The 276,757-nt window shown below is 37.7% G+C and overlaps 5 protein-coding genes across 9 annotated transcripts; 1 reads left to right on the forward strand and 4 right to left on the reverse strand.

Annotated features, from left to right (window-relative positions):
• Positions 1 to 6,476: 6,476 nt before the first annotated feature.
• LOC306855584 (chromosome-associated kinesin KIF4-like) lies at positions 6,477 to 126,122 on the reverse strand. The gene is made up of 31 exons (XM_079394348.1): positions 125,860 to 126,122; positions 124,343 to 124,466; positions 124,137 to 124,251; positions 115,618 to 115,808; positions 115,417 to 115,506; positions 112,439 to 112,605; positions 102,706 to 102,800; positions 83,046 to 83,165; positions 82,453 to 82,628; positions 82,252 to 82,313; positions 70,687 to 70,819; positions 70,320 to 70,378; positions 70,111 to 70,216; positions 59,417 to 59,518; positions 58,863 to 59,048; positions 58,677 to 58,780; positions 58,402 to 58,546; positions 57,926 to 58,036; positions 57,740 to 57,823; positions 55,137 to 55,250; positions 49,829 to 49,984; positions 49,036 to 49,133; positions 44,102 to 44,231; positions 29,590 to 29,760; positions 14,958 to 15,074; positions 13,390 to 13,467; positions 13,152 to 13,244; positions 12,893 to 13,054; positions 12,612 to 12,734; positions 12,401 to 12,520; positions 6,477 to 6,955 (listed from the first exon to the last, which is right to left on the reverse strand). The coding sequence occupies exons 2-31, from the start codon at positions 124,463 to 124,465 to the stop codon at positions 6,758 to 6,760; spliced, it is 3,729 nt and encodes a 1,242-aa protein (XP_079250474.1). The 5' UTR covers position 124,466; positions 125,860 to 126,122; the 3' UTR covers positions 6,477 to 6,757.
• A 23,265-nt stretch (positions 126,123 to 149,387) lies between these two features.
• Positions 149,388 to 168,377, reverse strand: LOC306855610 (sterile alpha motif domain-containing protein 3-like). 2 transcript variants are annotated; one of them, XM_079394384.1, is made up of 8 exons: positions 168,311 to 168,377; positions 167,907 to 167,997; positions 167,525 to 167,609; positions 164,191 to 164,225; positions 160,494 to 161,482; positions 155,699 to 155,854; positions 153,111 to 153,200; positions 149,388 to 150,026 (listed from the first exon to the last, which is right to left on the reverse strand). In XM_079394384.1, exons 5-8 carry the CDS (start codon positions 161,466 to 161,468, stop codon positions 149,706 to 149,708), a joined length of 1,542 nt encoding a protein of 513 aa, XP_079250510.1. In that variant the 5' UTR covers positions 161,469 to 161,482; positions 164,191 to 164,225; positions 167,525 to 167,609; positions 167,907 to 167,997; positions 168,311 to 168,377; the 3' UTR covers positions 149,388 to 149,705. The 2 variants fall into 2 exon arrangements, with proteins under 2 accessions (XP_079250510.1, XP_079250509.1); XM_079394383.1 differs by having other exon boundaries at positions 160,494 to 164,225; positions 168,315 to 168,376.
• A 39,897-nt stretch (positions 168,378 to 208,274) lies between these two features.
• LOC306855933 (alpha-2Db adrenergic receptor-like) lies at positions 208,275 to 209,573 on the reverse strand (the record flags this gene model as incomplete). The annotated part of the gene is made up of 1 exon (XM_079394903.1): positions 208,275 to 209,573. The coding sequence occupies exon 1, from the start codon at positions 209,520 to 209,522 to the stop codon at positions 208,275 to 208,277; it is 1,248 nt and encodes a 415-aa protein (XP_079251029.1). The 5' UTR covers positions 209,523 to 209,573.
• A 27,703-nt stretch (positions 209,574 to 237,276) lies between these two features.
• LOC306855950 (uncharacterized protein) lies at positions 237,277 to 239,616 on the reverse strand. 3 transcript variants are annotated; one of them, XR_013782971.1, is made up of 9 exons: positions 239,562 to 239,595; positions 239,300 to 239,326; positions 238,539 to 238,990; positions 238,375 to 238,440; positions 238,238 to 238,275; positions 238,112 to 238,159; positions 237,874 to 238,027; positions 237,674 to 237,784; positions 237,277 to 237,452 (listed from the first exon to the last, which is right to left on the reverse strand). XR_013782971.1 is itself a non-coding variant. In XM_079394923.1 (8 exons), exons 3-8 carry the CDS (start codon positions 238,481 to 238,483, stop codon positions 237,340 to 237,342), a joined length of 573 nt encoding a protein of 190 aa, XP_079251049.1. In that variant the 5' UTR covers positions 238,484 to 238,990; positions 239,300 to 239,326; positions 239,562 to 239,596; the 3' UTR covers positions 237,277 to 237,339. The 3 variants fall into 3 exon arrangements, 2 of the variants coding, with proteins under 2 accessions (XP_079251049.1, XP_079251050.1); XM_079394923.1 differs by having other exon boundaries at positions 238,375 to 238,990; positions 239,562 to 239,596; XM_079394924.1 differs by having other exon boundaries at positions 238,375 to 239,326; positions 239,562 to 239,616.
• A 275-nt stretch (positions 239,617 to 239,891) lies between these two features.
• LOC306856281 (CCR4-NOT transcription complex subunit 6-like) lies at positions 239,892 to 269,181 on the forward strand. Of its 2 annotated transcripts, none has more exons than XM_079395457.1 (12): positions 239,892 to 240,048; positions 241,469 to 241,590; positions 243,826 to 244,012; positions 246,706 to 246,791; positions 254,281 to 254,382; positions 254,673 to 254,741; positions 258,546 to 258,703; positions 258,871 to 259,025; positions 259,139 to 259,293; positions 263,408 to 263,641; positions 263,725 to 263,927; positions 265,325 to 269,181. In XM_079395457.1, the coding sequence occupies exons 2-12, from the start codon at positions 241,479 to 241,481 to the stop codon at positions 265,535 to 265,537; spliced, it is 1,674 nt and encodes a 557-aa protein (XP_079251583.1). In that variant the 5' UTR covers positions 239,892 to 240,048; positions 241,469 to 241,478; the 3' UTR covers positions 265,538 to 269,181. The 2 variants fall into 2 exon arrangements, with proteins under 2 accessions (XP_079251583.1, XP_079251584.1); XM_079395458.1 differs by having other exon boundaries at positions 239,967 to 240,034.
• The last annotated feature ends 7,576 nt before the right edge of the window (positions 269,182 to 276,757 follow it).

The following is a 276,757-nucleotide window of genomic DNA, read 5'->3' on the forward strand; positions in this document are numbered from 1 at the left end:
CGACCGAGCAGTTTAAATACTTTAACAGTCGCTGTGGCCGGCTTCTGATCAGCCCAGCCAATAAGGTTAAAGGACTGCTAATAGCTCAAGACGAAACTAACACTTTGCACAATCACACAGGCTCATTCTCAGCTGAGGCGCAAATTATTCTAATTACCAGTAAGTGCAATCAAACATAAAAACCTCAACGAAAATGCAGAGTAGAAATAGGTAGGAAACAAACTATTCCTTCCAGCAGGTATACCAAGCCACTAAAAGAGTTGCATGAGAGTAATTCTGACCCAGGGGTAATGCAGGAGCTGTGCATAGCAACGGACTTTGCCTTACGAGCAAGTCAACGAGCCAACATCCCCTTGATGGCCACATTGGTGGTCCAGGAACACCATCTCTGGCTGAACCTGGTGGATATGCAGGAGACCGATTGCTGTCAAGAGCTTTGCCCAGCAGTTCTTGGCTGCCCAGAAACAGAACCTCCCCCAGCAGCCCGCTGATGCTTTTACCCTGCTGCCAGCTGCAGCTGCTCCACCTTCTCGTTGTCGAGGATGTCCCCGTATAGCCTCTGCAGCAGTGTCCATCTAGGCAATAGCAGGGACCTGGCTGCAGGGAAGGCAACGCCACCCATCCAGGCCCCCGCCAAACCGTAAGAGCACATACGATGCATCTAGGGGAATCTATTGTTTTTCCCCTTCATGTTTAGTACCATTGTGAATGTCTCCATCTATCTCCAGCAAGGTGTGCCCTTGGGTCATGAGTTCCTAACAAACCAAATGGTCTTTTATGTTTTTACAACTGATTTGAGGATTTCTTTGTACTGGTCTGGGCATATAATGGCGCTTTTCCACTGCATGGTACGACTCGGCTCGGTATGGTTCAGAACGGCACGGCTCGGCTCAGTTCGCGTTTCCACTGCAGTTTAGTAAAAAAAAGTACCAGGTACTGTACCCAGTGGAACCCCCCCAGTGGAAAAGCGCCATATGCGAAGTGTCATTATCATTTGGTATTCTGTAACCATTTAACCCCCACACAGTGTGTCTAGGGGTGTATTCACACCTGTCTTGTTTAGTTTGAAAATCAAACTCAAGTTCTCTTCCCCCTTTGGTGCGGATCTTTTGGGCAGGTGTGAATACAGCAATCGCACTCGGGTGCACACCAAACAACCATACCGAGACCACCTCTTCAGCTGGGTCTCGGTCCGCTTCCACATGAACTCTGGTACGGCTGAATGGATGAACCAATGAATGGATGACCTTAAGCACACATGTGGTATTGTTTTCAGTTTCTGGTTCACTTGCAAAAAGGGCAGTGTGAAAGTGAACCGCACCAAACAAAAAAAAATCCCAAAAAAATCAACATTGCATTTGGTCTGGACCAAAGCAAGTGAACTAGCGGACTTTACTGGTGTGAATACACCCTGAGTCTCTGCACTAGAACTCTCACATGCTGCTGTGTCTCTCTCTGCGGCCAGGTATGCATCTCATTCTTAAGATTCATCTTTGAGCAACTGATGTTATGTGTATATCTGAATTGGAAACTGAACCTAATTCTGAATTGGATTCTCGTTAATTATGCAATTGGTATATATTTTTACCTGACAAATAAAATGTTATATTTATTCTGAACTCTTCTGAATCACTATGACTAGTAGATCATGTGGAGGCTGATGTTACCTCAAATCTACGGCCAGGATAGGTCAAACTGAATACTCATGAATATATGGAGCAGTAGGCACGTCATCTGAGACCCTCTGATTTTTGTCTATTACTGATTTTAGCAAGTCATATGGGAAAAGACTAAGTAAACTATACTTTTTGTCAAGAGCAAGCAGTAGGCAGCCGACAAAAAAAGTATTAGTTAATCTAAACCCTCTGACTAAAAATCAGACTGGCGAGTTTATGATAGTGAGATCCGCACAGGCCATGCGAGACTCAAATGCAACATCGGGTCCCTGATGAATGGATAATTGAAAGTATGGGATATTCAAAATAATCAAGTATCTAAAATAATACATAACCCATATCTGTGACCAGTTTTTAATTAGAAATAGTCAAAATTTAATGATAAATTTATAATAGTAAATTTAATAACTTGGAACTAGAGTATGAAAGCAGAATAATGACAATAGTTTTTGAAACATAAAGCATGCTGAATTCCACAAATCGAAAAAAAAAGATGCATTGCAATTAACAGTGCTTGCATTTTACTGTCTTGTATTTTCGGGGCTTGCATTTTTAGGTGCTGAAATTGAACAAAGTTGTTTATTTAAACTGTGAATATTTCAATTCTAAATATTTCACACACATTTTCATAATTAAAAATTCAATAATTCATATTCACCTTACAGAATTCATTTCCAAAATATTCAGTCTGTTTAAAAATGCGATGTATAATATTCATATAATATATTTTTTATTTCACTTTCCGAATTCGCTGCCACAAATTCAGTGGTTAAAATTCGGCGTTGCACATCCGGGACCCGCAGGAATAGCAGTAGAGCACCAATTCATGATCTCCAGCTGATGTCAGCCGCTCACAAGCAGGTGACGCAATCGGCTGTTGATAAAGGCCATTCATTCACAAAAACTCATTTGCAGAAATGGAGCAAGCGCTAAGTAGAAGTTTTGATGATTTTTTAATCTTTATTTCGGTTGCTTAGTTTCTGATCTCAGAACACACTTTTGTTTATGATTATGCGAACTATATCCACAGTGAAGCAGATGTGGAATATGAACTAACGCGCAAGGTTTCACGCCATTTCCCTCAGAAATCGGTTAAAGAAAATGCGTAGCAATGACAGCTATTATTAGGCTTGTTTGAGATCAAAGGCGGATATTGCGTTATTCTCACTCATGTGCTGTGCTGCTGATAAACGTGACATAATTTCAGTTCTGTTGTCTTTATATGTATATTAATATGATGAACAAGACACTCAAAGTGCTTGCTATTTAATCCCATACGAAAGAAAGGCGTATTTATCATCCATTTCTACTTTAATGGTTGATAAACTCGTTATCCAAAGGTTGCGGGTTCGAGTCTCGGGCCGGCAGGGATTGTAGGTGGGGGGAGTGAATGTCCAGCGCTCTCTCCACCCTCAATACCACGACTGAGGTGCCCTTGAGCAAGGCACCGAACCCCCAACTGCTCCCCGGGCGCCGCAGCATAAATGGCTGCCCACTGCTCCTGGTGTGTGTTCACGGTGTGTGTGTGTTCACTGCTGTGTGTGTGCACGTTGGATGGGTTAAATGCAGAGCACGAATTCCGAGTATGGGTCACCATACTTGGCAGTATGTCACTTCCCTTCACTTTAATACAAATTTTTATAGAAATATGACAACAATAACATCTCACACAGAGATTGCACTGTCATAGTGTTTGGGAATATTCAAGAATAATTTAAAATACACAATCACATGAAATCAGATAAAAAAAATAAAAATAAAACATTTTAGCAGAGAACGCAGCATCACAGTTGTGTGAACAAATGAGCTGTGTCGTCAGTCAGTCGTTTCCCATCATGCTTTTGAACACAGTCGGTGGAGAGCAATCCGACACAGCCGCCTCGTCGTCCCGAGAGTTTTTTGGCACACTTCAGCATGACATCAGAACAAGGCGTAGTAACTCGGACACTTTTTATTTATTTATTTTAAAATATGTTTATGGTAACTATTATTTATTTGTTTTTCTCTTTATATTTCTTTTTTGTTATTACTATTATTTAGGTATATACTGTTTTGTATTCTGGCTGTGTATGTATTTTATTGCTTTGACTATTTCCCCTGTGAATGTTATATGTTTAATAATAAAAAATAAAAGTAAAAAAAACTCGGACACTTTTCTAACTGGCATGCATCTCGCGGTGATCAATGGTGATGCAGATTTTGCTCATCTCAAACAAGCCTATTAAAAGACCAAACTCAGATCTTACTGATCATGCAAACAGATGAGGATATGAACGCAAGCTATTGAACGCGCAAAACCGCGGGTCAATTTCCCATAAAGAAAACACTTAATGTGGTTTGTTGCCTCAGTGATGATTAAATTCAGCATCTAATTAATCAAATTTGTTTCTGTATATTATGTACATTTAAGCAGATGAGCCTAGAATATAAGCCCCACAACCAACAAGTTTCACCAAACTTTTTTTCTCCCACAGAAAACCAAGCGCGGTAGTTTTAGGTTTGATATTCGCCTAGGCTGCTTTAGGGACCGTCTGCACATTTATCTCACAGTACAAAACGAAGTAATAATTTATTTAATTTAAATGTAATTATTAAATTTCAATAATTTATTCAAATTATTATTTATTCAAACATGTTTACAGTAAATGAATAATTTACTCAAAATGACTAAATAAATATTGCAAGTATCTCACCTTAGACAATACTTTCCCTAAGTATGTACACTACACAAATATTTTAAAGAAAAAATTACAGTAATTCACCAAAATGTAATTTTTCTGCTCCAGATGTTGTGTTACTAGTTACCAGACTGACTTACTACAGTTGAAATTTTGCCAACATCTTCCTCACTGTACATGCAGTATATAATTATTCTTAAGAAATTCCTGTAATTCACAAAGCTTTTTTTTTTTTTCCTCCAGAGTTTGTAGTACATTCCTAGTGACTTGACTGACTTACTATAGGTGAAATTTTGCTAATACCTCTATTAATGTACATAAAGTACATCGATATTTTATACTACAACCTTTTGAACATGAACAATTGCTTTTTTGGGTTCTTACTGATTTTTTTGTTTTGTTTTTGTTTTAAATAATTGTCAATTGTACATACAGTAAGGGAGATATTGGCAAAATGTCAACCCACTACAACCTGTGGAACATGAAAAACCCTTATGTAGTTTTTAAAAAATATATATTTGTGTACTGTTCATACCATAAGGGAGATATTGGCAAAATCTAACCTGTAGTTAATCAGTTTTGTACCTAGCAACGTACTACTGTTGGAACATGAGAAAAAAAATAAAAAAATCTTTCCAGGGATTTTTTTTATATGTAAATAATTGTTTACTGTACATATATAAAAAGGGCAGTATTGGCACAATCTCATCTGTAGTAAATCACTATGAGCAATACAAGCTTTACAGTTAGAAAGTGTGTTATTTTAAATGTTAAGTCATTTTAATTTAAATACATTGGACGTTTTAACCCAGTCGGTGGAATTGTCAGACGGACCCTTAAGTGCGAAAGCGCGTCAATGCTTTCTTACATTTGCAGCAACAATACACCTAGGCGGTTTTGAACTTTTTTTATGTCGATATAAAGTGGTTGCTTACTGTTAAAACTAATCGTGGTATTGATATATTTGTAGGAATGTCGACTCTATAGATCAGTGGTAAGGGAAAGCAACGAAAATGCAGCGCGTTGCGTTCTTCTGACCTCATTTGCTTGCCTGTATATAATTGGCATAATCATCAGTAAAGTGTGTTCTGAGATCTGAGGTCTTGTATCACTGTATTAGTTATATCACTGAGGCGGTGTGACGGGGAACCCCAGTATTACAGAACAGTCACACAAGCCATGATACAAAGTTACAGAAACTAAGCAAGCGAAATAAAGATTAAAAAATCATCAAAACTTCTACTTAGCGCTTGCTCCATTTCTGCAAATCAGTTTTTGTGATTGAATGGCCTTCATCAACAGGTCCCGGATGTGCAACGCCGAATTTTAACCACTGAATTTGTGGCAGCGAAATCGGAAAGTGAAATAAAATGACTGAAATTTGCCTGTCGAATATTATACATCGCATTTTTAAAAAAACTTAATATTTTGGAAATGAATTCTGTAAGGGGAATATGAATTATTGAATTTTTAATTATGAAAATGTGTGTGAAATATTTAGAATTGAAATATTCACAGTTTAAATAAACAACTTTGTTCAATTTCAGGACCTAAAAATGCAAGCCCCGGAAATACAAGGCATTCAAATGCAAGCACTGTTAATTGCAATGCATCTTTTGTTTCGATTTGTGGAATTCAGCATGCTTTATGTTTCAAAAACTATTGTCATTATTCTGCTTCCATACTAGAGTCAGATTAAACACGGAGCTAGACTAAAATTGAAACAAAATCCTGATAAATTAAGCGAACTTTGCAGAAGCGCAGGTAAAAGGCCTACACGCAGAACACATTCAAGCTGCAGGCAGCGGATTTCACTGTTGGTCCGGCAGGTGGTCCTTACACCCATGTGTGTATTCTTCCATGGTACGTGGAAGAAATACACGTTCCCTTTTGGTGAGCTTGTGTCTTTCCTTTGGCAGACTCCGCTCTGCCATCCTTGAAGGTGTTGAATAATCTCCACGTGCCTACTAGACTACTTTTGCTTGTTTTACTGGTGTGACTATAAAAATTAAAGTTGCATGTTGCCACCTAACGCTCTAAATGCCTCTGGCTGAATAGTGAATGAATAGTGTATTTAGATATTTTATCATAGCAATGTTAAGTAATAAACAACAACAAAAATAAAATGAACCATTTATTGAAGTCACTAGATTTTTAATAGAAATAACATCTGCAACCCAGACTTTCAAATGTCATACAGACAAATTGCTTAAAATACTATAAAATAACCCATGACATGAGCAATTCATATTGTTAGTGCATTAACCATTATTACAAATGAATGGCAGATTCCACAAACCTAGATTACAATTACTAATTTAAACAAATGTATACATTTAAACCACATGAAAAAGACAAAAAAACAACAGCAACAACAAGTTAGCACATTTTACTACTGTAATGCTAATGTTCTTCACGGATGGGTGTGCAACCAGAGAAAAAGCTGTTTTTGAAGTTATTTAGACCTCTCTTTTTACCCCGGAGAAAACTGGAAGTGCTGTTCATCACTTCAGAGTCATCACTGTCACTCTCGTTGTCAGCAGGGACTGGTTTCTTTTCAAGCTTCAGATCTGCAGGCAGGTGCCCCATGTCTCCAATCTCCTTCTCATGGTACACAAAAAAAAAAAGAAAGTGTTTGAGGAAGACTTGAATTAAAGGCTGTCATTTATTCCCAATTACCTTCATGATATCCCAAACCAGTATGCTATTTTCTACGTACAATAAAATAATGTTCAAGATAAAGAAAAATCTTTTTTAATCATTATGTAAATAAATGTATAAAAATATATTTTCTTTATTACTTAAAAAAAAAAAAAAGTTTCATATGTTGGCTTAAGAAAGCATACTGATGTGGTATTAAATCTTATTATCCAACCATCTACATTGCAAGTAAATTACTTTCATATGCAACTCAATTTTGAGCTAGGTAACAATGTCTATCATTATCCCATTGCTAATAAATTGTCAGATTTGAGCTAGAGTAAGAAAAAGTTTAGCACAGATAAATATTCAAATCGCCTACACATGAACACTGAGCATTTAAAAATTCTAGTTTATTTCTATAGAATATGAGGTTTATTTCTAGTTAAGATAGCACCTATTTGAAAATTTGCTTCAATGTTTTTTGGAGATGTGATCTCCAGGGCATCCATGGCCATTTAGCATACCAGTGCAGTTTTTATTATTATGTGCAGTTATTACATTATGAGTTGCTACATGACATTCTTCGTCTCTGGTTAAACATGATATAATTTGTTCTGGGTATACCTAATGACAATGGTTAGTCTCAATGTATTATTTGTACATAAATTTCATAACTTTATATTTTCATTTAGCTTTAATCCATTTTTTTGCTATAAAAATGACTGATTTACAATGACAGTAATATCCATAATTTTACCATATGCATGCCACTCTAGATAAGGGATACTCAAATCTGTAATTACTGTTATTGTTATATATGTGTTGTATATTTATAAAAATAAATCCAATTAACTAAGGGGCTCTAAAGTCTTTGAGAATACTCGCCAAGATGGGCATGTCATTTTGACATAACTTTGTGTCCATTTGACCATACAAGCTTGTGACAAACAGTTTTTGGTGTGCACGCTTCAGCCTGCAAAAGAACTACATAAATTAAAGGGGTGGTTGATTGTGATTTCACTTTTTTAATAATGTTAGTTAGTGTGTAATGTTGCTGTTTTTTTGTTCTTTTTTACTTAAGTACATAAAACATTGAGTACTTTTGTACTTTCACGCGAGTAAAAAAAAAAAAAAAAGCAGTACTTTTACTGGAGTAATATTTTATAATACGTATCTGTACTTTTACTCAAATACTGGATTTTTGTACTTCGTCCACCACTTGTTTAGAATGACCTAGGGTTTCAAGTGTGAAAATATTTCTATAGAATAGATTCCTAATGAATTAACACAATTTAAAGTATTTGAATGGACCTTACAACAGTGTGCTGTGCATAGACAATTGGATATTTTTTCTCTAATGTATTGATCTTCTATATGAATATTTAATTTAACGGTCTTATTTTTGTGGCAATCAACAACAGCACATATTAAAACTGAGGTCATAGTTAACTTTCTTGAAGATAATTCTGGCTTATGTACTTGTCACTTCTACAATGATTTTTAGTTAGATTGGACAACCATACAATGAAACTAGAGACTAGCAATTATTCAGTCAAGCTTTATATTTTAATATTTTTTTATATTTAATATATTTTTTTAAGGCATTTTGTTTTTATAACTCATTTTATAAATATCATTGTTTTTGAAAATGTTTGAACATTCCAGTGCCATAAAAAGGTAAAATCATCTGATATTTTATAAAGCAATTTTACTGATCTTGACCGTCTGCAAAAAAAATAAAATAAAAAAAAAAAAGTCTGCAAAGATCATGTTTTTTTTTTCTGCACATTTGTATCATTCCCCCCACACCCCCCAACCAAAATATGTATATTTTAACAAAACCGAGATCACGATTGTTAAAATATGTATTTTTTGTTAAAATATGTATTTTTTTGTTAAAATATGTATATTTTAACAAAAAATTGAGATCACGATTCTCTTACACGATTCTAATTTTTTCAACCAAAACGTATTGCACTCAAGTACAAAAAACAAAAAAAAAACAAAACCCCACAGGATTGTCTCTCTTTATTTTAGACTCCTTAAAGTGAATAATTTTAAAGCTTTAAGTTGTTGAACATAAGAGAACATTAACAATAATAAAAATATTCACATTCACACGGGGCGTCAGCGTCAACGCCTCTCGTTTACTTTGAATGGAGTGACGTCAAGCGTTGCCGAACTGAATTGTGGGTCCCTCGCGTCGCTTCACTGGCATTGCACACGGCAGAAGTTGAAATCTTTTCAACTTTAAGCGCCAACGCAGGCGTCAGCCAATCAGATCGCCTTATGCAAATACCCTAGTGCAGATGCTAGCCAATCCCATTCATGCAGCACCAGAAAAGTATGTGATTGGCTGTTATCACTATGACGGCTCGTCAGCACCAGAGCCGTTGAGAAACAGAGTTGCGACACTCCCATAGGCTTCCATAGGAACTTAGGAATGCGGAAGTAAAGCGTGTCATGGAGCAGCCAATAGTTCCAAACAACCAATAGTTTCAGCATTGAAGCCCATTCATTTCAGTGCTTCTCAAGCAGTCACCAGAAATTTGAGGAAATTACAGCATTTTTTGCCATTTTAACGCATTAGTTTACCTCTCAGAAATCTGACCAGTAGTTGTATTTTATGAAACGCGTTATAGTTAATGTTTATTTTTAGATAATAGGCAGTATATGCTATATTTGCAGTTAGATAACGTGGATATATTATATAATAAAATATTTTGATGAATACAGTTGGTTGCCTTTTTTATTTTGAAGTATCTGCAAAACTTAAATTTACATTTTTTTCATTCACATTTAGTCATTTAGCAGACGCTTTTATCCAAAGCGACTTACAATGTAGAAGCAAACAGACCAACGAAAGAGCAACAAAATACAAGTGCTGTGACAAGTCTCAGTTAGTCTAGCACAGTTCACATAGCAATGATTTTTTTTATTTGAATAAATATAAATAAATAAATAGAATAGGTAAGTGCTAGTATTAATTAGTCAGATTGTGGCGAAAAAAAGGTCTTTAGATGTTTTTTTTTTAAATGGCTAAAACCATTTCTAGCATTTTTCTAGCATATATTGATATTCACTTGTGTATGCATATTGTATCTTATATTTTAACATAATATTGTATTAAAATGTGAATAATAGATGACCATAGATGAAGAAATATATATTAATACAACAACACATTTTACATACCAATTAGACTTCTTATACTCTTTTAAACAAACAATTTATTTCCTCATTGGTCTGCACATCCACAGGAATAAGTGTAACACAAAAACACAAAGTCCTGCCTCAAGTCTCCAATCTTTATTAAGCAGTTTACACTATTTATACTTTACATACAAAGAAATGTAACCGTGTGTTGCATTGTACTATGTTTTTACTCCTCTATAGTTAAACAAGAAAAACCCATTAATATTATTTCCATTAAACTCCACAGACAAAATGCTACTATCAGTGTATTATACGAATTAATCAATGGACGTTTTGTGTTAATATTTGCCGGAAAATGCTGCAAGTATACCCGCTGTTGTTGTCTGACCCGATTAATCCCATTCAAACCTATGGACAGCGCGGAGTTGTTTGGAACTATTGAGAGCTCCATGAACCACGTGACCGCGCGGCGGCGAGATCAAAGCGTGTCGCAACTCTGTTTCTCAACGGCTCTGGTCAGCACCAAGCTTCAGACACGCCCTCCGTCAAGCGTCGATGCCGACGCCTCGTTGAAGCAGTGCTGCACAGAATGATCACCGTATGACATCAAAGTACCGCAAGACGATTTGAATGCATAGGATCCGACTGCTTTCTTATCGCTCTTGTGGTACTTTGATGTCATACGGTGATCATTCTGCGAACCCGCCTATATACTCTGTTTAGGTCTGCCGCCTTGTTACTAGGGCTGTGTATTGGCAAGAATCTGGCGATACGATACGTACCATGATACAGGGGTTGCGATACGATATATTGCGATACATTGCGATACTGTAAGCAAGGCGATATTTCTTATTTTAGGAATAGGATATATCTTATTTAGGAAAGCTGTCATTAAGAACACACCACCATATGCAAATCTTAGCAAAAAATAAATAAAAATAGTTTATCCAACACAATGCAGAACACACTGGGATCTGCATTTGCAATAATCAGTCCCTATAACATTCAACATTATTGAAGCACTTTTTGTGCAGTACGAGTAAAGGGGGAAATATTCAAATACTTGCATGATTCTTTAGTTAAACGTATGTATAAAATATATTTTATAAAAAGACAAAAATATATATTTATAGACTCTACTTTAAAGTTTCACAGTTTAAGTTTACAATTGTGACATGCAATGTCATAACATTTGATCTGAACAAAAAAATGACATCTGCTTAATATCAATGAAAAATAAAGTGCTTGCAGGATTCCTAAAGAAAACAAAACAATTGTAAAACAATCAAATAAATACAGATGTTAAACATTCTCAGAACTTTTCAACTTGGATTTCACAGGTTTTTCAGTTTGTATTTATGTTCCGCGTGGAATCGCCGAGACCGCGACGCGAGCACCGTTCCAACTGCACAAAACGCCCCCCGACACAAGAGAAAGCTGCAGCTGCGTGGCGACTCTACCGCCCAAGAGCAAAGGTTCTTCAACACGGGACGCGGCAAGCGGCAGAACCGAGGTTGCGCTCGCGCCGCGGTCCCGGGGCGGACATTACCACAAAAGCCCAAATGGTGCCACACTTCAGCTTTGTGCATTGAAACGAGAGCTGGAACAATTCTTTCATCCTCAACTACTGGCAGCGAACTATATTAACGCTAACATTAGTGGAGTGCCCTGATGCTAGTATTTCCTGTCACTGTTTAAGTTCAGAGATGAAGACTCCGGTTGGGATATGAACTCAAAATCAAACAACTTCCATGAATCTGGTATGATTTTTTTTTAAATATCGATATTCCGTTTTGGAGAATCGATACAGTATCGCCAAACAAAATATCACGATACTCACGTGTATCGATATTTTCTTACACCCCTACTTGTTACACGTCATGTGAGTGACAGCGGAACGTGGCCAATGAGGGAGAGGAGAAAAGTGATCGAGATTTATGATTGATTGGTGAATTAATAGTGTTTTTTTATTGTGTGAGTGTGACCAATAACGCGTGAATGCAGCATGATCTGAATGCAGGGAAATACACGGAAGTGAATCGCCGTCATTTAGAAATGAGATCGCATTTATGTATGAATCGAGATCGTGATTTTTTTTCGATTAATTGTGCAGCCCTACTTGTATGAATACTATATTACATCAAATGGAAATATGCAAAATACGGAAAAATATGAAAAAGCATAGCAGTTTTCCTTTTGGAGCGAACGATTCCTTTAGAAAGAAAAAGACTTCACTTTATGTCTTACCTTCTTAGTAGGTGGAACACTAGGGGGTCTAAAAAAAGTAGCATCTCGTGGGCTGACTGCTGTAGGGTCCTCAGGAATTGCAGCAGAGTCCTTAGACACATCACTTATTTCAGTCTGAACCTGTGGACAATATTAGAAGTAATAATATCAGGAATTGGCCATCCACAGGGTAAACAAACCAATTTTGGCTCTAAAAGAAAAATCTACTAACCACATTGCTACGGTTCTCCATGTTGCGACATTTCTCATGGTCACAGACACAGTTTTCCCCACAGGTCATTTTTCCCTTACGGCAGCGACAAAGCTTGTTAACACAGCGGCCCCGACATGCACACTATAGGAGACAGAATCATACATAAATGGCTTGCTAAAACGGAAAGCCTCCAGGAAGAAACACTATACACTTGAAACTCTTGAGGCATTTCCTGGTGAATATACATGACTGTATCATTCAAGATGTACGATCCCATATGTCCCAGTCACAAAACTCACGCCGTTCATTTTCGACTTCTTAGAACCCCGTCGTGCTCTGTCGTTTTTCTCTGGACGCCACTCGTCCTCTTCTTTCTCAGACTCTGACGGAGAGATGAGTTCATCAAGATCTATAGGCTCTTGCAGACGTGCCCGTGCAGTGGAGTTGATTTTGGCTTTGGGCTTGATGTGGAGGGGAAAAAGACAGTGGTCAGAATAGATGTCTAAATCCTGGAGGCATGGAGAAAATAGTCAAGAAGCCTGAAGCAATGAAGTTCACCTTAGGTGGAACATATTCAAAAGATGTATCAGGTGACTCATTCACAGAAGAGAGGACTTTCTTTGCACTCGTCAACTGGGCCAGAAGTAATTTCTGTGGAGATCCACCCACAAAAGAAAATGTTTTAGGTTTCATAAAATTGTCTGCACAACTTATATGGAAAACGTAATTGATAAATTCAGTTCCCACTTTGCTAAATTACAGTATGATGAAATTTGTGAGTGCAAAGGTTTATAACCTGTTTGTACTGTTCATTTTCATCCTTGAGTTTCTGGTTCTGATCATTGAGTTCTCGCAGTTTTTCAATTTCCTCTTCCTGTGACAAAGCAATATATATATTTATTTATTATCCTTATATTTTTAAACGTTCACTCACTGTTTACTTGGCAAATGATGTCATGTTTAATAGGTAACTCTGACACTGAATGTGTGCAATAAGACAATACCTGCATACCTCATCAACCCGAAAATGCATCTTTTTTCGTTGTACTTTACATATTACACAAAGAAACTTATTATACCCAAATTCAACAATCTTTTTTGTTGCAGAACAACCAGTCTTTGGAGGGCCAAATTACTCAATTAAATCATTAAATATATATGCTGAAAATGCTGAAATATATAAATAATAGTTAAATGCATACATATTTATTTCCTCCACATTTCATTTTCAGGGTTACGGTTTTCGGCAAGTCACTCAACAATAGTGGGCATCATTTTACAAACTTTCAAACCAAAATTTCTTTGGCCTTTCTAATTTAGGTGCATCATGTTTTGACCATCACAAGCTGCGGCTGAGCATGGTACAGGAATGGCTCATTTCTACCGAGCGGTATGGTTCAGCACAGTACTGTACAGTGTCATTCTCACACGAAGAAGAAAGAGCGACAATATCCGTTTCTCAATACCAATTACGCAAAGTTCAGACTTGGCAAGTTCGACTCAGGAGTGCGAACTCCTGAGGATGGGAGGACTCAAGTCAAATAATTCTGCAAATGGAACAGCAGCGTAGGCTACTTGATAACAGCACTCAGCTCACCTTGGCCCCGGTTATCCGCACTAAATGTATAGTTACCATAAAACGAAATATGTCAAACATTACTGCTTTTCCTTTTTCGTTTGAACATATCAATAATAGCCACAAAAATGTAGTTCAGACAATGTGTACATACAATACAATAACACAAAATATGATATCAAACACCACTGCCTCTCTTTGTTTTCATTTTAAAACTATAAAACATTAATATGTGGTTCAGGCAATATGTGCACATATACTCTGATTATCTTCACTGTATGTATGTATAATAAAATTAAATAATACAAAGCACAACTTTGTAATAGTAACTTGTAATAAACACTAATAGCCATTATAAAAGTATAAGTACAAAGACAGCACTGTACTACGGTAAGCTTAAACATAACTTTGTGCTCAGCCAAAATGTTATGACCAGGAACAATTAATAGACTCGTGAGACCAAAGATTACCTGTTAGATATAGCCTACCCCAAAACAAAATCTCATGTTTAACCACTACAGAGACATCAGAGCCAGTGGCAAATGTCAGACAGACTAGCTGAGGTAATCTGCATAACAAATTTTCAAATAGCAGTCAAATAGGCCAAAACCCTGAAAATGAAATGTGGAGGCAATAAATAAATGCATAAATACATACATATTTATTTATTTATGCATTTAACGATATACCCATATATTTCAACATTTAATTCATGATTTAATTTTGAGTAATTTGGCCCCACATACCAGTCTTGTGTTCTTTTCATAAAAGTATGGAGACATCCACACCTGAAACTTTAGACGCTGCATTAGCTCGTGCTCCCGTTTAGACACCTCCTCCTGCTGCTCCTTCAGTTTTTCCTGTGCCACAGGCTTACTCTGGAGCTGACCAAGGAGATACAGCACCTGGACAATACATCAGACACAAGGCATGAATGAAAGGCCAATATATTGAAAGATTATATGCATTTCAGTTATCTTTTGTAGGATACATTTGGATACATTTATATTGTGACTGTCCCTTAGATGCTATCAACTGTGTCTATAGCAGGGTTTCTGCAGGTATCAAATCTAATTTAATTCTAATTATCAAATTTAATATTATTTCAATTTAAAATAAATTTCTTCTGTGTGAATGATATTTTAAAATGTAATTCATTCCAGAGATGCAAAGCTGAATTTTCAGCAGCCATTACTGCAGTATTCAGTGTCACATCATCCATCAGAAATAATTTGAATATGCTAATTTACTGCTCTGTTATGATTATTGGTGCTCAATCAATAATAATGGTTCTTATAAATCAATATTGAACATCTTTCCTGCTTTATATTTTTGTGGAAATTATCACGTTATTTTTCAGGATTCTTTGATTCTAAACAAAAGCATTTACTTTGGATTTTAATTTGTCCATGTTAAATAAAAGTATTTACACTATTTTCATTTTGAATGGTAAAATATTATGGTCTCCACAAAACAAAGCAGCACAACTGTTTTCTATGTTGATAATCAGAAATGTTTCTTGAGCAGAAAATCAGCATAGAGTGATTTCACTGAACACTGGAGTAATTATGCTAAAAAAAAAAATCAGCTTTGAATAACAGGAATAAATTATATTTTAAAATGCATTCAAGTTATTATATTATTAAAGTTATTATAAATTGAAATAATTTCACAATATTACTGTTTTTATTGTATTTTTGATCAAATAAATGCAGCCATTGTAAGCATAAGAGACTTCTTTGAAAAACATTACAAAATCTTAATGATCCCATACTTTGACTGGTAATGTGTTTTAAATTAACCATAAAATTTGACAATGATGCAATGATGATACTCTTGGATGTGTGAGGAAATCAGCATTGTTTAAACTGTATAACATCTATATTATTTCTTACTTAAATCAGCATATTTGTGACGCCCCCTTAAAATTGATTTCAAATGTTTTCCCTAATATCATAAAATGTTTGCATATTTTTCATATCAAATTCTTAAATTTCATTAATAAGTTTACATCTGTATTGCAAATTTCCATCTGCATAAATAATGCATGATCTTAGTGTTATAAATAATTTTGAATATACAAATATGAAAAGTCGGAAAAAATATAATTACACTTTAAAATATGAGCATAAAATCGGTAGTAGGTGGTTGGGGTGGTCTGAAAATACTTTTCCAAGTACTCGTCCGATATCGATACTTTTATTTTTGGTACTTGCCGATACGGAGTACTGATTATTACTGAGTATTTTCATTGTATTGTAAAAAAAATTTAAATATTGGGTACAAAAACCAAAAATATATGTATAATGTAGTGCTGTCAAATGATTAATCGTGAATAATCACAGCTAAAATTAGAGGTCGATCGATTGATTTCTGGAGTTTTTTAATTAATCTGCATCGGCCGATTGTGCTGCAAATTAGGCCGATGCGTCTGCGAGCATCCGTGACGCTGCCTAGTGCGGCAAGCAGATTGCCATTCCACTGGCAAAACGGATAACCCTGTGATGTCCCCCTCTGCCTGCTAACTTTTTGAAGAGAGAACTACCTGGTAACTCCCCAAGAAAATGGTAAGACTTAAGTTCTTATCCTTCGTTCTTTATCTAGCCTTGTATTTCATGAAGCTACTTTTGGAGAGAGAATGAGAATAACATTTGGAAAAACAATGTGAGTAACTTTTTGGAACTGTATATAGTTAACGAGCCTTCAATGAGCTCTTGTTTAGGCTAACGTTGCATTTAAGCACGGGTACCAAAACCTCGTAACGAGCCGAGCGGCTAAATTATTATTGTAGCCTGCATTGAATAGATAAGCTCGGACGTTATCAATTCTGTTTCTGTAGCCTACTGGAGAATTTCTCTCCCTCTGAGGGTGCGTGTGAGACGGGGACACTCATACTCTGCAGCCATGCGGTGTTCACACACAACTTCAGCTAACGATGGCACATGTGCGCACACAGTTAAGCTTTGCTAACCTTGACAATAATTCAGCCTGTTCATTATCATAATAAAATACAGTCAGTCAAACATATGGGAAAAAACACACTGCTCGGTTTAAATATGTAGAAATATGTGCAGTTAAGCGTTATCCCCGTACCCGTGATGTTATGCAAAACATTTTACGTGGATATTGGAACGCTATTGAAGTACATAATAACCCTAACCTTAACCCTAACCCGAAAGTCTATGTGGGGTGTAAATATACTCATCTAATTAGCATTTTATGACGTCATCAGGGGGTGGGCCCTCTTGAATTTCATAATATTCAGGAAATAGTAGATATTGAATTGATGTTTGATTTTTTGTCTTTTTCTCCTCATTCCAAATGATCAGAAAAGAGGAAACCAACAATAAAACAGGATAAAGTACTAAATTACTATATAACTATACTATATAGTAGTAAAACGCATGTGAACAGTAGCCTACTTTGATCAGTTCATCAGTAATATTCAGGAAATAATAGATATTGAATGGATGTTTGAACTTATTTGCATGTTTTTTAGGGGTTTTTTTATTGGCTTTTTATCCTCTTTCCAAATCATCAGGAAAAGAGGAAATCAACAGTAAAACAGGAGAAAGCAGTAAATAATTACTATATTACTGTGCCATAGTAAAATACATGTGCCTATTTTTTGATCAGTTGACCAGCTATCTGCCCAATCAGGTATCTATGTGATAGTTTATAGTTCTTGAGAGTATGGTACCTCTCATTGCACCGGGAGAAGCTCGATCATTAGACGGCCGATCGTCATTTCCGAAAGGCAAATATTCCCCTTCAGAGTCAGAATCGGCAAATAACATTTGCAACATCCTCACAGTACAACTGTGGTACAACCTTTTAATAGCCATTTGGCAATTTTCTCTCACAAATCTCACAATTTACTCAGACGCTATGAACTGAATTGCTTCCACATCAATGACACGATAGCTCACTTGCGCTGCTATTTCCTCGAACAATTTTGGTCTAGAATCGAAGTACTACATGTCTGCCATCTAGTGGAAGGGAATACAAATGATATATTACACCATATTAGGAACTACAGTCTATTTCATGAAGTATGAAGTCTTGTCGCAATTTTGCAACTTTGGCGCTTAGAGGGTTAACTGATTGTATTAATCGGTCAAAATTCGTACGGTCGGGTTAATGGTTAACCGGTTAAAATGAACATCCCTGTGAAAGCAGTGGCGAGTTTCCAAAGAACTGTGACACGCTATCACGTGGATTATGGAGCGCTCAACTCTGCGCTGTCAATATGTTTGAATGGGTATAAGTAGAGAGCATTTGTAATTCACATAAGCATACAATATATTGAATATTACAAAAGACAAGCAAATATGGAATTTAACCCAATAAAAAAAAAAGTTTGGACTCAGAACAAGTGTTCAAGTGAAGTTCAGATGTTGTATATAGCTTTGTTCACTTCAGACCAAAAATTAAGAAATGCTGCTGGGTGCTACTGTGTAACACTACTCTTGTTTATTTTATTTATTATATTATTTATTTTAATGTAAGTTTTTGTGCACAAAAAAATAAATAAAAATTCCTAGATTTTTGATTACACGTTGTGTATTTATTAATGTATACATTATTTTTTTTATTTAAATTATACAAGTGCACTGATTGGAGAGACTTGCTTTGTTTAATAAATGTTTCATTTAAGCAATTTTATGTATCACTTTACTTCTTATTGCTTGACTTAGATTTTATGAGATGAAGGGAAAAAAAGAGAAAGAAAATCGGCCAAACATATCGGCCAAAAGAATCGACATCATATATCGGCCATCGGCTGCCCTGATTTCTAAATATCGGCATCGGCCAGAGAAAAACCCATATCGGTCGACCTCTAGTTAAAATAAAAGTTTGTGTTTACATAATATATGTGTTTGTACTGCATATATTTATTACGCATCTATAAAGACACACTCACACACACAGCATATATTTCGAAAATATTTACGTGTATATTTATATTCATAAATTATATCATATACAAATATATTTATTTTTATATATTTAAAAATTTTTCTTAAATACATGCATGTGTATGTATTTATACAATAAATATACACAGTATACGCACATATGTAAACAAACTTTTATTTTGGATGTGATTAATCGCAATTAATAGTTTAACAGCACTAGTATAATGTTAGTTAGTTAACTTAATTTATCAAATAGATATATCCTTCAGTTATTTTCACACTTAATTATGCCCATTAAAATGTATTTTACAAGTTTTAGTTACTTTCACTATTAATTTTTTGCTCTATGCAACCCTCTACATTGCGAGTAAATCACTCGTATATGCGACAATCTTCACTCTGGGCAACTAAATGTGTAATATTAGCCAATGGCTAATAACTTCAGATTTTGCTTGCCAGTGTGTGAGTTGTAGGCTCAGTATAAGTTTAGCACAGATATATTTTCACTCGCCGAACACACTGAGTACTTCAGAGTTTCTCTGTCCGTCAAGCGATCTGTGATATTTTTCAACTCAATGGATGCGCAGCGCACCAGTGTTTGTGTATTTGACGTGCCGTAAACTCTAGCGTGAAGGCACACGACTTCTCAATATTATTAACTCATCGTTATATTTAGGTCATATTTATATTAGGCTAGTTCATGCATTCATGACCTCTAGACTGGACTATTGTAATGCACTGCTAGGTGGTTGTCCTGCATCTTCAATAAACAAGCTACAGATAGTCCAAAATGCAGCGGCTAGAGTTCTTACCAGATCAAGAAAATATGATCATATTACTCCAATTTTACAGTCTCTGCACTGGCTACCTATTAAGTTCCGTATCATTTACAAATTATTATTACTTGCCTATAAGGCCCTAAATGGTTTAGCACCTGCGTACCTAACTTGTCTTCTACCACGCTATAATCCAACCCGCTCTCTAAGGTCGCAAAACTCTGGACTTTTGGTAGTACCTAGGATAGCAAAGTCCACTAAAGGAGGTAGAGCTTTTTCACATTTGGCTCCCAAACTCTGGAATAGCCTTCCTGATAACATTCGGGGTTCAGACACACTCTCTCTGTTTAAATCTAGATTAAAGACACATCTCTTTAGCCAAGCATACACAATGCATTTTATAATCTTGTACTGCAGTTATATCTGATCAAATGTACATTATTATTATTATTCTTTAGCTTGGGTTGAACAATTTATTTTTGCTTAGATGGAACAGCAGCTACGCTAATCATGTCTCTGCTTGTCTCTACGTTTCTGCCACGGGATTAACATCCCGTGGTAGCCAGGAATTACAGAACTTCAGTCTGGATCTAACCATTACATGATCTGAGATGACCGAACACCTGAGATGGAGGATCAGCGCCGGGAGATGACGTATGTGTCCCTGATCGTAGGCAGAGGCCAAACACCTGGATGAACGCCAGAGACAGATCCCCATTGAGGACCCCGCCACTTAGACAGCCATCGGAAAAGACCACTGGAACCAGCTGAGCCCATTCAATCTGACTTGCTGCAGTTTGGAACTGAACTGCTGGTTTGTTTGGCTAGAGGAGAATTGGCCCCCCGACTGAGCCTGGTTTCTCCCAAGGTTTTTTCTCCATTCTGTCACCGATGGAGTTTTGGTTCCTTGCCGCTGTCGCCTCTGGCTTGCTTAGTTGGGGACGCTTCATTTCCAGCGATATCGCCGACCTTATTGCAAAGACACTATTTAAACTTATTGACACATTTTCCTTTTTTGATATTGTGCAGTGCTTTGACACAATTTGCATTGTAAAAAGCGCTATATAAATAAAGGTGACTTGACTTGGTTGTATCTCTCTATTAGTGCTACTGGATCTTAGCGCCGCGTTTGACACAATCAACCACAACGTTCTTTTAAATAGACTAGAAAATTATGTTGGCATTAGAGGAAATGGACTGGCATGGTTCATATCGTACTTATCTGACCGCCATCAATTTGTGGCAGTAAATGAAGAGGTATCATACCAATCACAAGTGCAGTATGGAGTACCTCAAGGCTCAGTACTTGGCCCCTTACTTTTCACACTTTACATGTTACCCTTGGGAGATATCATTAGAAAACATGGTGTTAGCTTTCACTGTTATACTGATGATACCCAGCTCTATATTTCTTCGCGAGCTGATGAAACTTACCAATTTGCAAAACTAACGGAATGTATAGTTGATATCAAAAACTGGATGACTAGCAATTTCTTACTGCTAAATTCTGAGGTGTTAATTATTGGACCAAAAACCTTTGCATGTAATAATCTAGATCACTGTCTAATACTTCATCATCAGCTAGGAACCTAGGCGTACTTTTTGATAGCAATCTTTACTTCAAAAAACATGTTTCTAGCATTAGTAAAACTGCATTTTTCCATCTTAAAAATATATCTAAATTACGACCTGTGCTCTCAATGTCAAATGCAGAAACATTCATTCATGCATTCATGACCTCGAGGCTAGTTTATTGTAATGCTTTATTGGGTGGTTGCTCTGCACGTTTAATAAACTCTAGCTGGTTCAAAATGCAGCAACTAGACTTCTTACTAGAACCAGGAAGTATGACCACATTAGCCCGGTTCTGTCAACACTGCACTGGCTCCCTATTAAACATTGCATACATTTTAAGATCTTGCTAATTACCTATAAGGCCCTGAATAGCTTGGCACCTCAGTATTTGAGTGAGCTCATCGCATTATAGTCCTTCACGTCCGCTGCGATCTCAAAACTCTGGCCATTTGATAATACCTAGAATATCAAAATCAACTGCGGGTGGAAAATCTTTTTCCTATTTAGCGCCCACTCTCGAACAATCTACCTAACACTGTTCGGGAAGCAGACACACTCGCTCAGTTTAAATCTAGATTAAAGACCCATCACTTTAACCTGGCTTACACATAATACACTATCGCATTTCTATAATTCAAATCTGTTAAAGGATTGTTAGGCTGTATTAATTACTTTACTTTTACTTTTTTACTTTTAGTCATTTAGCAAACGCTTTTATCCAAAGCGAATTACAAATAAGAAAAAGTAACAAACTAAAAGTCAAAACTCTGTAAATACTATATACACGCATTTAAGAAAATAAAGAAATTAAATAAAATTGACAAATGCATACAAGATTTCACTACTAAACATTTAAATGAAAACAAAAAAATAAGCTAAAAATTATTCAAAATATTAAAACAACAAAAGGTATGAGTATAATAATGCTTCTGACATAACACTAACCCAAAAAACAAAAAAACAACTACATGTGTATGTACAGCCACACACATATACAGTTGTGGTCAGAATTATTGGAACCCTTGGTAAATATGATCAAAGAAGACTGTGAAAATTAACCTGCTTTGTTAATCCTTTTGATCTTTTATTAAAAAAATTCACAAAAAGCTAACCTTTCATTGGATAATAAGAATTTAAAATGGGGGGAAATATCATTATGAAATAAATGTTTTTCTCAAACACACGTTGGACACAATTATTGGCACCCCTAGAAATTCTTAAGAGTAAAATATCTCTGAAGTATACTCCCATTCATATTCACAATTTTGAGCACTCTAGGGTGATTATGAACATGAAATTATCCAGCCATGGCTTCCTGTTTCACAGAAATATAAATAGGAGGGAAAACAAAGCCCAAATTCCCTTAATCATCCATCACAATGAGAAAAAACAAAGAATATATTTCTGATGTGCAGCAAAAGATAATTGAGCTTCACAAATTAGTGAAGTGGCTTTAAGAAAAGAGCTAGAGCAGTGAAAATCCCCATTTCCACCATCAGGGCAATAATTAAGAATTTCCAATCAACAGAAAATGTAATGAAACTGCCTGGAAGAGGACGTGTGTCTATATCGTCCTAATGCACGGTGAGAAGGAGAGTTTGAGTGGCTAAAGACTCTTCAAGGATCACAGCTGGAGAATTGCAGAAAATAGTTGAGTCTCGGGGTCAGAAAACCTTAAAAAAAAAATGGTCAAACAGCCCCTACATCACCACATGTTGTTTGGGAGGATTTCAAGAAAAATTCTCCTAGCTCATCCAAAAACAAACTCCAGCATATTCAGTTATCAGACAGGACTGGCACTTCAAATGGGACTGGCTTCTATGGTCAGATGAAACTAAAAAATGAGCTTTTTAGCAGCAAACACTCAAGATGGGTTTGGTGAACACAGGGATAAAAAGTACCCCATGTGTACAATGAAATATACTGCTGTATTTGTGATGCTGTGGGCCTATATTTCTGCTGGAGGTCCTGGACATCTTGTTCAGACACATGGCATCATGGATTCTATCAAATACCAACAGATAAAAAATCAGTAAGTGACTGATTCTATTAGAAATCTTATAATGGGCCATGTTTGGATCTTCCAACCGTACAATAATCCAAACACAAACCTCAAAAACAACGCAAAAATGGGTCACTGAGCACAAAACCAAGCTTCTGCTGGCCATTCCAGTCCTCTGACCTGAACCCTGTAGAAAATGAGTGAGGTGAACTGAAGAGAAGAAGCACCGTCATGGAGCTGTGAATCTAAAGGATCTGGAGTGATTCTGGATGAAGGAATGGTCTCTGATCTCTTGTCAGGTGTTCTCTAACCTCATCAGGCATTATAGGAGGAGATTTAGAGCTGTTAAACTGACAAATGGAGGTTTCAAAAATTATTGAATAAAAAGGTGCCAATAATTGTGTCCAACGTGTGTTTGAGAAAAACATTTATTTCAAAATGATATTTCCCCCCATTTTAAATTCTTATTATCCAATGAAAGGTTAGCTTTTTGTGATTTTTTTAAATAAAAGATCAAAAGGATTAACAAAGCAGGTTAATTTTCACAGTCTTCTTTGATCATATTTACCAAGGGTTCCAATAATTCTGACCACAACTGTACATACATATTGAATTTTATACATACATATTGAATTTTATATATATATATATATATATATATATATATATATATATATATATATATATATATATATATATACATACATATACATATACATATACATATACATATACATATAATAAAATATTATATTATTTCATTTCCATATAGTATGAAGTACTAAAATAACTAATATTAAATAAAAAAAACTGAATAAACAAACCGGGAACACTTCCCAAAACACCCGATGTACTTGTTACATTGTTAGAAGAATGGCATTTACGCTAATATTAGTCTGTTTCTTTCTTATTCCGAGGTCACCGTAGCCACCCAGATCCAGACTGTATCCAGATCAGATGGTGGATCAGCACCTAGAGATGACCTCTACAGCCAGGACACTTAGATGAGCCCCAGAGACTGATCCCCAGTGAAGACCCTGTCTCCAAGATGGCCATCGGGAGAAGACCACAGGAACCAGATGAGTCCTTTGCACAATCTGATTCTGCTTTAGCCTAGATTTAAACTCTGCTTTTGTCTGGCCAGAGGAGAATGACACTATTTTGACAAACTATTTCCCCGTCTAAATACTGTAAAGCCACCCAGCTTTATATCAAGCCAATGTAAAGCTGCTTTGACACAATTTGCATTGTTAAAAGCGCTAGACAAATAATATTAACTTGACTTAATATTCATGAATCCAGCAGCTCATTATTCCTTGGTGCGTTTTATATTGTTCTTAGTAGAATTTGTATAATAAAAATAATAATCAGTCTTGTTAGTTTTTTCCAACTTATTTACAGGAACACTGAATGACCAAAAAAGCACCACCACTAGTCCTAAGGTCAGTTAAAATGACTAATATGCATTCATACATGGTTACCAAGTTTTAATTCTAATTACTAAAGTTCTATTATTAAATAATACTTTATTATCATATTATAATGCTTGACTGACTGACTGACTGACTGACTGAGATCTGCTCCATTGCAGTGACTCAGTACTGTAATCACACGTTCTGCTATAATAATGCAGGGAACCATTCATTATAAATCTTTCAGAAATATAAATAGCGTTTTTTTCCCATCTAAAACGTGCTGTGATTTATATTCCAAAGCGACTAATACAGAAACACTAATCAAGCAAGCAAAACATGCGCAACACACGCATGTATTTGTATTGGTGCAGAATGAGAGGGACAAGTACAGTACAGCCTAGCGCATTTATACTGGCTGATAGTTTCACGTTCGCCAAAAAGTTGTGTATGCTTAAAGCTGCAGTCTGTAAGTTATGCCTCTTTGTCGCCATCTCTGTCTGAAAACCTGGAATTGCAGCTCTGTGCGGAATTATCTTCCTTGCGTGGGTTTGTACTCTGGCACAGCTCCAGCGCATATGAGTCTAATGTTTTGAGGAGTATGTTTGGCTGTCAGTCACCGCACTGGTGTGAATACTGTACTTAGGAATCACTGGAATCATTCTAGCCTACGTCTTGGAATATATGACCCAAATAATAATTTTCACCGTATATTGCCATCTGAACAAGTAACAAGTCTGCTACGTTTGTTCTGACCAACTGAGGAAAAAAGCATTAAAATAAATCACGCTACCAATGGTAATTAAAGTGAAGTGACATACTGCCAAGTACGGTGACCCATACTCGGAATTCGTGCTCTGCATTTAACCCATCCAACGTGCGCACACACACCAGTGAACACACACCCGGAGCAGTAGGCAGCCATTTATGCTGCGGCGCCCGGGGAGCAGTTGGGGATTCGGTGCCTTGCTCAAGGGTACTGAGGGTGGAGAGAGCGCTGGACATTCACTCCCCCCACCTACAATCCCTGCCGGCCCGAGACTCGAACCTGCAACCTTTGGATTACGAGTCCGACTCTCTAACCATTAGGCCACGACTTCACCCAATTTGTTATACTTTATTCTCAAATTATTGCGTGACAATGAGTAGGCTATAGTTTGTATTAGCGTGTAGATTTCAATTTCTGTACAGTCTAATCTCTAATGGTCATACCATTCAAATTTTATATTAATACATTTTTAACCCAAAAATCAAACTATGCTCCCTTTGAACTGGTTGTCTTTAAAATACAAATCAGGCTATCTGTAATCAGAAGCACATTTAAAACTGGAATACAATTATTTAATTCAAATGTGTTTCATAAACAATCATTTCTGGATTACAATCCACCATCAAAATGATACATTTATTTATTCCAGCTGCTGTGAGAAAAGACTATAAACGAGCCGCCACCTGCAGGATCCTCACATGCAATAGCCTACTAGCCGGGACAACTTCTTTGTTTAAAGAAGTGACAATGACAGTGCCATGCTCGAATTCCCCACAAAAGCCTACCCGTACCAGTCAAATTAGAAAACATTATTATAAGCTAACCATTGTAGGGTGATAGTTTTGAACACTGGCTGGATATGTACTTGCTCAAATATTGATTTCAGATAATTTTTAACCCAAAAAAGTTACGTACTGCAGCTTTAAGGTGGAAAATAAATGTTGTTTATAGTGAATGCCCCTATAAATGTTGATTTTGGTTTTAAATAATCCAAATGATGTGTGTGCTAAGCGAGCGAATGTCAGAGATCACGCAACAGAAGTGCTCTCTCTCTCTCTCTTCTGTGTCAGCCGCACCACATGGATACACGGTCTTCGTTCAAATCAAAGCATAAATAAGTGGTGCTACGGTGACGCGGAGGAGACGAATTGTTAAATAAAGTCGTTATTTTTATTTTCTTGCAGAAAAAGTCTTCTCGTCACTTCATAAAATTCAGATTGAACCACTGATGGCAGATGGACTATTTTGAGGATGTCTTTCATACTTTTCTGGGCCTTGACGGTGTTATTTATTTGGCAGTCAATGGGACAGTCACAAGCCTCCCGGTTTTCATCCAAAATATCTTAAATTGAGTTCTGAAGATGAACAAAGCTTTTACGGGTTTGGAACGACATGGGGGTAAGTGATTAATGACAAAATTTTCATTTTGGGATGGAGTAACCCTTTAAGTAACGTAACTTGTGCATTGTTTTACTTACTTGTTTTTGACATATCCAACCAAACTACAAACTTTCCAGTGATGTCTGTGAGAAGTAGGGTTGGGAATCGAAAATCGATTCCAATTCCAGAATCGAATACTTAAGGCAAGGAATCTGGATACTTGTCAAATTAAAATTTCGATTCCACCTATTGATCCCTATGTGCTTTTTTTTCTTCATCTGTGAGGACGGGATCTAGCGATCTGTCAGGACCTTGCTAGCTAATCTAAGCTCTCCAAAGTTTAGCTACATTTGCGATCAGAAGCCAAAAAAAGCTAAGTAAAATATCTGTGATAGCTAAACATGTTGCAAGAGAGGTGTCACCACCAACATGACAAAGCACTTTAATTTTAATAGATCGTTAAAGATCGCAAACACGATTCAAACATCAACGTGATTTTATTCCTAAATTACATTGGTTGGTTTCATTCCTCAACCTTTGACATGTGCAATCACAACACTGTGATCAATTTGTTCATCCGTGCTGCATACGATCACAGTGTGATTTGAACATTTAAATCTGCGTTGTTCGTGCTGACGCTGACCTGAAGAGAGCAGCTGTCATCTATCATGAATGAAACGGCTTCACAGTCTTTAAATCACACAGACAGTGAACATTAGTTCAAGCAATTCATTCAGATGGCTAATTTGTTCAAGAATCAAGCAAGTGAATCAAGTATCTTTATGAATGGATCACTGAATGACTCGTGATTGACTCATGATTCATTCAAAAATACTGAATCATTCAGTAACGAAACACTGCTGTGTGCTGCTCGGAGATTATAGAATGATTAATACTTGTTTATTGAATGAATGTCAATTTCAAATCTGCAAACGTGCTGATATTCAGGAAACGGCACTCTCTTGGTCGTCTCATGTTGCTTAACTAGGCTACATCATATTATAAATATAAAAAATTTACCACAGTATGTTTGTTCTGTGAGTTTCTTTGTCTGTGCTGTTGTGCTCATTTGTTTTGATTTTTTCACGAGATTCTCTCACACGCTCACACTGCGTTAGTCTCAACTGGTGGTTACTGTCAATACATTATTCATTATCAATCGTCATTTACAACAAATATAATAAAATCAGAATCATTCTCGCTGAAATTGCTCGATTGCACTGAACAATTTCTTTCAGACTTAAAATTTACATTCTTTGCTCTTAGTTTTACTCCTCCATGTCCCAGTCGCCCCCTGTCCAAATATCCGGCATGACGGCAATTTGCACCGACCGGAGACAATTACCAAAATGGTTCTGTGTGTGTCACAATGTACATATTTTGCAACACCAAATTAAAAAGTTATTCATTATTGAACGCCCTATATTCAAAATACACTGATAATTATTTTCTTCAAAAGCATCAAAAAAATTATTCCTGAATGTTAATGCTATTTAAGGGGATAGCTCACCAAAAAAATTACAATTTTGGCATTCCAAACCCGTAAAACCTTCATTCAGAACACAAATTAAAATTTTTGATGAAATCCAAGAGCTCTCTGACCCTCCATTTTGGAGCGTATCACTGCTGCTACCCTTGTTTACGCGTCGAGAACAGCATGCGCATGCATTGTTTAACAGTTGAACCACTGATGCCACATGGATTATTTTTCCTGATGTCCTTGATACGGTTCTGGACCTGGGAACATTTCAGGTGTGTCTGTCTATGGAGGGTCAGAGAGCTCTTGGATTTCATCAACAATATCTTAATTTGTGTTCCGACGGTCTTGTGAACGAAGGTCTTGCAAGTTTGGAAAGACATGAGGGTGATTAATGACAGAATTTTCCTTTTTTGGGTGAAATATCCCTTTAAGGCCTTAATTTTCACAAAATCCATTTAATGACTTTTAATGCTTTTTAATGCCCCGCGATCAAGATGGTCTATACAGGTGATGGCGCAAATAGGTGGGCCAGACAGTCCACACAAAGGACATTTAATGTTGTTTACGGAGGAAACTATGTGGGAGGTCCTAAAAGTTGTCCCACAGACAGAACTTAGGGTTAAGATTCCTTAAAGACAGACAAGCTAACATCGCTGTTGAAGAACTGTTACACTACTATCACAAATAAATTCTTCTCCCTGCAAGAACTCTAGTCAAGCTTACTTATTTTATGTATTAGAGAAATTTAGTAAATTGGTGAGCTACTGCTCAGGCAAATACAGCAAAATCTCATATATCAGCAACACTATCAATGCAAAAGCAAAAGTGCCCATTTTAGATAATGAAACTGCTCTCCATTTTAATCACCTTTCTTGCATTTAGTTTACATGCTTCTGCAGTGTAAAAATGATTACACAAGCATTCCATTAAATAATTTAATTACTCTTAAAAGACAACACCTAGTGAAATTGTGAGAAAAAAAATGAAATTTAAAAAGTGAAATTTATAATTTAAATGAAACATTAATTCAATGAAAAAAGGGAACTTTGCCTTATGCTTTACTTTGACAACAGCATTATAACATTATGAAAAACTAGGAAAGCAAACCTTCTCCTGGTGTCTCTGCTCCATTTCTACCAGTTGACTCTGATGTTCCATATCCATGGCAGACATGAGCTTGCGCTCATCACACAATATCTTCTGCATATCCAGCAGATTAGTCTTTTCCTGCTTCAGCTCACTCTCCAGCTTGGCATTAGCAGCCTTGGAGGCTACAACCTGAACAGGTGCACAAAAATTAGTCAACCTTATTACACAACAGTACAAAACAAAGCTCCATAAAATAAACCAATATTGTGTTCTGTGTGAATGGTAGCAAGTCTACCTCAGACATACTGTGACTGACAGCCTTGATAATTGAACAAAACTGAAGCTTATCTGAATAATTAATTTTTAGTTAACCTTTTGGAATCAATTGACATTCCTATTTTTACACTTCTGGCATTCATCAAACTGCAAATTACTGAAACTCCAGTTTAAAAAAAAAAAAGCTGTAAAAAGCCCCAAGAAGCCATGGTTTACAGTGATTTTACAGCTAAGCTTTTTTTTATAAAATCACTAAACCATGGCTTCAAGAGGCTTACTGCTTTTATAAAATGGATACTTCATAAGAAGGTTTTATTAAAAAAAACAAGAATAGCAGCATACTGATGTAGGGTTACTGGTGTGTTAATGCACATTTGAAAACACAAAGGCCCAATCCCATTTCTACCCCTTAGCCCTTCCCCTCTGTTTTGCGCGTTCACGTTAAGGGGTAGGAGTGTCTCGATTCTCTTTTGGTTGGAGGTGTAGGGGTAAGGGGAAGGGCCAGATAGCCCTTCAAACTAAGATTTTTCGGGACCACACTTCAAACGAAGAGGTATGAATTCTCAGCGTAAACTGGCTATATGACTGACCGAACATGACTGCCCGATTGAACAAAAAGAACCATATAAGCATTAACCAAACCTAGAACCAAAACTCCATCAGAGACAGAATAGAGAAAAAAAACCTTGGGAGGATAAATGATTCGCGTTCATCTTAAGATCCACCGGAGCTGCAGTCAATGCTGTGGGAGTGATCGAACAAGCTCTGAGACTAAGCATTTAAAGTCGTTGTTAGTTGTTTAACTGTGTTGGATTGGACAAGCCTCGACTGGGCTCCTTTATTAAAAACGGGCTGTCAACTGTGATAAAACTTCCCAGTGTTATGACGCCATTTTTGATTCTGTCGCGCTAATGTCCTGAATGTGGTTGTGACTTCAGCTGTTCATTCATACAGATATGTATTCAAGCAGATGTTTTAATCTGCTGAATAAATAAAACTTTTCAAGTCTCTCACCTGTAAGCAACTGCTGTCAGTCCCAAACAGCAACTGTGAATGCAGTTTCTAATGTGCATTTCTATTGATTGTATCACTGCCCTGTAATTCTTTCTCTCTTTCTTCCTTCTTATTTGTTTTTCTAATTTTTTATTAGTTTCATTAGTTAGAGATCTCAGAGCATTCACAGTCAGTCCTCAAACACCTCTGGTCAGACCACTGTAAAATTACACCATCTAAAACGAACTCAAAACTTTATAATTGACACATATCTACAAAATAAAGTAGGCATAAATCTGGCACTAAATGACATTACAGATATATTCCACCAATCAGCATCCATGTGCAATTTGAAAAAAATCATCAAAAAGAAAACCAAAAAAACACCAATGAAAAGTAGTTTGCCGATGTTTAAAAGAATTAGAACGACAGTACAAAATCTTTCAAATAAAAAACGCAGAGATCCTGACAACCAAGAACTCCGTCTTCAATATCATGAAGCTCTTAAAGTGTACAAACAAACTCTAAAAGTAAAAAAGGAAGAGCATACAGAACAATTATTTCAAACAATGGAAGAATCAATAAATATCAATAACTTTAGGAACAGTTGGAACACCCTCTATAGACCACAAAAGGAAGAATTGGCCATTCAAAATGAGAACATATGGAGAACACATTTTGAAAATCTGTACAAAACAATTGAAACACATCCTGCTCAAAATGAAATAACCAAATTAGAAATCCTGAAAGAAAAAATTAAAGAATCAGAATGCCTTGGATTTCCCAATCACAGTAAATGAGCTAACAGACAAACTACATGCACTAAAACCCAACAAGGCATGTGGCATTGATGGAATATTAAATGAAATGATCAAATACACAAATGACAATTCAAAACTGCAATAACCAAATTATTAAACACTGTATTCAGTGTAGGATATTTTCCAGACACCTGGAATCAAGGCCTAATTACACCCATCTTTAAACAAGGAGACAAGTTTGAGCCAAGCAATTACAGAGGCATGTGTGTCAATAGTAACCTGGGGAAAATATTCTGTTCGATTATTAACATATGATTACAAAACTCTCTCAAAACCCACAAAATCTTGGAAAAAAGTCCAATTGGATTTCTGCCCAAACACAGAACATCTGACCACATTTATACCCTCCACACTATCATTGATAAGCACATACACCAAAACAAAACCAAAATCTTTGCTTGCTTTATTTACTTTGAAAAAGCTTTTGATTCAATCTGGCATGAAGGACTTTCTAAAACTACTGGAAAATGGGATTGGAGAGAAAGCTTTCGATTTAATCAGCACCATGTATAAAAACAATACATGTGCTGTAAAAATAGGGAACAAACGAACAAACTTTTTCTCTCAACAATGAGGAGTTAGACAAGGTTGCCCATTGAGCCCCACTCCGTTTCAGGGCTCTACAGTGCAACCATTTCATTCGCATTTGTGACTGAAAACTACTGCGTGTGACTATGAAAAAATATTTAAGCGCACCAGTGCGACTGACCCGATCAGCGTATTTGTGTTTGCGCTGAGTGAGCTTTAAAGATTTCTAACGTACTTACGTGTTTTCGCAGCGTTGAGTAACACACAGACGTATTCTCTCATTATAACAAAAAAAGTGTAAATAAGTGATTCATTGTGCAGTGTAAGCAGCTTCGTTGATTATAATGGAGTTTTGTGAGATTGCGATGAACTAAGATGAGTGACAGCTTTTAATGATTATTAAGGGAGTTTGCAAATGTGATATTGATATAATACAACAGTTATACAACAGTATTTTGCTCTATATCATCAACGGAAATAGTTTCAAACAAAGTCTCAGCCAAGCCGCTGCGCATCTCCATTCAAACACAGCAGTGTTTCGTTTATGAATGAACTGCGTTTTTAAACGAATCTAGTGAGTCAATGATTCCATTACCCATTCATAAAGAGTCATGTACTTCATTCTCGAATGAATCAGCCGTTCGAACAAATCAATTACATGAATGATTCAGTGATAAAATCAGTGACATACCGCCACCTACTGGCAGTTTTAGTTTAATTTTTAACGTATCTTTTCAGTTATTTATATCATTTAATATTTCTACATTCAAAATTGTATATTTAAAACATTAACCTCAACATGAATTTATGAATTTAATTGCACTTATGCAACCTCTGAGCCTCATTAAACATCTGAAAATACACCTAGCAAGCCACTTCTTCTGTGCCACCTCTAGTACAAATGTATTTCTTAAATACTGATTTCCTTTGATTGGTATCTTATTCTACTTGTTTTTATTCTGTTGTTTTAATTAGAAATGATAAAAAGCTTATATTTTTTTATTTTTCTTACATTTGAAATAAATGACATACTTTTAATAAAGTTAGAAAAATGCCATTACAACGGTTAAAAACAAAATTCCCTGTAAATCACTTTAAGGAGTCAAATATCACCTCGTAATGGGATGGTTCATCAACAAATAACACCCTGACTTTGTCCGTGGTACGCAGCATATTGATTATGCTTAATGTGCAGTTGTTTCAGAACTTGCTGAAAAAGATGAGAAGTCAGGTTCGAACCTTGGTCACTTTGGATAATTTTTGGAATTCCAAAGACAGATATAAATTGAATTAATGCTCTCACAATAGAACGCGATGTAATACTACGTAATGGATATGCTGCTGGAAAACGCGTGTTCAAGCACATCACTGTAAACAAATAATTGCTTCCTGATTTGGAACGAAGAAGTGGTCCGACACAATTAACAAGGAGATGTTCAAAAGGCCCACCAGAGGCTTGAATTGGTTTTAAAGGTGCAGGTTTCAACACTTGATTTGGCTTACTGGTTAGCTGGCAGGTTTTACATTTTTGGATATAACTAGAAAGGTCTCGTTTTTTTGAGACACGGCCAAAAGTAATATCACAGAAAGCGATCATAGGTTTTACACACGCCCTGATGACCAGATTGATCATGTGTAAGTTCAATCATTGTGCGATGAAACTTAACAGGAACCACCACCTGGAAAACAGGATCCCCAACAAAGTCACCCTTGTGAGGAATCCATTTCCTCAACAACACACCATCACTAACAACATACCCACGAGCAAGGTTACCCATCTCTGTTGGAGTGACAGCACACTGGAAAAGAACATCCAAAGAGGAATCGTCTCGCTGTTCCTTTCCGAGTTCCTCTGCTGATACAGGAAAAGACAACACAGACAAATCAGGAACAAACAAATCAGTGCAAGCTTTTTTAAACCGAATTTCCTTTTGATTAATCAATTCATCCTCTCGTTGCTTCATTGCACGGGTCACTACACAGGTGGCATCGTGACTGGGTTCTGTTTAGTTTTTATTATTAGCAGTAACTATAGGGAACACTGAACTGTGAGCCCATACACGCTCACCTACAAGTCCGTTTCCTAGAATAATATGAACTCCTTCAATTGGCAAGGTTGGTCGTACACCCATTACAACTTCACCTTGAATCAACTCAGACTGAAGTCTTACCTTATGAAGAGGCACAGACAGAACATTCAGTTCTATTCCCCTAATTAACACGCTCTCCCCAGTATGTGACTGCGAGGAAAACGGCAAAACAGACTCCAATATGAACGAATCCATCGATCCAGTATCCCTTAATATTTTAACAGGGATTTCCTCTCCTACTAAAGATACACGACTTTCTGTAATAAAAGGAGAATAAGATGACAAAAATTCTACATCGGGTTTATGATTTTCAAATAGTCCAATCCCTTCAGACAGAGCTGGTGCCACTGAAGCAGCAGACTTAACAAGTGAGCGTGAAACAGTTTGTTTGGATTTATTCTTAAGGACTGGACAATCCAGTTTCCAACGTCCTTTCTCCCAGCAGTAATTGCATACCTTACTCAGGTCAAATTTCCCCGTGAACACACGGTCATTTTTAGATGGAGACTTTACAAAGAAAGCAGACTGCACATTACGAACATGAGCATCAAAAGGTGGATTTATGCGTCAGTACAAAGTCATCGGCTAACATCGCCGCTTCCTCAGGAGTTTCAACATTGTGCTCATTGATATATACAGCAAGACGACTCGGAAATGTGTTTTTAAATTGTTCTACACCATCAAATGAGTCAAATCTTCAAATGTCTTAATATCTAGTGCTGTACACCACCGATTAAAGTTTCTCCTCAAATCTCTGACAAATTCTAAATGTGTTTGTACTTCCCTAACGCTGTCTGTATGCTTCCGGTACGCATTCATATGACTTTAAATTTACAGATTTAACTTTTTCATAATCCCTACAGTCATCAATCGACATTGAAGAGAAAACTACTTGTGCTTTTCCAGTTAAAACACATTGTAGCAAAGCAACAATTGTCGTTTGACCAGTCCCTCACTTCTGCCATACGTTCAAACAAGGTAAAGAAAACATCAGGGTCTTCTTCATTGAACTTTGGAACAAGTTTAAAATTTGAAGTAAGCGAAAGAGACATACCTTGTTCTTCACCAGAATTAGACAGCCTACCCTCTTTCGCAAGCTTCAATTTGAGGGCTTCGACTTCAAGTCTTACTTTTTCCAACTCCAGTTTACTCCCTTCGGAACGTTGTTTTAATTTCTCATGCTCCATCTGCAATAGTAGTAATTCTTTTTGCTGGTCAAAAGACAAAGTCGTTTGCAAATTAGATACACCTGCTACAGATTCATCCATCTCGGACTTTAAAAAGCCTTTCCCAATTAGCTCAGTTTTCAAAAATAATTGAATAACCAAATCTTTTATCCTTAATCACTATTTTATAATATTCAGCGATCTTTAACAATTGTTCTTTAGAACAGCCTTCTAAAAATTTATGGGAAGGTGAACTAATAAACGAATCAAAATCGGCCATGAAAATTCACCAGAAAACAATTTAACGCACACAGCGCAATCAAATAACGCTGTGATCCCTCTAACTCAACCCTAGTCTGCATGCAATTACTTGTTGGGGGTACTTATGCACTGTAGCCTGCTGGGTGAAAACGCAACCGGCAAAACCAGTGATGCCTTCGACACCACGGATGTGCCCCTGAGATAAATACTACTACCCACGTTCACCACAACACTACACAAAAACAACAAACTCGACAAGTCTCAAAAGGAAACATGCCACTATACCTAACAGGGAAACTCGCGTTCAAAAACAATATTGCACATATGTACTTACCAACTGGTGATTTCGCACGACGATCTAATATGCATGCGTCCCAACTACGAAACTTAACGAGGACGAGCACCCAATTTGTTACAACCCCTGGCTCAAAGGGAGGCAACAAAAGGGACACACGCAAACATAGAGCTCAATAAGAAAAGGCTTTATTAAGCTCAAAAGTAAATCACTATAATAGAACAAAAACACAAAAAATAATATTTCTGAAAACGTCAGCATCATCAGTGTGTAAAGCGTCTGGCTGCTAGTGTAATGTGCTGTTGTAGCAATGTAAAAGTGCTCAAACAATACGAATCAAACCAAGCACAAGCCAAAATCCCAAGTTCAAATCCAAGCACCCTTTGTCTCTGCTAATAGTCTCTTTTAAAGGGCGTCTGAACCGCAGAGGCAGGTGCACTCAATGAACCGCCGATTGGAGTGAATCAAAGGTGGAGCCACCAATCACAACGTGCCCAAAGATTCAGTTACGGGAACAGTCACATGCATTGACGCAATTAGCAACCTCTGTCAGGGTATAATTGTGGTGATTTTTGTATTTAAAGCAGGTCTGCCTACGAACTCTATCGCGAGTGTTAAAGCTGACTTCTGCGGATGAAACTGCAAACTATTTCGTCAGTAAATTTCTTTAATCACAATCTGACTCCTGGTCTTTGTTCATCATACCTGGGGTCCATGGGTTTTAACCGTTATTCCCCAACACTGTCCTAACTATCAAGACATTAGAAAGACATTTTATCCCAAATTTGAAACACAGACTTCAAAATGTAAAAAAAAACAAAAAAGAAAAACAACTCAGGGCTCCAAACTGCGACTAAAATATAAAAAATATTAATTTGCGAGTGAAGTTTTTGCTGAGGTCGCCACTGGCGACTATATATAATTTGCATGAAAGGACTTTTTTCCCGATTGTTTTGCGCTCACATCTTTTGTTATGTTCACGTATTAAACTTACATATGACGATGCGCATCAAAGTTTTACTGAAAAGAGTTTCAAACAGTCCTCGTCTCTGCCGCACACAGTCTGCTGAACGCAGTGCGAGAGACCTGAAAGGGCCTGTTTACACCTGGTCACTTCATGCATTTTCTCTGATCGGATATCTATATGATTTGTTAAAACGTTTCCCCATTTACACTTGGCCACATAAATGTGTCTTCGCAAAACGGATATAAATCCGTTCTTCAATTCCCGCTTCATATGCAAATATAACGGAGTTCACCTCAATGAAAGCAATGGATAATTTGATTATCAGCTAATTTCAATATCAAGAGAGCGCGCGGCATCAGCACTGGAAAGATAGGCTAGTCTCGCTACTTTTAATGAAGAAGATTGTGTGTTGAGCGTCTGCGGCTTACTTTCAGGTTCATTCAGTTTGCGCGTCGCTTGCTGAAGAAATACTCCGCTACTCATCCGCGGTGATGCTTGTTGCATTGCGCTGTCATATCTGACTATAACATGCCATATAGCCTATAAAACGCTCTCACACGTCTATTATTTTAATATTATGGGAGGAGTAAAATTACCATATGTGGTTTCAACAACCAGATGCATTTACACTTGTCCGGTCGATCTTCTTATCGAGATCTTAGTCTATATGCTGTGTTCTGTTAATGCATGGACTTATGTTATTTGAAGCGCACTTGCCATCCAGTAATCGCAAAAAGCTTTGTGCTGTCTTTTTAATAAACAAAGTATCAGCTTTAAAATGCTACGAAATTCAAATGATGCGGTTTGGGTGCTCTTTAATGCGGACCACAAGCGCACACTTTGGGTAATATAAACACCAGTACCCCGCGTCCACACGGTCCGTGTATGCGTCCGGATCGCGCGAGCGGAGAGTATCGCACTTAATGCTCAGGCGCGATCTCTTTAGCACCTCAGTTAAAGCAGCAAGTGAACCCATTATATATTTCGATTTACTACTATAGTATGAAATGAACATGATCAAAAGGTAGGCAATAAGAAAGCCTATAATACAACTTACTGAAATGGTTTATGTAAAAGCTCATTGTTTCAAACTGAGGAAATGTATAAAGCTTGTAAACATTGCATTGTAATACATTTACCTCAGAATAACCACTCAGTGTCCATAAACTCATCAGTCAGCTAGAAAAATAACTATAAAGAGGAGCGTTTTGCTATATTTATGCGCTGTTGCGTATTAATATTTTTACTTATTCTGTTGTACATGATTCAACTCCTCCTATAAAATTGCATTTTACTAATGAAGAAAAACAGACTGAATGTGTGAAAGACGTGACACCATTTATAGGATGCACTGCACTCAGTTGCCAAGTGATGCTTATGGTCCATGATATTGGTACAGATTCTGTGTAACGAACAATTCTTTGTGACTGTATATTTCAAGTTGTAAAAGACATTTAATTCACACTTTAAGTGAACCTTAGTCCCCCGGTCGACCTGATCATCTACAAGATGGATTAAAATGCTGATAAAGCCTAGAAAAGATAAGACATAAACACATGACAAAATGATTGAAATGTTAAAATGGGGGGAAAAATAAAATGATAATAATAAAATAAACCACTTTTATTCTGTGGCACCTAAAAAAATAATTTGGCGCCTAAGTTTTTCTTTTATAGGAGCCAATGGCTCCTTACTCGATTTTTTTGTCTGGAGCCCTGCAACTTCAAAATTTATTAGGGGAAAAACAAGATTGTATCCTACTAGCAGCAAGATACATTGACAAAAATGAGTGCCCAAAAAAGTCACCTTTGTGCAATGGTGTGAGATCTGGTCTCAGTCAGAAATATAACTCAGACATTTACTGACGAAGTACAGACTGAGTGACCACCAGCTGGCCATAGAAAGAGGATGACATAAGACGTGGTTACCTAAAGAAGAGCGAATCTGTAACGAATGTAGATCTGGATCAGTTGAGACGGAGGAACACTTCCTCCTCCACTGTGACAAATACACGTCCTTAAGAGACGCACTGTACAGTCAAATACAGCACTGACACTGAATTTTGGGTTTTCATTATCTGTAAGCCATAATCATCAAAATTTCAAGAAATAAAGGCTTGAAATATTTCACTCCGTGTAATGAATCTATATAATATATGGGTTTCACTTTCTGAAATGAGTGACAAAAATATTGACCTTTTTCATGATACTCAATTTTTTAGATGTACCTGTATTATGTATTTTTTTTTTTTTTTTTATTCTGCTATGCTTTGATACAATGCTTTGGCAATATGTATCCAAGTATGTCGTGCCAATAAAGCAATATGAATTGGAAATGCATTCCTGGATGTGAAAGCTGTGTGATCTACGATATATACATGCGTTTCAGTAAGCAGCGCATTAATATAGAACGGTAAGGCTCTAATGCACACCAGTATATGTGTGTTTATTGTAGGAGCTAGACGATGTATGATCATGTGTAACTGTATAGTGTCCCAATTCTTAGGGGAACATTAAAAATCCCAAATTTCCCCATTGGCCACTGACCATCATGCCCTCATAATCATCCCCATACACTGATTGGCTTCTTCATAGGGGTCGACCGATTATCGGCCTGGCCGATTATTGGCACCGATATTAAGCATTTTTATGATGATCGGTATTGGTCATTTTCAAAACGATGTGCCGATAAAATTATTTAATTTTGAAATTAAATAATTATTTGGCTATGATATGACGATCTATTTATGACGATCTATATACGATCTATTTGGCTCTGATGCAGCCTGTCGGAACTCACCACTCTGTGGCCTAGAGCAGTCTCCCCCCACCGCGCATCTGATTTGTTGAGAGTCAGGAGTCCGACCAATCAACGTGGAAGACTAAAGGCACTCTCACACTGAAAGCCTTGCTAACTGGTGCTGCTTCATCACGCATCTCTCAAAGGCAGCAGCAGACGTTGCTCAAGTTGCAATAAATTACAATCCACTAACTTACACTGAAGTTGTAAAAACCTCAATATGATCTATTTATGGTTTCCGAGATGGGGGAAACGCAGGGGGAATCGCGGAATCCATTCATATAAATAGCATTTACTGTATAACGCGGAGTACGGAATTAGTCAAAGTTTGGATGAATGAATCAAAAGTAGGTCAGTACATTTAAATCGACTCACAATATGGACTATCTGTAAACATTAAGCTGCAAAAAGACTATTTAAATATGAATTCTGCATGTTCGGCGTGTCTCTGTAAATGTGAATGGCACAGACGCGCGGTTTTGACAGACACACACACACACACACACACACACACACTGAAGTGCGCGACGCTCGCGGAGTTTTCCGCATCTGCCATGTCACTAAATGAGGACATAAATATATGAACATCATCCCCAGAACTGCTCTGAGAGATACTTCATGAGCATTTGACTGTTTCGTTTGAGTAAAACGATCGTCATATCATAAATAGGCTACAGAAACTTAAGAGGTCCTCATGGCAACTCGTCAAAATAAAAGTTTGGTTTATTTACTAATACTACAGCAATTACTACAACTTTTGTTTAAAAGAACAATCACACAATACGCTATTTCTTCCATGTTTTAATTTTAATAGTAAACCCATTTGTTTGCCAAATTTGAGTTTAACTCATTTGATTAAAAGATAAATTAAATGAATGTTTTATGCCTTCATTTGCACTGCACTGCACTGTAAATGAAAACTAATGGAAATTACTGTCACATAGGCCAAGATTATGATGACGGAAATTGTGACATTTCAATAGGCTATTGAACCAAGTGAGCCTATAACAGGCTATTAGTGTTATAGTTTCATTAAAATAGTTGCGGTCTTCTTCGCAACTTCTACAATGGAGCTATGAAGACAATTAAATTTACACTTATTATATACATTGTGCTTTTTAAATTAATCAATTGATGTGCATTAGATGATGAATTGAATAGTCCCCTCTTGTAGGTTATGATTCAGTCAACCGAAAATAATTAATGAAGAATTATGAGAGGTTATGCTATTACACATACATTTCTAACATGTAAGTATTTGGCTTCAATAATTTACATTTCCCCAAGCTGTTTAGCTTTAGTATTTAGTATTCATAGGCTTAATCATGAAGCATACAGTGGCCCCACTTTTAACTCTCTCTTTATATATTACCCTTATTGTAGATGGATGCATGGGGGAAGACAAGAGTAAGAAGTGCAACCAACACTAGGGAAGGCCATTTTTGTCAGAGCCCTTGTTATTCATAACTTTGACATTCATTTTCATTTTTACACCAGACATATATATCGGTTCAATATATTGGTTATCGGTCTACTTGATCTGTAATAATCGGTATCGGCCCTGAAAAACATATCGGTTGACCTGTATATCTCCTCTCCACCAATAAGCTGGTATGTGGTGGGCGTTCTGGAGCAATATGGCTGCCGTCGCATCATCCAGGTGGATGCTGCACATTGGTGGTGGTTGAGGAGGTCCCCCCCCCCCTTCTATGTAAAGCGCTTTGAGTGCCCAGAAAAGCGCTATATAAATGTAACAAATTATTATTATTATTTAGCTTTTGTAAGACATGATTTGTTTTAAAGCCAGAGATGGGCACTCGAGTTAGTGACTCGGACTCGAGTCACATTTTTATAAACTTCAGACTTGACTCAGACTCTATCTAAAAATGACTTGACTCGAGGAAAAGGACTCGTGAATATTTTAAAAGCAACTCGAGTCTTTTATCCTTAAATACTTATATAACAAATAATGCGCTTTATTCAAGCCCTTTCAGCTCCGTGCACTTTCTCTCTCTACCCTGGTGTGCACTGGCACGGATGACGCGGTTATTTTAAAAACAAAAACATGGTGAGCAGCAAAATTATAGATTACTTTCACTAAAACAACAATGTTGCAAATAGTTATTTTTCTTACTATCTATATTTCTAATAACCCATGACTCTGACTGTTCAAACCAGATGTGACAAGACATTTCTGATCACATTTAGCATTATTAATCTGTAGTCTAAAAATATTTCAAAACAATGTAATTATAATTGGTAAAATTGTTGTTAGATGGCTAGGATAGAACTTAAACTTTGAAACTGCTGGTTATCTTTTCTGCTTAAGATGAGAACGTTTTGATTATTGTAGACATTTTTAATAGATAGGCCTAATAAGTAAAATATTAAAATAGTATAGATTTTAAGAGGAAAAGCCTGAATAGAAACAGTATTTTGTCACATCGCCTCGCATGCATCTAAATGTAAAACTACAATACACGTAAAAAGGTTTTTGTGTTTTGTTTTTTTTTTTGTCCGGACCTCTGCTTGGAAGAAAATATAGAGGCCGTGCCTCTTGGAACTTTAATTGAATACCCCTGACTTATCAAAAATAAATACTTTATTTATATGGCTTTGTAATATCTGTGTCACATATTTCCTTATATGTCATGGTAGATAGGACTCTATTGTAGAATTGGATTACAGAAAAACTGTTTTGAACATGGTAATGGAATAAAACATATCTAACAGGCTGGATGTACATTAACCTTACATCTTGACACCTCTTTAAAAAAAAAAAAAAAAAAAAAAAAAAAAAGCAGATCATAGATCATAAATTCTCTATAGCCTATAAAACAGCTTCGTAAATGGGAAGATTTTAATACATGAGGATTCTGAATGGGATTTTTTTGTGAGCCATTAAATGACTTGAGACTTGACTCGGACTCCAAGTTAAAGACTTGTGAACATCTCTGGTTAAGGCCAATTTATATTTCTGCGTTGGACCTACGCTGTAGCCTTTACGCCGTAGGCTATGCGTCACTTTTCATTTATACTTCTGCGTCGTTGTCCACGTCGACGTGCAATTACACATGTAAACCAGTAGTCTGCAGTGTTCACGGGCATGTTGCTGGTGTTACCCACAGTGTCAGGCAAAAGCCGAAGAAGCAGCAGCTTATCGGAGAAGCATCAGCTGTAACAGCGGCAATAAAATATTAAAGAACAGATAGTTTATTTAAAACTACAAAAAAATGAGACAACTGCAGAACAGGAAAAGATGGAAAAGAGATCATTCTTTCAATCTCCACAAGGACTTGTACCATGGCAGAACAACATTGTTTGTTGGGGACTACTAAGTGATGTATATGCCATGTTGTATAATATATGTTAAAACACGTTGTTTGCTTTGTTTTATTTTAAATAAAAAGGTGTAACATTCAAATATATTTAAGTGGAAAAAAACGCACACAAAACTCAAATACATACGGAGGGAGGGGTTCTAGCAGACCAAACATAGCACTTGTGGTCTGTGTAGAATTGATGAGGTGTGACATTTTTGAAGAGGTGCAAGTCAGATTATGGTGTAGCCTACATCATTTGGAGAAGATATGAGCATTTATTGAGGTGTAACAGGCTTTTGAGTATACTTGGTCAAGAACACATTTTTAAATGACCCTATTATAGCCATCCAAATACTAAAATTCAACTTTTTTTGTTTGTTTTTTGACTTAGGAGTCCAGACAAGACACACAAGAGTACATATACTACACTGGTTTTGTTGTGATTGATCAAAAATCTAGGACTAGTTCGCAAAAGTATTCTTTTTAACCCTCTATAATAAATATAGCTATAAGCTGCAATCATCAGGGTCCAAGCACCATTGGTACATGTGGATGATACAATTGAATGCAACTGCGATACAAGTGAACTGTCTAATAATGTGATTTTTTTCAAACAAAAAAAAATCCCATCTTTAATCTTCACTAACAGTTTGATGAAACAGATCACAGCAACACTGGTGTTGAAAATCCAGGTACAAGACATATAATGCAAAGACCTTTAACTGTTCAATTTGGTCACTGAAAAGGGGGTGGAACTCTCAAATGTGAACTCTTAAAGTGCACCAGACTTTACTCCAAAAATTTCTTCCCAAAAATTTAAGTTTTATGATGTTACAGTAGTTACGATGGTATTTTGGTGGAGACTATGGTAAATTTTGTAAGTGTAAACAGCAAAAAGAACTGCCCTTTAAAAGGAACCACTTAACCACAATTTGTTTTTTTTCCTATGAAGAAAATAATTATACTAATACTAATAATAATCCTTAAATGTAAACAATGTTTTGCCTTTACCTCAGTCATGAGAATCTTCAGGGCGCTCTTGGCCTCTACTATGGTTGTGATAGAATCCCAGCGCTGCTTTATCCGTCCCTCATTATCCGCATCCAGGACCTTCTGTTGCAGGTCAGCTATCTGAGCACTCCTGAAAGAGTTTAGAGAAATGTTTTGTTTGTTTGATTTATAGTTGATACTTAAGTGTAAGACTAAATCTAGTAAAATGTTACATTGCTCTTTGTATTGTTGCAAAATGCATTCATGAAAAATAAGTAAATATATTTATATATAAATATATACTATAAATTAAAAGACATTTATTTTCAATGTATAGCACAGTAGTGGAGGCAGCAACATATAGATAGGACAGAACAAGAAAGGCTATTAATAATCATTCATTGCGCAAAACTATTATAATAAAAAAGGCTCCAATATAGAGAGGCACAAAGAGCAGGGCTCGCAAAATTTCTAAATTCCTGGTAGCCCTTCGGGCAGGTACTCTTCAGATTTTGGTAGCCCGAAAATTAATTTAACTAGCCCAAATAAAATAAAGACCATAAATGTCAATCAAAAACATTTTCAATACACACATATCAACGAATATCAAGGAAAGAGTTTTATTTTACTATTTACAAGGTATCTGCAGAATACTTAAAAATCTATTTAAGGCAATTTGAAAAATAATTTCTTATACCATTTAACGTATTTAAAACTATCCTTTCTCTAAAATAAACTTTTCTCTATTGGGCGGACATTCGGGCACCTGAGCAAAAGCATTCTTTATACCAGACACTGTTAAGTGTTTCTTCTATAGCACTTTATCTATTTGTGTCAATAGATTTCAATTACAATTTAATTTTCAATTACAATTATTTTAAAAGGCTGTTTTCTCAAAATTAGTTCTCTCCTATTGAGCCATATACCTCCACTTCAGTAGCACTTACACACGCCAAACGATACATCTTTATTCCTGTCTATATCCTGAAGGTTTTTACAGAGGGATTTGTTCATATATAATTTGCTTGATTTATATACAACATTTTATTCCCCAAAAAATGGTGAAAATGTATTGTTTTCTGTCTAAGTATTTTCTGAATTATGGAGTGACAAAATGAGATACCCAAAATTCCCTCTGTAAAAACTTTTGACACTAATGTGCCAATAAAATGAAATAAGAATTTTGAAACCAACTTCATCTAGTGTTTAGATTTTTGTTCTAGAAATGTATGCAAATTAGCACATATTTCATTAAATAATGCATCATTTGCATATTTAAACCTAACATTTTAGAAAGCTTGTAATACAACATTTTTTTGCAATTATCAATGTAATCAATCAACTAGGTAAGGTGATAACTTAATTTTTTTGCCCTATTCACCTGCTGTGTCTCGCCTTAATGTGCTATTTATATTTGATTTGACGCTTGATATAAGTAAATGATGTACATTTTAGGTTACCTGAGAAAACATTTTTACTGTACAATACACTGCAGTTCAAAAGTTTGGATCAATAAGGTTTTTTTAAAGAAGTTTCTTATGCTCATCAAGGCTGTATCTATTTGATAAAAAAATACCGAATATTATTTCACAAAATAATATTGTGAAATAGTATTGCAATTTAAAATAAATGTTTTGTATTTTAATATACTTTAAAATGTAATTAATTCCTGTGAAGCAAAGCAGTATTTTCAGTGTCACATGAACCTTTAGAAATTCATTCTAATATGCTGATTTTTAATCAATGTTGGAAACAGTTGTACTGCTTTTTTATTTATTTTCATATACTGTATTTTTTGGGACCTGTGATAAAAAAAAAAAAAAAAAAAAAAAAAAAGCATTGCTATTCCTTCCCTTTTACTGGCGGCAGTCAATCAAATGGCTTCCAAACTGATTTTTGTGTGCGCGAAGCACATTATTTCTTCTGCCGCGTTGGAAGAAGAGCGCGGTCGCACTCGCGCTCAGCTTAGAGGGAACACTGCGTAAGGTAGCCCGTCGGGAAGGACAGTGATACATTTTGGTAGCCCGACTGGAAAACACAATAGCCCCGGGACGTCGGGCTAGCGATTTTACGAGCCCTGAAGAGGATGACAGACAGCCGCAGCAGAGAGAAGAGTTTACGTGAACTTGAATTTAATGACTTAAATATTAATCTGTACCTCACACTGAACTATGTAACAGCTTCAGAACACTTGAAATATAGTGTACAACAACTTTATGGTGTTTATAATGTTTTTTTGCCTTTCATGAGGCTTAATATCCCAATAGTATATAAAGAATATCAGATTTGGATCGGACTTGTCTACCAGGAGGCAGGTTTAACTTAATCAGATTAAGGTTGTTTCTACGGTCTTTATATATCAAAATCATTGGTACCCTTGGTAGATATGAACAAAGAAGCCTATGAAAATAAATAAATAAATCTACACTGTTAATCATTTATCTTTTATTTATTTTATTTTTTAAATACACATCGGCCACAATTAATGGCACCATTTTATTTAATACTTTTTGCAACCTCCTTTTGCCAATTAACAGCTTTAAGTCTGTCCCATAATGCCTAATGGAGAACCCCTGGCAAGAAATCAGAGGCCATTCCTTCATACAGAATCTCTCCAGACCCTTCAGATTTCCAGGTCCATGTTGATACTCTTTAGTTTTCTATAGGTTTCAGGTCAGGGAACTGGGACAGCCATGGCAGAACCTTCGTTGTGTGTTCATTGACTAATTTTTGTGTTGATTGTGATGGTCCTTTTGGATCATTGTCCTGTTGGAAGATCCAACCACGGCCCATTATAAGGCTTTCTGTTCTCAAGACTCAACTATTTTCTGCAATTCTCCAGCTGTGATCATTGGAGAGTCTTTGGGCACTCAAACTATCCTCCTCATGTTACATTAAGAAAGTATAGATACAGACAATACAGTATACTGTAAACAGATTTGTAACATTTCCTGTTGATTGAAACTACTTAATTATTGTGCTAATTGTGGAAATGAAAATGCTCAATTCTTTAGCTCTTTTCTCTATTTTGACAATTTTGTGCTATTTTCTTCACTTCATATTTTGTAAAGAAAGATCAACGATATGTTGCTGCACAACAGAACAATATATTTTTTTCACTATGATGGATAAAGAGAATGTTGCCTTTGTGTTCCTTATATTTATATTCATGTGAAACAGGAAGTCATGGCTGGATAATTTCATGTTCCTAGTCACCCTGGTCTGCTAAAATTTGTACATATGAATGGGAATATAGATCTTGAGATTTTACTAAATTTCTAGGACTACAAATAATTGTGGCCAATGTGTATTAGACTTTTTTTTTCACAATGTCACTGTTGAAAAGTTAGATTTGTGATTTCTTTCTCTCTCTTTTTTCTTTTTATTTACGTTTTTAATGAAAGATCAGAAGGATAATCAATACAAACTTTTTTTTTTTTTTTTTACACAATCCTCTTTGGAATTGGAACCACCCCACAATCTAACAAATATAAATTTTAATAAATACTGCAGAAATTATGCACGTTATTTACTATTTTTTAAATAAATAGTGCGACTTCATACAGGCCTATATCAACTTCTGCCATTAGCCACCAGAGAGAAGAAACATATCGGGTGACCACTAATTTAGTGCATACAGTGTTAATTTTGACAGTAAATTGAGGTCACACTTTAGTTTGGGGACCAATTCTCACTATTAACTGCTAACCTCTTGCCTCAAACTCCTATTTTGCTGCTTATTAATAGTTACTAAGGTAGATGTTAAGTTATTAGATGTTAGATTGTTGTTAGATATTGGGTAGGTTTAAGGAATCTAAAATATGGTCAAGCAGAATAAGGTATTAATGTGCACTTTATAAGTACTAACAAACAGCCAATATGCTAGTAATGTGCATACTAATAAGCAACTAGTTAAAAATGAACTAAGCTAAATACCAATTTTGATTTAGTCACAGCCTTCTGGCAAAAATGCCATTTAGTCGTAGTAATGTTTTGGTCATCTAAGTTGTTTTAGCTTTAGTCTAGTTTTAGTCAGCTAAAGGGCTGTGATCGTGGGTAAATCAGCGGGTGATCAGCGCTCAGCAATCTTTACGTGTGAGCTACTCAACGCAATAAAGAGACTCGCTGACACATCACCAACACCAAACAAAAATCTAGCATGCCAAATATCTGGACCTGTCAGCCTACTAATTTTCACGTGGTTTCAGGTGTCGTGATGAGCTACAGCCAATGAGAGAGCAAGGCATGGGTTGAGGTCAGCGGAAGAAAAACAGCAGAAGCAACATGGCTTTAAAAAAAAAGTGTGGACAAGATAAAGAGCAAAAGTTTTCAGAACAAATCATCACGCAAACAACTTGCAGCCCTAATTTCTTCACAACGTGGGTTGTAGAGACTGGATAGAGTCGTTGGGTGACAGATGCCAGCTCGTGTAGAGTGTGACCTCCTGTAGTGGATCATTTACATAATGTCACAGTGTGAACACCCCCAACAACTTCAAGACAGACAGCAAGTCATGTAGTCTGAATTAGGCATGAATCTACAGTCAATCTCGAAGACTAATTTCTAATGGGTTTAGTTAAACTAATGCATTAAGTATTTCCCTAAAATTTCAAAAACTTATTTGCTCATCACACTTTTTCAAATGCATTAATGTGTCTGCTCATCTCTTTCTTCAGATGTTGACATTTGTGTTTTAGGTGACGTGCAGCAAATGTATGTTAAGTTACACCCCCAGTTCGATCAGTAGCTATGTATGATTCAAACGTCGAACAACTTCTGAACTATATTTCAAATCTTCTGAAGCCAAGAGGACCAGACAAAAATGTAAATATCAACTTTTATGGTACTTTATGTTTGGCCTTTCTGGGGCTTGAGAACCCCAATTTGTGTTCATGTAGACTCAGTCTAAAAGTGGCGCGATGCATTCACTGTGGTTTAGTTGTAGTATGTCTGACCTGAGCCCCATCTCGGTCTCTAGACTCTCCACTTGCTTGCTGATAGAGGCCTCCAGCTCACCCTGGCCTTCCAACTCTGAAATCGTCAGTGTACGACGCTGAGGAGGAAAATACCAAAAAGACAATTCAAATGCATTAAATTGCCACTGATAGGCGACCATGGATTTCAATTTGATTCAACAAAAGGGTCAGTATAATTAAAAGGAAGAAAAGGCTGTCAAAGAGAATATTAGACTGTTTAAGGAGTATTAACTAATTTAATCTCAAGCTTTTGGTCATCTATTTAAATTCTCTCATTTTTCGTACATCCATTAAAAGTCTAAGCAATCAAACCAAATAGACAGAGCACCATAAGCTTGGAGCAGTGCCATTGCATGCAGACCATTTATGAGCATCATGCTACACCCTAAACAGAGTTACAAAATCCAATGAGAATCACTCAACACAATCCACAAATGTATCAGTGCACTGTTACCATCATTAATGATCTACATCTCAACTCAAACTCTGTGCTTCACTGTAATATGTGCATTTCCAAGAGATAATAATATAATTAGTACCCCTCCTCAAATAAGCGTGCTTGACAGACTAAATTTAATCGTTTATCATAGAGCAACCATGCCTCTTCAGAATACTTGGACTGCTCAATTCATGTGAAGTACTTCATTTTTGTTCTGACGATCTTGTGGGTTTTGTCTTATTGATCTGCCTTACAAACACTGTGACACAATCGCACAAATGCAGTAAGTGGTGTGCTAGTATTCCATATTGAACATATGTGTGCCAATCCTACCCGGACTTTGGCTACAGGTCTCTCTCCTGCCTCCATCTGCTGGCGAAGCTGAGAAATCTCCTCTGCTAGCATCTTCCTGTCCTCCAGCAGGTCCTGTAGATGTCGGCGGGCCTCTTCTGTGCTCACAAGCACTTCTACTTCATTCAGCAACCAATTCTGAATCAGTTAAAATGACAACATTTATTCTAAGATGCAAACACGTGCATTTGTATTTTTGTCTTGTTTATTCCTCATGCCCTCAAAACACAAGGTTCTTTAAAAACTGTTCCATGATTTATTAATTTTTTTCCCTTAGGTAAACTGCCTACTAGAAATGTTTTGGTGAGTAAGACCAAAAATAAGAGGGCATAATTAAGGTACCGCAAAATCTAAAATCACATGACAACTGCCGTAATTACATGAGCTGAGCTGACAATAACATCACTTACAAACTAAAAAGGTCAAAAGCCAAACCAGCTGTTCGGCAATTATCAGCAATTCTCAATTTTAAACAAGAACCTTGTATCAGAGCTTGCTGCACTTGATTGAGTATTTGAGTCAAAATCTGCTAAGGGGTAATTAAATGTAACAACTCGTGTAAAAAATTTCAGCTTTTATTGGAAAATTTTGAAACACGTTATCTTACTTGAATAATTGCCTTAATCATTTAAAAAACTGAATATCAAACTACATTGTATAAAAATCACCTTTCAGGTTCAGTAAAATATATTGCATCAGCATATGAGTCAAATTGGACTACAGGGACACATCAACATCACTCATTTAACAGTTCATCTACTGCTAAAATTACGAAAAATGCTCAGTCAAGAATAGAAAATTATTCTATTATATCAGGAATGTCTGAATCAGAATGAGTAGTTTTTGCAATAAAATAAAGAGTCAAAATGTACAACTTCCTGCTTCCATCAGGAACCAACACATGTTGAAACAGGGTTCCTACACATTTTCCTTTTCAAAATTGCATACTTTTCCGGACTCAAATTTCCAAACCTCTCGGTAGATTTTCAGATCATATTTAACATAAATGGAGCATTATTTTCACCTTTATATTTGGTATATAGTACAGTCATCTGTAAATATTTTTATTTTCTGAGGTTTTTTTTTTTTTATTGATTTTCTCCAAGTGACGACGACAACAAAGAGTCCCTAAAATAAAAAAATAATAAAAAAAGACTTTTACATGCACACAAGAAACTTTTTTGTGCCCTCATGAAACTATTCACATGTGCATGGAAATGTTTTGCATGCTTACGCATTACAGTTTATAGTTTTATATAACCTTATTTTCCTAACCTATTTGTGCATCACTGCCATCTATTCATTACTATGAATAAAATGATAGTCAGTGGCGGCCAAGAAACCACACCGCGAAATGGGCTGATGGCACAACAGGTGGCACAGTGTGCATTATCCTATATGCTAAGTTTAATGGTTTCTTAAAAGTTTGTATATATTTTTATTTTTGTAAAGGTCCTTGAGGCTAATTAATATGGTGCTAAGAAGAAACCCAAAATGCTTATAAACGGCATTTTGCATAATGAAAAAGCACCTTAATGCACCTTGAATTCATTCAGTTGTATTTGACAATCACTAAACAGCTGCCATGAAAACTCCCTTCTTGTACGTTACATTTATTTTCATTAAATTCTTAATTTTCTATTATAAAAATAAATAAATAGGGGCATGTCTGGAAACACAAATATTTTTCCATACTCTACTTTCACTTTTCCATACTTTTCCAAACCCCGTAGGAACCCTGTGAAAGACATTCACTAACACAGAATTTTTCCAATTGGATTGGCGTTCTATAGCTTGCCGTTTTAAGTATTTCAATTAGTTCCCTGACATTACTACTCAATTTCAGCGAGTGAAGAACAATTATACTCCCACGAGTTATGTATTACATGGACTCTGACAGACAGGACTTTGAAGCCACTTAGGCCACTGTTTTCGTAATCAAAACATCCAGTACTGTGGGTTTTCCAGGAAACTAATGTACTCCTGGACCTCTGCTTTTCATAAATACTACTGTTTACTTGTGCACGTTATTTTTTGACAGACATCAATGTGATGTGATATTTAAACGATATGGATTTGAAAATGGATCGTAAGGCAATAATCTATTATTTCTTAGTCTGCAAGTATTAAGTAAAGTGAGTGATGCCCATGAGTGCATTATGTACAGTGGGTACGGAAAGTATTCAGACCCCCTTTTAAATTTTTCACTCTTTGTTATATTGCAGCCATTTGCTAAAATCATTTAAGTTCATTTTTTTCCCTCAATGTACACACAGCACCCCATATTGACAGGAAAACACAGAATTGTTGACATTTTTGCAGATTTATTAAAAAAGAAAAACTGAAATATCACATGGTCCTGAGTATTTAGACCCTTTGCTGTGACACTCATATATTTAACTCAGGTGCTGTCCATTTCTTCTGATCATCCTTGAGATGGTTCTACACCTTCATTTGAGTATTTGATTATACTGACTGGACTTGATTAGGAAAGCTACACACCTGTCTATATAAGACCTTACAGCTCACAGTGCATGTCAAAGCAAATGAGAATCATGAGGTCAAAGGAACTGCCTGAAGAGCTCAGAGACAGAATTGTGGCAAGGCACAGATCTAGCCAAGGTTACAAAAAAAATTCTGCTGTACTTAAGGTTCCTAAGAGCACAGTGGCCTCCATAATCCTTAAATGGATGACGTTTGGGACGACCAGAACTCTTCTTAGAGCTGGCCGTCCGGCCAAACTGAGTGAAGTGAAGTGAAGTGACATACTGCCAAGTATGGTGACCCATACTCGGAATTCGTGCTCTGCATTTAAGCCATCCAACGTGCACACACACAGCAGTGAACACACACACACACACACACACTGTGAACACATACCCGGAGCAGTGGGCAGCCATTTATGCTGCAGCGCCCAGGGAGCAGTTGGGGGTTCGGTCCCTTGCTCAAGGGCACCTCAAGTGTGGAGAGAGCGCTGGACATTCACTCCCCCCACCTACAATCCCTGCCGGCCCGAGACTCGAACCCGCAACCTTTGGATTACGAGTCCGACTCTCTAACCATTAGGCCACGACTTCCCACTGAGCTATCGGGGGAGAAGAGCCTTGGTGAGAGAGGTAAAGAAGAACCCAAAGATCACTGTGGCTGACCTCCAGAGATGCAGTTGGGAGATGGGAGAAAGTTGTAGAAAGTCAACCATCACTGCAGCCCTCCACCAGTCGGGGCTTTATGGCAGAGTGGCCCGACGGAAGCCTCTCCTCAGTGCAAGACACAAAAAAAACACCTGAAGGACCACAAGATGGTGAGAAATAAGATTCTCTGGTCTGATGAGACCAAGATAGAACTTTTTGGCCTTAATTCTAAGCAGTATGTGTGGAGAAAACCAGGCACTGCTCATCACCTGTCCAATACAGTCCCAACAGTGAAGCATGGTGGTGGCAGCATCATGCTGTGGGGGTGTTTTTCAGCTGCAGGGACAGGACGACTGGTTGCAATCGAGGGAAAGATGAATGTGGCCAAGTACAGGGATATCCTGGACGAAAACCTTCTCCAGAGTGCTCAGGACCTCAGACTGGGCTGAAGGTTTACCTTCCAACAAGACAATGACCCCAAGCACACAGCTAAAATAACGAAGGAGTGGCTTCACAACAACTCCGTGACTGTTCTTGAATGGCCCAGCCAGAGCCCTGACTTAAACCCAATTGCAAAAAAAAAGCATCTCTGGAGAGACCTAAAAATGGCTGTCCACTAGGGCTGTATACCTTGGAGAACCTGGCGATACGATACATACCTCGATACACAGGTCACGATTCGATACGTACCTCGATACAGAGCTGTCTCGATACGATTTGATACAATGTGACACGATTCGATTCAATAAAAATACATGGGCCAGAGCCAATTAGTTAATGCTGAACACATTTACTCAACAAACAGAACTCTGCATTTTTCTTCAATTTAATGAAGACAAAAGTGCATTATAACAAAGTGCATTTTGCTTAAATATTTGCAACTTTAAGTGCTCTGAATAATTGTACACAAATTGTATTAATCTGGAAATTACCACAAGTCAACATTTAACTTTCCAAGGGTACAGTCTGAGCTCACACAAGCACAAAATCTTCTTCTTATTATTCTTAACTTCTTATTAAATCTTCTTATAATTCTTTTTTGTGACACCATGTACTGCCATAACATATTTCACCTATGAAATCACTTAAATGCTACATCTTGCTTTAACATTTTCCATGAGTTTTTTTGAAACTCGCGGGCGCCGCTGCGCCCCCTAATGGCTGGGCGGAGTATCGATACTAAGGGCTAGAATATCGATACTGTATCTTTTTTTATTATATCGGTATGTATCTAAGAATCGATATTTTGAGCACACCCCTACTGTCCACCAACGTTTACCATCCAACCTGACAGAACTGGAGAGGATCTGCAAGGAGGAATGGCAGAGGATCCCCAAATCCAGGCGTGAAAAACTTGTTGCATCTTTCCCAAAAAGACTCATGGCTGTATTAGATCAAAAGGGTGCTTCTACTAAATACTGAGCAAAGGGTCTGAATACTTAAGACCATGTGATATTTCAGTTTTTCTTTTTTAATAAATCTGCAAAAATGTAAACAATTCCGTGTTTTTCTGTCAATATGGGGTGCTGTGTGTACATTAATGAGGAAAGAAAATGAACAAATGATTTTAGCAAATGGCTGCAATATAACAAAGAGTGAAAAATTTAAGGGGGTCTGAATACTTTCCGTACCCACTGTAAATATATTTATAATATTCCAACAGTCAGTTTTTGATGGATGTGATAATGTGCGTTATGACACTGTCACACAAAGACACGTTTATACCACGAGTGGTATACACATGTCTTTGTGTGACAGTGTCACAACGCACATTATCACATCCAACTTATATATGTAAAAAAAAAAAAAAAAAAAAAAAAAACTTTTCCATTACTACTACTTTGCCAATTTTGACTCATTCTGTTATAGCAGATAACAAATGTTGGAAAGACGACAAATCTAAATGTTTTAAATATTACAATTATAGAAAGGATATCCATTTTTGAGATCTGATGTAAGATTACATGTAACAGTGGTTAATAATGTTTATTTAAAAATACATTTAATTAAACAAATGTTATATTGACCAATAACCAATATGGTATCAATATACCACACATCCTTAGCTGATAAACCATTTAAAAAAATAACCAAAATCAGAAAATAAATGTCAAATAAGCAGGACAACAAACCAAACAGTTTTTTTCTATATGAGGTACCTTGATTCTACTGCTAACACCCTCTGCTCCACGGTTCTGAACTTCTTTGCGTTTCTCTGCAACTTCACTCCTCTTCTGAAGAGCATCTTTCAGACGCTTGTTAGCAGCAGCAGCCTGTTGATGCACATTTTAGATTACACCATACTTAATAGGGGAACACTGCAGGGGTTGACAAGGACTACTTCAAAAGCACCCTCAAATGAAAGCAAGAGGACCCTCAGTTAAAGCTGTATTAATAGCATATTGCGCACTTTCTGGGCTATAAAAGAAATCAATTCAGAATTTGTAGAAAGTTGTCCTAAGTTATCCAAAAACATTAAAAGTATTACCATCATAAATTTAGGCCCCGTTTACACTAGTGTGTTTTCATTTTAAAACGGCATTTTAGAATGAAAACGATCCTAGTCTACACTGGTGTTTCTGCTGCGTTTCAGTAACTATCTCCGTCTACACTACACAACCGGAAACGCATACCCTATTATTTAGATGGCGGACGCATCTACGTGCTTGGAGCGGTTGAATGAGGCATCTACCTATTCAAATCTATGGGTACAATAAATTATGTTTTATTAACAAAGTTTGGGAGGAGCACATTCAGATAATTAACCTAATTAAGAAGCATAATCAGCACAATAAAATAACTTTCTGCAGTCTAAATTACCAGCTGCTGTCAGTGTTCTTAATGTTAATAAAAAAAAAATTAAAAAACGTTCTCAACTGAGGCCCCGTCCACACTGACACGTGTTTAGCTGTATACGCATAAATTTTGTATCGTATAGGCCTTTCGTCCAAACGGATGCGGCGTTATGGGAGAGTGAAACCGCTATTTTTTAAAACCGGGTCCCAGAGTGGATAAATCTGAAAACCACACCCTTGCGTTTTCGTGTGTACTGCGAAATCTGTATACTTTCTGAAACGATGATGTCATCAGCTCACATCTCACCCCTAGTCAAGACACCGCTACGTCACGTAACAGCAACAAAAACATGAACAAACACTGAACGATTGTCTTTATTAACTAACATTAACACAGATTAATAAATGAATTATTCCATGTTTGCTTGTATACTGCGCGCAAGTTTTATGCGCATAGTCTCACCCTGCGTCCCAATGTTCATACTATCCATCCTAAATAGTATGTGAGATTACAATAAGTCTGTCCCAAAGCATAGTATGCTGAAAAGAGTATGCCAAAAGTACCCTGAATGTTTACTATTTCAGGTCGATTTTTGAAGTGTGGATCCGTGCACACTCTAATGGCTAATATTGCCCACAATCCATTGCACTTTGGCGAAAGATTCGGTCAGAAACTTCAAACACGAATAAAACGCTTTAAAAAACTACAAACATGTGTGCTCGAATTCATGACAAGATGATTGACAGGCCAGTTTACAGTGAGTGTGCATGTAACTATGCGACAGAGTAAAGACAGTTGTGTGACGTTATAGTATGTCCCAAAGCTTGCCTACTTTTCTACTACACACTCAAAAGTGTGTACTTTTTCTTCAAAAGAGTACATACTTTAAGGGTGTAGTATAAGTAGGCACACTGGGACGCAGCACAAGTCTTCTCCGTTTTTAGTGTATGTCTGTGGCAGAATTACAGTGCCACATGCTGGTCTGGCATGTATACTACATCGACGCAGATATTTCTTGAGACGAGGGGGAAAAAAAAGATTGGATAGGGAAAGGTCTGGCTTCGTGTGGACGTAGCCTTTACTTTAACAAGGATTAATCTATATTTATACAGTAGCAACGTTAACATGGATGCCTTTTGTTTCAATCGGAATGAAATCTTTCTGATTGATAAATCTGAATGTAGTGTTTAGATGAAGCTAAATAAAGTGATCTGGTTTGTGCACGGTCACAAACTTTAATTTCGAATTTGATCTTTTGACATGCACACACTGCACGAATACATATTTTCCCGCTATGTGCGCATAGTATTCTCTTACTATTGCTTCTTTTCTTTGTTTTAAAGAGCAGACCATTTATCTATTTCAGGTCCTTATTAGGAGATGAGCATGTGAATGCCTTCTGTGGATAAGTGAGGACTGATGGGATGTTCTGCTCCACTTCACAGATGACGAATGGAAGGAGAATTTTAGAATAACATGACAGTCATTTATGACACTTCATTTTGCAAAAACAACAGCTCGTTCCATGCATCATCCACCATTACGCCATTTCTACGTCATTGCACACGCACAGTACTTTCCAGTTTCGGTTTTCAATCCGATCAAGTGTCCTCTCGATCGGAAGGTCTACATCACCCCTTCTAATCCAATCTAAATTTCTTTCAGATAGAGTTCAATCGGATTAAGGTGTTAGACAAAGGCTTTTTAATCTGATGTAAGCCATCAATTTGTTAACTAATGGTTTATTTGGCTGTATGTAAACAGCTAGCGAAGACTATGTAAAGTTATTTTACATTTGATTATTTAATTTCCATACCTGAACGCCTACAAACCTGAAAAATTTAATCACAGGCCCGACAAGGCCAGTAGATCATTATCATCTGAGCAAGACGATAGGATATACAACAACAAAACTGCAATTGCAATTTACTTCAAAAGTTGTAAAACTTTTGGGCAAATAGCTCACCTCCTCTGTCTTGCGGCGGAGTACACTGGCCTGTTTCTGGAAGTCCCTCTCCAGTTTTAGCATCTCATACTGTCGTTTACGATCCTGAAATATGCCCAAACACACTTAAATTCCTTAAAATCGTAATAAATGATTACGAAAATATATAAATGGGTCACAGACATTAAGATTAAGACTGACACTCACTTTCTCTTTGAGCTGCAGGACTTCTTTATCTTTCTTTTGCTTCCACAAACGAAACTTCTCAGAGTCTTCTTTCATCTGTCTCATGAGCTGCACCCGCTGGGACTTCATAGCCTGCACAGATCAACCAGCACACCGTATGAATACAACTCCATATTTCCACAAATTATCCATTTATTTGCAAGTGGTTTTGCTTTAAATTTATTTTGACTGATCATTTGTTTTAAGAAACACTGATTAACTGATAACTTGTTTTTTTTTTTTTTAAAAGGCGCACCACAGAAAGGATCCAGCTAAAACACCATTAATATGAGTAGTGGCACTAAGATATATGTAGCTTTAATTTCAATGAAACATTGTCTATATCCATGTTAGCTGCAAGACACATTTGCCTTGAACAGTGACCTTTTTGTTTTATTTTGGTAATACACCTCATCCCAAATCAACAGATTAAACATATGAGGTTTATAAAAACAAACCTGAATCTCCTGGTTGAGTTTAGCTACATTGCGCACAGACGACTCTTTGAGCTTAAGCAGCTTAGATTGATCTTGAAGTTTCTTCTTTAACTCAGTGATTTGTCCTTCCAGCTCCTGAAGTCTCTTCCTGCGTTGTTCACTCAGTCTAGAGTACAAGACAAAATAAGACAATAAAAGACAATGGAAACATTAAACTATCATTAACATGTCATTGTGTTGCAGCAGTAAACATGGCAGTTCAAGATTGGAGAGAACGGGCACAGATATCGAGTTACTTGGCTTGATTGGTGTCCTTCTTAGCAGACTGCAGGGCCTGGATGAGACCTTCCTTCTCTTTCTGCAGAGCGCCAACCGAAGCCTGCAGGCTTTGAACATTCTCCTGGAGAAGTGAAACAAACATTTCAACACCACTTACATGGCATTGACCAATATCATCTTTATGATTTGGTTTTCAGCCTTACCTGATATTCTGTTTGCATGGGCTCCAAATGACTATCATTCTGACACATCTTCTTGACAAAAGCTTCTTTTAGCGCCAAGACTTTATTGAGCTCAATCAGTTCCTTTGACATCTGAGCCTGTCGCAGTGCATGCTGGGCTGTGTAGGCTTCAGGAGAGTCTTTGGCTTGAGGATCAGCACTGATTTCCTAAATCATTACGGTTGAGTGAACAACAATCTAGTGTAAAAACTTAAGATTCAACATAAAAAATGCCCTGACATATTCTTGGTCTTTGAACACTGCACACAAGTATGGTATTTTATCAGTGAAGTCAGTCAGTAAAGCTCAACTACGTTCACTTTCATTACATGGAAAAAAGACAGGCTGAATATTATGTGAAACAACTACTTTGAGATCCACAGAAGGAAAAAAAAAAAAAAAAAAAAAAAAACATACAGGTTTAGATTGACAGGAAATAATGTGTGATACTTTATTCTACTCCTATAATATGAGAATGACAAAAAAATATTTATATAAAAATTTTGTAACTTACATACCACTTATGAAATACATACCACTGGCGGGCTAGTCGCAGAACATCCTGTATGTACCTCCAGAGCTGAAGTATTGCCTGAAGTCATCGCATCAATGGTGGCAGCAATCCCCGCACTCTCATTCTGTTGGACATTTGATTTATTTGTCATTTGATTTAATTGCACAATTGAAAAAAAAAAAAAATCGCTGCAAATTAATGACAATGAAATTCCAAATGATCATAACGCATTCAGCGGCCTGTTCTTCGTACTGCGGAAGATGTCTGATCTTGTAATCCTGATAACTGATCTCTGACTAATTTGGTTCTTCAAACAAGTTAGCAGATTTAATAAAAATATCTGTATTAAGTAGTCCGAAACTGCTGTGTTGACATGTTCATTGAAAAGGGCAGATATATTGATACTCGAAACAATGATCAGCAATGTGGTGATTGGCTGGTGGCAAGACAGCAACATAATGTCATTATATAATTAAGATCAGGTAAACAGCCCAGCCAGCAAAACAACAAAAGTTCTAAAAACGTGTAATCAGTTTAAACAATTCCAAATAATTTTTCATCATTTCCAAAAGTGGCACAGGCTTTGCATTTTTCAATGTCAAGAGTATTGTAATTAGTAGGGATGCACCGATACCGATACTGGTATCGGGTCGATACTGAGCTCATGTACTCGTATTCGTTAAAATGCCCCGATACTAAACGCCGATACCACGCATGTGATCAGTGCCATATTCAGACAAAGAAACGCCAACAACAGAAAAACAGACAGCAGAATGTAGTTATTAGAGATTAAGGATGTCTAAAAATGTACATGCAATGAATATAATGTTAAACATTCAGTATTAATGCCTGTATAGCTGATGTGAGCAAGCTGATAAGCAAAACACTCTGAGTGGATCCAGCGAGCGGCGGCGCAGATGCGCGAGCTTGTCGAGTGAATATCCCCTTCTCACAGATATCACTGGAAAGTTTGTACTTCGGTCGGAAATGTCAAAAACGAGTAAGTAAAACAATGCACAAGTTACTTAACAGTAGGGAGAGAGAGATAGAGAGAGCGCGCGCGCACTTCTGTGGTGTGATCTTTATTGATGTTCGCTCAGCACGCATCATTTGAATTAAAACTAAATCGTAAATATATGACAACATATAGGGGCATTCATTCACTTTAAACATCACTTATTTTTAACCTTAAGCATTGAACACGAGTGAAACACAAGTGAAACTATCAGCCTGTGTGAAATGCGCTAGGCTGTTCTGTACTTGTCCCTTTGATCTGCTCCGGTACACATAAGTGCGCGCGCTGTGCGTGTTTTCCTTGCTTCATGCGTGTTTCTGCAATTATATGGCTTTGAAATCTAAATGTTTCAGATGAAAAAAAAAAAAAGAATTCTATATCTGAAAATGATTGATTTATAACGAGTGGTTCCCTGCATAATTACAGCAAAAAGCGTGTTTACAGCACTGAGCCGCTGCAATGGAGCAGCTCTAATGCTATTTAAGATGATGTACCATAGAGCAAATAAATAAATAAAAAATTAACAGTGAAAGTAACAAAAAATTGTAAATTACATTTTAATGGGCATAATTAAGTGTGAAAAATAACCGAAGGATATACAGTCAAACCAAAAATTATTCAGAGACCAGATATAATTTTTTTTTTTTTTTTTTTTACTAGTGGGTGTAATTAGCAATTCATTTAATTTTGAAACGGATTTGTTATACATGACACCATTCATGTTTCTTAATCCATATGATCCATCTTAGACATAACTGACTACTTAAATTAATTGTGCATCATAAAAGCATTTTCAGTTATGAGGAGTCTGCATCTCCTGCAATGCACCCACATAATTGCTTGCAGTTCAAATAATGCACAACCCAAACAAACTATTCGCAATGCAATAACATTTAGATTATTCCTTCACTAATAAATCTCTCAATGAGTAAAGCTGGTCGTGAAAATAAATATTTTCTAATTATTTTTCCTGGTTTAATAAGGTGCACTTGTGAGAAATGGCAGTAGCAAGGACAGACATTCAACATCACCTTCAATTAAAGGGGTCATCGGAAGTTGATATGATTCTTTAGGGTCTTAATTAAAAGTCTATAACATACTTTGGTTAAAATTTCTCAATGGTAGTATAAAAAAACACCATTTTTACCCTGTCAAAAACAGCTCTGTTTTCAGCAAACTGTTTTTTAGTCCATGACGCTTTAAATGCTAATGAGCTCTGCTGACCCCGCCCCTTTCTTCCGTGGGGTGACGAGCAGACTGTAAACTTTAGCCACGAAACTGGCTAAATAGCACATTATTAGGAAAGGTGATTTGCAAAGATTCATTAAAAAACAGACGCATTTAGGCAGATCGGGGATCGGCGCATTCCCTTCTAAAACTAAAGTAACGTTAATCCTCTGCGTCTTCAGCGGCTCAGATGTTGAAAGTAAATGACGACTGCTATATTCATTATTACATCCAACAACAAATGCATCTCAATCGCTTAATCTGAGACATCTGGTCTTCCCCTGCACCAGAGTTGACAATGGCAGTCGGACTGTTTACAGTTCACTCAGTTTTCTCAGGGCGGGTCTAGGTAAGACTGTCTTGTCAATCAACTATCGTGGGTGCTGCCTGTACAGAACTACGTCATTCTGACAGGGCTCTCAAACAATAGCTCAAACAGCAGAGCATGGCACTATCAACGTAAAGAGCAAAAACAGCAAAACAGCATTTGATGTTTGAATTTCGGGATTAAAATAATATAATTTGGAATCCGATAACATCTTCACAAGCAACTCATTATGACTCAGAATATTAGAGCACATTACACAGCCTTGTGTGAATCAGTGCGATGCGGGCCACGGAGAACACGCCGATGCTCTGCTACAGGACTCAACGACAGAGAAGGCCGGTGCAGCGCTGTTTTAAAAAAGACAGGCTGTTTGAACCAGTGATTTTTTTTTTTTTCGCGTCTGTAGATGTATTTAATCTGAGATGAATCAAATATATTTGTGCGGGAATTTCTCGCATTATAAAAGTTAAACTTGCAGGAATGGTTTAAATTATGCGCGATCCCCGCAATCCCGCGCCGAAATTCAAGCCATGTAATTAATAAGAAAATTAAAATGACGGTTAATAGATTATGATGGAATTTTTCAGAGCTGTGTATTGTCAAGAATCTGGCGATACGATACATATCACGATACAAGGGGTTGTGATATGATGTGTTGCGATACATCGCGATACTGTAAGCAAAGCAAGATATAGGGATATATCTTATTTTAGGAATAGGATATATATTTTAGGAAAGCTGTCATTAAGAGCACACCACCATGTGCAAACCTCTGATAAAAATTAAAATTTGTATTTATGTTCGACGTGGAATCGCAGAGACCGCAACGCGAGCACCGCCCCAATTGCATAAAACAACCCCAACACGAGATAAAGCTGCAGCTGCGCGGCAACCCTACCACCCACCACGCCCCGTGCGAAGGCTCTTCACGGGACGCGGCAAGCGGCAAAACCGACGTGGCACTCACGCCGCGGTCCCAGGACGGACGTTACCACAAAACCCAAATGACGCCACACTTCAGCTTTGAACACCGAAATGGGAGCTAGAACTATTTTTTCATCCTCCATAACTGGCTAGGGCTGGGTATCGTTCAAAATTTTCCAATATCGATTCCGATACAGATACCTTGAATTTGATACCGGTTCCGGAACGATACTTTTTTCGATACCAATTTTATGAAATCGGTTCTAACATGATTACATTCTCAAAAAACTTTGGTTTTATTTTTTCAGCTTGTTGACATTTATACAGACTCAAAGCCTTCCTGAGCCACTGCACAAGTGAACAAAATATATCCAAAACAACAAATCAGTGCAAATAGTTAAAGTTCAAATAGTTTTCAGTTTACACATCTGTTAGGCTACATTTACACTAGTGGGTGTTCGTTTTAAAACGCATAGCTCAGACAGCATCATCATTTATATTCATTTATTCTAGCTTGTTAAAGACTTCAAGAAATTTTAAATCTTTATCCACTTTCATAAGTGGGTGTTTTATTTTCTTTCCCCATATGTTTTATTGTTATTAAATTCTGTGTTGTAGTATGTCTAATTATTTGAATGCATAAAAACAACTTCGTTTATTCAAATTTATTCTTAAAATAGCCTTATGAAAAGTTTTTTCCTCAGAAATTCTAATGTTCTGTATCTGGTTTTCAAATGAAGGCATAAGACATTAATTTAATTTATCTTTAAATTATAGAAAATCAAACTATTTATTTAGGCAAACAAAGGGGGTTCACTATTAAAATTAAAACATGGAAAAAATGTTGTGTGATCATTACTTAAAAAAAAATAGTTTTAATTTGAATAATAGCCTAGAAGTAGCAGTATGTACATTCTGTTGAACAATAGTAATATATTTCTGCCGCAGTGTCTTCAAGTTAAACCAAACGTTTATTTTGACAGGTTTCCGTGAATACCTTTACAGTTCTGTGTATATGATATGACGCTAGTTTTACTCAAATCAAACAGTAAAATGCTCATGAAGTGACTCAGCACGTGACTTGTTCATGTGTTTATGTCCTCATTTAGTGAGACTGAAATCACCGCGAGCGTCATGCACGCTTCAGTCAATGTGTTTTTTTTTTTAAATATCAATATTCCGTTTTTGAGAATCGATACAGTATCGCCAAACAAAATATTGTGGTACTCGCGTGTATCAATATTTTCTTACACACCTAGAATTTTTACAATCCTGTCCATCAAAATGACAGACAATGAAACTAGAAACTACGGACTCTCTCTTTTTTAGCAGTTTAGATACAGTTGCTGCTTTACGCTTAAGGAAGATAAAGGAAAAGAGTCCAACACCGTGGTATAATGAGCACACTCGCGCCCCCAAAGAGAGCAGCCCGGAAAATGGAGCGCAGCTGGAGGAAAACTAAACTAGATGCATTTCGTATTGCTTGGCGGGAAAGTACTCTATACTACAGAAAAGCATTAAAAACTGCTAGATCTGCTTACTTTGTCTCTTTTAGAAGAAAACAAACATAACCCCAGGTATTTATTAAATACAGTGGCAAAATGGACAAAAAATAAAGCATCATCATTTCCCAACAGCACAGCAGTAATAACTTTATGAACTACTTTACTTCCAAGATCGAAACTATTAGAGATAAAATTGTAACCATGCAGCTGTAAGCCACAGTATTGCATCAGATCCTGAGGAACAATTCCACTCATTCTCTTCTATTGGAAATGAATAATTGTATAAACTTGTTAAATCATCTAAACCAACAACCTGTATTTTAGACCCTGTTCCATCTAAGCTCCTAAAAGAGGTGCTTCCAGAAGTAATAGATCCCCTTCTGAATATTATTAACTCATCATTTTCATTAGGATATGTCCCAAAAATTTACAATTTTGCTGCTTCATATTTTGTGTGGAAATGGTGATACACTATTTTTCAGGATTTTTTGATAAATATAAAGTTTAATGAACAGCATTTATCAAATATATTAAATTTGTTAATGCATTTATTAAATAGAAATCATTTTAAATGTCTTCACTCACTTTTTTTATTGCTTTCATGCATGAATAAAATTAATTTCTCTCTTTTAAATCGCATCGTTTCCACAAAAATATTAAGCAGTAAAAATGTTTTTAACATTGATAATAATAAGAAATGTTTCTTCAGTAGAAAATTAGCATATTAGAATGATTTCTGAAGGATTATGTGACACTGAAACTTCTTTGTAAACAACAGATTTATAAACGTTTCTAATGGCGAATGTTGCGTTCCTAAATGCAAATTAAAAAGGCTCAAACCAAGCGCAGCTAGCAGTAACAGTGAATCGAAACTAAAAACAGTACTGTAACAGCAGACATGTAGCGCGTTAGACTACAGCCTGTTATATAATTACATCACAACCGTTTGGAGTTTTATGGCAGCACTAGCAGTTTCAAATTCTCACAGTCATTCATAAAAAATTAAAAATCACCGGGACGAGTAAAGCCTAGTTCACACTTTAAGCACGAACACGTTTCAACGCTGATTTACATTTACATTTAGTCATTTGGCAGACGCTTTTATCCAAAGTGACTTACAATTGGGGAATACAAAAAGCAATTGATCTTGAAGAGGCAATCAGACAGAGGAAGTGCTCGTAACACCAAGTCTCAGTCATTGTTCAAATAAGTACAAGCTAGTAAGCGGAGAGAAAGATAGAGGGAAAATGATTCTGGCTCTTTGAATCATTTGAACGCTTTGAACTGTCCTGCAGATGGCAGGAGCTCGTACAGCGCTCTCAGGATCATTCCGTCCATGAGGTTTTAGAAAACAATCTTTTCGCAGTTTATTTAGGTAATAGCTCAAGGCCATTTGCGCGATTTCAATCATTATGCATTTTCAGAACAGGAATTCTGTCATTTAAAAATATCTAAATTAATATAATTGTTTTAACTTCTGGATAATGACTTTGTAATTTGAGTGCCTAACTCCATTAATGAGGTTGTCTCATTTAAATCGAAATGTGTTAAATGTACAACAGACTTTGAAGTCATTCTGTTAAAGGGGTCATATAATGCGATTTCAAGTTTTCCTTTCTCTTTGGAGCAGGGATGGGCAACTGGTGGCCCGTGGGCCGTATACGGCCCCCAGTGTCTTTTAGTACGGCCCGCTGGATTACATTACACTCGGATGATCAATTTTAAAAACATTTGAAAAGTCAGTCACGTAGAGATTGCTTTCAGTTTATGATGTTAATAGCACCCCATATTAATTTCAGCGCTGTGTTTCACTAACGTTAGCAAATAATAAGTGAAAAACAGACCATGAAGACAGTATTTTCCAGTCAAGATGGTTAACGTATTATCTTTGAACAAATTCAAGGGGATACCTATATGTTTGGACTGTTTGGAAATCTGTTTTAATTGTACAGATAAGAGTAATACATCTACTTCTATTTGTATACACTCATAATAACAACACAACTTTGTAATTTTATAAAATAAAGAAATCAAACAGGGTGTGCTCTCTGTCTTCTCCGTGAACTGCATTTAGAAACGCGTCACTAAAATGAACTAACTCAGCAAATACTTGGGAGTGGGATATGGGAGTTTTATATATATATATATATATATATATATATATATATATATATATATATATATATATATATATATATATATATATATATATATATATATATATATATATATATATATTTATTTATATATATATTTATTTATATATATATATATATATATATATATATATATATATATATATATATATATATATATATATATATATATATACACACACACAGGTCCTTTTCAAAAAATTTGCATATTGTGATAAAGTTCATTATTTTCTGTAATGTACTGATAAACATTAGACTTTCATATATTTTAGATTCATTACAACACAACTGAAGTAGTTCAAGCCTTTTATTGTTTTAATATTGATGATTTTGGCATACAGCTCATGAAAACCCAAAATTCTCAATTCTCAAAAATCTCAAAATTAGCATATCATGAAAAGGTTCTCTAAACGAGCTATTAACCTAATCATCTGAATCAACTAATTAACTCTAAACACCTGCAAAAGATTCCTGAGGCTTTTAAAAACTCCCAGCCTGGTTCATTACTCAAAACCGCAATCATGGGTAAGACTGCCGACCTGACTGCTGTCCAGAAGGCCATCATTGACACCCTCAAGCAAGAGGGTAAGACACAGAAAGAAATTTCTGACCGAATAGGCTGTTCCCAGAGTGCTGTATCAAGGCACCTCAGTGGGAAGTCTGTGGGAAGGAAAAAGTGTGGCAGAAAACGCAGCACAACGAGAAGAGGTGACCGGACCCTGAGGAAGATTGTGGAGAAGGACCGATTCCAGACCTTGGGGGACCTGCGGAAGCAGTGGACTGAGTCTGGAGTAGAAACATCCAGAGCCACCGTGTACAGGCGTGTGCAGGAAATGGGCTACAGGTGCCGCATTCCCCAGGTCAAGCCACTTTTGAACCAGAAACAGCGGCAGAAGCGCCTGACCTGGGCTACAGAGAAGCAGCACTGGACTGTTGCTCAGTGGTCCAAAGTACTTTTTTCAGATGAAAGCAAATTTTGCATGTCATTCGGAAATCAAGGTGCCAGAGTCTGGAGGAAGACTGGGGAGAGGGAAATGCCAAAATGCCTGAAGTCCAGTGTCAAGTACCCACAGTCAGTGATGCTGGTGTTGGTCCACTGTGTTTTATCAAGGGCAGGGTCAATGCAGCTAGCTATCAGGAGATTTTGGAGCACTTCATGCTTCCATCTGCTGAAAAGCTTTATGGAGATGAAGATTTCATTTTTCAGCACGACCTGGCACCTGCTCACAGTGCCAAAACCACTGGTAAATGGTTTACTGACCATGGTATTACTGTGCTCAATTGGCCTGCCAACTCTCCTGACCTGAACCCCATAGAGAATCTGTGGGATATTGTGAAGAGAAAGTTGAGAGACGCAAGACCCAACACTCTGGATGAGCTTAAGGCCGCTATCGAAGCATCCTGGGCCTCCATAACACCTCAGCAGTGCCACAGGCTGATTGCCTCCATGCCACGCCGCATTGAAGCAGTCATTTCTGCAAAAGGATTCCCGACCAAGTATTGAGTGCATAACTGAACATAATTATTTGAAGGTTGACTTTTTTTTGTATTAAAAACACTTTTCTTTTATTGGTCGGATGAAATATGCTAATTTTTTGAGATAGGAATTTTGGGTTTTCATGAGCTGTATGCCAAAATCATCAATATTAAAACAATAAAAGGCTTGAACTACTTCAGTTGTGTTGTAATGAATCTAAAATATATGAAAGTCTAATGTTTATCAGTACATTACAGAAAATAATGAACTTTATCACAATATGCTAATTTTTTTTAAAAGGACATACATACATATACATATATATATATATATATATATATATATATATATATATATATATATATATATATATAGAAAGCTTGAAGTGTCTTTTAAATGTAGTATCGAAAAAGTATATTCTGTGATGCAGTAATCCGTATGAAACCAACACGATGTTCAGTCTTTCCCGTCTAACTCATTATCTCTAATGAGATCCCACCCCCTCGCGGCTCACGCCGTTCACATGTAAATTTCCACGTGACCCATGCGCACATGGAGACGCCAAACAAAAACAAAGAGTGAAGAGGTTCATCGCGGCTACTGTTCGTTTCTGGAAGACGACGTACTGAGTAAATGCAGGATTTCCCTCAAAAGAACAACATTTCATCCAGAAGAGAGGATCAATCTGACGAGTAAATTATGTTTCTTTTTTGCATTAGTTAAAACCGGTTAACCCGCACCAGGACGCCGACGCACTGAACGCTCTTTGTTTGCACGTGTCATAGTTTACGAATAGAATAAATGAAATGGGACAACGTTAATCTTGACAAACTATATATCATTTTGAAGGTCTAAGCCTCAACCTTTGATGATAAATCGCTGTTTCAAAGTTGCCCATCCCTGCATTGGAGTGTTACAAGCTGATTGTGCATAGATGAGATCCCTGAAGTTGCAAAGACTAAAATCTTAAAACCAAAGAGATATTATCAAAATTAAGACTCTGCCCCTAAAATGGCTCATTCAAACACGCCCCCGCGTCTACGTCACGATGTGGAAATATTTGCGTAATGCCACCCCAATGTTCACGCAAAGAAGGAAGGCGTGGTTTCAGTAACCGCAGTAAGTGTTGATGCAGCCATGTCAGGGAGACGCTGTGCGTTTCTAGGCGAGAGCAAAAGCACTTTATTTGGCCTTCCGAAAGTAGATGCATTTAGGAATCATTAAGATTACTTGCAACAGAACAGCAATGCATTTTATCGACGACCGTTTCGTGAACCTAGGAGAGGTAATTCTGACTTTGCCAGGACAATCTGGCGCTTCTGAATAAGCGACTGTAAGCATGTTTTTTTATTAGTTTAAGTATTTTCTATTGACTGTTCAAATGGGAGTTTTGCGCGTCGTGTGTGTGAGAGCGAGACAGGGTCACATCACAGTGTCACATCACAGTGGAGTCAGCTATCTTAATCACGGCTTGTGTGCAAATACATAATGTTATGAGCTTCATCACTGTGTCTGTCACGCGACTGTTCCCCATTCGGGCTGATGGTAAAACTAATCAGAGCAGACTGCGCTTGTCGGAAGGAGGGACTTTGTAGAAAACGACGTGTTTGAGAGGAGCATAGAGGACCTACAATAATGTACAGTATTTGAAAAAGAATGTGTTTTTTGAACATTAAAGCATGCCAACATATTCTGTTACACCAAATAATTATCTTTAAAAAAAGCATCAAATGACCCCTTTAAGGGTAGAGTGGAGGAAAACAACACTTAAGAACTATGTAATTTTTTCTGTGAAAGTGAAATTCAAGTTTTTTCAGCTGAAGTACTTGCATCCTCGATTATCCTTTATTCGGTTCCTTTTCTTTGATTAGTAATGGTTTTCTGACTCATTTCTGCACTCCAAAAATTTTAATCTGAACATGAATTTAGCATTTTAATTTCGGCTGATAAACATGACTGACTATGGGGAGCTACTGATTATGTGGACAAGCACATAATTTGAACTAGAAGTCCCATCTCTAATCTCAAATAAATAAACACACATTACATTCTTCACCAAATCCCAGAAATCCAAGTTCTATTACCTGCAGTTCTAGAATAAGATGTTGAAGGCTCTGGATCACCTCCATATTCTCCTTCAGTTCCTGGTCTTCCAGGGTTTCCACCATCTTCTGTAGGTCCACCTTACACCTGAAACAGTGACAAATCTTTCATTACTGAGATTTTGTTCAGATTCCTAAACAAAATCCATGAATTTCACTAGTCCACAGATTGGTAAAACATTGATACTTACGCTGCATGCTGCCTCAACTCCTCCAGTTTGCTTTGCAGTTTCTCATTTGTCTGCTCCATCTAAAAGAGCAACCAAACAATTATATTAATACACAAAATTAGAAGAAAAATTGTTTAACCATACATTTAAAGAAATTGGTTCAGCAAAAACAGCCAAAGCTTCTATATTGCCAAACATAATCACACCCAGAATCGACATGTCAATGGTGGGTAAATAAACAGTGATAAAACTGTATTTAGCCCTTTTACCCTTTTTATTTCATCAGCAAACCATGCAGAACATTGGTCATTTTCAGCAACAAATAACATGGATAACATAAACTAACTTTCCCTGAACTACACAGATGAAGATGTCCAAAAAGTCTTACCATGATGATCCTTTCAAACATTAGAGCCGTCTGTCCAACAGCCTCACTCAGCTCTCGGCTCAGCTTGCTGTTTACATCTTGCAGACAGCGATTCTGCTCCAGGATGTTTGACACATTCTCTGCTGGCTCAGACCTACAAACCAAACGCATCATTGATGAATTAAGCTAATGATCTGAAAACAAAATACTTAAAAAGGTCAAAAATCCATAAGCTAAGAGAGGACATGTTAAGTAGTTTTACTAGGGTTAATATTAAAAGGATACAAAAAAGAAAATAATCTGTTCTCAATTACCCAAGCTCACGAAACATTTCCTATTAAAATGCATGCTACGGATTTCAGACTCAGTGTGCAGAGACCTTTAGGGTAAACGTACATACCAAACATCTACATTGAGACATTTTTAGCGCACAAGATATTGGTTTCAGTACAAGAAATTGTTAAAATCATATAGTAGCACATATTCAAAAATCAAATAAAACAAACCAATAAAGCATATCATTCATGGGGATGAACACAGAAACTAGCCTCAGTATGAAGCCTCTTATTAAATGGATGTCAACTTATTTATGAATTTAAAATCTGGTAGTGTATGATTTTTTTCAGTTTTCCTTCGTGACTATTTACAAAGTTGGTAAGTGTATGACGCCTGGCGTTTTAAAAATCTGTTCACATTTTAAAAGTCATGTAGTGTATTCCAGCCTTTAGACAGGTTTCTGATGGCTCCTTCTTTGAATGGATGATATGCCTCTTTCATCTTTGGGCATAAACTATAGTTATGTCTAGATTTTGTCATCTTAAAGCTGTGAAAATAAGTTAATTATTTTATAAAGATTAACTTGACAACCATCAATAAATATTTAAAGTCTGTTTATGAAGTAATTACATAGATGTTCAATGTGAAATAGTTAAAGAGAGCACACTGAGCTCAATCCTCATGTATTGTTCAAAAACAGGTGACTTCCTGTATGGTCCGGGTCAAATTGACCTTTATTGTGGCGCTTTTCCACTGCGTGGTACGACTCGGCACGGCTCAGAACAGCACGACACGGCTCAGTTCAGTTCGGGTTGTGTTTCCACTGCAGTGTAGGATATCAGAGACTGAATCAGACCATTTTAAGATGCATCAGAACACTGAAACCTGAGGAGCTGGAATGCAGAGAGGCCTCAAAGCTGTAACAGGACAACGCCATAAATCGGATTCCTGCCTCCTAACTTAGCAAGCCTCTTTCACCAAACAGCTTACAACCTTGAGACAAACGAACACTTATTGATAATTCCAATTCAAGAAGGAGACTGTCAAATTTGTTGCAAATAATCAAGACTGATGGTCAAAGAGATGGCCATCACGTGTTCCACGATTGTATTCACAAGCTGCCTTAGACTGACTTCTCCCCCACATAGAAGACAGTCCAAACCAACATTCCTTTGTCTAAAGAACATGCCTTCGTTCTCCTTAGAACTATACAAAGACTTTATTTTTCATATGCACATGAAATCATCCTAAAAGGACATTTTTATGCAGAACCTCATATGTTGTAAACCACATATCATGTTTTAATCAAATAATATGTATGTCTTTTTAATCATTATTGAATAGCTCAGAGATAAATACCTTAAAGATAAATATTGCATATTTAGTATGTATGAGCTTGAAAATCCATGCTTTAAGTGTTTCTTCCAATCAATTCTTTGTCAAATGCATCAGTCTTGTTATTATGAAATCATGTTCAAAAAGGTGTACTTTGCCAAAGCCTGTAAAGTTTGGACCATGTGACTGATAACAAGCTGATTTATGATGTGAAGAACACCCCTAGCTAAGATGATACAGTATCTAATTGGTCAAGACATCCAGATGGGATGTGTCCAGAAGTGAGTTTAAAACTGTTGTCCCTCCTCCATTCTTTCTCTTTTTGTTCGCTCTTTGTATTCTTCTCTTTTGTTCTCTCTATCTCTCGTCCCTCTCACCGAGTGCTGCCCTTTGAGCGTGCTCTGGCCCACGTGCCATAATGACTAATGAGAAGGAAAACAACTTAGTCTCGTTACATCATTTTATTTTTATTCTTTTACTTTAGTTTCTTTTCTTTCCGTGGAGTTTCGTGTGTTAATGTAAGTTTGATACAAAGTCCAGCTTCGACTGCACTCCTTCAAACGTCCAGCAAGCCAACGTCCAAAGACGTCACTTCAAAGACTGAACTTCCAGCCAATCAGACACTTCGGGGAACCCCGTCTGCAACGAGGACACAACCCCGTTACAAGGCAAAGCACGCAAGCTACATCTCCAAATTCTAACTGAATCAGGTGCAGTTAATATAAATTTTAGCCTCATTGAGAAACTCAAAGCGAGGGTTAAATAAGTGATTGATGGTTGTTCAGGTCTATGCAATTGAACATATTGCTGTGAACTTGGGATTTCACATTTCCATTCTCTTAAACTCATCCTTTCCTTACTTTCTCTCTTTCTGCAACGTGTGAATGTGTGAATGCTTGTGTTCATGTGTTAGATTAGTTTATGTCTTAGGTTTATATAAATAAAATCTGATTTATATTTTAAAAAGAGAAGTATCTAGTGTTTTCTGCTCACAAGTTAATGCCTTAATCTGTCGATTTCGTTACTGTGCTATTTAATAGTGTTTTCACTATATTTGGGATTTTAATATCCAGTGCAGAGTTTGTCATACGGCTCGTTCAGTGAATCGCCGTAACACTGATTCTGTTCAAATCCCTATAAAATCATAAATGATTCCCTTTGAGCTAAATTAAACTATTTCTTTAAATTACGTATTAATATTATATGTAATACCCTTACAGCAGTTTAGTACCGCTTTAGAGTGGACGGGATTATTCACGTGTCATTATAGCAGCGCAGCCTCTACTGCCGTGAGTCCTGAAAAACTTTAATTCTGCATCGCTCCATTAAGCTCTCGCTGGATCCGCTCCTCGGCTATCAACGAGAGGAACATCTGTACTTTCTCAACAGACAATGAAACAGCCATTATTTGGTCATTAAAAGAAAGGTGCGCTCATTCAAAACAGTTGTGTTCGGTCCTTCACTGGCTGCGCTGATTTAAATCTAGCGGGTCTGTTGGGTCTCGTGCCGCAAGTTCAATGACGCAGGCAGTGACGATTTTCTCCGGCCAATCAGTGATCAGCAGAGTTTACACGTCATGTTTTGGTAAAGATAAGGCTCGCTTGGAACCTCGGCCGAGGTGGTACTAAAAAAAGTACTAGGTACTGTACCCAGTGGAAAAACCCCAAAAGTGAGCCGTACTGAACCGTACCGTGCTGTACCATGCAGTGGAAAGCGCCATTGGATTCAATGTAATTCCATAAAAATTATGATATGAAAAAAAACATACAATCAAGTACAATCAACTTTTAATATCAGTACTTTTCACACATCTGAATTTATGATTTATAAAAATGTTTTTAACCACTATTTTTGACTGCCAACTCCCCCACACCTGTGAAATTTTTGTGATCACATTTTTTAACGATAATATCTTGGTATATATCGGAAGTAATCTTAAACTACACTGAACAAATTTATAAACGCAACACTTGTTTTTGCCCCCATTTTTCATGAGTTGAACTCAAAGATCTAAGACTTTTTCTATGTACACAAAAGGCCTATTTCTCTCAAATATTGTTCACAAATCTGTCTAAATCTGTGTTAGTGAGCACTTTGCCAAGATAATCCATCCACCTCACAGGTGTGGCATATCAAGATGCTGATTACAGACCTGCAAACTCAGAGAAAAAAAGGTGACAGTGTTGGGTGGGGGGGGGGGGGGGGTGCAGAATGGGCGACGCTGACACTGTGAACGCATTAGCCTTGCACGTTCACCAGATTCTAAATAGACAAGTAATGCGGCGCATCCAATGCAACAAGACGTCAAATTGCTTTGTTACACCGTATTACTCTCGCATCAGCTGTTGTCTAAACAGTCACATCTACCCACATCAACACATCAAAAACGCTTTAAAAGTAGGGCTACATCCAGCTGACTTGAATGACTGCTGCGCACACGACAACCTCCATAACGTGTCGTTAATCAGGGTAGCTCAGAATTGGAGTAGTAGCCAGAACTCAGGGCAGAGCACCTGGCTTAAGTTAGGGGCTAATGATAAGGTTGCAACCTAAGTTGGCTATCTGAAATACTATATCAGGGCTCCAGACAAAAAAATTGAGTAAGGAGCCATTGGCTCCTATAAAAGAAAAACTTAGGCGCCAAATAATTTTTTTAGGTGCCACAGAATAAAAGTGGTTTATCATTTTATTTTTCCCCCCTATTTTAACATTTCAATCATTTTGTCATGTGTTTATGTCTTATCTTTTCTAGGCTTTATCAGCATTTTAATCCATCTTGTAGATGATCAGGTCGACCGGGGGACTAAGGTTCACTTAAAAGTGTGAATTAAATGTCTTTTACAACTTGAAATATACAGTCACAAAGAATTGTTCGTTACACAGAATCTGTACCAATATCATGGACCATAAGCATCACTTGACAACGGAGTGCAGTGCATCCTATAAATGTTGTCACGTCTTTCACACATTCAGTCTGTTTTTCTTCATTAGTAAAATGCAATTTTATAGGAGGAGTTGAATCATGTACAACAGAATAAGTAAAAATATTAATATGCAACAGCGCATAAATATAGCAAAACACTCCTCTTTATAGTTATTTTTCTAGCTGACTGATGAGTTTATGGACACTGAGTGGTTATTCTGAGGTAAATGTATTACAATGCAATGTTTACAAGCTTTATACATTTCCTCAGTTTGAAACACTGAATGAGCTTTTACATAAAACATTTCAGTAAGTTGTACTATAGGCTTTCTTATTGCCTACCTTTTGATCATGTTCATTTCATACTATAGTAGTAAATCGAAATAATAATATAATGGGTTCACTTGCTGCTTTAACTGAGGTGCTAAAGAGATCGCGCCTGAGCATTAAGTGCGATACTCTCCGCTCGCGCGATCCGGACGCATACACGGACCGTGTGGACGCGGGGTACTGATGTTTATATTACCGCATTAAAGAGCACCCAAACCGCATCATTTGAATTTCGTAGCATTTTAAAGCTGATACTTTGTTTATTAAAAAGACAGCACAAAGCTTTTTGCGATTACTGGATGGCAAGTGCGCTTCAAATAACAGGAAGTCCATGCATTAACAGAACACAGCATATAGACTAAGATCTCGATAAGAAGAAGCCATATTAGTAATGATTATAAATGAGAATTGTTGACGGTATTGCCAGTATCCACAGAGCTGACAGCTTTACCTGTTGAAGTTTGTTCAAGTTGTGCACGAAATAGACACGGCTTTTCTGCACTTGCACTTTGGGGCTGTTTACACCTGGTCACTTCATGCATTTTTTCCTGATCGGATAGCTATCTGATCCTGAAAAGACCAAGTGTAAATGCCGTCCGAAACGCATTCGAGACGGATATAAATCCAATCGCTCGAACCACTTCAGGAGGTGGTCTGGGCGAAACCGGACAAGTGTAAATGCATCTGGTTGTTGAAACCACATATGGTAATTTTACTCCTCCCATAATATTAAAATAATAGACGTGTGAGAGCGTTTTATAGGCTATATGGCATGTTATAGTCAGATATGACAGCGCAATGCAACAAGCATCACCGCGGCTGAGTAGCGGAGTATTTCTTCAGCAAGCGTCACGCAAACTGAATGAACCTGAAAGTAAGTCGCAGGCGCTCAACACACAATCTTCTTCATTAAAAGTAGCGAGACTAGCCTATCTTTCCAGTGCTGATGCCGCGCGCTCTCTTGTTGCGGTCTCTGATATTGAAATTAGCTGATAATTAATAAAATTATCCATTGCTTTCATTGACGTGAACTCCGTTATATTTGCATATGAAGCGGGAATTGAAGAATGGATTTATATCCGTTTTGCGAAGACACATTTATGTGGCCAAGTGTAAATGGGGAAACGTTTTAACAAATCATATAGACATCCGATCAGAGAAAATGCATGAAGTGACCAGGTGTAAACAGGCCCTTTCAGGTCTCTCTCACTGCGTTCAGCAGACTGTGTGCGGCAGAGACGAGGACTGTTTGAAACTCTTTTCCAGTAAAACTTTGATGCGCATCGTCTTATGTTTAATACGTGAACATAACAAAAGATAACCCTTCATGCGCAATATACTATCGATGGCGCTATAGTGCGGAAAAGGTATCGGACCTGAAATACTACTTAGTTGTAGTCATAGCATTTAGGCGCTTGAGACTCTCAAGCGTCTATATGTGTGTTAGTATGGAAGACGAGCTGCCTTAAAACTCGGAAAGTCGCACCCCCACGGGCCCGTCCCAGGGAAGGCCCGTTTTGCCAAGGGAGGGTGTGGCCAAACCGGTTTGGCCACACCAAATGTCTACAACTAAGTAGTATTTCAGGTCCGATACCTTTTCCGCATTATAGCGCCATCGATAGTATATTGCGCATGAAGGGTTAGGCCAGCGTGTTAGCATCACTTCTGCCTGTTGAGGTGCCATCTGGTGAGCGGCGGGAATTTAATCACGACGAGGTCCTGCACCATCCTTTCCTGCCATCCTTCACGGACGCCGGCCCTGGGTTGTTCCTAAACCCACCACAGCAACCTGCCTGAACTTATCGTTGGGAACCGAGAACCGGGCGAGGCCAATCAGCTTAGGGGATCTTTGTATCTTCCAGGTCTTCTTTCTTGAACTTGGTTGCGGGAATTTCCGTCGTTGACTTCTTCCGATCAGACTGACTATAGCAGCCTATAGCATAAGTCCTTTCATGCAAATTATATATAGTCGCCAGTGGCGACCTCAGCAAAAACTTCACTCGCAAATTAATATTTTTGGTCGCAAATGCGACCATTTTAGTCGCAGTTTGGAGCCCTGCTATATACTTACGTAGCAAGCTAAATGGTTAACTTTAATTAGCAAGACGGTCAGACAATGCAGGAATTAACCATTACAACTAGCTACCAATGTTAGATGGCTAGAAAATTTGCTATCTTGCTAACGGAAATTCCAGCATTGGATCCGCTTGTATTGCTTGCTATTAAGCATTTTTGCTCGAAGCATAGGCTAACTGTATGAAAAAAAAAAACGCTAACTTAGCTGACGTTATTTGACTTAAGCAAACAAATATCTGTTGTTTAGCTCCAAAAAGACTGATTTACCTTGAATTCAATTTCCATTCAGTTTCCACATTAGGTCAGGTGTCTCTTGACAGGCGCGAACACAGATGGCAGTGTGCTTCAAGATCCTGAACCAAGCGCTGAGATTCCGATTGGTCCAGAAAAAATGTCATTTATAAGAATTGTCCAATAATGGCCTACATGGCACGCAAGCCCACCCCCCACCTCCCTCTCTTGACAGGCGCGAGCTCAGTAGAGATTCCGATCGGCCCAGATGTCAATTAACGCAAGACCCCCCCCCTAAAAAAACTCTCCGGTTCTACACGATTCACGTGAATGACCCAATTGACAATAAAAGCGGCGATTGTCGCCGAAAAGCGACAAGTTTGCAGGTATGTGATTAGACAGCATGATTATTGCACAGGTGTGCCTTAGGCTGGCCACAATAAAAGGCCACTCTAAACTGTGCAGTTTTATCACACAGCACATTGCCACAGATGTCGCAAGCTTTGAGGGAGCGTGCAATTGGCATGCTGACTGCAGGAATGTTCACCAGAGCTGTTGCCCGTGAATTGAATGTTCATTTCTCTACCATAAGCCATCTCCAAAGGCGTTTCAGAGAATTTGGCAGTACATCCAACCGGCCTCACAACCGCAGACCACGTGTAACCACATCAGCCCAGGACCTTCACATCCAGTATCTTCACCTCCAAGATCATCTGAGACCAACCACACGGACAGCTGCTGCAACAATCGGTTTGCATAACCAAAGAATTTCTGCAAAAACTGTCAGAAACAGTCTCAGTGAAGCTCATCTGCATGCTCGTCGATCTCATTGGGGTCTCGACCTGACTGCAGATCGTCGTCGTAACCGACTTGAGTGGGCAAATGCACACATTCGATGGCGTCTGGGCACTTTGGAGAGGTGTTCTCTTCACGGATGAATCCCGGTTTTCACTGTACAGGGCAGATGGCAGACAGCGTGTATGGCGTCGTGTGGGTGAGCGGTTTGCTGATGTCAAAGTTGTGGATCAAGTGGCCCATGGTGGCAGTGGGGTTATGGTATGGGCAGGCGTATGTTACGGACAACGAACACAGGTGCATTTTATTGATGGCATTTTGAATGCACAGAGATACCGTGACGAGATCCTGAGGCCCATTGTTGTGCCATTCATCCACGACCATAACCTCATGTTGCAGCATGATCTGTACACAATTCCTGGAAGTTGAAAACATCCCAGTTCTTGCATGGCCAGCATACTCACCGGACACGTCACCCATTAAGCATGTTTGGGATGCTCTGGATCAGCGTATACGACAGCGTGTTCCAGTTCCTGCCAATATCCAGCAACTTCGCACAGCCATTGAAGAGGAGTGGACAACCTGATCAATTATATGCGAAGGAGATGTGTTGCACTGCGTGAGGAAAATGGTGGTCACACCAGATACTGACTGTTTTTCGGACCCCCCCGGACCCACCCAATACAGTAAAACTGCATATTTTAGAGTGGCCTTTTATTGTGGCCAGCCTTTATTCAAGTTTAAGGCATCTAATATTTTGATCATTTCCATGATCTAAATATTCTAAAAAATTCAAAGTTTGTCATTTGGAAGCGTGTAGGCCTTCTTGCATTATTATGCTGTTGCATTATGATTATATATTCATTGGCATAAAATGGTCTTTAAAATGACAATAATCACAATTATTTCTGGGGCAATATAATCGCACAACAAAAAGATGTTATCGTGACAGGCCTAATCACATGAGGAGAGTCAAGCTGACTGACAAGAAGAGTGAGGCAAGAAAGACCAGAAGATGGCAGACTATTCATTTAGAAACGAAATGCAAAAACGCTTTTTTAGCAATTTTAAACGTTATTTCTTGTTCAGTTTTTTTTTTGTTTCACATCGTTTGCATTTTGTTCCTCAGCATTTTCAGTTTTGTATATTTAAACTTTGTGTAAGTTATGTTATTTTATATTATGCCTATAGCATGGTGTATTTTTATTTGTTTTGTTAATAAAAGTTATGTTTAATATAAGTGAGTTTGTTGTTGTATGGTTAAGCAATTGATGTGGAATTTCCGCCAATATGAAAGTGAAACTAAATGTGCATGGGCATATGTAAGCTATTTAAAAGCAAAGGAAGGTGAGGAGGAGAGGAAAATCTCCAACGAACTTTGTAAAACCAAACTATTATGCCGCTGCTCGTCGATATTGTGTCTGTGGCCAAAATAAAAATGATTCACGCCTCCGCGCAGTATGCACACATGACCAGCCATGCATAGGCTATACCAGGCGACCAATGTCAATGCCTTTTCTAGATGGATTAGGGCTGCTTGATTATGACAAAAATCATAATCATGATTATTTTGGTCAATATTGTAATCACGATTATTTAACACGATTATTAGTGAGCCATATAACCAAAAAAAAATTCAATGCAAGTCTAAAGTATTCAGTTAACAGCTATAGAAATTGAATAATCAAATGTAAAATAAAACAGCATAGTCCTCACTGTAAGTATTAAACTTCCTTTGTTTCTTATTAAAGCTACAAAAGACCTTCTGTGAAGTGCAGTGAGTGATTTTCCCTTTGCCTTGTTGTTTGATTAATATTAAGCACAGTCTGAACAGGAATATAGCCCGCTGTCACTTTAACGGCCACACGGATCCAATTTACTGTTACACGCGTATTTTCAGTCTCATCTGTTTACATTCATTTATTACAGAACCGACGGTGGTTTACGTGAATAATCACTAAGCGCTGCATTTTGACACATTTTTGTGTGTATTTGACCATTTAGGCGCATATGTTCAGCTAAAAGCTGACTTTACATGTCCGTGCTCTGCTCAGTCTCTGAGCGCATACACAGATATCCTCCTGAGGAACAGCTTTTTAAAAATATTAATAAATCTAAATCAACTTTAATAACTCCGTCCTATTTAGCAAAAGTCACGTTACTTGATTTTACTGATTTGGACGTGAAAATGGGCTTTTATGGAGTGAAAGCGCACTGCTGGAAAGCGGGCGGATGGGGCGCAATAATAGTTTTCTGTCAATTATTGTATTTTCATAATCACTGGAGGCAAAAATCGAAACTGAATTTCGATTAATTGCACAGCCCTAAGATGGATTGTGAATTAAACAAATAACATCACCCATTTTATGAACAAGCGCGCTCCAACAATGGTTTTGTTTTGAAAGAGAACAAAAAGCATATATAGCTGGACTCTGTAAAGACCAACTAGAACATTTGGCGAGTCCAATGTCCAAGTCCGAGACAAGTCCTAGTGCAAATTCCAACCGGTCCAAGACAAATCCGAGATAGCAATCTCTCCTTTGACAGCCACGTTTCTAGCATTTGTAAAACTGCATTTTTTCATCTTAAAAATATATAAAAATTGAGACCTATGCTCTCAATGTCAAATGCAGAAATGTTAATTCATGCGCTTATGACCTCAAGGTTAGATTATCGTAATGCTTTATTGGGTGGTTGTTCTGCACGCTTAATAAACAAACTACAGATGGTTCAAAATGCCGCAGTTAGAGTTCTTACTAAAATCTTGTAAATTACTTCTAAAGCCCTAAATTGTTTAGCTCCTCAGTACTTGTGCGAGCTCTTAAATCGCATTATAGTCCTCCACGTCCACTGTGTTCTCAAAACTCTGGCCATTTGATAATACCTAGAATATCAAAATCCACTGCGGTCCTTTTCCTATTTAGCGCCCAAACTCTGGAACAATCTACCTAACACTGTTCGGGAGGCAGACACACTCTGTCAGTTTAAATCTAGATTAAAGACTAGTTTTAAATGTGGAATTTTATTGTAATTTTTGTATTTATAATGCAGTGCCAGTGTACCTGTTACAGGGAGTGGAGTTTGTGCTTTACATCAAGGACCACAATGGAAACAAGTTTTATTTTAAACTGTGTCATCCTTTTTATTTTTTGGTCAAATAAAAAGAAAGACCCATCTCTTTAACCTGGCGTACACATAACACACTAAGGTTTTTTTTATCTGTTCTGTCACCGATGGAGTTTTGATTCCTTGCCGCTGTCGCCTCTGGCTTCCTTAGTTGTGGTCACTTAATTTCCACCGATATCGTCGACTTGATTGCACAGATACTATATAAACTGAACTGAGCTGGACGATGACATCACTAAATTCAATAATGAAATGCCTTTAACTGAAAATGGAATGTTTAATCTTGTCATTTTACATTGAAACTATTTTCCTAATTTGATATTGTGAAGTTGCTTTGACAATTTGTATTGTTAAAAGCACTATATAAATAAAAGTGACTTGACTACAGCACTGAGATACAAGACTTTCACTCATGTTTCAATGAATTGATGAAGCAGTATACCCCAACCCCCACCCCAAATAAAAATGAAATATCTTAAAAGAAAAGGACATACCCAGCCAGCACAGGCGCAACACCTCCACGGGCATGCAGGAGCATCACCTGAAGCTCTTGCACCTGTGTTATTTAAAATAAAAAAAATAAAAATCACCAAAATATTAACTAGCATTCTACTTGATTTTACATAACCAGTCATTTAACAGTTGTTTAAAAAAAGGGCCCAATAGCCCAAAATCACCAAACAGACCAATAGTACCTGCTGTTTAAGTCGCTTCATTTCTACTGCACGTGGGTCAACATTGAGAATGGGCTTATTCTTAATTTTACGGGCACGGTCAGCATAGCGCAACGTATTGATTGTCTCCTCAATGTTGGAGTCTGCTGGACTAACACACGCAATCATCAAGGTGTGGCTGTTTCCTCCGAGAGAGTCTGGGAAGATGGTTTGTAAAGAATTTCATGTCCAAAAATAAATAGTTATTACTAAAACAAAGAAACACACAAACTAGAAAAGTTTATCAATTTCACCATTGCTGCTAAACTGAAAACAAACAACATTCCTACTCCAACCTTCAGCATTTTACACTGCACAAAGCAGCTTTACAAAACAAATATTGCAACAACATTTAAAAGGTTAAAAAAACATTGTGTTGGTATGACAAAGCCTCATCTGAAAGATTAAAATAGTTTTAATAATTTGAAGTCTGAAGGTCAGCATCAGCATATTAACACATATGCTAGCAACAGCATGACTTAAATTCTGTAATGGTGCTCACTCACTGCTATATGGTGTATTGAAAATAGGGTGAATTGATAAACAACTGACTTTATGGACTGAATTAATCTTACCCTGTAACAGGCGTGTCAGTTTGGAATCCCTGTATGGCACAAAGGTCCCCTTCTTGCTTTCATCACCAAGTGCACTGATCACATTCCCCAGAGACAGCAGTCCACGGTTAATGCTGATTCCTGTGACACAAATCAAGTCATCAAGTAAAGTACTTAAAGTACCTTAAGGTAAATCTGTAATTTCCAAACCAATGACTTTGCTCATGGAACAAAAATGTAGACAATTTGGAGAACATCCCGGCTGCACTTACATATAATACAAATGAATGGGCTGTTAAGCTAAAAAAGTAATTAAGCAATTACATTAAAAAAAAAAAAAAAAAACAATTGTGATTTCCTTAGACTTAAATTATGAATTTTTGCAATACAACTGCCTGATTTGGCTAGTGACAACTTCCTTTGTCAACTGTCCAGAGTGTCCTTCCCTCCTTATTGTTGAGCCCAGCATATACAGGTGCATCTCAATAAATTAGAATGTTGTGAAAGTTCATTCATTTCAGTAATTCGACTCAAATTGTGAAACTCGTGTATTAAATAAATTCAATGCACACAGACTGAAGTTTAAGTCTTTGGATCTTTTAATTGTGATGATTTTGGCTCACATTTAACAAAAACCCACAAATTCACATCTCAACAAATTAGAATACTTCATAAGACCAATAAAAAAAAAAAACATTTTTAGTGAATTGTTGGCCTTCTGGAAAGTATGCTCATTTACTGTATATGTACTCAATACTTGGTAGGGGATCCTTTTGCTTTAATTACTGCCTCAATTCGGCGTGGCATGGAGGTGATCAGTTTGTGGCACTGCTGAGGTGGCCTTCAGGTCATCTGCATTGTTGGGTCTGGTGTCTCTCATCTTCCTCTTGACAATACCTCATAGATTCTCTATGGGGTTCAGGTCAGGCGAGTTTGCTGGCCAATCAAACACAGTAACACCATGGTCATTGAACCAGCTTTTGGTACCTTTGTCAGTGTGGGCAGGTGCCAAGTCCTGCTGGAAAATGAAATCAGCATCTCCATAAAGCTTGTCAGCAGAAGGAAGCATGTGCTCTAAAATTTCCTGGTAGATGGCTGCGTTGACTGTGGACTTCAGAAAACACAGTGGACCAACACCAGCAGATGACATGGCAGCCCAAATCACCATAAACTATGGAAATTTCACACTGGACTTCAAGCAACATGGATTCTGTGCCTCTCCACTCTCTCTCCAGACTCTGGGACCTTGATTTCCAAATTAAATGCAAAATTTACTTTTATCTGAAAAGAGGACTTTGGACCACTGAGCAACAGTCCAGTTCTTTTTCTCCACAGCCCAGGTAAGACGCTTCTGACGTTGTCTCTGGTTCAGAAGCGGCTTGGTAGCCCTTTTCCTGAAGACGTCTGAGCGTGGTGACTCTTGATGCACTGACTCCAGCTTCAGTCCACTCCTTGTGAAGCTCTCCCAAGTGTTTGAATCAGCTTTGCTTGACAGTATTCTCAAGCTTGCAGTCATTCCTGTTGCTTGTGCACCTTTTCCTACCCAAATTCTTCCTTCCAGTCAACTTTGCATTTAATATGCTTTGATACAGCACTCTGTAAACAGCCACCCCTTTCAGTAATGACCCTCTGTGACTTACACTCTTTGTGGAGGGTGTCAAGGTTCGTCTTCTGGATCATTGCCAAGTCAGCAGTCTTCTCCATTATTGTGGTTTCAAAGAATAAGAGATACCCGGAATTTATATTGTAGGGATGGTCATTTATTGAAACTCAAATGTAAATATTCTAATATTTTGATATACTGATTTTTGACTTTCATGAGCTGTAAGCTCTAATCATCAAAATAAAAATAAAAAACTTTTGAAATGTTTTACTTTACATGCAATGAATCTAAAATATATGAAAGTTTCACTTTTTGAAATAACTTAAAGTGAACTTTTTCACGACATTCTAATTCATTGAGATGCACCTGTATGCTATGAGTGTGATATTGCCTTTATACAAGAGTCTGATGGCCCAAGCGTTTAAAAAGATGATGAGATACATAGCAGACTATCGTCACTCAATGGCTGGATGTCTAAGTGGTGCCCGCAGAATAACATGGGTTTCATAGACAATTGGAAGAATTTTTGGGGCAGGCCTGACCCATTGAAAAGAGATGGTCTTTATCCCTGTCTAGAAATACAGCACATATTTTTAGAGTTTGTACTTGACTAACTGAGGCCCAGGTCAGGAAGCAGACAGACTGGCTAAACCGACCGTCTGCTAGCCTCCTCACGTCACAGAAGTCAGTTAATTCTCAGCACATAGAGACTCTTTCGCCTAGATAATCACACTATAGAGACTGTGTGTGTTCCCCGAACTAGAAAATACAGAAAACATCCAAACCAAAGCAAGAGTAACAATTTAATTGATGTTCAACAAATAAAAAACAGATATAATACAGATACACAAATGATAAAGCTTGGCTTACTGAATATTAGATCCCTTTCTACAAAAGCACTTTTTGTAAATGATATGATCACTGACCATAAACTAGATGTGCTTTGTTTGACAGAAACCTGGCTAAAACCAGATGACTACATTACTTTAAACGAGTCTACCCCCCAAGATTACAGTTACAAACATGATCAGCGTCCAAAAGGTAAAGGGGGAGGTGTTGCCACAATTTATAGCAATATTTTCAGTATATCTCAGAGGTCGGGTTTCAAGTATAATTCGTTCGAAGTAATGGTGCTTCTTATAACATTAGCCAAAGAAACAAGTGTTAATGATAAATCCCCTGCAATGTTTGAACTGGCTACTGTATACAGGCCACCAGGGCACCATACAGACTTTATTAAAGAATTTGCCGATATTCTATCTGAGGTAGTGCTGGCTGCAGATAAAGTCCTAATTGCTGGTGATTTTAATATCCATGTTGATAATGAAAGAGATTTGTTGGGATCAGCATTTATAGACATTCTATACTCCATTGGTGTTAAACAACACGTTTCAGGACCTATTAATTGTCGAAAACATACTCTAGATTTAATACTGTCATATGGAATTGATGGCATGAAATATTGCAGCAGAGCAATGATATCTCAGATCATTATCTAGTTTTGTGTATATTCATATAGCTAAAGTTGTAAAGCCAACTCCTTGTTACAAATATGGTAGAACCATCACTTCTGCCACAAAAGACCACTTTATATATAATCCTGACTTATCTCAATTCCTCAGCATATCCAATAGCTCAGAACAACTTTATGTAACAAACTACTGACTCTCACTTTTCTAGCACTTTAGATACGGTTGCTCCTTTACGCTTAAGGAAGATTAAGGAAAAGAGTCTAACACCGTGGTATAATGAGCACACTCGGACCCTAAAGAGAGCAGCCCGGAAAATGGAGCGCAGCTGGAGAAAAACAAAATTAGAGGTATTTCGTATTGCTTGGCGGGAAAGTACCCTATCCTACAGGAAAGCATTCAAAACTGCTAGATCAGCTTACTTTACGTCTCTTTTAGACGAAAACAAACACAACCCCAAGTATTTAATACTATGGCTGAATTAACAAAAAATATAACATCAGCAGCTGCAGACATTACCCAGCAGCACAGTAGTAATGACTTTATGAACTACTTTACTTCCAAGATCGAAACTATTAGAGATAAAATTGTAACCAAGCAGCTGTCAGACACAGTATCGCATCAGATAGTGCACTATAGATCCCCTGAGGAACAATTCCAACAATTCTCTTCTATTGGAAATGACGAATTGTATGAACTTCTAAACCAACAACCTGTATTTTAGACCCTGTTCCATCTAAGTTCCTAAAAGAGGTGCTTCCAGAAGTAATAGATCCTCTTCTGAATATTATTAACTCATTGTCATTAGGATATGAAAAAAACACAACTTGACCCCAAAGAATTAATTACAGACCGATCTCGAATCTCCCTTTTCTGTCAAAGATATTAGAAAAGGTAGTATCATCAAAACTATGTTCATTCTTAGAGAAAAATTATATATGTGAGGATTTCCAGTCAGGTTTTAGACCATATCCTAGTACTGAGACTGCTCTCATTATAGTTACAAATTACCTGCTTTTATCATCTGGTCGTGGTTGTATCTCTCTATTAGTGCTACTGGATCTTAGTGTCGCGTTTGACACTATCGACCACAACATTCTTTTAAATAGACTAGAAAATTATGTTGGCATTAGAGGAAGTGTACTGGCATGGTTCAGATCGTACTTATCTGACCACCATCAATTTGTGGCAGTAAATGAAGAGGTATCATACCAAATCACAAGTGCAGTATGGAGTACCTCAAGGCTCAGTACTTGGCCCCTTACTTTTCACGCTTTACATGTTACCCTTGGGAGATATCATTAGGAAACATGGTGTTAGCTTTCACTGTTATGCTGATGATGCCCAGCTCTATATTTCGTCGCGACCTGATGAAACTTACCAATTTGCAAAACTAACAAAATGATATCAAAAACTGGATGACTAGCAATTTCTTACTGCTAAATTCTGAAAAAACAGAGGTGTTAATTATTGGACCAAAAACTTTTGCATGTAATAACCTAGATCACTGTCTAATACTTGATGGCTGCTCTGTAAATTCTTCGTTATCAGTTAGGAATCTAGGCGTACTTTTTGATAGCAATCTTTCCTTCGAAAAACATGTTTCTAGCATTTGAAAAACTGCATTTTTCCATCTTAAAAATATATCTAAATTACGACCTATGCTCTAAATGGCAAATGCAGAAACATTAATTCATGCATTCATGACCTCGAGGCTAGATTATTGTAATGCTTTATTGGTTGCTCTGCACGTTTAATAAACTCCAGCTGGTTCAAAATGCAGCAGCTAGAGTTCTTACTAGAACCAGGAAGTATGACCACATTAACCCAGTTCTGTCAACACTGCACTGGCTCCCTATTAAACATCGTATACATTTTAAGATCTTGCTAATTACCTATAAAGCCCTAAATGGTTTGGCACCTCAGTATTTGAGTGAGGTTTTATCGCATTATAGTCCTTCACGTCCGCTACAATCTCAAAACTCTGGCCATTTGATAATACCTAGAATATCAAAATCAACTGCGGGTGGGAGATCCCTTTCCTATTTAGTGCCCAAACTCTGGAACAATCTACCTAACACTGTTTGGGAAGCAGACGCACACTGTCAGAAGCAGACACACTCTGTCAGTTTAAATCTAGATTAAAGACCCATCTCTTTAACTTGGGTTACACATAATACACAAAACTGCAGCTGAATTATAGAAATGCGATTAAAGTAACTCAGTCTCACGTGCGCACAGCAGCAGAGTAGTTTAGTTTTGAGTGAAAATAGAGCAGAAAAGCTGGGAGGTTTTAAAAGACTGCTGAGGGAATTATGCAAATGGTAGACCCAGACAGGGGCCAGAGTTAGAACACAAAAAGCATACCAGGGCTAAATATAAATATGCAGTGCGCTTTGTTGGAAAGCATGAGGAAGCCTTAAGAGCTCACTCTATGGCTGGAAACTTGTTTGGCAATAATGTCACTGAGTTTTGGAAGGAGGTGAAAGCTACAAATAGGGCCAAGACAATATTGCCTTGTCATATCGAGGGTGTATCTGGTGTAGAAAATATAGTAGAGCTGTGGAGACAGCATTATGCAACTTTGTTTAATTGTATTAAAAGTGAGCCCTATTGTGTGGGTGAGTTAAATGAGGATGTAATTTACTTTACTCCCAATGAGGTCTATAATGCTATAGAGCAACTAGCTGATAACAAAGCCAGTGGCAAAGATAACATCACTGCGGAGCATCTCAAGTTAGCCAGCCCCAGAGTGGCAGCCCTTTTATCCATTTGTTTTACAGGGCTGTTGACTCATGGTATACTGCCAGACACCATGTTGACCGTTACATTAGTGCCCGTCATTAAGGACAAGGCAGGGAAAATAGGGAGTCTTGACAACTATAGACCCATCGCTCTAGCTAGCATTCTTTCAAAGGTGTTAGAAAAGATGCTACTAGATAGATTGAGTGGGCTCATTTGTACCACAGAAAATCAATTTGGCTTTAAGTCTCAGCATAGTACTGATCTATGTATTTATGCCTTGAAAGAAGCTGTTGAATCCTATAGAAGGCAGGGCTCTACAATGTTTATTGGGTTTATTGATGCGTCCAAGGCATTTGACAGAGTTAATCATCATAAGCTTTTTACTAAACTCATGCTTAGGGGTGTGCCGGGATGCATCATACGTATACTGGTTTACTGGTATGCCAAACAAAGAATTCAGGTTAAATGGGGAAATTGCCTATCGGCATCCTTCAGTGTAAGTAATGGAGTACGGCAGGGGGGGCTTCTGTCTCCAACCCTGTTTAACTTATACATGGATAACCTTTCAAAGCAGTTGGGGAAATGTAAGACGGGATGTGTAATAGGGAATACTCTGTTGAACCACCTGATGTACCCAGACGATTTAGCTATTATGTCCCCCAGCACTGATGGGTCCCAGCAATTGTTGGATATATGCTCCAAGTATGGGGTTGCGTTTGATGTACAGTACAATGCAAAGAAGAGTTTTGTGTTGGTATGTAGGACTAAGGAAGATCAGAAGGTGCACTTCCCTATGTTTTACCTGTCAGGACATTGTATCTGTGTATCTAACTGTACAAAATATCTTGGGCATATTATTACTGACAAGATGGAAGATGATGCTGACATGTATAGGCAAAGACGAATGTTGTATATCCAAGCGAACATGTTAGTTAGGAAATTTCACTACTGTTCTGATGTGAAAGTGCATTTGTTTCGTGCTTATTGCACCCCTATGTATGCAGCACCATTATGGGTCAACTACAAAAAGGAGACCATGCGTAAACTGCAGGTAGCATATAATGATTGTGAAGTGAAGTGAAGTGAAGTCTGAGGATATTGTTGAAGAAGCCCAGGAGCAGCAGTGCAAGTAAGCTTTTTTGTGACTTGAGGCTAAGCTGTTTACAGGCCCTTTTGAGGAATCTAATGTTTAAGTTTATGTGTCGACTTGATGAGTCACAAAACGGTATTATAGTAAGGCTCACAAGTCCCAGGTGTAGCTCGGTCCGATATCAATCACATCTATGGAAGCATTGGTATGACTGCCTTTTAAGACTCTTGTGAAAAATGTGTGTATTTTATAGGTTTATCTAAATGGTTTTTTTTTTTTTTTTTTGTGTTGTATGTGTTGCATGTCCTACTATTGGGCCTAGAGCCTGTAATAAAGATTATAATAATATGCAAACAAAAAGTCATTTTATTTGTTTCTTCACTTGGTGAAGTGATTTATGTGTCGGTACTTTTTGAATATCTCCAGCACACTTTAACAATACCGTGATAATACAGATAACCGTGATCATTTTGGTCACTATAATTGATCAGAAGGTGTTCCTAATTTATTTATTTTAAGTAGAAGCACTAGTGCTCCTGAAAAGAAACGCAAGTGTAGAGTCCTTAAGAATGTAATGTTACCTTTTAAAACTAATTGAAAACGTTTTTGCAAAGTGTAAACTATTAAATATAATCTACAAATCATGCAATACTGTACCGCTAAATAAGATGCGTTTTGAGCGCTTAGCTAATCAGGCCAGTGAGAGACAATCATTCTAATATTTTATGAAATCATTAGTTCATTTCACTAATCAAAGTTTTTATTTTGTATTTTTTATTAAACACAAGAGGTCATTAATAATAATTATATTATAAGATGTACAAACTCAAACAATTTGGGTACTTGTCTTAATGCACAAGAAAGTTTAGAGAAAATATGACATAAGTTGTTAAATGTTTTCATAAATGGTTTTGTGATTAAACACATCCGAAAGGTAATCTAAAATTACCATTGTTAACCCCCCAATTTGGGAAAAACCCAACTAGTAAAATGCAGTGTATGAAATCGAGTGAAACATGCTGAAATATCATTTATCTTCAGATGTAGGCAATTTTTCAATACATCTAAATGTTGGACAAAACAATGATGCAAACGTTATTCTCTATAATATAAAATGATAGAAAAGTAATGATGTTTACATTGCTGCATTGATGTTACAGTAAGAATGTTTAGACCAATAACCACAACTTGACCCCAAAGATCTAGTTAATTACAGACCGATCTCGAATCTCCCCTTTGTTGTCAAAGATACTAGAAAAGATCGTATCCTCAATTATATTCCTTCTTAGAGAAAAATGGTATCTGTGGGGATTTCCAGTCAGGATTTAGACCGTTTAATAGTACTGAGACAAATTACCTGCTCTTATCATAGTTGTATCTATTAGTACTACTAGATCTTTGAGCTATGTTCGACACTATCGATCACAACATTCTTTTGAACAGACTAGAAAACTTTGTTGGCATTAGTGGAAGTGCATTAGCATGGTTCAAATCGTACTTATCTGACCGCTAGGCATGGGACAAGTACACGGTTCCAAACCGCGATTTCAAGGTATCCGCGGTTTGGAAAAGTCACAGTTTCAAAACCACTACAAATTTTTGTTATACCCTTCCTGCAGTATGCGCGGTTTATTTTTACGTGTCGTCAAAGACTGAAAGTGCTGGACTCAGTGAAGAGAGAACGAGTCACACAGCCCCTCCGGTTGGTACGAGCAGTCAGTGAGTGTAGGATGATGGCCGAAGGAGATGAATCCCTGGAACTTTTTCCCCCCCGTCAAAAACCACAAAGACTGCTGTATCAGTACAGATGACGTTTTAGTACCAAATCGCTAAATAAATACTTCCAGGTTGTACATAAACTATCTGTATCATCTTCATTTCTCCCTCTTTCACCCCCGATCAAGAGGGAAACCCACCCGCCGTTTGTTTCAGTGTTGAAATAAATACTATTTGGCTTGCCACCGAGGCAGATAACATGGCTAATTAACTAGCTAACGTCAGCTAGTTTCCTCCCTCACGTTACTTCACAGAGTACTACGTTTCTGCGATTTAGTACAATAATTAAATTTAGCTGGTATTGTAGAAGATTTTTATTAGTCAAAATATGAATTAATCAAGTATAATTAATGTGAATCTAACCACTTGTGTATTAAGTTATATTTCCAATATAAGCATATGCCTGTGTGTTAAGGGCTCGCATGGAGGGCATGTTCTGACCCTTATGATGGAAAACATATGTGGAAATGCAAAGAAGGCTTCTTTCCTTAAACACGTCTAGGAGCCCCTTCTCTCTAGGGAAAGAACATGTGTATAAATATTGCCAAAAAAGGAAATATGCACATGTATGAAATGTTCTGAACACGCCTAGAAGATAGACTATATAAAGAGAAACTCAGAGAACGTTGGGAGGACTGTTCTGCAGAAGACTCCTCGGCTTTATTGTCTTGTTATAATAAAGTCTATTTTCTGGCATCAAAACCCCACAAGGCTCTGAGCGGGATTCTTCAGAAAGAAGGGAAACCACCACAGTATAACGTCTCTATATTACGTCTATATTTAAGCCTCCTGCTGCCATTGTTTACATCTGTTCAAAATCACAAAATATAAAAAACTTTGCCACTGTTAGAGAGTTGTACGGAGAAAGACCGTGTGTGTGTGTGTGTGTGTGTGTGTGTGTGTGTGTGCGTATATATATAACACACTCGCGCTCTCTCTCCCTATGTGTACAGTGGTGTGAAAGTGTTGGCCCCCTTCCTGATTTTTTATTTTTTTGCATGTTTGTCACACTTTAATTTTCCAGATCAAACCAATTGAAATATTACTCAAAGATAACAAGTAAACACAACATGCAGTTTATATATGAAGGGGTTTTTTTATGAAGGGAAAAGAAAATCCAAACCCACATGGCCCTGTGTGAAAAAGTGTTTGAAAAATCAAAACAAAATTAAGTTAAAACTTGTTTTGAACAGTTTCTGTGTCATCTGCAGATTGATTTTAAGTAGGAAAAAAAAAAAGATTTAAATCGTAAATCTGATTTTTTTTCCTTAGGCCATAATCACCCAGCCCTAGCCCAACCTGACAAAAGGAGCATTATAGTCTAAGATGGAGGCCTGAAAAACAAAATGGGACTCTGGTCTATGTAAACCACTACCTGGATTGTGAAGTATCTTGTTTAGGGATGGGCATTTCAGGCAAAAATAACATTTTTAACAATTTTTAAAACTGGAATAAGCAGCTCATGCAACAAGCAACAGTGCCAAGTGCCAACAGTGCCAGTTCCTGAACAAGAACACAAATGAGTCCTGCTGACAACCTCTCCCATGAGTATCCTCAAACTGTTTTTCTCAAAGGCGGCTGTACTAACTCTGTCACAACACAAATGCCCAGGCTGCAGGGGCAATTGCAAAGGGTTACAAATACAAATGGATAGATGTTAGCAACAGCAAGCTGTACCACTACACTGGACAAGTATTCTGCATTAAGCTGAGCTCCATCACTGACTTCTGATGTCAGGGCAGTTTTTTTTTTTCCTTCGGTGGATGGCAAAAACACAGCAACAAACACTTAGAAATGCTAGGTATGGATCTCACATATACAGCTGAACAGGAACTGTTTCCAGGAATGGCACAAACGTGTGTGACTGTAGGTGCTGCTCTGTAGGCGACCCGGACAACTGTGCTGCTGCATACTTTGTGTTTTTCATTGTGATTAATTCAATAATTGTGATTAGTGTGCAATTAATACATTAATACATTTGTTTCCGTTTGGTGTAAATGTTGCGTAAACACTGTGAAATGGTGAATTGTTGGAGATTTCTCTGCAGAGGACTACTTTTGCTGCTTTTTGCAGTGGGCTACTGTCAAACAACAACAACAACATCATTCCTTGGGAACAATCAGGAGGCGCACACTTACGACAGGGAAATGCTCCTGTCACTTTGAGCCACCAGTGGAGTAAGAATAAAGTTTTTGGCCGACATGCCCGAGGAATTACAAAGACCATGGAGGCATCAATGACGAGATGCACAGCCCAAGAACGTGGAAGGACCGCAGAGACAATGTCGAGGGGGAGTATGACAGAGTCTCAAAAAGGAGTGAACAGGCCGTCCCTGCCATTGTTGATCCTGTGTAATGCCTGCTAGGGATGCACGGTATACCGGTACTGGAAAACTATATATTACATTTCAAACAGTACGATATCATAATTTTGCTCAATTCGGTATTTCATACGCTGCAGTTGCGAAATGCACCTGTAGGTGGTAGTGCTTCCCAAATTGCTGCGCAACCGGTAAGTATGACAACAGAACGCCGCGATGGATCATCAAACAGATTAAACCATCAACGCAAACAAAATTAATAAATAAAGAGAACAGTAGAAGTGAAATATGGCATTACTTTGCATACAAAACAGATGACAAAGGTGAACGAACTGACCTTACTGCACCTGTATGCAAGCGTTGCTATAAATCATGCGTTTCCACAGACAACACATCAAACTTTAAGCACTTGTCGCTTGCTCGTCCTGATCTTTTCAGCAAATTAAGAGATCGACAGGTGAGTGCATCATTCAAAAATTCAGATTTAATTAGAACTTTTATTTACAACTTTTTATTTTTTCAAACTCAGGCAAAATGTAACCCATGTTCCCGGTAGGTTTTTTTGTTATATTTTGAGACATTTTGTTTGCACTGATGATTTGAATATATTTTCTTATTACTTCAGTTAGCCTATTTTTTTCTCTCCAACTCAGGGCTCCAAACCAAAAAAATCAATTAAGGAGCCATTGGCTCCTATAGGGAAAAAAACAAAAAAAAACAGGCGCCAAATATTTTTTTTAAGAGCCACATAATGCACTTACTTTTAGTCACCCTGTTGTGTGCATGTCTCTCCTCTTCTTACAGTTTCAGCATTTTCATCTTGTGAATGTTCTGGGAACTGAAGCTTATTTGGGAACTGAATGTCACTTCCAACTTATGAACTATATACAGTCAAATAATTTTTTTTTTTTTTACGCAGAATCTGAGCCAGTGTCACTGCCACTGACCATGATTATGTCCATATAACTTGGCCACAAAGTGTAGTTTGGCCGTCTCCTCTTCTTTTTTGCAGAAAGCCAGCGCTTGACACATGGTTCAGGATTAAACTGTTCAAGTGATGGGCCTTCAGTGCTGATCCTGATCAAATCTGCCAAGGTTGACACATGGAGTGAATTGCATACTTTAGATTTTATCCTGTTTTGAGCTGAAAAGCCACGTTCACACTGAGCAGCCGAAATTGGTAGGACAAGCATAATCTCAACTAGATGCAAAACATTCCGGAAATCTGTGCAGTAGGGCTCTTTTGTTAGTAGGACTTCCCACAAGCTGCAATAGGATTTATCTGAAAACTGTCCTTTTACAAGGGTTTTCAGCAATCTCCATTCTGCCTGTACAGCACTGATTTTTCAGCAAGATGTCTTAATACCATTTTAGCAGTGTGTCAATTTCATTTACCCCAAAAGTGTAGATGTCGTCTGGCCAAGAATCATGACAAAAGATTGAGAAGCATTGAATGATCTCTGTCCCTTGTGTGTTTTTGTGCTGTGTTGTCGTCTCTCATTATTTTAAACCTCCTTTCAAGCTCCTTAACTGTAATGTCTACAGTTTCATCAATGAGCTGGTTTAGTTCTTCACTGAAACCTTGGAGATCACAGCCTTTCAGCTGTATGTTTTAAAAGGAAATGCCCACGTAGTCAGATGAGGCTGCTTTTTTCTGCCTTCTGGTCTGTTTTTCTCTTTGGGCTTTGTCCTGCTGCGCCACATTTTCATGCTGAGAAACTGAATTTAAGTTTGTGTGACTGAGAAATTCCTCCAACTTTCCATTACTCACTGGTTTGCCCTTCATTCCCTTGATTGTACAAATACAGGAATCAATAGCTGCTTTAGCCTGAGGTAGAATAAGCGAGTTCTTCTGAAGCACAAGACTCAACTTTGAGATTACTCCAAACAGGTCATGGAGAAAGTGACAAAACCCCACAAAAGGCAACTTTTCCATTTGTTGTGAGATGTGTTTTGCTCTTCCTGTTATTTCAGTGTTTTTGGATGAGGCAGCAAGGTGTTGCATGTGGAAGTGCACAGCTGTATATTGGCCCTGGCCTGCAGTCTGATCAGATGCAAGAAAAACAGAAAGGGCTCTGTAAATGTGAGGCAGCCAGCGCTGGGTCTTTACAGCAGAAGGTGTTCATATGGCACAGCCTAACTCCATACCAATGGCTTTCAACTCACGCTTGCTTTTGGGGCTAAAATTGTATGTTTTCCATATTAGCTGTATTAAGTCAGATATTTTCAATCATTGGAACAGACTTCTGAACATCCAGCATGACTAATTCCAGTCTGTGTGGCATACAGTAAAAGGAAAGAATGTGCTGTCCTATTTCTTCTCTTAAGAGAGCACCTACTCCTCCTCGAGCACCCATGTTAACGGAAGCCCCATCGGCTCCAAATGCAGTAATCTTCTGCCACCAATCACGATCAGTTTGTTTAGCATCACTAAACAAGCTTTTTATTTTATCTAATACTCCATGTGCATGGCAGTGTTCAAGCTCAGTTAAACCAATAAACCTATTCACTGCCACACCTGCAGAAATGTGCCTGCAGTATGCAATAACATTGTCTTTCCCAGAAACGTCTGTGCCACAGTCAGTGATAATGGAGATGTAATTAGCTATCTGTGCGTCTGTCAGTACTTGTTCTTTGATCTCATCTGCAATGCATCTTACAAACTCAGCACAAGATGTGTCGTTATCATACATTTTGCTCACATCAAGTCCGTTTTTTCTCATTAATAATATCTGTGAACTAAATTTATTGAACGGCAGCTCTTTCCGTGCGATCATATAGGCTGTGTTAAATTTCATTTTTAACTCCTTCCATTCCTTTTCATCCCGCAGCTCGCATACACGAGAAACTGCACGTGCTAACGGTGTAGTCTGTGGAGCATTCTTCGCAATTGTGATCATGTGCATTTTTATGCTTGTGACTGTCCCAGTGTTCTCACAGTCTCTTTTTTTAAATGGTTAGTTCCTGTAATGAACTCCGTTTTCCCCGCTATTTCTTTGCCCGCTCTTGAACAAAAGTCACAAAACATTTTTGTGTCTCGTGATCATACCTCAGCCAAGAAAACTCCTGAATCCAGGACATTTTGAAATGTCTTTCGGTACAGTGTTCATTGACTAATGCGGAAAGATGAATCCCTGTGTCTCTGGCGTTCTCTAGTGCGCTCGTGCTGGCACAGCTGCTAGAGCCTGCTTTTTTGTTAGCAGGTGTGCCATCCGTGCTGATGCTTGACAGAGATGAGGATTGCTTGAAGTCGTCAGATATTTTTCGCTTTGACTTTTTTCTGGCGCGGAAAGGTGACATTCGCTTTACCCGTTCATATTTTGGCGCTTTCACTCAGTGAAACGGTCACACAAAGCATCTCATTTCAAGACGTTATCAAAACAAATGAAGCGGTAGGCTACTGGTTATAAAACATGCACGTAGGATGCAAATTTTACAATCAAAGGGAGTAAATTTGTATTGTCGCCAATGACTCGCAAATAAATATATTTGGTCGCAAATGCGACCATTTTAGTCGCAGTTTGGAGCCCTGCAACATCAAAATGTAACCTATGTTCCCTGTAGGTTTTTTGTTAGTTTGATACAAAGGTATTAAGATATGAATCTGTTATTATTATTATTAATAAAATTATTTTAAATTCACTTATCTTTTGAAGCTGGTTATTTGTCACCTATGGTATCGATTTCATATCGATACCGAGGTATTACATTCTGGTATCGTACCGAAGCCAAAATTATTGTATTGAACCATCCCTAATGCGTGCTCCCTGAGGATTAACATGGACAAACTAAAACTTTACACCAGAAACTACTATTAGTACCGCGAGTCATGTTTTTACGCATACATGTTTTGATGTTATTTTATCATGCTGTGATGGAGAGTATATGATTTTATGGAACTGTAGCTTGGTTTGGCAACATATCAGTTAAGTTGAAATCACAAATAAATAGACTGGTTCACAACACCAAAGAAAATGATGGTGGGGAGGGAGTATCCCTCCCACAAACTGCACTGCAATCATTTTCCAAAATGCCATTTTGTGTGGATATATTACGAAGTGTGTAAACGAACCGTTAACAGAGGCCAGCGATGCTGAAGACGGACGCAAATGGCAGAAAATACTGTAGCGTGCAGAGCAAGATCACTGATGTAAAAAAATCCTAAATACTGAATTGGGGGTTTATGAATGCATCTCTGAGAGAAACTGACCATCTTCAGAAAAGTTTACATGGCTTTTTTTCCATCTTCCCTCTGTTCTCTGCTGCTTTGTTTACAGTGGTTTGGTTCTCTTTAAACGTTATTTAAATAAATAAATACTGGGGTCGACAATATAATTGGCCCGGTGGCCCGGACGTGCTTTTAAAACCGTCAGGGCCACCAGATCGCTCCAACCACTAGCCCGGTGGGGCCAGTAAAAATAATGCCTCGATTAAAAAAACTCTAATTTCACATTAATTACCTGTGGTTCTGTATTTTGATTTCTGTTAAATCGTCTCGGTAACCACCGCTAACACGTTACGTGATCCCGACAGTTACAGATGCAGCGGTTTATGCGCTCCGTGACGTCTGCACCGCCTTGCTCGTTCCCGCGGTTACGCGCGCAAACTGCACACTGCTGCTCAGCACCTACCTATAGCTACTATTAAGCTAGGCTACATGTTTCTGAAACCCCCATCACCTGGCTAAACGCCGGGTAAAAAAAGAGAAGGCAAGGAAGAGAAAATCACCAGAGGAATTAAGGGAAAGCGAAAGGGAATACGAAAAGAAAAGGCAGAGAAAGTTTCAGCCCCAGTGGCGAGACCGCTGGAATTGGTTGGGCTTAGGGGTGTGCGATATGATGATTTTTGATCGTGGACGATAAAAATGTCTCCACCATCTGCTTTTGAAGAAATATGGTAGTATCGTGCTACAGCGCACATTATGTCAAATACAGTTCTGGCGCCGCGGTCTCTATATACTGTACAACACGACATACAGCAGTAGAGTTACTCAGACAGGACACTGCACTTATTCGCGATCGCAAAAGTACATTATTTGCACACAAGCCTTGCTGGTTAAATGTTTCATTCGCGCGCTGGTCTGCGCTTTTTCTGAGCGGATACACCTGAAGCACGCGCGCTAAAAAGCCTGTCTAACAGCGCCTGATTACTCAACTAACTTATCTTTTGCGCTAATACTGTCAAAACACACAAGGTTCACATACAGACTCAGTTGGTTATCTCTAAAATGAAAGTAAATAGTTAAGAGAGAAACGGATGCGTGCCTGTATATTAGATGCGTGCAGCTCTTAAAGGGACAGGACACTAAACATGCTGTCGACTGTCATTAAAGGGATAGTTCACCCTAAAATTTAATTTCTGTCATTATTTACTCACTCACATGTTGTCCCAAACCTCTATTAATTTCTTGTGCTGAACCCAAAAGAAGATATGTTGAAGAATGAGGGTAACCAAACAGTTGCTGGTCCACAATGACTTTGATAGTAGGAAAGAAAAATCCTATGGAAGTCACTGAGGACCAGCAACTGTTTGGTTTTCCACCTTCTTCAAAATAGCATTTATGTTCAGCAGAAGAAAGAAACTCATTCAGGTTTAAAACTACTTTTGAGTAAATGATGGTATAAAAATAAAACATCATGACAGAATTGACAGACAGATGACAGAATATTAATTTGTGGGGGAACTATTCATTTAACGTTAACAAAACAACAAAACACAAAGAGAAAAATCACTCCCTATTCTTGACTGAAAAACTTTAATACAGTTGCTTTAGGAATCAGTTTATATAGTGTTTTATTTTTATATTTGTTCATAAATACACCTATTGTACCTGAAAATAAAGCATTTTTTTTAAAATTGTATATTATGTGTATTTGTAATGTGTATCTTTGTTCTTATTTTTTAATAAGAAAGATAAAATAATGACAAAGATTTTTATCTTTGCCCACTTTGGCCTAAATATCTGCCATGTCTTTTTTTTTTTTGTTACCTTGAAAGGCTTTGTCTTTCTAGTTTTGCTGTAATGCTCAGACAACTTGTAAAACCAACATGACAAAGAATTGTGATAAAACCGTGAATCGTGATATGATATTTTTCCCATATCGCCCACCCCTAGCTGGGCTACGATCAAGAAAAAAAAGAGGTTTACTGTGAGCTCTGCAGATCAATGCCCACATATGCAGACAAGTAAGTTAGAGAAAAGTTAACGTGTATGAAACCTATGGTATGAACATAATATAATGAATCCTATGCAATAGGTTTATTTGCACTTGTTTCATGTTTTTGCACAGTTTTGCTGCACTTTGCACTAAACCTACCTTAAAAAAAATAAATGCTATTCATGTTGTTCAAGCAAACTGTTCTTTTTCGTGATAATTGGGATCAATACCCGACGCGTTGACCTGGGCCAGTGAACTTCAAAAGACACTGGCCCGGAGGGCCAGTGGCAAATTTCCCTTATTGTCTACCCCTGAAATATAAAGTTTTTTGAGCCCAAATCATATTCGAATACAATATATTTGAAAAATGCCCATCCTCTAGTTGTAATCTTTCTTCGTGCTACAATCATTGCTGTTCTCTAATTTTAAAATCACTTAACTTTTTCCACAAAAGGGTTTTGGTTGAAGTGCCTTGTTCTAACAGCATGGTATAGCCACAAATAAAATTCCTTCAAAATTCTGAACAATGAAGATGACATTACATTATTTCTGAAAAAAAAAAAATTATCATTTATTTGGTTCCACGGTATTTGCTGATTTTCCAGATTAATACGGATATGCCTCTATGCTTCTTTGGTTATTAACCAACCAGACTTAGAACCCTAACAGGTCTATATAAAGATAAATCCCATTTGTGACCCTGGATCACAAAACCAGTCTTAAGTGTAAATTTTTCTAAACTGAGATTTATGCATCACCTGAAAGCTGAATAAATACGCTTTCCATTGATGCATGGTTTGTTAGGATCAGACAATATTTGGCTGAAATACAACTATTTGAAAATCTGGAATCTGAGGGTGCAAAAAAATCCAAATATTGAGAGTTGTCCAAATTAAGTTCTTAGCAATGCATATTACTAATCAAAAATGAAGTTGAGATTTGCGGTAAGAAATTTACAAAATATCTTCATGGAACATGATCTTTACTTAATATCCTAAAGATTTTTGGCATAAAAGAAAAAAAATCGATAATTTTGACCCATACAATGTATTTTTGGCTATTGCTACAAATATCCCCCAGCGACTTAAGACTGGTTTTGTGGTCCAGGGTCACATTTAAGAAATTAACACTTTACAATAAGGTTCAGTTAACATGAACAATACTTCTACAGCATTTATTAATCTTAGTTCATGTTGATTTCAGCATTTACTAATGCATTATTAAAATCACAAGTTGTGTTTGTTAACATTAGTTAACGCACTGTGAACTAACATGAATAAACAATGAACAACTGTATTTTCATTAACATTAAAGGCAGGGTAAGTGATTTCTGGAAGCCAAGGTTGATATTTGAAATCACCAAAACAAACACGCCCCTACCCCTAAAGGGTCTCTGCTCTATTTTGATAGATCCGCCCCACATATATGTAGCCTACACAACCCAGGCAACAATTAGTTCTGTGAAACATAAGCCGATGTTCCACCAAAATGACCTGGAACAATGTCCCAGGAACTTTTTTTCCCCCAGACCTGTTGCTGTCTGCGTTTCTGTCATTGTCTAAAGTACCGATAAGATTAGGCATATAGTCTTGGTGATGTAACGTTAGGTCTGCGAGCGTTTCTCAATACCAAGTACGCAAATTTCGGACTTGCATCCTCGGTAGTTCGGACTTCACGAGTTAAGACTCGGAGTGTGAGCTCCCGGGAACGGAACGACGCAAGTCCGGTAATTCTGCAAAGAGCAGCGTACTTGATAACGTCAGTCAGCTCACCTTGGCTGCTGCAATCTTCCTCACTGTATTTACAGACGAAATACAAACACCACTGCCTCGTTTTCATTTAAGCATATTAATAGAATAAAGACCAAAGATTACCTGTTAGATTCACTCAAAACGAATTATATCTTATGTTTATCCACTACAGACACATCAGAGCCAGCGGCAAATGTCAGAAGGACTAGCCGAAGTTATGCTCCTCTCGCCGGAATACATGAGCACTGAGCGCCCGGTGATCGCATGGAGCTCACGTCTCCGAAATCGGCAAAGCACATTTTCAAATATGCGCCGTTTTTATGAATAAACTGCAGATTTGAGTTTTAAACTACATTCTCACCTGAAATACACACGTCCAGTGTAGGCAGACTTTAGCTGTTTAGCACTGTGCTGTTATGATATGCACAGTGTATCTTTGTGTTAAACAAGGAGCAACACATTTTGTAGAAAAAGTTGGTTGTGCTTAAAAATAAGGTATATGAGGTAGAGGTAGAAAGGGGCCTTTTACTGCAGTCCCTGTATATTGTGCCCAGCATATTCTGTAGTTTTTTTCCCTTTCGTGTCATATGGGTTGGAAACACAAGAATGAGTAAATGACGATTTCCTTTTTAGGTGCGTTATGTCTGTTTTCAGACATGTCTGTAAAATGCTGGCATGTAGAGATCCCAATGAAGAGCAAAACTATGAACTCCATTCTTTCAAAAAAGAAAACGCATAAATAAGAATGGATTTTCTACATTGTACTCACCCTCTTTGAGTCGATCTCCCTCTGCTTTAGTTTTTTTTTGTCTCTCAGATCCAGCGAGATCCACCAAGTGCAATTTGGAGACCATGACATCACTCCTTGACAAACAAATATCAATTTAAATTAAATAACTACATTTAGTTAAACATTTTACAGTTTTATAAAGATCCAGAAGTAGGGTAAACATACCTATTAAGCTCACCAAAATCTACATTGAGACATTTTTAGTCCACAGGATATTGGCTTCAGTACAAGAAGTTATGTTAAAATAATCTCTCACACACAAATATTTACTTTTATTTTAAATGACAAAAGCATTTTGATTAAGATATACATCATTAAATTCAAAACGTCTGGCTGTGCTTAATGGGTACATTTTTGTACCATTTAGGCACACCCCTGTTCCCATTAAGATCACATCATGTTTTATTAAAAATTCTTGTTTATTTTAAACAACCTTTTTAAAGAATAATTTTAAATATTTTTTTTGAAAATACAATTTAAAAAAAAGTCTGTAGATTTAAGCTGACATATCTAATAGAAAAATCACAGTGTATGATGGTCACAGAGTCCATTTTTTTTAGCTTCAGACTTTGACTCCATCCAGTCAGAGGATATCAAACATGTTTGATATTTTCAGCAGATTTTAGAACACGTTTTCATTTGTCTCCTAGCATCAATGTGCACGCTTCTGTGCAAGTTTGTTGTGATTGGAATAAATTTAAAAAAGCCTGGTAATGTGTGATCCTCAGTCATTTACTGTATGATGCCCAGTTTTCCTTTGTGACCATTTACAAAGTCTGTAAATGTAAGTGATGCCTGCTGTTTTAAAAGAAATAAAAAAAAAAATATAAAAAAAAACTGTTCACATTTTAAAAGTCGTGTAGTGCATTCCAGCCTTTAGTCGCTTTTTTTCTGGACAGATGCAACAGGTTTCTGATGGCTGCTCCTTTGAATGGACGACATGCCTCTCATCTCTGGGCATAAACTATACAGGTGCATCTCAGAAAATTAGAATATGGTGAAAGAGTACATTTTTTCTTGTAACTTATTTCATAAAGTTAAACTTTCATATTTTAGATTACATGTAAAGTAAAACACTTCAAAAGTTTGTTTTAATTTTGATGATTAGACCTTATAGCTAATGAAAGTCAAAAATCAGTATCTCAAATTATTAGAACATTTACATTTGAGTTTCAATAAATGACCATCCATACAATATAAATTCTGGGTATCTCTTGTTCTTTGAAACCACAATAATGGGGAACACTGCTGACTTCGCAATGGTCCAGGAGACAATAACTGACACCCTCCACAAAGAGGATAAGTCACAGAGGGTCATTACTGAAAGGGGTGGCTGTTCAAGGAGTGCTGCATCAAAGCATATTAAATGCAAAATTGACTGGAAGGAAGAAATTGAGTAGGAAAATGTGCACAAGCAACAGGGATGACCGCAAGCTTGAGAATACGGCCAAGCAAAGCCGATTCAAACACTTGGGAGAGCTTCACAAGGAGTGGACTGAAGCTGGAGTCAGTGCATCAAGAGTCACCACGCTCAGACGTCTTCAGGAAAAGGGCTACCAAGCCACTTCTGAAACAGAAACATCGTCAGAAGCATCTTACCTGGGCTAAAGAGAAAAAGAACTGGACTGTTGCTCAGTGGTCCAAAGTCCTCTTTTCAGAAAAAACTAAATTTTGCTTTTCATTTGGAAATCAAGGTCTGGAGTCTGGAGGAAGACTGGAGAGGCACAGAATCCAAACTGCTTGAAGTCCAGTGTGAAGTTTCAGAAGTCAGTCATGATTTGGGGTGCCGTGACGTCTGCTGGTGTTGGTCCATTGTGTTTTATCAAGTCCAAAGTCAATGCAGCCATCTACCAGGAGATTTTAGAGCACTTTATTCCATCTGCTGACAAGCTTTAGGGAGATGCTGATTTCCTTTTCCAGCAGGACTTTAGCACCTGCCCACAGTGCCAAAACCACTTCCAAGTGCTTTGCTGACCATTATATTACTGTGCTTGATTGGCCAACCAACAAGCCTGACCTGAACCCCATATGAAATCTATGGGATATTTTCAAGAGAAAGAGAAACAGTCAATCCAACAATCCAGACGAGCTGAAGGCTCAATAGTGCCTCAGCAGTGCCACAGGCTGATTGCTTCCATGCCACACCTCACTGATGCTGGAATTTGTGCTAAAGGAGCCCCGACCAAGTATTGAGCGCATAAATGAATATACTTTAAAGAACTTGAACCTTTCTGTTTTGGAAATACTTTTTTTTTTTTTGATTGATCTCAGGAAATATCCTAATATTTTGAGATACTGATTTTTGACTTTCATTTTCATTTTTCACCATATTCTAATTTTCTGAGATGCACCTGCAGTTATGTCTCGATTTTGTAATCTTAAAGCTGTTAAAATAAGTTAATCATTTTCTAAAGATTAACTTAAAGTGACAACCGTCAGTTAATATTTAAAGTCTGTTTATGAAGTATTTACATAGACTTTCAATGTAGAAGAGCTTAAAGAGCACACTGACCTTTAATGGGAGCAGCAGCCATTTTTTATAAATTTCATGTAATATTTATTAAAATTACAATATTTTGCTAAATAAATAATCTAGGTCATGTATTAAGTTCATAGATATTTTATTATGAACAACTATTATTAACTATATCTATGAAATTATACTTTTTCTTAATGATGTCACACTGAAGCTGTGTGATTTTCATGGTCTCGTTTAAGATCACCTTAAAATATGAAATCTTTCAAAATTACAGTACTGTAAAACCACAGTCCAGCAATAAACTGTCAATTATACAGGATGTAAAAGTACAAGCTAGTAAAGCCTGTGAAGTAATACGTCAGCATAGCACACAATCTTATACAGCTAGTCAGCTAACTGTGTTCTGTAGCATCTGCGCTATGTTGCTAAAACTCTCTTTTGGATCTAATGCAATTATTTCCCACATCCAAGTTCCAGGTTATAATATGCAAAAGTCTAAAAATTAAATCTCTTAATTTTACAATAAGTAGTGAAACTTACCCAAAATAAAAGCTTAAACATTTTTTTAAAACCACATACAGGTGCATCTCAAATTAGAATGTTGTGGAAAAGTTCATTTATTTCAGTAATTCAACTCAAATTGTGAAACTCGTATAAAATAAATTCAATGCACACAGACTAAATTAGTTTAAGTCTTTGGTTCTTTTAATTGTGATGATTTAGGCTCACATTTAACAAAAACCCACCAATTCACTCTCTCAACAAATTAGAATACTTCATAAGACCAATAAAAACATTTTGTGTGAATTGTTGGCCTTCTGGAAAGTATGCTTAATTACTGTACATTTACTCAATACTTGGTAGGGGCTCCTTTTGCTTTAATTACTGCCTCAATTCGGTGTGGCATGGAGTTGATCATTTTGTGGCACTGCTGAGGTGGTATGGAAGCCCAGGTTGCTTTGATAGCGGCCTTCAGGTCATCTGCATTGTTGGGTCTGGTGTCTCTCATCTTCCTCTTGACAATACCTCATAGATTCTCTATGGGGTTCAGGTCAGGCGAGTTTGCTGGCCAATCAAGCACAGTAACACCATGGTCATTGAACCAGCTTTTGGTACCTTTGGCAGTGTGGGCAGGTGCCAAGTCCTGCTGGAAAATGAAATCAGCATCTCCATAAAGCTTGTCAGTAGAAGGAAGCATGAAATGCTCTAAAATTTCCTGAGATGGCTGCGTTGACTGTGGACTTCAGAAAACACAGTGGACCAACACCAGCAGATGACATGGCAGCCCAAATCACCACAGACTGTGGAAACTTCACACTGGACTTCAAGCAACATGGATTCTGTGCCTCTCCACTCTTCCTCCAGACTCTGGGACCTTGATTTCCAAATTAAATGCAAAATTTACTTTCATCTGAAAAGAGGACTTTGGACCACTGAGCAACAGTCCAGCTCTTTTTCTCTACACCCAGGTAAGACGCTTCTGACGTTGTCTCTGGTTCATAAGTGGCTTGGTAGCACTTTTCCTGAAGACGTCTGAGCGTGGTGACTCTTGATGCACTGACTCCAGCTTCAGTCCACTGCTTGTGAAGCTCTCACAAGTGTTTGAATCAGCTTTGCTTGACAGTATTCAAGCTTGCAGTCATCCCTGTTGCTTGTGCACCTTTTCCTACCCAAATTCTTCATTCCAGTCAACTTTGCATTTAATATGCTTTGATACAGCACTCTGTAAACAGCCACTCCTTTCAGTAATGACCCTCTGTGACTTATCCTCTTTGTGGAGGGTGTCAATGCTCGCCTTCTGGATCATTGCCAAGTCAGAAGTCTTCTCCATTATTGTGGTTTCAAAGAACAAGAGATACCCCGAATTTATACTGTAGGGATGGTCATTAATTGAAACTCAGATGTAAATACTCTAATAATTTGAGATGATTTTCGACTTTCATGAGCTGTAAGCTCTAATCATCAAAATTAAAACAAAAAAACTTTTGAAATGTTTTACTTTACATGCATTGAATCTAAAATATATGAAAAAGTTTCACTTTTTGAATTGAGTTACAAGAAAAAAAATGAACTTTCACGACATTCTAATTTATTGAGATGCACCTGTATTTAAGGGGCTCCTCTTTTGGTGAAAGTTTTCAGACAGCTTTCAAAATGGCCACCAGACAGTGTGAACATGGATACTCATATCTCAGTGTGCAATGATCTGATTGACTTGAAATTATAGGAGGTATATAGTAACAAATATATCAATTGTTTAAGACATCAAGTACTGTAGGATAATACATCATTTATCCTTTTTATAATCTGAGCTCAAAAATGGAAGTGTGCTTAATAGGTACATTTACCCTAGTTGACCATTATGATATATATTTTGACCAGATGACCATTAGTATATTTTTAGACCTGGATAAATTCACTTTGACCAAAAATAAATATAAATATGTATGTGTATATGTGTGTACATGTCCATTCTTAAAAATAGGGTAGGTGCAGGGCTTGCAAAATCGCTAGCCCGATGTCCCGGCGCTATTGCGTTTTCCAGTCGGGCTACCAAAATGTATCACTGCCCTACCCGACGGGCTACCTTAAATACAGGGCTCCCACGCAATGTTCCCTCTAAGCTGAGCGCGACCGCGCTCTTCTTCCACCGCGGCCGCGCAAAAAAAATAATGTGCCTCGCGCACACAAAAATGAGTTGGGAAGCCATTTGATTGAATGCCGCCAGTAAAAGGGAAAGAATAGCAATGCTCGGGCAAACCGCTATAGAGCTGATGTCACGAGAGTTAGAACTGGTTTCATAGAAAAGAGAACGATATGCACCAAATGAGTCGCTGTAGAAACTGAACTCTTCATAGGTTGCGGTGCGCTCAACACGAGAGACAACGCAAACGCAATAACATGTGAAATAAAACGTCCTGTTTTAAAGAAGAGCGGCTTGATTAAGTGCTGGAAATAGCGGAGGATGGGCAAAGAATGGTAAGGGACACGTAAAGTCACACACAAATGTATTGTACAAACTGTACTTCATAGCGATGTTTAGACGGTTATAGAAGAATTCATATGTTCACTTTTTTTATATTTGACTTACAGATCTCAGCTTAAGTTTGGCTTCAGTTTGTATTCTATTCTATCAGTTTAAATAGTTTGTTTTAATAATATATTATGTTAGGGCTATATTATAAACCTGATAAATAATTGACCTTGTTTTTGAGTCTTTGACTTTGAGTCTCTTGCTCATCAAGGCAGTATTCATTTAAAAAATACAGAAAAACAGTGATAGTGAAATATTATTGTAATTTCTAATATTGGTTTCCTATTTTAATACCTATACTTTACCTATACTTTAAAATAGTATTTATTCCTGTGATCAAAGCTGAATTTTCAGCATCATTACTCCAGTCTTCAGTGTCCCATGATCCTTCAGAAATAATTCTAATATGCTGATTTATTATCAGTGTTGAAACTGTTGTGCTGCTTAACATTTATTTGGAACCTGTGTTTCTTTTTTCTTTGATTAATAAAAAGTTTAAAAGAACAGCATTTACTCAAAATATAATATAAGTCTTTACTATCAATTTTATCCATTTAACACATCCTTGCTGAATAAAGTTTATTCAACTTTCTTTAAAGTTGAATAAACCCCAAAATTTTGAATAGTTTATATTGTAACAAAATCTCTATTTTGACTAAACACTGTTCTTTTTAACTTTTTTTTTTAAATATCACAGGTCCCAAAAAATACAGTATATAAAAAAATAAAAAAGCAGTACAACTGTTTCCAACATTGATTAAAAATCAGCATATTAGAATTATTTCTAAAGGATCATGTGACACTGAAAATACTGCTTTGCTTCACAGGAATTAATTACATTTTAAAGTATATTAAAATAACAAACATTTATTTTAAATTGCAATAATATTTCACAATATTGTTTTATGAAACAATATTCAGTATTTTTTTTATCAAATAGATACAGCCTTGATGAGCATAAGAAACTTCTTTAAAAAACTTTATTGATCCAAACTTTTGAACTGCAGTGTATTGTACAGTAAAATGTTTTCTCTGGTAACCTAAACCTGTACTCATTTAGTTACATCAAGCGTCAAATCAAATATAAATAGCACATTAAAGTTAAAAGTTACACACTTTTTTGTGTGCATGCTGTACAGGTCTGGTATAAAGAATGCTTTTGCTCAGGTGACCTTTAAGAGTTTTTTTTTTTAGTTTTTAAGGCCTTAGACCGTTTTAAATACGTTAAATGGTATAAGAAATAATTTTTCAAATTGCCTTAAATAGATTAAGTATTCTGCAGATACCTTGTAAATAGTAAAATAAAACTCTTTCCTTGATATTCGTTGATATGTGTGTATTGAAAATGTTTTTGATTGACATTTATGGTCTTTATTTTATTTGGGCTAGTTAAATTATTTTCGGGCTACCAAAATCTGAAGAGTACCTGCCTGAAGGGCTAACAGAGATTTTGAAATTTTGCGAGCCCTGAGGTGATTTCGGAAAGACTATCAATAATAGTATCTAGCTTTAAAAGCAAGATCCCACCTTCTCTGCATAAATACTAGGGATGTAACAATTACCGGTTTGACGATAAATCATGATAAAATTCCCCACGGTTAGTATTACCGTTTCATATTTTAATTATCATTAAAACCGTATTCGATTACCGTGATTTGAACAACTCGCGATAAATAAATACTGTCCGGCATAAAGCAGAGTTTTCAGTAACAGTGTCACGAGCGCACAGCAGCAGAGTAGTTTCGTTCTGAGTGAAAATAGGGCGGAAAAGCTGGGAGGTTTAAAAGAGTGCTAAGGGAATTAAACAAATGAATATATCAGTGAATTAATTATATGAATGTACCTCTGAAGGTTCTGACTGTCTTCAGAAACGATTTGATGGCATTTTGTTTTCATCTTCGCTCCATGTAATACCTAAAGGAAATGTTCTTAAACACAATACTGCTTTGTTCATGGAGTTCACGGGGATCAGCTGTAATTCAGCTTTTCTGTATAAAGCGCCACCTGCTGTCAGAGAGTGGATTTACAGACACTTATTTACATTCAGTCTGTGTGCTTATTCTGTCTGGCCAAAAAAACGGACCAAATTTGCATGCCCTGCTGTAAATTTTAACCGGTTGATGAAAAACAAGCTTATGTGGATTCTACACATTTAAACAATTCAGACAAGTTATCTAGAATTATTTATGGAGCAGATAAAATACATATAATCATTTATTAATCAATTATCATTTTAACTTAACCCTTTTCTTTAAAGGCTGAAATGTGAGGTCTACCTTTATATTAAACGTTTTCAAAGCTTTATTTGAACATGCTATTAAACTGGTGTTAGTCAAGATGTCATTTAAAATCCAGACCTCATTGGTTATGTTATTGTTTTAGTGATTATTCAAACTAAGTCATTTTATTTGCTCATTTTTGTTGATTTTTAAGTATAAAACTTGAAGTGATTTATGTGTCTGTACTTTTTGAACATCTCCAGCACATTTTAACAATACCGTGATAATACTGATAACAGTGATAATTTTGGTCACTATAATCGTGATAAGAGATTTTCATACCGTTACATCCCTAATAAATACTCTGCAAAACTACACATCCTCTAAAGCACATGAACACGCTTAGACCAGAAGCTAATCAGCGACATGATGAAAGACGGCGTAGGTGGAGGATTGAATGCAACGCTGTCAGATTACATTGTGTCTCATTCACCGGTGATAAAACATTACAGTACAAAGCTCATAGTATTACAATAATAATGCCTTTCATTCTCACTCAGTCCGCAATAGAATTCACTGATGTATCATGTCTGCACGAACAGGGTGTGCAGTGAGATGCAAATGCATATAATAATAATTTGTTACATAAAGCGCTTTTCTGGGTACTCAAAGCGCTTTACATTGTGAGGGGGATCTCCTCAACCACCACCAGTGTCCAGCATCCCAGCTTATTGGTGGAGAGGAGACAGAGTGATGAAGCCAATCAGTGTATGGGGATGATTAGGAGGCCATGATGGTCAGAGGCCAATGGGCAAATTTGGCCAGGATGTCGGGGTAACACCATACGTTGTTGACAATATGTTTACGGAGGTAGGACAGCCTATCGTAATCTTCAAGACTGAATAATCTGGCTGGTCAAACATTTATCTATCTATCTATCTATATCTCTATCTATATCTCTATATAAAAAATTTCGCCAGCTGTTTTTATGTGCAATAATATTCAAACATTTGTCTATGATGCATTTTTGCTATGCGCAATTCAGAAGCCAGATCGCGCTCACGCGGAGGAGCTTCAGCACACGCAACATGAAATTCCTGTTTAATTATGATAGAAGAGAGAACCAACTATTCAAACATCTGCTCACACTTTAGGCCTGTGGCTGTTATATTAAGCTAAGTATTTTTTTTTTTTTTTTTTGATTTTGGCTTCCAAGGATTATAGCCGCATTTCTTCTAGCAGGCTGAAATGTGTGTGCGCGCGTGTGCCTGCGCGGCGGCGTGCTCCAAAACGGACAAGCAAAGTACACTTTGAGCTTCGGGCGCGTCGAAATAACACACAAAAATATGCCAAAAAAATACACACAACGTGTCAAAATGGCCGGTTACGAGAGTCTTCACTTTTATGTTTTAAGTAGACGAGAACAGTTGGGAGAAAATCTGATGCGTGTCAGTATATTGTCTTAAAGTGTCAATAATAATAAACATAAATCTATCAGTACATACAGTGAAAACTATGCAGTGCTCATTTACATTTGATTACTTTTGTAACTATTACTTACCTGAACATTAATATTAGTAGACCTTCATGGAAAAATGAAAGCACTGTTTATTTCATTTCGTTTGTGTGTTTGTTTTATTGTATTTGTCAGTTTGTTTTACTTTGTTTCTTTGTTCATGTTGTTACTGTATCTTATCTTATGTATATAAAACACTAAAAATACCTGCACACTGGTGCATTTACAAATTGATGAAGTGCAGGCATTTTTAGTGTTTTATATACATAAGATAAGATACTGTAAGAATATGAACAAAGAAACAAAGTAAAACAAAAAGTACCGATAAGAATACCGTTAAAGTACCGGATCGATAAGCAGTATCGGTAAGAGTAGTAATACCGTTAAAATCTTAACGATACCCATCCCTAGTCTCCACACAAACATTAAGTAATCTTAGTGTAACAGCATGTGTTGTAACATACTTGTCTCCTTTGCGTCGCTGCTCCAGTGATATGGTAAAGATGGCATGCGAGCGAGATGAGGCTGCATTCATGGCTGTTGAGCCTACTGTTCGTGCAGAGTTTCCCAACTCTAGACAACCCACCATCTCATGAGCAGTAAACACTTCCTTTTCTGTCAGCCCAACAATCTACACCAAGAAAACAAAAAGACATAAGCGGTCATAGAGGGTATATGAAATTTAAGGTAGTCAGAGCAAAAGCCTTGTGGACCGTACTCCAAGAGACTGTGCAGTTGTGATGCATGGAAGTATATGAAAGTGTTACGGCGCTTTTCAACTGCGTGGTACGACTCGGCTTGGATCGGTTAAGAACGGCACGGCTCAGTTTGTGTTTCCACTGCAGTTTAGTACCGCTTTAGAGTGGGCAGGATTATTCATGTGTCGTTATAGTTGCGCCGCCTCTACTGCAGTGACTCCTGAAAAGCGTTTTAATTCCGCGTCGCCCCATCAAGCTCTCGCTGAATCCGCTCCTCGGCCATCAACGAGACAACAGTCTGTACTTCCTCAACCGACAACGAAACAGCCATTTTTTGGTTGTTAAAAGAAAGGTGCGCTCATTCAAATAAGTTGCGTTCGATCCTTCGCTGGCTTCGCTTCACTTGGAACCTCGGCGGTACTAAAAAAAAAAAAAGTATCAGGTACCAGGTTCTGTACCCAGTGGAAAAACCCCAAAAGTGAGCCGTACTGAACCATACCGTACCATGCAGTGGAAAAGCGCCATTAGACTCCAGTTGGCCGGAAACTTCTCTATATTCTTCACTTAATTTTAACAATGCCTGAGAACATATGGCTTATTGTTTAATTTATCAAAACACAAAGACTGCATTGAAATTTTATAATAAATATGTAATCAGATGTACTGTATTGTGATCTTCTCATGTAAACCACTCATGATAACAGCATTTTAAAGGGGTCATATGATGCGATTTCAAGTTTTCCTTTCTCTTTGGAGTGTTACAAGCCGATGTGCATAGATAAGATCTATGAAGTTGCAACCAAAGAGATATTCTTTATAAAAGTTAAGACTCTGCCCCGCCCCCCTAAAACAGCTCATTCAAACACACCCCCACGTCTACGTATTTGCGTAAGGCGTGGTTTCTGTAACCGCAGTAGTGTTGATGCAGCCATGTCAGGGAGAAGCTGTGTGTTTCTAGGCAAAAGCACTTTATTTGGCCTTCCGAAAGTAGATGCATTTAGGAATCATTAAGATTACTTGCAACAGAACAGCAATGCATTTTATGGACAACCGTTTCGTGAATCGAGGAGAGGAGGTCATTCTGACTTTGCTATGACAATCTGGCGCATTGACAGAGAGAGAGAGACAGAGAGACACATGTATAGCCCGTCAGAAATAGTCTTACTCGCGGTTTGTGTGCAAACACATACAAGCATCATCACTGTGTCTGTCACGCGACTCAGTTTTACCATCAGTTCAAGCCTGAGATGCGAACAAAGGACATTATTAACTGTCTTTAATTTTGAAAGCTGAAGCTCCCGATTATGGAAAGGGGCATTTGATTTCTGACACGTTCTTGTGGTGTTCGGCCAATCACAATGCACTGGTGTCAGTTGGCCCAGCAGAGCAGACTCTGCTTGTCAGAAGGAGGGACTTTGTAGAAAACCAAACGTTTGAGAGAGGCAGGGCATAGAGGACCTACAATAAATGTACAGTATTTGAAAAATGTGTTTTTTGAACATTAACCCTCTGGGGCCGGCTGTATCACCGGCGATACCAGCTCGGTTTTTTTAAGATCAGTGCAAAAGACACTAAAAATACTCTGTTGATTTTGGTCACACAAATAAGTGTTATACATCAACCGAAAATGTTAAGTGTCTTTTTTTTTGTATAATTTCCGTGATGCAGAGGGAATCCCGGTGCAGTTGTGAACATGGGATTTACAGTATAACGTTAACAAGGTTGTCACTTAAAACGCGTCTCCATCTGATGGATGGATAAATCAGAAGTAGATATGAGTGACGCCGTTTTATCTACTACATACTGAAGTACACATGCATGACACTAATGGTGTTTTCAGCGTCTACATAAACATCAGCAGAGCTGCTCTGAGAGAAAACCAGTTTTATTTGAGAAAATAATGTCAAATACACTAAACTCAAAGGTCTGCTACAACCCATCAAAATAAAAGTTCAATTTAACTTGAAGTCCTGACAGAAATAAATTAGCATTGTACAATGTACTTAAAAGTTATGACAACAATAATAATGTTCTTTATAATAATTAATTTAAACTAAACTAATTTAAGGAATATCATGTTTGTCCATGTTTTAACTTAGAATACCTCTGTTGTGCAGCACTGCCAAAAATAAAAGTTGCTAAATTTTCATTTGATGACATTTTAAAACATTAATTAAAATGTTAAAGTGTGATATAGATATACATAAGGCTTATGGCTTTATTTTGTAATTGTTTTTTGTTTTAGTTTTTTTTCCTCAGAAGGGAGGCTTACTTTCATTAAAATGATTTCAAGTTTGTTGCAATAAAGGATTCGTTCACTCAAATAACTTGCTCTTATTCTTTTAAGAGTCATTGTTACTGATAAAAAATGTTTAATATATACCGTAAAACCGTGATATTTTCTGAGACGATTATCATACCGTGAAAATCTCATACCGTTACAACCCTATCTGCAAGTAAACATTTGTTCTGAACTTGCACTGTGCAGTCTTTTTGAGCAGAGCTGCTAAAAGGGTGTGTGGCGTGGTTCAAAGAAGTAGCTCTGTTTTTGGCACATTGGCAGTTAAATGTTTCTCATATGCAACAGAAATGACAATGCTTATTTAGCAAATTGTTATTGGCACCAGTGGGGTGCATTGGCATGCATATTCTGCATTATTTGCATATTGCAAAAACATTACATTGAAATTTAACCATAATTGTTATTTTATCAACTATTCAGAATTATAGGTTGTAGAACTCACTTTAATTCCATCTTTTGGATCCTCTCTGATACTGATAATCGGTTTGTCCTTTGATGTGCACAGCAGGTCAAGGATCTCTTCATTGTAAATCTAAATTGAAAAGAACATCATCACCCTTGAGTTACACAAAATGAATATTGACTTCATTCATAAATTAAATCAATAAAGGAAACCAAGATGATGGTAAACAAGTATTTATACCTCAAGGTAAGATACAGCCAACAAAAATTCACAGTCTGCACATTTAGACTTTTCCTGAAAGATTCTTCGTATTACTCGTGGGATGACCCCAACTGTGGACTCGTTCTCTTGTTCTGATGTGTATGTGCCACCCATAGAGAATGTCTTCCCTGACCCTGTTTGCCCATAGGCCAGAACGGTGGCATTATAACCTGCAAATGCAAACAATAAGGTTAACCAACAAACAAACAAAAGACATTTGTGAAATCTCAAAATATATTTAATCAAACAGTTAACAACAACATGAGGGTGAACCAACTATGGCAATTTTCATTTTTGGGTACACTATCCCTTTAAGATTAGTCAAGATAAAAAATAACAATTACTTGTGGTAAGTTGTATGTGTGAAATTTTCCAAACTCGAGTACGCACCCAAAACAATAACAGTTTGCATAAAAGGTCAGTTCACATGAACCTTGAAGCCTAGCAAAAAGTGTAATTCAAACAGTGTAACAAACTCTGCTGTACACTATCAAGGAGACAAGAGGTCTTTATTTAAACGGATGTCCACGGAAGAAAGGTTTCAAACATGCCCTATTTTTTTTTTTTTTTGGTAAAGCTGCTTCATTCAGAAGTATCAAAATAGAGAAAGAAAAACCAGTGTCTTTTTCCGGGTTGGGTCCATTGCTGGAGCATCCAAGAAGGTCCACTGTCATACACTATGAGAGTGGCCACTGACACCTGATGTTTATTTTGATACTTTAGACAAAATATTACCCGTTTCGCCAAAAAAAAGTGAGTTCCAAATAAAGCTAGATCAGAACGTTTGTGCCTCTCAAGGCAACATTATGGCGTTTCATTCCTGAATAAATCTTTATTTGAATACATCATAAACACACACTACATATATGTTTTAGGTTACACGCGAGTGTGCTTTTTGCATAGTTGTGCTTGTAGCTGTTCCTATGTTTTTTTTTGTAAATTTGCTATACTATCATACTTCCAAATCTTCCTTGTGTGGAATTCAGTATTACCAGGAGTATTCAATCAAAGTTCAAAGAGGTCTGGAATATATTTCCTTCCCAGCAGAAGACTGGACAATAGATTAGTTATAAATTTCCATCCAGAGAGCAGCACAACTTCGCTAACAAAAAAATCTAAATCAGTCAAAATAGTCATGAGGATATTGGGCCCTGCTGTCAAAGCAGTGGTGTCTAAAAAATACATTGAGTACAATTGGATATGAATATTAAAAGGCAACATCAGACATTTTATTAGGCTATTATTATTTTTACATTTAGATACCCATGTATGGCAGAAAGCCATAGGACAAAGTATTTTTAGTGGTATTTTCATGATTTTTTGTGTTTCCTTGCCATGTACATGTAATTTTCCCAGTTATAACAATGTTTACTATTACGGATGTTCATTTCGGTTATTTAGATTAGATTAGAACTGAATTAAATTAGTTTTTTTTTGTTAAAATTGTGTTTTATATGCGTAGCGGATTTTAACTATACAGCAAACGTTTTAAAATGGTTTAATAAATTACTAGGGGAAAAAAAAAAAAATAATACAAATTTTAAACCGTTTTTAAGCTTTTTAAACTTTGCATTAATCGGTCAAAATTCTTACTGTCGGTTAACAGGTTAAAATTAGCATGCCTATTTACTAGGAAGTGTTCTTAACATGCTAAATGCTAGATGAACAAAAAAAAAAAAAGTCAAACCTGGTTTGAGTGGTCGGACCACCTGAGTCGTCGGACCACCTGAGTCATATGACATATGAAAATAACTGTTTTGTTTCTCGTTGTTCTCGTTTTCTGCAGTGTTTTAGTGAAATCAGGGCTCTAGACTCATTCTTCCCACTGGTCGCCCTTTCGCTTTGTCAGTTGGTCACACGAGCACATAATTTGGTCGCAATTTTTTTTATTTTTTTTCCCGTTACAACATGGGATTAATCAATGCATGCTGATGAACGTTTATCATAGTTTATAGTTATATGATAGCTAAAGTGGTTAACATTCAACGTTCTTGTTCATCAGTAGTATTATTTGTGATTTGAATTTTGTGAACAGGTGTTCCTCTTTTGAAGTGAAGTGACATACTGCCAAGTATGGTGACCCATACTCTGAATTCGTGCTCTGCATTTAACCCATCCAACGTGCACACACACAGCAGTGAACACACGCACACCGTGAACACACACCCGGAGCAGTGGGCAGCCATTTATGCTGCGGCGCACTTGGGGGTTCGGTGCCTTGCTCAAGGGCACCTCAGTCGTGGTATTGAGAGTGGAGAGAGCGCTGGACATTCACTCTCCCCACTTACAATCCCTGCCGGCCCGAGACTCGAACCCACAACCTTTGGATTACGAGTCCAACTCTCTAACCATTAGGCCACGACTTCCCCTTTTGCTATGTTATAAGCCAGGCTTCGGATGTCACGTTTTACAAGAAAAGATAGTTGTCTGTTTTGCTTATATCTATACACCTTTCACTTTTTAGGACTAAAACAAAAGATGGATTCATTTTTATTTTTAATTAAAAAGCACAACAACAATAAAACAGTAGGCTACAATGACAAACTAGCTTACATAATGTCTATTAACAAAAAGGAATAAGATGAGGCATGGCATACATCACATACAGTATTATTAGGCCTATACAGGTCCTTTTCAAAAAATTAGCATATTGTGATAAAGTTCATTATTTTCTGTAATGTACTGATAAACATTAGACTTTCATATATTTTAGATTCATTACAACACAACTGAAGTAGTTCAAGCCTTTTATTGTTTTAATATTGATGATTTTGTGCATAGCATGAGCTTTGGACCATGCGACCACATCAAATTTTAACTCGCACATTATCAACAAATTGTCGCAACTGCAACAATTTTGGTTCCAGTCTTAAGCCCTGGAAAGTATCAATCTATTTTGCTGCTCACTGTGTTTATAATACTGTTGTTAAAGGGGTCATATAATGGCCATTTTCCACAAGTTATTATTCTTTAGAGTCTTAATGAAAATTCAGTAACAAAGATTGATTAAAACACCTTTTTACCCTGTCAAAAACCGCTCGTCAGAGCAAGCAGTATTGTGTCATTCTCCTTTAAATGTGAATGAGCTCTGCTGACCCCACCCGTCTCTTCCGAGCCGCTCTCTGAGAGACCGTTTACTTTAGCCGCATTCATCGTGAAACTTGCTAATTAGCAAAGGCGACTTGCAAAGATTAATTTTAAAAAACTTGTACTCACTTCTGTAGGTGAAGCTGGATCACGAATGATTCACACGAAGACACTCATTTAAGTAGATCGAGGGTGCATTCCCTTCAGAACCAAATGTAATCCTCTTCAGCGGCTCAGATGACGGGAGTAAAGGACAACTACTATGTTCATTAGTCAAGTCTGCTTTATTGTCAATTCTTCCACATGTACGGCACATACATACAGAGAATTGAAATTGCGTTACTCTCAGACCCTTGGTGCATACAGTTAACATTTAAGACACTGACAGTAGACGTTCAAATACATATAAATACAGTTTAAACATATGTACATACAACTATACAGACATACAAATGAGGACATTGTAGAAAAATAAAGAAAGAGATAGATAAAGTGGCATAAGGCACATGGCAGAATAGATAGTGCAAACCAGTTAAATAAAACAAAACTGTGCAGATATACGTGTAGTGCAAGAAGAGCTTATCAGTCTGTTAAAGTGACAAAAGAATAGTCTTTTATATCAGACTATCCGAAGAGGTAGTTTGCGGTCAATGCTGGATGAGGTAGTGATCAGTCCAATGCTGCACAAATGACAGGTGCTGGTCAGTTTTTAAGTGGGGGGGGGGGGGGGGGGGGGGGTGGAAGGTCCTGGGGATGTGGGGAGCTGGGGGGGGGGGGGGGGTGTAGTATCAAAGTTCAGTGTTGCATGGGGTAAAAGAGGGGAGGGGGGGCAAGGACGGGACGGAGTTCAGCTTCCTGACAGCCTGATGTATTCCTTCAGACTGAAGAAGCTGTGTGGCTTTGCGGGTGAGACGGGTGCTGTAGATGTCCTGGAGGGAGGGGAGAGAGACACCAATGATCTTCTCAGCTGCTCTCACTATTCGCTGAAGTGACTTGCGGCAGGATGCGTTGCAGGCGCCATACCACACAGTGATGCAGCTAGTTAGGATGCTCTCGATGGTGCCTCTGTAGAAGGTGCACATGATGGGGGCCGGGGCTCTGGCTCTTCTAAGTTTGCGGAGGAAGTAGAGACGCTGCTGTGCTTTCTTGGCCAGTGCTACAGTGTTGTTAGTCCAGGAGAGGTCCTCTGTGATGTGCACACCCAGGAACTTGGTGCTGCTCACTCTCTCCACAGTCGCACCGTTGATGGTCAGAGGGGCATGCTGAGTGTGTACTCTCCTGAAGTCAACAACAATCTCCTACGTCTTCTCCACATTCAGAGAGAGATTGTCACTGCACCACCCGGCCAGGCAGCTCACCTCGCTCCTGTAGTTTGTCTCATCTCTGTTGCTAATGAGACCCACCAGTCGTGTCATCCGCAAACTTAATGAAAAGGTTGGAGTTGTGTGACGGTGTGCAGTCGTGGGTCAGCAGAGTGAAGAGGAGGGGGCTCAGCACCAGAGGTGGGTAGTAACGAGTTACATTTACTTCGTTACATTTACTTGAGTACATTTTTTGGGTAACTAATACTTTTAGAGTATATTTTAAAATGGGTACTTTTACTCTTACTCAAGTATATTTTTAGATAAAAAACGGTACTTTTACGTCGTTACTTTGGGCGACTCTCCTCTCGTTACTGTATCTTAATGCAATCCAAGTTAAAAATGCTTCGGTTTATTCCAAACGCGCCGTCTACTTTTCTCTGGGCAATGAACGATGCCCATTCGCGAATGATTCATTCTTTTGAGTCGATTCTGTTTAAAGGCTTTATCAAACCAGTTGGCAAACCAGTGAATCGGTTCGCGAATCAGTTTGAATGATTCGTTCAGTTCCCTGCCGCACGCGCTGAGTCTCTGAAGCGGTTCTCTCTCAGATAACAGAGAGTTTAAGAACATCAAGAGCGCTGAAGACGTGGATTTGGATCTACAGTCAGTTGAAAGCAAATCTGCAAAGGCTTGTTTGCTAGAGCTATATGAAGATCTTTTATTAGATGAACAGTGCTGTCTACTGTTCCACAGGTATAGGCCACGATACCACTATGACATTACCAGTTTGTTGTACATGTACCTTACATTAAATACAATGTTTAATTTATACATTAAATAAGCTGTCACAGAGTATGAAATGAACACCCGCGTTAGCTCTGCGCGCGGCCTGTTCTAGACACAATTAATATTCATATTTTTACAATATTTACGCTTGCAAAAATATAGGCTACATTTGTTTACATTTTGCAGAACAGAAGATCCATCAATATGCATTTGTTTCGTTATGTTCAGAGCAGTCATGTGAGGCGTTTTCAGAGGTTTCAGTGTCAGAGGTTATAGAATAATACATAATTAATTTACTTTAAAATATAATTTAATTCATTGATGCAAATCAGAATTTTCATCAGCTGTTCAACTCCAGTTTTCGGAGTCATATGATCCTTCAGAAATCATTATAATATATCGATTTATTACCAGTGTTGGAAACAGTTTTGCTGCTTAATATTTTTTGGAACCCGTGACATTTTGTTCCGTATTCTTTGATGAATAGAAAGCTAAAAAGAGCAGCACTGATAATAAATCAACATGATTTCTGAAGGATTATGTGACTCTGAAGACTGGTAAAGGCTGATGAAAATTCTGATTTGCATCACTGAAATAAATTACATTAAAATATATATTATATATATATATATATATATATATATATATATATATATATATATATATATATATATATATATATATATATATATTGAACGGCAGTGTGTGTGTGTGTGTATATATACACATACACATTACATAAATGTAATCTATACATCTAAATAAAAATAGACTATATTCAGTACCTATATGATCCAAAGTAACTAGTAACTAACTACTTGAGTAGTTTTTTTATCCGGTACTTTTTTACTCTTACTCAAGTAACTATTCAGACTATTACTTTTACTTTTACTTGAGTAAATATTTCTAGAAGTACTTTTACTTGAGTACAGTTTTTGGGTACTCTACCCACCTCTGCTCAGCACACATCCTTGGGGGGCCCCAGTGTTCAGTGTGATGGTGCTGGATGTGTTAATGCCGACCCGTACTGCCTGAGGTCTCCCGGTCAGGAAGTCCAACAGCCAGTTGCACAGAGAGGTGTTGAGCCCCAGCTGGACCAGTTTGTGAGTGAGCTGTTGAGGGATGATTGTGTTGAATGCTGAACTGAAGTCTATGAACAGCATCCTGACATACGTGTCTTTTTTGTCCAGATGTGTGAGGGCTGGGTGGAGGGCAGTGGCGATGGCATCTTCGGTCGAGCAGTTGGACCTATATGCAAATTGGAAGGGGTCCAGGGAGGTGGGGAGGACAGACTTGATGTGGTGCATGACTAGCCGTTCAAAGCACTTCATGAGAATTGGAGTAAGTGCGACTGGACGGTAGTCATTGAAGCAGGATGGAGATGACTTCTTCGGGACTGGAATGATGGTGGTAGCTTTGAAGCATGTGGGGACAACGGCCTGATTTAACGAGATGTTGAAAATGTCTGTGAAGACATCAGTGAGTTCCACTGCACAGTCTCCCAGTACACGCCCAGGAATGTTATTATTACATCCAACAACCTTAATCACTTAGGAGTCATTCTTGTCTACATCTGCTCCGGCGGTGAAACAACTGATGACAGCTCACTCAGGGCAGGTTTGAGGTAAGACACCAGTGCAGTCTGTGCTGAAACGCTGTCAATCAAACTATCGTGGGAGCGGCCTTCGTCTGTCTCCGATTAAGCGATTGAAGTGTTTAGTTGTTGGATGTAATAATGAATATAGCAGTCATCATCAACTTCCCACATCTGAGCCGCTGAAGTAGAGGTGTGCGATATGACGATTTTTGATCGTGGACGATAAAAATGTCTCCACGATCTACAGCACACATTATCGTGCTACAGCACACATTATGTCAAATACAGTTCTGGCGCCTCCGTCTCTATATACTGTACAACACGACATACAACAGTAGAGTTACTCTGACAGGACACTGCACTTATTCGTGATCGAAAAAGTACATTATTTGCACACAAGCCTTGCCTGTTAAATGTTTAATTCACGCACTGGTCTGACGTGCGCTTTTTCTGAGCGCATACACCTGGAAGCATGCACACTAAAAAGCCTGTCTAACAGCGCCTGATTACTCAATTAAGTTATCTTTTGCACTAATGCTGTCAAAACACACAAGGTTTACATACAGACTCAGTTGGTTATCTCTAAAATGAAAGTAAATAGTTAAGAGAAATGCGTGCCTGTGTATAAGATGAGTGCAGGTCTTAAAGGGACAGGACACTAAACAAGTTGTCAACTGTCATTAAAGGGATAGTTCACCCTAAAATGTCATTTCTGTCATCATTTACTCACTCACATGTTGTCCCAAACCTCTATTAATTTCTTGTACTGAACCCAAAATAAAATATTTTGAAGAACGTGGGTAACTAAACAGTTGCTAGTCCACATTGACTTTGATAGTAGGAAAGAAAAATCCTATGGAAGTCACTGTGGGCCAGCAACTGTTTGGTTTTCCACCTTCTTCAAAATAGCATTTATGTCCAGCAGAAGAAAGAAACTCATTCAGGTTTAAAACAACTTTTGAGTAAATGATGGTATAAAAATAAAACATTATGACAGAATTGACAGACAGATGACAATATTTATTTTTGGGAGCTAAATACACCTACTGTAACTGAAAATAAAGCACTGTTTGTTTTATTTGTATATTATGTGTATTTGTAATGTGTATCTTTGTTCTTATTTTTTAATAAGAAAGATAAAATAATGACAAAGATTTTTATCTTCGCCCACTTTGGCCTAAATATCTGCCATGTCTTTTTTGTTTGTTTTTTGTTACTGGACTAAAAAACAGCTTGCTTAAAAAAAGAGCTGATTTTGACAGGGTAAAGAAGGTGTTTATTACACTACCATTGAGAAATTTTAACCAAAATATGTTATAGACTTCATTTAGACCCTAAAGAATCATATCAATTTGTGGAAAATGTGCATCCGATGACCCCTTTAAAATGGTGGTTTCATTTTTAAGTGATAATGTTACTACAAACAGTAAAAAAAATACATGCAAATACAAGACTATAAACCACAGACAAAGATAAAACTTGTATATAACAATGTAAAAAATAAATAAAAATAAAACATTAAAAAAATTAAAATACACAGTATATAATCAGTGTCATGGAAACAGACACTGTACTGATTCACTGACACTGTGCAACCATTGTCTAAAACACAATTCTGTATTTTCAACAAATGCTGGTGTGACCAGATTTAGCCACCTTGGGCTGCAGAAATTAGGAAGAAAAAAAAAAGTACCAAAAAATTCTAGTGGGACTGCTTTACAAACCTCTAACAAGCCCAGACAATAATGGAGACACAGCAGTGTTGAATACTTCCTCCTGCTCTGATGTGGGGTCAAAGACATAATCATAGGTGAAGGCCTTGTCATTGCCAACGATCACCTAAAAGAGAAACAGGATTTAATTAATATTTAACAACATGACTTTTTGATGCTTAAGTGTGAATGAAATGGCAAGGTCTCATGACACAGACCTGAGGTTCCCCGGGTACAAAAGTGAGACAGCACTGACATCCTTCATTGATCTCTTTGGGAACCAAAGGCCGGCATCTCAGCGCAACCCTTACAGGAATTACTTTCTCATCCTCCTTGGTCATACTGGAAGAACAGATAAAGTTAGATCACCAATTAGCCTACCACCTGAACTCACATATTGTCTGAAAAAGCCAGTTTGAACAAAGGAGGACAAGCCCAGACTGGTTACATAAGCATTATCATTATCTTTAAAAAAAAATAATAATAATAAAAATAAAAAAGCGTTTAAGCAGCAGTCTGTTCAACCAAAGACACCAGGGATCTCCTGTTGCACAATGGTTGCATCTAATGGTTTTGAAAAGTAAGAAACAGTAAGTCATACAACATTGTGAGAAACAATTGGTCACTTAACTTTACACAAAACCAACAATGCAATGCTGCCAAATCAACATCAATTCAGTCATTACAACACAATAATAAAATAAGATAATATATCTTCAAGAATTACAAAACACCTTTCAGTAACATTACTTTTTTGGTATAGACTGTGTTGTACCGAGTTTGAGGAACACAGAGTGTGGAGAAGATGCAATGATCAACTGGCCATCAACCAGGGCTACGTTTCCAGATAGCATCGTAAGCCTAAATTGATCGTAGACCCACTGCCACCAATGGATCTACGATCAATATAGGCTTATGATGCTTTTGGGAAATGCAGCACAGGCTTGGACTGATTTTGCTTCAAACATGGCAATCGGAATCTGCCATGAAAAATCATGCCCAAAAGTACTCTCTGTAATTCACCTCTTTCATGCATCATAAATTTAGAACTTCACCAAAATTCATGGGTCATGGGTTAATCCTGGTCAGCAAGGGATAATTGTCAAGATCTTGTACTTTACTTGAACACTATGTTCAACAGCACTATTTGCCAGCATATTAATACTATGGTAGCCTTTTTAAGCTATGGCTCATGGGATGTAGGTGTTCTGTTCCATGGATGGCTCACACTACTTTTCATTTTGAAATTTTTATTATTTTGTTTTGAAAATCCTAGCTTCTCCAGCAGCTCATTAACAGAAAAGACTTCCAGTGGAAGTATCTCTTATTTCATAGAACCACGGATTAAAGTTTGTCATAGAAGTCGTCAAAATCAACAACAAACTACTTCAGTGATGCAGCTGACAGTCACACATACATAACTTACATAACAGCTACACGCAGACAATTCAACATACAGTGTAAATTAGCCAAAGGGGAATAAGTCTTACTTTTTGGTCCAAAATTAGTTTGTATGCAACTGATTTAACATTCAAGACTAGTCTAAGATGTAAGACAATAAAAAAACAGATTTATGCAACAAGGCCCTTAAGCCTCAACGGCCTTAATGCCAACATCATGCAACTTCATATACACATTCTACATATAATCATACATCTGCACTAAACAACACAAACAAAACAAGGAGCTGATACAACAAAAAAGTATGATTAAAACACATGTCATTTAACGTTACCTTCCACGCTGCAATCTGTTGTTGTCGTGCTCGAGGAGTAAAGCTCAGTAAAAGTTCCTTTTTACACAAAATCAAAAAAACCTTAAATAAAATAAGACGATCTTAATCGCACTCCCAAAATACCGCTATTTTATGTAAAGACAGACTTCGTTAACCGTTTCTGTCATAAAAATCCGAGAATCGCTGTTTCTCTGAAGAAAGACACTACCCGCTACTTTCAAATAACCAACTCCGCCTTTGACGTCATTACGTAGCAGCCGAACAGTTCAACTCCGCCTTTCCACAATGACGTCAGTTCCGTCTTTCAGCTAAACCGCGTATGGGATCTGCATTTAAAAGTTTCCTTCACGCCAAAAGAGTATGCTGTTGTATTTGACGCCATACCCCAACAAGTTATGGGTCATTCCTGGGATTCGGTAATATTTCAGTTCCCCAGAGTTTCTAAAGTGGTGGTTCACTAAAATGAATTGTTAGAATTGTTGAATGTCCATTATAATGAATAAAAATAATTATTGTATTTTAATATTTTTTAGCTTTCAATATCTATCTTAAACCAAGCATTTTGTCATGTCCCTGAGGCACTTCACTGAGTTTTTTCTTAGAAAATGATTAACAAAATGTGCATAGTGTCAGAGCAGGCGCAAATCCTGGCAGTGGCAGTGGTGGCATCCACAGTTTTTCTTTTTATTATTATTATTTATTATTTTTTTATTGAATGCTTGAAAAAAAAGCAACAAAAAAATATATATATAACAATTGTCATCATCAAAACACAACAATACAACAAACGCTCCAGGACATTCAGTCTTTCAGTCCAAAGGAAGTGCCAAATCCTTCAACAAAGTCATTGTTCTTATCGCTTTCAAGTTCGTAGAGAACTCAGTAGAATCAAAATAAATTTCATTTCAAGTTCATTTTAAAAAAAAAAGGTTTGCATTTAGAAAATTTACATTTATGAATATGATATTTAGCTTAAAGGAAAATAAGGTTTATAAAATAAGCATCACTTTTTTTTTACATTCACGAAAGCCAAACATGACATTGCTATAAGTAAACTCAAAATTAGGATTCACATAACATTTGATAAAGTCAAGAATGTCACACCAACATGATGTTGTGTAAGAGCAATTCCAGAATAAATTTAAAGATGTTTCATTGCTTTCTAAACAGAAAGAACAGTTGGTATTAATATCATTCTTAAGTCTTTTAAGAGAGCACTTATCCGGGTAAATTCTATGAATCAACTTAAATGCAATTTCTCTCATTTTGTTAGTAATTAAATATTTGTTAGGTAATGACCAAACTTTCTTCCAGGGAATATCACTTACTAAACCATTCCAATAAGAGATTACATAAGGCACGGAAATCTGAAACAAAACTCAAATTTTCTTATTGTTTTTTTGACTTGGATGACGAAAGGCACTGTTTTCCAACAAATGTTTTACAAAGATCCACTGAGTGACATGAGATTGGAAAAGAAAGACCTCTAAAAAGCATGAAAACTCTATGTGGCACTGCATCAGCAACAATTGCAAACCCTTTCGGACTAACAGGAATTCCATGCTTAGCTAAAAACTCAAAGTAATTACAGAGTGAACCATTTTGATTGAAAAGTTGAGACACTGAGACAATTTTTAAACCAATTTTATTTTAAAGAGATTTGTGTTTATACAGTAGATTCTTGTTATTCCAGATTAGATACGAGTGAGGTGTAAAATTGTGTTTAAAAATGAGGGACCAAGCTAATAACATTTGCTTATGAAAAAGAGATAATTTGACAGGGATTTTCATGATGTTGTAGTTACAGATTAATAAGAAATGTAAACCACCTAGTTTGGAAAAAACAACATTAGGGATCAGATTCCATATAGATGAGGGCTTATTGATACAGTTTTTTTATCCAATTTATTTTAAAGGTGTTGTTTAAAGTGGTGAAATCAAGAAAGTTTAAACACCCTTTCTCAATGGTGTTCATAAATACAGATTTTCTAATAAAATTAGTTTTATTCTTCCAAACAAAGTTGAGAAGCATTGTATCAATTTTTTTAAGAATGGCAGTGTCAACATTCAAAGAGAGAGCAGCATATGTTAACCTTGACAAACCTTCAGCTAGTAAGATTCTTCCCTTTAATGAGAGATCACGTTGGAGCCACATATTCCGTTCTTTCTGAGTACTCTCAATTAATGGATTAGAATTTAAGGAGCATCTTTCTAATTCATTTATTGTTATAATAACACCTAAATAAGATACTTGATCTTTGATTTGAATATTACAAATTTCTGACAAATTACATTCTTTGATGGACATCAGTTCACACTTTGAGAGGTTCAAGAACAGGCCTGATGCTTTGGAGAATTGCTGGATATACTTTAATGCTAAAGGAACTTGGTTAGCATTTAGCAAAAAAAGAGTGGTATCATCAGCCAGTGGTATCTATTTGTCAGCAATAGAGATACCATGAAGACCACTATTAGAAATATAAGAAGCAAATATCTGGGAAACTAGTAAAAATAAATAAGGGGATAATGGACACCCTTGCCTAATACCACGTGGCAAGTAAAATCTAGGAGAAATACCATATTTTAATTTAATTGTGCTACTACAGTTGTAATATAGAGTTCTTACTGCCTTACAAAAATATTCACCAAAACCACATTTTTCCACTGATTTAAATATAAATTTATGTTCAACTGAATCAAAAGCTTTATAAAAATCCAGGAAAAGAATACAACTATTATGTTCCAGCAAATCACTATAATCAAATAAGTCTAAAACTAATCTAATATTATATGTCGGTCCCTCATAACTGTATCATGAGTCTCAGCTATAACAGTATCCAAACAATCTTTAAGTCTTTTAGTAAATATTATGGTGAAAATTTTATAGTCATTGTTAAGGAGTGTGATGGGTCACCAGTTGTCTAAATTGGCAAGATCTTTCTTAGGTTTAGGAATTAAAGTTATGATACCTTGCATCAATGTAGGAGTTAAAGCCTCTTATTCAATACTTTCTCTAAAAACCTGAGTTAAAAAGGGAGTAAGTTCATCTGCAAATAATTTGTACAGCTCAGCTGTAAATCCATCACACCCTGGGGACTTGTTTATTTTTTCAAACTCTTAATTGCTCTTTGTACTTCCTCAGGAGTAACAATGCTATCACAGAAAAATCTATCACTTTCAGATAAAATCTTAACATAATTAACCGAGTCTAGAAATGAGGACGTTTTCTGCTCTGAATACCTTGAACTATAAAGAATCTTATAAAAATTGGCACTGTAGTTTGCTATTTCCTTTGGATCGTTAACAATTTTGCCATCAACACAAAGTTGTTCAATTGTTGAGAGGGTAAAATTAGACTTTTATATATTAAAAAAATATGCGGAATTGAGTTCTCCCTCTTCGAGCCTTTGATAAGTACAATTCATCCTATTTAATTTGCAAATCTGCAATTTCAGATTTTTCCTCTATGACATGCAATCAAAATGATTAGACTGAGATAATTTCATGATTAGGTTGTCTTCAAGAACCCTTCTTTTTTTGGCTAAAAGTGTTCCAACTTTTCTTAAATAAACACCTGTCTCAAACTTAAAAAGCTCCCAATTGGTACCAAAATAATTTTGAATTGTGGCTGCTTTCCAATAGCTAGCAATTAATTCTTTAATTTTATCCTTTACATCTGGTAATTCTAACAGTGAACTGTTAAGTTTCCACAAAGAAGCTCTGTATTGGCTTGTTACATAATCTGCCATTAAAGGGGTATTAATAAAGATAGTTAATAACCTTTGTAAAGGTCAATGGGGTACATTGAATGCCGACATTCAGATCAAAATTTGACATACATTTTGATATGAGCCAATAATCAATACGACATTGTCTTGAACCACTTTTATTGGCCCAAGTAAACTCTAAATTGTTAGGGAATCTCTCTCTGCAAATGTCCACCAATTCAAACTTGTCTATTAGGTCTAATAGTGCAGGACAAGAACAAGCGGTCCTTTTTGGAGGATATTTGTCCAAAGAATTATTAAATGACATATTAAAGGCTCCTCCTAGAATGAAAAATGCATTAACTTCTCATCTAATTTAAAAAAAAATTCATTATCCAAAGAATTATTGTACCCATATATATTTCCGAGAATTACAGTTTGTTGGTTAAGTGAAATTACTAATAAATGAAAATGACCTAAGCTATCCGATTCTGACCCTAATATATCCCCACCAAATTTGTTTCTCAAAATGCTTACACCAGCTGAGTGTTCGGTGCCATATGAACTCCAAATATCGTTACCCCACTGAGATTTCCACCATTTGTAATCATCAATAGTCGAATGACATTCCTGAAGAAAACAGAAATAAGATTTGTGTTTTTTAGCAAACAAAAAAAGAGCTTTTCATTTGACACTATCCCTGAGGCCCCTGGCATTAAAGGATATTAAAGACAATGACATGAACCACGAACAATATAGAAAAGAAACAAGAAAAGAAAAGAACAAAGTTTGAGTGAACCAAAAGAGTACACTCGTTCAATCACTATCCTCCAAAAAGAGCAACAACCACAACAACAGCTCAACCGGGAATAAGGTGTTCAGATTTAAGTTCAGAGAATAACAACGACTACGCTTAAAATTCAGCTTGAGTAAAGATTTAAGAGCCCAAAGTAAAAGTAAATAATTCACAATAAGAAAAAAAATATATAAAAGTATAAAAATAAATAAAGAAAAATATATGAATTATAAAATAAATAGATAAAAAACAACTCATAAGTAAAAGTATATTAAAAAAATATTTAAAAAAAAACTTACACTTATTCAAGCTAATCATTTAGAAGAAACAGTTGCTTGTTGAATAAGCATTTCCAGCATGTTAAGTGTTGGCTACGTCTTTAGCGGTCACTCTTTTACCCTCAATCGCAGCAAAAGGACTGTGAAAGCCAGCTCTCTTTCTGTTACAGAAGTAGGACCCAGACAGAGAGATGGATTAATTGACAGGTATTTATTGACAAATAGCTGAGCAACAAGGAGTGAGACAGGTGAGTGGTTATCCTGGAGGTCTTTGGTAATCTGGAGAAGTGTTAACTTGAGTATCTTCTTTTGACAGGAAACTTGGAACACGAACTGGACACACACTTCACCAAGATGGCAGACTGGGACAGAACACAGGAGCAGACTGAATGGGGATCGCTGGAGAACACACTCGGGAGGAGACACTGCAGGTAAGTAGACAAGGAGGTAAGTAGTAGGCATAGAGCTGTGATAGCTATGGCAGTCCTCTTCGCATGAACGAGACCGGACACTTGAGTGCTGTGAGGTGTGTGTATTTATGGCATGGCTAATGAGTGGTTCAATGATGTGCAGGTGCGTGTGATCAGTACTCCGGTGAGGGAGTGCGCTGTGATTGGCTGGTGACAGAGCCTGGCAGATCTGTGACACTACCCCCCTCTCCACGGCCCGCTCCTGAGTGCCGAGGACCCTGACGTCGTGGTGGTCTACCTCTCCCTCTGGGTGCTGGACATTCCGGATGGCTGGCATGGAACTCTTCAAGTAAGACAGGATCAAGAACATCATCTCTGGGAACCCATGATCTCTCTTCTGGGCCGTAGCCCTCCCAGTCTACAAGGTACTCCAGCCGACCACCACGGCGCCAGGAGTCCAAGATCTCCTTGATTTGGTAGATGGTGCCTTCTTCCAGGATCAATGAGAGAGGGGTTTCTCCGTCGGGCCAGGCTCTGTGGAGGGAGAAACAGGAGAGTGGTAAGGTTTAAGCAGTGAAACGTGGAATGTGGGGTGAATCCTGTACTGAGGGGGAAGCTGAAGCTGGTAAGTGACCGTGTTGACTTGCTTGACTATAGTGAAGGGGCCAACAAATCTGGGACTTAATTTCTTGCAGGGTAGGCGCATCCTGATGTCCCTGGTTGACAGCCAGACCTTCTGTCCAGGTTGGTACTGGGGAGCTTCGGATCTTCGAAGGTCGGCTGTCATTTTGCGCCTACGCACTGCTCACTGAAGATGGTTGTGAGCAGCGTCCCAGACCCTCTCACTCTCTCGGAACCAGTAGTCGTCGGATGGTACATGGTGTGCATTGAGCCCTGGGAACATATTACAAGCCGGGTGAACAGCCCGGCGGAGTGGCCGTGGAAGCATTGGAGGGGGTGAACAGACTTTAATTCCACTGAATGGGACTTATGATGATCTTCTCGGGGATGATGGATTCAGGTTGTTCACTAGTTTCTTCCTTGGAGTCATAGAGGCGAGACAGGGTGTCGGCTTTGACAGTCTTGGGACCTGGACGTAAGAAATCGTGAAGTTAAAGCGTGTGAAAAAGAGGGCCCACCGGGCTTGACGAGGGTTCAGTCTCTTGGCGTCTCTCAGATATTGCAGGTTCTTGTGATCGGTGAGAACTGTGAATGGATGTTGTGCACCCTCCAGCCAATGCCTCCACTCTTCTAGGGCCAATTTAATGGCGAGAAGTTCTCTGTTACCTATATCGTAGTTTCTTTCCGCCGGGCTGAGCTTGCTAGAGAAGAAGGCACATGGCTGGAGTTAGCTGGTGTCCCCTGCTGCAGGGAGAGTATGGCACCAACTCCTGAGGTGGATGCATCAACCTCCACAATGAATGGTTTCTTGGGGTCTGGGTGTACAAGGACTGGGGCGTTTGTAAATGCTTCTTTGAGCATTTCAAAGGCTTCGGTGGCGGCTGGAGTCCAGGAGAGAGTTTTGGGTTTGTTGCGGAGCAGGTTGGTCAGTGGGCTGGTGATGGAGCTGTAATTATGGATGAAGCGGCGGTAAAAGTTAGCGAACCCCAGGAAACGTTGAAGCTCTTTAATGGTGTCAGGAGTGGGCCATTTACGAATGGCGTCCACCTTCCCCTCGTCCATCTGGATGCCACCACTGTTGATGTTATATCCAAGGAACTGCACTGAGGACTGATGGAAAGAGCACTTCTCTGCCTTGAGGAATAGGTGGAAGTTTCTCAGGCGTTGCAGGACCTCTGCAGCGTGGTGGTGATGTTCGGCCATGCTCCGGGAGTAGATGAGGATGTCAACTATGTAGACCAACACGAACTTATGGAGCACCTCATGCATAAAATCTTGAAATACGGAGGGGGCGTTGACAAGACCATAGGGCATGACCAGATATTCATAGTGGCCAGTAGGGGTCACAAAAGCCGTCTTCCACTCGTCCCCCTCACGTATTCTGATGAGGTTATAGGCGCTGTGGAAATCCAACTTGGTGAACACGGTGGCTCCGAGAAGATGTTCTAACGTCACTGGGACGAGAGGAAGGGGATAATGGAATTTGACCGTTATTTTGTTCAGGGCTTGATAATCGATGCAAGGTCATAATCCTCCGTCTTTCTTGGCAACAAAAAAGAAGCTTGAAGAAGCAGGGAATGTGGAGGGACGGATATAACCTTGCTTGAGTGGCTCCTCAATATACTCCTCCATGGCCTTCTGCTCGGGTATGGAGAGTGGGTAAATTTTCCCACGGGGCACTGGCTCACCCGGTAAGAGGTCTATTGCACAGTCCCATGGCCGGTGTGGAGGCAACTGGGAGGCTTTCTGGGGACAGAACACGTCACTGAATACAAAACTAAATTTTAACTAAATACAAAAAATAAATAAAACGTGTAGATGTACATTTACTTTCAATCAATGACCATATGGAGGGTCTAATGAGTAAATTAATCTTTAGGTGTACTTAAAGCAAACCAGAAATGAACATTCTGACATTTTCTTTTATTTTCTCACACTCATTCCAAACCTGCATGACTTACTTTCTTCTGCATACCATACAGTGAAAGACAAAGGGGTCCAACGTTGTTCATACAGGTCAAACTCGTTTAGTTTTTGTGAGTGAGAGGTTAATTTAATTGTGTATTTGCTAAATGTTGACTGTTAAACTTCAGCTCTATACAGTAAGAATGCTTAAGGTATGACTAACATTAAAATGGAACATTATTGAGAAACCCGACCAAGAATACTTTCATTATCTTTCATTCAAAGATGCTGTTTGTAATTGTGCAACTGTAACCAAACACATTAATCATACATAATAGCCTATGAATTTAAAACAGTATGACACAGAGCTGGGTAGTAACTGATTACATGTAATCTGGATTACGTAATCAGATTCCAAAAATTAAGTACTTGTAATCAGAGTAAATTACATTTTAAAATACTCGTAATCAGACTACAGTTACTTTTTTATGGATTACATGATTACATATTATTCACACAATAGCAATAAATTATTCATAAATCATTGATTCCCCCTAATTTCTCTTTTTCATCTTTTAAATTTTCCTTTCTAAAATAGCCTACCAAATATATACTTATTATATATGTATAAATAGTCCAGTCTTGCGGACATTCACACAAATATCAGTCATTAGTCAAGTGGCGACAGCATTTGACCACTGGATTTACAAAAATCATTTCAGGTTTAAGAAGGGTTTCAACATTGCATCAACTACTGATGAACACATTCGTTTTTATTTGAATTATTACTCTGTAGGTTTTTTAACCATGTATTATTAATTATAACTAATTAAAATGCACATATTCACGCTATTTCTTAGATACATGTAATGCAGGCATTCCAAAAATTTATTCACCAAATATATTTGCTTTAAGTACCCCTGAGATATTAAAATAAATATTTCAATAATTAAGTATCACATTTGCATGTTCACGGTTTCTTTGATGTTGATTAATGATCACATGGCATGCAGGTAAATAAAAATATTTCATCTTTTTTAGTAAGTGTTTTATTTAAAACAAAGACTATAGAAACACAAAGACTGTTCACTCCTATACTTATGAATGGGAGAAACTGCAACACGCAATATGGAGGAATAGTCCCACCTTCGAAATGAAAGTCAAATTTCCCATAGAAACCTGACTAGACCTGCCAATCCATATGCACAGTATAAGCAGGTTATGATTCAGCATGCACATTGCCTGGTCTAGCCTGAAAAAGAAGCTTTTTAAACGCTATTTGAGTATAAGAAACAACATTCATGGGGCAATTAATTTCAGATTTGTGTTGCTGATTTGACATAATGTAAGTTCAGCGAGCAGTTTTTGAGATTTCAGGATTCCCCTGTTCATTAAGATAGGTCTTGTATGAGCTGACCGGAGGCGTTGCAAATATGGCCACCAAGTGAAGAGACTTTCCTCGAAAGGGAGTTCAAATAAAAATAAAAAAATTAAATAAAAAAAAGGGAGTTTGTTTTAAAATGATTTATTTTAATTTAATTTTTTTATGATTTAATTAATTGTCAGCTTTTCATTAAACCCCCCCCCCCCCCCTCTGCAGTTCCTTTACGAACCCTAGTTTGGGAAACTGTAATATAATGTTTAATGTACTTGAAATTACAATGAATGGAACAAGTTTTCTTACTCTTTGCATTTTTTACATCATTATGGTACAAGATAATGCTATTTAAATCAATGTGATAAACCAGTTAAATCAAAAGTAATCTAAAAGTAATCTGATTATATTACCTAAAATGTGTAATGTAACAGATTACGTTACTGACTACAATTTTTGTCATATAATCTGGAATCAGTAACGAATTACAATTTGTAAGTAATCTACCCAGCTCTGGTATGACATAACATACACTGTTTTTTTTTTTTTAAATCATGAACTGTCATTTAAAATTGTAATTAAAATTTTACTTCACACACCAACTCAAATAAAATCTGACACAAGACCAAAGAACAAATCAGAATGTCACTTAGGAGTGAGCTTCCAAACTGATCACATTCTTGAGCACTTCACTAAAATTAGTGTGTAAGCTAACATCACCCTCGTGAAAATGCTTTTAAAAAGAGCACTTAATACAGAAATAATATACTTTAAAAGAAAATGTCATTAAGTGAAACAAAGTAATTGCATTTTGATTGTAATTAAATGAAAATGTATTGTAGTTTACATTTAAATTAAATGCAATTAGTATAATTTGACCTACTGAAGTATATGACTTATGAGTATATGAAAAAGATGTTGCAAATGCAGAATGAAATGATTTTTCAATGTAATATTTTTTTAAATATATTTTAACAATTTATATAACATTTTAACTTTTTTTTAATTTTTAAATTTTTACTATAGCAGTACTACGGTGTATCTGTTTATCAGATATCTTTACAGCCATGGCCAGCTTTATTAAATATAACACCAGAAACATGGTGATGATATACTATTTTACTGAAATTTTCTGTTTTCAGTTCATTACATTAGAATACCAAATATATTGCAGAGAGAATTGTAAAATTTCATTATAGGGTCCTTATTTTGCACAAATCATATGTGCTAATGTACCAAAGAAAAACATTTTGTCTTCATAATCTGTCATCAACACTATTTTGCCTTTAAAACAACTTTCCTTTTCGGCTTATGTCACAATATGTTGCGGTCACATTTACTATGGTTCACATGCAAAATCTAGTCATTTCAATAAGAATACACATGATCTGGAATTTCGTGTGAGGGGAAACGTTTTTCCCCATGCAGATTTCGAAATGGGTTCAATTTGGTTTTGCCATCTTGACCAACAGAAAGCTGCTTGAACGTAACTTCTGTGTGAGCTTCATAGATTACATTGCTACTGTACAATCTTAATAATAAAGGTTCTAATGTAACCACACTTTTAAATGTTTTGACTGTAAAGTATTCTATGGTAGTAAAGAAGAGTATCTTACAAAAATCTGTTTATAGCACATAGAAGAGACCTTTTCAGTGCCTTTTGCACAGCCAGTTGGTGAAGCACAATATCTCGGTTTAGTTGTAGAACTAGTATTGCCTAAAGTACATAGATGATACAATAATGACCAGTTCAAGCACATTCTTGTGTAAAGTTTATTTATAAATATATCAAAGTAGAAAGTGTTTTTCTTTCCAATAATGTATCGACTCACAGCTGCAAAACAGAAGAGAAAAGACAAACTTTTCAATATAAAATATGATCTCCCATATTTCTACAGTGAGGTCCAAAATCTGATACCACTAGTGAAAATGCTTTCAACTTAGCGTTTTTCTCATTTAAAGCATATATTTAAATTATAAATTATATTATTGGAATAACAACTATACCAGCATTTCCATCAGTTAATTATAATAGTACATTTAAATCCATCATACTGGATTTACATATATACATATAATGTTGAACTGAAGCAGCCATCCACTATTGCATGTCATCTAGCATGTGCTACTGTTTCTGTCAGAAGTGCACACTCAGTTGCGAGAGCGTCCTTAGTAAATATCAGTTACTTAGAAACTGAAAAATGTCAGTTTAACTGAAAAACAATGAAAAAGTAGATATTGCATGATTTAGGCCGCTTGCCAAGTAGCAGAAGGTCTAATAAGGAAATTAATCTTCTTCTTTATAAGGAATTTTAAGATATACTTAAAGAGACAGTTGATTATTCATTATTTATTATAGTCATTATTCACTTACTCTCATGCCATTGCGAAACATGTATGACTATCTTTCACCTGATGATGACAAATAATGAACACAGTAAGGACTGCCAATCATCAGTGGAATTTAGAAGGCTTATTGAAGCCTGTTTCTTTCAGTTGTTCAGCTTGTAGTTTTTGCAGTTTCCATTTTAATGGAAAAAATAATACAAATGCAGTTAATAGATTATTAATACGATGACAACATAATGCAACACAATTCAATCCCAAAATAATTTAGCATTGAGCTGTTACAGTAGTCTCCAGTATATTTGTTTTGAGCAAATGTAAAGGTCATCTGCTACCACCTGCTGGTAAATGACGCAAAATGTAGTTTCAAACTTTACTTGAACTGCTGTTAAAATATTTTGCGGCAGTTTCAAAAAGAAAAAGGAAGTTGCTATAGAATTAACTAATGTTCCCTTATAACGTTTATTTATCAATGCAAAATGTCAAATCGAATGGCTGTCACTCACGTGGTCTTTTGTGTGTTGGCAATATTTTATTATTATTACTACTATTATTATTATTATTATTGATATTTTGGTCGATTCTTGAAAGTCTTGGGTCAGTCTTTCTCTGTATAGTTATGACACTGTTTCTGATTAACATGAAAACTGTTGTTACCAGTCTTGTCCTCTAGACGTCACTCTCGTATTTACCTTCTTTTTCTTCTTCTCTTCTTCTTCTTCTGTGGATTACTGGGGGGTTGCTTACCAACGTTTTAGGTCAGGGATGGGCAACTTTGGTCCTGGGGGGGCACTGTCCGGCAGAGTTTAGCTCCAACCCTAATCAAACACACCTGAACCAGCTAATCAAGGTCTTCAAGCTCACTAGAAAGCTACAAGCAGGTGTGTTTGATTAGGGTTGGAGCTAAACTCTGCAGGACAGTGGCCCTCCAGGACCAAAGTTCCCCATCCATGTTTTTGGTGCATTCCACGTTGAATTAAGTTTTGTATGGCCCATCCTTATTCTTAATCTTGTTAAAATGATCTCATCTTCTAAGGTTTGAATAATTCTTTGTCTTATGATGTATTATATATTATCTTCCTGTTTACTGTCATTCCACTTTTGTTGCCATTTTTGCCAGCTTCTTTAACTGTACTTTCCCCTTTCATTCTTAGTGAAACTGTAATAGTACTGTTCATCTTTAAGTGAATCTTTAACTATTTGATCAGATTTGTCATTTCATGGTGTAATTTATAGTAAATACTATAGTGTTTTTGAACCATACATATAGTAAAGTGTATTATACTGTATATATTATAGCATTTACAACACTTTGTTAATGAAACCTACAGCATACTGTAGTATTAACTGTAGTGAACTGATAATAAATATCAATATATCACTGTAATAAATACTGTAGTATACTTTAGTTTTTACTACAGTAAACTGTAATGTATTGTAGTATACTATAATTGTAGAAAACTTAGTATGGGTAAAGTAATTTGTTTATATTACTATAGTTGTTATATTACCACAGTAACTATAGAATTACCACAACAAATTAATTCAAGTACTTCTTCTAAATTCATTTCAAATGAGAGTAAAAGTAAACAAGAATCCTAGATGTTTAACCCATCACTTCATCAAAACAATTGGTACCCTGTTGCAGTAAATGAAGCCCTAAATGTTCTCAGAATTTACAGACCTTTTTCTGAAGAAGGTGGATATGTCAACTGCCTTCCTCTTCATTTCAATTATTTATCATAAACCCTACATTTGTGTGGAAATATGCTGTCAGTGCCTAATTTACATATTTTCTGTTTATGTTGTCAGACATAAATTAATAAAATAGTACTTGTCTGTCTGGGTAACAAAAACTGTTCTACATATGTGACTTTAAGAGCCAAAGAGTGTATTAAATGTTGCCCAAATCTGCCATAATTTACAGATCAACTGATGGAGTAAGAGGGCTCTACGCTTACTTTTCTTTTTAGGAGCACGGTCAAAAATTTAGGAGCACCTTCTAATCAATAATTAAAAGTTCTGATCAAAAATGAACCTTCCCATTACAAGGTGATATTTGACTTCTTAAAGTGATTTACAGGGAATTTTGTTTTTACCTTTGTAATGGCATTTTTCTAACTTTATTAAAAGTATATCATCTTTTATTTAACAATTCAAAAATGTATAAGCTTTTTAACATTTCTAATTAAAACAACAGAATAAAAAGTAGAATAAGTAGAATAAGAATAAGTTATCAATCAAATGAAATCAGTATTTAAGGAATACATTTGTACTACAGAGGTGGCACCGAAGAACACACAAGTGGCTTAGGTTTATTTTCAGACGTTTAATGAGGCTGAGAGTGCAATTAAATTCATAAATTCATGTTGAGATTAATGTTTTAAATATAAAATTTTGAATATAGAAATGTTAAATTATTTAAATAAGAGGAAATATACTTTAAAAATTAAACTAAAACTGTCAGCAGCTGGAGGCAAGTCACAGATTTTTATCACCAAACCATTCATTTATTTGATTCGTTTGAACGGCTGATTCATTCAGGAATGAAGTACATGACTGTCTTTATGAATCATTGACACTAGATTTGTTTAAAAATGCAGCCGTGTGTGGTTGGGGTTGTTACATAATGAAGTGGGCTATTAGTGAAGTGTGGAAATTTTTAAAGAAAGGGGGATGTTACACAGTGAAATGCCATATATGGTCTGTATCCTTTTGTGACACAGTTGTCCCAGTTCACATTCAGTTGGTGCTTAGGATTGTTAAAAAAACGCAGATTGACTCAGCTCATGCTTGTTTATTGCATAGTACACAGGCAGTAGCCTAACATATGTTACTTCCATAATTCACGCAAAGCATCATGGGATGTAGGAAGAAACGTAAATGGGCATCAGAAGGTCGAGCTGTTGTTTGAAGCTGACAAGATGGCGCCGGTGTGTGTGGCGAGTCGTCTGTCCTGTTCATTTTATATGTTGACATTGGCTATTTTACTTATCTTAACATCAGTTTTAACTACTGTGAACTCTATACTGTTAACCTATGACCGTCAAACATTACTTGATATTGGAAAGTTAGTCTCTTATTCATCTGATGCCGAGTGGAGTGGAGCTTATACGCGTCCACCGCCGTTCGCTCCGAACATTCCCGATTTTCTGTGTCGACGGCCCTTCGACGTGCCGCGGAGAAGGCGTCGCAGAAGACGAGGGAAGCGGGCTGGTGTTACTACCAGGATTAAGTCCGGTTTACTCTCTGGATTTACTCAGCTTTCTGACTTTCCCTCACTGGCTTCTTGGCCCGCCTCTGGTCGTTATATGGCAAGACGTTCGCTGGAGCAGCCCTATCGGTGGATTCGTCCGATTGCCCCCGGCTTCCTGGATGTGTCTGCGCGCCCCATCTCTCCCCGGATTCGTGGTGGAGGTGTTAACCACGGCGTTCTCCGTCCACTGAATCGAGGTCATTCTTCGCCCTGCAAGTCCCCGCCGATCAGAATGGGATTACTTAACGTTCGTTCCTTGGTCAATAAAACTTTTATCCTGCACGATTTATTTACTTCAAAGGATTTGGATTTTATATTTTTGACGGAAACTTGGGTTAAAGAGGGAGATTTCAGTCCCTTTTCTGAACTTGTTCCTCTGGATTGCACCTTTTATAATTGCCCCAGGAAAACTGGACGTGGAGGAGGACTGGCAGCTGTTTTTAAACGAAACTTCATTACACGTATTATTCAGTCTGGTGTTTATTCGAGCTTTGAGGTACAGCTTCTTCAAATAGATTTGGCACGTCCAGTCCTTTGTGTTAATATCTATCGTCCACCGCGTATTAACAATGTTTTTTTAAATGATTTTTCTGATTTACTTGGAGAACTGATTCCTCGGTTTGATCACATCGTAGTGTTGGGTGATTTTAATATCCATTTATGTTGCCCCACTAAGCCTCTGGTGACTGAATTTAAAAATCTTATTGACTCACTTGATTTTGTGCAGTGGGTGCAAGAGCCTACTCATGCTCATGGTCACACGTTGGATTTGGTTTTTTCACGTGGATTTCAAATTTCGGACATTGAAATCACTGAAACTTGTTTTTCTGACCACAGATTGGTACTTTTTTCTTCTCATCTTCCTGATCCAGTTGCTGCCTCATGTCCAGTAACTCGTTTGAATCGTTATTTCTCCACTCAGTCATGTGAGAGATTTGCATCCTCCTACGCTATAACTGATCCACCTTTGCCTGAATTGTTCTCTTCTCTGCAGGATGTGAACAGACTTTTTGATTTCTTTAATCAAAAATGTTTGTCTACTTTGAATCTCATCGCTCCGTTAAAACCTAAACGTATTGTCACCAAACATCAGCCTTGGCTTAATGATTCAACTCGTTTGTTTAGAAAGGCCTGTAGAAGAGCAGAGCGAAAATGGTGCAAGGATAAATTACAGGTCTCTTATGAAATTTGGAGAGATTCCTTATTTGTGTATCAGAGAGCTGTTAAGGCCGCCAAGTCCAAGTATCTATCTGAGTTTATTAGTGACAACTCTCACAGACCTAAGGCACTCTTCTCTGCTATTGACTCCGTGCTCAGTCCCCCTGTCATCATTTTTCCTGATTCTTCCGTATCACTGTGTGAACAATTTTGTACATTTTTTAACGAGAAATCCTTTCAATTAAGATCTAACTTGCCCTTGGGGAACTCGGCCCAACCTGTGAGATCAAGTGGTCAAGTGCTATGGAATAACTTTCAGCCTGTTTCCTTTGAATTCTGTAAAGGCATTGTTGAACGTCTAAGACCAACTTCGTCTTCTCAAGATATTATTCCATCTAGATTTTTAAAACAGATTTTCAATATCATTGGACACGATCTTCTATCAATCTTTAATACTAGTTTAACTACTGGGGTTGTTCCTGACTGCTTAAAAACAGCTACAGTAACTCCATTATTAAAGAGGCCTAATCTTGATTCTTCAAATTTTAATAATTTCAGGCCTATATCAAATTTGCCATTTCTTTCAAAGATCCTTGAGAAAATTGTGTTGACTCAGCTACAGTCCCATTTGATGTCAAATAATATTCTTGAAAAATTCCAATCGGGTTTTAAGTCTCAACACAGCACGGAAACTGCACTTCTAAAAGTTGTAAATGATATTTTAATAGAAACAGATAAAGGGAATGCTGTAGCTTTGGTGCTTCTAGACTTAAGCTCTGCATTTGATATGGTTGACCACACGATCTTGATTTCAAGGTTGGAGAGTTGTGTTGGGTTACAAGGAAAGGTATTGAAATGGTTTCAATCTTTCTTAGCAAACAGAAGTTTTAGTGTCTCCATTGGCCAACATAGTTCGTCCTCACACCCACTTGTCTGTGGGGTGCCTCAGGGCTCAATTCTTGCCCCAGTTTTATTTTCTATATTCATGCTACCAATGGGTGCTATCTTTGAGAAATATGGAGTGTCCTTCCACTTATATGCGGATGATACTCAGTTGTACTTTCCCTTGAAACACAAAAGTAAAGAATTTTTAGGACCTCTGTTGAATTGTTTAAACGAATTGCAAATATGGCTAAAGCAGAATCTTTTAGTGTTAAACGAGAACAAAACTGAAATCATTCTGTTTGGTTTAAAGTCATATGAAGACTGTGCCCTTCACTTTGGTCATCTCTCTTCCTACCTTACACCCTGTGCCAAAAATCTTGGTGTTCTTTTTGACTGTAACCTGGGTTTTGAGTAACAAATTACCGCAGTGGTCAAATCAAGTTTCTTCCACTTACAGCGTTTATCCAAAATTAAATCCTTACTCTCTGTAAAACAGTTTGAACAGATTATTCACTTGTTTGTTTTATCTCGTTTAGACTATTGTAATTCACTATACTATGGTATAAGTCAGTCTTCTATAATGCGTCTGCAGATGGTCCAAAACGCTGCTGCAAGATTAATGACAGGCAGACGAAGGTTCGATCACATCTCGCCCATTCTCATTTCACTAAACTGGTTACCAGTTAAATTTAGAATTATCTTTAAAATTTTAATGTTTGTTTTTAAATCTCTGCATAATCTCGCCCCGTCCTATCTTTCTGAGGCAATTTCTACCTATAAACCTAACAGATCCCTAAGATCCAGTAACCTTGGTCTCCTCTCTGTTCCTAGATCGAGGCTTCGCTGCAGAGGTGATCGAGCCTTTGCTGTTGCTGGCCCCACTCTGTGGAACAATTTACCAGCTTCTATTAGAGCTGCGCCCTCCTTGCCGGTTTTTAAGTGCCAGCTTAAAAACCATCTTCTGTCAATAGCTTTTACATAGCCTTGTCAATTGTATTGTTATATTGTGTTGTGATGTACTTTGGTTTTATATTTGTTGTATTTTTAGCTGTACTGTACAGCACTTTGGATCAACTAGTAGTTGTGTGAAAGTGCTCTATAAATAAAAAGAAAAAAAAAAAGAAAAAAAAAAAAGGTATGTTGAAAGATACAGTACAACTTACTGAAAAACATTTCTCGTGTGATCACCCAGTCACGTGTCAATCTTGGAAAAATGTCAGTAAAACAGCTTGTATGAACAACGTTACATTTACCTCCTAAAAGTCATTCAGAAAAAAAGAGCTAAGGAGTGGAGTGCATGGCTAAATAAATCATTATCAATTTAATAGAAATGCACCCTCTATAGTTTACAGCATTAGTTGAGAGATCATTTCCTTAATATTCCGAAAATATTTCCAAATAAATCGATATCAAATCAAAGTGCATTGGTGGGAACATGCCCACCCACCCCCCACCCCCCCAGACAATAATTACACAATTATGATTTTGTGAACCAACAACAGCAGCATCAGAGCGCTGGGTGTTTTAATCACACATCACTTTATTTTAATATTAATTGAATTGGACCCAGGATGATACTGAAAGAATACTCTGCTGTTGCTGTAGTAACAAAACTCGTGCGCATCTGATTGACAGATAAACTGCACACTCTTATATCAGTGTTGTTTTTTATTTTGTGGATATTTGAGCTAACAGTTTGATTTGTACATTCAGTTCAACAGCATTAATTTAAAGTTAAAGACTCTCTGTGGCGACTCAGGATGCTGTTCCAAATCCTGCTGCATCACACTTAAAAAAGCGCATTATATTTGTCCCAAATTATTGTTGATGTTCATGACTTCATCCTAGGCTGAAAGATTGTGTATCTTTCTGCACAACGTTTGTTTTTCTGTCCGTATGCTTAATATAGGGAGCAGGGGCAGACTGGGACAAAATTTCAGGCCGGGAAATCTCACTCTCATCCAGGCCAACCCATAAACCCACAACAAAATTTGAAACCACGGACAACTATATTTTTTGTATGACCATCATCATCATCATCACATAAAAAAATATAAAAAATCTCTAGGCTGAGGCCGTGCAAAATAATTCAAGGTTATCACTTGAACTTCCATTTTCCTTTTTAGTCTCTTAATTTTCCCTGACATCTCTCTGTCCCTCGTGTGTTTACTTTTTTCACAAATTTTTTTCAACACATCTCCACCTTGTTGCAAAACAACCTCCTCATTATAATTTGTTTGCACATAGTATACTTTATTTTAGAAAAAAATAAGTATTACAGGAGGACCATATGTTATTGTTTTATCTTACCTAAGTGTCAAAATTGGTACCACAATAGCTACATCCTGAATATATCTTTATAGAAAAAATCTTAACACTGAACATGTTTTTGCATTTTCATGAGTCATGTTTTGTCCTATAAGGAAAATTAACCATGGTTTTATTAGGTCTATGGTAAAAGTAACCTTTTTTTTTTTTTTTGGCTAATTACCAATTGTATGTTTTACTACTACAAATACCATGGTGAACTATATAGTGTAAAACCATTGTTTTGACTGCTATTGCTAATCTTTGCTAGCAGTCTAATGTTTAACTAAGTAAACAAACACAAAACTACAATAGTCTATTTACAGATGTAAATAAAAAAGTGTTAGCACTTATAGTCCTGAACAAGACAGTTTTGCCTCTCTGCTCCACCTGGTCGCTTCCACTCCATTCTCGAGTCTCGCATCCTTCTGGCGGACGCGCGGATGCTCGGAGCGGAAGCACGATGCCAGTTAAGACTAACCGATTCATGTTTATTATTTTAATTCGGTTTTTTTTATTTATCAATATTATTGATAAATAATTTGGAAATAACCACTTTATTACATTCGGCAGGCAACGAAAACAACAACAAAAAAAATATGTAGGGCAGCGGCCAGCGGACCAAATTGGAATCGAATTCTCCCGATGCTCCCGATGGCCAGTCCGCCCCTGAGTGAGCTAATGCTGTGTTCCAGGCAGGTTTTTGAGCCCGTAAGTCACGACTTCAAACCACAACTCACGACTTTGTAGCGTTCCAGGCAAGTCACGCCAAACTGCCTGAGCGCAAGCAATTGTGGTAGCTAGACGTAAACAAACCAGCATGGCGGACCATATGGGGCTTATGCTCATTTACAATCATTTCTATCGCCAAAGGTGCTTCCTTGTTTATTTGAGGGAAACGGAGGAGGAAAAACGGCGCATAAGGGAAGAGAAGCTGTTATACCTTTTATTTTACGTTATTTGTATATTTGGAAATGCATCCGTAGGGGCTGCCATTGTTGTTGCGTGGGCTATGTGACATCAGAGCACGGAAGCTTTTATAGTAATTTCTTTAACTTTTTGGGTAATATCAGTGATTTGATGTTTCAGATGCGTCTGAAATGACAAAAACATATACATATATTTAAATATTTGATCAAAATTATTGCTAGGGACAGTTTGGTAGTGGTTGGATATTGGTAGGGACACGTCCCTAGCATCCCCCTCCCCCCAATGCTATGCCCCTGCTGAGAAACCATGATGATATTTGTCATTGACACCAAAATAAACACACACCTTGCCTTTACTGCTCCATCCACACAAACTCTCTAATCTGTCCTGTTACTATAGCTGATATTTCAACATCATATCTTGGTTTAACGTATTGAGCCGAAACAAAGCAACCTTGGTATCCGTTTTTAGACCTTCCTGCTCTCGAACAAACTAATGAAGTATTTAATTTATCTTAACACTGAAGTACACTATTGTTGTAAATGTGTGAGACGAATCATTACACTGTACTGTATATAAATAACTACGTGTAACAAATGGTAAAGCTATTTGCGCTACAAACCAGTGTGTTTATGATAATAAATTATAATAAAATGTCCTTCTCTGACCGTTTCCTGTGCACATGCACAGTTCAGTTGAATGAAGAAGTTTACTTTATCTCTGAAATGAACATAGGAAACAAACTATCTGCTAGAAATAACCACAACATTACATTTGCTTTAGGTACACTATGATGTTTAAATCAAATTTTGTACTTTATACGTGATAATCAGCTACATAAATCTGCCACATATACTGTTTTATCTATTCATTTCAGATGAGGAAAGCTTGTTTTGTTAAAGCTTTTTCAATGCAAGCATGGACTTCTAAGGTGTTTGGCTGTGGCTGTGAAATCTGTCAGGTTATGTGTTCAGATGAATTATGAGTTTGTACCACATCACAACATTTCCTTAAACATCTGTCTGTCACAAAAACACATCCAAGGAGACAAAAGGTTTGATTGAGGTGTAACAGCATTAATACTTATAATAAAATACCTTACTATTTAATACTATAGATTATTGTTATAAATTAAAAAATAAAAAACTGAAAAATGATTCAGTGTTTGCTTTGGTGGATATTTTCATTAAGCTTGTACTGAAATATTGCTTAAAACAATACACTGATATCAAAAGTGTCAATATTTTTTGCTTGTTTAAAATGAATTTCATCAGAACATACGTATGACCCCCTCCCCCCCCATTTCTTTACTTACGTTAGCCCACTTTTTATTCTTTAATTTGATTATTTTGCTATTATCTGTTCTTTGCTGTATCCTTTAGTACTCCTTGCTTTTTATGTTAAAAACTTTAAATACATACATATATGCATAAAGAGTGATAGTAACAGAACTTGATGCATTCTAGGTCATTAAATCTTCTGACGTCTCAAGTCTGATCCTTCATTATCACATTATCACAAACTATGGCTCTGTTTAAACACAATGTTTCATGACCCTCCCAGTGTGTGTGAGAGTAGCTCATAAAACCTTTAATGTTTTACAACAATACAGTATATTAAAGTGAAAAGATCATACAAACTATACAAGTAACTGGATGTAGATACTGAATACAGATAATACCGCATTCATAGGTAAACAAAGCATGCATGACTTTCTTTCTTCTGCAGAACACAAGAAGAAGATATTTAAAGACCTTCGGAGCCCAAACAACACTGAAACACAAAGGGTTTAATTTTATGGACAAAAACACACACAAACACAGAGACATTTTTCACATATCTTATTTTATGTTCCACTACCTTCTTTCGTTCTTTCTTTCATTATTTTTGTTCTTTCTTTTTATTTTTTAACATAAAACGCAAGGAGTACTCAGAAAATATAGCAGCAAATAATAACAAAATAAACCAATTAAAGAGCAAAAAAGTGAGCTAACAAGCAAAGCAAAAAAAAAAAAAAAAAGTTCAAATTGTTAAAACAAGATGGTCTAAAATATATGATTATGAAATTAAATGAGTAGTTTTGTTTTAAACAAGCAGAAATATGGTTTTGATGTTTTTCATTGTATTATTTTAAACAATATTACAGTGCAGGTCTAATGAAAATAACCACCAAAGCAAACAGTGAACTCCATGACAGACGTTTTCAAGTACACATGGCAGACAAAAGTAGCTCTTGCAGAAAACAAGCAAACGGACTACTGCAGGGGTCTGTCCTGTCTCCAAGTCTCTTCAACATCTATATAAATGATCTTCCAGCAACACAGTCCCGCAAATTCATCTACGCCGGTGACATCTGCATTGGGACCCAACATCGGACATTTGACGAGGTCGAGAATGTACTGAACTTGGACATGGATTTGATGGTGGACTTCCTCAGTAGGTGGCGACTCCAACCCAGTGTAACTAAGACTGTATCTAGTATTTTCCACCTCCACAATGCACAAGCCAAACGGGAGCTCAATATCTTCCTCAAGGGCCAGCGGATTGAACATGACCCAAATCCAACGTACCTCGGTGTTACCCTGGACCGATCATGATCATCTGAAGAAGACAGCAGCCAAAGTCAGCTCTCGAACTAATCTACTCATCAAACTGGCCGGCACAAGTTGGGGTGCAAGGGCCCAGACACTCAAGACCACTGCGCTTGCTCTGTCTTACTCAGCAGCAGAGTACTGTGCACCAGTCTGGTCTAGATCGTCCCACACCAAGCTAGCAGATGTCCAGTTAAATACGTCTATGCGTATAATCACTTGAACCCTACGTTCTACTCCTCTACCATGGCTGCCAGTTCTCAGTAACATACCACCACCACATCTCCGACGACAGGAGGCCACTGCCAAGCTGTTGACTAAAGTCTATGCGAATGACAAGTTGCCACTCAACTTGGATATCAAACTCCATCCAGCAGCCCGTCTGTCATCGAGAAAACCTGTCTGGCTGGACTCGCCGCCAGAGGATATGACAGCCAATTCGGCAACTGTTGTGAACCACTTCCTCGTAGCTGAGCCATCGGTCTATCCTCCTGGCTTCGATGACATGCTGAACCGATTCCGGACGGGACAAGGTCGATGTGCAGTCAACCTTGTCCGGTGCACTGTAAAAAAATATTTTGTTGACAACTCATTATTTTTTGTTATCTTTTTGCATGGGTTTTTTTAAGTTAAACTAACTTATTTGATAAAGTATACCTGACAAATATGGAAAGGTTTACCTGACAAGTTATAAAGTACAATTAACTGATTTTATTTAGTTAAGTAAACTTCGAATTTAAGTTCAGCCAACTAAAGTTAAGTTTTCTAAACTACATCCAATAAGTTCAGCCAACTAAAGTTAAGTTTTCTAAACTACATCCAATAAGTTCAGCCAACTAAAGTGGTGTTTTGAAACTTTAAAACCTGCAGCAGTACCAAATAATAAATTAATACTCGAACATTAATTTGTATAATACATTTGATTTAAACAAAAAATTGATGGCAAATTAATGATCACTGATACAATTTTCAATACAAAATTTATTGCAATGAATGCCTTAGTTATCAATTATCCATGCTCTCAAGCTTCAACAAATTCATCAATTTACCTCGACACTCTAAAATGTCACTCTCCCGCAACATACAATATATAAACATCCTGTTCACAACATTTCTTTCAAAAAGAAACTCTGAAAAGCATTAACACATTCAAAGACCTATGAATTGGTTTCATAACACTTTAATCTCAACTAAGCTGATGCTTTAACAAATTAATCAATTAAATTGAACATTACTTGTAAAAAAAAAAATAAAAAAAAAAAGCCAAAAGTTAAAAGCACTTCACCGCATTAGTTTGTTTTTCAGTCCATGAACTTTTGCGGAGCAGTTTTCCGCATCAATCTTCATGACGATCCGCTGGATCACCTCAAAGGTGTATCGCAGCTCTTTTGGATAGTTGATATTTAAAGCGTAAAGCAGTCCAAACAATGTGACGAAGGCATTTGGAATGTCTTGGAGATCCACAATGACAATCTCCCCCTCCAGTATCACAGCCATATTCACAACGTCGTCTGAGAAGGCACAATCTTGTCTGGTGTCCTCGCTCACTGACAAGATGCCCACCTTAACACTCTGTACAACATCAATATCATTGTCAGTCGGCTGAAAAAAAAGAGAGAGAGAAATTAAAGATTCAGCGGTGGACTAGAACTTTCATTACCACATTAAACATACATTACCAAAATGTAAATGTTGTATTTTTTACAGTCTATGCCAATAAAATGTTTGTCTATGCCAATCTAATTTTTCTAGAATGATTTTCCAAATAGAGCTATTCAAGTAATCTGATGAAAATTCTTGTACTTTTTATAAAACAAAAATCACAGAAAAATGTCAAAAGGAGGTGTGCACTATGCACAATCAGCTGTGTTTTTAAATTCAGAATAAGGGTATGTTTACATGACGATGATGTACTAAAAACAGACAACAACGTTGTCAAAATGTTCCCCGTTCACATGGATCTGCGAAAACGACAGTAGTTGGCGATGTCACTTCATCAAAAAACACCTTGTGAAAAAATAATATGCACACGTGAGCATTGTTCACTTCAGTTTTTGTGTAAACAGCCCTTAAGTTTTAGAATAGAAGTTATTGATAAATGATTATTTGTTTGTGAAAATGTTGGTATGCAGATTTCATACACAAATTCATTTGTACATATACTTATCGAATGAGATCCAGTTTGCTTGGTACTTTTTTTTTGGTCTTGTTTGACAGCGAAATAATTCAGAACAATTCACAATTAAAATTGATGATTCACAATTAATGATTCGATTCTGCATTTTTAATATAGGGAAATTAGTTTAGATGTACTGATAAGTAGTGTTGTTTTTGGCGGCCTGTTTTAATTTTAGTTTTAGTCTAGTCTTTGTGTCAAGCTGTCGTTTTAGTTTTTATTAGTTTGTCACGTTCATACTCTTTTTAGTCTAGTCAAGTTTTAGTCGACGAAAACTGATGACATTTTAGTCTAGTTTTAGTCAATGAAAATTGTATTTTAGTCTCTTTTTAGTAATGCAATTCTATTTAACCCAGTATTTCAAACAAGGTTACTTTATTATATTTAGGGCTGTGACTGTGGCAGTTTTTTTTTTACCACCGCGGTGGTAATGGACCAACTACCGGCGGTGGTTGGGGGGGTTGTTTAAAAAAATAAAAAATCTTTTATATTTCCACACAAAGACGTGTGATGTAGCCTACCACTCAGCGCTTTGAGAGGGATGTGGGACACATCTCTTTTCTGATATCTTCATATTTTCTACTTGATGTCAATTGGTCTGAAGAGCGAATTTTATCTTCCACAAGGGCAAGATATTTAGGCTATGTTATGTTTGAGATTGCGCTGCCAGAGAAAGTGGAACTAAAAATCACCCGCGCGTGTGAAGCGTGCTTTACAAATAAACTTGACGCGCCTTACCATGTCTAATAACAAGCACAAACTGTGTTAAAAAGAATTTGACATGCAAGTACAAATGTAGGCTATCTGTACAGCGTTTTTCTACTTTACCACAGTAAAGAATATGAATATAATAGGCCTAATTAAAAGCAAACCCATGAAGAAACGTTTATAATCCCCTTAGAAAATGAGTGAGATGTGAGTGAAGATTTGGGAAAAGAAACAAGAGATTCCATGCAGGGATGAGTCACGATTTTTGAATATTCGATTAGTTTATTTAATTATAGAATATGGAATAGTTGTGCGATTATTCTCTAAAATAAAATCTGCATGTTCTAGTGTTGATGCGGTGGTGACGCATTCATGTAACCAGAGGGTGACGCTGCCAATAACGCACATAACAGCTGTCACATAAAACCGGCAAAAGTAATGATTATGAATATGTCAAATATATCAATGAGACATTTTAATGGAATAACTAATGGAATAATATTGTTAAATTCACTGATAATCGGGTGACTAAATCGCAAACCAGAATTTAAAGCCGATAAAGCTGGGTTCAAGCACAACTCTCTCATTCGTCGTGACGTTATAACATTTCGTCTCGTCTCGTTTTGGTCAACAAAAATGTAGAGACATTTTAACATAGTTTTTACGTTGTAAACCACATTTAGTCTCGTTTTTATTCGTCAACAATATTGCATTATACATTTATTTTAGTCATCGTCACATGACCAGCATTTACGTTGCGTCTCGTTTTCGTCAGGTGATAAAGGTTCGTTGACGACTATATTTCGTCATAATTTTCGTTGACGAAAGCAACACTACTGATCAGTCACATGAAAAATAGTAAAACCAACATGAAAAATAATTGTGATAAAATCGTGAATCGTTATAGTCCTGAAAATAATCGTGCTGTGATATTTTTGCTATATCGCCTACCCCTAAGTTGAAAGAAAATATGATACAGCAATACAATACATTTTAAAAGGCATAATTAAGCATAAAATAACTGAAGGAAACAACTAAAAATAAGCCAAATAATGATTCATATTCTTATGGCTTCAATGAAAATACAGGCATCTACAGTGCGTGCAGAATTATTAGGCACATTGATTTTCTGATCATATTTTATTCCCAGGCACATTTTGCCAATTCCAAACCATATTAATCTTAATAACTACTATTAACTTTGTATTTAATCATTTATAAGTGATATATAATTGTTCATGAAGGCTGGAAATGAAAAAAGCCTTGTGTCTTCTAACATGTGTCTTTTCTTCTCCACCTGTTTTTGCCTGACCCTGCTGACCTGATGAGCATTTCACTGTCCAATGGTCATGCCTTAACTGCAATCTCTAGTATATCATTAGTATTGTATCCTTCTCATGGGCATTTAATAATTTTTTGACTTTTCAGTCTTCGTTAAATCTCTTTTTTGGCTTATTGTATTATCTGTAAAAGAAAACGTGCCTAATAATTCTGCACACCTGAATTAAAGGCTTTTTTCATTTCCAGCATTCATGAACAATTACATATCACTTATAAATGATTAAATACAAAGTTAATAGTAGTTATTAAGATTAATATGGTTTGGAATTGGCAAAATGTGCCTGGGAATAAAATATGATCAGAAAATCAACGTGCCTAATAATTCTGCACACACTGTATAATCGGTATCATCAAAATATAAAAAGTACTAAATAAAAGCATCACTATCATACTATTACTATAAGTGATATTGGTGCATCCTTATTCCAGTGTTAATAGGAAAAAAGTACTCAAGTTTTTACCTCACAAACTCTGAAGAAGTTTTCTGGATTCTCCCTCATGTAGTATGGAAGGCCCAAAATAACTGCTCCCCTCTTCTTCTGGTTAGAACTCTGGAAAAAAAAAAGTGTTTTTTTTTCTTCTTTTTAATAGAACAAAAAGAACTGAAGTCTACTGTTAAAAGTAATATAGTAATAATGTTAAAACCTTAAGGATACCCATCCCTACTCATCTTCGGAAAAATCATTCTTTATCATATTGCATGAGAACTGTGACTTACTGTGAACAACTAAGTTATTTAAATAAACAATTAAAAGTGCCACAGAAGTACCTTGAAACATGCAGCATTATTTAGTGTTTACACAGTTAGACAAAGTAGGGTTGATTGAGCAGCTCAAATTCCATTTTAGTTGTATGATCAAAATTATGTCTAATTAATTGAATTCATAAAAACAGCTTAAATGTAGAAGATCTTATGATTTTATTCTATTTTTTGTTGAAATTCCTGTGTATTTTAATTTTTCTGGTAATCAAATGGAGGCATAAAACATTTTTTAAACCAAATGAAAATTAAACAAACCCTTTTAAAATGCTGTTAAATGAATTGAAGTTTTTTTTTATTAATTTAAACATTATTAATAATAATTAAGTATTTTTTATATAGTTTCATCTATATTAAAGCTGTATTTTGTTGTTTTATTAATATCAATGACAAAAAACTAATATATATATATATATATATATATATATATATATATATATAAGGGGTGTAACGGTTCACAAAATTCACGGTTCGGTACGATACAATACACTTGTGTCACGGTCCGGTACGTTTTTGATACAGCAAAAAGAAAGAAATGCCAGATAAATTTCCTTGATTTAATTTTTTTAAATTCTTTTTTTTATTAAAACTAACATCATAAAGTATGATATATTTTTACTTTGAGCAATTCTAGAGCTATAATTGACTCTTCTTAGGAGCATATAAAACTAAAAAGCTCCTTGGAAAAAATAAAATGTAATATTGTAGTAGTTATAAACAAAGGTTTATTTTAGTTCAGATTGACATTTGAGGGCAGCAATTGTATTCATAATGTCAAAATAAAACCGACGTAATGTTACTTGAAGGCATTATGCCTACTATTCCTGCCAAACTTCCATGGTTGCAGTTAGTGTTTCTACAGTAAATCCATGGTGAATGTTGCTGATCTGTGGACACTGGATAGTTCATTCATGGCACAGTGTTTCTTCCTGGTTTCCGCACGCTGTTTGATCCGTTAATAACGGAGAAATGTGAATGTTTCTCACTAGATCTCGCAGCGATGTTATTACTTCTGTGGCGAATTCAAATGCTTTCTTTACTGGATCTCTTATTAGCACTGTGTAGTAACAGTGTCGCATGATCACGATCGGCTCGCGCTGCACTGGTCCAAACTGATAAACGGTCCTTCAACCACACAATAACGAGCAGTTTCGTTCCGGCTGCATTACGTTTGCCATTTGATGTTGGGCAATGTTGTGGTCGCGCTGCGGCGTCTCTTACATTATGAGCGCGCTTACCACGCGCAACGCGCCTACATTTGAAATAACAACGTTATAACCAACGAACCGTTCGGTTTGAAAATGCCTACCGAAAACCGAAAAACATCCGTCTCTTTCTCAACTGTTCACATATGACATAAACAAGAGAATAATTGTCGAGACGGCCATTTAGACAGGTATTTTGACAATTTTGTGTTTATGTGTCCGTTCAAGGGCAAGAAAACGTGAAAGAGGAATCAATTCTGTATTCGAGAGCTGTCTGACACAGACAGCGCCTCTCTCTGCGCTTCGAGCGTGTGTGGCTGTGCGCACAGATAACACGCAAGTCCCGTTTTACAGATCTTCTTCCGCGATTAAAATTTTTGAATGTGTAAATTGGCAAGACAATATGGCAAGACAATACACATCCAAATGATAAACTTTCAATCACTGATGGTTAAATTTAGCAGTTAATCCGCGAATCACATGCGTGCCAAACCGAATCTAATGCGATCTGTTCCACCCCTGAATATCATTGGCAGAAATGTAAAAATGCAGGATTAAGATCGCGTGAGGTGTTGAATCGAGATTGCGATCTTTTAACGATTAATCGTGCAGCTCTACTAGGAACTATGAAAAGGTTCCTCCTGTGCGAAAGCCCCTAATGTGAGACGGCAGAGGCTGAAAAAACACTGCAAGTGTCACACGTACTTCAGTATGTGCAGTAAACACAACTGCATGTCTGCGACATTTATTCACACAGAACATGCAGGTTGTATATTTAAAGAGTCTTTTTGCGGTTTTGATTTAAGTGACTGGCCTACTTTTGATTTATTCATCTAAATATTGACAAATTCTGTGACATTCCATGCAATACAGTAAATTTTGTTTTTATTAATATATTTTGTGATTCCATCTGTGTTTTGCGCATAACAGAAATCATAGGGCCCAACTAACAAAATGAGAAATCATATTGTTTTTACCAGCGGGATTTTTTGCAACACTAGCAAATAATATAATTTTTCTGATGCAAATTTCTTTGAAAGCTAATAACAAATTAGTTTTGCTGTATAAATTAAATTGGACTTGCCTGTTCATCCAGACACTTCAACATATTCAGAAGTTCTGGAACTTCATTGCTTCGCTTGGTGTATAATTGCAGGAGCCTGGGTAGGTGCTTGTCAAGCCCTTCGAAGAATGCTCTTTTTAAATCAATGGAGACAAGCCTACAGAATTCAAGAGCAACCTGCAAGCAAAAAAAAGAAAAATACTTTATAAAAAAATCCCACTTACTTAAACTAAACATTAAAAGGGACCTATTATGCAAAATTCACTTTTTATAAGGCATTTAAACACAGATGTGTCCACAGTGTGTAAACAACCAGACTATAATGATAAAAATCCACCCACCCCTTTTTTTAGAATCCCCATAAATCATAACAGTCTCTCAAAACAAGCGATTCCAGATTTCTCCCTATGTTAATGTCATCGTAGGGAAAAGCCCTGCCCACTGGTGAAAATCTCTGCCCAATTAGCAGTCTGCCATTGTTATTGTCACTGGAGCAGTGCAGGGATAGATGACATCGGTATTGGAGTACAGCTGTCCTGCACGGTTTAGCTCCACCCCTAGTCAAACACACCTGAATGTCTTAAGAATAACTACAGCTACGCAAAGGAAAGTGAGTTGGGTCGGAGCTAAACTCTGCATGACAGCAGCACTCAGGATCGACCATCCGTGAACTTGTGGTATGTCTCAGCTACAGTATGTAAACATTATAACTGATTTGTTGATGCCTGTAATAATAAACATTAGAGTTTACATTAGGGATGTGCGCAACAACTAATTTCGTAACCGTTTAAACTGAAATTTAACAACCAACTAGTCAACTAGTCTAACCCTGCCCCCGGAGACAATGTATATGCGATCCATTAGAAAGAACACTTAATCTATGAACAGTTAAATCCTATACTGAATGCAGCTAAAAATAAATCAGATATCATGTATGCGATGTGCTTGCCTTGATTTATCATCTTTGTATATTGAACGTTCATCACTTAAGCAACGTTAGCCCTTTTAGACGCGTATATTCAAATCAACTGAATCAGCAGCACAGGACTGAGTTCAAACCCGATAGCCTATTATAGGGATGGGCGATATCTTATCGTGTGCGATATACCGTTGAAAATTCTCCTCGCGATAAAGATTTGTCTCCTCACGATAATAACGATAAGTCTAGTTGATGACGTAGTTTTGTGCGCGCCCGATTCACTGTTCACGTGCGGAGTGAAAACAAGCATGGCGGAAGGCGGACGTGAGGCTGACAGTGCGTTCACACCGGACGCGACTTGCGCGAATAAAGCGCGCTATTCGCGCGTAGTTGGACGCGTGAACATTTTGGGTTTACTGGCTTCATTCGCGCGTGAAATTCACTGCACAACAGACGCAAATTCGCGTCATGGGCTTCTGTCAGGCGGCACAGGTATGACTGCCACAGAGAGCATATGTATAGAATTTCGCTCGAAACGCTCAATTCGCGCCGCAGGATGTCTAATCGCGTCTTTGCATTGACTTAACATGTAAATCACTCGCGCTGAACACTTCATTCGCGTCTGGTGTGAACGCACCATGAGGAGGAGCTTGTTGTTAAGCGAGGAGCTACCTCCACAATTTGGAACTGGTTTAGTTACAGAAAATCAGATGAGGAGCAAACTACCGTAATATGCAAAGTTTGCAGAAAAACGGTGGTTACAGAGAGTGGAAACACGTCCAATTTGAATTTGACATAAAAGATGCCAAACTTTTAATAAAGTTAGAAAAATGCCACTACAAAGGTAAAAACAAAATTCCCTGTAAATCACTTTAAGGAGTCAAATATCACCTCGTAATGGGAAGGTTCATTTTTGATCTTGATTGCTGCTAAATTTTTGACCGTACTCCTAAATATTTTAAATTAGGAGCACAAGCGCTCCTAAAAAGAAAAGTAAGCGTAGAGCCCTGAGATATATTTCTCATGTATGTGAGGAGCCCCAATTTTAAGTTTTCTTTTTTTATTATTATTATTATTAAGTTGTTTCATTATCAGGAAAAAATGCAGGTGATCCGCGCGAGCACCTCACTGTCATGCATGCGCAGTCTTTTCCGCACAAACACTTGAATATGAATAATAGTCATAGCCTCATAAACGTTTTAATAAATTGCTTATGCATTAAATAAAGATACAAAACAGGTTGTTAAATATGCTGAATATATTGTTCAAATATTTATAAAATGTGAAACTGTAGCTAATCTTATTCGCAGTCTAGCATTTTGCATCTGCATAACATAGTGAATTATTTTTAACATGCAATGATACAAAATAAAACCAAACAAGATTTGTAATGAAGAAAAAAAAAAATGTAGACAAATAAAAATGTAGCCCACATCTCTTGAGCGTCTCACTCAGCATGCGCGTGAACACGCAAAGTCTTGCTCTCTGCATGAATGCAACGCAGATAGCGACACAAGTTTGTTTGAAACACATAAAAAGTTTAGATAAGATAATAATATTAACAATGAACATTATATGACATTTAAAATAGTTTTGGCGATTTTTCCTTCAGTCCGCCTGTGCATTTCTGACCCAAACAGCAAAGCAGTCTAAATCTCCGCGATGTTCTCGTTAAATATGCAATTTCTGAGATATTACAATGAATTAATTTCTCAAATGTTATGATATGGGAAGCCTGAAACAGATCACAGCAGTATAGCCATGCACAGGCTTTCAGTCATCAGCAACATGGTAAACTTGTGCCAGTATGCATATGATTTAATATGAAGCGTCCGTAACGCATTATTATGGTTGATAAGAGCAATTAATGGAGATGAGCTGTTGATTGTAATTAGCATGGCCATAAGTTGGCTTTGTACAGAAAGTTTATTGCTTAATAATTACTATATGAAATAAACTTAATCTTTAAAACGTTACGGACGTGACAGCGCTGAAGCGTCCTGACGTCATAAATCTAGACCTTATAAATCCACAAATCATCGCCGTTTAGACTAAGTGAGTGTATTTACTTTTCAGACAGGCCTCCATCTTTCTACAAAATACTTACTGTTGACATAAATTTAAAAATGGGCAGTCTTTGATATCTCATTTCAAAATATGAAATACAGTCGAATGACAATGTATATTTACTATAGGTGCACCCCTCATATGTGGTGGATAAACGTAGCGATTTCCTTCAAATTTCTATTAAAGCACGTCAATGCAGTAAAATACAGACCTAAACGCACAACTTAAACAGGGTTTTGTTCTTTTGGTAAAAACTTTTTTTCATTGTAAGGTTGACATTGGCATGGAATTGTTCATACGTATTATATTTGCATTCTAAGAGTGTGTCATTGACTGTTTCACACTGAACTTCTTTACTTTATCAGGTTACTTTAACATGTTTGTTACTTTATCAGGATTTATTTGCAGTTGTACTCTGTTGTAATTTTGAAACACAACTGAAGACATGGTTGGTGATTGTTACTTTTGCTGTTTGCACTATTTTTGCCACTGTTTGCACCATGCGAGTATAAATAAATACAGAATCTGTGTTTACATTTTAAACTTGTAATCGATTTGAATTATTGTGTAATTGTTGTTGTGATGTTTTTCAGCACAGTCACTGGAACACAACTTAAACATAACATAATCTGCTATTTTACAGAAGAAAATAATTTATTATATGTAATAATCGTCATTTGTATCGTTATCGCAATAAATACCTGAAATTATCGTGATACATTTTTTTAGGCCATATCGCCCATCCCTAGCCTATTATAAACAAATTTCCTCAATAAAAAAAAAGTTAAGTCTACATAAGCAAAGCCTTTATATATAGGGACTTTGACACAAGTCAGCACGTTAAGGTATTGTTGTTTGCTACCCCGGCAACCGCTTGCGTGTCCTGGTTTGAACATGCTTCTCGTGTATTAAAAGTTAGGTAAACATGTCGGGCGACAAAAATCAAGAAAAGCGTAACGTATTGACAACTACATTAACCGTATTTTCTTCGTTAGAATGTTGATATAGAAACTGTTCAAGTGTCAAGTAAGTTTCATAATGTTTCTCCTTTAATCGAAGTCCACAGTAGTCGATTGTCGAACTCATACGATCCAATATTCACGAGCGTGAACTCGACAATCGACTACTGTGGACTTCGACCGAAAACAGGAAGTAAATACAGGTATGTGCGCTGGCTGAATTAACATCACTTTTATTCATATCTTTCACATCTACTGCAGTCAGATTCACCGTGTTCACTCTGAAGGAATCACTCACATGGCTGGTGCACTTGTAATGACACATCAAGGATGTTAAGACGCTAAAAGCAGGTTTAAAACTTGCCCCATTTAAGTCAACAGGTTGCAAATTTTAAAAATAGGATAACACTGTGTAGGCAACACCGATTTTTGTCGTTGTTCTCTGTACTGACAGCACTCCAAATTTACAAAAAAATGAGCTCAATGTTAAGTAAAAAGTTCTCCTTTAACATGACAGTAATTGAAACGCCTTTGTAAAAAGCAAAACGTGAAAAAAGTGCAAAAAAAGCATAATAATTTGTAAACGACTAGTCGACTTAGAAAATACTAGTAGCAGCAGTATCATTTAATCAGCTATTATCGCACATCCCTAGTCTCCATTAACTCCCCTCATCTGAGCCACTAAGGTTGCAGTGGTGTAATTTTATTTATGAAGGGAATGTGTCGGTAAAAATTAAAATATATATGCCCATACTTGTTCTGAATACATATTTTAACATGGGATAAATGTTCTATGGGGCATTTTGAGCTGAAACTTCACAGACACATTCTGGGGACACCTGAGACTTATATTACATCTTTCTACACTTACTTGTCTTTGAGTGAAAAGTGCAGGCCATCTGTTCCTTATTTCTGATACTGGGGGCTCATCTTCTACAATCTCCTTTCTTCTGGCACAGAAAGTTTTCTCCATAGCTGCATCAATTACATGCCAGTTTGGATTTTTTTTTGTCATCTCACACTGTATATCTTTCCTTTCAGTCTCCAAAGCAGTATAACTTGATCCAGCAGGTAAGTCCGGTAGAAAATTGGTCTCCGATTTTCGGGGTTTCTTGACTTTGTATTTTTTTCCATCTGAAGCATGGCGTTTTTCACTAGTAACAGTAAGCTCTGGACAGCCAGCATCACGAAGTTTACTTCGGAAGTTTCCCATTTTGAATTTAAGGCTTATTTTCCATCCATACCACCCTGTGGCCGATCCCGGTTCTTTAAGGCATGGATGTGTCTCTGTGAGAGCCCTTGCAACAGACTCGAACTCCTCATTGGATGGATACGCCTTGTAAGAATAGATTGCAGTGGCAAGTTTGTCAAGAATCTCAGATTTAACATCCTTGGATAGGCTGAGCAGTGAGCCATCTGTAGCATATTTCTCATTTCCACGTTTCAAACGTAATTCTACATCATACGAAAAGCTTGGAACAGGAAAAGAAACAGGCCATTGCTGTGAGCGACTACTTGCTGTTATTGATCCAGGATTTCCGTTGTTGATACTCGAGTCAGACGATGATGACATAACCGCTGTGTCTAATGTCACATCTGACTGGCTAGAGTCAGAGGATGGAGTTCTACAATTAACTTTAAGTGTTGCCTTTTCAGGAGGAAGTTCGGTGATAGTGGTTAGGTTGCACAAATTATGGTCAAATTCAGGATCCTCATATTGAAGTGTAAAATCACTTTGTATGTTCAGCTTGCTTTTCAGTGTTGACAGAAGAGATTCTATGGATTGTGGCCGATCAATGTAAACTTTCCTAATATCCTCAGGGGACAAAATCACACGAAGAATCATTTTGTTGCAGGTTTCTAAGAAGAAAAGGCAACAGTAAATGCATTTAGTTAAGGAGGAATGTCTTCGGTGAAATCATCAGCTTTTTATCAAGCATTGTATATGAGGACAAGGGGTGATAATCATTCAATTCATCTGGATCAACAACTCTCAACTCACAAGTGGTATGCTTAGTTAGTTCAAAGCATCTGAAATGCTCACTGTACCATGCTGAATATGGTTCAATGAGAAAGGCAGGTTTGTTCATAACAATCAATATTTTGACAAGCCTGCCAAAGTCTGGAAGCCCACTGGTGTATCCCACAGAAAGAAACATTCCCTCAGAGTACCTGGTGCCATATATGCATGCACTCGATGCAACAGATATTGATGTAACATTGGAATATTTGGACTTAACTGCCAACTTAAATGAAAGATCCAGGCACTCAGTGGACAGAACTGAAACATGATCAACCACTAAATCTGGCTTGAAAAGAGTTGGCATTTCAAGGTGGTAAGCAAGTGTCAGCTGATGTCGCTGGGCTAATGTAAGCATTACATTTTTAAAGTTTCCAGAGTCATGCACAACTTTTTTAAAAAAAGCTGTGTTTAGCTTCGAATCGTATAGTCCAGAAATCAATCACTGGTCCAAAACATTTGATTAGTTCTGGATAGTGCTCGATAAAATGGTGCTTTGGACGGAGTCTGAAGTCTGGAAATTCGTCTTGCAACAATTTCCGGTGATCTGATATTTTTGAATCAAGGTAGTCCAAACTCTCTGTGGAAAACTGAGATGAGGCTAAAATCTCAACAATGTCCTTCAGTTCAAGAATTAAACTCCAGGTTGCATCATTTTCTGGAACTTTTGAACCGATAATCAAAGGTAATAACCGTAGAAGGCTCCAGTTTTCATGTCCATTGCCTCCTAAAGAACCTTTCAGTTGGAATGATTTTAAGATCTGCTGTGGTCGGTTTGTTTTGTCAGAAAATCTGTATGGGAAGGACTGAATTGCGGCATTCAACTCGTCCAATGTGAAATATTTCTTCTGAATCAGTTTCTTCAAACAAAGACTTAGCTCCAGGGATACAACACCTTCAAAGAGGTCGTGGAGAAAGTCAGGAGGAAAGCCTTTGATGGTGGAGAAATGTGCAAGTCTGTTAAGAGCACAGTCCTTCTTAACACCATCTACTACTGCGTGTGAATCCTTGTTCTTCTGGATTTCACACAGAGTCTGCTCATGCAACTCCTCCGTTCTCTTTGGGAACCTCCTCTCTCTAACTTCATGTGTCTGAATCTCATCACGTCCCGCCAAACAAAATCTGCAGAACTTGTTTGTGGAAAAACTTTCTTGAAATCCAGCAAGCGAGTGTGCGCCTAAATTGTCTGCAGACACGTAGAGTATTGTTCCTCTTATACTTGCACCAAGTGTCTGAACAAACACTCCATGTTGTTCAAGTACTTCAACGTCTGAAAGCAGCGGTTCAAGAATTTTGTCGTATCCATACTCTTTGACGTTCTTGGTCTTACATAATGTTGCAAGGTAGATTGATGATAACATGGACCGGTCTCTTCCTGGAAGATTTGCAATTAACCAGTAAATAGCACAAAGTTTGTGCTTTTTCCTTGAAGTGCCCAAAGGGTTACACACTTCAAAATCGTCAATGTAAAGTCCAAGCGCTATGCGCAATTCATCTGAAAAAAGGATCTTGTTGTCCTTAAAATACAGCCCATCCCTAAATGTTTTAATTGTTTCAGGATGTTTCCATGTGTCTGCTTGGTCTGACTGTAAAACCTTGTCAAGGACGTCACTTCGATTCAACAGCGCAGTTAATACTTTTAAAATTGGTACATAAACAAATGTGTTTTTCCGAGAAGCATCAAGAGTGTATTCTACAGGTTGTATCACAGTGAAATTATCTTTGTAGAATGTTGTTCTCTTGTAAATAGAGCTAAGAGGACCCTTTTTGGACAAAAAGGATAGAGGATTTGTTTCCAAGACAGTTTCGGTAATGGCAGTAATAACTGAGGAATCCAATGAACAGTTGTGTTTGTTTAAGACCTGTTTAACTGACATCTCAGCAAGCTCTCCAAAATTACTACCGATGCTTCCAAGTTCTTCAACTATTTCTTGAATGGCTGTCTTCGAGACATGTAAAATGGCTTCCATGCGTAAAAACAGTGAAGCCAACTTATGTTGAATCAAGCCCTCAACAGGAAGATCTGGATTGGAATGCAATGGGCTGGACTGGACTGGGTGCAAACACCCTTCGGCTGGTAGGCGGTCCGCAGGTTGATTATCTGTATGTTCAAACCTTTCCTCAAACTCTTCGATTTGACATGAAATTAACTCTGCTTTAAAATGTCCAGTATTTTGGGAATGATGTCTTTTACTTCTGTGTGCCGCAAACGTAGAGAACACACAAGTTTGAAAACTGCAGTCTTCAAATGGGCACTGGACATTTTCATTGTTTTTCAAGTGAATACCCAGATGGGAGAAGTACTGCTTCAAATTGCAGGCCTCTGAGAAACTGCAGAGGTTACACTTCACCCGGGTATTCACGTGATCTACAGATTTTGCATGATGCGTATGCAAATGTCTTATCAGTGTTGCCTGAGTTCTAAAGGAGCAGACACATTCTTGGTAAATACATGGCAAAGGACAGGTCCTCCCATGATGTCCATGTTTTAATTTGTAATGCTGAATGATAATTTTTCTTTTTGTACTGTCAAAAATGCAGTACTTACAAGTCCACTTCATCTTCAGGCCAACACCAACATACCTACAATAAAAAAGATAGTTTATAAAAAAAAAAATGAACAAAAAACATGACAATAACACCCTTAGCCAAGTCTCTCAGGCTTAAAGTTGGCATGAAACAAAGTTTTGATCATATGACAGGCTGCTGGAAACCACACCATACAATAGACCTTTATCACAGCGGAATAGATTACCGGAAGTGCTCGCCAAAGCAGTGTATTTTCTTCCGGTCATGTATATTTTCAATGTGCGGTTAACACACAGTTTACTAAACGCTTCTTAAAATGAGCATCCGCAGAATGATTTTGAAATTCAATTTTCCAAACTCAAAGCAACTTGTCGTTTTTTAATCCAACATAAGCCGTGGCTCGTAAACGTGATTATTTTACCACACGTTGTCAGTGCTCGACTAAACTAATGACCACAACGCTGCAGTGTGTGTATGAATAAGATCAGAATGAACATTTATTTGTATTAAATATTTTAGCCTATATTATTCTGTGTCATTTTTCATTGATAATCATTTCACTGTATGTAATTCACACAATTATGGCAAAATTCTTACTATTCAAATCAGTTGCGCTGTCAATGCATTAGTTTAAGATTAATTAAATGTTTAACAGCATTAAATTTCTTTAAGGCAGCTGCAACTGCACATTCATTCATCAATTTTAATACTGCTCTTACGAAAATTAACCATGGTTTTACTACAAATAAAACCAAAAAAACATGGTTATTGTAGTTAAAACATGGTAACCACTAATCAACCATGGTTTTGCTAACCATAGTTTAACCATGGTATTTGTAGTAAAACTAATACAAATGGTAATCAATCCATGAAAAAAAACATGGGTTACTAAATTTTTACTATAATGAAACCATGTTTAATTTTCTTAAGGGTGTTTATCAGTCAAATTAATTACAAAGTGTAAATTCAACAGGTATGAAATATGATCACTAAGAGAAAAAACACTTAATGAGGAGATGAGCAATGGACTGTGACAGGTTAGTTGGGAAATAAATTTCACATTTGGAAGGAAAATATATTTATAGGAACATTTCAGCAGGTAGAAGATACAAGATGCAAACCATCTTCTGTTTCGAAAATGCATAGGCATACTACACACAAACGTACTCCTGTGTATAATTTTAAAATAAGGACCTTTATCCCGCTGTATCACCCATGCTTTCCTCAATTCTTTTTGTGTCGGAAAATCGTTAACTCTTAAGTAAGGATGTCGTTGTTTAGAATTAGATTAGCCGGATCACTGCAGTAAGACCGGTGAGAGGATTCAGCCATTAGATTTGATTGCGTTGCAATAGTACCGGAAGTAACGATTCACTGCTTCACTTACTGGAAATAGTAAGTGTGATAAAGGTCTATTGTACATAGTAGGGGCATAACAGTTCTTGGCTTAAAAATATTTGGTGCATGTCACCCCAGCAACAAGCCATACAACAAACTCGTGTTTACTGTGTGCTAACCTGGTGCTACCGTTCTCTTAATACACCATGGGTGCTACTACCCTTCACATCGCATGTTCCGGCGATGTGACTATCGCTCATGCGCACATTGCGATGTCGATGTTAAAACAGAATATCGTTCAGCCCTATTTCTGGATGTATGACGTCTAATGTATGACGGATACACATTCTAAGGCCGGCGACACACTGGCTGCGTGGCGTTTTCTGTCTTTGCACACCAGAAACGTGTCTGGCGCGGCGCTGCTGCTGATAGGTAACATATGATAAGCCTCTTTGGTGATATATTTGACATATGGGGAGAGAGTTGTGGAAGGCCTATACTTCACGTTAAACATAAATATATAGCAGCAAAGACAACGTTGGCAGTGTTGACGGCAAAATAGGCTACAGAATATTTCGCTCTATTGACAGGTGCAATATTTGAAAATCGATCATATTTTTTTAAATTACATTTATATCAGCATTTGTCAAAACCTAGAGACTCTCAAACATCAAAATGTCATTTATTAATATGTATTAGTGTCAAAATGACATAAACATCTTTTCCTATTCTATTTTGCCTGGAAACGCTTCCAACACGCTTGCGTGTTGCGTGAAAAATAGGCGTCGGTTCTATTTCTAGCATGCACGCGTTTTCTGAGATGCACGTGTCACGCAGGCAGTGTGCTAGCTCTACCTGTTAACATGGGAGCCGAAATAAAAACGGACACGCCACGCATCCAGTGTGTCGCCAGCCTAACTTTCTAATATATTACAACAGCAATGATCTAAAAAAGTGGACAAAACAGTCGCTCTTTGCAAACTTTGTTCAATGTGAGTGTCATTATGCTCTAATATGACCAGTCATTTACGGACTCATCACCTTGGTGTTGACAGCACACGACAGGTGAGACTTGAACAGTGTTTAAACTTCTCATTTGCACATGTTTTTAAGCCTTGCCAAATTAATAATTTAAACCCAGAATAAGTGAATGAGAATTTATGTGTGCTGCATTAAGTGCCCATTCAGTCATTGCGCAAACACTGAGATTACATACATTATTGCATAGATTAAATATAGATTAATCCTTATTTAAGATACTCGCATATTAAGTCAAAATCTTTGAGTGATTTTCCTATGTCATTTGTTTGATTTTCATCACTGACTGACAGCAGTTTAGCTGCTGTCACTTTAAGTTTGGGGTTTTAGGGAGAAACAAAAGCACAACTCTAAAAGAATGGAAGGTGTGTTGAAAGTAATGCAACAGCAGCACAATGACGTTCTACCTCGTTAATCTTGTTTTCATAATCGTTGGAAGCCAAAAATCGAAATCTAAAATCAATTATGATTAATCACACATCCCTATTATTATCTTTAATTATTGCCTTAAAGGGATACTCCACTTTAAAATGACAATTCTGTCATCATATACTCACCCTCATGTTGTTTCAATCCTTTATGAATTTCTTTCTTCTGCTGAGCAGAAAGGAAGATATTTAGAAGAATATCAGTAACCAGACAGTTTCTGGTCTCATTGACTTCCATAGTAGGAAACAAATATATACTATGGAAGTCAATGGGACCAGAAACTGTCTGGTTACTGATATTCTTCTAAATATCTTTCCTTTTTAAACGATTCACATGATGAATTTAGAAAGATTGTTTAAATGTGTTCTCAAATTACAAATGACTCAAACATACATCACTAAAACAAGCAGTGTGTCAATCACAACCATTTCCAGTATTACTAAAAACAGTAACATTTAAAATTACAGATATATTTAAGCTACTTTTACCCACATCAATTCAAATTGATAGTCATTTAAGAATTTCCAGAGATTGCTGCGAAAACTCACCTGTATCTGGTCCTCTGCTAACCTAACAGTTAATGTTAGTGACTGAGGTAAAAAATCCGGACTGAGGTAAAAAACTTGACGGAACCTGTGAGTCAGCACGAGAAAATACAATGAGTGAATCTTCTTTGTGCAGAAATACACTCAATAATCTTACATTCGTGACAACATCATGTGTAATTCGCCTTATTATCAAGATTTCTTAAAACTATGAACAAAAGCGCGATAAAATGGCGCGAGGACGGCAAGATCCAAACTCCGAATAGTAATGAAAACCTTGACATTTCAAACCACAGACGTATTCATTGTTATTTCTATCACCCATATCGATTCAATTTGACAGTTAAGTTACTTTTTTAATTCAAATATTGTGGTGAAAACTCACCTATATCTGGCGCTCTGCAAATGAGAAGTGACTGAGGTAAAAAAATCCGGTTTGGTCCGGTTGGTGCACGAGCCGCTTTCAATCAGCTTGACTGAAGTGAACAGAAGGAAGTACAATCAGCGAATCATCTATGTGCAAAACACCCTGACTCAAAATGGATAATATACTTATGAAAACTGCTTTTACTAATGGTCATTTGCACTTATGAATTTAATGTATGATTTATTGTCAGAAATGACGGATTTGTTAACAATATTTAGACTGTGACTATAACAAAAAATTAATTGTGTGCTTTACAAGTCTTTAATATATTTTTAGATAACACAATAGGCTACTATAAAACGCTTATTACGAACTAAAAAGTTGCAACAATCCACTTTCATAATATAAATTGTCACACTTACTCACTCTTCTGTGAAGTGAAGACACGTGTAAGGTCCAACAATCATCCAGTTTCCGCAGGCTTCTCTCTCGAAAATTCTCAGAGAAAAAAAATGATTCAGCGAATCATCTAGAGCGAATCATTTTCATGAATCGCTCAAATCCGCCCATGATGGATTGAAATCTGACCATGAATGAAACAGCTAGACAAATTTTTGGTGTAATTTAATTAATCTGTGCTCATAATTGTAAATAACAGTGATGTTTTTAATGTACACACTAAAATAAAATACACTGTAATTAATTTATATATACCACAGTAGTGATAACTACAAGACAACCATTGACGTTGGCTTGAGAAAACCTGAGCAGAAAGTTTGAAATAGATAATGTCTTGAAGTTTGAAGATTTTGTTTTAAAGCGGTTTAGGGTTTAAGACCATGCAGTCTACCAGACAGCAAGATAGATATTAAAGCATTAGATTATAATTGAAGTAAACCCTGCAAATTGAGTGCAGTTGTTTCAACTTACATTTATAAGTTCAAATAACAATTATACTTGTTAATTCAACTGAAAATCTAGTGCAGTTGTTTAAACATACATTTTTGAGTTAAAATAACAATTTTACTTGTTCATTCAACTTTCAGTCTAGTTGAGGACAAGAAAACTTAAAACTTCTTGTTGTCTGGACTAGTTATCTCTACACACAAAATTAAGTTGAAATAACTAAATTGCAAAAATATTTTTTACAGTGTGGGGCCAAGCCACCAATCCGAACTGCAGCTGTGGGGAATCAGAAACCATGCAGCACATTGTCAACGAGTGTCCGCTGACTCATATCAACGGTGGACTCAAAGCTATACACCTGGCTGAACAAGATGCTGCGAGGATTTGTTAAATTGATCGAAAAAGTGACAGTAAAGATTTTTATTGTTAGAAAACATCTCTATTTTGAATAAATGCTGTTCTTTTTATTTATTAATGATAAAACATATCACTACGGTGGCCCAGTAGTGCACAACACAACGCAATTAAAAAAGCAAACATAAGCTCACAACACAACGGAAATGCTTCCGACCACTAGGGGACAGTGTTGACAGTTAAACCCCGATATTTCCTCGAGATGCCACAAGAAATTCTCAATGTAAGTGATTGATCTTAATATGTGTAATCGATTTTTAAATGAACAACGTGTTTTCACTAAATGTTTTGATAGCCTTGTAATCTTAATGTATCGATTTATGAATCGAGCAGAAAAAAAAATCAATATTATTTTCGATTTGGACAGTTTACCTCTGCTCTTGCAAACAATGGACTCTATGCATGGTCACTTCCGTGTTTTTCTTCAGGGGGCTTACTTAAATGCGGTGCTGTGCCGGAAGAGCTTTCAAAATGACAAGAGGAGAAAATGTATGGAGTCCATAAAGATGATTTTTCAGTTTACAAGAATTTCCCCAGATTACTGTAAATGAATTTCATCGCACGGAGAAGGGCATTAAATGTTTCAAGTTACATCGACAACTTTAGTGTGAGTATTGCTCTATTGTCTTCTAGCAAATCTAGCTAATAAGGCTGGATAATGTTGCTGAACTGATTTGATCAGTGCTAAAATAGCAGGGCTAAGTTAGAGTTTAGCTTTAAACTCCGTCCACCGCAGGTTTTTATAACTCCTAAGAGACAGTAGAAATAACAGCAGAGTTCCCGGTAATCCACGTTTGTTTGCATCTGTGGCTCTGATAGGAACGTCTTCACTTGATTGAGTATTTTAAATACTGTTCCCATTTTTAGATTGGCATGTATCTTAATAAAACTTAAGTCTGACAGTTTCTGGCAGTTATTGTTATGTTTTCAGCTTTTATTATCTATAACCTGTAGCTTGAATTGCTTACATTTAATATAGACCTCCTTTGAAATATTACTGAACTCTTCACAGTGTATTGGCATGTTTGTAACATTATATAGACTATTCATTTTTCATCATTTTTTAAATATAGTTTAATTTACAATGTAACCATTTAAAATGCAACTGAAAGTAATTCAAAATGTACCTGAAATAAATTCAGTATCTAACCCAAAGTAATTATCTTCACAGATTGTTTTAAAGGACTCCCATCCATACTTTTGCAGCACTGTACCAGACAGCACACTATTAAGAACTGAGAATCAGTGCAGTTCCTCCTGTACAGAGCTGCCTGACCTCCTGACATATCAGTCCTCCAAGTGGCAGAATTGTTAAAAAAAAACATACCATTACACTACCACAGTTATTAGTATTTTACATAACTATTGACCTATCAGTCCTCCAAGTGGCAGAAGTAAAATAAAGAATACAATACAATACTACAGTTATTAGTATTTTACATAACTATTACACTGTATAAAAGTTTCAAAAAAAGTACGTGTTTATATTTACACGTTTAGATTACACTAGTGAGCAAGAAAACGTATTAAAGTATTTGCATTTACATTATATTTAATTTACATTTTATATTCTAGTCTGTACAAATAAAACCAAATTAATCCATCCCAAGTGTTTTGTGTAAGGCCAGATCTCTCTGTGGAAGACCAGTTGAAAGGTGGACCATGAAGAGGAGGAACTCCTCCTATCAAAATAAATTTTAAATAATTATGATATGTAATGTGTAATGCATGTAATGCATGTAACGTGTGCATCAAAAAATAAAAATATATATAACATTTTCTTTCTCTGTCGCAAACAATATAATATCAATATTTACCATTGCATTGCATTGCTTACTCCAACTTCACTCCTCGTTGTAGCTGTCTTTGCTCTGGTCACACGTACCATACTGTGGGATGCATGTTCAATAACTCTCCAAAAGGCCATTAAATGGTTCTACATCTCAAATCTAGATTGGATGAGACATGTTTTCAGAAAATACGCACCACACAATGTAATAACAATGCCAGTTAGTTTGCCTACACTGAACCTGAAGGTTACTTTCAAAATTGACATGCAAGTATCCTTATGAAAAAAATGATTTTAGCTGGGATTTTATCTTATTCTCCCTCATGTCATTCCAAACCATTATGAATTTCTTCTGTGGGGAAAACAAATGTCTAAATAACTGACTGAAACGAACATTATTTAGAACATTTCTGTATGCCAATGAAGAAAGCAAGCCATATGGGTTTACAACGACATAAAGGTGAGTATATGATGACAGCTTTATTTTTATTTTGGGGTGAATCATCTGTTAAAGGGGAGGGTCTTGTGAAAAAAAATTAAGTTTAACAGGACAGAGAAACTTAAGATTACATAATTTACTTGATAAAAGGAGGTTTAATAAGGATTTACAAAGAATGTATACATCTACTTAAACCAACCATCTTGAGTGAGTTTGCCCATAAAATGAAACCCATGTTGTTTGGGTCCCAACATTCTTTAAAGAATCTTTTTATGTTTCACAGAAGAAAGAAAGTCATACATGCTGTTGAATGTGTAGTGATTTAGGTCTTTCCTACATTTCGGTGTTGAGGATGAAATGTTATTGAAAAAGGTCAAAATGGGTTTCTTTTTTATTCTCCCTAAAATATACTGTATTCTTACAACGAGCTATCCCCTGAAGGATTCATTTCTTAAGGAATGTTAAGTTTAATAGATTTTACTTGATAGTAAGTTGTACTTGATATTATAGCAGTAAAATCTACTTAAAATGTATTAAATGTGGAAGTTGTTATGAGGATTTTTATCAAGTAAATCCTAAAGGGTTTTTTTTTATTTTTATTTTTCTTGGTGTAGCATAGTTGTTTTGCAAGAGAAAGACAATCCTTTTACCCCTAAAGGTTTTTAGGTATGCATGTCAGTCAGGTTTACCACAGTAAACCTATCAAACTGTTTTATCTGTTCATTTTAGATGAGAAAGATTCCATACTTAAGAGGTCATTTTGCAATGCAAACATGGACATGTAAATGTGTTTGGGTGTGAGTGTGTCTGTGTCTGTGTCTGTGTCTGTGTCTGTGTCTGTGGTTGTGTCTGTGGTTGTGTCGGTTCAATCTACAATGTGCAATCCAGAAAAATAAAAATAAAAGTTTTATGCAAATATCAGATGGCGTATGTACTTTTGAAACAATTGGATTGTAATAAACCTTACAAAGTAGCATAGTGTGCATTATAACAAGCAACCAATAATATAATATTTTGTATTATATTAAAATATAAATAAATGTTTTATATTAATGTTACGAATCCTGGCCATGCACTTCCGTTTACTCACCACCAGAGGTCACCCGCTCACCACATGGACTTTCACACTACACAGCACATTGGACTCCATTTCCCACCATCCATTGCACTCACTAATCACTCACAGCTGTTCACACTGATCACACCCACACCTGAGTACCATCTCACAATCACAATCACACACACACACACACACACTATTTAAGCCTGGGACTTCCGCTGGCTCATCGCTGAGTATTGTTAGCCTTGCTACCTTACCAAGCGTTCCTTGTATCCCGAGTTAGATTTCCTGTGTTTTGATTCCTGCCCGTGTTCCCGGATTATTCTCTCTGCCTTGGCCTGTTTTGGATACTGTTTGCCGATCGTCGACACACGCTTGCTCTAGGATTGCTCTTGTGTCTTGCCTCTGCCATACCTGTCTGCTGTTTATTGACCCTGCCTGTCTTGACCACGTTTTGCAATAAAGCCTTGCAAATGGATCCGCACGTCTCACGTCTTGTCAACCCCGTAACAATTAACATGTTTGTGTTAATATTAATATTTGAAATATTTTTTAATACATACATTAACATTAAAACCAAGTCACATTAATTTAGGTGTTTTTAAATTTTAATGGTTACACAAAGTACAAAAAAGTAATAAGCATATTTGTACATTTTTGTAAAAAAAAAACTTGTGCTGTATGAGCTATTGTTACGTCACGTCAGACCATATGTATGTTTTCTAAAGCAGTGTAGGTTAGATAAATGACAAGGTATTTATTTGTACATTAAATTATAGATAACACACATGCATAAATAACTTGCATATTCGTGGGTTGTATTGTATAATCTTACAAAACATCATATATGTGTGCATTTATAATGCATGCATTTGTGGAAGTTCTTGTTTGTAGATCAGATCCATGCATGCCTGAGAAGCAGATCATTATCAATGACAACATATTTATACAACGCAATCCTGAAGCAAAAAAAAATGCATTGAACTGTAGACTACAAATGCCAGATGTCAACAAATCCACATTTTTGTTTTGTTTTTATAGTGTAAAAGTCCACCTGTTGGTAAATTGCTAAATGCAGTTTGAAATATTATTCAAAGTACATTTCCAGCATTATGCAACAGTTCCAAAAGGGAGAAATAAGTCGAACAGTTGCAAGTAGGCTGAACAATGTTCTAATATAACCTGTTCTAATATAACCTGATTATATAATGTTCTAATATAATCATTGCAGCAGAAATATCCGCTCACATAGACTGGCAAAAAAAATCATAGAATGTGGTCTGAAAATCATATTATTTTTCTTCTCTATATTTTACTCTTTTATTTACTTTGTGCAACAGAAATATTGATTAAATCTTTCAGTGCTCAACATGAGCAAATTCAAATAATGATGTCAAGATGTCAATGAAATAGGCTCACATTATTTTTACCTCAGGAAAGTTATTCAGATTCTGTAGCTCCTTAGTTTATAAAAATAAACCCTGAAGTGTATAGTATATTGCTAAACATATCAATTATCTTTACTTCTTACCTGTTACTGAGCTTGTTTGTCTGTTCTTTGTCTTAATTATGGCATGTAGGGTCAAACGGGGTAAAATGATCTCTTTTCTCAACACATTTAATGAACGACTGTGCTCTTCTTAATTTTGTAATTTCTTTGGATTATAAAAAAAAACATTTGTGGTCAATTCAATTAAGAAGTTGTTGCTGTAAATAGAATGGGGAGCAGGAACATTACTTTTACCCTTGGTAAAATGATTCAGAGTCCTTAGCTTGCTGGAGTATATTGCTAAATAAAATATCCATATAATTAGAAAAATTAAACTTTTTTTCATTAAGTCAGTAGAACAAAACTGTGTTTCTGGGTCAAAGTGACTGAAAATCATCAAGTTCATTATTGTGAATCACTTTCAGTATTTTGACAGACATAATCTAGGGAGATCAGTTTATGCCTTCATTCAACCTGCTTTATGTGCAATTTAAATATTTGTATGTTTCTTGATCGAGTATTGATTATTATAACTGAAAATAAATAGCAACTAAATATGATAATTTTGGGTCTGTTGTTAATAAAATGTCACATCAGAATGTCACAGCAAACAAAGCATATCGGGACACAAAGGATAATTAGCACAGACAAAATACAAGCTCTCTATTTAGTCGAGTGTGTCTGATTGTAGAATGTGAAGAGCTGCTGGATTCAGTGCAGCAGGATGAAGGAGAGCAGAGAACAGCAGAGGAACAGGAAGCTCTGAGTGACACTGTTAGCTCTCTGAGTGATGCTCTGAGCACCGTTAACATTCGGAGTGACGCTCTGAGCACTGTTACACAGGTTCCCTGAACAGCAGGAACAGGTTCCTCTGAACATCATCAGCTGATGTTGTGGTATCACAAATGGATTTAGAGGCACAGCCTTTTACAACCAGTGACTGCTCTCCGTAACTCGCTGATGAAAAGCAAAAAAAACACAGGTTATTTTAAGCATTACTGTTATATATGATATGTATTAAATGTTTAAAAATAAAAGATATAAAGATAACGACTTAACCATTTAACATCAGAGAGATAAAAATAATGACTTTAATCTTTTTCCTTTAGCAGATTCTCACCTGTTGCTGTAATGCAGTGGTCTTCACTTCCTGAACAGCTCACTGTGTTTGAGCAGTTCTTTCCATCACAAAAGTAACATTTCTTACCATTGGAGTCAATGCTGGGATCTACAGAGAAAACAGGTATTTATATATTTTATTTTCTCTAAAAATATAACATCAAATGAAACAACACTCTGTTAGCTGCTCTGTTCAATCAGTTCATGATTTGTATTGTATTTCCTGAATGAATGTCCTTTGGAAGCAAGTGTTGACTTAAAAGAAAATGGTTATTTGCATTTGGTCAGTAAAGCACAATACCTGGAGCATCTTGGACGTTACACTGGTCTGTGTTACAGCACACTGAAGACCTCTTTATAATGCCGAGGTTCATGGACCCACTTGAGCAGTCAGCAGCACAATCCTTCACTTTAGCACTAATCTCACCTAAAACAGGAATGAATCAGGAAAGACCAGTTCGACACATTATTTTGATAAAATATTTATTTATAAACATGCCACAATGTAGTTTTTTTCTAATTTCAATCAGTGTAATAAAAATAAATAATTAAATAGTAGAAATTTATATTGAATTTTCTGTGATTACATTTGTAATTTCTGTGATGAAATTAGTAGTTCTGTGAGAAATTACATTTCCAGTGAAGCAGCACTAGTAAAAATAATAATAATAACAATAATAATAAAAAAAAAAAAACCCGCAAAAATAACATTAAATTTCAATCCATATTGGACTTACCAACTTGTGTTACTGCTGTTGAACTCATGCACTTGGAAAATCCCCTGGGACATGCTTTTACTTTTTTATTTACACAAGAACCCGCCAGACCTGAGCACTTATAACAGCTGAAAGAGTGCCCTTTAATAATAAAACAGAAAGAGACCGTGAAAAAGAGATGTCAGTAATCTGTATTTGTACTCAATAACATTACAAAATATTTGTCTTTGTACCTGCAGTGAAAAGAACGAACAGAAGAAAAACTGAGATTTGTAAATCCATCTTGATCTGGAGGTGAATGAGATCATGTGCCTTTCTCAGTGCTCTCTTTATAGCTGATCAAAGTGGGACGGTCTTTAACTTTAACTTGCTTTCTTCTGTGGAATACAGGAGGAGAAATTTTGGAAAATGTTTCTGTGTTTGTGTTTATTTATTTCCATCTATAAAATGAAAGCCAATGGGGTTTAGTGTTGTTTGTGACCCAGCAATCTTCAAAATATCTTACTGTATTCTGCAGAACTAGAAGTTTGCTTTTGCTCTGAAATCATGAAGAATCAGACTTGATGTTGTGATTTTGTGAAAGATGTTGTGAAAGACAAAAACTGATGCTTTGATGACCTAGGACACATCAGATTGAGTTACTGTACTTTCATTTTGTTCACATTCCCAAGCACATAGCTAAAATTGATGTTTTTTTTTTTTTTTGTCTATCTTGAAGTGAGTTAAAAGAAACTGCCTGCAATTCTTTAAAGGATGAAACACAGAGAGAAAGAACAGATGGATCCTAGTTTACAGATACAATATCCTGTCTTAAATCAACAGTTTTATCTGTAAAAAACTTTAGAAAGCTGTCACATACTGCAGTTGAAAACAGACAGCACTCACGGGACTCACACCCGAATTTAAAATAGTAAAAAAATAAATATATCGTTTTTTTGCAGTTTTTCGCTATAATGTCAAAAATGTGCTGATTTTTGATCGACTCGCGTAATATTTCAAATGACACTTGTATTTTTTTCTTTTTTTCCACTTTTGTTCACTTTTGCAGCTCTACGACAAGCATGTCTAAGTTCAAGTGTAGTGCTGGTTGGTCAGTTTTTCTCTAGTGAAGCCACAGAATTCATTGTTACATTAGACAAATTAGACAATTAGACAAACATTAGAAAATTGGAAAGGAAATTTGACAAGCCTTCTTGCTCATTTCAAGCCTTCATGTTTGTCTAATTGTCTAATTTGTCTAATGTAACAATGAATTCTGTGGAAATCATAATGAAATCATCACTAGTAGATGGACTAAAGGTATGAATCTGCTGTGAAACCCTTGTAGTTTTGAAACTGAAATAGGCAGGTAAATGCAACATGCATATGATTAGAAAAACTAATTTAATTACTGTAAATATTGCAAATGCATGAAACCATGATACCAAAACAACAAAAACACTTTATAGTATGAATAGAAATGTGTGTGATGTTTAGTTTCCTCTGCAGCTGTAGAATCTGAAGTGCAGGTGGACTCACTGAAACAGGTAGCAGAAGAGCAGAGGAGACAACAGCAGGAGGAAGCTTCCCTTCATCACCTTTTCCCTAAATGCTCATATCCTACACACAGCTCGCTATCGAGGTGAAGTTCAGGGTTTGCCCACCGAATAAGGACACACATAAACCTTCCTTGGAGAGTCTTTATCTTAAGTGCTGTAACCCGTGTTTGTTTTCTTATGTGAGTTTTTGGCATGGAATGCAAGACATACGGTGCCGTATACGGACATTCTTTTTAGATTTGCTGGTGCTCAAAACAAGAACTGTCCAGGACTTCCTTAAATTTGCTCTTTTACCCAGTTTTAGCATGGGATCCTAGGGAGACAAAAACAAGGCGGCATACAAACAGAAGTTAAAATCCACCATATGGCAGGGCTCATTGTTTACTTAGGAAAAAGGTATATGCATTCCATCTAATCAAAACAATAAGGAAATTAGTAATAAATACCACTACCAATAATTCTAGTTGTTAAAATTGAATGGCTTGCATGATGCAGATAAAAACTAGCTTTATTTTATAAAACTAAACTTTATTTTAATGTAAGAGCAGATGCTGCCATTTCTAACTTGAATGTGCAAAGCTTCTGGTGTCATTTGCTTACAGCTATTTTAGCTGTACAAAAACACTCTGTCATAAAACATATAGTTTCCGTCCTAGATTCTAATTGGTTGAGCCAAGTTCGAAGCTGTTGTAAATTATACAGCAATATCGGAATTCCTGTAATCCAACTTGTAAAAAGTGTTCACGTCCTCGTAGAACTCGTAATTACAACTTGTGAACTGGGTCTGGGAGTTTTCTGAGAGCTACGACTTGCACCACGTGACCACTGCACCACCTGACCACCACACCATTCTGTTTCTGCTTCAAATGTAAATTATGCAATCTAATTTAGATCAACAACTGCTCATGTTGGATATATGCAGCATCTTTGTTTGGATTAAAATGCAGTGGTTGCCTCTAATTTTAAATGCAAAGAGCACATACAAAGCCTTATTTTGTTTATATGAAGAGATTTATTTTATCAGTCATTCTTGAGAAGTGGGTCAAAACAGGGTGCAAAATTGAAAAAATAAAACTTTTTACTCAGACAAATGAAACTACATGTATGTATCTTATGTACTAAGCTACTGAGCTATGTTTTGATGCAAACTCCCAACTTTTCTCTTTTTTTAACAAAATGTGCTTTTTACATTGGACTGTGTAATATAATTTCTGCTTTATCTTTAAAATGTTCAAAATGTTTTTAATATTTCAAAACACATTCTTATGTTAGCAGATAGATTACACTTTCACCAAAAATTCCACAACAAATATAAAATATCATAATGAAATATTATCAAAATATTCATCTGACGCAGGTGACATATCTGACGGTGGTGACGAAAACCTGAATTTGTTGTCATTTTAACTATCAAATACACTGGATCCATCAATTACTGTACTAAAACCAACACAACAAACTGTATGTTATTGTTCATAAAGCTTTTATTCAAGAGTCACATTTAAGTATTTTTGGAACACAAAATCTTATGGTGGTGACATTTGATGGTGTTGATGAATTTGGCATTTCTTTCACAAAACAAATAGAGTTCATTAAGTAGCCATCTGTTTTTTTTCTGTTGATGCTAGATGCTAATGGAACCTGCTTCAGGAGAATAAAATGATCTAAATATTTCAAATAATTTCCTCAGAAATTGGAAGATGGTGTTGACATATCATGGTTGTGACCAGGAAATATTAACATAAGGATTTAAAATATTCTAAAACTATCTGTCTGACAGGGATGTACTCTGCAGAGAAGGAGTGTGGCAAGGGGGTCCTCTAGAGTGACAGCTGCCCCTGATATTCCCTGATTTTATTACATTTTAATAAATGTCTGACAATGTTGACAAAAAGTGGGGACACAACTTTAAAACCTTATGAAACATGCATGTGTCACCGAAAAACAACCTTGTTTTGATATGAGACATTATTAAGTGTTACTTTTCATAAGTCAAGGTTTTTCAAATAAATTTGAGTTACTTGTTTATTTGATTTGGGGCTTGTTTTAAAATTTCAATTTAAAATTTGTTTAGTTTTGTAATTTACATCTACATTATATTTACATATTGTTATTTAACAGACGTTTTTATCCAAAGGGACTTGCAAATGAGGACAATAGAAGCAATCAAAACCAACAAAAGAACAATAATATCCAGGTGCTATATTAGTATATTATTTGTTATAGTTCAATTTCACAAAGAAACGTGCAGCATTTTGTCCAAGCAATAATAAAAGAACACATTTAATTTATAATTTGTCTTAAATAAATATATCGTGAATTGAATCGAATCGTGAATTGAGTGAATCGTTACATCCCTACTGCAGCCATGTACTAATGGGTCCTGATTTATTAATGTCATTGACTACATTAGTTTGAGAGACACTGAACCTGCCTGATGTTTGTATGGTGTGCAGTTACACTCTGACTTTAAGGCATCATAGATGATAGGAACATTTCGAGTGCCTGACTGCAGTAGGCTAAAAACCCCGCCTTCTGTATGTAAAGGAATTGGATGTGAGCCAAACTAAAAAATTAATTACACTTCAACTATTTTTCCCAAGGATGGTTTACATCATATTATGTATGTTAAAGTGTTCAGTTTTCTAATAGGTTTGCTTTTAGTTAGACTAGTTAGGCTTGTAAGGCTCCACGCATCCGGCCCAAAGAAGGTTTCCGGTGGTGGATGAAGGTTTCCTGCGTGCTCGGTCTTTCCAAATGTGCAAAGTTCTTCAATTTTAATTAAACTTTAATCTGACTCCATTTTATCATTTAATCTGACTCCATTTCTTTATGACCTCGTATTTAGCTTGAAATACAAATTGATTGCTTGTCCATTTCTAATTTATTATTCTGATATTTGATTATTCTAGTTAACTCTTAACTTTATATTTACTCGTTCATTCGGTTGCTCATGTCTTTAACAAGGATGCAACGTAATCTACTAGAGTCAATAATTACAGAGTAAAACAGAATAAGGTCAAATGTAACAATTTATTATCAGTCAGGTAAATACTGTATGTATTATGTCAATTCCACAGCAATTCAAAGAGATCAAATCATATCAATACAAAACATCGAATTCTCAAAGATAAATCTATGAGTAAAGAATGCATACCTGACTTTATAGAAATACATAGTGTGAGCATTGAGACCATCACTACGGGCTTCTGGTTACAGAATCGCGCTGATCCTTTTGCCAAATTTCTTTAAGTACTTCAGACCAGAATAAACATCCCCCAAACTCGAGACAGGAACTAACAATTGTAATTTGCAATTTAATCAAGTCGAGTTGGCACCTTTTGGGACAGAAGGTAATTTGCATGAAAACCATTAGGTGTCGGTCCGCCCTCTACAGTATGCAAAATGTCTCTGAACTCTTAGGATTTGTATTACCTTTTAGTTTACTTCTTATAAGAATGAGACCATTATACCAGTCGCCCTGAGACAATTCAAATGATACCAAACATGACTGTAAATAACACTTGTATTAATGTAGAATATCACATTCTTCTATTGACCATTCTGAGTGAAGGGAAGGATGGGGGAAGGAAGGGGATGAAAAGGAACTGATGCATATGTGAGAGAGGCATTTTCTTGTATTCTCTCTCAGTGGGGTGTGGAGACAGATGTCTGTATGTTAATGCACTGTGTGTGTGTGTTGTCCATCTCAGGAGTTCAAAGTGTCTGAGGTTCTGTAATCCTTACAAGTTAAATTCAATACTTTGAAATCGCTTTGGGTTTTGTGGGACATTGGGATTTAAAGATATTAATTAAAAATTTTGAGATTGCTATACCCCTTAAAAACATTACAGACAATTAATTGTGAATTGAAAACTTGGTCACACTTTATTTTAAGGTCCAATTCTCGCTATTAACAAACCGTTAACTATGACATTTGCCTCAATAAACTACTAATTTACTGTTTATTAATAGTTAGTAAGCTAATTGTTAAGATTAGGTATAGGGTTAGAGATGTAGTATGGTCATGCACAATATGTGCTTTATAAGTAAGTACTAATAAACAGCCAATATCTAATTAATAGGCATGCTAATAAGCAACTAGTTAATAGTGAGAATTGCTACTGAAAATTTCATTGAAGATTATATTAAAGTCATGAATTGCATTTCCAATGCATTTCTAACTAAATTAATCAATCCAAACACAAAATAATCAGCATCACGTCATTGACCCATTTACATACGCTGGGCTGATTTACTGGTCTCTCTGCAACCAGCACTGACAAATCACCTTCCATTAATGATAGCACGGATGCACTGTTCTCAGTCATGTTGCCCTCATATTAAATAAGCAAAGATGCAGTCTGTTTTTTCATAAGAGGACATAGTGAGCTGAACTCATTTAGCCTTAAATGACTCAGCAGCAGCAAAATTAAAACGCACCCACAGAAACTGATTTTTGTTGTTGTTGCTGAAGCTAAAGCAGTTTTCCGCAGGCAATGGCTCAACTAATTAAGCTTCTCTAACTTTGCAGTGACAGTCTTTATGAGCATTGTTCTTTAGCAATACATTTAATCTAGAGCATTTCTTCCCCACTCAAAATAGCACAGAGGGGGTGAGTGGTGCAAATGGATTGGCCATGCTCGCATTTAACTACTGTGGTTAAGAGAACGTTTGAGTTATTGTGGGGAGTTGGACACAAATTAAAAGGTTTTCTGACGATTTATCAGACTCAAGGTGTTTTAGTGATTGATGGACGGTAGGCACAACAATTGCTGTCAGTTATGCCAAGGTATTTGAAAACAGATTTATCCTTGACTGATTGGGTTTAGGGTTTTTTTCTCCAGAGATCCATGTCACTTCCTAGAATCACGACGACTCAATTACTCACACAGATAAAGAATGACAGAGCTCTTGACTGAACTGTTGACTGCTGATATGATATGTGGTATTCTAGCATGTCCTCACTGACTAAACCGAATTTGAGTATTAATATTAGCATACATTTGTGTTTCAAATGAATAAAAACGGAGCATAAGTTTTGATAATTCACCCCAAAATTTTAATTTGGAGATGAGTTTCATTACCGGATTGAGAAATTTAGCATTTACATCACTTGCTCACCAATGGATCATCTGCAGTGAATGGGTGCCGTCAGAATGAGAGTTCAAAGAGCTGATTTAAAGTAAAACAACTAATTTAAGGTAACTCTCTGATGGCGGGGGACACTCATGACAGGTGCGTTGTATGCCTGGGCCTGCATCACGCGCAGGTGGCGCTTAGCGGCCTGTCGACATGTTCTCACTGTGACGGCCTGCGACTGAAAGTTCTGCGCTCGAGGGTAGAAGTTTTCTCCATGGTCGCCCCTGCGTCCCACTCCCGCCGTGTCGCTTCTGCGGATGCCGAGGTGCCGCACGAGGTGATGGCTTGGGCCGACGTGTGCGACCAGGACCGGGAGGAAAGTGATGCGCTGGAGTTCTCTCTATTTTGCCCGCTCTCCCCCAATCGAGTGCAAGAGGTCAGCGAAAACTTTGTGGAGCCCAAAAATGGATCTTTCGCAGACGAAGATCCATGGCATGCCCCGCCCCGGAGGCCTACGCTATCTCCTTTGGCTACGGGCGGTATAACGACGACGTTTTGTCCACCGCGGCCTCGGAGTCGGAGGACTTACTGGCCGACGCATGCGGATTTCTCCCTCTTGGTGGACAGGAGAGACGCAGCTCCCCGTCCTACAGTGAGCTGTTGGACGTGGTCACTCGCGCAGTGGATAAACTGGGCTAGATTGGGCCCAGTCCCTGGCCCAGGCCCAGTCCCAGTCCCAATCCCAATCTAAGTTGGAAGACCGTTTTTTAACTAGTCGTGCCCCGATCTCCAAGGATGGACTGTTTGGAGATTCAGTCACTGCGGTGGTGGAGAAATTCAGGGCAGCGAAGCAGCAATCAGCCGCTTTGAGCCAGCTGATTCCACTTAGGCCCAGGGAATTAGAGTGACATCAGACGCTGACGGCACGCTCGTCATCTTCACACCACCAACGGGGCACTCCGCGAGAAGAGCCATCCCCTATGGCACCCCCTCGTAAAGATTTGGGTCCTAGGTCTTATCCACCGGCTTGCCAACGCCAGCGGTAAAGACTTGACCTGAGCTCGACGGCGAAAACCTCTCGTCCTCAGGCTCCTAATAGCAGTTCCTGATCCTTCTGCTGTTCGTCGGGGACTGTGCCCTCCACTAGAGAGCGCTGCAGTCCCCAGGCTCAAACTTTGACTGTCTCGCCGCAGAACACGCCTTGAGCAGCATTAGAGCGAGCCACCAATCCGAGCGCCCCCTCAGATAATCTGCGCACTTCAGCCTTCAGGGTTTGAGGGATGGCCCAAGGGTCTGGCAAGGACGGCCCGTTTATGACGGCCCACAAAGCTGCCGCTTCGCCACTAGCAGCGGGGCCCGATATGCATCCTGTTGGAATGAATCCTGCCGTAAACAAGCTTCAGGACCCAATACAACGAAACACAGCGACCTTAACACATGCAGTTCTCGTTCTTACGGTCGCTACGGGCTTTCCGTGCTCAGAAATTCTAATGCATGTGGACACATTACAGGCGCAGACGGAGGTCTTGAGGCCATTAAAGGTTTTACGAGCCACATGGGAGCGTCATTTGGCAATGGGTATTACGCACATTTCGTTACGGATACATTAAGTTTCGAAAAGGCCCGCCTCCTTTCCGCGGGATTCTTCCCACGATTGTGAGTTCAAAAGAATCCGCAGTGCTGCGACAAGAGGTGTCATCTCTGCTGAGGAAAGGGATGTCAGATGGAGTCAGGTTTTTACAGCTGATATTTTGTTGTGCCCAAAAAAGGTGGCGGCTTACGACCAATATTGGATTTACACCGTTTGAATCTTGCACTCAGAACGAGCAAATTCAAGATGTTGACGGTAAAATCTATTCTGTCTCAGGTTCAACCAAACGACTGGTTTGTCACGATCGATCTGAAGGATTTACACTTCCATATTCAGATCATAAGGAGACACAGGAAGTTCCTCAGATTCGCTTTAGAGGGCAAAGCGTATCAATACAGTGTTCTTCCTTTCGGGTTAGCCCTGGCTCCACGAACCTTCACGAAATGCATGGACGCAGTTCTGGCCCCATTGCAGCTCCAGGGTGTTGTGTGCTAAATTACCTGGACGATTGGTTGATATTAGCGCAATTACAGACTCAAGCACGCTCTCATCGAGATCTCGTGCTAAATCATCTAAGCAGCCTGGGCTTACGCACGAATCTCCAAAAGAGTGTTCTGATCCCTTGCCAACGGATAACCTTTTTAGGGATAGATCTGGATTCTCACATGATGAGGGCACGATTGTCTCCACCACGCGTTCAGTCATTCATATCATGCCTTCTCCACTTCAAAGCAGGTCGTAAAGTGACGGTGATTTTGTGCCCCAGACTTTTGGGTTTAATGGCGACAGAGTCCCCTGTAATCTGTCTAGGCTTACTTCACATGCGCCCATTTCAATGGTGGACAAAAAGCCAAGGTATTTCTCCCCGTTGTCATCCGCATCGAACGATTTCGGTGACACGGAGGTGTGTTCTCATGTTAAAGACATGGACGTCGTCCATGTTTCCCCGAGAAGGAGTTCGATTAGGGACCTGTTTTCGCCGGGAGACTGCCGTGACACACATTACCATTGTTTCACTGTTACTTGCTTAAATGGTGGATTTGTGTCTACCTTTGAGTGCAGGTGAGGACACTTTCGAGCTGCAGTCGGTGCAGCTGGAGGCCGTGGAGAAGCAGATCCGCGACCTGGTGGAGATGCAGGCCCAGCTGAGAGAGCGGAGAGCCACGCTGGAAACATCCCGGGCTGACGCTCACAAGCTGGGGTAAGTATACAGTACGGTGCTAACACTCCCACCACCTCTACTCCAATGCGTTTCTCTGCACAGGCTTCCCAGATGTCCTTCACTCCGGCACCGGGACGCCACGGACCCTGGGTGCACCAGCAGCGGAAGACGCGAGCCAGGTCCCGGGCGATGACCTCTCCACCTCCGGTCTTCGAGATCTCCACCCGGAACCGCTTCGCTGCCCTCCGCGAGACGGAACGCGACGCTGTGATCATCGGAGACTCCATCATCCGGCACGTCCGTGCTACGTTAGCTGAAGGTAAAGTGCACACTCACTGTTTCCCCGGTGCTCGTGTTCTCGATGTTTCTGAGCAGATACCCGCGACCCTGAAGGGCGACGAGAGCATTGGTGCAGTCGAGCTGCACGCGGGGCTTAACGACACCAAGCTGCGGCAGACGGAGACACAGAAGAGGGACTTCTGGAGCCTGATCGAGACGGTACCAGCACATCGCCCGTGACGACAATCATCGTGTCAGGACCGCTTCCCACGTATCGACGAGGACACGAAAAGTTCAGTTGACTTTTTGCTTTAAACAAATGGTTATTGTCATGGTGTAAAGAACATAAATGGCTCTTTGTTAATAATTGGAATTGGAGCGTCCTAGGCTTTTCCGTGCTGGAAATTAGATCACTCGCACCCAAAGCAGTTATTGTAAATGAAATGATAACAGATAATAATTTTGATGTACTCTGTCTGACTGAAACCTGGCTTAAACCAAATGAATATTTAGGTCTAAATGAATCTACTCCACCAAGCTACTGTTATAAACATGAGCCCCGTCAGACTGGTCGTGGTGGCGGTGTTGCAACAATATAAAGTGATATTCTCAATGTTACTCAGAAAACAGGATACAGGAGGTTTAACTCATTCGAAATACTTCTGCTTAATGTTACACTGTTAGATATGCAAAAGAAATCTCTCTTGTCTCTTGCTCTGGCTACTGTGTATAGACTGCCAGGGCCATATACAAATTTCCTAAAAGAATTTGCAGATTTCCTCTCAGATCTATTGGTCATCATTTTAATCATACGTTAGATTTAATTATATCGCATGGAATTGATCTTACCGATACAGATATCGTACCTCAAAGTGATGATGTTACTGATCATTTCCTTGTATCGTGCATGCTGCGTATTACTGATATTAGTTATATGGCTCTGCGTTATCGTCTGGGCAGAACTATTGTTCCAGCCACCAAAGATTCACAAATAAACTGCCTGATTTATCTCAACTGCTCTGTGTACCCATAAATACACATGAACTAGACAAAATGACTAGCAACATGGCACTATCTTCTCTAATACATTAGAAGCTGTTGCCCCCCTCAAATTGAAAAAGGTTAGAGAAAAACGTACTGCGCCATGTTACAACAGTTATACCCATTCTCTCAAGAAAGAAACTCGTAATCTTGAGCGAATGGAGAAAAACTAACTTAGAAGTTTTTAGAATTGCGTGGAAAAACAGTATATCCAGCTATAGACGGACTCTAAAAGCTCCCAGGGCAGAGCATATCCGCAAACTCATAGATTATAACCAAAACAATCCAAGGTTCTTATTTAGCACAGTGGCTAGATTAACAAATAAACACACGCCACCCGATCTAAAGATTCCCTCACAGTTTAATAGTAATGACTTTATGAATTTCTTTACTGATAAAATAGATAAAATCAGAAATATAATATCAAATGTAGATCCTACTGCATCTAGTATTTCAGCTTCATTCATCGCACCCAAAGAAAAACTGCAGTGCTTTACAACTATAGGACAGGAAGAGCTAAATAAACCTATCAGTGCATCTAAACCAACAACGTGTTTATTAGATCCTGTACCCACTAAACTACTGAAAAAGTTGTTACCTGTAGCAGAAGAACCGCTTCTCAATATTATTAACTCATCGTTACCTTTAGGTCACGTCCCAAAACCATTCAAGCTGGCGGTTATTAAGCCTCTTATTAAGAAACCACAACTAGATTCTAATGAACTGGCAAATTACAGACCCATTTCAAATCTTCCTTTTATGTCTAAAAATTTTAGAAAAAGTTGTGTCTGCTCAATTGTGTTCCTACTTGCAAAACAATTATCTCTATGAAGAATTTCAGTCAGGTTTCAGGCCTCACCATAGCACAGAAACTGCATTTGTTAAAATTACAAATTACTTTCTTCTTGCTTCAGACCAAGGCTGCATCTCATTGCTAGTATTACTTGATCTTAGTGCTGCGTTCGACACTATAGACCATGACACACTCATAGATCGATTACAAAACTATACTGGTATTCAAGGGCAGGCTTTAAGATGGTTTAGATCCTACCTGTCCGATCGCTACCACTTTGTTCATTTAAATGGGGAGTCATCTCAATTATCACCAGCAAAATATGGAGTACCACAAGGATCTGTCCTAGGTCCTCTGCTATTTTCAATATACATGTTGCCCCTTGGTAATATTATTAGAAAATACGGGATTAGTTTTCATTGTTATGCTGATGATACTCAACTATATATCTCAATAAGACCAGATGAAACTTCTCAACTATCTAAGCTAATAGATTGTGTAAAAAATTTAAAAGATTGGATGACCAATAATTTCCTCCTATTAAATTCAGATAAGACAGAGATATTACTTATTGGACCAAAAAACAGTACACAGAATCTTTTGGATTACAATTTGCAACTAGACGGATGTACTGTTATGTCCTCTAAAGTAAAACATCTGGGTGTTATATTAAACAGCAACTTGTCCTTTGAAAATCATATTTCCCATGTTACAAAAACAGCATTCTTCCATCTTAGAAACATTGCCAAGCTTAGAAACATGCTACCTGTTTTTGATGCAGAAAAGCTAGTTCATGCATTCATGACCTCTAGACTGGACTATTGTAATGCACTGCTAGGTGGTTGTTCTGCATCTTCAATAAACAAGCTACAGATAGTCCAAAATGCAGCGGCTAGAGTTCTTACCAGGTCAAGAAAATATGATCATATTACCCCAATTGTACAGTCTCTGCACTGGCTACCTATTAAGTTAGGGAAGTAATAATACAAAATATTATTACTTGCCTATAAGACCCTAAATGGTTTAGCTCCTGCGTATCTAACTCGTCTTCTACCACGCTACAATCCAACCAGCTCCCTAAGGTCACAAACTCTGGACTTTTGGTAGTACCTAGGATAGCAAAGTCCACTAAAGGAGGTAAAGCTTTTTCACATTTGGCTCCCAAACTCTGGAATAGCCTTCCTGATAACATTCGGGGTTAAACAAATAATTTTTGCTTAGATGGAACAGCAGCTATGCTAGTTATGTCTCTATTTGTTTCTCTGTTTCTGTCACGGGATTAACATCCCGTGGTAACTAAGAATTACAGAAGCTTCAGTCTGGATCCCACCCTTAAATGATCTGAGATGGCCGAACACCTGAGAAAAGATAATGCCAACCCCTCAGAGGACCTCAGAGGATGCCAAAGCTCAGACAACATACAGAAATAAGTTTGCCATAAGTTAAATATATTAAGATTCTGCAATATATAAATATATTGTGGAAACTTAATTTCCTGTAGAGCTGCTTTGCAACGATTTGTATCGTAAAAAGCGCTATACAAATAAACTTGAACTTGAACATAAACAGATTGAAGCTGCTAGCGATCTTTCTAGCTCTCCAACATTTTTCAAGACTGCTGAACGGCTGTCATGTGTTAGTCAGGACGGACAACACAACGGTTGTGTCTTATTTGAATCACCAAGGATGATTACGCTCTCGCCCCCTATGCACGCTGGCGAGGAAGGTCCTTCTGTGGACTCAGGACAGGTTTCTGTCGATCCGAGCGGTTCACGTTCCGGGGCGCCTGAACTTTGGAGCGGACATGCTCTCGAGACAGAGCCTGGAGGAAGGGGAATGGAGGCTGCACCCTCAAATGGTGAGCTGCATTTGGCTAGTGTTTGGGGTAGCGGAAGTGGACTTATTCGCGTCGACCACGACTATGGTTCTCCCTATCCCCCCCATCACCCCTGGGACTGGATGCTCTAGCCCACGAATGGCCCAGAACCAGTTTGTATGCCTTTCCTCCGACAGTGTGGAGCAACTGCTGCTGGTAGCTCTGTGGTGGCCCACTCAACCATGGTTTGTAGAACTGCTCGGACTGTTAGCGGGCTCTCCGTGGGGGATTCCCCTCAGGCAGGACATGCTGTTGCAAGCACGGGGAATGATCTAGCACCCACGGCCAGATTTATGGAAACTGTGGGTGTGGCCTCTGAGTGGAATGATTTAATATGTCCCGGTCTTTCAGCGGAGGCTGCCTAGACTATGATTAATTCCAGAGCGGTTTCTATGAGAATATGCCTTCAAATGGAAACTGTTTACTACTTGGTGTAGGAGTCGTGATCCTACGGTGGCCAAGAGAGCTCAATGCGCTGCAACTTCAGAAAACACATGCAAATAGAAAAAGCACCAGCAAATCAAGAAAACATCTTCATCAATTTGACAGCAGGTGGTGCAAATGCACGTAGACAGTTTCAGTGGGTCGTCATCCCCTGGTCTCGCGATTTATGCAGGGTTCACGACGGCTGCGGCCTTTCCGCCCTGCGCAAGTTCCATCATGGAATCTGTCCGTTTTATTGCAAGAGCTATCAGGACATCCATTTGAGCCCTTGGAAACTATGACTGAAAAAATCCTGACTCTCTATTGTTAGCTTTATCCTCCCTAAAGAGAGTTGGGGATTTACAAGCTCTTTCTATTTCACCTTCGTGCATGGACTTCGCCCCCGGATTAGTGAAGCTTTTGCTGCGACCGAGGCCTAGTTACGTTCCTAAAGTCGCTTCGATTCCTTCTCGTTTCCAGCAGGTGGTCTTAGAAGCTTTCTCCCCCAATGAGTTGGGTTCAGAAAATCTAAGTCTTTGTCCTGTGAGGACCCTGAAGATCTATGTTGATCATACAGCCCAATTGCGTGAGTCCGACCAGCTATTCGTTTGTTTTGGGAATAAGTATAAAGGTCATGCTGTCACAAAACAACGCATGTCCCATTGGCTGGTTGAGGCTATATCCTTAGCCTATGAGGTGCGTCGGTTCGCGTTGCTTTGGGGAATCCAAGCCCATTCCACGAGGGCGGTGGCTTCGTCGCAAGCCTTCCTTAGTAGATCTTCTATGGAGGATATATGTGCTGCGGCAGGATGGTCCTCACCGAGCACTTTCGTCAAATTCTACAGCCTGGATGTGAGGACGGCTCCTGGCTCCCGAGTTCTTTCCGCTTGAGCAGATGCTTTCCTCAGATCCCAGTTATCTCAGGTACGTCAGGCGTGATGTTATAGCGTTCTCATACAGTGACATCACCGCAGCATTGAAGTGACCTATGAGAGGGAACATCTCGGTTACATATGTAACCACGGTTCCCTGAATAGGGAACGAGATGCTGCGGTTCAGGCCGTTCCGTACCTTTGATAGCGTTTCCTTAGTCCATGAAATCTTAGTGAAATAGCGTGCGGCACGCAGGTATACAGTGCCCTCCAGAAATATTGGAACAGTAAGGCCAATTCCTTTATTTTTGCTGTAGACTGTAAACATTTGGGTTTGACATCAAAAGATGAATATGAGATGAGAGATTAACATTTCAGCTTTTATTTACAGGTATTTTTATCTGGATCTGATACACAACTTAGAAGATAGCACCTTTTGTTTGAACCCACCCATTTTTCATGTTACCAAAAGTATTGGAACATGTGACTGACAGGTGTGTTTTGTTACCCTGGTGTGTCCTATTAATTGATAATTCAAACAATAAATATCACTGAATGTCTGCGCTCAGTTTCAGATCCATGCAGACTGCATTTATAGTTAGTTAGACATGTAACCAACATGAAAACCAGAGAGGTGTCTATGGTTGAAAAATTAGCAATTGTGAAGCTGAGAGAAGATGAAAAATCAATCAAACCATTGCACAAACACTGGCAATAGCAAGTACAACCATTTGGAATCTCCTGAGGAAGAAAGAAACCACTGGTGTACTAAGTAACACACCTCAAACGGGCAGATCAAACACTGGCAATAGCAAGTACAACCATTTGGAATCTCCTGAGGAAGACAGAAACCACTGGTGTACTAAGTAACACACCTCAAACGGGCAGATCAATGAAAACATCTGCAGTTGATGACAGAAACATTGTGACAGCTGTAACGAAAGACCCTCATTAACAGGCTCATTAATCTTCATTAATGATTTAACACATGATGGCAGCAGCAAAATTAACTCAGAAGTCTACAGAAATATTTTGTCTGACAATTTACAGAAAGATGCAACCAAACTGATTGGGAGATCCTTTATCATGCAGCAAGATAATGACCCAAAACATAGTGCCAAAACAACAAAGGAGTTCATCAGGGGCAAGAAGTGGAAGGTTTTAGACTGGCCAAGTCAATCTCCACACTTAAACCTTGTAGAGTATGCATTTTACCTGCTAAAGAAGAGACTGAAGGGAGTAACCCCCCAAAACTGAAAGAGGCTGCGGTGAAAGCCTGGAAAAGCATCACAAAAGAAGAATGCAAAGGTTTGGTGATGTCAATGGGTCACAGGCTTGATGCAGTTATTGAAAGCAAAGGATTTGCAACTAAATATTAAGTCTTTTTCACCTTAATCTATGTTAATTCTATCTGTTCCAATACTTTTGGTAACATGAAAAATGGGTGGGTTCAAACAAAAGGTGCTATCTTTTAAGTTGTGTATCAGATTCAGATGAAAATACATGTAAATAAAAGCTGAAATGTTAATCTCTTATCTCATATTCATCTTTTGATGTCAAACCCAAATGGTTTCAGTCTACACCAAAAATAAAGGAACTGGACTTACTGTTCCAATACTTTTGGAGGGCACTGTACTATGCTTACTCATGCGTAAGGCCGTGCCAAGCACTATTTGGCCAATAGGATTGGCGGGATATTACAGGGCTTCAGACATTCGTCACACCAAAGGGTGTTCCCATACGGTGACGTCACCGCAGCATCTAGTTCCCTATTCAGGGAACCGTGGTTACATACGTAACCGAGATGGTTCTTGTTATTATCAATTCTGAAAGCAGATTTGCTGCTAATTTTTTTTTTTTTTTTTTTTTTTTGTGGAAACTGATACATTTTTCAGGATTCTACAGAATAGAAAGTTCAATGAATAGCATTTATTTTTTAAAGGAATATTTTTGTAACATTATAAATGTCTTTACTGTTACATTTGATCAATTCAATACATCCTTGCTGAATAAAGAAATTAAGCAGAAAGCAGTCATTTTAAATTATAATAATATTTCACAATGTAAGCGTTATATTTTTGATCAAATAAATTTGTTTGTGAGCATAAGAGACTTCTTTTAAAAACATCAACAAATTATTATTCCAAACTTTTTATATATACTATAAAAAGTGGTAACTTCCAGTGCCTTTGTTTGTGTCTCACGTGATTTATAGTGGATATTTTGAAAACTGTTCATTTTGACATTTCCGTCCATCCATTTTCCAAACCACTTGTCCTATATAAGATTGTGAAGGTGTTATCCCAGCATTTCCCAGCTGTAGGCAGGGAAACAACCTGGATGGATAGCCAATGTATTACATATTTCCATTGATATTAACTATTTCGGTATCTATTTTACAGAAGCACTAAGGGGGCAGATGTTGAATTCGGAAGCCGCTCTTACATCAAAGGCCTTTTAAGAGGCGTCTTGCATGTACCGACAAATCATTGTGTCGTCTAAATTGTTTCCCTCTTCATTCAAACACAGGTGTGCATATAGGTCTGTTCATCATAAGCAGTTTGAGGTTTCATTGGAGATGTGTTGTCCTGCAAGCTAAATATATTATTTATGTTGCTGATGAGACTTTCAGAGGCTTAGAGGCATTGCTGGGTTTTTCTGCTTTCAATGTGCATAATGAAGACTTGAGGGAAGTTCAGCCTCCCTTCTTCTCTTTGCTTTCGTTTCTTTTCTCACATCTCTCTGGTTTTGTTTCAACATACTCTGCTACCTCAATGTCTACTGCCTATATAGACTTTTATGTCTTTTATGTGAGCATCCAGAATGATAACTGAAATGAAGCCTCATAAGTGAGTGATTTGAAATTCACAGCAACAAAAAGCATGCGTGTTCTTAAGGTGTTTGACTCACTATTAAATATTGACATAAGCTAACAGATTTTGGGTAAAACAGGAGATACAATTGTAAAATTATTTAAATGCATTGTAAATTGTAAGTTTTTTAATGTTTACGTTTCATCTATACATCGGTACTGAATAAATAATACTTATAAATAACATTTGTTGGACTCTGCCATCTCAGATTTATTTTTAAAGTACCAAAATGCATTCTGGGGTTGCCTTCTCTGCAAAGGCAATGACGGCTGCCTTATAATTTGGCTAAAATAATGCTGCTCACTTTTTGGAGCAACAGTTTCATTAGTGATAAAAAAAATAAAAAATGCTTATGCTAGGTTTTGGAACAGAGCGTCTCTTCATGCTTTTAAGAGCGTGTGGCATTTATTTTGTTTTGATCTTCCTCTTTCCATCTTTTGTTGTGTCCCACTGGGCAGTTCTGATTTTCTCTATGTGCCAGCTGTGCCACAAAAATATGATTTAAAGGTCCAATGACATGCTGTTTTTTTTTGTATGCGTTTATATAGGCCTAAGACACATACCTTTGGTGTGAGAGACCCGGGTTCGAATCCACTGTGAGACACCAATGTGTCCCTGAGCAAGACACTTAACCTCTAGTTGCTCCAGAGGCGTGCGACCTCTGACATATATAGCAATTGTAAGTCGCTTTGGATACAAGCGTCAGCTAAATGAATAAATGTAAATGTAAATGTAAATGTAAGTGGTCCCTAGTACTGTATCTGAAGTCTCGTTCCCGAAATTCAGCCTTGGTGCAGAATTTCAGCCACTACGAGCCAGTCCCAAAATGAGCTTTCCTTAGGACGAGCCATTTCTGTGTCTGTAGCTTTAAATGCTAATGATGAGGAGAGAGGCGGGGCAAGGTGGAGGGGCCACGGTACCATGCGCTAATGTAGACAGTGGATGTATCGCAATGGCTCATAGACACTCAGTCCTTCAAGCTTTTCAGTTTGACCCAGAATCTGATCCGGATGAAGAAGCATCAGATGAATTTGTTGCAACTCAGCGGCTACAGCAGGACGTCTCCGAATGGTTAGTTTAAAATATTGTGTCTGGATACGGTCAGTGTTTCCCACACTAACTTTACCTGGGCGGACCGCAACAATATCCACCGCCCGCTGCTATCAGCTCCCGCGTCTCACACACACGAGCGCGACTTTAGAACAATATTTGTGTAAAGAACAGAAACTGCTCTTTGTTAATAATTGGAATCTTTTCTGGTAGCGTCCTAGGCTTTTTCGTGCTGATGGCCTGCACCCCAGCAGAGTCGAAGCGGAACTCCTGTCGGACAACCTCTGCAGGACGCTACGCTCCATCTGACTAGTAAGCCAATTCTCAAATATCTACTATGATGACTTTTGTTCTACCCACTTAAAAGATAGACGTACTTGCGTTGTCCAATCTATACAGACTGTGTCTGTTCCCCGAATAGCAAGGTCAAAATAATGCAGGATCTAGAAAAAATCTGATCGTGATTAAACCAGAAAAACGCAAAATAAATAAACAAAAACAATTTTTAAAGCTTGGGCTCGTAACATTTGATCACTCGCACCCAAAGCAGTTATTGTAAATGAAATGATCACAGATAATCATTTTGATGTACTCTGCCTGACTGAAACCTGGCTTAAACCAAATGAATATTTTGGTCTAAATGAGTCTACTCCACCAAGCTACTTTTATAAACATGAGCCCCGTCAGACTGGTCGTGGCGGCGGTGTTGCAACAATATATAGTGATATTCTCAATGTTACTCAGAAAACAGGACACAGGAGGTTTAACGCATTCGAAATACTTCTGCTTAATGTTACACTGTTAGATATGCAAATCTCTCCTGTCTCTTGCTCTGGCTACTGTTTATAGACCGCCAGGGCCATATACAGATTTCCTAAAAGAATTTGCAGATTTCCTCTCAGATCTATTGGTTAATGTTGATAAAGTGCTAATTGTCGGATATTTTAACATTCACGTTGATAATACAAATGATGCGTTAGGACTTGTGTTTACTGACCTAATAAACTCTTTTGGAGTCAAACAAAACATCACCGAGCACACTCATCGTTTTAATCATACGCTAGATTTAATTATATCGCATGGAATTAATCTTACCGATATAGATATTGTACCTCAAAGTGATGATGTTACTGATCATTTCCTTGTATCGTGCATGCTTCGTATTACTGATATTAGTTATATGGCTCCGCGTTATCGTCCGAGCAGAACTATTGTTCCAGCCACCAAAGACAGATTCACAAATAACCTACCTGATTTATCTCAACTGCTCTGTGTACCCATAAATACACATGAACTTGACGAAATGACTAGCAACATGGGCACTATCTTCTCTAATACATTAGAAGCTGTTTCCCCCCTCAAATTGAAAAAGGTTAGAGAAAAACATCTCAGGTTACGTTTGTAACCCCAGTTCCTCGAGGGAACGAGACGCTGCGTCTGGAGATGCTTTGGGGAACGCCTTCGGCGTAACCGGCTCTGAATACAAGTGAAATCTGTCCAAAGGAAGGGCGAGATGTCACGGGCGAGGTGACGTAATGACCAGCTGGTATAAAAGCATGTGCGGCGAAACCGGCATCGGCTTCTAGAATGAAGCAAGTGCTGGCAGGGATGCCGGAAGTGTGGCCTCGAGACGCAGCGTCTCGTTCCCTCGAGGAACTGGGGTTACATACGTAACCTAAGACATTCCTCTTCAGGAACTCGAGCTGGGTCTGGAGATGCTTTGGGGAACGGGATATCCATGCTGCCAGACTTACCAAGCTGTATCCATGCGGAGCACATCTAGGGCAAGAGGACAGAAGAGCCTGGAGTGGCCCGCATGTCGAGGCCGTAGAACCTGACAAAGGTCAGGAGCGTAGACAATCCCGCAGCAATGCAGATGTCCTGTATTGGGACACCTGCGAGGAAGGACTTTGATGCCGCCACACTCCTAGTGGAATGAGCCTTGACTCCCATCGGCGAGGGGAGGTCAGAGGACTCGTAGGCAATGTGAATGGCATCGACAATCCACCGACTGAGGGTCTGCTTTGAAGCAGGAAGACCTCTCTTAGGGGGACCATAGCAAATCAAGTGTCCCCTACTGAGCAAGCCAGAGGCGACAGCGGCAAGGAGCCAAAACTCCATCGATGACAGAATGGAGAAAACAACCTTGGGAGAAACCAGGCTCAGTCGGGGGGCCAGTTCTCCTCTGGCCAAACGAACCAGCAGTTCAATTCCAAACTGCAACAAAGTCAGATTGTAAGGGCTCAACTGGTTCCAGTGGTCTTTTCCTGATGGCTGTCTAGGTGACGGGGTCCTCACTGGGGATCTGTCTCTGGCACTCATCCAGGTGTCCGGCCTCCGCTGATGATCAGGGCCACATACATCATCTCCCGGCGCCGATCCACCATCTGATCCGGACATGGACTGAGAAACAGAATAGAAACAGACAAATATTAGCATAGATGCCATTCTTCTTATGATGTAACAAGTACATCATGTGTTATGGGGAGTGTTCCCGGTTCTGGTTGATCTAATTAATGCAGCCTAACAATCATTTAACGGATTTGAATATTCTAGGTATTATCAAATGGCCAGAGTTTTGAGAACGCAGCAGACGTGGAGGACTATAATGTGATAAGAGCTCGCTCAAGTACTGAGGAGCTAAGCCATTCAGGGCTTTATAAGTAATTAACAAGATTTTAAAATCTATACGATGTTTGATAGGGAGCCAATGCAGTGTTGACAGAACCGGGCTAATATGGTTGTACTTCCTGGTTCTAGTAAGGACTCTAGCTGCTGCATACACATACAGTTAAGCCTTTGCTGGTCAGGCTCCCGAAAGGGAGGAGGACTGAAGGCCTGCAGTACGACAGGCTGTGGCGTGACGGAAGGAACTTGGGGATGTACCCTGCACGAGGGTACAAAAAGGCTTTGGCCATGCCGGGCGCAAAGTCCAAGTGAGTAGGGGTCACTGACAGGGCCTGCAGATCCCCAACACTCTTTAGAGAAGAAATCGCCAGAAGAAACACAGTCTTCAGGGTGAAACATAGATGACGACGCGATCAGACGCAGCAGCTGCTCCGGGTCCCAAAAACAGTGCTTTTATGTCTTTTAATGTCATCTGTTCATCTCCAAATAGTGTCAGTTTACCGCTAACTTATAAGGAAATCAGTCTTTTGGATATCGGCAACGCATACAAACACCAATTCTCGCCGACGGCTACTGAGACGCTACGAGGCCTTTGTTTACTGCTGAAGCCGGACCTCGAGACCGCGGCCTCGCCGACTGACGCTACCCGCACAAGGCAGCGTCGCAAGCGGTGTGAGAGAGGACGGAAGAGCGGTAAGTGCGGAGGTATACGAGCTAGGCTAAGACCGGCTCTTCCAACACTCATGCTCTCAAACGTTCGCTCTCTGGAAAACAAACTGGACTTAATTCAACTCAGTCGGTCTACACAGCATGAGGCAAGGGATTGTTGTGTGTTTGTTTTCACCGAAACATGGCTAAACGACAACATCCCGGACTCCGCCATTCAGCAGCAAGGGCTAACCAGCTTCCGAGCGGATAGAGATTCATCACTGTCTGGTAAGATCAGCGGAGGTGGCTTGTGTGTGTATATCAACAAAGACTGGTGTAACAATGCTGCGGTATTATCAAAACACTGTTCGTCGCTGGTGGAGTTTATGTTTGTGAAGTGTCGACTGTTCTATCTGTCGCGGGAGTTCACGGTTATTGTTATTGTCGCGGTCTACATTCCCCCGTGTGCAAACGCTAAGGACACGCTTCGTGAACTGTATAGCGCCATCAGTGAACAACAAACAAATAACCCCAACGGCTTTTTCATCATAGCCGGTGACTTCAACCATGCAAACCTAAAGACAGTTTTACCAAAGTTCTACCAACATGTGAACTTTGCAACAAGGGGAAACAACACACTGAACTTTGTTTACACAACAGTAAAGAACGCTTACAAGGCTGTACCCGCCCCCTCGGGTACTCGGACCACATCACTGTTATGCTAATCCCAGCATATAGACCACTTCTCAAACTCGCCGAAACGGTTCAAAAGCAGATCACAGTATGGCCAGACAATGCCACCTCAGCACTGCAGGACTGCTTCCAGGACACAGACTGGAACATGTTTAAAGAGGCAGCCACCTACAACAACCACACAGACCTGCAAGAGTACACTGAAACTGTGACTGCTTACATCAAAAAGTGCACTGATGATGTGACAGTCACCAAGACCATCACCACACGTGCAAACCAGAAGCCATGGATGACAGCAGAGGTTCGTGGGCTGCTAAAGACCAGAGATGAAGCCTTCAGATCAGGAGATAAAGCAGCCCTCAAAACAGCAAGAGCCAATCTGTCCTGTGGCATCAAAAATGCAAAACGGTCATATGATCAAAAAATCAACAATCACTTCACAGACAGCAGAGACACACGGAGCCTGTGGCAAGCCATTCAGACCATCACTGACTACAAGCCCCCGCCACAGACCTGTGATGAGGACACATCCCTCCCTGATGCACTCAACCACTTTTATTCATGGTTTGAAATGCAGAATGACACACCTGCACAAAAACTGCCCACACCTCCCAACGACCGGGCACTCTGTCTGTCTCCAGCCGACGTAAGGAAGACCCTATCTAGGATTAACCCACGCAAGGCTGCAGGTCCTGAACCCCACTTGGCTCCCACACCGCCAGGTGCCCACTAAGGGACCCAGTCTCTGGGTCTTGGGGTCTTCATTAAAGACATATTTGAGTTTACATCCTTGTCTCCTTGTTCCTCCCTGCTGTGTGCACCGTGACATCATTATTAGTAATATAGAATTCGGTTATAATTTCTATGTATAAATTATACTCTGCATATTTGTTATATGGAAAGTATCTGGAATAATTGCATCTAAAAACATGCTGTTCATTTAGTTTCAATACACAATCTGTTTTCTCACAATCTTATGCCTCACTCAGTTAGGTTTAGAGGTGAAAATTAACGCTTACATTTTTCTAAAAATTGTTGGCCTATGTTTCCAAGGAATGACATTGTACAAAATTGCATGCTTCATACAATGGCTGAAATAACAACACGTTATCATGCATAAGAAGGTGCTTTTAAGACCCCAACATTTTATCAGTTCAAAAATTTCTTGTAATTAATCTTGGTCATTTAGACTTCTGATTTGATGTGTGATTCCTTCACAAAAACGCACAGCGGGTCTTTTTCAAACCTTCAAAAGAGGAAATGAACTTAAATGTTCTAAAATTAAGACTCGTAAGCATCATTACATGTTGTCAAGCAGTGCTATTAAAGCAGTTACTTCCTGTGCATACATTACGCCGTCTTGCATCACTCGGCAGCCGCTGCATTCATTCCTTACATCTGTGTCTCAAAGCTTGAGGATATCAGAGATACTCCAATCTGATCTTGACACATCCTCAGAAATCTTAAAGGACAAGTGCAGAGGAATAACTCAAGCTGAGAATTTGCTGATGCCTGATTGTTTTAAAGAAACAAGAGGACTAAGAAAATAATCTTTCTCTTTTAATAAGGTTCCATGTGCTTCTGTGCATAGGTTATCTCCACCAGATGGTATTTTTTTCACCTAACTCATTCCCAAGTGATGGATCTGAGGATGAGAAGAGCTCCGAGACTTTAGAAGCTTCCCCAGCTACTCAGAATACCTTATTACCAGAGAGCAGACTATGAAGTATATGCTGGTGGAAAATACTTGAAACTGAAGCTGTATTCTCTGGCTTAGGTTCTCAAGATCATTTTGTTAAGTAATTGTATCTTCAAGAATTATGAGTATTTATAAAGATCTCCTATGAGATTTGAGTGAATTAAACTGCAGCACAACATGCAAATTTTTTTGTGGCAAAAAGAAGATGAGGGATGATTTTCTGTGGGCCTTTTTGTGATGTCTTAAGAAACTATCAAAGCTAATGGTGTTTACTTTGTTAAACAGCTGACACCTGTGATGGGCGACCGCGGGGGTCTCTACAACGATAATTATACTCTGTATGAATATGCAAGTACATAAAGCGTTTCTTGATTTCACCCCTGAGAAATTAAAACATCAAACCCATTGACACTGGTGATTGCCTTATAGAGAATCCAGAGGAAAATTGCCAATTTAGCCTTAAGTGGCACACTTCTGCTCAGGTAGTCCTCTCAACTTAAATAAAAATTAATCAAAAACATGTTCATGTAATCCTGTTGATCACAACGCATGCTTTTAAATGGCTGCCTCACACCTGTTTTCTTCTGCATACCTTCACACTACACAATATCAACCCACTTCAACTTAAAGCCTTGTTTAATTGCTTCCTTACAAACTGAAGTAAATTCAAAATCATTCCATTAACTATTTGAACAGTAAAATTAATTGTGTCTGTTAATCTCAGACAATTACCTCAGTCAATCCTCTGAGGTAATTTTCACTACAATTAAGATGTAAGGTGGCGCCAGTTGTTTCTATGAAATGAGAGAGTCTGCAGGATGTAAGAAACATTAAAGTGCTCCAGTTTTATTTACCTGAATGAGTAGATTGATCAATATACTGTATGCAATATATTGGTCGATTGCTCTGTCCAAAGTGAGGTTACAACTTAAGCTTCATTACACTTAATCCACTCACTCTGAATTTACTCATGATTAAATAAATTAAAGATTAGCCTCTGGAAACTAAAAACTAGTCATTAGTGATGGGAATTTTTCAGAGAGCTTTTATGCAGGTTGCATCAGTAGGTGGTGGTAAGTGACTCGCTGCATCCAAAGTCACGTACTGAGTAGGTAATACTTTTAATTGTGAACTTTGTGACAGTTAAAAAAAGCTATATGCTCTATAGTATGAATATGGTTAGCCATGTTGTTACTGTCAGTCTTAGACCTTTTTAATGATGTATGGTTTATGAAGATAATTGCATTCTTTTACATTAGTTCAGAGTTACTGCTAGTTTTAATGTAAATAAAGAACGCTGTGTGCTGATGTCCTCCCACAAGTTAAGAGATTTTTAACAAGCACTGTTAATACACATTTAGTTAACCAAATGAAACAATACACATTTTAATGCTATAAAAGTGTGCACATTGAGAGAAATAAACAACAGATGTTCATATTAACAACTTTTTTAACTTGAGCAAACACAGCTAATACACATATATATTTGTTAATAAAGTTAATAAAATGAAAACATGCATGTTTTAAAGCTAGTGAATAAAAGAAACGATCCACTCGCATGCCTCTGCTCAATGGATCCAATGACGTCACTTCCAGGGAGGCATGCCAAGGCCTGTTGTTCACGTCCCCGTCCCTTGACTCCACCCCCATGTCAAAACAATGCCACAAAGTGAGACGCGCAGAAACGTGAAGCGCAAAGGGGAAAATGATATCACAACCTCAAACTTGACTGAAACGCAAAATAAAAGCAGTGTTCCAAATAAATTAGTAGATATGGCCATGGAAAATATGTATTGCAAAATCATTGCTTTTGCTCTGTTTCATTTATATTTTGCCATTCTTTATTTTTATATGAAAAATTCTTTTTTTCTCACAATACTTCATTTTCTTTTGCAATTCTTTATTTTGGTTTGCAAAACGTCCTTTCTTCTTGCAATACTTCGTTTTCTTTTGCAATTCTTTATTTTTGTTTACAAAAAGCACATTATTTTTTTCTCAATACTTTCATTTTCGTTTGCAAAACTTTATTTTCTTTTGCAATACTTCAATTCTCTTGCAAATATAGGCTATGCAGCATTGTTTTGACTCCATATCAGTGTCCTTAACGCACACTGTAGTTCAGAGTGGTAGCTGTAGTCTAAGTGCATCCTGTTATTCATAATATTGAGGAACTCAGATGCCCTGAAATTGCGAGAACGTTGCAGTGGAAATTCATTTAATTTGTGTAAAATGTAAATTGTTGCACATTTGGTCACACTTTCTATCATGTGGCCTTAACTACATCAAAAAATAAGTACAATGAACTTATTGTGGTCATATTGTATTGCAATTTTGTTGCTATTGAGATGGGATACGGGTAAGGTTAGGGACAAGTTAGGGTGGTATGGGTAAGTTTCAGGGTGGGTTAAGATGTAAGGGCAATTATAAATTAATTATAATTATAAGCAATTATAAATGTAATTACAGAAATTAATTACAGATGTAACTACATATAGGTATTTTTAAAAATATAAGTACAATGTAAAAACATGTATTTGCACAATAAGTACATTGTATCAAATTATTAATTTAAATGTAAGTACATAGTAGTTAAGGCCACCTAATATAAAGTGGGACTGCACATTTTATTGGTAAAGAGATAGATATTTAAATTTTGTAAAATATTTGCAGCTGCTTTTATCTCTTAATTAGAAGCACCAACAATTAAATTGTCCCATGCATAGGGACTACTGAACAGGAATTTAGAAATTTATCTTAAAGTGTGAAATATCAAATGTACAAAATGTGTAAATAAAGCTCTGTAAAAACTAAATTTTTTACAACAATATGCTTTAAATGTCTCCCATTGGATCATGGAAAGTTCTACACACCCCATTGAAAACTTTGGCCAAATACATGGAATAAGTCATATAAGTAGACACGTGGTCAAGAGCAGAGATTACAAGTGCGGGTATTGGGACAAGCCCAAAAGTGTCCATTGTATTCAGTAGGTCATATGCGTATTTTTTTGCTTGCTGTTTTATAAATACCATGAATCCGGAATTTCATTCCATTTTTTTGCCTACTATAAAGTAGGGAACTAGGCATGTTTGGATGCAGAGACTGTCTTTATGACCATTTCAAAATAAGGTTCCATTTGTTAGCATAACTTAACATCAACCAACAATGAAAAAATACTTGTGTTTGTAAACACATTAACTGACGTTAGAGCCCTGCACGGGCCTCAAATTTAGGCCCTAGCCCGGCCCTGGCCCGAGACGCTCAGGCCCTAGCCCGGCCCACGTCCGACAGCTTATCAGAATTACCGACCCGAGCCTGTCTTTTTTTTTTCCTGAAACTATTAAAATAGTTCAGTTTTGTGTGTAATGGCAAAATTATTATATTTCGTTTAGTTTTTTTATTAAGTTCGACCAAGCGGCCAGCTGCATGAGCTGATCATAGCCTATGTTTGATCAATTTAGCCTTCTCATATCATCACGACTTGCCTAAAATAAAATCTATAGATATATTAAACAGTTCAAGTATATAACAATGTTTAAACGTTAAACCTGCTATAATAATAATGTGCGCTAGCCTATATCTAAGTTTGTGCGGAGAGTGGAAGCTAAAGCGCGCTCTGCAGGACATGGAGGAACCAGCGCAAACACTTGGATTTACTTCAGTGGAAACAAATTAAAATAGTCTACGCCGTCATTTATTTATTTTTTTGATAAAGGTAAGAGTAATACATCATTGGGACCTGTAAAGGGTCTACTTGTATTTGTGTGCACTCACAATACCAACAAAAGATAGTTCTTTTATAAAACAAAGAAAACAAACATGATGCGCTTTCTGCCGTCTTTAACAGGAGCACTTCACAAAAATGAACCGAAGCTGAGCTATCTCACAGACATGATAAATATATCTATAGAAAGCTTTAAATTATTACTAATCTTAATCATAATCAACAAAGACGCATTTCTCTCTAAAGGCGCGTCTAATGAGGAGACGGCGAGTCAGGATCAGCAACTTCATCTTTGCTACACAGACTCAGAAAACATTAGTTTATTAGTAAATAATTCAAATATCTCCTTACTATTTCCCACAGACACATTCGTGGTCATGTTTGCTGGGGTTTGCAGTAAGCTTTAGCCTATTGCATGCATTTGAACACAGAACTATGCTCAAGTCACTTGAGCACGCTGCTGCTGCAGGACACTAGACACCATCGAGCTGCTCTCAGTCGCAGCAGCACGGTCTCATGTTTCCTCCAGCGCTGCAATTTTTTTCATCACTAATCGATAGATGTCTACAATATAAAAATAAGGAGAAACCCAAAACAGGCCCGAGGCCTGGCCCGCGTCTGAACTATGATGTGAAAATTGGCCCGAAGCCCGGCCCTAGAGGTGTAAAAAAGTCGGGGCCTGTCGGGCCCGGCCCGAAATGCAGGGCTCTAACTGACGTTAATTAATTGGACCGTATTGCATGTAAAATGTTATTTAACTTTTCTTTGTTTTTAATTTTTCAAAATCCAGAAACCTTCTTAAGTAAGATTTTAAATAGGTTTTTAATGTGATCTCAGACTTTAGACTCCACCATGCATAATGGAATTATTTCTTTAAGCCTAACACTTTGTTGTCATATGGCGAAAATGCTAAAGCATCAGCCCTGTCTAATTTTTCACCCATAACCTAATTGCAACAATGTGAACAATGTTTTGCTCTGAGGTTGCACACATTCCAGTGAGGACTGAGTGCTTCGTCTTCACATCGCTTTCCACTGTGCCACGGTACACAATGCTGCCCCTCATCAGATTAGCGTGTGCTGGAGCTGCTGCCGCCTGCCCCCGGCTTCCTGACCCTGTTCCATCTGCAGGGAAAGCAGGACTCTCATGTGATTTCTTTCTCTCATTTTCCTAACAGTCATCAATGTGTATGCAAAATGGACGCCTCCCTGCTTTTAGTCACTTTACCATGAGCTCTGTTCATTTTTTATTTTTTATTTTCAGCCTGGACAACAACCGACTGCAATTACGGTTCTCTGAAAAATATATTAAGCTTCTCGCTTGAGTCCTGATGGGGAGCTCTGCCAAATGCAGTTTCTAAGCATGGCCCGAAGCAAGATATTACATATGTTTTGATGGTTTAACCATCCAAAAGTGACAAGAACATCTAACACTGCCATTTAAAAGCTTGTAAACAATGTGTCCACCACAACATCACAGTATTTGTTGTGAAACTGCTGCGTCCTCTATGTTGGGTGGGTCAAGAGCGGAACATAGAGCACATGATGGGCAAAAATTTCCTCAGATGGAATCTGTCCTCGCTTTTTGCTATTCTCTTTTATTCTCTTTGATGTGTGTCTCTGGTCATTGGACACGATGTATCTGTTCTCAGAAGCCGATTTCAGAGATGGAAGTTTTTCAATAGCTTTCAAGTAGGAGAGCGAGATTGCCTTAGATATAACTGTGTACCAGTTCTGTCAGCTCTCTTAATGGGGCTCTTGGTTTCAGAAAAGAACAGCGCAGAATTACTGAACGACCATGTGTAGGGGCCTCCCTGGGGCCCGAAGCAGTGAGACACCCTCTGTTCTGTTTGTACAGTGCAGCCATAAAAACCAGAGCCGAATGTGTAATGTGACCCCTGAACTCAAACAATTGTTGTTTCATAATCATGTACAGTGCATCAGATAACTGAAACAAAACACAGCAGGATCCATTTGTCAATTGCATAATTTTCACACATCCTCCAACATGGGGGTCTATTACTGTCCATTGTTGCTAACATCAGCCTTAACATGCTCTCATACTGTGATAAGATGACTAAGCAAATGATTATATATTTTTGTTGAATATTAATTATTTTTTCTTAATAGTTTTTACTTTTAGTTTTAACCTTGAAAATGTCCCTGACGTTTGTGTCACAGGGCCCTGTTGTTCTTTGATCCAGCTCTAAACTGAGAATGCATAATAAATAGAATACTGTATTTATTTTATTAACATCATGGAGAGTTATGGTGAGCAACATCACAACACTGTTAAGATCTGGAACAACAAAGATTTGATTATTCGCCAAAAAAGAACAAACAAACAAAAATAATACATGAATCATTCTTATTTGGCTCAGACTTACCAGCTGACAGAATGTCATCTTCCATATAATCTATGATTGTAAAGATGATTTGAATAAGTCACTCTGTGTAATCGTTCAGTTCAGCTGAGATTTAAATGCTATGGACATTTTTATTTTATAATTATAGTGGCATTAACATATAAATGACATTTAAATGAGAATAATCAAATTTTGACTTTAAACCTAGTTATTCTTGCCATCTTATGCAGCCTTTGACTGATCTAGTTAATTTAACATTATCATATTGGGAGGAAAGAAAAAAATAATATTGCAAGCCTTTGGATGACACAAATTTACTACCAGGTTTTCTTTGCAGGCCTTTGTAGCCCATCAGCACCGAGGACAGCGGCAAGGATTCAGGTCTGCAGTGTCGTCTCAAGACTGGAAAAACATGTGCTTCTAATGAGCAAACAGTTGCCATTTTCTTTCTGGTGACTGATATAAAATATTCTGAGATGCTAACAGTTCAATTTTATTTCATAAACACTGGTCAGATCAAAAACTTTATTAAAATTTCTCACGTGAATGTCTTTGTACACTGAAGCAATTTAATTAAAGTGTCTGTCATATCTAAGCTGTTTTGATCCAGTTTTGAAATATTTTGAACATGTACTCCTATAAATAATACATAATTAAAGTGGACTGCCACGTCATGTGTGGTCTTTGAAGGAGCTTTCACATTTGACCAGGTAACCTGCTCAATAAAAATACTGTATATTTTAAGTTAAAATCTTAAACAGGAATACACTACAGTCCAAAATGTGTGCACAAGCAAGATAAATGCTTAGTGATCCTGTAACACTATTTACAGAGCTCACAGACAAACTCATACACACGTAAACAAGATGTTTACATGCACACACATGCCAACACATACATTATATATGGGTCAATGATGTGACACTCATTTTTGTCAGGATCCATTAAATTATTCAAAAATGCAATTCCTACTTCAGCATCTGTTCTATGATAAAATTATGTTAATTTCTGAATTAGAAGTCACATTTGTAAGGGACAAAATGCAAAGAAATTTAAAAAATGTCAAAGGTGTAACCAGCTAGAGATTAAAAAAATTAAAATAAATAAAATAAAAAAAACTGCTTAAAAAACTGCTTAAATTCTAGGAAAAAAGACACATTGCCATTATATCTTTCACTACAAAACAAGCATGGAAGCCATATCCAACATGCAGAAAGACATTTTGTTTTCATGTGACATGAAAACCATAAAACTCTTATTACTGTGTGTCAATATGATTTGTTCAGGTCAAATGGTGTCAGCCTAAGAAAACTTGATATTTATGAAAGTTTTTTTTATTTATTATTAATTTATCTACATTTATTCAACATGCATGTAAAAATTTTAGTAGCTTTTATTTAATCTTTACGGGCACTTGGCATTTTTAAGGCAGATGTGTGCATATGTAAAACAAAATGGTAAAAATGTGCTTTACATGGTAACACCAAAAACCAAAAAAAAGTCACTTAAAATGACTGAATCAACCTATATATATGTGAAACTTGTCCACATATGTGTCAATTTTCCAAAATAATAAATAAGCTTTCCATTGATGTATGGTTTGTTAGGATAGGACAATATTTGGCTGAGATACAACTATTTGAAAATCTGGAATCTGAGGGAGCACAAAATCTTAATATTGAGAAAATCACCTTTAAATCTGTCCAAATGAAGTCCTTAGCAATGCATATTACTAATCAAACATTAAGTTTTGATATATTTACAGTAGGGAATTTACTAAATATCTTCATGGAACATGATCCTTACTTAATATCCTAATGATTTTTTGGCATTAAACAATATATATTATTTTGACCCATACAATGTATTTTTGGCTATTGCTGGTTTTGTGGTCCAGGGTCACATAATGGTTACACTAAGAAAACTAAATTTAAGGGTAAGATCAGGCAGAAATAGCACTTTAATGTAACAATTGGAGGTTCCCAATTTTTTTTCTTTTTTTTTTTTTTTACAGTGTTTTGTATTATATTTTCAAAAGATTCCCCCTTTTTATCATCTCTTGACACTCTATGACACTCTGTTATTTGTCACTGACCCATATACATATGTGTGCGCATTTACCTGCGTTTAGAATGCTGACACATTATCTTCTTGAAAGCTTTCCTAAAGTCTCTATTGAAAATGGTATAAATGATGGGGTTCACAGAGCTGTTGCAGTAACCAATCCAGAAAAAGAGATTGAATAGAGAATCCGGTATTGTGCAACTTTCTCGGCATATTGCATGAAGGCTGTACGTGAAGAAAAAAGGAAACCAGCAGAGCACGAACACCCCCATAACCACTGCTAGCACGAAAGTGAAGCGCTTCTCTCGCATCTGTGCCAGTTTGGACTTAGACAAAGACAGCTGACGCGCCTTCGGCTCCTGATCGAGTTCCGACGCGTGGCTACATGCCCATGACAGCCGTCCATTTTGCTTTGGACACGCTTGTGCCCCTTCCACCTTCTTGCTCTTGGCGAAGCGCGAGTTTCTTTGTCTGTTGGAGACGCAGCTCTCCTCCAAATCGATGTCGTCGAGTTCACCTTTGCGCTCTCGGCTGCCTGAGCTGTGGCTGCTGGGGCTCTCCATCTCTGACTTGCCTTTACGCACGAAGCAGGTCTCGGATTGCGAAGGTTGTCGCTCCATCCCGTTCTTAGCCACGAACACGGTGGACGCGCGCTGTTTAGCCACCCTGTAGATCTTGCAGTACACCAAAATCATGACGAGACCAGGCGCAAAAAACGACACCATGCAGGAGGAGAGGATGTACCAGGTCTCGTTGTTCAGCAAGCACTCTAGCTCGTCGTGTTTGGTCATGAGAAGCGGTGGGAAGGAAATCACGGCCGAAATGACCCACACCACCGTGATCATGAACTTTATTCTCCGCGGGGTTCTCTTTAGGTTGTATCTGACCGCTTTGGTGACCGACCAGTAGCGGTCCAAACTTATGGCGCAGAGGTGGACAATGGATGACGTGCAGAAGAGCACGTCCAAAGCCAGGTAGAAGGCACACCAGGTGCTTCCAAAGTACCAGTAGCCCATCACTTCATTGGCTAGGGAGAATGGAATAACCAAAGTGGCCACCAAAATATCAGCAGACGCCAAGGAAACCAGAAACAGGTTCTGTGGCGCACGCAGCGAGCGGCTGGTGAAAACGGCCACCACCACTAATACGTTCCCCACAATGGTCACCAAGATGATCACGGTAACCACGAGAATGATGAGCACCGCCGCGCATTGGGAATGCGGCGGGGGTCTCGGCGCGCTTGTGCCATTAGTATCCGCGGATGAGTTCAGCGAGGGGAATGTGACAGTAGTTAAATCCATTCTGGGTACCTTTGGCGCTGATCCCCCATTTCCAGGTGTATTCTCATCCAAAACGCGCTTCGACTGCAAACTTGTAGCATGCAATCTGAAGCGCTGCGCGATCCACCAAACACTCCACGCAAAACGTATCATACCAAAGATGGTGTGCTAACTTTTAAAACTCCCAGATGATTTGAATATCTTTCATCAGTTTCAGCTGCCTTTTTGATGGGGCAGTGGTGAACCACACAGAGCAAAGACATGTTTTGTTTCCTATAGAAGCGCGCGCGGAGACAGGAGGGAGGTACACTCAAAAAAATTACTCTTTGAATGAACATAAAAAAATCATGGAAAGGATTTCCACATGATTAACTTGCTTTATTTCAGCATTATGCAATTCTGTTATTCCAATTGAATGTACTTACGTTGGGTCAACTTAATTTATTAAGTTTGATTCAACTTATTTACTATGGTTGGGCACAGCTTAATTTAATAGTGTCAGCCCAACTAATTAGCAATGTTTTGGACCAACTAATTTATTTAAGTTAGCCTAACAAAAGTGCTTAATGCTGAAAGAAAGCCATTTAATCACATGGAAATCCTTTCCATGATTTAATTACATTACTTCAAAGAATAGCTTTTGAGTTGAATAAATTAAAACCTTTTTAACAAACTCTAATGGTGGAAACAACACACAACAAATGAGAAAAGGTGCAATCAAATTGTATTTCCAAAATTATAATGCACATTGTTTTACACAGTTGAGTTGCTTGTTGATAACACAAGGAAATATATCTCAAGTTTGTTATGAGAATACAGGGAAATGGGCCCTCTCACTCGCATCCCACTTAATCTACTCTTAACATTTGCACTTTGTACATCTTGCACCTGTGGTTTTATGTGATGGTGAACTCACACAGAAGTTAATAAAAAATATTTACCAAAGTTAGAACATGTTTTGTATAAATATATATTTAAATTTTTTACATTGAAACGTAGGGACATTTTTTAAACAAGTTTCAACAATGTCTACAGCATGGTTGGCATCAAGGGTAAAAACAAGACAAATGGAGATCTTACAATAAAGTTTAACTCCCGAAATTTGTAAATGTTTAAACTTAAAAAAAATTAAACATAGCTTAGTCTTAAAGGGATAGGCCGAACTATCCCTTAAATTTTTTATGAGAAACTGAAAAAATAATTCAGCATACAGCTTTCCTTAAGTGCCAATAGACTGGACCTTGCATCAGAGAGAACATTTTTTAATAAAAACAGAGCACAAAAAACCTCCAGATGAACTGAACACTGATATACAGGTCCTTTTCAAAAAATTAGCATATTGTGATAAAGTTCATTATTTTCTGTAATGTACTGATAAACATTAGACTTTCATATATTTTAGATTCATTACAACACAACTGAAGTAGTTCAAGCCTTTTGTTGTTTTAATATTGATGATTTTGGCATACAGCTCATGAAAACCCAAAATTCCTATCTCAAAAAATTAGCATATTTCATCCGACCAATAAAAGAAAAGTGTTTTTAATACAAAAAAAGTCAACCTTCAAATAATTATGTTCATTTATGCACTCAATACTTGGTCGGGAATCCTTTTGCAGAAATGACTGCTTCAATGCGGCGTGGCATGGAGGCAATCAGCCTGTGGCACTGCTGAGGTGTTATGGAGGCCCAGGATGCTTCGATAGCGGCCTTAAGCTCATCCAGAGTGTTGGGTCTTGCGTCTCTCAACTTTCTCTTCACAATATCCCACAGATTCTCTATGGGGTTCAGGTCAGGAGAGTTGGCAGGCCAATTGAGCACAGTAATACCATGGTCAGTAAACCATTTACCAGTGGTTTTGGCACTGTGAGCAAGTGCCAGGTCGTGCTGAAAAATGAAATCTTCATCTCCATAAAGCTTTTCAGCAGATGGAAGCATGAAGTGCTCCAAAATCTCCTGATAGCTAGCTGCATTGACCCTGCCCTTGATAAAACACAGTGGACCAACACCAGCAGCTGACATGGCACCCCAGACCATCACTGACTGTGGGTACTTGACACTGGACTTCAGGCATTTTGGCATTTCCCTCTCCCCAGTCTTCCTCCAGACTCTGGCACCTTGATTTCCGAATGACATGCAAAATTTGCTTTCATCCGAAAAAAGTACTTTGGACCACTGAGCAACAGTCCAGTGCTGCTTCTCTGTAGCCCAGGTCAGGCGCTTCTGCCGCTGTTTCTGGTTCAAAAGTGGCTTGACCTGGGGAATGCGGCACCTGTAGCCCATTTCCTGCACACGCCTGTACACGGTGGCTCTGGATGTTTCTACTCCAGACTCAGTCCACTGCTTCCGCAGGTCCCCCAAGGTCTGGAATCGGTCCTTCTCCACAATCTTCCTCAGGGTCCGGTCACCTCTTCTCGTTGTGCTGCGTTTTCTGCCACACTTTTTCCTTCCCACAGACTTCCCACTGAGGTGCCTTGATACAGCACTCTGGGAACAGCCTATTCGTTCAGAAATTTCTTTCTGTGTCTTACCCTCTTGCTTGAGGGTGTCAATGATGGCCTTCTGGACAGCAGTCAGGTCGGCAGTCTTACCCATGATTGCGGTTTTGAGTAATGAACCAGGCTGGGAGTTTTTAAAAGCCTCAGGAATCTTTTGCAGGTGTTTAGAGTTAATTAGTTGATTCAGATGATTAGGTTAATAGCTCGTTTAGAGAACCTTTTCATGACATGCTAATTTTTTGAGATAGGAATTTTGGGTTTTCATGAGCTGTATGCCAAAATCATCAATATTAAAACAATAAAAGGCTTGAACTACTTCAGTTGTGTTGTAATGAATCTAAAATATATGAAAGTCTAATGTTTATCAGTACATTACAGAAAATAATGAACTATCACAATATGCTAATTTTTTGAAAAGGACCTGTACTAGGAAATGGGGCCCTGCCTTTATACTCACATTCCCCTTCAAGATTTGCACTTACACCTGTAGTTTAATGTGCTGGAGTACCTAAACAACAAAACAGAAGGTACAACTTTTCTGGTGTAGCTTTTGCTATGGCGATGTTTCTTAACGGGAAAGCAGTGTTTTGAGAACTTGTCCTTTGTTGGATAGTTTGTTTCCATCCAATTCCATAATGATCTTCTGCAGAACCTCAAAAGTGTACTTGAGCTCCTGGGGGTAGCTCAGGTTTAGCGCGTAGACAAGCCCCAGCAACATCACCACAGCAAAAGCTACATTGCCCAACTCACTCATCACTTCCACCCCCTCCAGGACAATACCAACATCCGCGGGGTCATCGCCAGGCTCTGCGCCTTCTTGTCGAATGACAAAGATTCCAAATACTGTCTCCGCTATGGCCATTTGAGTGTTTTCATCGACATCCTGTGACAAAAAATAAAATGAACAAGGACAAAGATTTTTTTACTGATGTGCATTACATGCATATTTATAGCACACAATCTTTACAGTATTACTGTAAAACAGCTATCACTAACTTGATCCATATTCATAATAATGCAAATGTAATCAAATAACCAATTGACATTAAAATTGTTTAGCTGAGTCGGTGAAATACTTCAACTAAGCCATACCAAGGGCCTGTCATTTGTAATCATGAGTTCAGTGTTAGTTATTCCATTCGAATAAAGGTATATTGTCTTATTAAAGGAAAAAAAAAAAGTATGGGGTGTGTGTGTGTGTGTGTGTGTTATTGTCTGAGAGAAAGACAAGGAGAGAGGCTCCCAAACCGGCCCGGTTATTTCCAAAAAGATCAGTAATAAGTTACTTTACCGCAAACAGACATTTGATACACTGTTTTTGTTCATGTATAGAAGAATTACATGATGAAAAAAACAGGCCAAATAATTTGTATGTGGTAGTGAGTTTTTATTTAAAGGATAATTCTGGTATTTAGCACTTTGAGTCTCTTTTCTGGTTTATGGATGAACTAGAGTAGTGGACACAGAAATGTTGACGATGGGTCCTGTCTCGACTATTTGACTCGTTTAGATTCGCCTTTGACCGCTTCAGGGGCTGGCTACGAGCATTCACAAACATGTCCTTAAAACAACCCTTAACGTTCGTGTTCAAAACTGTGCAACTCACCGAGTGGTTAGTGGTGTTCGTTGATTATTAAAAACAAATAGCGTAGCGAAATGCAGTTTCTGTCGTGTTTTATTTGGCATTTTGTAAAATCCCATTGATTTCTGTTGGAGGACTCAGTGCTCGTTGATATTACTGCGCTTCAGACTCAAATATCGAGCGGAAGTTTATACGCAGTTGTGAGGTATCTGAAAAAATAGTTCCACTATAGCAAATAACACGGATTGAAATCATACATTGCGCCGATATATTTGTTTTTAATCATCAACGAACACCACTAGCCACTCAGTGAGTTGCACAGTTTTGAACACGAACGTTAAGGGTTGTTTTAAGGACATGTTTGTGAATGCTCGTAGCCAGCCACTGAAGCGGTCAAAGGCGAATCTAAACGAGTCAAAAAGTCGAGACAGGACCCATCGTCAACATTTCTGTGTCCACTACTCTAGTTCATCCATAAACCAGAAAAGAGACTCAAAGTGCTAAATACCGGAATTATCCTTTAACTGCGAGCCAACTATCGTCACATATGTAAGCATGAATGTGCCAGCATGACATTAACGGCCTGAGTACAAAAATAACAAACAAGCATAACCAAATATTGCTGAAAATGATGGACAGTCTGCTGATGATTTTATACACATCGTTTTGTAGATGGATGAAAACAGATTTTATCTTACCTTTTCCAAATGAACTCCAGGCACGCCAGGCAAGTTCTTCATGTGATAATCTCGTTATTTTCCGAAGCAGGCGGTTTGTCATCTCGCGTGATCTCGCTAATCCATTTTCGGTGCAAGATCAGTCTGACTATATTGAATCACGTTATCTCAACATGACTGAATTTAACAAATGTTAATTTGTTGAATTTCATGCTTATCCTACATTATTTTATCACGTTCACCTTTGAAACATGAAATAATTTTGTTAAAATTACACGTTACGCTTGTTTTAATGTAATAACCAGCTAATTTCCTTTTTTTGAGTGTAATGTCTGGTGTTGAGCTTGAATCTTCGGTGCGCTCCAGCTCCAGCAGAACAAATATGGGAGTGTTTGTGCCCGCTTCTCTCCTCCTCTCTCTCTCTTTACGAGACGGGGGTGGACTGCTTGCGCTGTCAAACTACACAAGCTCTTGAAGTGTGATTAATTAGCAATAATGTGTTAAATCCATACACTGTAAAACAAGTTAGGGTGACTCAAACTGTTTGAGTAAACTGATTGCCTTAAAAACCCGACAAGTTAAGCTAACTCAAACCGTTTGATGAAACTAATTACCTTAAACCGTTTAAGTTTTGTAAAACTAACAATTATGAGTGCTCTTAACTTATTTCAGTTGAGTTCACTAAAAGAAGATATATCCGACAAGTCACGGTAACTCAAACTGTTTGAAAAAACCAATTGCCTTAAAAACCCAAGTTAGGTTAACTCAAACCGTTTGAGGAAACTTATTACCTTAAACCATTTAAGTTTCTTAAAACTAACAATTATAAGTACTCTGAACTTATTTCAGTTGAGTTCACTAAGTAATTAAGTGATTAATTAAGTGCTGATTGAGCATTAGTGATGAACACCTGCTGTTAATAACCAGAATCACTGACAGAAAACAGAAACACAAGAACAACAACTAACTGAAATCAACTGAAATAAAATACATTAAATCTCAAGATCTAAACAACCCCACAAACAGCATCACCAGCTCCACTTATTAATAACCAGACTGACTTTATTTCTGTCAGACATCTACAGAAGATCTTATTGAGAATTAACTAAGGTTTAGATGTTGATTTATTTTCATTTGAAGTAACCATGTTTGAGATCAGTGTCTGCTTTAGTTGGGCTCTTGACCCTTGAGTTTATTTCTTTCTTCTTTTTCTCTGGCTGTTGTAAGCATGTGTTCCTCGAGCATATTTGTTGCAACTCAAAAGCCCAGAAAAAATTGTCAGTAGTTGATTGTTACATATTTATAGTGACAATCATCTATTAATGAACTGCTCTCATTGTTCGAGACATTGAGTCTTATGTGTGAACATAGACTCAACATCCATTTAAGCAGAGAGTAGACACAGTCTAATCTCTGCTTAAATGACTAATCTCTGTTTAAGTGAATGTTGTATTGATTGTAGTGAAAGTGATTCTAAGAGCCAACGGTTCTGTGGCAATCTGTTAATAAAAAGGATTTTCCAGACAGTTTGTCCACAAAATAAGTTTTAATCTATGGCAACAACTCGACTCACACAGACATTAAGAATCAGCTTATGAACCTCAACCATGGTGACCATTTAAAAATAGAAATAAAATAATAATCATGTTGCAATGCATGCTGGGTACTAGCATAGGACAAAACTCATCAGTGGCTTTTTTTAATGGTCACCATTGTTGAGATTCATAAGCTGACTCTTGATGTCTGTGTGAGTCCATCTGATGCCATCGATTAAAACTTTTTTGTGGACAAACTGTTTGGAAAGTTCTCTATATTAACTGACTGTCACAATCATTTTCTCTATAACCAATACAACATCCATTTAAGCAGAGATTAGACACACAATGAGATCAGTTCACTAACAGATGATTGTCACTATAAATATATAACAACCAACAACTGATAATTTTCGCTGGACTTTTAAGTTGCAACTATTATGTTCGAGGAACACTTGCTTACAACAGCCAAAGAAGGAATGAAAAAACTCAAGGGTCAAGAGCCCAACTAAAGCAGACACTGATCTCAAACATGGTTACTTCAAATGAAACAATAAATCAACATCTAAACCTTAGTTAAAGCTCAATAAGATCTTCTGTAGATGTCTCAGTCTGGTTATTAATAAGTGGAGCTGGTGATGTGGTTTGTGGGGTTGTTTAATCAGATTTTGAGAGATTTAATGTATTTTCTTTCAGTCTATTCAGTTTATTTAGTTCATCTAAGGCCATGGTGTTTCTCTTTTCTTCAGCGATTCTGTTTGTTAACAGCAGGTGTTCATCACTAATGCTCAATCAGCACTTAATTAATCACTTAATTACTTAACTGCAAGTTTTAACACTTACATGGTTTAAACCAAAGGGAATTTGTTTACTCAAACAGTTTGAGTCACCCTAACTTGTTGGGTTTTACAGTGTAGGTACTCGCATGTTATAATAACTTTAATTAATAAGTCATGAATGTGCATGGCATATATTAATCAAAGTTTCATTCAATTACTCACTAATCTGTTAAGAATTCTATAATGCAATTTATATAATACAGTTTTTGGCAAGGAAGGGGCTTCTGTGGTTAGAACTTTACTAAAATGTAAAAAAAAGCAAATGAGGATATATTAACATAAAATGCAACATAATGTAGCCTATCTAATTTTGATACTATTGCTTTTATTTTGATGACAATAAGCAATCTAATAGTAACTAATTTTTCTTTTGGTTTAACTAGTAAACATCATCTATACTTCATCAGTGACTATAATTGTCAATAGCAACATTAGCATTTGTATGTAATGTATATAACTAATAATACATTTGTAATAAACACCAATAACTTTTATTGCTATTCATGCAAATTATGATTACCGGGCCAGGTTATTGATTAGAAAATACTTATTTTTGCTGGTTCCTTGCACAATGTTATGATCTCTTGTTATGAACATGTTTACCATAATGCATGATTTGTAAACTAATACATTTTCATATTTGCATCTCATAATTAGCTAAATATGTACAGTATGGCTTTTCTGATGTAGTAAACTTGCTAGGTAGCTCACTCGGTACACTATTGTGTTTATGAGACCCGTAATGCACGAGTCACATTCAAAGAATAAAAAACTTGTTAAAAGCAAGCTAAGATTGCAAGGTTGCTGTCATGAAACAGGTCCATGGACTTTCATTCGCTCGCCACCAGAGGTCACTCTTCCATCAAATCGACTCTCACACCACACAGACTGTCATATATTACCCTGGACTGCATTTCCCATCATTCACTGCACTAAGTACACACAGCTGTCTCAATCACATGCTCACACCTGAGAATTATCACACAATCACACACCCTAATTAAACCATGGACTTCCTCTTCCTCTCTGCCGAGTATTGTTCTGCGTATAGCACTCTCCTAGTGTTAGCTGCCTTACAAAGCCATTCTGTGTTTCTGTTTAGTTCTAGTATTGTTCTGCATTTATTACTCCCCAAGTTTTATCTGCGATTTGGAACCTGTTTCTTGTTTTCTAGTCTGTGTTTCCTGGATTTACCCTTGTCTCACCATTCGGACTCTGTTTGTACCTTATCTGGACTATCGCTCGTGTTTCTGGATTACCCCTGTTGTCAAGCCCTCTGGATATTGTTCACCGATCAAAGACCCACGCTTGCCCTCTGGATTATTCTTGTATCTTGTCTGTGCCATACCTGTGTGCTGATGTTTTGACCCTGCTTGTGTTGACCACGTCTTTGTTTAATAAAGTTTGCAAATGGATCCACACGTCTCACTTCTTGTTTGCCCCGTTATAGTTGCATTAGAATTTACCTTCTAGAGACATTTAATTTCTGAACTACAGTACAGTATTTTACATTAAAACTACACGTTTTATATGTTTTACCATATATGGTCATGTAAGTACAGTTTACCGATTATGAGATTTTTCATGTAGAATGCATTCATTTTCTGTTATAATTCTGTTATAATTACGAAGGAGCTGTAAATCTAAATGCAAATGGTAAATAACGAAACTATTATTTTATTATTTTGTCACTGAACATGCCACTGCCTTTGAATTTGTCTACAATAAGATATATACACCATAAAGCCTGATATATGAAATAACTGTACCCCAGTAGAACAACATTCTACGAGTATTGAGTTTATTTCTAGTAATTTGTTTTTGCTCTAATCCAGAACTAAAATGTGAGTGAATTATAAGTCATTATTGTTGAAGCCATTTCTATGGAAGTAATAATATTTTGAGTTTATTTTGTAAAATCTGAGAAAAAACCTGTGTTGCAAATGAAACGTAGAAATTGGAATGTAAGCAGTTAGCCAGTGATGTAGCATAACGTAATTTGATTGGCTGTTAGATTTAGTATGAAAGAAATAGAACCCTGCAAAACAGTCAGAAGCCACTGGACTTTTGAGCAACACAGTCTTTTGACCTATGCAATACTGCAGTTAATTTGTAAGAAAAGTAAATATCCTAAGTTTTTTATGTTTTAAGATTTATAATTAAACAGTCAAACGAAGAACTTTGGATTCAAGACTTTTATTCACTGACGTTTTGTGTTGAGTACAAAAGAACTCTGAAGTCCTAAGCTAGTGAGTCGGCGTATTGCGCTCACATCCAAGTCAAAAGACTGCTCGACATAGTCAAAATATCGAGTGAATTCGGAAGATTGTTCGACGAAGCCGAAAGACGAGCCGCGTGAGAAGATCGCTAAAGAAAAAAGACACTCGTGATGACGGCGAGCTAATCGCACGGGCGGATCTGAGGAAAACCTGCTTGCGGCTGCTAACAAATACAATAGACCAATACGGACGGAAACTACGTTGCAGCAAAAGAATACAGAAAGAAAGCCAGAGGTAGCCTACCTGGAGTGAGTCGTCGGCTAAATGAGACATTCCCTGGCACAGGTCTGATATTTTCTTCATGACTCTATTAAGCCATCGTCTAAAAGTGACAGTAAGTGTTCACTGGATATTGCATCCTGAAAGTCATAGAGCTTGACATAGATAAATCCTGCACATCAGTGACTCTTTTAAACGAGTGTTTATAAGAAGATTAGAAGCTGAGAATTGGAGAATTGTGACAGTTTTTGTGTGAAGATTTTAAAGTTACATGACATGGCAGATGAAAGCGCAGCTGCGTGTGTTGACCAAAAGAGGGCGCCAAAACCCACAGAAAAGGCTGTGGAGGAGAAAATACGCAGGCTGAAAGGAGAACGCAAAGGAAAGTTGGCACAAATAACCAAACAGAAGAATGATTTAGCCAAATTGAAGGAAAATGAACACAACGTTAATTTCATTAAAGATGAAGAATTGCTACGGTTCGAAAGATGCTTAAAACAGTATGAACGGATTAATGAAGAGTTGTGTGAGTTAATAGACGAAGATGATAAGAAAGCGGATCAAGCTGCTTATGAGAACAGATTATCGGAATTTCAGCAGTTTATAGAAGACACAAACAAATGGATTGCAGATGTTCTAGAAGATGAGGAAGATGATATTAGGCCGCATGACAGTGTATCCAAAGCTAACTCTGTGGTAAGCCAGACTTCCAGTACTATTTCTACAATACTGAGAATTAAAGCTGAACGTGAAGCACTGTTAGCAAAAGCTGCAGCAATGAAAAAGAGAGAAGCAATAGAACAAGAAGAAACACGCTTGAGAATTAGAAAAGAGCAATTGGAGCTTGAAACTGAGCTTGCTGCTTCAGACGCCAAACTGAAGGTGTACGAAGAATTTGAAGATTTTCATGAATTTAAACGTGATGTATCAGAGCTACCTTCAGGACCCAGATTTGAACCCTTGATGTGTAGACAAGAAAAACACGGTGTAGACGATCATGTACGTCGTGGAGCTGGTAAGACATCCCTTAAATTCAATTCAAAGCCAGCCACTGAAGTTGGTGCTTCAGTTAGAAGAAAGTCATCGTCAAGGTTTGATGCTGTCAGCAGCACGCCACATCTTAATCATCATGATCACACTGATATTTCTACAGATAGCCTGCACGAAGTGTTACAGCGTCAAAACGAAGTCACTGAGATGCTCATTAAACAACAGAATTTGTCTCAACTCCCTCAAAGAGACATATCCACATTTACAGGAGATCCTCTGACTTATAGATCTTTTATAAGGGCATTCGAGCATGCTATTGACAGTAAAACAGACAGTCATCATGACCGGCTGTACTACCTCGAACAGTTCACGAGTGGAGAGCCACTTGATCTCATTCGAAGCTGTGAGCACATGAAACCCGACAGAGCTTATAAAGAAGCCAGAGAACTGCTTGATCGTCACTATGGAGATGAAATGACCATCGCTACAGCTTATATCAAGAAGGCTATGGAATGGCCTCAGATAAGGCCGGAAGACAGAAAAGGATTGAACGCCTTTGCTTTGTTCTTGGTTGGATGTTGTAACACAATACATGATGTGGATTACATGGACGAAATGAACAATCCTACCAACATGAAGTCCATTTTATCCAAACTTCCATTCAAACTGAAAGAAAGATGGAGAAGTTATGCTTATGACATTCAAGAAAGAACAAGAAAAAGAGCCAGATTTCCTGATTTAGTGGAATATGTGTACAGACAAGCAAAGGTTGCCAATGACCCGCTGTTTGGAGATATCCTGGACTCCACTTCAAGTAGTCAGAACAGTTCAAAAAGGCAACCAAGCAGTAGAAAAAGTGAGTCTAAAAGAAGCAGCTTTGCTGTGAATGTGTCTGCTACCGAAAATAATGTCAGTAAAAGCCAACCTGAGAAGAAACCTTTTGCAGCCAAGTCAGCAAGTGTATTTCAAAGTCCTTGTCTTTACTGTCAGAAGAATCATGCACTGAATGCGTGCAACAAGATTCGAGAGCAGCCTCTGAAAGAAAGAATTCAGTTCTTGAAAACGAATGGCCTTTGTTTTGGGTGTCTGACAGCAGGTCATATGTCCAAGGACTGTAAAAAAAGGGCCTCTTGTCCAGATTGTTCATTCAAGCACCCAGCTATCTTGCATGTTGTTAAGGAAGATGCTTCATCAAAGAACAACAGTGCGGACGACAGGTCACAAAGTACGAGTGAAGTCACAAGTGCTCTTGTGTCTGCAGGGTGCAGAAAAGGTGACCATACTGGGGCCGGGAACAATGAGTGTATTCTTCCCATCGTACCTGTGCAGATAAAACACAAGAAAGACACAAAGATAATCAAGACCTATGCTTTCCTGGATCAAGGAAGTACAGCGACTTTCTGCACTGAAGAATTGGCGAAGAAGTTGAATATACGGGGCAGAAAGACAGAGTTCCTGCTTCGTACTCTATCGCAAGAACAGAAAGTGAATAGCTATGAACTTACAGATCTGGAGGTGTGTGGCTTAGAGGAGCAAGATTACATTCAGCTTCCCAATGTGTATACTCAGCCAGACATACCTGCAAAAAAGGCCAACATCCCACAGAAAAGAGATTTGGAGAAGTGGTCTTACCTGAGTCGAGTCCATCTCCCAACACTTGAAGCAGAAGTTGGTCTGCTCATCGGTGTCAATGCGCACAAAGCCATGGAGCCATGGGAGATAATTAATAGCCAGAACAACGGACCATATGCTGTGAAGACAGCTCTTGGCTGGGTTGTCAATGGGCCAATCAGCAGATGCCAAGAAAAGGAATCAGATGATGACAAAAGACAAAGTTTCCTTGTCAATCGTATTTCTGTGATAAGCATCGAAGACATGCTGATGAAGCACTACAATGCAGATTTTCCAGAAAGAAGATGTGACGACAGACGAGAACAGTCGCAACATGACAAACAGTTCATGCATACGGTGACAACATCAGCTCAACTCGTGGATGGTCACTTCTGCATTAAGTTGCCTTTGAAGGATGACAAGGTGAAGATGCCATGCAACCGTGGTATTGCTGAACAGAGGCTTAACTCTTTGAAGAGGAAGTTCAGTAGGAATACAGATTTCTTTCAAGAGTACAAGGCTTTTATGGACAACATACTGGAAAAAGGCTACGCAGTAAGGATTCCAGAAGAACAGTTGATTCGCAGTGATGGAAGAGTATGGTTCATTCCACACCATGGGGTTTACCATCCAAAAAAGAAGAAACTCAGAGTTGTTTTTGACTGTGCGGCAACTTACCAAGGTGTGTCGCTAAATGACCAGTTGTTGCAAGGGCCTGACTTAACTAACACCCTCATCGGAGTATTGTTGAGATTCAGACAGGAGTCTGTAGCCATGATGGCAGATATAGAGTCCATGTTTTACCAGGTGCAAATTCCAGACACGGACGCGGATATGCTACGCTTTCTCTGGTGGCCAGGTGGTAATCTGAATGTGGAAGCAGAAGAGTACAGAATGTGTGTGCATTTGTTCGGTGCTACATCATCTCCTAGTTGTGCGTCATATGCATTAAGAAGAACAGCGGAAGATGCAGCATCAAAGAGTACCCCAGAAGCCACACAGACAGTCCTCAAGAACTTCTATGTGGACGACTGTTTGAAGTCAGTAGCCACAGAAGATAAAGCCGTTGCTCTTGTGAGGGAGCTGATGCCATTGTGCGCCAGTGGTGGTTTCCATTTGACCAAGTGGGTCAGCAACAGCAGAGCCCTGCTGGGCTCCATTCCTGACCACGAACGAGCAGCTGAAGTCAAAGATCTCGTTTTGGAGCATGATGAGTTACCAGTGGAACGGGCATTAGGCATGCAGTGGTGCACAAGTTCTGACAGCTTCAGGTTCAAAATAAATCTGCCGGACAAGCCATGCACAAGACGGGGCATTTTATCTGTAGTCAGTTCGGTGTATGACCCAATGGGTTTTTTGGCACCACTCCTACTACCCATCAAGCTCATTTTAAGAGATCTCTGTCAAGAGAAGAAAGGTTGGGACGAAGAGATCCATGAAAAGGAATATCGGACATGGATGAAATGGCTGACAGACTTAGACAAGCTTTCAGAACTCCGTCTGAACAGATGTTTCAAACCTCCTGCGTTTGGTCCCACAAATGCTGCTCAGATTCACAATTTCTCAGACGCTAGTCAAGATGGATATGGCGTTGTGTCGTATCTCTTGCTGACAAATGACCGGGGTGAGAAACATGTATCATTCTTGATAGGAAAGTCCAGAGTCGCTCCACTCAAACAGATCACAATCCCGAGAATGGAGTTGACAGCAGCAATGGTTGCAGTCAAGATCGATCAGATGTTGAAAGAAGAACTTGAAGTTCCCCTGATGGAGTCGGTCTTCTGGACGGATAGTACAACAGTACTAAAGTACATTGTAAACGATGTCCTTCGTTTCAAGACATTTGTAGCCAACCGTGTCTCTTTCATTAGAGAAGCGACTACATCTTCTCAGTGGAGGTATGTCAACACCTCACAAAATCCAGCAGATCAGGCTTCCAGAGGTTTGAAGATGCAGAGCTTCATGGAAAGTAAGAGCTGGTTTCAGGGACCTAGTTTCCTGCGAAAAGAAGTTGAATGGCCGAAACAACCTGAACAGTGGCCTTACCTGACTGAAGAAGATGTTGAGGTGAAGACATCCTCTGCAGTGTCATGCACAAACTCAAACGAGTGCACAGATCCACTGAATCAGTTCTTTGAGTATTACTCCAGTTGGCATAAGTTAAAAAAGGCGGCAGCCTGGATTTTGCAATTGAGAAGGACGTTGAGGCACCTGAGCGAAAAGAGAAAAGAGTTTGAGGAGAACATACAGCAGAATGAGAATGATCCAGAGAAACGCAGATCTATTGTTGAACAGCAAATGGTGATGTACAAGAAAAACCTGGAAAAAAGAATACTTACCATGAAAGATCTATCCGAAGCTGAAATTGAACTGGTTAAATACAGTCAGAGACAAACTTACATGGAGGAGATACAAGCTTTGCAGTTGGCAGGCTCCCGTGTGAAAAAGAACAGTTCTATCTTCAAATTGGATCCATACTTGCAAGAGGATGTGTTGAGAGTAGGAGGACGTTTGAACAGATCGGCGATGCCTGAAGAGGCCAAGCATCCTGCCATTCTGCATAAACAGCACAGAATAGCTCACCTCATTCTTCACCACATTCATCAAGAGTGTGGACATGGAGGTAGGAACCACGTCTTAGCCATATTGCGACAGCGGTATTGGATACCAAGAGCCAATGCAGCAGCAAGAAAAGTGATTTCAGAGTGCAACCTCTGCAGAAGACTGCATGCCAAGGCAGGAGAACAGAAAATGGCAGATCTGCCTCAAGACCGTCTGCTCCCTGACAAACCACCCTTCACCAATACGGGTGTAGACTATTTTGGACCTTTCGAGGTCAGAAGAGGGCGTGCAAAGGTTAAGCGTTATGGAGTGCTCTTCACATGTTTAACTGTCAGGGCAGTGCATATAGAAGTAGCCCATTCTCTTGACACTGATTCATGTATCAATGCCATACGGCGCTTTCAAGCCAGAAGAGGTCAAGTGTCAATTATTCGTTCCGACAATGGCACCAACTTTGTCGGTGCTGAACGAGAGCTGCGTGAGGCATTGGCAAAGCTGGATCAGCCTCGCATCAATGAAGTCATGATGAGAAAGGGTGTGCAATGGATTTTTAACCCACCTGCTGCATCTCACCACGGCGGTATCTGGGAGCGGCAAATTCGTACAGTGAGAAAAGTGCTGAACTCTGTTGTGAAGCAACAGCTCTTAGGAGATGAAGGACTACACACTCTCTTATGCGAAGTTGAGAGCATCATCAATGGGAGACCTTTAACCACGAACACAGATCACCCCAATGACCTCGAGCCGCTGACGCCGAACCATCTGCTCACATTGAAAACACAGCCTAGTTTTCCACCTGGTGTGTTCACTAAGGATGATGTCTATGTTCGCCGGCGCTGGAGACAAATACAATATATGGCGGATCTGTTCTGGCGAAGGTGGACTCACGAATACCTACCGCTTCTGCAAGAACGACAAAAATGGCTCAGCTTAAAGAGAAGTTTCAAGGTTGGAGATGTTGTCCTCGTCGCAGATTCGTTCCTGCCAAGAAACTCCTGGATGTTAGGCAGAATTATGAGGGTGATGCCCGACTCCAAAGGCATTGTCAGAAGTGCCGAAGTTCGGACGAAGACCAGCATCATTCAAAGACCCATAACTAAACTTTGTTTGTTGCAGGGAGAAGACTGAAGATAGAAGAGAAAGACTTGAATAGAATAGAAACTATCAGTTGAATAGTCTGTGAGAAGTATTTAGTTGTTAATACTTACCAGTTAATGTTTACCTTTAAATACTTTCCTGTGAAGAGAAGAAGGTTCTTGCTAAAAGGATTTAAGAAAGTGTTAAATGTAAGAGTGTAAATGACTTCAGGTTAAATTTAAGTTGATAATTGATATGTTAAGGCCTAGTCAATTAGGGACCGGGATATGTTGAAGCCATTTCTATGGAAGTAATAATATTTTGAGTTTATTTTGTAAAATCTGAGAAAAAACCTGTGTTGCAAATGAAACGTAGAAATTGGAATGTAAGCAGTTAGCCAGTGATGTAGCATAACGTAATTTGATTGGCTGTTAGATTTAGTATGAAAGAAATAGAACCCTGCAAAACAGTCAGAAGCCACTGGACTTTTGAGCAACACAGTCTTTTGACCTATGCAATACTGCAGTTAATTTGTAAGAAAAGTAAATATCCTAAGTTTTTTATGTTTTAAGATTTATAATTAAACAGTCAAACGAAGAACTTTGGATTCAAGACTTTTATTCACTGACGTTTTGTGTTGAGTACAAAAGAACTCTGAAGTCCTAAGCTAGTGAGTCGGCGTATTGCGCTCACAATTATATTGATGTAAGCTAATTGTGTATATGCCCCTTTACGAGCGCGATTTTATGTCAGGTTTGATTGCTATACACATGGGGAAAATGTGGTGTTAACGAGCATGTCAGGTTGATCTTTATTTTCATTGGTTTGTATGTGTTAAGTCTCTGTCTCTCCCTCCCGGGAAAAAAATGAGAGATTTGAGTGGTGAATAAGGAGAGAGAGGAGAGAGCTGATCCAAACGATTGAGCGGACAGATTGCAGAAATACAGTAAATTAATTTTAAATAGTAAATTAATACTTTTGAAGTGTACATAGTCTGTGTGTAAACATGAGTGGTTCAGTTCATTCTGTTGTTAATATTTGAATTCGGAGTGTACGTTTTTTCCGTTACTGCGGTCACGTCATTAGCTCGTAAATAGCGCTTAGACAGACTGTACGTAAAGTTATCGTCAAATATAACTTTCAAAAAAGGACAACCGGACTGAAATCTTCGTGAATTCATCCTGTAATTGACCCGAGGGACAGGGCCGGCGCTAGCCATTTGGGTGCCCTAAGCACAAACGCTTGGCGGTGCCCCCCCCCCCCCCCCACCACCACCAAAGAAATAACTACCATTCAGAATTTCTTAGTTAGGTTCTCTTTACTTCCAAAATAACTGCTGCAAATAAATAATTGGAACAGAACAATGTAAACACAGAAAGTTAAAAGTGCAAAAAAAGTTTAAAGTGCAAATAACAGTATAAGTGTATGAATTTTATGAAGTATGAATTTTAAAGTGCACATTTTAAACTGCAAATAACCATACATAACTGCACAGTAGAATTTACTCAACAGAGGGACTACATCTCTATAAAGAGACCATTCTGCTATTCTATAGAACTATATTAAACATTTTCACTACCATCAGTTGTCAGAGGCCCTACAGAGGCACACGCCTACATTTCCTAGCTGCAAAATCAGCTATCAGGTCATCATATGACAGTTTCTGAGCCACGTCCCCATTGATGCTGATGACAGCCAGACCACTTAAACGTTCCTGCCCCATTGATGAACGCAGGTACGTTTTGATGAGTTTGAGCTTTGAAAAGCTTCGCTCAGCAGAGGCAACTGTGACAGGGAGAGTCAGTGCAATACGAAGAGCAATCCACAGATTGGGATATACCTCTTGAAGCCGATTGTTATGCAGAAATGTCAGCATGTACTGTGTATAATTATTTTGTATATATAATTTATATAATTTGTATAATTATTTTGTATATATAATTTTGTATAATTATTTTGTATATATAATTTCTATATACAAAATAATTATACACAGTACACGCACATATATCATGTAGACACAAACTTTTATTTTGGATGCGATTAATCGAGATTAATCTTTTCCCAGCCCTAATAATTTGACAACTCTGTGAATATGAAAATATACAAACACTGAGATTGTGATTTTTTTTTTTCTAATTTCAGTTTCACCAACAGATGTCGCCCTTGGCCGAACCTCTTGAAAATGACCGCATAGAACAACAACGAAAAAACTTTATCTAAGCGGTCTAATTTGGCAAAATCACATCAGGTTCAGTTGCAGGGTTTTTCTAAAGTTCACCTTACCAAGAGGCAGATAGGCATTATATTGAAGCGAAGAAATTACAATAGGGAACGTTCTGCACTAATAGCTATATGCACACACATTTATTTGTCATTCAAATATGACGATGAGGACCCCAACGATTGGCCTTCCTTTCCTTCTCAAACAAACTGCATCTTTAACAGCCCAAATTTCAAAATTTCCCGGGGGAGAAACCCCCGGACCCCGTTAAAATAAAAGACTCAACATGCAGGGCTAAAGCCCCGGATCTTTTGCACTACTAGCGACGCGGACGCGCCGACGCCCCTGGACATGCATACTACACGCACAAAACTAACATTTTTATTTAAAACATTGTCTTACCTGCAAGCGACGAGCATCATCCCGCTGTCTCTTCTTTTTTCTTTTTTCCGCCCTCGACTCTTGGTGCCTTTTCGAGGCCATGTCTGAGGTCGGTGTCGGCCAAATTTGAAATTGATTGAAGCATAATTGAACAGACCACTGGGAGGTGGGGAAGGGGGGGCACCAGAGTGAGACTGGCACAGAGATTCACCTTTTTCTCGACTAATTTGGTCTAGGCCTATATTACTTTTGTATTGCTTTTGTATATTAACATGCTAGAAATATTTTATTTGTTATTTATACTAGTAGCCTATATTGTGATGATATTTTCACGACCCAGATTTTTTGGTGCCCCCCCCAAGCACTTGGTGCCCTACGCGCAGTGCGTGATGTGCGTGTGCGGAGCGCCGGCCCTGCCGAGGGAGACCAGATAGCGCCCCAGATTACCGTGAGGTCTGGGGTTCCTCTGGCTGCGTTGGAGTGTGACCTACATCGGCCGCCAGGGACAGCGCAGGAGGAGGCCTTCCACGGTGCTTCGCGATCATTTCACAGTTCCTAAAGTAATTCAGGTATCCTTGTTTGCCTTTTTGTTTGCGCTCAGGAGAGTGAAGAGGCCAGTTTCAGTTTCCACGGCCACTACGCACTCAAGCCACGATTCAGGCCTGCTCCGGGGTGGGTTGTGAGAGTGTTTAGCCCCTTTCACACTGCACGTTGTGTGTGTTATCTGTGTGTGTTATCTCTCTGTGTGTGTGTGGGCCCACAGTGTTTAGTATCAGTTCATCTAGTGTTATTCAGCGCGCTTAAGAAATGTGAGTGTTCAGAGTAGTATTTTGAAACACCAAGTGAATTATTCTGTACATGTCATTTCAAGGGTGTTCATTTGCTCAATTAACTTGAAGTGTATTTGACACAGAGGTACATTCAGTATATCTGTCACATATAATATTTCCCTTTTTGGGGTTATATTATACCAAATTTGAGTAACTTGATTGAGTAATATTTAGCAAATTTGAATTTAAGTTATTTCTTACTCTATAATTCTACTCTAATTAAATTCTGTATATTTTTCTACTTCAAGTGTTTTCTTTATTCAACAGAGTTTATTCTTAACCAGTGAACTTGTGTGAGCATAGATTTATTCTGAGTAGTTTTCCAAAAGAAAAGTATTTATTTCAGTGACTTCAGAGGGGCCTTTTAATACAACATCTCTTAGGCACTAGTTTATTGAACCTGGTGCTGCCCCCTTACTGAACCGCAAGAAAAGGCGGTAGGGGGCGCTACATAACAGTCAGATTTTTTTTTCCCCCAATGGAGCAGATTATTGAAAAGTTAGACAATAAATATGAAGTTTGCATATATGTTTGCATACATATATTTTTTTAATATATTGATTGAGAATGGAGCTTTGAGGAAGGGAAAACCTTTTAAAATGTTTTATTCAGAGGCCTAAAATGAGCAAAATTATACAATTTAATGCAGATGTTGATATTTACATGTAAATGGCCCAAAGTAATTTGACATTGTATATCCTTAAGATTATATTGAAATGTTTATACTCATGTTTTATATTTAATGCTCTGTAGTTTTTTACTGTGGGGTGCAAAACATATATGTAATGCAATACAATAATGATTGAGAGATTTACACATAAATATTCCTCAAAAGCCTGTTTTGTCATATTTGATAATCACATTTCAACATGAATAAAATATAATCAAATAACCCAATTAATCAATTTATAACTTTTTTGAAATGTGTTTTTATGGATTTTTGTTGTTGTTATTCTCTCTATGACACCGTTACTCTCTCACTGTACCATTACAATTATAGACTGATCATTTCTTTGTCAGTGGGCAAACGTACAAAATCAGCAGGGGATCAACTAATTTTTTCCCCCACTGTACAACAAAAGGCAATTTACCAAAAATAGTATCCCGATGACACAATGCATGCAGGAGATTGTAGGTTTTTCAGCAAAGTTTTAATTAAGAGGCCTTAGAAATTTGATCATGATAAAGTAGGCTTAGGGTTAAAGGAAGTGTTCAACGGAAAAAAAAAAGAATGGAACTTTGTCATCACCCTCATGTTGGTCCACACACAGACAAAACATTTCTCAAAATTTCACTAAATATCTTCTTTTATGTTTCACAGAAGAAATAAAGTCATAAAGACCATCTTGAGGATGAGTAAATGATGACAAAACTTTTATATCTGGATGGATTGGCCCTTTAAGAACATGTATAATTAAGATGTGGTTTTGTAACTCCTATGCCCTAAAATATTGCCTTTGCAGACAGCTCACTAGAGCACATGAGAAAGACCCTGTGTGATGCTCTGAATGCTGTATTACTAATGTGAGCAATGGACTCACACTAGGTGTTTGCTGGGTAATCAACTGTTCTCTCTTTATGGCCCTTTTAGGGCAAATGGTCTGGCTTCAAAGTGCTGATTGACTCAATTACAAATTCAGTTGAGCCCTCTTAATTGTAATTCAGGGAAAAGGTCGATATTATGCAAGTTTACGATATAGCCTACTCTGTGCTTGAATAATCAGAAATGAACACTGGAGGTTCACAGTTTAATGAGTGGCGTGCACTAGGATCTGTTGATCTCATTTGGTTTCTTAGTTAACGGGAGTTAATGTCTGCACTTATATCTCAGTCTAACAGATGTGTCAGTCCTGCTGTTTTCTGTGACAACCTCAGATGTGTGGCAACTGTGCATTTTTCATGCTCTTTGCATGGCTCACATGCATGCAATTATTCAGGCGAACACACAGTGTTCTGTGGAATATCCCCACAGTCAGTGGGTTGTGATGGTTTATGAATTCTGGAATGCTGAACTCCCTCAGTGTGTGTAATGACTTTGTGGGTTTAGCATCACAGCTGTAGCTTTCTATGACGCCATCACGGCTGGAGAAAAACAGATCCAACGCAAGGTTTTACAAAACAATTGCCTCGAACTGGTTTCTGCTCCAACCTCCTTTGGTTTTTGTCTTTCAGCCAATGAGGCTCCTTACTTAAAGCTTCAAAGGGGGAGAAAAAAAATCCAATATGAATCAAACCATGATTTTGTTCATTTGCGTTAACTGTCATCCCTTAAAGTGCTGTTGGGACTGATCACGGTCTTCATTTCTGTGTGCAAGTCAAAGCAAAGATCTATAAATAATTTCAAATAATGTGCTGAACAAAAAAAAAAAAAAAGTATCTTTTTCTTTTTTTTGTTGCATAAATAAATAAATGAAATAAAACAAATAAATGTATTTAAATTAATAATAATAATAATAAATAAAAATTATTAGAAAAAGGAACACTTTCTGTCAGATCCTTAAATTTAATATTGTTGGTATAACCTGATTTTGGATTATTCAGTTTGACATTGATAACTTAAAAAAAATAAATCAATTTACATGTTACTACATGATGCACATCATTAGATTAACATTTTATCCAATTAATTTATATTGAAGATTCTAAAAATGTACTTGAGAAAGACAAATTGGTATAATATTAAGCCATATTTTCAGAGAATAATTTATTTGATCAAGTTTATTGTTATTTCAAATACACACATAATCGTTATATATATATATATATTAACCAAATAATTTTTTCATAACTAATTAACTTAACACGTTAAACTGACAGCCCTAATATATATATACATACATGTGTGTGTGTGTTTGTGTGTATATATATATATATATATATATATATATATATAGCCTATATATATATATATATATATATATACGTGTGTGTGTCTGTTTGTGTATATATATATATATATATATATATATACATATATACGTGTGTGTGTGTGTGTGTGTCTATGGAAGTAAATGATTAGGGTAATTGTTAAAACGTCTAATTAAGGCAGATGCAAAGAAACTATTGATGAATGTTGAATAACATTTAAGTTTATACTTCATGTTTCTATGAGCTATTTCACTCCTGACCATTTTTCACGAGTTCACACTTACATATAATAAAGTTTTTGCGTATTTGGCGTGCTGTCTGAAGGGAGGGCTCCGAGCTCGGAAGTTTGGCCTGAACCCAGAGTACCCCTCTATAGGACAGGAATAGTTGTAAGTGCGGAGAAGGGGTGGCGGAGGGATGCTAGAAAACTGTCAAGGAACAGGTGAGTCATATACACACCTCTTATCTTGATAACTGGGTTTATTATTGATTGTGCTCCTCTCGTGTTAATTAGGTTAATTATCTGAACGTGCTCCTCCCGAACTTTGTTACTAAAACATTGTTAAATTTTTACATGAGTGTCTATCAATAGATTTCCTTTGAAAGTGGTTGGAAAAGCCTTCTAAAAGTTATGGCATGAACGATAAACCAAAGTTTTAGGCCTTTAAAAGTCATTTTCAAAGGTGAGCTGGTATGTGAAATTGTGAGTAATGGCTATTTGATCTGAAGGCTATCAGTCCTTTCAGACTCAATGATTTGAGGTCTTGGCCATGTGATGGTACAAGATGATGTAAACCCGTGTTGGGAGTCAAACCCCCAGAATGTATTAAATGCTCAGCTAGCCCATGTTTAATCAACTATGTATCCATGTGGCAACTGGTCTGTGTCAGTCCATCGCTCAATTTGCCCGACAAGGTCCAGAAGATGAGTAATGGGGCATGTTGTTTGGGATTTTTCAAGGTGTGGAGCTTTAGGGGAACATCTATCATGGGTAGCCGGGCAGTGGTGTCATGGTATATGTGTCCTCTCATGATGCAGCAACTGGACACATGAGCAGACAGTGAATCAACTGCAATTCCACATGACATGAGAGACCCCACAGATGCTGCAAAAGGCTAAATGCAACAGCCATTATTTTCTGTGTTAAACATCTAACGTAATATATATGACCCATGCTATTTCTCTGCTCGATGTCGCCTGTGTTCCTCAATATAGCTTGAAGGCATACTTTGCCATTCACGTTGCTATGCAAAGAGGTAAATGTAATTATAACATTGCTCTTATTGCTAGAGGCGTGCTCATCGGAGGTGAGAATGTGGGGGTGTGAGTGTGAGAATTGAACAGGGAGACACAACAAAGGAAAAAAACAACCCTGTTCACCTTGAATTATTAAATGAGATGCAGAAAAGAAAATCTGGACGATCAGAGCTGTCACGGCTTCATGTCAAAGGTCAAAACGTGGCCCCTGTGAAAAATTCCCATGCAGCTTAAAGAGATCCCCCAGGGCCATCTCTGTTCATGATTCAGATCCACAGGCAGTTTCTTTGTTGGCATTTGACTTACACATCCAGCTTCTTTGTTTTAAAAGAGAAACTGAGAGGCAAAAGGCAAAAAGAAAAAGAAAACCCTCATCTCTCACATTTACTCGAGCAAACAACATTGCATTATTGTAATAATATTAGAAAAAAATCTTCCAATAAAGTGACAAAAAATATTGTCCTGATATGTAATATTAATAATATTTCAATATTGTCTTCACCAAATAAATATCTGGATTTAAATACTGTTTTTAGATTTTTGATTGTCCTCCCATTTTTTTTTTTACCATCTCCATCCCTTTGCAATTGATCAATCATAACCATGTATTCCAGAGAGTCACGTAATACTAATAATAAAATATTGAAATGATAAAATAATATAATTTCATCAAAACAACTGATGAAAGAGATTAGAGACATTAGTCTTCAGACTCCAATAAACCAATTATAAACAAGAGAAGCTTAATCCTCTTCATTTCAAACAAGAAGAGTCACAGTAAACAATAATAAATCAATTTATTTGCTTTTTTCTGTTTATTGTACTCTTTGGCACTGTTTGTTGAGTACAGAACAGCCACAATAGTCAACATAAGACTTTTTTTGAAGTTGTCAAGTGTATCATCACAAGTCCTCTATATTACTCAATTACACGTCATCCACCAATGAATATGAATCAAACATGAATATGAAATATGATATGGTTGGAAGACTTGGTGAGTAAAATGCCGGCCACATGCCATGAGCATCACTTCAAGCACATGATGAAAGATTCTTTCTTCTATTACAACCTGTCCTTTTTCCCTTGACCTTCAGTTCTTACTCATTAGAGATGGGAAATAATGACATTACCAGACTCCTTTCCTACTGTGCTGAGATAATTATCTAGTGTTTGATTTATATAACCCTAGGCGTTCGATTTCTTGAAAGCGCTAATAATGCTGACACTTGCATGCTATTGAAAGCCATTCAATAGCTTTTGGCAGGGATATGTCTCAATCATAGTCATTTAAATGAATCCTACAGTTCAAGGCGTTAAGACACTGCATTGGAGAGCTTTCTGGCACACATCTGCACAGTCAGCGGAAGTGGGAGCGAGATGATTGAGAAACACAAGATGACAAGCGCAACCCTTGCAATGCTCAGATAAGTGAATGCAGCAAAAGCATCTGTCAGATTTCAATGCGCGCGATGCTAAATGAGGATGCTGCTTAAAATGAATTTGAATTTATGCAGGTGCTAATTAGATGATGTGGATTCAATTAGCCACATGTGGATGATAAAGAAATGTTTACATCTCTGATTTGTTTTGAATTATAGAAGTGTAATAGTTGGGGCTTAGTAAAATATACAATAGAAAATAAAATACAGAGCTTATTTCATAATTTCCTCATTTCATCTGGCTGATTACTTTTTATAGTGTATTGGTTAACGAGGAGACAAACATGTCAGTGAAGTGCTTGAGATGAAATGTGAGACTGAAGAAAACAAAGGAAACTCAAGGTTAATATCACTTGAAGGAAATTATATTGTGTGTCATTTCCAATCAAGCTATAATTTTGACAAATTATGCAAAGAGCGTGAAAACACTGTTTAATTGTGTGTATTTAGGATGCATTGCTAGCTTTGAAATTACCCTTAACAAGACAAAAGAGCGGGTGTTATGGGGTTTGAGATGTGGTGGAAATTAGACTTTCAGACAAAAATGGCGTAATTGTTCTGTAAAGGCTTTAATCTCAGAATATAATTTAAATGTTTGATTTACATAAAAGTACAGTATCAGATTATCATGGTTATGCTTGCATATTCATTTTGTTTTGCATGTTCTTTGTTATCTTTAATATCCTGAATGAGATTTCTGTAAACAAAAGATATGTATAATATCAAGGTATCTCCAGCCTGACCTCAAGCTCTCAGACCTATTGATGTTCTATCATGAAATGTTACGTGTATCATGCTGTGGAAGATGTCAGGGATGAAGCTATATTTAGCCTTCAGCGGGTGGGAGTGTGTTTGTGCTTATGGCAGGATTATCGCTTGACAGTTTCAGTGCTGTCACCAAATCTTTACATCCCACATTTCAAGCACAGTTTATTGAAAAGGCTGTACATGTCAGCGGTGAATTGGGTTAGATATTCTGTAAATTCATTAGCACATATCCTATACATGATTTTCATCAGTCAGTTTTTCCTTTTTCTCAGCATCTGTTAAGATTATGATTTATAAAAATATGAAAACAATCCAATATGCATCACAGCTTGAAAAACATCATAAATAAACTGTAATTTCACAATTACACAACAATCAAAGTATAAAGATTACTGTCTAAGTTATGCAAATGTTCTGTATCCATATAGCTAGATAAGTTACTTCACAGACCTTAACGAAACAACAACAAAAAAAGAAAATGTGCTGAAAATGTATTAATCCCCGGGTCATTTAGGATGTAGTCTCTTTCTTCATCTGCACATATTTGGATATCAATCGCTCGCCAGTAGATCCTCTGCAGTGAATGGGTGCCGTCAGAATGAGAGTCCAAACAGCTGATAAAAGCTAATTTCTCCAAATCTTGGAAAGTTCCTTTCTAGCACATTTTAATTTCTGGGTGAACTATTTATTTAATGTGTGAAATATTGGATCCTACAATGCCATGTGCTCAGATTAACCTTCTTTATCAAGTGTGATGAATGGAATAATATTGGCCAAGGTTTTAAAAAATTTTTTTTTTTTTTTTGCTCATTATCTGTAAAATGCAAGACTTGCACACAAAACAAGGCTAACTACGTGCCACTCACTGAATTAAAGATACATCATGAGTCATATGTGACAACAATGTATACATATATATATCAATATATATATAGTCTTAGTGTAGACAGGTAGTATGCAGCGTATAGAGTACCGTAATCTAGTATTGCATTTTAAACAGAGCCCAGCTTTGTTCATGTAAAGCTCTATGATGCCATCATTTGGCCAGTAAAATGTACTGCAGCTCATAAACGCATTTGAATTATAACATATTTAATTTTATTTTCTTGGAAACATGAAAGCCTTTACAGGCTTATTGCTTGTATATTTCGAAACCAAACTGAAAATACAGCCTGAAAATACAAGTTATAAAAATTAAGTGATTCGCGTAGTTTGTATGTGGTCTGATTTTCAAGTTTAAAGAAACGTCGAAGCAATAAAAAGTAAAGCAGGACAATCAGTATATCAGTCGCCATATAAGTTAAATTCTAATATTTCGAGTGTTTATAACAAAAACACGCCTGTCCCACGTGTTTCTTAAATGCAGTTTCATCAATTGTCATTATATAATGAATTATAGGGCGTTTATTAAAAAATTGCATCTTTGTTTTACTGTACTCGTCAACATCCGCAAAATTGACCTATTTTTGTGACTCCCGTTTGTGGCCTGCCTCGCTCAAGTCGCTGCAGCCCGGAGACCTACAGGTGGGAGGAGCTTACGCCGCAAGTGGGAGGGATTTCAGAAATGTGCAAGTAGGAGGAGTTTACGGCGCAAATGGGAGGAGCTTATGCGGAAATCCCCAAGCTGTCATTGCCGAGGACGGCAGTGAATGAGTATGGCAGGAAGTAGTGACAGTAATGAAAATAAAACGATCAAATATTAGGTTCCTCACCATGGTCTGATTTCTTACAGCTTTGTTATTATTGTGTGTGTACAATACCACTCACTGTCAATGATGAAGTCACGTCTTTACACCTTTTACCATACTTAAAGTGATGGTGTTTTAAATTCATCAGGCTGTAGGCCTTATTCAAGCACATTTCTGAATTTTAGCTACATGTTCTACAATTCTACAGTATCAAGTAAATGAACATATTAAAATGTGATGCAACTGGACTCAGTGAAGTGAATGTGTAAATACATGAAAAACATTTGGCTAATGTAAAAAAAAAAAGTTACCATCCATCTTTACTGCATAATTTTTTAAAATAGCAGACTAATGTTCTTCTGAACGTGTTACACATATATTACATTTAAATCTCAGGGTGGATAAATTAATTTTTTCAATGAATAAAATCATGTACAAGTCACTCAGAATTGATTGCAAAAAGTGTTCATTTTATTTTATTACTTTTAGTCTTTTTTTGTTATTTGTAAGGACACTATATCAGCTCATTAGAACTGATCTGCATGCAGTGAAAACTGCAAAATCCAGGGTGGAAGGTTTCTGAATAAATGCCCTGGAGCTCACCTCGCTTTCCCTTCCCAACATAACCTGGTGGATACACAAGAAAAACAATAAGAACTAGGGTTTATAGTTGACATTAAACATTTACAAACATTAAGAATAATTTCTCAGCTCTGTAGGTCCATGCCATGCAAGTGAATGGTGTCCAGAACTTTTAAACTCCAAGGGATGACATAAGTAAATTTGATTTTTAGTTTTCCTTTAGACAAACAACTAGTTTATTCATCACCAATTTACACAAAATGTACCAGGTGTGCAGCATTTGTACTCAAACCCACACTCCAAACAAGTGGAGATTGAGTACATCCTCCAGAAGAGCTGTTTGTAGTGAGACGACTTATTTTTCCAGCATGTGACACCTGAGGTGGAAAAAAAAAATGAACATAACATTTAACATTATCAATGATGTTCTTGTTATGCGTTAAATTTTTTTAATGTCAATATTTACTTTCTAGCCATAAGAAGTGTGCCTGATTCTTGAAATTGTCATCCCCAACTATGTCCCTGAACCTTGAGCAAGCCAATGACGGGGGCATGTAGGCAGCATCTCCTTCTAGAAGAACAACTTCAAGAAGTATGTTCTTCAGCAACGCTCCGGATAACTGAAAAGATAGCAATAGTTAGCACAGGCCGTAAAAAAAAAAAAAAAATGTTAAAAAGCATATTATATAACATTATTCAACTACCTTGAAGATGAAGCATGATGGAGGGTCATCATCTTTTAACAGCTCACCCTTAAAGAAAAATATAAGTGGATTAAAATTGTTCTATGATACACATTTTAAATCATCATTACAATTGATTATGCATACCTTGCTAAAAACAGAGGGCACAGCTGGGGTTTGGTCAGCTAAAATGAAGTAATTTAAAATTAGCTGATCAATATTATAGTTACATAATTTGAAACCCAGCATAGTATATGTATTTTGTTTCATATCAAAGTTCTTACTTTCATATGCAAGTTCAGTTTTTTTCTTCCCATAGGTTTCAGGGAGTGCAGAGCATTCTTCTTCTTCTGAAAGAGGATTAGAATTTAAAAAAGTGATAAAATTATCCATTAATTTTTTATTTGACAAAAAAGAAAATCAGCAAAATATAAAAAGCTCACAATACCAGCTACAACAGCTCGTTTTCTCTTTCTCCCATGTCTTCCACAATTTGATTGTCATGCAACAAAAACAAAGTAAGCAATAGAACAAGTACAATATCAAAATTAATTGAATGCAAGGATGCATTACATGCGCTGTTTTGCGACACAAGAGGTGGCATTTATAGATTTTGAAACCTGAAATAAGTATTATTTTAAAAAGTTAACAAATTTAAACTTTTGTCAAAAATGATTGGATACAATCTCCTATTCATAGTGAATATAACAATAATATTTTGGTCAACTTACACCCATGTACTACCACCCAAGATAAATGGGACTGAAGGTGGCCTGTTGCCTGGAAGTTCTCATCAAATTTTATATTGTCCTTAGGACAAAGCGGACAGTGAAATTTTGTGCACTTGAGGCACTGGTATGCCTCAAGAGTGTCCTGCACATCTTTCACTGATAAATGAACCTAAAACACAATAACATGCGTTTCACATTTATTTCACTGATTGTTATGAGTAATACATTTTATAAAATAATTATGATATTAAAACAAATGTTTCAATTGCATTACATTGTGGATTACGCAGAAAAAAGCATAACTACAATGAAAACTTTTAAAAATGAAAAGTTTTAAAAGAATTGCATGCATTGTACAATTAAGTTAGGAGTTGTAACGTTATTCTAATATCAAATCCATTTACAAAACGTTTAAGACATTTACAATTTGAAAATCAATGCAGTCCTAAAAAGTACAAAAATTACACTGCCACAATACCTTATTATGGTCTTCAGAATCCATCATCTGGAGAGCAAATTGTAGAAATGGAATGCAGAAAAGATCTTGTCATGCACGTTACAGATTTTGTAATTTGTGTGCTACTAAAAAAAAACTACAGAAATTTATTTGGATACACTTTACCCTTATTTTTTTTTAATACATCAAGACTAAAAACAGTGTACAAACGCCATTATGAAAAGGTCTTTTTCAGAACTTATAATGCTTTTTTACAAAACTAAAAACTGTGCAACAAGCTTACCCCTTCATCTCATCGGCATGCTCACATGTGAAAGCGGTTTTCTTCTTTGTTTTCTGATGGATCACAACAAAACTTACACATTACCGCCACCAACTGTGGAGCATAAACCAATAGCTACTACAACACAGGTGATACAAAATAAACCAATCAAAATCCTCTGGAAGTTTGTACAGCCCACTTGCGGCTAAAGCTCCACCCACTTGCTGCTAACCCACCCATTTGCAGCTGGCTCCGACCGTTTTTTTTTTACAGTCTATGGTTTATACCCATCTCGCCTCGCTGGCGTAAACAGTGTGGAGGCGTCGAGCGCACAGGCGGACCAATCAGATCGCTCGTTTCAGGGGCAGCCAATGAGGGGGACGCTTCTTATCTCGCCCTGAAACTCTCACGGCCGCCATGATGCTTGTTTGCCTTCAGTGAGAAAGAGCAGCGGATCAGAAACAAAGGAAACGCGCACTCGTCTTTGTGAACTGGTATGAGCTTACAGGTAAATCTAATACGCGTTTGAGGCATTTCCAAATGTATTTAGTGGTATGCGAGCAACGGAATGTGTTTTCTTTCATATCGCTTTGCAATGCCTTTAGTGTTGGTGTAGTTTTGTGAATGTAAAATCGCATGTTAGCCAGTCAGCCCATGAGCTAATTTGCTCAATCTCAACAGAGAGGAAATGATGGATCGATAAAATTGGGATTCTTTAAATTGTATTAGCAGCGTGCGAGGGCGCTTTAAAATCTATGATAGATTGATCGATTTTGAATGTTGAGATCTATGTTGTTGGTTATGTAAGCAGCCTGCTGTGTCCGTAGGGAAGCTACATAGGCTACTACCACAGGCTTCTTCTATATATTTATTAACATCATGGATTACTTCTGATGCTTCCAGGCGATTAACATCGCACAAATAAACTTACAAAGCAAACCCATGGTTATCTAGAGATATTTCCTCCAGCAAACGGATAACTCTCACATTGTAGGGGGTCCGATCAAACTAATTCACTTCAACAGTTAGACAGCAAATCTGTGGCAAGTAACGTTACATATTACGATCTAAAGCCAATTCATTTCCTAAGGACTTCTTAATTGACTTGTTCTTAATTGACTCGTTAAGACGCCTTGCAGGTTGCGGTTTTCTCAGTGAATTTGACTCGGACAGCTAGCAGTCCTAACGTGGTTCTGGGAAATAAACACGAGGTGGTGGTGTTTTTGTTTGGGTTCCGTTGCACAGCGATGATGAAAGGCAAAAAATGATCCCGTTGGTTAACTGATTAGTTAGCGATTAGCACTGCAGTTATGTAACGTTAATGGAAATAAACTGGCACCGTGCTTATTTGGAGAGCAGTTAGCAAGGACTTTAGCTGCACCTTTGTTTCTTGGGATTAGTCATATGAACCGACTTTCTGTTTGTGCTATGACTAAGTTAACACTTTTAGAAGTGGTTTTAAATTAAGTTTAGTTCGATAAGTCGCCCTTTGCCTAAAAATGCTAGTTAGTCATTTCTCACAAAACTTTATCACAAGTTGTCATCTTTTGCCTTTCCTTTTTAATCGAGTGCTAATTTGTAATTGACGGTTTTAAACTCTTATGGTTCGTTTTAATTGAAAGCAGCTTTGTTAATTTGAGAAGCGTGGTGACGTTGAGCTTCGCGCGGGTATCTCTATTTGTCAGACGCGTAAGTTAATGGAAAAATCTCCGCTATTAATCCTGTGATTTGCTTTTTGTGTTCTTACTCCTGCTCCCTTGCACTCTCTGAGGGTTTTCAATGACTTTTTACCTTGGTATCTCACCTGTTCTTTGCACAGTTGCACTCGCATCGGTTTCCTGGCATATAAAACTACATGTGTATAAAGTGCATGTGCTGTACATTTCCTGTAATGGTGTTCTAGTGAAAGTGATTGTTGTTTGTTTCAGTATTACAGGGATGCCCAAGGAAAAATATGACCCGCCTGACCCAAGGCGGATGTACACAATAATGTCCAGTGAGGAGGCAGCCAATGGGAAGAAGTCATATTGGGCAGAGCTGGAGATTGTCGGTAAGTTCAGGGTCTCGGAAGGGGTCAACATGAGAGTGAAATCAAAACAAAATGCACTCAGTCTGTGTAAAATTGGCATGAAATGAAAATTAACTATTTTGTAAATTAATGTTGTAGATTGTGAACAATTAATCTGCTTTACTTATTTTTTTTTTTTTTTGACCTCGTTTTTAAGCATAACTGGAAATTCCAGTGAAAATGCCAGACTTCTTTCTGGTGATGTATACAGGAATTCTCCAATCATTTAGTCTGTTTAAACCCACGCCCGCAAGCTCCCGTTCACCTACCTCCTGCCTGCGTCTCAAAATCCAAACAACAGCCGATGAATAGAAAAGTGTCCTGCATTTATTTATTTTTTCTATTAGACTCTGATATTTGTCACAATATGGAAAAGATGTTGTTTGTTTCATCATGACTTTCAGGGCTCGTGATTCCAGTGGAAAATATTAGTTCTAATTGATCAAAATGTAGTAATTTCCTCCACCTTTAACCACTTTTGGCTGAGGTGACATTGTTGGAATATGATGTTAAGCAATAGCCGAAAAGCTTTTTGCACTTGTTTACGCTGTTGTAGTAGTCAGTTAAATTTTTTAAATCTTGCCAATAGTTAATGTAGTAGTAATGCCATTTAATGTAGATCATAATACATTAGTTTTATAGGGCTGCAGTAAATTAAAATCCATGAATTTAATTTTCAATTTGGTCAAATCTGCACGCTGTGCACGTCCTTTGGTCATGTTACTTTGCAATAGAAAATCGCACATTTTTATAGACCAAACTGAAATACAGGACACAGACTGAGCTGTTGCGGGAAAAGTGTGCAAGGCAGTTGCTTTGTATTATGCTTTTGAATGTTTGGCGATATTTTCCTAAGCGCTCAACTTTTTATGGTTACATCCTTATCTGTAAGTGGTGGAAACTCCTGAAAGTATTTTATTTTTAAAGGTTCTTGACAACAAGTGAGTCTGTGAAACTTCACAGACTTCATTGAATAAGCACTTGTCTACCATATAGTAGGAGAAAACCGTACGTGAAGATAGTAGTATGTTCGAATCCACAGTATTCATAAGTACATGAGAAATCTCTGGATGCCCTACTGCTTCAGCCCAGATTCTGAAGTGTGCATCGGATGGACATTTTTTTTTATCCCAGGAGGGAGAGTAATTTTTTTGCATGCAATCTGTAGCATAGCCTTCAATTTTTTTTACTTTATATATTCCACATCCTGTCTTAAGTTATTCTGCAAATAGAGTAATTACATTTTTGCATTTATGAGATTAATCAATGAAATAATCATTAGTTGCTACCCTAGTTAAATTTATTTTAATGTTGATTTTCTTGAGTTTTTTTTTTTTTTTGCCTTTTTTCAGTTTAACTAGAAATAGGGCTGGGCGATATGGCCACAACAATTATCACGATAATTTGTCTTATCAGCCGATATCGATAATTATCACAAATGTCAACTTTATTTCTTTCAAGTTTAAAGCCAGAATTGTGCTTTTTTTTTGTGTGTGTGAAAGTTGTAGAAACCAGACCATTAATTTTCCTTAAAATAAATATCTAACTAGAAAATTTCTTAGTTTTTGCATGTTCTGAGTGATGTTGTTTCAAATCAAGAAACGGGTTTGGGTTTCCCGATAATATCACTTTTTTGTCTCTTAGAAATGCACATTTGATCGTAGCTTGAGTTAGGTTGCAGAGGTAAATTTTTGTTCATTTTTAAAATCTGTAACATCTGTAAAAATTGTAGCAACCGCTTTTTATTTATTTATTATTATTTTTTTTTAAGCATTGGTCTTCCATAGTAGCATAGATTTAAATCATGATAAACAGATAAAACCACACATATAACACCTAAAGCCATGGTAAAAATATAACTGGTTTTTGGTAGTCTTTTTGTATGAAAAACCGTAATCTAAAAACACTGTGTAATTGCACACATGCTATAGCTTAATCACAAATACATACACTATAATTATATACCATTACTCCTGTAATAAAATTCAATGTGATTATCCCACATTTCTGCCACAATACCATGGTGCAGTGAGTATTATTACTACAGTAAATCCATGGTAAATGTCCTAATGGCGATGTATAGACTGAAAAGCCTTCTAACTGCCCTAACTAGAAAATGCATCAATTTTGCAGAAGTAAAATTTGCAAATGCTGTTTTGTTAACGTTAAATTGTTTTAAAGATTTTAGTAAAAGTCCCCTTTATGTTTTCTTTGCAGGAAGGGTGAGGAGTTTAAGTACAACATTATGGTCCCTTACCCACCTCACTGCTCTTCATATCAGTGATAACTCACTTTCACGAATCCCGCCCGACATTGCCAAACTACACAACTTGGTGTACCTGGACCTCTCGTCCAATAAGATCAGGAGTCTGCCCGCCGAGCTAGGCAACTTGGTTAATCTCAGGTGAGAAGCTAATTTTCTGTTTATTTGCACACTGTAAATTGCACCGCTTGAAACCAGACAATGAAACCACCATAAAGATTTTTTTGTAAGGCAGATGGATGAGACTATTGTGGTAGCGTGCAGAGACTTTTAACCCCATGCTTGCTTTTGCAAGCTGTTTAGCCTCCAGACTTTAATTAGGTCCCATATTCTTCAGCGGCGATGTTTGCCTCCAGAGGCTGTGCTCTGATAACACCACCATTCTCATATGTGGGTGACAGTGGTTTGCTCTGAATCTATTTCATTTGTCTCAGGTAGAAATATGTTGCCACTTCTCTGGTAGTGTGATTGCTGCTTGGGATGGTTATAAATCATGTTCTGAGAGCAGCTGAAATGCTACTGTATTGTGTACCTTTGAAAGTGGTTGGGATTTCATCCAACTGCTGAAATGCACCAGGCTACAATAGGTTTTGTGCAGCGTGGCGGCTCAGGCTGGTTGAGGATGTTCAGTTTTATATAGCATTTGGGTTTTCATGCAATATCAGGGTTTTTTCTGGGTTAAAAAAGGTCTTCGGTGTTGGCTGACGGTCATCCACACACAGAGTAAAAAGTACCCTCCCCACGTGATCTGCGAACCCAATACTGACCATTACTAAAATAAATGCAAAGAAAGTGATTTTTTAAATTATATTTATTCATGATAAAAAAAAAAACAGCCACTGCCAGGGAATATTATATGCAGTGTTTCCCCTGCCATTATCTTAGGAGGGCGGCCCACCCTCCCAACGGCACCCCCCGCCCCCTTGAAGGTCAAGTTCATATTTTTTTTATTTTCTCTATAGCGCTAGATCACAACAGAAGTCATTTAAAGTTACCTTTCCAATAGAACAGGTCTATACCTTCTTTTATTAAACAAACTAAATAGCCTTACGTTATGTCTTATTTACATGACGAAATGTTATTTCTGTCTCTAACATTACATTCGCACACTCTGTATGCGCACAGCGGCGTTCTGCCCTGATACACACAAGTGAGCCCACTCCCACTAGTATTTGTTAATATTAATCCGCAAAACGACTATTTAGATATGACTTCTGCCTGTCTGTGTTAATGTATTGCGCAGATGCGTGGTTTTGTTTGCTACTCATACAGAAGCGCGCTTGAGGTGATCTTGACGCCTGCCGCCTCACTAAATGAGGACATATACAGAACAACATCTCCAGAACTGCTCTGAGAGTCACTTCATGAGCATTTCTCATGAAACTATTCTCATATCATACACACAGAAATGTAAAGGTATTCACGGCAACCCGTCAAAATAAACGTTCGGGTTTCAGTTGTAGACATTGTGGCAGAAATATTAAAGTGATTATGATTTTAAAAGCCATAAACTTAGGGGAAACACTGATATGGCTTTCATATTTTTGTTAGGATCCTCCTTTGCTAGACCTCACAATTGTAATCATATCAATATTGAAAAAGCATTTAAAAGTAGCATTAAAGTTTAACTAGTAGTCTTAATTTTCTACCATACATCTGAATAAAATTAGCAGCTGGCTAACAACTTGCTTTTGTGGCTGGTTTCACTTCACTCAGTCTGAAGTAAATTATTTTAACTACACATTGTCATAAATAATCTGAAATTAGGCTACTGTGGATTAAGGCTAAATATTTTATCAATAAGGTTAAATCTTTTTCTTTTATTGTGAGTGCGATGTCCGGAACGCTTGTCAGAAAATAAAGCTGTTTTTTTTTTTTTCCCAATTCACAACACCGGTAATTGAGTTAAAAAAAATTGCCTAATGCGCCGCATGAAACATGGATTTAGTCTTCTGACCTTTTACTATCATGTCAGTTGATTTTGAGGGAGGGAGTGGAAAGACCGTTAGGGTTTGTTTACACCTGGTCACTTTATGCGTTTCGTCGGATTTGTTACTTTTCGCCACATAAAAAAACGGATATAAATCCGATCTTGAATTAGGCCTACTGCACTACCATATCACGTCAAAGAAATCAACAGTGCGCTGCATTTTATTCTTCAGCCAATTAAGTTAACTTACAAGTTCGAAGATCGCAACAGGAGAGAGCGGCATCAGCAGTGGAAAAATAAGTTACTTTCAGTTTCATTCGCGGCAGTTTGTGCGTCGGCTTGCTGGCTGTATCCGTAGCATTACGTTGTCATATCTGACTATTACATGTCATCTAGCCTATAACACGCTCTCGCACGTTTGTCTTTTTTTTTACATTTTGGGAGGAGTAAAATGTGTATATGTGGTAACAAGCAGATGCATTTACACTAGTCCAGTTTCAGCTGGAATGCATCCCAGACACAAGTGCTTTGAGCGATCGGATTTAAATTCGTCTCGAAAGCGTTTCAAATTCGGAGGACTGGTCTTTTCACGATCAGATAGCTGTCCAACCAGAGAAAACGCATGAAATGACCAAGTGTAAACGGGCCCAGAGAGTGTGCGTGGAGAAGGGCTCTCTGCTCTCTCTCCCTCAGTTAACATGCGTAATCACAAGTACAGCAGTCATTTACATCACTCATAAATCACATGAACCGATCAAATACGGCTTTGGCGGGACAAAAATTAATTCTGGTGGCCGCCAAAATTAATGCAGGAAAAACCCTGAATATTTCATCCCTGTATATTTTTGCTGTATGATTACCACTGTTTTTATGGCATGCAAATTTTTGTCTGTTTGTTTCACAGGGAACTGCTTTTAAATAACAACCAGTTACGAGTTCTGCCTTTTGAGCTTGGAAAACTCTTTCAGTTACAAACGTTGGGTTTGAAAGGTACTACTTCCTTTTATAACCCGTGACACTTTAGTTTTGCAGACCCAGATGGACTTTATGGAAGATTTTGCTTTGTCTTTACTGGTTTTAGGGTTTAGAAATGGTAAAACGTATGTGAATGTACTACATTTATTAGTAGCAGAAAATCATAATCAAATTGGTCAAAATATCAATCTAAGTGTGCAGAGCTTTTCTCCAGGTGTGGATTCCATGTGGGCCTAGTTAATTGTTGATATTTTGTTGCTCTGAAGTAACTTGCATTTTAATACCAGTCCTTAAATTTAGACTTTTATTTGGCTTATTCTAAAGTTGCAATAATAAGCTGTCACTTTTAGACCGGAATTGCAGTGTTGGCATTAAATTTTTATTTATTTTTTTTTCCATAAAGTGATTGTTATATTGCTTTGAGCCTTTAAATATATATATTTTTTAAATTCATAGTGACTAAAATTACGTATGTAAAATAAACAGATCTCTTTTTTTTGGTCTGTTTATTTTTTACTTTTTTATTTGGTGAAATGTTAACACAATTTTAAATTGTGTTCCCCTTTTGTAGGGCTGTGATGGTTGCCATAACAATCGTGTCACCGCGGTGGTCCACTGCCACCGCTGTGGTTGACTGCCACCGGTGGTAATGCGTGTGACGTCTCACACTCTATAACAGGCGTAAAATACAAAATTTTGTATACAAGTGCAATAATAGTAACAGTTGCAATAGAATTCGATATTTATAGCATATACCATTTAGCTGTAAATTGTTTTATTTAGATTAATTCTCAAATTACCTCAAACGCCATGGCATTTCCTTTACACAGTGTCTACACCGGACACGAAAGGCGTTGCGCGGCACGACAAAATACAATAGTCAATAGAACACCATACATTATAATCAATGATGCTGTCTGCACTGGATGCATCGCAGCACAACAAATCCCTGACAGTAAGCTGATGCCTCGTTTTATGACGTGCTAACACAGTTCAAATGATTTTAATGGTTGCTTTGTCACATTCAGTGTAGACAGACTTGTTGCAGTGCTAAATTTAATAAAGTGAAGTGTTAAATTGGCGAGCACTTCATATCTTGAGCCGTTTCCAGTTGCTATTTGCGAGAGGAGGCCAGCGAAGACCAGCTTGCTTGGTGGTGGAATAATGAGCAGTCTCTCCAGGATTTTGTGATTCTGCAATCATTGAATTTATCGCAAAATCAAGCTAACGCTGCAATTTTCGCAAGAGCTCGCATATTTTTGTGATTGCCACAGATTTTCTGCAGATTTTGGACTTCCTTGACGTCATCGCAATGCACAGTCAAAGAAAGGTTGTTTCTCAGCTTGAAAAATGGAATGAACAGCCTTGCGTTCTCATCATGCCCGATTTACAAGAGCTACATTGGACGAATGAACCGAAAGCGGAACGAATCCGCGCTACTCGTTTGGGCTTCACGGCGCAGACCGTTTATCTGCTTGGGCCGGAGCCGCGGGCTGCTCTCGATCATGCAACAGTTATACACCACGCTGGGAGATGCAGTGAAGAAAGTAGTTGAATTCGCCGCAGAATCAATAACATCCGTCAAATCTTCTGAGAAGCATTCAAATTCGGCGTAGAATTCTGTTAAAGTTATGGATATCAGAACAAATGTCACTGTGGAAACTAGCGATGGGACGATACACTTGCCTCACGATACGATATAATCACGATACATGGCTCACGATAACGATATCACGATACAGCGATAATTGATATATTGCTAGACAATCATATGATACATTAAAATATCTAACTGTCTAACTATGAAAACAAAATGCCTGTGAAAAGGTTAAGTGCAAGTTTTCTTTCTTTATTCAAGTCCAAACTGTTAGAAAACAGCAAAAAAAAAGTTCTGTAAATCAGTTTTAACATGTAAATTAATCATTTTATTCTTGGACTTCTTAAAAGCTTACACTTTTCTTTGTGTAAGTAAAAGTAAAGTCGTGTAAAGTCGAAAAAATTTAAGTAAAGTCGTGACGTATTGTCAAGTATGGTGACCCATACTCGAAATTGGTGCTCTGCGTTTAACCCATCCAAGTGCACACACACAGCAGTGAGTAGTGAACAAATGCACACACACACACACACACCGTGAACACACACCCGGAGCAGTGGGCAGCCATGCTGCAGCGCCCGGGGAGCAGTTGGGGGTTCGGTGCCTTGCTCAAGGGCACCTCAGTCGTGGTATTGAGGGTGGAGAGAGCGCTGGACATTCACTCCCCCCACCTACAATTCCTGCCGGCCGGGGACTCGAACCCGCAACCTTTCGATTACGAGTCCGACTCTCTAACCATTAGGCCACGACTTCCCCCCCCAACTGCTTATCAACTTAAATTAAGTAAACCTGGTACATTTCAAAATTTACCTGAAATGCTTTCTCAGCTTTTCCTCTCCTCTCATCATAAAAACGGTGCCCTGCATTTATGGCATGCAGGGAAAAAATAGCTGTTCGCGTCGTGTCTTTTGTGCGCTCAGGTTCGTTATTACAAATGAATTACCACTGTGTATGAAATGTGCTGTATAAATAAACTTGCCTTGCCTTACAAATGTAAATCCGTGACAAGCACACATACTTCTGCGCCACATGACGGCTCTGACAAGGTTTTGTTTCGCCGTCCATGCCATAGGTGCAGATTTATGTTTCTACCGGTCGGTGCCCATTGCCCTCACACTGCATAACGTGCACTTGTACTCACGGACTGAATATGCGCTCTGCAATAATATGATCTGTGCATATGGTCCACACTGATAGCTGTTTTGGCACTTCCGGGGCAGTTTTTTTTATAGTTTTCATCTCCATAAACATATATAATATAGCAGTAGAGCTAATACAGTGGCTGGAAATCTGTTTATCCTTCGGTTCCTCGTGCTTCACCATCTTCATAGAGAACGTGGTTCATGGTTGCTCAGAGTGCTTTGGAAAGAAGCTGGAAATGGCGTGGCCGTGATTTCCACGCATTTAAGACGCTGGAAGCAGGGAAATCTATTTAGAGCACCTTACTGTATTAATGAAAATATCGATATTTGGTGTCAGATATCGGTTCTCGTATCGCATGAAGGATTGCGGTATCGCCATAACGATTTATTGTCCCACCCCTAATCATGATACTTGGGTGCCGATATCTATTGCGAATTGATTTTGTTTTTACAAATTTCAATTCTACAAGTATTGCGAGTCGATGTTGCTGTTTTGCGATTTTTGTTTTTAACTCTAGACCATGGGAAAAAATTTAATGATGCACTTAATATAGACGGTCACAAAAAAAAACACATCTTAGCAGTCACTGTTGCAATTTGATATTACAACTGTGAATTGTTTGCTTATTAAGACTAGACAATGGAAAATAGTTGATTATACCTTTAAAAGAGACCGTAAATGATGAGTAATAGACAAATGAGCAGAAGAAAAAATTACTTTTCTGAAATAAAAAAAAAAAGTGCTATGTTACTTTGCATACCGTTTTAGTCATGTTTTCCCGGCTGTTGGGATTCAAAACGTGAAGGTGCAGAAAGAATTCTGGAAGAGGTTTGATCCTCTGCCTCTGTCATGGTTTTGCTTTCTTGCGCTAGCTTGAAACGTATGACATCATCTAATGCAGCAGCACTGCCCATGCAGAACGATCGTTGTATGACATCAGAGCACCGTGAGAGCTACAGAGAACAGACGGCTGCCACTGATCTATATATAAACATGGCTCCGCGTGCTTTCAAATCACTCTCACGTTACTTTGATGTCAGACGCTGATCGTCTGCTCGGTGCTGCTCGAAGTTGAAAACGCCTACAAATTTCATCCTCTGTTGGAATTAGAGCGCTAACTTCTCCCCTCCATGTCTTTTTTAAAAATCGATTGGCTTACCTCAGAATCGATTTATTTAATTATTTTTCCTAAGTATCGCGATAGGTGACTTTTTTTTTTTTTTCCTTTTGTTCAATAATCACAAATCTCCACCATTCACCATGGATTTAACATGACTACAAGAACAACTTGTGGCAGAAATGGTCTAATGTTTTCCAGGTTTTTAAATGCTTCACACAACTTTTCCAGCGCTTCAAAGCTTTAAGTATTACCAAATTTGAAAGTTGTATATATATATATATATATATATATATATATATATATATATATATATATATATATATATATATATATATATATATATATATATACACACACACACACACGCACACACACACACACAATTTATATTTGGACATTATGAATGACAATAAGTTAATTTTACCTGCATCTCAACTACCCAGACAGCACAAGTAAATCTGTAAGATGTCTGCTAAAGATCTGGGAAGCCTCTGCCTTGTAATCTGATAAACGTCTCAAGCAGTGTTACATGCTTCTAATGAATGTCTATTTGACATCTGACAGGAAACGTCTTCGAGATGCCACCTTCAGTAGAACTTAATGGCACTGGTGACCTCATGTTAGTCTGGAGCCCTACGATGGTTCTCGAAGTCAGTAAAGTAATAACAATTTTAGAAGAATGTTGTCCATGTTATATTTTCACTGCAAAACAATAAGAAATGCCGCAAATATCACTGCAAATTGAGAAAAGCCACAGCAAAATCAGTCATTTTAGGCTGCAAAATCCTGGAGGGACGGAATGAGGCAAGAGACCTGGCCACGGTTGCTTAAAATGCATTTGCGCAACAAGCACACCATCTGAATGCATGTTCAGTGTGGCTGGAAACATCGTAACACCAATGAGGTCCTCCCTTAAACCGGACAATATCAACATGTTTGTTTTTCTGTCGAAGAATTTTAAATCTAATATTATAAAAGTCAAGGTAGGCTTAAGCATTAGTTTACGTTTTAATTTAGGGCTGCCACTAACGACTTTTTATTTCGATTAATCTATTGACTAATTTATCGATTAATCTGTTAATTTCCCACACAAATTCTGATGAAATGGCACACACTGCGTTCCCAGATGAATGTTATAATAAACCCAAACTCACAATAACATGCAGAGATGGAGTTTAAGACACTCCACACATGTAAATAAGTTTCTGTGGAGCTACTGTGAACGGCGCTGCTGTGAGACGCACGTACTTGACCTACACGCATGTAGTGTTGTCAAAAATATCGATATTTCGATAAATATCGATACTGAAATATCTGAACTGTACCAATATTAATTTCCCGAAGTATCGATACACCGATACTAGCCGAGCTGTCACTTTCACTTCTCTCCAAAGGCGTGTGGACAAGTACCACACGTGACTGCACTCGTCTCCTTCGCTCTGGTTAAATAGCAAAAGTGAAGTGAATAGAAAGATGACTGCTCTAGTTGTTAAAGAATACCGCAGGAGCTCTATCTGTAGGGATCTATGATCTCCGCGATGCAGAGAACGCGCACGGAATCCAGTCATAAAAACGGAATTTACAGTTTAACGCGGAATGTCACGGAATTTGTCAAAGTTTGGATGAATTAATCAAAAGTTGGTCATTGCACTTAAATCAAATCGCGATATGGACTAGTATCTGTAAATATTAAGCTGCAAAAGTGGATTTAAATATGAATCCTGCATGTTCTGCGCGTCTCTGTGTGAATGTGCTGCACCTGCGGTTGTGTTTACTAATGTGGCGCTCGCAGAGATTTCAGCGTCTGCCGTCTCAATGAGGATATAAATACATCAACAATATCTCCAGAACTGATCTGAAAGGCACTTTACGAGCATTTTACCATTTAATTTGAGTAAAACTAGCATCATATCATACACACAGAACTTTAAAAGTATTCACGGAAACCCGTCAAAATAAGTTCGGTTTAACTTAACTTAAAGACCGTGTGCCAGAAATAGGCTATATTACTATTATTTAGTAGAATGTACACAATACTACTACTGTTAATTTTTTTTAAAATAATCACAAAATATTTTTATTTTAATAGTAAATCCCCTTCATTTGCCAAAAAATGTAAATGTTTAATTTTCATTAATTCAAATATAAATGAATTAAAATTGTTTTATGCCTTCATCTGATATCCAGTAAAATTTAAATACACAACACAGAATTTCTGAGGGGGAAAACACAGTTCATAAGGCTACTGTAAGAATAAATAAAAATTGTTTTTATATGCGTTCAAATAATAGACATGCTAAAACACAGAATTTGGTAACAATAAAACATTTCATACGGCCCTAAACGTGTCATTTTTGTTACACTTTAAATTAAATGTTAAATTGTATAATTTATGATTTTAATGAATTAGACATGCTTTTAGATTAATAACATTTAATTTGACCATTTAAAAAAAAAAAAAAAAAGTGTCCAGAAAAATTAAAATGGAAAGAATTGAATGTAGAAAAAAATAAAACGGAATTTGGGGAAAAATGAAACGGATTTCATAGGGCCCTATATCTGGAAATATTTTGGTTATGAAGCAAATGAGAATATCAACAAATAGAACTTTGGATTTTAATTAGTACATGTATTAGTAAACGTTAGTTTCAATTAATATTTAACTAAGATTAATAAAAGATTAATAAATAAATCAACAAATGCAGTACCTCAAGACTTTTTTTTTTGTTCATGTAAAATATACCGCATGTTCTCGACTTGTTACATTTATCTTTAAATTAAAAAAATTACCCCCTTAATATTGTGGCAGTTTTTTTCTCCGTGGTATCGGAAATGATATCGAATATCGATATTTTTCAAGGTATAGAAGTTAGAAATTCCAGTATCGTGACAACACTACACGCATGTAAATAAAGCGCATATACTGTTAGAACTGCATTGCATATAATTATTTAAATCCTGTAGTTTGTGAATTCACAATGGGTGTAATATATCATGCAGCCTTGGAAAATAGTCTAATAATGTGTTTTATGGATTCTCGTCTGTGAAATGTGCCACTTCCGGTATTTGGCCGGTTAGTCGACGCGAGAAAAATGAAGTCGACGATTTTTAAAAATAGACTAGTCGACTAAAATCAGCGAGTCGCGTCAGCCCTGTTCTAATTGTTATCAGGCCAACGCAGATTTTCCAGCAAGTGATTTTAAGTTATTACTAATTATTTAGGCTACTTTCTTTGATAGCCTAGTGTTTTGCAGGCTGCGTGTTGCCTTGTTCACTGACGGAAGTGCTAAAATAAACACGTACGTTTGTTACTAGTTTGAGCCACGCCCGCATTTATTTATTTTTTGTTTAAAAATTTTATATTCTATATCACCACGTCACCACCGGTAGTTGGTCCATTACCACCGCGGTGGTAAAAATTTGCCACAGCCCTACCCTCTTTTACAATTTATTAAAGAGATTATATTAAATATAAAGATGATTTTTTTTTTACTTTATTTTTCCCTTTTGGATTCACAATTAAGTGGTGTTAGGATTAGTGATGGCATTTTTGAGAAATCCAGACAAATGTAATTCTGCAGTGATCTATGTACTGGTTCTGTAATTACACGTCCTTGTGACATTTCATGTTTGGTTGTGTCCTATAGGAAACCCACTTGCACTAGAAATCTTGAACCTCTACCAAGAGCCTGATGGGACACGTCGTCTCCTCAACTACCTGCTGGACAATCTCGCAGGCACCAAACGTGGTGAGTCAACCCTTGTACTGCTGCCCCGCTTGTGTGGCAAGCACTGAAAATCTTCTATTCTTGTACACGCTCTTTAGAACAGATTAATTTCATACAATGAAATGAGTCATGGCATTGTTGTCTGATTGAACATTTTCTTTTGATTCTCTCTGAATTACTGTGGAGATAATTACTATGTTCTTGAATGGCAATGTGGCGTTCAGACCATTTCCATTGAGTCATAGCTCCGTTTTTACTGAAAGGTTCACTCACTGAGTGTATGATTTATTTTAAATTTTTTCTCGCCATAGTACCTATAGAACAGCCACCATCTCGCTCATGGATACCACTGCAGGAGCACGACCGAACACGGCCAGCAGGTGAGACCCTTTCACTTCAGTTCACATGGTTACACAGGCCGTCACTGCACCATTTACTCTCACTTCCCTTTTACCCAGGTGCAGCAATTTAGAGACTTCTTTTCTAATAATAAAATTGCAAGACCTCCTCAAAGTATGGCTTAGAGGCAGTTTTACTTCATGAGAGACCTAGGGCTGCACAATTAATCAAATATTGCATGTTGAATTTAAGGTTTTGTACGATTTTATTATACAACAAAAGATTTAATTTGATTTGGCAGAGATTTGATTGGACAGTCTGTATTGGCGCTTTTCCACTGCATGGTTCAGTTCGGTTTGCGTTTCCACTGCAGTTTAGTACCGCTTTAGAGTGGGCGGTATTATTCACGTGTCGTTATAGTCTACTGCCGTGACTCTTGAAAAACTTTTTCATTCTTCATCTATCAACGAGAGGACAGTCTGTACTTCCTCAACAGACAAAGAAAACAGCCATTTTTTTTTTGGTTGTTAAAAGTGCTCATTCAAAACAGTTGTGTTCGATCCTTCGCTGGATTGTGCTGATTTAAATCTAGCGGGTCTGTTGTGTCTCCTGCCGCAAGTTCAATGACGCAGGCAGTGATGATTTTCTCTGGCCAATCAGTGATCAGCAGGGTTTACACGTCAAGTTTTGGTAATGGTACGGTTCGCTTGGAACCTCGGCTGAGGTGGTACTAAAAAAGTACCAGGTACTGTACCCAGTGGAAAACCCCTAAAAGTGAGCCGTACTGAACCGTACCATAGCATGCAGTGAAAAAGAGGCTAGGGGTGGAACGGTTTGCGGAAAAAATTCGAACCAAACGGTTCTCCACACATGGTTTGGCACGCGTTAGGGCCGCTGTTCAACTTAAATCTGACAACGCATCTGCGATATGGTTTATAAATAACATGTAAAACAAACCGGGTTCGGCTAATGTATGCTTCTGTTGATGGAAGCGCATTCTGGCTTCCCAGTACATTACAACAACAGCGATTGGAGGGGAGAAAAAAAAAGTGGCAAACCATTTACTCTTGTTCAGTGCGAGTGCCGTATGCTGGAATGAGGATTTATTCCGTCATCACCCAGGTGGTGATGTAGGGGTGTGCGATATGACGATTTTTGATCGTGGACGATAAAAATGTCTCCACGATCTGCTTTTGAAGAAATATCGTAATTATCGTAAATAAATAGCGCACATTGTCAAATACAGTTCTGGCGCCTCCGTCTCTATATACTGTACAACACGACATACAGCAGTAGAGTTACTCTGACAGGACACTGTACTTATTCTCGATCGCAAAAGTACATTATTTGCATACAAGCCTTGCTGGTTAAATGTTTAATTCGCGCGCTGGTCTGACGTGCGCTTTTTCTGAGCGCATACACCTGAAGCACGCGCACTAAAAAGCCTGTCTAACAGCGCCTGATTACTCAATTAAGTTATCTTTTGCGCTAATACTGTCAAAACACACAAGGTTTACATACAGACTCAGTTGGTTATCTCTAAAATGAAAGTAAATAGTTAAGAGAGAAACAGATGCGTGCCTGTATATTAGATGCGTGCAGCTCTTAAAGGGACAGGACACTAAACATGCTGCCGACTGTCATTAAAGGGATAGTTCACCCTAAAATTAAATTTGTCATTATTTACTCACTCGCATGTTGTCCCAAACCTCTATTTCTTGTGCTGAACCCAAAAGAAGATATTTTGAAGAATGAGGGTAACCAAACAGTTGCTGGTCCACATAGACTTTGATAGTAGTTCCTATGGAAGCCACTGTGGGCCAGCAACTGTTTGGTTTTCCACCTTCAAAATAGCATTTATGTTCAGCAGAAGAAAGAAACTCATTCAGGTTTAAAACAACTTTTGAGTAAATGATGGTATAAAAATAAAACATTATGACAGAATTGACAGACAGGTGACAGAATATTTATTTTTGGGGGAACTATTCATTTAACGTTAACAAAACGCAAAGAGAAAAATCACTCACTATTCTTGACTGAAAAACTTTAATACAGTTGCTTTAGGAATCAGTCTATCTAGTGTTTTATTTTTATATTTGTTCATTTAATTTCATTGAATGCTCCTGCTAAATACACCTATTGTACCTGAAAATAAAGCACTGTTTGTTTTATTTGTATATTATGTGTTTTTGTAATGTGTATCTTTTGTTCTTATTTTTTAATAAGAAAGATAAAATAATGACAGATTTTTATCTTCGCCCACTTTGGCCTAAATATCTGCCTTTTTTTTTCGTTACCTTGAAAGGCTTTGTCTTTCTAGTTTGGCTATAATGCTCAGACAACTTGTAAAACCAACATGACAAAGAATCGTGATTAAAATCGTGAATCGTGATATTTCTAAAAACAATCGTGATATGATATTTTTCCCATAATCGCCCACCCCTATGCTGATGGCTCACGCGCCAAACGCGCGCTTATATGAAGCTCTCTCTGAAGTATTGTTTGAATGGACAAATTCACACACAAATTGTCAAAATACCGGTTTTGGTAAGTATCCTATAGCAGACATAGCCGGCTGAACTTTAACTTTAATTTTAATAAAGATTAATCTTTAATTTATACAGTCAAATATGCTATGCTGTTTTACATTTATTAATTTCTGTACCTAAAACTGCTATAGACCTACCAAAAAAAACCCTGAAAATCACAGTTTATTTTATTTGTATCTTTACTCTATTGTATTTATTTGTGCTGTTGCTTGTAGTTTATTTTTATTTGACCGTATAGTTTTTCCCTTAACATATCGAACCGTACCAAAACCGTGACTCTAAAACCGTGATACAAACCAAACTGTGAAAAAGTTGAACCGTTCCACCCCTAGCCGTAACATACTTCAAGCACATGTGAGGATCTTGATCTGGTGTTTTAGTAAACCAAAAGTGAGTTTAAAAAAAAAAAATTGATTAGAACAAATTTATCAAACTGTAGTCAGCTGAGAAGTTCATAATGTAACGATATTTTAAAACTAAGCAAATAAATGGCTTTTTATTATCACTGCTACTTCTTTGAAGTGAATTTTTACATTAATTGTCATTTTTAAATTAAATTGAATGTTTATTTTGGTTTGTAGTGAAGACTACCAAATTATGTGAATTCCTCAAAGTGTCATGAATCCCTAAAACACATTTTTACAATAGCACTCATGTCTATTATTACGGTAAAAGTGCTCAAAAAATAAAATAAAGAAAAATAACCAATTTCGTTCTTCTGGTTCTAAAAGCAAAGTTGAACCAATGTGACAGTGACATGCGTTAATCTGCAGTGGCGATTGGCCGCTGTGGCTGGAAATTACATGTGTCATCAGTTTTCTGAGCTTTTCTCTCTTATGATCCAATCGCTGCACTGTATTATGCATGAGGTCGTCTTAAAACGGAGAATTCAAACCTCAGTTCACCTCTAAGCATGACCGTAACAATATTTAATATGTAACATGTGGGAGCGCGCATGAGAACGCCACGATATGTTTAAAGATTTTAGTGTTCCTTTGTCTATATAATGAGTGTTGTAGGCTTGTTTTATTGGTTATTTTCTGCCCTCTTCCCACCCTCTACACTCCCACTTTTCCACAGTTTTACACACCCATTTCAGGAGTCTTTTTCAGGTGTAAGGTGTGGAAAAACCAGTGCTGGAACAGGGGGGTTTCATTACAATTTAAAGTCACACGAAAGACACTTATAATGCTGTATAAATATTGAATGCCTTTGTAAATAAAAGTAACAGCATCTTAATGAATAGCTATTTTTGTCAACCTCACTGAAGTCTTGCTTCCTCTCTTCACACTTTAGCACTTTTCTCTGTAATGTGCTACAATGTGCTGTGTGACAAGTATGCCACACGTCAGCTCTACGGCTACTGTCCCTCCTGGGCCCTCAACTGGGACTACAGGAAGAAGTCCATCATGCAGGAGATTCTCAACTGCAATGCGGATATCATCAGCCTACAGGTTTGTCAGCCGCTCGCATAACTCAAGATGTAGAACTGTTGATTCCAAAGTAAGGTATTTCTTATTTTGGAATCAACTCCTTTCATTGCAGTATTAGCCAGTGACTCCAAAACTGTTCAATTAGGTGATGTCTCATTTACACCCAGTCTAACTCTTGTGCCCAATAGGAAGTGGAAACGGAGCAGTACTACAACTATTTCCTGGTGGAGCTGAAGGAACATGGTTATGAAGGATTCTTCAGTCCTAAGTCCCGAGCCAGGACCATGTCTGAATCTGACCGCAAACATGTGGACGGCTGCGCAGTCTTCTATAAAACAGAGAAGTGAGTCCACAATAAGCAGACTGCAAGCCTTTAGATTAGTGGTTTGAACAACAGTTGTTCTAGCATATTGTGTTTGCATGTGTCATCCTGACCTCACTGTTTCTGTTGAGCAGGTTCAGTCTGGTGCAGAAACACACAGTGGAGTTCAACCAGCTGGCTATGGCAAATTCAGAAGGTTCAGAGGCCATGTTGAACAGGGTGATGACGAAGGACAACATCGGAGTCGCTGTACTACTAGAGCTGCGGAAAGAGATCATGGAGCAGTCTGGTCTGTTTTCTTTCTTTCTTTTTGCTCTTGGTAGATGTTACTCCTTCCGGTGTGACTTCAGACTAAATCTGTATGATTAACTGAAAATATACAATTCCTGAAGTATATAGATTAGGGATGTCAATTTGCGATAATTTCCATGATCTAAATGTATCTTATTAACGATCAATTAATCGTTTAATCGTTAACCTTAATACTGTGAAATGCGTATATAACAGTGGCATATATTCACCGGCGTGACAAGATGTGAAAATGCCACTCAAAACACAGGCTTTCTCTGAATTAAAGGGGTTAAAAGGCTAGTAGCAGAACTGTAAAATGAATAGATGTGATTATGATCATTTGATAAAATGAAGAGTGTGCCGTAGTACGGATCATTTTACTTTGTTGGCTGTTTCAGATCCCGTCACAGAGACTGCTGAATTCGCCTCTTTAATTAATGATATTTAGTGTTTCTTTTCCCAAATCCTCGCCGTCTCGCCCTCTAATTTCCCAGGTTTACTTTATTGTCGTTCACTTTTAATCACTGTTTTTGCATCTCTTACTGTGGTAAGCATGCAGGGGAAATGAAAGAGCTCGTGGTCATGAATTAAGAATTCGTTCATGACTTAATCCGTTCACTTATTTTAGTTAAATCATGTTTTCTTGGGAACAAATGAATGAAACAGACAGTGCCCACAAATTAAGTTGAACATAGAAACAAATTAAATTACGAATTGTAGCCTAAGCCTTTATATAGACCTATCCTGCTCCTGTCCCACAGCCCTGTCAAAGCGCAGAGCCCATTATGAAACAATTATATCTGGGGAAATTATAATTAAACATGACTTAGTTACTACATTTCAATACAAAATAAATTTATATTGTTTCTGTTTTAATGTACTTTTAAAGTTTGGATCACATTAAAAGCGTAATTTGTATGTTAGTGTAATTTTCGCCAAATATCCAGTCACTCGCAGCCACTTGCACGTGTTTTGTGCATGAGCCGCACTAGGGCTGCACGATTATGACAAATCATAATTGGCGATTATTCCCTTTAGATTGTAATTGCAATTTATTAACAATTATTTTGAACACATTTATGCCATTGTTAGAAGCTGCATGCCATATTTTTATATAAAATAAATGTATAAAAAAAAGGCTGAAAACACTCTTCCTGAACTTTTATTGCTTTTCTATAGCATTGAGCCTCAAATGTCAACTATACATTGGTTTGGTTTCTTCCTTAAACAAAAAAAGGTAAAATTATGCATGGTATAATAATGTTATACTAAAACTAAAAGAAAAAATTGTCTACTAAAGCTATATATTTCACTTGCAATTAAACAGAAAAACTTTTTAAATTACAGTAACATTTTACAGTACAATTTATATTATCAGGGCTCCAGACTAACATTCAAGAGCAGTGGCACCAGCGCCTGATTTGGTAGCACGAACATGTAATTACAAGTTTTGTCTCTTAGAAATGCACATTAGAACAGGAGCTTGAGTCGGGATGCAGATGTACATTTAACAGTATCATTGTGAAAACTGTAACAGCCTCATCTTTTATACATAAACAAAAGAACAGCACCTCATTACCATGGTAAAAAAGTAGCCTGACTATATGGTTTCTATGATGTTTGCATTGAAGAACAGTAGCCTAAAGACATTCAGTCAATTACAAATCCACATCAACTGATAGAATAATATTCCATTACTCCTTTAATATATTTAGTATATTAATGATCTAATACTCAATATGAATACCCTACTTTTGTGCCACCGTACCATTGTTACCGTTAGTGTTACTACAGTAAAACTATGGTAAATGTGGGTGATTTGTGGATTGAAACGTCTTCTAACTGGATCGTTGTTGCACTTTCTGCATCAGTGTCGATGAGAATAACCGCTCCGATTTATTTGGCTTTAAACTAAAATTAAATGTATTAATTATTAAATAAAATTAAAGATGCGATTTGTACTGGAGAATTCTGCGCTGAACTCGAGTGCTTCTTACTGGATTTCACAGCGTTGTTAACGCGTGATCGCGACTGGTCACTGTAATAAACGCAAAGCTCGCGCTGCGCTGTTTTCTTTTGAGGCGAGTGGATAAAAAGTCAGTGTGGCGCAGAGTTCAAACGAGTACTGCTATTTTGTTCCGTTTTTTATTTTTTACACATTTGGCTTAACACATCTATCATGCACAACAGAGTGTCAACGACTATCGGTTAGACAATGTTTTTTATCCAGTGTGTTTGAGTTTGTTCAAACCTGCGCTGCAAACACCTCTTAAGCATACAGAATAATGCAAGTGTGTATTTTTAATTGTTTGTTTATCTGTGTAATCGTGGCAATCGTAATCGCGATTAGAAATTCGATTGTGCAGCCCAAAACTAAACCGCTTAATCGACCATCGACCAGTTTTAATCGATTGCATCTCTTCAACTAATAAAACGTAGATTAATCGTTGACATCCCTAATATAGATGTTTAACTATTCACACTAATACCTAGAAGTATTGATACTTTCATTATATTGCAATGTTTGGGATTAATGTAATCAATCAGTCCACTTCATTGTCCACCAACCACACCAACTGAAATTTATTTTGTACATGTGTGTGTTTTAAAACTAGTCAAAACCATTATTAAAGGTGCAATAGGTGATTGTCTTCAGAAACATTTTTTGTTATTCTGGTTGAAAGTCTCTTCACATCCCTATAATGATCATTAAGTTAAGTGGTCTAAAGTGGTATTTATATATTCTGTGGAAGCTGTAGGACCAAGAAATGTCCTCTGCGCACCCTGTTCGTGCAGACATGATACGTCATCTGCGCGTTCACGTACACTGTGCAAACAGAGCAAGAATGGCAGGCAAACATCAACAACCCAATCTTCCTTCCTGGTATTGTAGTACTTTTACTAACTGTGCTATAAAGTTTTCTCACCAGTGAATGACACATGATGCAGCCCAGCTGTTCCCAATTCCAGTCCTGCATATTTGCATGTCTCGCTTGGTTAACACCCGATTCACATAACCAGCTTGTTAGAAGAGAGCTACGTGCATGAACCGTTCCGATTGACATGCTCCCTACTCCCTGAGCAGGGGAAATCCGTTGAAGCTTTTCACTTCGGAACATTCATTCACGGATTAACACTTCTGCTAATCACTGTAGTTTTTCAGCAATATTTAGCAAAATGATTGCCAAGCAATGGAAAGCATGCTTTATGCAGTAATACTAATGTAATGAGGTCGCCGGTGTTTATGCAGTTATGCAAAATCTTTAAAGAGGCTCGGCCAATCACATTTAAGAGCTGGGCTTCTTTCTAGCTATACATGCTCTTTTCTCCAATTTCAGCATTTAGATTCTTTGTCATTTAATGCTCACTCAGTTAATATTTAAAAATACTAATTTAATAAACATGTTAAGTGTAATTCTAGCAGATGTTTTTCAAATTAAATGTCACACAATATTAAAATTCTGTACCTTTTATTAATCTTGACCAAATCCATAAAGAACTTTTTTTTTTTTTTGAAAAACATTAAAGTATTTCAATAAGTTGCCATTGAAATTAAGTTTTCACTTAGTTTACCTTGCACTAAAATTAAAACTGAAGTAAAAATGAAGAAACCATATAGACATATTTACAAAAATGGCAGATAGAGCAAAATTGCTAGAATTGTACCTAAAATTAAAATAAAACGCATCAGAGTCAGAGTGTAATATCTCGATGGTAAAGTTGCATTTACTTTTATAGTACTTTTTACAGTAGACTAATTCAGTGGCGCTTCACAGTATTAAACAGGAAAGTAGCAGAATTAAAAGCAGTAGCAAGACAATAGTGTCATTCTTCAGCTCCAGTCAGTTCAGTGTTGGTTCAGTTCAGGAACTGTGTAAAGTTAATTCATTACAAAATGAGTTCAGTTCAGTGATGAGCAGCTCAACTGAAAGACAGTAGTGTCATTATTCAGCTTGAGTCAGTTCAATGTTGATTCTTTTCAGCTCAATAAGTGTTTGAATTATTCATTTTATTGATGCCAACATAACACTGAGCAGAGACTTAAGTCTCAATGCAATATCTAAGCAGTGTGTGTCTCTCTCTCTCTCTCTCTCTCTTTCTCTGCTCTATAGCTGGAAAGCCTCTACATGGCATGGAGAAACAGCTTCTCCTTGTGGCAAATGCTCATATGCACTGGGACCCCGAGTACTCGGATGTTAAGCTTGTCCAGACCATGATGTTTCTGTCTGAAGTGAAGAACATTGTGGATAAAGCCACTCGCAGTCTCAAGCTCTCCTCTGTCTCAGGAGAAACCAATGCCATCCCTCTCGTCCTGTGCGCTGACCTCAACTCTCTGCCTGACTCAGGTATGTATGCCGGAAATATAGTGTTTAGAGATCGGTTTTCATTCTTGCATTATTGTTGATGGGGTTTTTCCATGCTCTCACAGGTGTGGTGGAGTACCTGAGCACAGGTGGTGTGGACAGCACCCACAAGGACTTCAAGGAGCTGCGATATATTGACAGCTTGACAAACTTCAACTGCAATGGCAAGAATGGCACCTCCAGCACCAGGATCACGCACGGCTTCAAGCTGAAGAGTGCCTACGAGAACGGCCTGATGCCTTACACCAACTACACATTTGACTTTAAGGTTTGACTTTTTTTTTTTTTTTTTTTTTTTTTTTTTTTATAATAAATGCAATGCTTGTTTTTAGCTGTTAATTTACATTTAAAAAACACAACGATAATTAGACAAGATTTTGCAGCGTGAGTAATTGTGCTGGTATTTTATTCAATAGTGATATTTGACATGATTTGGGGGTAGTGAATATACTATAAAAAAAGAAAATATATTACATAAATATAAACCTAAAATCGCCAGTAGGTGGCAGCAAATGACTGCATAAGAGTTATTTCTTTGAAACTAGAAGGAAAACATTGAGGAAATTTGAAACATTGAGGAAATGGAGCAAAAATAGAAATTTGTGCCTAAAATCTAAGTTAATTAATATTAACTTGTTTATTGGACTGTTCATCAAATCTGTATCACATTTGCAATCATACTGACATTTGGAGATATTATGTGTGATATTAACTATCACTTGATATAGATATAAATATAAAAGACATTGAAGTCGTACGGGGGAATATTTGCCCCCTTATCTCAATTTTTGGGGGATTTCTAAATGTATTTTAATAAACTAAATCGCGCAGTGGATGCGTGCACTTTCTGGGTGTTTTTTTGTTTTTTGCAATCTACTCGATATTGTCAATGCATCATTTAAACAACAATTATGATGTTGTAGATTATATATATCTCACACCCCTAGTTGCTCATCCCCATTGGTTTCCTTCAGAATATGTGAGCGGAGTGGAGCAGCAACAATTTCCCCTCCGAGCATTTAATAATCACTCCACTCTGGGTTCACCATTTCCCGCTCCCGCTGCACTCCTCACTCACTGAGATCAGAAACGCCATCATTTAGACACAACTAGCTAGTTGTTTCAAGAAGTTTAATGTAAAAACTGTATGTCATTCACCATAAACCTATTGTTTATACATTTGTGACTATTATTTTGAGGATATAAATGTTAAATTTAAATGTAATAAAACACTTGAAATCTGTGATATTGGACCATAAAATCAGTCTTTCTAACCATAAATATCACAACTTAATTTTTGATTCGTAATATGCATTTCTAAGCATTTAATTTGGACTACTTTAAAGCCAATTTTCTCTATTTAGATTTTTTTTTTTTTGCGCCCTCAGATTCCAGATATTCAAATAGTTGTGTATCGGCCAGCTATTGTCCTGTCCTAACAATCCATACATCAATGGAAAGCTTGCTTATTCAGCTTTCAATAAAAAAAATATTTATTCTGAAATATCAATTTCAGAAAATGGACCCATATGACTGTTTTGTTGTCCACGGTCACATTAAATTACTTGTTATATTTATCAAGTGTGATTGTTGCATATTTTATCTTGGTGTCAAACCATCGATGGCACAATTGTAACTTTTTTTTTTTTTTCTCTCTCTCTACAGGGCATCATTGACTACATCTTCTACTCTCAACCTTTGCTTAATGTGCTAGGCGTGCTGGGTCCCTTGGACCCTCACTGGCTCCATGAGAACAGTGTCACTGGCTGCCCCCATCCCCACATCCCGTCTGATCACTTCTCTCTGTTTGCACAACTGGAGCTGCTCCTGCCCTATCCACCTGCTGTCAACGGCATTCATCTGCCTGGTCGCAGGTAGTTCTCCGAGCCAGCAGGGGGAGCTCCGGCCCCTGCCTTCTTTTGCTCTCATAGTGGAGAGAGAGAATGAGGCAAGGGCTGTTGTGTATAAATCTGAATCCCTTAAGAGGAGATGGGGTATGGCAAACTTTTATTCCCACGGATTTTAACTGAAGCAGACGCTAATGTCAGTCTTATCTCTACCACCTCCCACCCACCGTCTTGTTCGTTTTTTTCCTTTTCCACCCTCTGTTTCTGGGCACAATTTACATTCTGTACTTTTTTTTTTTCAAAACCCTAAGGGCCCTGAGTGATCATGTAAGTTTTTTTAATATAAATAACTAAATGGCAATATCTTTGAAACTCATGCAGGGAGTCCAGATCAAGCAAGTTATCATGAAATGCATAATTTGGATCATGCTACTATGAGGCCAGTTTAGAGCAAGCAGCTGAATTTGATTACAAGAAGAGGAAAAAAAGAATTTCACCAGCTTAGGTCAGATAGTCCGGTCTCCTGGAGCAACCCTTTAAAAAGGGCTTTTAACGTGTAAAGAGAGCTGGCTGAACTCTTACATTTGCTCTGTGGTGCTGAGGCCTCTCCACGGATGCTCTAGCTGTTCACCAGTGACTGGTTTGCATGGCCAGCCATCACCTAGCGGGCCTTGTCCGTCTTGTAAGTCCGTTGGATGCCAGTGCAATTGCACCTTTTTTTTATTCATGCTTTTAAGAAAGCAACATTTCAAGAGCCAAAATGGCCGACTTATGGAGTTGTCTAGCTTCATGTGCCATAGAGCCCTCCTTGAGCTGAGGTGCCCGCTGATCTGGTGCGTATGGCTGAGAAAGGGTTTCAGTGAAGAGAAATCATCTGGAATGGCCAGCTTTGTGTTAGTGTATGCCAGTAACCTTTGCACCTGGGGAAGTTTGGCAGGAAATTAAGATGCAGAAAATATGCTAGAACAGGCAAAGACGAGCACATCCCACTCATAGACAGATAAATTAAACTCAATGTGACCAGTAGATGCCTCGCCCAGCCAAGACTCCAGTTTTTATTTTTATCCTTTTTTTTTATTTTTTTTCCCCCTCTCTACATGATTGTATACAAGCAACAAAAGTCCTGATCTACTGCATTCTTTTTTCTTTTTTTTTTTGGGTATGTACACTTTTTTTTTTGTTTTGTTTTTTTTTTTAAAGATTTGGGTGTAAAATGATTGTATTGTAAATGAAAGCTAAATTTCTATCCGTTTTAGATGTTCATCCTAATGAACATTCAAAAGACCAGCGTGTGTAAATTTTTTTCAGGTTTCTGCTGTGTAAAGTTGCACTTGTCCAGGTTCCCGTTTTCACCCAGTGCACTTGTTTTTTTTTTTGTTTTTTTTAAATTGTTATTATTTTGGATGTATAATTCCGCTGAGGCAAATATCTGGTGATTTGGTCCTGTTACCCACTTTGATATTCAAGAACATATGGCATTGTGCCTCACTGATTTCGTTTCTCTAAGCGCACTGCCAGTGCTATCAGTGAACACCTGAACAGCCTCAATCTCTGTACATCTTCACCATCCTTATACAATATCCTCATCTGTTTGTTTTTTGTATTCACTATCGAATATCTTATTATTCTGATCTTTTTGGGTGTCTACAAAGTCGAGTAAAGTGTTACTGCTGTGCCGATCCGCGCTCGTGATTTAGAGAAATCCTGTTGTTCTCCCGTAGTTCCTATTTTTTTATTTTTTTTTCTCCCCATTTGAATTCTCCATTTACTGCCACTTCGTCCCTCTCGACTCAGGCAATTCCCTTTAACCGTATATTTTGCTTGTGTAATTCTTTGTTTGGATCTCGTTCTGTATTTCACTTCCTGCTATATCACGGTTATCTCCTCGTGTCGTGCCATCTAATGCATTCTGCCACAAGGCCAAGTGTAAAGCTCGATTTACTACTGTAAAGCCTGTTCTCGGACCTGATGAAAACATGCATCGTTATTTTTGTCTGTTTTCTGCTCTAAACACAAGGCCAGATGACCGTTACTGTAGCGCGGTCTGATTTTTAACTTCGTCTACGGTGGCATCGTCGTTTATTGCCGCATGTTTGCGAAGCCAATTTATTTTCCGTTTCCCCTCCCTCTTGAGTTTGTCATGTTTTAAAAATCGAATGGATTGACAAGCACTTATTGTAGATCACTGGTGCAGCTACTCATTGCTTTTTTTTAAATGAAAACATACTTTTGCCATGAGGCAGAAGTCAATTTTAATGACTTTTATTAAGCAAGAGTAAATAGATGAACTGGGGAGGGCCATCTTATAGTTCCCCTTTTGGTTTCTCTTTTTATTCCTCACATTATCTGTCAATTTTGTGTTTCTTCTGGTTGTTTTTAATTGAAAGCAACTTGTCTGGTTATATTGGATTGCTGATGGTGTTGTAGTAAAAAGATTTTTGTAAAGTGTGAATAAATAATGTATCACGTTTCCTTTGACATGAATTGTGTTGATGTGTATAATATCTAATAGTTTGTCATTTTTCATTTTGCTTTTTATTTTGTAATACTCGAAACCAAATTTTTTGTAAAAATGTTGGCACACTGAATTATAGATTTATATTGTTGCTAACCTTCACTTCGAGATACTTTTGAGAAAAAATACGCCAATGAAATCGTAGAGTTTCACAGAGAAATAAAGAGCTGTCATTTTGTCACCAAACAATTTCAACTTTGACCCTGAGCTTTGTGGCAATTCACCTTATTTTAGAGCCAGTTAGATTAAAGCGTACAAATGTTTGGGTTGTGGTAACCATAGCAGACATCTTTTTATTTTTTTATTTCTGTCTCCTGTTTTTCCTACTTTCGTAGGTGTTTTATATTGATCTCCAGAAGAAAGCAAGGTTAAGGGTAGATGAGATGAAGAGGCATCTTTTATATTAGCAAGTGTTCTTGTTCTCGTTCCTTGTTCTGTGCACTCCTCAGTGTCACCAACCTCTTAAAGTCACTTCTAATAAATTATGCATGTTTAGATATTGTTGCCATATCTTTGTTTAGAGGCATTTGTTTCCTTTGGGTCAAAGACAATGGTTTCAGGTGGTGTCTTGTGCACGACAAGCAAAAACAGTGTAATGCTAATCATGTCAACATGCTCAACTTGGCAATAATGACTCACAGCCACTCCTCCTTTTCAGATCCACTTGAGCAGATGTTTCTGGCTTTACCATAGAAATTATTTTCATTTCCTTTTCCTGTTTCATAGTTGACTTTTCTCTGTCAGTAGGGGTAGTAGTTCAATGGTCAGGATTGTGGTTGAATCAGCGGAGTCAATAAGTATTTAGGTAATGTCACTATATAATGCACTGGACCAACTCTTGTTTACCATTTATGGAATACCAGCATAACACTTGCACAATGTTTAAAAAAAAAGAATGTTGCATATATATAAATAAATGAATATATATGGGAAAAGACTACAGATATTTAAAAAAATCAAATAATGGCAGCTGTTTTTAATTCAATATTAAGTGTTGGGGATAAAAACCTAATGGTAAACAAGGCGTTTTGGATTTCACTGTTTCTCCAGTTCTCTTGGTTCTCTAAGTAGTGATGTGTTTATAACAGGGTCAGCTTGTTTCCTTTACACCTATGTATTTTTTTTCCTACTCGTGGTTAAATAAATTCTATATCTGTTTCAGTCATGGTGTTCTGTGTTCGTTCTTAGTTTTGCTTCAAATGTTATTGCACATCATATAGGCTACAGAAGTTTTTGGAGCTGATTTCTTCAGTGTCCCACAAAAGTTATAAACTTACTGTATCTGCCATTGTTTGAATGAACAGGTAGCTGTGCCCCCCAACCCAAACTCATGTCATTGGTTGAGCTTCCATTGCAATGTCTGCCTGGATGCACAAACAGCATTATTTTGGTAGTATGCTGTCATTAATGTCTGTGCAGTTTTAAGGGAAATCTACCTACAAATGTCTCTTAGAGTTTTCTCTGCAGGAGACCAGATGGTAAAATGATATACATACTTCAGCTGTTTCTTCACCTGTTTTGTTTTTCCCCAGACTGCTAGTTTTGTCTGCCCTGATGTGGTTCAGCCAGTAGATGGAGTACATGTTTCACAGCACTGATCATGGACGACCCCCCTGTTATGAACTAGTCTCAACTAGTCATTTTCCATCTGTAAGCTTGGCAAGAATTCTTTATGAATGTAAAAAAGCTCTAGGTATAAAAGCACAACCACACGACACTATAGAGGAATGACAAAGTGACCTTATGAGGTTTCAAACTTGTGAGATTAGTGTGTGTTTACCAGACACAGATGAATATGTATTATATTGTCTACAAAACCCTCAAATTGACAGTCTGTATGAATGTATAAACAGACATTTCCCCGCAGTTCCATTGTGATTTTATGCAATTACTATGAAGACAAACCGTCCTGCAAAACGATCATCACAGGGAGCATAAACAGTCAGTCTTGGGTAGCAATGCGGCAAACATCTGCAGCACTGAGATGAATAAGTCATGTCAGTCATAATTTGTTTAAACTTTGTCAATAAGACAGCCAAGTGCTGCAAATTATGTATCACTGAGAACCTGAGATACATAATCATAACCATATGCACAATGTGGAAAATATCAAAGCAGTATCTTCACTTGACCTGTCTCTGGATAGTAAGAAAAGAGAGACTCCAGACAGTTACCTGGATGAAAATGTTACACATTAAACATACAGAAAAGTTGATGGACAAATTTATTAAAAAAACAGAAAGATAAGATAGATAACAGACATATAGATTTATTAAAAACAGATGGTAGATAGATAGAAAACTGACAGATTTATTAAAAAACAGATATAGATAAAAAAAAAAACAGATGATAGATACAGTGCCACCCTTTGCAGCAACAACTGCAATCAAGCGTTTTTGCTATAACTGCAATGAGTCTTTCACATCGCTGTGGATGAATTTTGGCCCTCTCTTCTTTGCAGAATTATTTTAATTCAGCGACATTGGAGGGTTTTTGAGCGTGACTGGACTGTTTAAGGTCATGCCACAGCATCTCAATCGGATTTAAGCCCGGATTTTGACTTGGCCTCTCCAAAACCTTATTTTTGTTTTTCTTTTCCATTCAGAGGTGGACTTGCTGGTGTGTTCGGGATCATTGTCCTGCCGCATAACCCAAGTGTGCTTGAGGTCACAAACTGACGGCTGTACATTCTCTTGATTTTATGATAGAGTGCAGAATTCATGGTTCCATCAATTATGGCAAGTCATCTAGGTCCTGAAGCTGCAAAGCAGCCCCAGACCATCACACTACCACCACAATGTTTGACTGTTGGTATGATGTTCTTTTTATGAAATGCTGTGTTAGTTTTACGCCAGATGTAACGGGACACACACCTTCCAAAAAGTTCAACTTTTGTTGCATCAGTCCACTGAATATTTGCCCAAAAGTCTTGGGGATAATCAAGAGATTTTTTTGGCAAATGTGAGACGAGCCTTTGTGTACTTTTTGGTCAGCAGTGGCTTTTGCCTTGGAATGCCGTTGTTGCCCAGTCTCTTTCTTATTGCCGAATCATGAACACTGACCTTTTTGAGGCAAGTGAGGCCTGCAGTTCTTTAGATGTTGTTCTGGGTTCTTTTATGACCTCCTGGATGAGTCGTCGTTGCGCTCTTTGAGTAAATTTGGTAGGCTGGCCACTCCTGGGAAGGTTCACCACTGTTCCAAGTTTTCTCCATTTGTGGATAATAGCTCTGATTGTGATTTTCTGGAGTCCCAAAATCTTAGAAATGACTTTATAACCCTTTCCAAACTGATACATGTCAAACTATTTTGTTTCTCATCTGTTCTTGAATTTCTTTAGATCGTGGCATGATGTGTTGCTCTTTAAGCATGCTTTACTTTGTCAGACAGGTTCTATTTAAATGAATTCTTGATTCAACAGGTCTGGCAGTAATCAGGCTTGGGTGTGGCTAGTGAAATTTAACTCTGCTTTCTAAAATAATGTGGTTAATCAGTTCTTTAATGATTTAACAAGAGGGGGCAATTAATTTCACGTAGGGCCAGGTGGTTTTGGACAGCTTTTTTCCCTTAATAAAAGAATTCATCATTTAAAAACTACATTTTGTATTTACTTGCATTATCTTTGTGTAATATTAAAATTAGTTTGTTCTGAATCTTTTAAGTGTGACAAATGCAGGAATGGGGCAAAAACCTTTTCACGGCACGATAGATAGATAGATAGATAGATAGATAGATAGATAGATAGACAGACAGACAGACAGACAGACAGACAGACAGACACAGGTGCATCTTAAAAAATTACTAAACCAAATTGTTTTTTTGGTAACATTTCAATATATTCATATATTTTAGGTTCATTACATGTAAAGTAAAACATTTCAAAAGTTTTTTGTTTTAATTTTGGTGATTAGAGCTTACAGCTCATGAAAGTCAAAAATCCAGCATCTCAAAATATTAGAATATTTCCTAAGATCAATAAAAAAGGATTTGCAAAACAGAAAAGTTCAAGTTCATTAAAGTATGTTGATTTCTGCGCTCAATACTTGGTCGGGGCTCCTTTAGCACAAATTCCAGCATCAGTGAGGTGTGGCATTGAAGCGATCAGCCTGTGGCACTGCTGAGGCACTATTGAGTCTTCAGCTCGTCTGGATTGCTGGATCCACTGTTTCTCATCTTTCTCTTGAAAATATCCCATAGATTCCAAATGGGGTTCAGGTCAGGCATGTTGGCTGGCCAATCAAGCACAGTAATATCATGGTCAGCAAACCACTTGGAAGTGTTTTTGGCACTGTGGGCAGGTGCTAAAGTCCTGCTGCAAAAGGAAATCAGCATCTCCATAAAGATTGTCAGCAGAAGGAAGCATAAAGTGCTCTAAAATCTCCTGGTAGACGGCTGCATTGACTTTGGACTTGACAAAATACAATGGACCAACACCAGCAGACATCACGGCACCCCAAATCATCACTGACTTCAGAAACTTCACACTGGACTTCAAACAGCTTGGATTCTGTGCCTCTCCAGTCTTCCTCCAGACTCCAGACCTTGATTTCCAAATGCAAAATTTACTTTTATCTGAAAAGAGGACTTTGGACCACTGAGCAACAGTCCAGTTATTTTTCTCCTTAGCCCAGGTAAGATGCTTCTGACATTGTTTCAGTGGCTTGGTAGCCCTTTTCCTGAAGACGTCTGAGCATGGAAACTCTTGATGCGCTGACTCCAGCTTCAGTCCACTCCTTGTGAAGCTCTCCCAAATGTTTGAATCAGCTTTGCTTGACAGTATTCTCAAGCTTGCGGTCATCCCTGTTGCTTGTGCGCATTTTTCTACCCAATTTCTTCCTTCCGGTCAACTTTGCATTTAATATGCTTTGATACAGCACTCTGTGAACAGTCAGCCCTTTCAGGAATGACCTTCTGTGACTTACCCTTTTTGTGGAGGGTGTCAATGATTGTCTTCTGGACCAATGCCAAGTCAGCAGTCTTCTCCATTATTGTGGTACAAGAAATATCCGGAATTTAATGCAACTCAAATGTAAATATTCTAATTTTTTGAGATACTATATTTTTGACTTTCATGAGCTGTAAGTGCTAATCAAAATTAAAACAAAAAAAATTGTAAGTGTTTAGTTTACATGTAATGAATCTAGAATATATGAAAGTTTAACCCTAACTTTTTGAAATGTTACTAAAACAAATTTACTTTTTCATGATATTCAAATTTTTTGAGATGCACCTGTAGATTGATTGATAGATAGAAAACAGACAGATTTATTAAAAACGGACATTCCAAAGAAGTTGGGACAGAGGCAAAATAAAAGTGAAAAGGTCATAGAATATCCACGTAAAACTGTTTTGATAGTTCACAGTAAGCAGGTGAATTGATAATAGGTCAAAGTATCATGTTTGGTTATTAAAGGAGCATCTCAGTCTTTGCAAGCAAAGCTGGATCATGGCTCATCACTTTGTGCCAAATTTCACGAGAGAAGTGTCAAACAAATCAAAAATCACATTTCGCAATGCAAAATTGCAAAGAATTTAGGTCTTTCACCAAGTACCATACATAATATTGTGTAACGATTCAGAGAATCCAGAGAAATTACAGTACATGTAGGGCAAGGCAGGAAACCACAGTTGAATGTGCTTGACCTTTGAGGCCTTAGATGGCATTGCATAAGAAACCGTCATGCTTTGCTGTTAAATATAATAATATAAAATGAGCTCATTTCAAATATGTTGCGTGCTACAGGTCTCAAAATAGTTGGGACGGGAGCATGTTTACCATGGTGTATCATCTCCTCTTGTTTTCAAAACGGTTTGAAGACGTCTGGGCATCAAGGTTATGAGTTTCTGGAGTTTTGGTGTTGGAATTTGGTCCCATTCTTGTCTGATAAAGGTTTCCAGCTGCTGAAGAGTTCTTAGTAGTCTTTGATGTATTTTTTTGTTTGATGCGCCGAATGTTCTCTATAGGTGAAAGATCTGGACTGCAGGCAGGCCAGTTCAGCACCTGCATTCTTCTACTACGAAGTCATGCTGTTGTAATAGCTGCAGTATGTGGTTTTGCATTGTCCTGCTGAAATACACAAGGCCTTCCCTGATATAGACGTCATCTGGAGGGGAGCATGTGTTGCTCTAAAACATTTATATACCTTTCAGCATTCATAGTGCCTTCCAAAACATGCAAGCTGCCCATACCGTATGCACTTTTGCACCCCCATACCATCGGAGATGATGGCTTTTGAACTGAACACTGATAACAATGCTGGAAGGTCTCCCTCCTCTTTATCCCTGAGGACACGACGTCTGTGATTTCAACAAGAATGTCAAATTTGGACTCGTCTGACCATAGAACACTTTTCCACTTTGAAACAGTCCATTTCAAATGAGCCTTGGTCCACAGGACACGACGGCGCTTCTGGACCATGTTCACAATATGGTTTCCTTTTTGCATGATAGAGCTGTAGTTGGCATCTGCAGATGGCACGGCAGATTGTGTTTACCGACAGTGGTTTCTGGAAGTATTCCTGGGCCCATTTAGTAATGTCAACGACAGAACCATGCCGATGAGTGATGCAGTGTCTTCTGAGGGCCCGAAGACCAAGGGCATCCAACAAAGGTCTTCGGCCTTGTCCCATACACACAGAGATTTCTCCAGTTTCTCTGAATCTTTTGATGATGTTATGCACTGTAGATGATGAGATTTGCAAAGCCTTTGCAATTTGATGTTGAGGAATGTTGTTGTTGTTTTTTTTTTACACTTTCGCAGATTGGAGAGCCTCTGCCCCATCTTTACTCCTGAGAGACTCTGCCTATCTAAGACATACCTTGGGCCTCATTTATAACCATTGCGTATGCACAAAACCTGCCCTGAAAGAGGTGTATGCTACTTCCTACGCAAAAGGTGGAATTTATAAAAACTAATTTAACGGAAAAATTTGCGCACATTCACGCAAACTCTGATCCATGCATACAAAGTCTTTTTCCTGGAGTGAGAAAATTAATGAAGCAAACAACGATTTTAAACTGTTTTCATGTCGATATACACATTTAGTACATTAAATATTCCACTCTCATTAATGGAGATAAGCACTGAAATTACATAGGCCTAGTCATTACGCAAAAATTTCAACCAAAATCATATGAATCTAGACATATTTGTAATGGATGCGCTTGATCACTTTTAATGACAGTAAGGAGTGCTATATAGGTACACAATAATTCATCTTTAAACTAAACTGCAGATCTCATGTAATGAGAAATATATATAATTTTTTTTAGTGAGAAGAATTATCAATGATGCGCACTTCGATATTGTGGCGGACACTGCTGGATTCGGTGGTCGAATGCTCCATTGTTCACTTTGAATAGGTCTAATGATAATATCTTGCTGTACAACCGCAGCTGCACGGAGCTGTTAAATGTCATGTGAAGGCATCTCCACAACATTATGAAAAATACCACCATTTGAAGGATACAACTTGAAGAAAACGGTAAGATTTACACGTTCTGTCGGCGCAGAGTCAGACGATTGTATTTAGGCTACACTGCAATAAATATAGGCCTATCTGTTTCCACAAAAATAGCTAAAAGATGCTCACCTTATAAGCAAAACTGCATCATTTAATGTTAATTGTTTAAAACAATTGAAATACTATTTGGCCAGTGTAAAAGAATGAGATCAACTCTATTCTAAAATATTTAGGCTATCTGATAACTATTTTAAACAGATTTGTTTTTATAAATAGGCTATTTTTATGCCTTCGTTCTAACACATACCAATGCTATTTTATGATTTTTAGCAATAAAAATTAATGTATGGCACAAATGCCATTTATAGTCCGTATCTCATATTTCCTTAATGTTTTGTACCTTTGACGGTGTTAAACACTGTGTCACGTGGATAGGAATATGCATGGTAATGATTTGCAGATGAGGTTATGCATAGTAAAAGTAGGCGTTTTAAGCTCCATATATGGTGATGTCGGGGGAGTCGGGGTGGAGATGCACATACGCACAATCTTCCCCTGACTGGGATTTATAAAGTGATTTTTGCGCAGGTTCTGGTGTATGCAAAATCTAGCTTTTGTGCGTACGTACACTTTTAGGTTGAAATCTACGGAGGGTTTTATAAGTGAGGCCCCTGATGTCAGTTAACTTAATTAGTTGCTAGATGTTCTCCCAGCTGAATCTTTTCTAAATTTCTTGCTTTTCAGCCCTTTGTTGCCCCCGTGCCAACTTTTTTGAGACCTGTAGCAAGCATTAAATTTAAAATGAGCTCATTTAGTGGATAAAAGTGTGAAATATCTCTGTTTAAACATTTATGTTCTCTATAATCTATTGTGGATCAAATATTAGCTCATGTGTTTTGAAAGTCTTTTAGTTTTAATTTTATTCAAATTAAAAAAATTATCCAACATTTCTGGAATTCAGGTTGTAGGAGAAAGGTATACATCAATTCTGTGCAGCGATGCTGCCGGGTTCTCTGGGCCAGAGCTCATCTCATTTAGTCAAAAAGATCGTTAAAATGTGTGCAGTATTCAGATGAATCCACATTTCAACTTGTTTCCGGGAAAAATGGATTTCAAGTTCTCAGTCCCAAAGACCAATGGGTCCATCCAGACTTTTATTAGCGACAGAAGCAAAATGTGCAAAGGTACCATTGACATGGAGGCATATGCTGCCATCTGTACAGAGACACATATACTGCCATTAAGATGATGTCTTTCATGGGAAGTCCATGGTTAT

This window comes from Barbus barbus (genome assembly GCF_936440315.1).
Source record: "Barbus barbus genome assembly, chromosome: 36".
NCBI classification, from domain to species: domain Eukaryota; kingdom Metazoa; phylum Chordata; class Actinopteri; order Cypriniformes; family Cyprinidae; genus Barbus; species Barbus barbus.

Bases quoted from the DNA above. Each gene is read 5' to 3' on its own strand.
- LOC306855584 (XM_079394348.1), bottom strand. From the start codon at position 124,465: ATGACCAAGGAGGATGAGAAAGTAATTCCTGTAAGGGTTGCGCTGAGA. The intron at 124,252-124,342 runs GTCTGTGTCATG...TTTCTCTTTTAG, and splicing joins TTGTACCCGGGGAACCTCAG to GTGATCGTTGGCAATGACAA. The intron at 15,075-29,589 runs GTTTGCTTTCCT...TGTATTGTCCAG, and splicing joins AGCAGAGACACCAGGAGAAG to GTGCTGTATCTCCTTGGTCA.
- LOC306855610 (XM_079394384.1), bottom strand. From the start codon at position 161,468: ATGATTCTTCGTGTGATTTTGTCCCCTGAGGATATTAGGAAAGTTTAC. The intron at 155,855-160,493 runs GTAAGTGTAGAA...TTTTGCTTGCAG, and splicing joins CACTTTTCACTCAAAGACAA to GTTGCTCTTGAATTCTGTAG. The intron at 153,201-155,698 runs GCAAGTCCAATT...TTTTTTTTCCAG, and splicing joins TGAAGTGTCTGGATGAACAG to AGTTCTAACCAGAAGAAGAG.
- LOC306855950 (XM_079394924.1), bottom strand. From the start codon at position 238,483: ATGGATAATTTTATCACTTTTTTAAATTCTAATCCTCTTTCAGAAGAA. The intron at 238,028-238,111 runs GTAGTTGAATAA...CTATCTTTTCAG, and splicing joins CATCATGCTTCATCTTCAAG to TTATCCGGAGCGTTGCTGAA. The intron at 237,453-237,673 runs GTACATTTTGTG...TGTATCCACCAG, and splicing joins GTACAAATGCTGCACACCTG to GTTATGTTGGGAAGGGAAAG.
- LOC306856281 (XM_079395457.1), top strand. From the start codon at position 241,479: ATGCCCAAGGAAAAATATGACCCGCCTGACCCAAGGCGGATGTACACA. The intron at 259,026-259,138 runs GTGAGTCCACAA...TCTGTTGAGCAG, and splicing joins GTCTTCTATAAAACAGAGAA to GTTCAGTCTGGTGCAGAAAC. The intron at 263,928-265,324 runs GTTTGACTTTTT...CTCTCTCTACAG, and splicing joins ACTACACATTTGACTTTAAG to GGCATCATTGACTACATCTT.